Genomic DNA, 282318 nt, shown 5'->3' on the forward strand with positions numbered 1-282318 from the left:
CACGCCCGGCTAATTTTTTGTAGTTTTAGTAGAGACGGGGTTTCGCTATGTTGGCCAGGCTGGTCTCCAACTCCTGACCTCGTGATCCGCCCGCCTCCGCCTCCCAAAGTGCCACCGCACCCGGCCTTTCTTTTTAAGACAGAGTCTCGACGGGGCGCGGTGGCTCACGCCTTTAATCCCAGCACCTTGGGAGGCCGAGGCGGGCTGATCACGAGGTCAGGAGATCGAGACCATCCTGGTTAACACGGTGAAAACCCGTCTCTACTAAAAATACAAAGAATTAGCCGGGTGTGGTGGCGGGCGCCTGTAGTCCCAGCTACTCCAGAGGCTGAGGCAGGAGAATGGCGTGAACCCGGTAGGCGGAGCTTGCGGTGAGCCGAGATCAGGCCACTGGAATCCAGCCTGGGGACAGAGGGAGACTCCGTCTCAAAAAAAAAAAAAAAAAAGACAGAGGCTGGCTCTGTTGCCCAGGCTGGAGTGCAGTGGCGTCACAATCCCTGCCCCGCCACTGGGTTCAAGTGATTCTCCTGTCTCAGCCACCCGAGTAGGTGGGACTACAGGTGCGTGCCACAATGTCTGACTAAATTTCTATTTTTACTAGAGACAGGGTTTCACTATGTTGGCCAGGCTGGTCTCCAGCTCCTGATCTCCTGATCCGTCTGCCCTGACCTCCCAAAGTGCTAGGATTATAGGCATAAGCCGCCACGCCCGGCCTCTTTTTTTCTTTTTTTTTTTTATTTTGAGACGGAGTTTTGCTCTTGTTGCCCTGGCAGGAGTGCAATGGTGCGATCTCAGCTCACTGCAATCTCCACCTCTGCAGGAGAGCAGGAATCTTCAGTGATCCACGGGCAGATCTGTAGCCATTGTGGGCACCTGTTCTTCCCGTGACCTTTGTGCCCAGGTCGCAGCACGTGCTGAGATCGCGCCATTGCACTCCAGCCTGGGGGACAAGAGCGAAACTCCATCTCAACGGAACCCTTAAGGTCGTTCTGTCACTGGGGCCATTATGAGCACACACACCCACTCCCTCAGGTTTAAAAGGCGCGTTGCCCGGCAACAGAAGGAACTGCTGGCTTAGCCTTTGGCCGAGTTGGCAGCTCCACGAGGACCCTCAGAGTCCAGCTCTCCAGCGTTCAAGCATCCGACGGTTCCGAGTCCTCCCAGGAGCGGTTACCTGGGCACTCTGTGCCCCTCATTCCTGTCAGGGCCCAGGCTGAGGACCTGCTAGTAGGGCTCAGTTGCCTGGAGTCCGTTCAGCCCATCCCCCAGTTCACTTTGCTTGTGGGATCTCCCCGTTTCTCCTGCCCCTGGACTGAGTGGCAGGCCATCCCACAAGCACCCGGACACTTGGCATCAGTGGTGTCAAGACAACTCTAAGAAGGTTTTCTGTGATCCTGCAAGACCTGTGTTCCTTCCCGGTGATTCTGCCTTCAATTTGATTGCACAGGTACCACAGCAAGCCAGTGCTGTGTGCGCCGAATTCCAGGGCATCCTCCAGCTCAGCCACTACACTGAGCACAAGGAATCTCTGTGGGACCCAGGAACAGGTAGTCACCCCTTTGGGGCCCACAACACCCGGCTGTCCCCAGACTTGTGGCCAGGGAAGATAGTATTGAGGGCCCTCAAGGAGAGCGGGACAGGGATGGCTGAGCAGGACAAGGACCCTAGAGTCCAAGAGAATCCTGATGATCAGAGAAGGGTCCCCGAGGTCACCAGGGATGCACGGTCTGCATTTCGGCCCCTGTCGGACAACGGAGGCCTCTCTCCCTTTGTGCCCAGGCCCGGGCCTCTGCAGAGAGACCTCCATGCCCAGAGGTCAGAATTCAGATATAACCAGAGATCCCAGACCTCCTGGATGAGCTCGTGCCCCGAACTAAATGGCATCTCGAGCTCCTACAGCTCTACAGGAGGCCTCCTGGGGCTAAAGCAGAGGTGGGGGCAAGCCTCATCCCACTGCCAGCTGACCCGCAGTTCCTCAAAGACAGTGAGTGAGGACGGACCTCAGGCTGTCTCTTCTGGTCACACCCAGTGTGAAAAGACGGCAGATATAGCACCAGGGCAGACACTGGCCCTCAGGAATGGCTCCCCCAGATCCCAGGCCTCTAGGCCTTGTAAACGCAAGCTTCCCCTGCCGTCACGCAGGCAAGGGGATCCTCTGATGCTGCCACCTCCCTTAGAGCTGGGGTTCCAGGTCACTGCTGCAGACCTGGACCTGGAGAAGGAGGCGGCATTCCAGCGCATCAACAGTGAACTGCGGGCTGAGGCCAAAGCCATCTCGGACTGTAGACCCTCACGGCCTTCCCACGCTTTGTCCTCACTTGCAACAGGGACTTCTGGTGTGCCTACCATCTCTAAAGCACCCAGTATGGATGCACAGCAGGAGAGACACAAGTCCCAAGACTGCCTGGGCCCAGTGGCCCCCCTAGCTTCTGCTGCAGAGGTCCCCTCTACAGCTCCTGTGTCTGGGAAGAAGCACAGACCACCAGGCCCCCTGTTCTCCTCCTCAGATCCCCTTCCTGCCACCTCTTCCCACTCCCGGGACTCAGCCCAGGTCACCTCGCTGATTCCTGCCCCCTTCCCAGCGGCAAGCATGGATGCGGACATCAGAAGAACAACGCCTGGCACTTCTGCTCCTGCAGCTGCCGCAGAAGCCCCTCCCCCCTCCACATTGAACCCCACGTCGGGGTCACTACTGAATGGAGTGGATGGAGGCCCTTCACATTTCTGGGCCACAGTCACAGCTGAAGCAGGTGCCCAGAGGTCAGAAGTCAGATATAAGCAGAGATCCCAGACCTCTTGGACGAGCTCGGGCCCCAAACAAAATGCCACCTCGAGCTCCTACAGCTCTACGGGAGGCCTCCCTGGGCTAAAGCGGAGGTGGGGGCCAGCCTCATCCCACTGCCAGCTGACCCGCAGTTCCTCAAAGACAGTGAGTGAGGACGGACCTCAGGCTGTCTCTTCGGGTCACACCCAGTGTGAAAAGACGGCAGATATAGCACCAGGGCAGACACTGGCCCTCAGGAATGGCTCCCCCAGATCCCAGGCCTCTAGGCCCTGTAAACGCAAGCTTCCCCTGCTGTCACGCAGGCAAGGGGATCCTCTGATGCTGCCACCTCCCTTAGAGCTGGGGTTCCAGGTCACTGCTGAAGACCTGGACCTGGAGAAGGAGGCGGCATTCCAGCGCATCAACAGTGAACTGCGGGCTGAGGCCAAAGCCATCTCGGACTGTAGACCCTCACGGCCTTCCCACGCTTTGTCCTCACTTGCAACAGGGACTTCTGGTGTGCCTGCCATCTCTAAAGCACCCAGTATGGATGCACAGCAGGAGAGACACAAGTCCCAAGACTGCCTGGGCCCAGTGGCCCCCCTAGCTTCTGCTGCAGAGGTCCCCTCTACAGCTCCTGTGTCTGGGAAGAAGCACAGACCACCAGGCCCCCTGTTCTCCTCCTCAGATCCCCGTCCTGCCACCTCTTCCCACTCCCGGGACTCAGCCCAGGTGACCTCGCTGATTCCTGCCCCCTTCCCAGCTGCAAGCATGAATGCGAGCATCAGAAGAACAAGGCCTGGCACTTCTGCTCCTGCAGCTGCCGCAGCAGCCCCTCCCCCCTCCACATTGAACCCCACGTCGGGGTCACTACTGAATGGAGTGGATGGAGGCCCTTCACATTTCTGGGCCTCAGCCGCAGCTGAAGCAGGTGCCCAGAGGTCAGAAGTCAGATATAACCAGAGATCCCAGACCTCTTGGACGAGCTCGGGCCCCGAACAAAGTGCCATCTCGAGCTCCTACAGCTCTACGGGAGGCCTCCCTGGGCTAAAGCGGAGGTGGGGGCCAGCCTCATCCCACTGCCAGCTGACCTGCAGTTCCTCAAAGACAGTGAGTGAGGACGGACCTCAGGCTGTCTCTTCGGGTCACACCTGGTGTGAAAGGACGGCAGGTATAGCACCAGGGCAGACACTGGCCCTCAGGAATGGCTCCCCCAGATCCCAGGCCTCTAGGCCCCGTAAACGCAAGCTTCCCCTGCCGTCACGCAGGCAAGGGGATCCTCTGATGCTGCCACCTCCCTTAGAGCTGGGGTTCCGGGTCACTGCCGAAGACCTGGACCTGGAGAAGGAGGCGGCATTCCAGCGCATCAACAGTGAACTGCGGGCTGAGACCAGGGCCATCTCGGACTGTAGACCCTCACGGCCTTCCCACACTTTGTCCTCACTTGCAACAGGGGCTTCTGGTCTGCCTGCCATCTCTAAAGCACCCAGTATGGATGCACAGCAGGAGAGACACAAGTCCCAAGACTGCCTGGGCCCAGTGGCCCCCCTAGCTTCTGCTGCAGAGGTCCCCTCTACAGCTCCTGTGTCTGGGAAGAAGCACAGACCACCAGGCCCCCTTTTCTCCTCCTCAGATACCTGTCCTGCCACCTCTTCCCACTCCCGGGACTCAGCCCAGGTCACCTCGCTGATTCCTGCCCCCTTCCCAGCTGCAAGCATGGATGCGGGCATCAGAAGAACAAGGCCTGGCACTTCTGCTCCTGCAGCTGCCACAGCAGCCCCTCCCCCCTCCACATTGAACCCCACGTCGGGGTCACTACTGAATGGAGTGGATGGAGGCCCTTCACATTTCGGGGCCTCAGCCGCAGCTGAAGCAGGTGCCCAGAGGTCAGAAGTCAGATATAACCAGAGATCCCAGACCTCCTGGACGAGCTCGTGCACCAAACGAAATGCCATCTCGAGTTCCTACAGCTCTACGGGAGGTCTCCCGGGGCTAAAGCAGAAGAGGGGGCCAGCTTCATCCCACTGCCAGCTAACCCTCAGTTCCTCAAAGACAGTGAGTGAGGACGGACCTCAGGCTGTCTCTTCGGGTCACACCCGGTGTGAAAAGGCGGCAGATACAGCACCAGGGCAGACACTTGCCCCCAGGAATGGCTCCCCCAGATCCCAGGCCTCTAGGCCCCGTAGACGCAAGTTTCCCCTGCTGCCACGCAGGCGAGGGGAGCCTTTGATGCTGCCACCTCCCTTAGAGCTGGGGTTCCGGGTCACTGCTGAAGACCTGGACCTGGAGAAGGAGGCGGCCTTCCAGCGCATCAACAGTGAACTGCGGGCTGAGGCCAAGGCCATCTCGGACTGCACACAGCCCTGCCATTTTCAGGTATGTTTCTTCTATACCTAGTTTATTTGTTCCTTTTTTCAAGACATGGTCTCACTCTGTATTTCGTGTTGGAATACAGTGGCACAGTCATAGCTGCAGCTTTGAACTCCTGGGCTGAAGCCACTTCAGCCTTCTGAGTAGCTGAGACTACCAGTGCATGTCACCAGAGTTGGCTAGTTTTTATTTTTTTGTAGAGATCTATGTTCCTCAGGTTGGCCTTGAACTGTTGATCTCAACTGATCCTCCAAACTCAGCCTCCCAAAAGCACTGGGTTGATGAGCACGAGCCACTGCCTGGCCCAGAGTCACATTTTAACATCACATCCTCACTGCTGCGCTCAAGTTTTGGCAGTGACTGAAAACCCTAAGGAAGAGTTTCTGGTCAGGCCCGGGCTCGTCTGTGCATAGCAGGGGAATGGAAAAATGGCCTGTGGATGGTTCTTTTGGAGAAATGGCCAGACAAGCACTGAGATGCCGTTTCCTGGAATACAGGGCCGTGCGATGTCCAGCCCAGCTGCCAGGTCCAGGGCCCTCGGCACCATCTAGTCTGGGAGCTCATTCAGAAGTGGCCTCATTTGCTCAAAGCAGCTGGTTTCCCTTCCAATCTGGTCACATTTGAGAGATGCAACTGGGCCCTGTCTTCCAGGAAACCATTTCAGTGCGTGCCTGTCTTTGTCCCCGCGCTTTTCTTATTAACTAAGATTTCTAAATGTATTACATATTCACATTTAGAAACTCTAAATATCATAAAAGGTTAGCAAGGAAGTTTCTCTTCCACTCTGAACTTCCAAACACCAAGTCAACATTTTTGTTTGCATATCATCCCTGCAATCTATGTGCAAATAGAAACATGCACCTGGAAGTGTGGGCTGAGGCCAAGGCCATCTCGGACTGTACACCCTCATGGCCTTCCCACACTTTGTCCTCACTTGCAACAGGGGCTTCTGGTGTGCCCTCTGTCTCTAAAGCACCCAGTATGGATGCACAGCAGGAGAGACACAAGTCCCAAGACCGCCTGGGCCCAGTGGCCCCCCTAGCTTCTGCTGCAGGGGCCCCCTCTACAGCTTCCGTGTTTGGCACGGAGCACAGACCACCAGGCCCCCTCACGTTCTCCTCCTCATATCCCCCTCCTACCACCTTTTTCTACTAATGGTACTTCTGGTACTCAGCCCAGGTCATCTGGCCGATTCCTGCCCCCTTCCCAGCTGCAAGCATGGACGGAAGCATGAGAAGCCCACAGCCTGGCACTCTGGAGCCAGTTCCAGCCCTACAGCCGCACCCATGGTAATTCGGAGTAGAGTCGGATCCACGTCTGCATTCCGTCAGAAGAAAATCTTTTAAGAGAAAGGACCAAAGGAAATAGGGCCTGAGGGGGCCTGAACACCCAGGGGGTCCCCCAGGCAGAGCACTTCCATGTTGACCGTGGGACATGGCACGGGGAGCAACTCTGTTGGGTGGCACTTCTGTCTTTACTTTCCATCACATCCCTGGGGGACCATTTAAACCGACGCCTGCAATTGCAAGTCGGGGATCCAGTGCCACTGCAAACAAGGCAGGCTTCACGTGCAAGTCTGGGCCGGCCTCTGACCCTAGCAACTCCACTTCCCGCGTGGGTACAGCAAGGAGGAACCTGGCTTCTAAGGCTCCCTCATGCGCTGTCAGGAGTTCTGCTGAACACAGGTCCAATGCGCCATCCTCCAGCTCATCCTTCTCCACGTCGGGCTTTTGAGCCCATCATAAAATCCAATAAATTCCTAGAGTGAGGTCCAGAAGAGTTGTGTCTATGTTTCCTTCCAATATTTTTGTAGTTTCGTATCTTAGCATTCACATTTAAGTCTTGAATCTATCTCGAGGTGATTTTTCTATATGCTGAGAGATAAGGGTCCAGGTTCATTCTTCTGCATGTGGCTATCCAACCCTCCCAGTGCCATTCATTGAAGAGGGCGTCCTTTCCCCAGTGTGTGTTTCTGTCGGCTCTGTCAAAGATCAATTGGCTGTGAATATGTGTCTGTCTTTCTGGGTTCTCTCATCTGTCCCATTGATCTAAGTGTCTAGTTTTATGCTAGGATTATACTATTTTGGTTACTATGCACTTGTCAAAAATTTTGTAGTTCTAATTTGCAGTGAAATGGGATGCCTCTAGTTTTGTTGTTTTTGCTGAGCATGACTTTGGGTCTTTGAGCTCTTTTTTGGTTCTTTTTTATGAATTTTAGGACTTTCCAGTTCTGTGAGTGATGACATTGGTATTTTGGTAGGGGTTGTATTCAATCTCTAGACTGCTTCGGGCAGTATGGTCATTTTAATGCTATGAATTCCTTCCACGAGCATGAAATGATTGTCCATTTCTTTCTGTCCTCTTAAACATTTTCATCAGCGTTTTGTAGTTTTCCTTGTAGAAATCTTTCACCTCCTTGGTAAAGTTTCTTCTGTGGTATACATCTTTCCATGTTGTTGCTATTGTAAATGGGATTGCCTTCTTAATTTCTTTCCCAACCAGACCATTATTGGTGTATAGAAATGCTGCTGATTTTTTTGTTGTTGTTGTTGATTCTGTATCCTGCAAATGACTGTATTAATTTATTTATCAAGTCTAGGGGTTTTCTGGTGGAGCCTTGACATGTTTCTAGATCCAAGATCACATCTTCATCAGACAAGGATAATTCGATGTCCTCTTTTCCAGTGTGGATGCCTTTTACTGTTTTCTCTTGCCTGATTGATGTCAAATAGGAGTGGTGAGAACGGGCATCCTCGTCTTGTTCCTGTTTACAGAGGAAATGCTTTCAACTTTCCCCCATTCTATAATAGGTTAGCTATGGCTTTGTTGTATCAGCTTTTATTATTTTCAGTAATGTTGTTTTGTTTGTTTGTGTTTTTTGAGACAGAGTCTTGCTCTTGCCACCCAGGCTGGAGTGCAATGTTGTGATCTTGGCTCACTGCTACCTCCGCCTCCTGGGTTCAAGCGATTCTCCTGCCTCAGCCTCCTGAGTAGCTGGGATTACAGGTGCCTGCCACCACGCCCGGCTAATTTTTGTACTTTTAGTAGAGATAGGGTTTCACCATGTTGGCCAGGCTGGTCTCGAACTGCTGACATCAAGTGATCCACCCACCTCAGCTTCCCAAAGTGCTGGGATTACACGCATGAGCCACTGCACACAGCCCTGCCATTTTCAGGTATGTTTCTTCTATACCTAGTTTATTTGTTCCTTTTTTCAAGATATGGTCTCACTCTGTATTTCGTGTTGGAATAGTGGCACGATCATAGCTGCAGCTTTGAACTCCTGGGCTGAAGCCACTTCAGCCTTCTGAGTAGCTGAGACTACCAGTGCATGTCACCAGAGTTGGCTAGTTTTTATTTTTTGTAGAGATCTATGTTCCTCAGGTTGGCCTTGAACTGTTGATCTCAACTGATCCTCCCAACTCAGCCTCCCAAAAGCACTGGGTTGACGAGCACAAGCCACTGCCTGGCCCAGAGTCACATTTTAACATCACATCCTCACTGCTGCGCTCAAGTTTTGGCAGTGACTGAAAACGCTAAGGGAGAGTTTCTGGTCAGGCCCGGCCCCGTCTGTGCATAGGAGGGGAATGGAAAAATGGCCTGTGGATGGTTCTTTTGGAGAAATGGCCAGACAAGCACTGAGATGCCGTTTCCTGGAATACAGGGCCATGCGATGTCCAGCCCAGCTGCCAGGTCCAGGGCCCTCGGCACCATCTAGTTTGGGAGCTTATTCAGAAGTGGCCTCATTTGCCCAAAGCAGCTGGTTTCCCTTCCAATCTGGCCCCATTTGAGAGATGCAACTGGGCCCTGTCTTCCAGGAAACCATTTCAGTGCGTGCCTGTCTTTGTCCCCGCGCTGGCTGGCCTCTCTGAACTGTGAGAACTTGGGTTATGTGAGGCTCTGCCTGTCAGCTGAGCATCATGAAGCAGCTCTCTTCTGTTCCAGTGAGGCCAACCAGGCTCCAACACCCCTGCCCCAGGTCTGCACAACGGCACTCCAGCTTGGGTGACAAAGTGAGACTCTATCTCTAAAAGAAAAAAAAAATCGGCCTGCGAGCATGGGTTTGATTTTCAAACAGGACTCGGAGGGTAGGGACAGACAGTGCTGTCACCCTTAGGTGCTGAAAACTCAGAAATGGGCCAGCGGCAGCCCTTTCCTCACCTGCAGACACCAGATTGGGCAGAACAGCACGTGGCACTGGCAGCTCTTGCAGTGAGGGCAGAACCCAGCATGAACCCTTCTGCCTGTGGGAGGGGTTGCTGAGGCCTGCGGAGGCCAGGATGGAGGCTCGTCCCCTTGTCCAGCCCTTGGTGTGGTCTCCACCAGGTCCCCAGCCCACCAGTGCAGGGCGCCCCTGAGCCTGCTGCTGCCATGGGCCCTGTCTCTACCCAGGACGTCCCCACACCCTCGCAGTGTCAGGGAAATGATCATGGTGACGGTGACACTCCGCAGGCAGGGCTGCTGAGAGAAGCTGAGAAGAGTCACACTGCAGGCAGGGGCCCGTGTGACAAGCCCCTCTCACCCCGAGAGAGCTGACCAGGCAGCTCACGAGCAGAGCCACATCCCGGAAGTCCGAGAAACGTCCTGGCTGGGCTCAGCCACCTCGCTGGCCACAGGCAGCCTTTGTTGTGTGAGCCTTGCTCTCCTGGGGAAGCTCAGGCTGACGGCTGATGTGGGCATTGCCGAGGGTAACCTGTGGCCCAGTCGATATGGCTGGGTCGCCTCAAGCTGCATTCATTCAAGTAGGACCCAGGGTGCACGCCCATCTCCAGCCCAGGGCAGCTCCCCTGTAAGCTGGGTGAGCTACTGAAGCCAAGGCGGGAGGCGGCTGACAACACCCACGGCCCATGCGGAGGTGATGGAAAGGCTGGACTCAGCAGCAACACCAAATCCCGGACCAGACAGAAACCACCCAAGACTGAGGAGCTCGTGCCAGAGCGGTGGCCACAGGTAAGAACCCAGGCCCAGGCTGTGTGTGGAGGGAATCCTCCATGTCCCAGGGCTTAGCATAGCAAAGGAAGACCAGCCGGGTCACCCTGGTGGCCATCTGTCCCTGTCCCACCTGCAGAGTCAGAACAGCCTCTCCCCAGTGGGGATCAACTCTCTCTGCCAAAGCAACAGTGGTCCCTGCCCCAACCAGACTACCCGACTCAGTGGAGTTATGGATGCTGCTCCAGCATCCTAACACTGCCCAGCTGGTGCCTGCCTGTGCTCACCCACACCCCCCAGGCAGGCCTTCCCTGCAGCCTGGGCTAGGCCACCTTGGCCTGATTGAGCACTGAGGCCTCCTGGGCACCCAGCCCCATCACTGCACCTGCTGCTTCTAGCCCCACCTCACCGGTTCAGGGGTTCTTCCCAGTGGCACTGATCATGAAATCAACACGCACGCAAGTCGTCTCAGGAAACTTTTTAATGAAAGTCTCAGCAGTTCTTTCCCCCACGGTGGTGTGTAGGTGGCTGAGCTCAGATTGCAGCTGCTAAGACACCAGCCACTTACCGAGAGAAAGCCAGGCTGCTTCAAACCCCGGACCCGAGGCAAAAAAGCATCATTTCTGGTCGGGGAGTCTGGAAGCCATGCCTTGTGGGAGGTCACACTGGCATCTAGGCCTTCGCCTGCATTACAGGAGACCCGGGTCCCCCTCCTGGAGAACGCTGCGTTCCCCAGCCCCACACTGGCTTTGCCACCACACAGGGTTTTGAGGCAGGAGGCGGGTAAGACGTAGCTGTAGGCCCAAAGCAACCATCAGCCCTGGGACCCTGTGGGAGAGGAGCACTTTTAGAACATGGAAAAGTGTGGTCATCCCATCATTAGACAGCACACATCCTACATAAATAAAAAGTCGTATGGGGAAGGAGGTTGGGGAGGGAATAAAAAATTGGCACAGACATTGATAGACTGGTTTCCAGTTTCCAGGTAACAGATGCACATCATGAGACCAGAGGAGACCGAGACAAGGGCTGGGTTTGGCTTTTCTAAGCAACATGTGTTCCTGCGCAGGGCTGAATGGTCGCTGAGACAGAGATGGAAGCCAGGGCACGGGAGCCCACCTGGCCCAGATAGGTACAGAGAGCAGAGGCTCCTATTCTGTCCTCGCCACCCACGAGGGTGACACTGCTTGTAAACGGTGGCTGTGCTCTCCCAGCAAGAAAAAAGCAAAACTAAACCCACACCACACACAGACGCAGACAGAAAGCCTTCAAGTGGCTCTGTTTTCTGCTCCCTGCCTCACCAGGTCCACAAGCAGAGAGGAGTGTCAGGCGCATGGCCCCTCTGTCAGGCTCCCTGATGAGCTGCTGGCTCAGCAGGAGCTGCCCACTGAAACACAGGGGACACCCACTCCTCCCACCTTGGGAGAGGTCAGCGGACACAGCCGCACTGGGTGCTGGTGTCATCCAGGGACCCCACTCACTTTCTTGAATGCGATCCTGCTTCCCTCTGGGCAGCTGCATCCTCTCCTCCTGCAGGACCGTCTGGAGACCTGGCTCTCAGTTTGCTCTCCCTTCTCTCCTCTGCCTGCCCCAAGCCCCTCTTTCTAAAAAAGTGATGCAATGTTCATGGGGTTATTTCTCAAAAATACTTGGCGGCCTCCACGCTTCTGTTTTCTTTGAGCCAGGTGGTCAGGATGGTTTACAAAGAATGCCTGGGCTCCCCCACAGGTGCCAGCAGATGGGGTAGCAAATGGTCCTGTGCCTCCACCTGCTCTGGGAGGGAGTCTCCCGTCTCTAGGCCTGGCCCCTTCCTAACCCTCCACGTATCCTGTTCTCCAGAAACTTCGGAACCCACTCCTGAGAACAGTGAAGCCAGGTGCTTAGAGGAAGACCAAATGCTGCCAGGACACGGATTGTCCACGGACTACATTCTAGCATCTTATTAGGTATCTGAATCTGTTAGGAAAAAAAAATTAGAAACTACGTATAAAACTTAAAAATATTCAAGTATCAAAAGGTTATTTAGGAAGAAAGTTTTAAAACAAGTCATCAGCAAGCTGCTATCACCAAGTGGAGACTTATACAAAAGCTGAGCGAGTCCACTGAGCTGAGAGGACAGAAATGAAGTCACCTGTGCTGCGGCAGGGGCAGGGACACTTGGGGCAGGGAGTGTGTGGGCAGAGAAGCCAGAGAAGTCCAGGCCTGTGGAAGCCAAACAGGAGAGCGTGGGCCGGAAGGGCGGTCAGGATCAGGGGACGAGGTCGCTCTCCCTGGAGAATGAACCCTAAAGTGCGTAGCCTGGGATTCCCTCCCTGGGGGTCCTGTTCCCTGACATTTCACAGGCCTTCTGAGCTGCCTTCCAAGGAGCACTAACACGGCAACAAAAGACCCATTTTTGCACAAAAATCCTTCTGGAAAGAAAAAGAAGAAAGCCAAGAATGGAGTCAAAATGCTACCCAGTGCTGACTAAGCCTCTCAAACCCTGTTCTAAGTGGAGTGTGGTTTCTAAGTCAGGGAAATGGAAGAGGCCCCACCCACACAGGGACAGGGCCACGGCCCCCACAGGATGAAGCAGCAGCGTTTATTCAAGATACAACAGTGAGGGAATCCAGTCACGTTCCCTTCTCCCCAGAGAGGGCGCATCTTGACAAGTGATCCAGTAGAAATCTTTTAAACTCTGTAAGTTAAGTTCTTAAAAACCACTCCCTTCACCCTGTCTCCCAGGGCCAGGCCTGGCCTCTGAGATGCACTGGCTTGGGGCGCCCTCAGGTGGCCTCATGGAAAAACCAGTCTGAGGCCAGCCTGGGGCTCCCAGACCTGAGCAGGATCTGTCCAGTCCACCTGTCCTTCGGCTTTGGGTCGCTGTCTCTTGGCAGATGGCCCGACACTTGGGGGTGGCCCAAGGACACCTCAGGAAGGTTCCCGCTCTACGGATGGCCCGATTAGCCAGAGGTTTCCAGGCCGTCTGTTCGCCTCCTAGAGATGGACTGGGACCTTTAGACTTCGGTGGAGAACAGGATACTCTGTCTCTTGCTGTCCGGGGCAGGGATGGCCTCCAGCTGCAGGAAGTACAGCAGCACCTGGACCTGCCCGGGCAGAGTGGCAAAGAGGAGAGTGGCTCAGAGGGGAGCTCACAGCTGCTGGTGGGAGGTCTTTGGAGCCCAAGCCTCCAAGTCCATCTCAGGTGCTGGGGACCCCTGCTGGTGTCATGAACCCCTTACAGTGAGACAAGGCATGACTTGGGGCAGCGGGGGAGTTGTTTATTTTAGAGATGCACAGGGCCTTGCTCTGTCCCCCAGGCTGGAGTACAGTGGCTCCATCATGGATCAAGGGCTCCTGGGCTCAAGGAATCCTCCTGTGTCAGCCTCCCAGATACCTAGGATTACAGGTGTGTGCCACAATGCCTGGCTAATTTTTCTTTGTATTTTTTTCTAGAGATGGGGTTTGCCACATTGCCCAGACTGGTCTCAAACACCTGGGATTGGTTATTCTGCCTCGGCCTCCTACAGGCATGAGCCACCACACCCGAACACTTGGGGTGATTTTAAGCCCCCAGCAAGGTGCACCAGCAGGACCAGGAGGTGGCCTGTGCACCCCCTATCACTCCCATCCATGCAGATCTAGGCAAGTCCCTCTCTCTGAATCTCAGCCACCACCACATACAATGCAAGTCAGAAGATGGGCAGGACTGGGGGTGGGGCAGGCAGAGGCCACCTCTGTCAGGTCAGGGTTGCATGGGCTAGAGACTGTCTTCCCATACCTGGGACATGACCTCCAAGGACCAGCTGTCAGTCATGGTGATGGGCTGGCTGGGGTTGGCAGGGAGCTTGCTCTCCTTCTCGGAGGGCCGGAGCAGCGTGGGGCCAAAGACCGTGGCAAGGTTGTGCAGGGACATCTTATTGACTGCCTCCTTCTCTGCCACCCTGTAGAGGACCAAAGCAGAGGGTGCTGTTTCAATGCCACCACCAGGAGAGAGGCAGAGGGGCTGGGCCGTGCTGGAGTCCTCAGGAAGGGAGTGATCTCGACCCTGGCTGTGCTGCAAGCTGACTCCAGCCTTGGTACTTCTGGGTCTCAGTGGCCCAGGCCAAGGGGCCAACTCTGGGCTGGTGGGGAGGTCTCTACCTTGATGTGACTGGGAGGGAAGAGGGGGGTCCAAGTGCACTGCTGGCCATGGCCAAAGCTCTGAGCTCTTTGTTAAGGCCACAGTGCAGAGGGAGGAGGGTGGCAAAGAAGAGAGGCAGGGGTGGGGGTGGCAGTGGCACTAGTCGCCAGAGGCAGTGAGTGACTGCAGACACGGGTCGGGGGAAAAGGTCCTCGGTGTTGGGGGTCTAGTGGGAGCAGAGGGGCACTCCGCGGCCTGGGGACCTGGAGCCCTGGGCTGCCATGGGAGAGCTGGGCTACCTTTTCAGGTGGTCCAGAAGGAAAAGGAAGGTGAGCAGGTTGGCCTCCGGCAGGGACAGCAGCAGGTTGAGCATGCAGCTCTCCTTTGCAACCGGGTCTGAAAGAGCTGCAGAAGGCGGTGGGTTACTCCTTTGGGTCACAATGAGCCAGAGACCTCTCCCAAGGTGGTCACATGGAGCACCTGGGGCTTGTGTCCCTGCACAGCCCAGGCTCGTCATCATCCTCAGTCTCACAGCTCTGGCCCCCAGTGAGGACCCTGTGAGGGGCGCTGGTGTGGGGTATGAGCCACCTGAATGCCTTTTCTCTACCTCACACGGGTCAGCAGCACGCGGCGAACAGCAGCAGGAGGAGCCGCGAGAGCAGCCGCTCGTGGGCAGAGCTGCCCTTGGACAACTCCTGCCACCACCCCCTCCCCAGAGGAGCCCAAGGCAGGGGAGGCTCGGCGTGGAATGAAACGGGAGTGAGGGACACAAGGAGGTGGGAAGTGGGAGGCCCCAGCCCCACCAAGTACGCAGAGACCCCCTCGTCGTCCTGGACACCACAGGGGCACCTGGAGGCTGGGAGAGCAGGTCCTCTGTGAATGGGCCTGGGAGGCAGACCTGCACTAAGGGTGATGAGGCGGCTACAGGTGCTGCACGTGCCAGCACCCACTCTAGACATCAGCCTCCAGGTTGACTAAGGGTCAGGCCACGTTCGAACCTATGTTCGACTGGTCCAGGACCCGTGGCTAGAGCATCTAGGCACCCTCCTTCAGCCCTGGTCTGCAGGAAGGACAGCAGATTTTAGGACCCCACAGCATGGCAGTGCTGACTATTTCAGCCTCTTGGTCTCCTTGAGGAATAGGGATGGGGAGGCCTCTGGAGATGGACAAGGCCTTCCAGGACGGGCTCGGTTCTGGTCCCCTGCTTTCTGAGGTTGGGTTAAAATGCCGACCATGGCAGAGGGGGCATAGCTTGGGTTCCCACACCTCACTTTTCACAGCCTCTGAGGGCAGCAGTGCACGTGGAGGAGACGTCTCCCACGAGGCCAAGGCCTCCAGTGCTCACCGATGCCCTCTACGAAGTTGGGGTAGAACTCGTCAGTGAAGAGGGGCTCAGGCAGCTCACGGAAGTACAGCTTCAGCGTGCCTGCGATGGCGTTCACGTCCATCTCGCTCATCATCACCGACACGTCCTTGTTATCTGGAAAGAGCACGGAAATGCAGCAGCCTCCTTGAGGATCCCAAGTGAGTCTCCCACCATCCCTGCCTTGGCTAAAGCACCGTCCCTGCCACGCTGACCACTGTGTGGTCCCTCCCAGGCTTTGAGCAGCTCACGTTGACTCCTCCCAAGAGCTGTGCATGGTTCTGTGTCTGCAGAATTGATAGGGGTGCGTGGGCATTCCCATTCCTGTCCCCTGCTTGGCCGGATGTGATGGCCAGGAGGCGGCCAGCGTGGCAGGACACAGCGCCTGCGTGGGGATTGGGTGGCTCTGCTCTGTACACAGCAACCACCCCTGCACCAGTGTCTTCCCATAGCAGGAAGGCCGGGGGAGAATCTGACTGGTTTCAGTGTTTGAACCGGTGTCTTCCTTTGGACCCAATTGGCCATTGGTGCTTACATCCTCACCACAGGCCAGGTCCATTCTGGGCCCCCAGAGGGAGCTGAAACTACCACAGGGCCCTCCCAGGGATGCTGGGCATTCTAGGGGTCCTGGTCAGGGTGGGTGGTGTGTGCTGCAAAGAAGGGTCTGCAGGCACAAAATCCTGTTGCTTTGAAGATGCTGGGAAGGACCCTCTGGGGTCTCGGTGCCCTCCCCTGGCATTTGTGACAGTTCCAGGTCCTTCATAGCCTGTGAGTGTTGGTGAGATGGAGGTGGAGATGCTGCAGCCCCAGCCTGGGCTAAATTTCATCTATGCCCTCTGCCTGCTGCATCCTTACACAGGGCAGTGGACAGACCGCACTGAGTCCTGGGCTTCCACCTCCTGTCCACCCCCAAGGCAGGAAGGCCAAGGCCCCGCAGAAGCCCCTGGTCTACCCCAGCAAGTGGCATGCACAGCTAGGATGGTTTAAAAACTGGCGTCTACAGAGGCTTTTTCTACAACTTTTGTCTTCTCTTTTTTAAAAATAATAACACAGTAAATGAAGAAAAGACACAGAGAAGGATGTGACATGCCCAGGCCATGGAGCGCTCTGAGATCTCATCGTGGACACCACTGCCCACACCTTCATTCTGTCCTCCCCAGGCCGACACTCACTGACGTCGAAGGCTGCCTTCAGTGCCTGAATGTCCGTGGCCACTCCGGACACGCGGTAGATGCCCACCTCCTCCATGCCTCGGCGCTCGATCTCCTCCACACACTGGCGCACGATATAGGGCACCTTGGACCTCTCTCTCCTGCAGGAGGAGGGAATGTTCTCAGTGTCCCGACAGCCCTGCTTGGGCCATAACACAGGAGAGCTGCCCTCTATCTGCACACCCGGAGGTGGGGTGAGGACGGTGATGAAGGTACCCAGATCTGGGGCTGCACACAGAGCCTTCTGCATGCCTGTCCTCCCTCTGCAAGCTCTGTCTTCATTGCATGTACTTTCTCAGGACATTTCAAGCAGCCAGAAACCCTGCGAGTCACACATGATCTTTGCGGGAAGGTCAGGAGGCCTGTCTAAGTCAAGTCAGCACAGGAAGGGCATCTGACAGATTCCAGGCCTGGGGTTAGCAGCCTGTGCCCCCAGCTGGGAGATCAGACCCGGTGTTGGTCCTGCCACCTACGCGCTGTGAGAGGAGAATCCCTGACCCCTGCCCTGGGCCTAGGCCTTAACACACATCTGACGAATGAATGAAGGGTTGCCTCAGCACCAGTGCTCCAAGTCCTGCGATGCTAAGTGCTTTTCTCCTCTGAGTCTTAGCAATGAACAATTCCAATACCACCATACAGGACACTAGAGTAAGAATACTTCAAAGTTGGTGCTGTGCTGAGGCCTTAACTTTACTTTTGTTTTGCAACTAGATTTACCAGCACATCAAAGCTGCTTCTCAAGCCACCCTCATTAGCAGGGCTTATTTGGGGGAGCTGCTGATGGAGTCCTTGCTGCTCATGCCCAGAGCCCTCCCAGAGTGCTATGCAAGTGGCTGCCATGCAGTTCGGGGTGGGGCGTGGTGTTTAGACACAGATAGGAATCCAGGGTATGACTGATGGAGGCCCCGGCCCACGTGACCAGCAAGGTCAGGGGCCCAGCCGGATTCCATCCTGGGGAAGCAAATGAATTCTCAGAGGAAGTGGTCTGTGTCTGCATGAACTGCTCTCAAACCAACAAACAGGCTTCTCTTGGCAACTGACTCGTGACAAAGGGGCAGGGGTTACGGCCATTCAACAGGAATCTGGGACCATGATAAATTCCAAGGAAGGGCAGAAAACCCTGCACTTGGGCAGTTCCTGGAGCCAGCCTACTGCTTCCAAGCAAGGCGGCAAGGACATTCCTGAGCTGGTTAGAAGGAAACACAGGAGGTAGCTGAACACGCCGTGTTCCCTGGGGCCTGACCTCACCGTGCAGCGGCCACGCACAGAGAGGAGAGACCCACACATGCTCTTTTCTGCAGAAACAGCTGAAGGGACAGGCACCCTCAGTGCATGAGCCCAAGCCCCTCCCCACCTACTTGGTGACCACAGCAATCTTGACTCCGAAGACCCCCGTCTGTTTTCGGGACGGCATCCTCTTCAAGCTGAACTCCCTGCTGTTGAACTTGACCGAGAGCTTTACTTCAATCTATAGTGGGGAGAAGGGGCACAGTCCTTTAATGCTCCTGGTCCTCATAGCCCAAGGTCCCAAGGGCCCCTGGGAGTCTCATCAAATATTTCCACCCCCAAGGCATGCAGAGGGCTCAGCATGAGGTGGAGCCGCCCCTCGGGGAAGCCCCTAGTCTACTTCAGCAAGAGCCAGGATTGTTGAATATGGCGTAAAGGACTGGCTTCTGCAGAACCACCTCCTAAAATCCCCGCTGCTTCTCTTGCTTGCTTGCTTTTTTTTTTCAGATATAGGAGCTTGCTATGTTGCTCAGGCTGTAATCGAACTTTTGGGTTCCAGTGATTCTCCTGCCTCAGACTCCAGAGTAGCTGAGACTATAGGTGCACTGTGCCCGGCTTTCTCTTTCTTAGTAACAATTAAAAATTAAGTGGGAAAGACTAACAATAATATAAGAAAAAGCCAAGAATCTCAAATATTAACATGTTACCATTTATACCTGGGCCTTTTTGGGTGTGTCATTACTTTTAAAGTCTAAACCTTTCTGGGGTACCTAAAGACAAATCAGGGGTCTCCATTTCTATGGGCAGCCCCCAGGTCCCCAAGTGGAGGCCCCACCTGTCCTGGTGGTGCCATGAGACCTTTGTTTGAGGAGGGATGCTCAGGGCCTGGCTGGCAACTGCATCCCAGCCAGTGAATGGCGATTCCCGTGCATGGTGATTCTGCTCTTCGGGGGCCCTCCCTCCTCCAACCAAGCTCCCTCTCAGATGCCGCCTCAGGCTCAGCCACCTCTGACTGATTTGAAATGAACAGAGGCCACCCTATCCTTCTGGGGGAAGTGGGTGCCAGGAGAGTCCCACGGACACGTACCCCATTCATGGCGATGACGGTGCGCTGCCAGTCTCTGTCCTGCAGGGCCTGTGGGTCCAGCTGAAAGCAAGGAGTCATGATTGGCAGAGGCCTTGGGGTCTGTTCAGAGGCCCCACGGGGCAGCAGCCCACACCCGCCACTTCTCCAACCCTTAGTCAGAGGCAGAGCCTGACTGCGGCCAGCACCTCCATCCAGAGGCTGAGAGAGGTAGAGTAAGGAGGGGCCTGCCAGATACCCCTGGAACCCAGGGCCCCACTGCTCCCAGAGCCCTGCTGCCTGGGGTCCCCACCCCCTCCTCCCTCTGCCCCTCCCAGTTGGGAGTTGATGTGCAGGCTGGCAGGCTCTCTCCATCCGGCTCCCATCACCACGGGTGTTATGTGGAGCTCAGTGAAAGGTGAGCTGTCCAGCAGCAACTTCAGTAACAACTCCTGGAGGCCTGGCATCCACAGCTGCTGTCTGGGGAACTGTGGACACTGTTCTCCCCCTGCACCATGAACAGCTTGTGGCGGGAGAAGCCTGCAGGCCACACCAGTCCCATGGTTCAGAATCAGGCCCAGAAGGACCCAGAACCAAGCCCTAAATCAAGCAGCTGACGAGGGGGCCGGGAGGAAGCCCCTCTGTGACCCCTCTAACTTCTACCCCCACCCAGCACTATCCAGACAGCTAGCCTGAAGGAACTTGTCCTTAATGTCACCCGAACACAGTCTGTCCTGGTATGTAACACCCTGACTGTCATGACCAAGCCACATGTCCCCCGTCCGTGAAGGCTCTGTCTCCCGTTTTATGGGGAGCACGTTCTATGTCAGCGGTTCCTGGGTGTGCCAAGACCACTGGCTGGGCCGGGTGAATGAGCAGTATCATCTTGTTAAAAAATACACCTCCCTGGCCAGGTGCAGTGGCTCACGCCTGTAATCCCAGCACTTTGAGAGGCCAAGGCGGGCGGATCACGAGGTCGGGAGATTGAGACCATCCTGGCTAACATGGTGAAACCCTGTCCCTACTAAAAATACAAAAAATTAGCTAGGCGTGGTGGTGGGCGCCTGTAGTCCCAGCTACTCGGGAGGCTGAGACAGGAGAATGGTGTGAACTCAGGAGGTGGAGGTTGCAGTGAGCTGAGATCGCGCCACTGCACTCCAGCCTGGGCGACACAGCAAGACTCCGTCTCAAAAATAAAAACAAAAACAAAAACAAAAAAAACACCTCCCTGGGTTCCACCTGCAGAGAACTGACTCATAATCTGGGTGGGACCTGGGATTTGCACAACTAGAAACCCCAGGTAGTTCTGGAGTGAAGCCAGGTCACGGAGCCACCGTGTGACTCCACAGAAGGCCACTGCATCTGGCCTTGTGTTTCCATCCCTTGATTCAGGTGATGGTTCACTTCAGCCACAAGGCAAGCTGCCTAAGAGCAGGGACCACACCTCATGATGTCTGCACACATTCACATGCGTGCACATATACATACACACGATGGTGCTGAGCACAGCGCCAGGCCTAGAGGGGGCTGAGGACAGGCATCATTTCCACTGCAAGGGACCCTAGAGGCCACAGCCACCTGGCCTTCTGCAGGTGAAGTGGCCAGAAAATAAGGAGAAGCTCTGGAGCAGGTCAAGGAGCCCAGCCAGCTGCCCCTACTTCACAGGTGTATGCACCTGGGCCTCCCTCCCTGCACCTGCTCAGCACGAAGGCTCACCACAGGCACACTTGGGGGGTGACCCCTTCTCACCTCCCCTTCTAGGTCCTACTGGTTAACGTTTCCCAAGGATCTGAAATGTGCAGCCAGAGTGGCACAGAGAAGCAAAGGGTGGCAGGACGTCTCCCACCAGTGGCTATGTGGTCACAGGCTCTCATTCTGCATCTGGCCCTGAAGGTTGTCAGAGGCCATACTCCAGGCCTCAGGGACCCCACCCTGAGAAGCAGCATCTGTGAGCAGGGAGCGGTCAGTCAGAACCACACACAAAAAGGAAACTCTCAAGTGGCACTTTCCCCCAGAGTGAACCCTAAGCAGAGGCAGGAGAGGAAAACATGAGGGGTGTGGACAGAGTGCGCTTTCTCTGGAAAGGAGGAGTTTAATACCACTGCTGGGAGCTTTAAAAAATTGAAACCCTGCCTGTAATATCAGCACTTTGAAAATCCGAGGCAGGAGGATCACTTGAGCCCATGAGTTTAAGACCAGCCTGGACAATATAGTGAGACTTTGTCTCTATAAAAAATTTTCAGAAGCATTAGCCAAGCATGGTGGCATGTGCCTGTAGTCCCAGCTACTCGGGAGGCTGAGGTGGGGGCAACACTCGAGGCTAGAAGGTGGAGACTGCTATGAGCCACGATCATGCCATTGCACTCCAGCCTGCGCAACAGAGCGAGAGACCCTAGCTCTACTAACCAACCAAGTAACTGGAAACATAGAAACATGTTAAGCAGGAGACATTCTTCCCTTTCCTTCAAAGAACAGCCATCACTGGGCCCCTCTCCCCTTGAAAACCCAGAACAGGCAGAAGCAGCTAACAAGCAACGCAGAGTCCAGGTAAGAAGAGACAGAAAGAGAAGCTGTCCAGACATCAGGCGGCTGCCCCTCAAAGCCACCCTGGAACCACAGCCCACATGCTGGCCCACCTTGCCCTTGCACACCAGGTTTCGGATGTGGGTCCGCAAGGCGGTGCCGTGAGCACACAGGTGCTTTTCAGCAGAGGCTGCCCGGCTCCGGCCCGCCCAGCTGGGGTGGAAGTACCGAAGGAGGCCCTGCATCACGGCCGGGGTGGATGGCGACTCTAGCATGCTTGGCCTTGCTGCTCCGGGAAGCTGGTGGGGCTAAACGAGAGCTTCCAGCCTCCACGGCCTTTTGACCAGGCTTTGAGGGAAACCCCGCCCCACGGTCTGGCTGGCCAAGGTCAAAGCTTCCCATCACCTCTGGGTTCCACTTTTTGTCTGTGTGTGGGAAGAACACCCTCCCACCCCAGCCTATTGGTTACGGGAATTTCCAACGTGTCTCCATCTCCTCTAAAGCCCAGAAAAGCTGAGCTTCCTTCTCAAGTGGCTAGTTTCCTGTTGCCCAAGTTTGGAGACTGAGTAAAGTATGACTGGTCAGCCTGCCTTGTGTTGGAAGCAATCTAGACTGTCCAGAATCTGCACTACTCCCAGCAGGTAACCCCAATAATCACATGCAGTGCCTCTGATGGACCCAGGGTGGAGAACACCCTGCTCAGGTCCTGCTCCCCCAGAGCTAGCTGGCTGAGCAATGTGCAGCCCCGGGTGGGGCTCCAGCCAGCGCCCACTCCAACCTGGTACTGATGCTGCCAGGAGGGCTCTTTATCGGGCCCCTCTCTGTGACTCCCAGTGACTGAAGACCAGGGTGTTGGCCTCTGGGCACTGGTTCTCACGGCGGTCCTGACTGGCAGCTCCAGTGGGAAAGGCTGTCCCAAGGCTGGCTCTGTTCCAAAGAACAGAGTGTGCTCCGCAGAGCGGAAGCTGTATAAAGAATAGCATGATAATGAGGCCTGTGCCTCAGCTCAGCCAACCCCAAACATTGCTCAAGGCTGGTACGCTCTCTCGTGCAGTTAAATCACCAGAGAAGTAAACAAGCAAAAGACTAGGGTTTGGAAAAACAGATGACCAAGGGGGAACAATTTTCCCTTAAGGGAAAAACTGAGGCACTCCAGATGCTGTCCAGGGTCCCCCTAGGTTGCAAGGTCTTGGTGAGGAATATGCCTGCTGCCTGGCCGGGGACTGGGCGGGCGGGGGCCTGTCTGCTCATATGCAGTGGTCTCAGGAGGATGGACCAGGTCGCTGCTCCTCTGCCCCTGGGCTGGGTAAGACAGGAGCCTTGAAAGAATCACTACGGTCAGCGGGCCTGGCAGATGGTGGCCTGGAGGTCTGCCTAGAAAACTATCATGCACATCCATCCCAGGGAAGTGGTGGGGTGGGGGCTGAGGGAGGCCGAAGCCCAACTGGGGCAGGTGTTGCGTGCTGCCCTGAAGCATCACTGACCACCTTGCATGGTGGCTCTGCTGGGGGCCCAGCACTGACCTGCTTGCTTTGTAGTCAGTGTGGCTGGATTGAGTCACTAATGGGCAGCCAGAGGACATCTCTCGCCCACCCTCAGCAGGGGCAGGGAGGGGGCTATGAGTAAACCATCCAAAGGAGGAAATGCTCATTCACTTAGCTCCTTGTAGACAACAGCTTCCTTCACGCCTATCGTCACCAGCCTGGATGGTCCAGCAGGGCAACCCCAGTTGTTCCTGTCTGGGCCCCATATGTCTGCACTATAACCTACTCCTGGGGGTGGGTCTTTGCTGAGACCACCAGAGAACCTCTGTGTTCACCAGGAGAGACATCACAGGCCTCCTGCTGTGGTCTATGACCACAATCTGCTCTCCTGAGATCCATCCTGCACCATTTTTTTTTTTTTTTTTTTTTTTTTTTTAAGACAGAGTCTCACTCTGTTCCCCAGGCTGGAGTGCAGTGGCGAGATCTCGGCTGACTGCAACCTCCGCCTCCTGGCTTCAAACCATTCTCTTGCCTCAGCCCCTGAGGAGCTGGGATTACAGGCACCTGCCACCATGCCCGGTTAATTTTTGTATTTTTAGTAGAGACGAGGTTTCACCATGTTGGTCAGGGTGGTCTTGAACTCCTGACCTAAAGCAATCCACCCAACTCGGCCTCCTAAAGTGCTGGGATTACAGGTGTGAGCCACCGCGCCTGGCCTCTATCCCACTTTTAACTCTTTGCTGCTCTTCTCTGATCCCAACCAGTCTCTAACATCACTTCAAAAGGAACACAGCCTTCTCCCTTAGGATACACTATAACCAGCATCGGTGGGGATGTGGAGAAATGGGCTTTCATACATGGCCACTGGGGATGTAAGATGGTGCAGCTACTCCAGACAACGTAGGGCAGTTCCCCAAATAGTCACCTTGTTGCACAGCCCAGCAATCTTACTAGGTGTTTATTCAATGAATGAAAACATACGTCCATATAGAGACTGGTACCAAGGACACGTTCATGGCTGCATCAACCTTAACAGCCCAAACTAGAAATGATCCAAGTGTCTGTCAAATAGTAAATGCAGAAATAAAAACATGTTATATGTATGCAATGGAAAATTATTGTCATAAAAAGGAATGAAACAATGCTACCACATGAATAAACCTCAAAAACATAATGGTAAGTGGAGGAAATCAGTCAAAAAAGCCCAAGCTAGTATGATTCCATGTTTATGAAATGTGAAGAATGGGCAAATCTCTAAAGACAAAAAGCAGATCGGCTTGGGTCTGGGAGTGGCTATAACTGGGAACAGGGGCTGGGCACGGTGGCTCACACCTGTAATCTCAGCACTTTGGGAGGCCGAGGCAGGAGGATCACTTGAGCCTGGGAATTTGAGACCAGCTTGGGCAGCATAGCAAGACCCTGTCTCAAAAAAAAAAAAAAAAAAAAATTAGCCTGGCATGGTGGCGCATGCCTGTGGTCCCAGCTACTTGAGAGGCTGAGGTGGGAAGAGCACTTGAGGCTGGGACATCAAGGTTGTGCTGAGTGTGGTTGCACCACTGCACTCCAACCTGGGCAACGGAGCAAGACCCTGTCTCAGAAAAAAAAAAAAAAAAAAAAAAAAGGCAACAAGGAAATTGTTTGGGGTGATGGAAATATTCTAAAACTGGATTGTTGGTAAAAGTTGTACAGCTCTGTAAATTTACTATAAAATCATTCGGTTATAAAAACGGATGCATGTCATGGTACAAAAGTTAAAGAAAAATACAGGGTCCAAAAGTGGCTCTCAACAGAGCAAGGAGGACCTATGTCACTGTCCATGTTGATGTCAGTGAGCTTCTTCAAGAAGAATCCCGTGGAATCTGTGTAAGAATTTGCTCATGTGATCTTACATTTTCATGATGTTTGTATCTTCAAATCTTCCCCAAATATTGGTTCAAAACAAACATCACTCACTTTGTGTTCCTGCTGCAAGAGACCCCCTAGGGCCTGCCCCTCTCCAAGTCTGTTTACGGGCTACTTAAGTTTCTCTCCTATTGGCGCCTCTGCCACATGGAGCATGTCTCATTCATCTCAGAGAATGCCCCCCAGGCACATCACAGACCCCCCTGCACGGGTGAATGGCTGTGTGGACGAGACCTACATGGCCCTCAGATAATCCTTGAAGTACAAATGGGGATTCTCGGTGCCTTCATGACGGTATCCGCCTTACCTGACCATACCTCCTCCGACTCCCATCATGTCCCCTGTGACGTGATCTTTATTTTGGCTTATGTTTGTCTTTGCTGCTGGAAAGTAAACGTGGAGGACAGGGCTTTGTCCAGTTCATTCTCTGTGGTATCTCCAGTAACCAGACAGAGACAAAAAACATACATCTATAAGTTATTTAATACATTGTTTAACGGATCTAGAGTTTATATAGTAGAATATATATTGGCACAAAGTACTGTTACATGCACTGGCAATTGCTGAGCCAGGCACCTGCCCTATCACAGGTAAATTAAATTGGGGTGGGGGGCCATGCAGCCTTGACGGCTGAGTGACTTATGCTCTCACGGGTGGGGGGTCAGCATTTGCTGCTGTTCGTATCCTTATTCGTCGTTTGCGAGGAGGCGATGGAGCAGGCACCATCTGGCTCCAGCCCCTGGTCCCTGTGTCAGTGGGAGTGATGGGGGGGAACCGTGGCTAGACAGGAAGGAATCTGATCACTGTGTGAAGGGCATTCATGACTCACGCCAAGTAGGTGGCGGCTGCCCTGGTCCCTGGAGTTCCAGGCTCCCAGCTGGGGGGCTTGTTTGTGGGATCCCAGGAGGAAGGAAGTCGGAGGAGTCGCGGTGACTATGCCATTGGCGCTCTGCGACACCAGCCTGGCCTCTTTCTCCCCCATGGACACTGTTTTCTGCACAGGGATACCTGAGAGAGAATGTGCATGACTCCGGAGCCCAGCCTTTTTGAATCTGGGCTTTTCCCAGTGACACCAGGTGCCTTCTGTGCTGTACCGTGTGGGAGGCGCTTGGCTCTCTGCAGCCAGCTACAGGGGCCTACAGCCCCCACCCTGCTTATGTACCTTGACTCAGAAGTTGAGTAGAGAGACCCTCCCGTGAGGTGAGGCAGTTGCAGCAGGTAGAGAAGCTGCAGCATCCTAGGAGTGTCCAGATCCAACCATGAGGGCAGAGGTCCCTGGCAGGCCCCAAGGGCAGGGGTCTGGGATGGAAAGGAGTCCTCAGCAAAGCTGTTCATGTGCCTGTCTGTGGGCAGCAGGAGTCGGGATCTTCTAGGCTGGGGGCTTGGCCCGGTCTGGTTTTTTGCTCCCCTTAATGGTGCTGATGAGCTGGGTTTAGGAACCATTTGCCCAAGTCTCAGATTTTGGCTCCTGCTCTTCAAATGCCTGTCCTGGATGACCTGCCAGGTCCCCACCTCCCTTCTTGCACGAGAGGCTCCATGAGGATGGGGGTGGCGGTGGGGGGGCTCTAGAAATTGGGATGCATGACCTGCTTTGTTTAGAGCCACGAGCCAGAAAGGCAAGGGGATACACAGTACAGCAGGGACAAAGCTGTGGTGGTGCCCACAGTCCAGAAAAGAGCCACTGACAGAACGAATTGAAGTCCTTGTGTGTGGGCAGGTGCAAGAGGACCCAAGTCGGGTGTCCCTTCCAAGCCAGCCCTGAGCCTGAATGAGCCATTTGAGTGAGTGAGGCCATCCTGGTCCATCCTCAGACACCAGGAACCTGCTGTGCCACCCTAGTCATGGAAGGCTTCCTGTGTGCCATGCCTGGGGGGTCCCCAAGAACGAGAAGACCCCTCTCCCCAGCCTTCATGGTCTAGATCAGAGAAGCTGGAAAGGAAGGATGTGGCAAATGTGCCAAGAGCCAGGGCAGGCTTTGGCCCAGATTGACTGGTGGCTCAGATGGCACGGTTACTTGGGAAGTGAGGTCACAGGACAGAGAAGCCTTCACAGAGCAGGGGACATTGAGTCTGTATCTTCAGGGAGGGATTTTTCCAGGTGAAGGCATCAACATCCATCCAAGATTCATGGGACGGGGTACGGGACACATTGCTGGACGGCGAGTCTAGTCTGCAGCCTAGCCGAGTGCGGCGCGACAGGGACGGGGGCCCAGAGACACAGTCCCAGTGCTCCTGCACATCCTGGGCCAGAGAGGGAGTCACCACAGTTGGCAGAGCCGGGGAAATTGGAGCCTTGCTGCTGTTAGGAATTTCTTCAGTTTTTTTCTGTCTTTTCTGAGATAGTCTCGCTCTGTCCCCCAGGATGGAGTGCGGTGGCGTGACCCTGGCTCACTGCAATCTCTGCCTCCCGGGTTCAAGCGATTCTCCTACCTTGGCCTCCCGAGTAGCTGGGACTACAGGCATGTGCCACCGCGCCTGGCTAATTTTTTTGTATTTTTAGTAGAGATGGGGTTTCACCATGTTGGTCAGGCCGGTCTTGAACTCCTGACGTCAAATGATCCGCCCTCCTCGGCCTCGCAAAGTGCTAGGATTACAGGTGCATCTCTCTTCATCTGCAAATTTTCTAGGTTGCTAAATCACGTTAGCCCTGTCTATTCTCCTTAGAGGGCAACATTCTATCAAGTCATAGACTTTTGTCTTCTCCCATTTCTCCTGCTCTATTTATGTGTCTTGCTGGGCTCACAACTCATGTTCCAGTGGGGGCATCAGAGTTCATTTTTGTTGTTGCCAATGTTTTATGTGAGCCTCGGGGATGAGATTTGGACTGTGAGCCTCTGCTTCATTTGAAGCTAGTGCTCTGGCTGGCTGGCTGGAGTTTCCCAGACTTCTCTGCCAGCCTGGGTTATGTGGGCACCTGACCAGGCAAAAGCCAGCAGGTCTGACTGGGGCCCTCCTGGTGGCACCCTGGCAGCTGCTCTCAAGTCCCCACCACGCAGTGAGGTCCACCCATTTTCGGGCAGTCTCCCTGTTGGACTGCCCACTCTGCAGCAGCTGTTCCCCCCGAGAGCCCATGGATGTGCCTGGCAACAGCTTGTGAATGCAAAGATGACACCAAGTCGGGTGGATCTTATGTCCATGTGCACAACAGCACTGACCATGCCAGCCTCAGACTGGAAAGAACCCAGGCGTCCACCTGCTGGTGAATGTCTGTCAATCCATACAATGGAATATTACTCAGCCTTCAAGAGGAAGGACATTCTGACACATTCTACAACATGGGTGAGCCTTGAGAACATGCTGCTAAGTGAAATAAACCAGACCCAAAAAACAAATGCTGTATGATTCCACTTATGTGAGGTAGCTAGAGTAGTCAAATCCATAGAGGCAGAAAGTAGACTAGAGGTTAACAGGAGCTGGGGGCAGGGGGAATTGGGAGTTATTCTTTTTGCATCTGCCCCCCTGGGAGTTGTTGTTTAATGGGTGTAGAGTTTCAGTTTGAGAGGATGAAAAGAAAGTTCTGGAGATGATGGTGGTGATGGTTGCACAACAATGTGAATGTGCCTGATGCCACTGAACTGCACACTTAAAAATACCTGGGACATTTTACATTGTGCATATTTTACAATTTTTTTTAAAAAGGAAGGAATTACTTCTCAGCCTTCTGGCTAAGATAAAAAGGCTGCCCATGGTGCAGGGATGCATGTGGGAGTCCAAACTCTGAACTCCCCGACCCCCTCACCATGAAGGCCCCGACCACCACGGGGCACAGGCACAGTGTGGCAGAGAAGCCCCAGGCTTGGCCGGCTCCCGCCCCAGCCACCCCTGGGAACTTCAGCACCTTCATCTGTGAGAGGGCAGGTGCCTGGCTCAGCAATTTCCAGTGCATGTAACAGTACTTGCTTTGTGCCAATATATATTTTACTCTCTCTCTCTCTCTCTATATATATATATAAACTCTAGATCCATTAAACAATGTATTAAATAACTTACAGATATAGATGTATGTTTTATGTCTCTGTCTGGATACTGGAGATACCACAAAGAATGAACTGGACAAAGCCCTGTCCTCCACGTTTACTTTCCAGCAGCAAAGACAAACATAAGCCAAAATAAAGATCACGTCACAGGGGACGTGATGGGAGTCGGAGGAGGTATGGTCAGGTAAGGCGGATACCGTCATGAAGGCACCGAGAATCCCCATTTGTACTTCAAGGATTATCTGAGGGCCATGTAGGTCTCGTCCACACAGCCATTCACCTGTGCAGGGGGGTCTGTGATGTGCCTGGGGGGCATTCCGAGATGAATGAGACATGCTCCATGTGGCAGAGGCGCCAATAGGAGAGAAACTTAAGTAGCCCCTAAACAGTCTTGGAGCCAGGCGCGGTGGCTCATGCCTGTAATCCCAGCACTTTGGGAGGCCGAGGCGGGCGGATAATGAGGTCAGGAGATCGAGACCACGGTGAAACCCCATCTCTACTAAAAATACAAAAAATTAGCCGGGTGTGGTGGCGGGCGCCTGTAGTCCCGGCTGCTCGGGAGGCTGAGGCAGGAGAATGGCGTGAACCCGAGAGGCGGAGCTTGCAGTGAGCCGAGATCATGCCACTGCACTCCAGCCTGGGTGACAAAGCAAGACTGTCTCAAAAAACAAAAAACGAAAACCAGACTTGGAGAGGGGCAGGACCCAGGGGGTCTCGCAGCAGGAACACAAAATGAGTGATGTTTGTTTTGAACAAATATTTGGGGAAGATTTAAAGGTGAGGAGGCTGGGTGCAGTGGCTCACGCCTATAATCCCAGCACTTTGGGAGGCCAAGGCGGGTGGACCAGTGGAGGTCAGGAGTTCGAGACCAGCCTGGCCAACATGGCGAAACCCCGTCTCTACTAAAAATACAAAAAAATTAGCCAGGCGTGGTGGCACATGCCTGTAATAACAGCTATTCAGGAGGCTGCGGCAGCAGAATCGCTTGAACCCGGGAGGCGGAGGTTGCAGTGAGCTGAGATGGCGCCACTGCACTCCAGCCTGGGCAAGGAAGGCAGTGAGACTCCGAAGAAGAAGGAAAGGCAAAAGGAAAGGAAAGGAAAGGAAGAAAGAAAGAAAAGGAAGGAAGGAAGGAAGGGAAGGAAGGAAAGGAAGGAAAGGTGAGGAAACACATTTGGGCCAGTGGGACAGTAACTCACCCAGGTCACACTGAGTGTGGTGGGGGAGTGACAAAGACTCTCCTTGACGGAACTCATCTGGTCCCTCCAGCTCTTTATTCCAGCTAGATCCCATCCTTGGGCATGTTCTCAAGAGCCCAAATTTTGCAAGAATCCTGCTAAGTCCGTTTAGCCAGAACCCCCTGCCCTTGCTATCTGATCAGATTCCTCACCCCACACCATCCCCCAGGGGAGATCGATCACTCTGTCCTGTCTTCAGCAAGAATCCTGTTGGGTCGGTTTCACCAGAATCCCTCTTCCCCCGATGTTACTTCATCATTTTCCATCCATCAACCGCTACCCTGCTTCTTGGCTGTAAGTCCCCACTCATCCATGTGAATTCAGCATTGAGCCCATTTCTAGGCCTTCCATTTCTAGTCTTTTCCCCATCACAATAGTTACTAAATAAAATCTGCTTTTACCACTTTAACTGCTGTCCAGCTCGGGTTTTTCTTCAACACTTCCTGCTCTCCTCTTCCCTAGGATGGGGTGGGGTGCTCAGCCAGCACCCCTAGACTGACAGAAGAGCACAGGTCACGTGCATAAATACTTCAGTAGCATCGCAGAAAAGAGCTTCAAAAGAGGGCCTGACATGGTAACACAGGAAGAGGCCTATCAGCTCTTTTCTTTCTTTCACTGAGACCCCCAGTTACTTAGCAACAGTACTCAGAGGCCCCGGTTCAAATCCAGCCCCTCCCAGGATTCCAGTGGTTGAAGATTTGGATGAGTTGAGTCAATGGTTGGCAGAATCTGAACCTCCCTTTACCTGGTTTGATGAGCTGAAAAAAGGAGCCAGGCACCCAGGCTGTGAGTATCCCTGGGCTGAGCAGTGAGGCTGTGCCAGATGCAGGCTGCACTGTGGGGTAGGAATGCCCTAGGCTGGGTGGGGGAGACGGAAAACACAGAGAGGGAGAGGGAAGTGGGAGCAATGGGAGCACGACTGGCTTTGCAGTCTGCTCCATCTACCTCCCTGAATACCCAGGGCCCTGATTCTGAGCAGGTTAGAGAAGCATCTCCTGAGTGTCAAATGAGCTCTCTCAAAGATCTGCTGCAAGGACCGAATTGGAAAGCACATGTGGCCAGGCACAGTGGCTCAGGCCTGTAATCCCAGCACTTTGGGAGGCTGAGGCAGGAGAATCGCTTGAACCTGGGAGGTTGCAGAGAGCCTAGATCACACCACTGCACTCCGGCCTGGGCAACAAGAGCAAAACTCCGTCTCAAAAAACAAAAAACAAACAAAAAAAACTTGGCCGGGCATGGTGGGGCACGTCTGTAATCCCAACGACTTGGGAGGCTAGGCCACGAGGATTGCTTGAGCCAGGAGTTTGAGGTTGCAGTGAGCTATGATCCTGCCATTGCACGCCAGCCTGGGAGACACAGCCAGATACTGTCTCAAGAAAACAAAGAACAACCTCCAAAGAAAGCACGTGTAAAAAAGAACCTGAGCCGTGACCATCACCCAAACTATGACCGTCACTTGACTGATGCTAAAATACTTCGGATCTCAAAGGAGACCAGCACTAAGTACTCCATCAAGAGTGGTGTGGCCCATCTGCGTGGTACATTCTCCCACCATGAGAATCCACACAAAGGCTGGCAGGGTGAACAAGACAGTGCAGTGGGACAGGGACAGGAGAGCTGAGAGCAATTTTTAGTTCATTTATTTTGTTTTAGACAGGGGTCTCACTATGTTGCCCAGGCTGGTCTTGAATACCTGGGCTTAAGCAATCCTCCTGCTTCAGCCTCCTGAGTAGCTGGATTACAGGCATGTGCCAGAGGAGTCTTTTTGCTTTTAAACCTGATCTCAAAGTATAGGGAGCCCCAGGAGGCTCTGAGCCACTGAGTTCCCTTATAAGCTTCCAAAGTAGAAAAACAGGCAGTAGCTGCACCTCCGAAGATGTGGCCAGCCCGGCCGGGGTGGCAGAAGGGGGTGAAGCCAGCACTTGGTAAAGATTTGCTGATCTGAATAAGAATGTGGGACCCATCAGCAAAGATGACAAGTGACTCAGGGAAGAGCCACCCTCTCCCTTCATTCTTCCTGGCACTTGGTTTTTTTTTTTTTCTTCTTCTTTTTTTTTTAGACGGAGTCTCGCTCTGTCACCCAGGCTGGAGTTCAGCGATATGATCTTGACTCATTGCAAGCTCCGCCTCCCAGGTTCACGGGTTCACGCCATTCTCCTGCCTCGGCCTCCCGAGTAGCTGGGACTACAGGCGCCCGCCACCACGCCCAGCTAATTTTTTGTATTTTTAGTAGAGATGGAGTTTCACGGTGTTAGCCAGCATGGTCTTGATCTCCTGACCTCGTGATCCGCCTGCCTCGGCCTCCCAAAGTGCTGGGATTACAGGCGTGAGCCACCGTGCCCGGCCTGGCACTTGGTATCTAACCACAAGAGGATTTTTACTTCCTGCTTAGGGAGGGAGACAGGGCTTCCTGGGGAACCCTGTGCTTCTAGGGGCATGTGGAATGCCAAACCCACTCCCTCTAGAGGCCTCTTGTGAAGATGGAAGGTCCTGGGAAGATAGAGCTGTACCCACAACCCATGGATATAATGCACTATAAGGAAAGCACAACCAGGGCTTCCTCCCAGCTACCCCCGTGGAATTGTGAGGGTGGGATCAGGAGAAACAGGGCCTGGGTTGCCAGCTATGATCCTCCAGGAAACACTGGTGGCGAGCTCCCAGGGGCTAGATAAGCTTCTGAAGGACAGAGGGCCCAGGGAGTCTCCTTAAGAACAAGGGCCCCCTTGCTGGTCCTGTATGGACACATTCTCGGTCTTACCTGGGGGCTTTCAGACTAGCCTGGGAGGAGACCTGTCTGTGTGCACCCTGTTCAGAGATACAGCTCTATATCCTAGAAACTAGGTCTAGACCACGATAGGGGATGCCAAGCAGGCAGCCTCTGGGACCCCTGTGCTTTTCTAAGAAGACTGGCACAGGATGGGCCAATTTCAGCCCAGGACACCACCTAACTTGTTCCGCCTTTGGGTTCTCCTAAGGCCGGGCAGGAACTGAGGCCCCAGCTGCAAAACCAAGTTGAATGGAAATTCCTTTGGGAATGAGCCGACACAACAGACACGCACACAGAGGGCGGTACATCAAGACCCATCAAGATACATGCAGGCACAGGCTCAGGTCTCCCACGATGGATGTTTCAGAGCCACAGCTGCCCACCCCACCCCACCCTGGGTGCAAGGCCATCGCCATCTCAGTGTCCCCAAGGGCTGCATGAAAAAGGACGCCATGCATCGGGTAGGGGAGGGTAGGGATGGCTGCCTCACCTGGACCTGGCCCTTCCCCATGAGTCTGTCCGTGCTCTCGCCATCCTCCTTGGGGATCTTCATCTTGTTGTAACACTTTTCATAGCACAGTATCCTCAGGGTCTGGGAGCCCTCCAGCTCTATCTCAAATTCCTGCAGCCCCGAGGAAGAAGGGAAGTCCAGTGTGAACAAACGGGTCAATGTTATGGCTGAAGGGTCCTCTGAACCGGGGCTCTCCCTGCTGCCCCTGCTGGCCCAGAGGGACCGATGCCTGAGACCCTCCTCCCTTAGTCCTGGGACACATGGAAGTGTTCCCTGTAAGCACCCTGGCATGAGTCTGTGGCCCAGCCTGGATGCTTCCAGAAGCTCCGACTGCCTTTCAAACCTAATCCAAAATCCTTACACCAGCATCTCAAAGGGTGATCCCCACACCACCTGCCTCACAATCGCCAGGGTGCTTGTTAAAAGATATTTCTATGGGCTGGGCACGGTGGCTCACACCTGTAATCCCAGTACACCTTGCCCAGGACGCCAAGGTGGGCAGATCACTTGAGCCCAGGAGTACGAGACTAACCTAGCCAATATGGTGAAACCCCATCCTACTAAAAATACAAAAATTTGTCAGGCGTGGTGGTGCATGCCTGTGATCCTAGCTACTTGTGAGGCTGAGGCGCGAGAATTGCTTGAATCCGGGAGGCGGAGGCTGCAGTGAGCCAAGATCATGCCACTGCATTCCAGCCTGGCCAACAGTGTGAGATTCTCCCTCAAAAAAAGATATTTCTATGGACTCTGAATGATAATGATCTGTCGATGCGGGTTCACTTTTATGGCGGTGAGACTATTCTGTAAGATATTATTATGGTGGATACATGTCATTCCACGTTTGTCAAAACACATAACATGTGTAACACCAAGAATGAACCCTACCTAATGTCAACTATGAACTCTGGGTGGTAATGATGGGTTAACGCAGGCTCATCAACTGTAACTCATGTCCCACCCTGGTGTGGGATGTCCATAATTGAGGTGGGGGGCAGGGGGTACATGAGAACTCTGTTCCTTCTGCTCCATTTTGCTGCAAACCTAAAACCACTCTTTAAAAAATGAATTACATCTAAAAGGAAACGAAGAGTGGTCCTTGGGGTTGATACAGGAGGGAGAGGGACTTGGAGGAAAAACCGCTCCCCTAGCTTTCCAGTTGTCTGCCGTGCATGTGTGGTGTTAACTCTCTCCTCCGTCACCCTGACGGTGCCATTGGTGAATCTGCACGTCACACCGAGGCGTGTGCATGCATGGCTTCTTGGCGAGGAAATGGAGGACGGTGAGGGAAGAAGAAAGCAGCAGGAATTTCTGAACCTGAATGGGGAGGGGGTGGGTGGGTGTGTGCGTCAGGAACATGTGAGTGTCCCCAAGTCCAGATCTTCATGGACAGTGAGGGTGGTGGAGGTGACCTGCTACAATCTAACCCTCATGGCTTCATGCCTCCCTGGAGCTTCCGTGGCTGCCTGGCACCTGAACCTTTTGCACACTGCCTGGCACCCTCTCTTGTTGTTTCTGCTGGGTCGTGGCACTCTTGGTCTCTGCAAAGGCTTCTTCAATGGATCCCCTGTGGCTCTTACACCCCCTCTCATCACAGCTGCCACTCAACCCTTTCTGCAGGGATGTGCAGAGCTACAATGACCAGGTAATTTTACTGAGCTCCTTGTGCCCTTGTACTATTCAAGCAACATGTCTAAAATGATCAAAGAGTAGTGGATGCTGAGAAAGGAGACCTGGGTTCCAGCCCCACTGCTCAATCCACCAGCCTCGTGACCCGTGTAGACCAAGCAGCCTGAGGGCTCTTGGCTTCCTCCTTCACAGGAGCAGGGGTGGGAGGCAGCTCTCTGCAGGCCCAGCTGCCTCTACCTGCATCATCAAGAATGAGACCTTCGAGGTCACAGCTGCTGCGGAAGCTGGGAAATGGCACCTCTCATGGATCTGGGACTTAGTCAGCACGGGCCTCTCTGCAATCACTCCCCTACTCCGGAAGGGGCAGGGCCAGATGGCTAAGTGACTTACACAGCAGCTCTCCAAGGTGGAGGAAGGCACGGCAACACACAATACAAACCCAACACCCCAAGACAAGCAAGCAGGACCCTACAGTCCCTGTCCCAGCCCCACCAGCAGAGCCCCAGGCTTCCGGAAGCCAAGACGGTCACAGGAGCTCATTCCAACTTCTGCGGAAAAACACTATGGAAACCTACCAAGTAAACATAAGCGCTAACAAAGGCAGACAAAAAGCCTTTTTAAGTCTTTCCAAACGCTTCTCCAGCAAAATAGGCGGCTTCTTTGTGATGACGGGGGTGGGTAAGGTTTTCAGGAACACGGAGATAAAATCTCTTGGACACGTCAACTACTGGCCCCCCAGGAGATTCCTGGAATTCAGCAGCACTGCCTTCGGGGGAAGCCCTCAGGGAGCCCCTGAAGGTTCAGATTATCTCCAGTGGAAAACATCCTGTGCCCCGGCTGGAAGGCTGGGCCCTTGTGGAATCAGCTCCTCACCTCGTTCCAGTTTGGCTCAGCTGTGTCCCTGTAGACGCGCGTCTTTGCTTTATTCACAAAATACCCAAAGGAATCCACCTCCAGGGTGCAGTACAGATCTGTGGGGAGAAGGGGACATGGAGAAGGTCACAGGTCTTTTCCACATCACCCACATGGTCTATAAGAGCAGGTGTTATTTGCAGAATCAGAGAAAAAAATAAAAAAGGTTTTAACTTTCTTTCTAAAAATTAAACACCTAATTGGGGTCTGGCATGAACACCAGCACCTCATGCGATGCCCCTGCCCGCTCTGTGGAATTTCCCTGGGTGCGGCTGGGAAACTGGACTTCCCACAACATTCGTTCACTCAGTCAATCCACAAACCCCAGCTAAAGCCCCTGCGATGAGAAGGGCCCTGCACTGGTGGGGACAGAGAGGTGTACATGCCATTGTTACACAGTGACGCCACAGCAGAGGGCAGCCGTCCTGGGGGATGTGGGAGCTCCTACAATCAGAGCAGACCCCGCTGTAAGTATTATCGGGCAAAGAGTTAAGGCAAAGGGGACTCCAGGCCACCGTGGGGCACAGGAAGCAGCTCAGTGCTGGGGAAGTCGTGGGGTGCAGGGGGAAGAGAGGGAGGCGAGGCCTGGAGAAGAGTGGGGCTGGGCTGTGGGCGGTAAGTTGCAGGGTGGGGTTTGAGTTTTAGAAAAACTACCTGAGATGGGCGATGGAGAGGCCTGGTGGTGGGGACCCTTTCTGCAGGGACATCCAGAGCTACAAAGACCAGGGAGGAGGCCACAGCCAGGGCCTGGCCAGGCAGCCAGAGATGACTAAGAAGCCTCACTGATGGAGAACGGCATTTAATGGAGGGAGAGCGGACCACGGTTTCTGGCTTGGCCACGGGGGTGGATGGTGGTGCCCCTCAAAAGGACAGGACATAAGAGGAACAAGTTTGGGGTCCATGAATTTTGGTTCATGGGGGTTTGGTTTGGGGATGCATGAGGCAAGGAAGAGATAGATAGAAAGGTAACAGGGAGGCAAGGAGAGACAAGTCCAGGACCACGGGGCAGCGTAGGGTGTCACGCTGTATTGCTCACAGACAGGACCCGGGAGGAGATGCAGGGATGCAGGGAGGCCCACGAGGGAAACACCAGCGTTTATGAGGCAGCCAGAGACAGAGGCCCAAGGGGAAGATTATGTGTGTTACAATGTTATGAAGGTGCAATCTGCATGTCATGTAATTCATCCATTCCAAGTGTAGGGTTTAAAGAATTTTAGGAAATGTAAACGCGAGCGCAAACAGCACCACAATCTTTTCACGACACTGCTCTCATCTAAAAAGTCCCCTTGGGTTCATCCGCAGTTACTCTTCTCCCAATCCCATCCCCCAACAATCCCTGGTAAGCTTTCTGTCTCCACATTTTGCTGTTTCTAGGAACTTTTTTTTTTTTTTTTTTGAGGCAGAGTCTCGCTCTGTCGCCCAGGTTGGAATGCAGTGGCACAAGCTCGGTTCACTGCAACCTCCGCCTCCTGGGTTCAAGTGATTCTCTTGCCTCAGCCTCCCAAGTAGCTGGGATTACAGGTGCCCACTACCTAGCCTGGCTAATCTTTGTATTTTTAGTAGACACAGGGTTTCACCACGTTGGTCAGGCTGGTCTCCAACTCCTGAGCTCAAGCGATCCACCTGCCTCAGCCTCCCAAAGTGCTGGGATTACAGGCATGAGCCACTGCGCCCGGCCTCAAGAAACTTATACAGTGCAACTGATGTGTTACCAGCCTTCACCGTTCTGACAGCTCCAGTAGCTGGGGGAGACCCCCACTTAGAGGGAAAGGAAAAAAAAAAGTAGTATCCATCCAGCTCGACAGAGCAGCCAAATCTGCTTTGCTGTGGGGTGAAGGTGCACTGCTGACAGCCCTCCTGGCTTGGACCCAACACTCCTGCGCACCCCACGGGATGCTGTCAAAGTCCTTGCCAAACCCCTGCGATTACACGATCCACCTGCAGGGGGCAGCTCACCAGCTCCCAGAATCTGAGACAGGCTAGGGAGAGGGCAGAGGCCACTCCGGGAAAAACAATTCCACACCCAGAAGGCATCAACTAGCACAAACACTCCACAGCGGCCAGGGGTCAAAGGTGTCCCGTGGTCATCTGAACAACCTCCCTGTTTCCCCACACCCTGCCCGATTAGTCCTTCCTGGGTGGAGACCCTGGCTCGGCCGCTGCAACCTTCCTCCCCAAACCAGTACTTACTTGAACTCTGCTTAAATCCAGTGGCTGAGTGGACGATGACATTCAGAAACCCATAGAGCCCCGGAGACTCATCATCTGCGCAAGAGACCAAAGAGGTCAGCTTCTGCTGTCCCGGGAAAGTGAGGCAGGTGACAAGCTAACTCTGCTTCAAAATCAACCATCCAGTGGACACTGTGTGGCTGCCATCTGCCCGGCACAAGGCAAGCCAGCGTCATGGGCCAAAAACATACTCATCATGATTTCTGTCTTGGGGATCTTAGGATCCAGTTGGTTTCACAATACAGGCAAACCAGTGACCCAATGTGTAATAAGGTTCCAAGGACAGTGGAGGGGGTCGGGGTGGTGTGGGATGTGGGTGGGGTGTGTGTGGACACATGTGCATAGCGTATGCTGTGTGTGTGACTGAGCATACGTGCAACAGTGAATGCAAAACAGCTTGACCAAAAGTGCTGGCTGGCAGGTAGCTGGAGGAGAGGAGGGCTGGGAGGACGGGAGTGGGGCCAAATCCAAGGCACAGAGCATCTGAGGAGCATCTGCTGCAGCCTTGTGACTAGGAATAGAAGCCATGCATCTCCTCAACCACCCAGCAGCAGCCACTCAGGGAGAAACTGCTCCTAACCCACCTTGTCTACTCCTGGGAGGGGACAAGGGCCCTAACAAGCACAGCTCTTCCTTCTGAACCAAACTCCACTAGTCCCATCAAAAGTGCTAACAGGAAGCGGGGATCAGCCTTCAGGCTAGCTGCCTGCCCTCCCTGCAGGTGGCCTGTACACAGAGTGGGGGGGGGCCCACCTTCCTTGTTGATGGTCAGCGGAATGCTGTGGACGGTCTGGAGTTTCACACACGAGTTGGTCAGCATCTGCAGCTCCACGGATGTCAGGGAGAAGCTTTTGAAACCTGGGAGGTTGGAAAAGAGGTGCACCAATTGGTCAGTCTGCTCCTTGGCCCTCTGGCCCCTCCTGCTGGACCCCCACCACACACCCTGGGGAAGGAGCACGGCAAGAACTGGTTCCAGGGCTTGGGGGCTCAGGAGGGGGCACTTGGCTCTCAAGTGCAGTGCTGGTCTGGCAGCAGAGCAAGGTGTAGCCCTGGAGAGCCCAGGCCTGGAGGAGTCTTAGCATGAGACTTACAAACACACACATCCCACGCTACCTAAGCACAGCCACAAGGCAGGTCTGAGAATGAGTGGCTGGACTGGGAGAACCTCCCTGTGAGGTCTCCCCAGACAGACAGCAGCATGGCTCTGCCCCTCCTCTGCTAACACGGGCCCCCATTTCTCCACCAGGTGAGGAAAAGGGGCTTATTTCTGGGCATAATGCTGAACAGGGAACAGAGGCTGCCACTCTGGAAATGGCTGGGGCTCCTGTGTTATGACAGGAAACCCTGGGACACAAGCACTGGCAGGGCTGCCCGGAGATCCTCGATCCCCCCGGCCACGGTGGCACTGGGGGCCGAGAGGTGGCTATGCATAGGTGAGAATGATGAGCCTGAGGGGGTGGGAGGTCAGGCCAGGCCAGAGGCATGCAGAACCCCAGCCCAGGGTCCCTGTGAAATATGCTGCTTTGCAGGAGATGGCCCACAGCTGTGGGAGGACCAGGCCACCTGGATACAGCGCTCAGCCCAGCGCCCCCCGCAAGAGGGACAGTGGCACACAGAGTCCCAGCGGGAACATCTCGGTAAGGATGGCATGTGAATCCCAAACCTCCAAGGAGGGAACCGGGTCTGCCCTCCCCACCCACACCGCCAGGCAGGACCCGAAGGAAGGAGCGCCCTGACAGAGGGAAATGCCCAGAGAAGGAAGGGGCTGCCCCAGACAGGAGGGAGCGCCCCTGTGCTGAGAGCGGGCAACCCCGGCCATATGAACAGGGCAGTGGGGCCAGCACAGTGTGGCTGCCCAAGTGGGCCCAGCCAAAGGCCCCTTTAGCATCAGCACCTGCTGGGGCAGGGAAGGCCCAGGGGGCGGGGAGTAGATGAGGGGAAATGGGGGAGGCCAAGAAAATGGGGTGGTGGCAGGGTCCCAGAAAGGCCTAGGGGGCAGGCTGGGGGTGCGGTGTATGGGCAGCAGGCTGGGGGGAGATGGCAGGGGTGTGTGTAGGGGCGGGTGTGGAATCTGGAAAGGGCCTGGGGAAGGGGGATTCACAGGAGATCACAGGGCAGTGGGGAAATGAGTGCCCAGGGGATGCGGGCAGGATAGGCCGGCAGGGAGACAAGAGGGCTGGGGGCCTATCGGGATGGCTGTCTCCAACTTGTTTTCTAAATTAGCCCTCCATGCAACACTTCACTTGGATAAAACCCCTCAAAATAAAAAAGAAGGTTTAAAACCACAGGAGCTGCCAGCCTAGCCCTAATGGTTTGAAGCCCAGCCACTCTCGGGACAGAGGATACTCACACTTCTTCTGCTGCTCCCGGATGTTTTCCCTCCACTCTGCACGCTCATAGTCAGAGGAGATCAGGAACGTGTAACTCTAGGGTGGACGAGAAGAACACACCCGGTTATCTCCGCCCTGGCTACGCGAATGCCTGGTAGGCCCGGGGCACCTTAGAGCACACAACTCGTATCTCCAGCCGGCTGGAGCCCAGTGGCCAGGTGTGCTCACGACCTGGCATGTCGCTTCCGGCACTCCCTACCCTTCCTGCTGGCTGGGTGCTACAGCACCTCTGGTACAATCTCTCACCTGAACTACGTGGGTCATGGTGTGATGCTGGCAGAGGGGCACAGCTTAGGGACATGGAGGTGACCAGGTGGGATCTGCAGAGGTGAAGGTTAATCCAGACCTGACCTCCTGCATTCAATTCATAAGCCCCACACTAGCCCAGAGGTGAGACTTCTGCAGAGCCCACCAGCTGCCTCTCCTGGCCAGGCTAGAAAACAAGCCATTCTGGACACTGACAGACACATACTGACAGGAGGGAGAAGCCCAGGTTACAGATGGCAGCAGGAGCCAGACTCAGGACAGAAGGAGTGTCTCTGGCCCTCAAGGCCCCAGGACAGCATCCCTGTACCAACGGCCAGGTCTGCACAAACCTGCTAGGCTCCCCTGCCCTATACCCTCCCTGGAGACCTTGCCCACTCCCAGCTGTGGGAGCTGAGCCAGCTGCCACTCAACCTGGGGGCTACGGCCCAAAGCCCCAGACAAAGGAATGAGTGTGCTTGCGTGCACCATGCTGGACAAGCCTCTCAGAGTGGGGCACGTCCAAGTGAAAATGCACTGCCGTTAGGCAACCAGGAGCCCATCCTAGGCCAGGAGAGCAGGAGGGGCCGGAACAGCAGGCGCTCACCTTGCCATTGCGGCTGTGCACCCTGAAGGCCATGCTGGGAGACATAAGCAGCAGCAGCGACTCCTGCTCTGACAGCTTCTTCTTCAGCCTCTCCGTGGCCTTGCTGCCCTTGTTCGCCCTCTGTGGGGAGATGCCACAGCCTCATCTTCCCATTCCAGCGCCCCACACAACCCACTCCCACTCCATCCATCCCCACCACCAGCTCCATTCAGCCTGCAGAGGGCAAGAATCCCATCTCTCCACTCAGCACAGACCAGGGCCCCAGACCGCAGTTGCTGGTGGCCTTTGGAGGACAGAAACAGCTTTTTTACAGGGTCAAGGCATGGCATAAGCTACAGGACATGCCCAGTAAACCTTTTTTTGGAGGAATTAAGTCTTTCCTCTCATAAGGGCGGAGAGAAGAGACTTTTACCAACATCCCTGCCTTTCATTTTCCCAAATTCAGACAATGTCCAGGAGGCCGCTGTGACCCAGAGGGTCGCTCACCCCCTTCCTAATCCAACTAGGTTTCAGCATCAGGCCCCTGGGCACGTTTGTGGAGATGCCAGCAGAAGACCAGACGACTGTCAACAGAACCTGGATGGGAAGGCCCTTGCTACACTGAGCCGTGCATTTCACTCTAGAAGCCACTATCCCTGGGGAGGAGAAAACTGTGCTGCCTGTCACCAGGTAGGGCCCCATCCCATCCCATCCCCCAAAGAGCTGAACATGGAGAATGCAACAGTAACAGTCAATAGGCCTCAGCTGCCCTGAGCACTGGCTCCCACTCTGTGTGGGGGACACCCTACCTTGAAGGTCACAGTCCCACAAGAATGACAATAGAATGTTCACCCCAGTCTTGAAGCTCCCTGTGTTCCTAAGTGTGCTGGGTTTGGGTACAACAGGCTGGGCAGCTGGGCAAGGGCTGAGGACCTCCTGTCCTGCTGTGTCCACCCTACCTGGGCATACCTGGACCCAGGCCTAACCTTTTTGCCACCCGCCTCCTCTGGCCTGGCTAACTTTTGATTGAGGGGCTTGTCCTCACCATTTTTAGTCTTCAAACATCCCTGGAAAGAAACCAAAGGCAGGTAGTCCTGAACACCTGGAGGGGTGGCACTCCCACCTGGGCCTGGCCCCCATCAGGGTAGCTTGTATGGGGCACAGCCAGCACCTCCCCCAACCCTGCACCCTGGACTACTCCAAGCCCTCCACTGTCTGGCTGTGACTTTCTCTCTGACGACTCAGTACTTCACCCATGTAATGGAACCACACAGCAAAGGACGCAGCCTGGGTATCAGGAGACCACACACTCAAACAGCTCAAGCCCGGGGCCAGAGGTGAGAACCCGGAAGCCTCTCTCCCGCCCGGCTGACTGAGCTCCCACGTTCCTGCTGCTTCCTTAAAAGGACCATCCAGGCATTTGCCTGTGAACTTACAGTGATCACACCCTGTTCCCTTATAAATACTGCTAGCTGTCATGCGCTCTCTGACTCTTCATTTCTGCCTTGCGTGACCCAGGGACAGAAGACTGCTCTCCCTATTCATGGCACCTCCTTGTCCAAAACCCGTAGGTAAAATCTCTGACCTTGTTTCCTGTTGTGGTGGTGTGTTTCTGAAAAACTAGGAGGTGTTTGCCTAGGTTAAGTCTTCCCCGGGAATGCCAGTGAAAACACAAAATCAGGCTCCTAGTGCCACAGCAATGGTCAGGCGGGCACAAACTGGACACAGTTTAAACTTGCCAGTATAAGCAAGTTTCTCTCGTGAGGGACCCCTGGTCACAGGTCAGACAACTACGTATGAGGCAGTCCACCAGGTCTAAGAAGTAACCCGTGAAAGGCGCATTGTGGAGACCACGACCAGTTCCCTTCATTTTTCTAGAGGGCTGGGTTGGCAGCCGCTCTGGTATGGTGTTCCCCATTTAGCTGGGGGTTCTCAGAACAATTGGGCACCTACCTGTGCCCAGAGGCCCAGCCCTCCAAGAGCTGAGAGCTTACAGGGATCCCAGAGACCAGACCTGGGGCCCAGAGGCCTGACGGAGAAAGCACCCACTGGCTGTGTGCGGGGGCTGCTGCCCACTCAGACCACATCAAACCCGGCCCTTGCTCCCCTGGCGTGCACCTTCTCTCTCTGGATGTCACTTTTGATCTGGGAGATCTTGATCTTCAAAGCGTCCAGCTCCTCGTCCGGCACCAGGGGGATGTTGGGCACTGCCTCCGATTCATCCACCATCTGGAAGCTGAGATCCGTGAGCGGAATGTACCATTTGCAGTCATACTGCTGCGTTTTGCTGGGGATGGGGAGAGAAGAATGTTCACATGCACCGACTGCCTTCTGTGACTGATGTCACTGCTGTCAAGAGCCCAAGAGCCCGTGTTCTCGGCCATACATGGTTTACCTGACCTAAAACCCAGCACGTGTTCCATGGAACAGACTGGGATGAGGCCACTGGCAGGTGCCAGGATTCCTGGGAACAGACACTCTGAACATGTGACCGCAGGCCCCAGGCATCTCAGGAGTCTAGATCCACCTTATCCTGAGCTGGCCCTAAGGTTGAAGGCTCATGTGGGAGCACATCAAGGCTGCACAATGACAGGACAGGACTGAAATCCACCCCCAGGGCCGTAAAGTTTCAGGGACTACAGATCTAGCTGGCGTCATCCCCTTGCCTGACAGGTGGGGGAACTAAGGCTCTCCTCTGAGTTGACTGATTAAACCTACTCAGCAGGGAAACGGCAGGATGCAGGAAAGAGCCCCGCGCTGGTCCTTCCCAATGTGGCCCTCTTTGCTCCATTCCAACCTGGTACAACCTGGGTGAACCCAGGGAGGAGGGAGGAGGGGAGCTGTGTGCACGCCTATGCCGAGAATAACTGGGAAAACCACCACCAGGCTCGGGGAGACAAGGAGCAGCCACCACCCAGCACTGCCTGCAGCCCCTGATCTCACGCTTCCCGGATGGGTCCTGAGGTGACCTTTCTGCAATGGTGCCGGAAGCCACAGTCGGCTTTACCCCTCACTACAGGAGTCAAAGCTGGTCACCATGATGCCCCATGACGTCTCCAGATTGCTAGTGACAATCTTTAACCTGGAGCCTGGCATTGTGCCCAAGTAGAAACGGAATGTAAAGAGAGCTACATCACCACTGACCTCTGCCGTGACAAGACCCTCCATGACCTGGAGCGTCAGGGCGGGGTCACTGCTGGGACAGGGGCCACATCGTCACTCACCCTCCGCTCTGCTTCTTGAGCTTGGTGCAGAGAAGCAGGTCGGTGAAGAGGAAGACGTGGCGCAGCTTGCGGGCCCCCTCCACCAGCTCCACCATGAAGCTGTCCTTCAGCAGCTGCCGGTGCTGCAGGCACAGGGAAGGCTGGGGTCAGGGCCAGCCTGGGGTGATGCGTGGGGGGTGTTCAGCCCTCCCAGCCCAGCAGGAGCAGGTTGACCCAGAGACGCTCTCTCCCTGGGAAGATTTCACTCCCTCCACATCTGACCCTCACACCCACTTTCCAGAACGTTTTGTTCATCTCACAGTCCTGCTAACACATCAGGGTTTATGTGTAACTTCTTTGTTCAACAAATTTCCCAATCCCTCCTGTGTGTTCAGCCTTTGGAAGAGGGTGGGAGGATGGGGGAGAGGGGGAGGTAACGGGTGTGGGTCTGAAGGGGCACACTGCCAAGCAAACAGTCTGCTGTGAAGATGGGTGATGGGGGGACCCGCTTTAAACAGGGAAGCCAGTGCCTCTCTGGGGTGGCAGCTGGAGATCCAGAATTGGCAAGAAGCCAGCCATGCCAGGAGCAGGTATTTCTGTAGAGGGACCATCGCAGGCACAGGCCCCTGTGGTGGGGAGAGATCGGTGCCCGAGGTACAGATGGGGCAGTATGGTCTATGGGTGGAGACGGGCCCAGTGCACTCTGAAAAGTGGCAGCCCTCCAGGTCACAGCAACGGTCGGGCCTGGTTCTGATGGCAGCAGGATCTGAGGGCCCCACATGTGGAACTCCTAGTCCTCCCAACTAGACAGGATGGATAGGGTCCCCAGTGTGCACGGGCTGCACCTCTGACACCTGCCTGGACACCTGCGGCCTGAGAAGGGTTAAAGTGGAGTGCAGGTGGGCAGCACAGGGCAGGGGGCACAGGCTAACAAGCCACGTGCCTTTCTGCATCTTGGTCTGCATCTGAAAGGCAAGGGTCAGTCCTTCTCGCTCAAGGGGCTGCTGAATGGGCATGTCTAGGTATGTCACCCATGCCTGGAACCTCACAGGGTTGGGCGCTGTGCCGAGGGTACAGGGACAGGATGAGAGGCTGTCGCAGCAAGCCTTCCCCACTCTGGGACCAGTGCACTGCACGAGCACATTGCCTGAATTATTTGATCCAATCCCTACAACAGGCTGTAGGCAGGTCCTTAATGAGAAAACCGAGCTTCAGGGAGGTCCACCCTCTGTCCCAGGCAGTGCAGAAAGAGAGGGGTAACATTCACAGGCCTCTACCCTCAGGAGTCCACAACCTCGTGGGAGAGAGACCAAGTGTTTGGTGGGCACCCAGCCCACCTGGTCTCAGGGAAGGCTCACAGGGAGGACGACCCCCGCCCTGCGCTGAGAGTCAGAAGGGTCAGCAGGGGAGGCACATACAACAGAGGGTGTGAAAACCCAATGTCTCCCCGCAGGCAGTGCACCTGTCCCCATCTCGAGAGGTGATGAGGCCCTGTGCTCTCAGGGAGCCAGGCTGGTCCTGGGGCCGGACCAGGCGCCTCGCCCTGCTGTCACCTGCAGCCTGAGGTTCTTCTCAGGGAGCTCTGTCTCTCTGAACTTTTCCCCCATTCTGGGGCCGGAGGCAGCAGAGCTCCCCATTTGCAAGAACAGCCTGGGCCAGGCGTCTGACACTCTCAGGGGTGGAGGCTTCATGTCACCATCATAAGCAGCTTGGCTCACGACAGCCAGCCGGCTCTTGTGAAGGGGAACCAATGAATTACGCAGGGGCTGCTGGTGCCCATAAGTGGAAGGGTAGGAAGGCTGCCGGCGTGCCAAGGCCATGACTCATCGGCACTCACCCACACCCCGCCTGCCGAGGGCAGACGGCCGCCTGGTGATGGCACCCACGGGAAGCAAGAAACAGCATGTGCACCTGGAGAAACATCATGCAGAGCTGGAGCGCTGAAGCCAGGTAAACCAAACTGCTGGGTCTGCAGCGGGGATCAGATCTGGGTAGGGTCCCAGGACACTGAGGTCCTTCGGGAAGGACTGCAGTATGTCCTCTTGGCAGGGACACAGCAAAGGGCCTCCCGGCCAAGGAGGAGGGGTCTCAGGCACCTTCCTTCTGGGGCAGTGGCGGGGCTGGATGGCAGCCTTCTCCATACAAAGGCACTGAGCTTCTTGCCATCACCAGCAGAGGGCACCCCATGCTCAGCTCAGAAACCGCAGACCCAGCCCACTCTGCCTGTGGTCAAGAAATGCAGCTCCCTCTCCAGCAGAGGCTCCCCACAACCCACCTAAGGGGCACCCTTGGCCTTCAGCAAGGCTACTGAGTGTCACACTGGGCGCCTGTAGCACCCACATGCCGGCTTGCCAGGTTGAGAGGACACAGGCCTGACTGTGGGGAGGACGTGGCCCCTCTGGGGTGCGGGCTGCAGGCCCGGGAGGCTCAGACAGGGGACTAGGCAGTTTCTGGGCTACTCTCTTGATGCTGCCACAGCCTCCCCAACCCCCCACCCATCTGTGCAACTCTCATCTGAGAGAAGCCTGAAAGCCACAAGCAGCCCAGCATGTCACAGCATCTCAGGCCCTGCTCTGCAGTCCCCGTCACCCGGCCCCTGCCTGCCCTCCCAGCCCACACAGCACCAGCGCATGGCTGGGAGGCCCACATGGCGTGGCCTATGTCACTCCCTGCCCAGAAGATGTCCCTCTCAGAAGCGCTCAGCAGCCTGGTCCCCGGCCTGGAGTACAGGACAGTCGGCCTTGAGATCAGCACAGGCTTCCTGCATAGCCCACCCGAGTCGTCCTCCAGGGCACATGGCAAGGGTGGGCCGGGGTCACAATCCTGACTGCATCCCAAAGCCGGCATAAGGCCACGTGGCTGGAAACCACTGTCCCCAAGGCTCAGCATCTCACCTAGGGCAAACACTCCCAGCTGGAGCTGTGGGACAGAGAGGGCCAGGGCCTCAATGGCCCCAGGACAGGGACGGTACCACTTTGGCTCCCCGGGGCCGTGGGAGCCTGTGTGTGAAAAGGGCACCAGGGGAAGATCCTATGTGCTCTGCATCTGCGTCTGTGTATCCCTGTGTGTGTCTCCATGTCTCCGGGTGTGTTCATTCTCATGTGAGTGTGAGTGCCTGAGCGTGCCCTCGTGCATGGAACCCCACATAGGCCTGTGGCCTGGGTAGGTGTGTGCCCGTGTGTCTCACTGTGTGCGTCTCCATGTTTCTGTGTGTGTGTTCCCATGCAAGGGCATGTCCCTGTGCGTGTCAGGCCTGTGTGTGTCCTGGTGCAAGTAACCTCGTGTAGACATGGGTCCCTGTGTGTGCTGCGGAGCGGGGCAGGGCAGTGGGACAGCAGGCCCCAGCTGGCAGGACAACACTCCCTTTGGGGAGCCCCCCACCACATCCCAGGTGGGAAACACCAGTTGGAAGAAACGCCACCTGTCTTCTTGAACAACTAAAATCATCATCCCCACAGGAACCCCCAGAAAGCAAGGGTGGCCAGGACAGCCTGCGTCCTCACTGTCCCAAGCCCACCCTTCTGCTTCTCTGTGACGACGATGCTGGCTATGCTCCTCCATTTCTTGGAGCCTCCGTTTCCTTAAACATGATGGGGTGAGAAAGACCAGTCTGGTGGTATATTCTGAGGATTAAATGAAACTGCGACCTGCAGGGCCTCACACGGGGCTGTCACCCTTTGCCATGTCCTCTGCAGGTGCAAATGTGACAGTCACAGCTTCCCATGAATCACACCACTCACTCCTCACCAGGACTCTACGAGCCAGGCACCATAACCCTGATTTCTACACACAAGGAAACTGAGGACCTGTGAGGTCACATTATGTGCCCTGTCTTCTGAGGAGGGGGTCGAGTCAGGCTGGTGGGCGTGAGGAGGGGCACCTCCTTGCTAAGGGGACTGCCTCCTCCAGCTGTCGCCAGTGCAACATCACCCCCCGCCCCAAGCACAGCCTATCCAGGGCCTTCCCAGGAAGGCCAGCCTGGAAGAAGCACACTGTTAGGGCTGAAAGTTTCTGTCCCCCTCAGAATTCATGCTGAGGCCCTAACTCCAATGGGTTGGTATCTGAAGGTGGGGCCTTTGCTAGGTGAGTAGGTGTAGATGAGGTCAGGTGGTGGAACCCATGTGATGGGATGAGTGTCCCCATAAGCAGGAAAAAAAGAGAGGTCCTTTTCTCTCTCCATGTCCACTCCCAGGAAGGCCACTGAGAGTACAGTGGGAGGGTGGCCGTGCTTCTCACTGCCCTCACCAGAACCTGACCCTGCTGGCACCCTGGTCCTGGATCTCCAGCCTCCAGAACTGTGAGAGAGGTAAAGGCCTGTGTGTGAGGCTCTCAGCAGATGATACTTTGTTAAAGCAGCCTGAACTGACTATGACACGCTCCAGGAACCAGAGACCATGGCTCCATGGAGATGCTGGAAAACTTCCCCAGGTACAAGAACTGCAGTTTGATCATCAACAAATCAGCAGGGCCTTGACTGGTGGGACAAGGAAAAGTTGCCAAAGAAGCCCACATAGCAGCTGAGGAAGTGGAGAAGGAAGACGGCCCAAGTGAAGACCAAGGTGGAGCTTCCAGCTGCTGGCTGGTGGGGGGCCCCTGGAGGCAGCCGGTGGCCTCAGCCCCCGCTATCCTGCCCCCAGAGCAAACTGCACACCCCTGGAGACCTGGCTGAGTGCCACTGAAACTGGCTGAGCGCCACTGAACTGGCTGCCACTGCCTGTCAGTGACCCTGTCTATGTAGGGATGTGGCAGACTCCAGAGGTTTGGCAGTGGGACCAGGAGCAAGGAGGGTCACCAGGCAGGCCAATATACACTGCAGCCGAGAATGAGGTCAAGGGTCCTGCTCGCCTTTCCCTCCCTCTCACCTGCTCTTGACTTGCCCTCCCTGCAGACTCTCTGGTCCCCAAGAAAGCCTCCCATGGCCAAACTGGCCGAGAAAGTTTCCTATGCCCTGAGAGACACCATGCCAGGAGGAGGGTAGGGCAGGGCCTGGGAAGGACAACGCTGGCTGACAGCTACAGTCAGGGTGGCTGGTAGCAGCTAATGTTTACTGAGCTCTTTCTGGGTGCCAAGAAGGTGTGAAAAGAGCATGACGTAAAACATCTCATCTCACTCCACAGAACCCTCCCATGCAGCAGGCTCCAGCTCCACCACTTCCTGGAGAAGAAACAGCTCGGAGGTAAGCAACATGCCCACGCTCCTGGAAGGAATTAGAACTTGGCCCAGACAAGCCGAGAACCCAAGCTTTGTTTGCCAATGTTTATGAAGGGCCCAGAAAGGCCTAGCCCTCGACATGGGCACTAGCCTTGCCCTTACAGCTTCTGTTTGGTGTCCAGTGGAGTTGAGAACCCCACCCATCCTGTCTTCACCCCTGGGGTGGGCACCTCCCTCTCCGTAGCACCCCTTGCAAACTTTGCCAACAGGGTCTGGCTTCTCCGACTGTTTTCCAACTCTTTTTTTTTTTTGAGACGGAATTTCACTCTGTTGCCCAGGCTGGAGTGCAGAGTGCAATGGCGTGATTTCGGCTCACAGCCACCTCCGCCTCCCAGGTTCAAGCAATTCTCCTGCCTCCGCCTCCTGAGTAGCTGGGATTATAGGCACTTGACACCATGCCCGGCTAATTTTTGCATTTTTAGTGGAGACGGGGTTTCACCATGTTGGCCAGGCTGGTCTCGAACTCCTAAGCTAAAGTGATCCACCCGCCTTGGCCTCCCAAAGTGCTGGGATTACAGGTGTGAGCCACCATGCCCAGCCTGTTCTCCAACTCTTTAATCATCAACTGAAAGACCTTGGTTCTCCTCTGCCCGAGCCTCACCATCTCTCAGCCTCAAGCCTGCACTGGTGGTACTTCCCTCCTCCAGGGCCTTCCTGCAGCTCCCGCTTGGACTGCTGCCTGTGTTCTTCCTAAAAGAGGGACCTCTGCGATCCCAGGCAGAGAACGGGTATTGGAGGTCAATGCCTGGCTGGCTCTTGGGAAACAGAACATCCAAACTGGATCGTCCGCTATGCTTCCGAGCCCAGGCCGAGGGGGTGCTGAGCAGCACATGGTGCCAAGGCTCCGAGCAGACAGGCAGGCAACCACATGGGAAGTCACCCAGCAGTGGAGATCGGTTATCTAACTGTGAATTTAATTCAGCTAAACAAATGAGCGCCACCTACCAGCCCTCAGAACCCAGGCCTGGAAAGAAACTGTGCCTGCGGGATCCTTTGATCCTGTCATTTTGGGGAAGCTAAGGAGGGCATTCTCCTGGGCAGCACCTGTGGCTCAAGGCCCCCAGGTGTGCTTGGGCCAGGATGCCAGGAAGCCGGAGCACCTGCCGGCCACCATTCAGCATCAGGGAGCCACCTGGAATACAGCCCAAAGTCACTGTTCCCCAAAGAGCACAGCCCTGGAGCCGTGGGACGTGGCTGAAAAGGGCAATGAGATTACAGGAGCCACAGTGGGGGTCTGGGGCTGGGGTGGCTGACCCTGCACAGAGCTCACACCTGGGCCTCTCCTCGATGCCAGACTTGCCCAGGCTCAGCAGGTAGCAATGGGTCACCTCCCAGGAGGCCCAGTAGGGACTGCAGGAGAACCTCGAAACACCCAGGCCAACAGAAGCAGCTTTCCTCTCGACATCAAATGACAGGGAGGCCAGAAACAGACCCAACCCCTTGACACATTCCCAGCAGCAGCAGCAGCAGGGGATGGGGTAGTGTGCGTTGCTGAAAGGGACATCTCCTCCTCCTTCCTACCTCCAGGTAGTGCAGGAACAAGAGGAGGGGTGGAAACGTCCTATCGGCTCACAGAGGTAGAAGGGAACCAAAGAGTAACACACCCGAGGGGCACACAGGCGGCCAGGGGCCCGTGGCCTCACTTGCATCCTGGCTTAGCTACTTAGTGGCTGTGTGACTGTGGGCAAGACATTCAACCTCTGTGAGTCGCAGTTTTCTCATCTGTGAAAGGGAGATCACCTCTGACCCCACATAATCATCATGAGAACGCAGAGGCACAGTTCCTGTCTCCCTTCGGGAACTTGACACTCCATGTCATGTACCAAACTAAGAGATGGGCAGAAGAGAAAAGTTCAGGCCCTGCCCCTGGCTGCAAGTTCTAAGAGGAAGTAGCCTGGAGCTTCTGCCCCTCTTTCCTGGCTAATGTCGTCAGGGGAGCTCGCCCGTCACCTCCGACACAGATGGCGGCATGCAGGCAGGCCACCACCCCTCACTTTCATAAAGTCCCTCGCAGGCTGTGAAACCTTTTCAGTCTCAACACCCAGTGGAGGGGCCACGGACCCTGCATCATTGCCCTCAGAGACCACGGACACCCAGGGAAGCAAAAGGGCGTCCCCAAATCAGTACACTGGTAGCAGTGAGGGGGAGAGGACCCTGGTGGGGCTTCGCCCATCTGGCATCTTTCTTTCTGCATCAAGGACTGCAAACCCGTTGGGCAGTGCCAGGGGATATTGAGGTGGATGTCCAGGCTTGGAGTGCCCAACTGATTAGCAGCATCTGCCCCAGGAATGGCAGGGGCAGGGGCAAAGCACAGGCATCTGTCTATCATTCTGCCTTAGCCACCATCAAGCCACCTCCCTTAACATGCCTCGGATAGAAAGCTCTGAGTGAAGGGGTGCTGGTCAGACTCACGGTGACTTTTTCTAGAGTCATCAGTCCTCCATCTTGCTTTGCAGTTAAGGCACCCAGGTGGCCCCTCCTCAATGAGCAAATACCCCTCCACCAGGGCGAGGTCCTGGGGAGGATGCAGATCCAGGCCCCTGCCTCTGTGAAGCGCCCAGCCCTTTTTTTTTTTTTTTTTTTTTCTTTTTTTTTGAGACAGAATCTCGCTCTGTTGCCCAGGCTGGACTGCAGTGGCACAATCTCAGCTCACTGCAACCTTTGCCTCCTAGGTTCACGAGATTCTCCTGCCTCAGCCTCCTGAGTAGCTGGGATTACAGGTGCCCACCACCACGCCCAGCTAATTTTTTGTATTTTTAGTAGAGATGGGGTTTTACCGTGTTGGCCAGGATAGTCTCAAACTCCTGACCTGGTGATCCGCCTGCCTTGGCCTCCCAAAGTACTAGGATTACAGGTGTGAGCCACCGCGCCCAGCCGCACCCAGCCCTTCTTAAATTACACTTCCTCGTTGGTGGCCCCGAGACATGACCATGGGTAAGCATGGAAGTCAGCCCCCATGGGGACGGATGCAGGAATGAGGGCCTGGGTGCCAACTTCTAGGCAACATCGCGTTTTCCTTAATTCCCCAAAGCAGTGGATTCCAATGATCCCAGCACTGAGAAGGCCCTTCCTTCTCTCTAGGGATGCTAAACGGCAGCTGGAGTTGCAGGGAGCAGACTCGGCACAGGAGAAGCCATGGGAAAAAGGACGCCCACACTCACTTCCCAGGAGGTCAGAGCGCTCATAAAAGAACAGTCAGTAGAAGAGAAAGAGCAGGTGTCTCAGGAGGGTAGGGCGAGCCTGGCAGGAACCCACCCAGCATGTGGAGGCTTAGGAGAAGCAAATCCAACATCCACTTAGATCTGTGTGGACTGCCCACAGGTTTGTCACAGGTTTGCTCTCCTTCTGCGGCCCTGAGCCAGGGAAGAGAACCAAGGGCAGGGCCTGGTTGTTGCTCCAAGAAGCAAGATCTGATCCCCCACCACTCCCAGGTCCCAGCCATGGGATGAGCAGCTGGGGAACACTTGCACTGCTCAACACCTCCACTGGAAGGTGCCACGGACCCACTTCCACCTTCAATGGGCTCAGAGACTGCCAAGGAGCCAACACGGATGGCGAGGACTGCCACTAAATCATGCCCATTTGAGAGCCCAGGTGCCCAATGAGGTGGGGCCATGTTCCCACCCTGCTGCAAAGACAAGGAATGGGCCCAGGTGGGAGAAGCTCTAGGCCACCCAGTGGGTCGGTCCTCATGATGCTGGCATGGGACCCTGAGTCTGCCCAGCTCCAGGGCTTGGACAAGCCGGAGAGTGGAATGGAAGGGACAGCTCCCTCCTCCTCCATGCCCTTCCTGGGCCAGGCCCACCAGGAGAAACTTGACCAAGTCCCTCACTCAAAGTCAACTTGGATTAGACTCTGAGCACTCAGGGTACCATTCCCAAAGTGGTGTGTGGCAGATGGGGCTGACAGCTGCCTGCCTGGTGGCCCAGGGCAGGAGGAGGAAAGCAAGCCCCATGTGCTGGGCAGGTCCACCCTGGGGGCCCTGAGGACAGGGCCTGTGTCCTTGGTACAGTGCCGACCACCTGGCCCATGAACCAGAAGAAAGAGAAGGAGGTGGTTCTCTCTCTCTCTCTCTTTTTTTTTTTTGAGATCGAGTTTCACTCTGTCACCCAGGCTGGAGTGCAGTGGTGAGATCTTGGCTCACTGCAAACTCCGCCTCCTGGGTTCAAGCGATTCACCTGCCTCAGCCTCCCGAGTAGCTGGGATTACAGGTGCCCGCCACCGTGCCCAGTTAATTTTTGTATTTTTAGTAGAGATGGGGTTTCACCATGTTGGCCAGGCTGGTCTCGAATTCTTGACCACATGATCTACCTGCCTAGGCCTCCCAAAGTGCTAGGATTACAGGCGTGAGCCATCGCACCCAGCCATGAGGTGGTTCTGAGGCAACTACAGTCAGGTTCACGCCCAGCCTGTGTCCTGCCTGGGCCAGACAGCTTCTGTCCCTGCATGAGACCCCTGAGGCCGTGGGTCAGCTCCCCTCGCCTCAGTGCTGCTTCTGACAAAAGCTGTTCCCCCTGGACACCAGCTCCCCAGCTTACACTCCTCGGCTATTCTCAGAAGCTGCTACCTGCCTGGGAATGCATCTGCCTCACTATGTGCCAGGCCCCACCTAGGAAGGCTCAGAGCGGCACGGGCAGAGGCCATGCCTGCTCATCGATGACGTGCACACAGAGTATGTCAGTGACGGGGGGAAGGGGAAGGAGAGTCTTCCCAGAGGAAGACGTGAAGTGCTTCATCCAGTCTCACATCACAGACACAAACCACGAACCCCACTTTCTAATCCTTAAACCCGATGTTAACTGTTTTTTAATGAAAGCACTCAGGAGGAAGTAGGAAGATTCCAGGCAGACAAAATGCCATCTTCCTACTCACCTCCTTTGCACAAGTCTCCTTGGCCGGGGAGCCTGAGCTGGCAAGAGTGTGGGGGATAAAAAAAGGGGTCCCTGGACATAACCCACAATGACAGAAAAGGAAAGAGGTGGCTGAGTGAGGCATGGTGATGGCTGCCGCCTGGAGGGCATGGTGCATGCGGGGTCACCCCTGCGACTGCACCCAAACACCTTCCACACAGGACTGAGTGTGCGGCCAAACTCACCAATCCCAGAAGGCAAGGTCTGCTGAGGACCAGGAAGGGCTCTAGACCTCAGATTGAGGGTGCCCTGCATGCCCCTGGCTCAGCAGGCTGGGTGGACCCAAGCCATCCCCTGCCACACTCACCTCTCCCTTCTTCACCGTCATGGACTGCCGTCGGGGTGTGATCTCCTCGTTGATGCTGGACAGGAAGTTCTGTGAGATGCGGAGGGCGTCCTGCAGCAAGGGGTGGTCTGGGTGGCTGGCAGGAGTGTGCTTCAGCAAGTCCTGCCCCAGGAAGAAAGACCTGAGTTAGACACAGAGGAGCACTGGCACCTGCCACTGTGTGCAAAGTGCAGACACAAAGTGCGGACGGAGCCCAGAGCGCCGGCTCCCTCAGTGTCACCACAGTCTCTCTCACTTGGGCCCCAGCTTTGTGGACAGAGCTTGTGTGAGCACCATCCTGGAAGCAGGTCCTACATGTGTTCCAGCAAACTCACGCTGCATGCACATGGCCAAGAGGGACTCCTCTGTTAAGGATCTAGGGCAGGGTTTCTCAACCTCAGCACTGTGGACATTTTGCGTGGAGTAATTATTTGTTGAGGGACAAGAGAGAGCTGTTCTTTCACTACAGAATGTCCAACACCATCCCAGGCCACTATCCATTAGATGCCAGTAGCACCCCCTTGGCTGCAGCTATGACAACAAAAAAATGGTCTCAGAACATTGTTGCTGTGTGTGCCCAAGGGAGCGGTTTTGGTCCCGGTCCGGAGGGGCGCTGTGACTCACATGGAGGACCAGCGTGCTCCTCGTCACACGGTCCACAGGCTTGTAGAGCAGAGCTGTGGAGAGAGAGAGGTGGTGAGAGAGGCCGCACATGGAGAAGCACACCAGCTGCCTGACCACCCTCGGTGCAAGGGTGAGTGGGGAGTGGGCTGCCCCAGCCTCCACAGGCCCCATCTCCCCTCTGTGCAGTGACAAGGGCAAGGCTAGAGCACCCAACAGGAACACTTTCAGTCCAGGACATTCACTGCATGCAGAGTCCAGAGCGGCCGTCAGACCCGAGCCTGCACGGCTGGCTCGGTGACAACAGCTAAAAAGGCTCAGCGCTGCCGCTCCTCTAGCCTGAGGTCAGGGAACCCACCCTGGCAAGGATGGGCTGGGGAGGGCCCCAATTCTGGAGGGAGACCTGCTCCCCAGCCCAGAGGGTAAGCTGAACAGACCTCTTAGCTGCTCTTACCATCGATCCCGGGACATTTCAGACACCTGACTCTGAGACAGGCAGAAACCTACTCAGATGCCAACACAACACTTGGTTTGACAGGTTCTCTGGCGACCTGCCCGAGGACACCCGGACTCCAGAGGCACATGAGCCCCACTGCAGTGGGAGCAACTCCCTGGCACAGTGGGAGCCCTGGCCAGCCTCAGCCACCTGTGCTTCTCCATGACGACAGTGAGCGTGCGCCCATCCCAGGCACGGACGCTTAGGTGTGTTCTGAGACATGCCAAGTATGTTCTTCACAAGACTCCCACGACCAGCATAAGGCACACATCGCTATTTTCATTTTGCAGATGGGGAAACTGAGGCTCGGAGCACAAAGCTCCGGGGGCTGCTGTTCTTTGCAAGTGTAACTATTCACAACACCCTAACAACTGAAAGTAAGAAGTGACTGATAATTCCTGATACCACTTTCCCAGCAACTCTGGACTCAATTCCTGCCCAGCCACTTAAAGCCTGTGCTCTGCACAGATTACTTTATGACCAAACTTGTCATCGGCAAAAACAGAAAATAAAATCCTTGTTACAGCCGGGTGCGGTAGCTAACGCCTGTAATCCCAGCACTTTTGGAGGCCAAGGCACTTGAGGTCAGGAGTTCAAGACCAGCCTGACCAATATGGGGGGAAACCCCGTCTCTATTAAAAATACAAAAATTAGCTGGCTGTGGTGGTGTGTGCCTGTAATCCCAGCTACTCGGGAGGCTGAGGCAGGAGGATCACTTGAACCCAGGAGGCGGAGGTTGCAGCGAGTCAACACTCCGCCTCAAAAAAAAAAAAAAATCCTCCTTACAAGGCCACTGGAGTCAACACGATGACATTTAAGTCAATATAAGCAGCACCTTGTTGCTACTGTTGGTGGCAAACTGGTCCTGATGGTATTCTTCCCTGCCTCCCTGAGCTGTTCTTTCCTCATCCCCACTCTATCTGAAGAGCAGAACAGGGAAGGCGCCAAGGGGTGACCCAAGTGGGCACTGTGTCTGCTTTTCCACAACGCCCCCTCTGCCGGCAGCAGCCTCCCTGACGAGGGCACAAAGAGACCTCAGCATGCAGAACTCACTTTCCAGAGAGTTCTTGGCCGTTGGATCCTTGGCATCTTTGTTGCTTCTGGCTCTCAGGTTCTGCAGAGAGAAAAGTGCATGTTCACACAGATGACACAAGCAGCTTTGATGATGCAGAAAGTTCCCCCTTCGGCAACAATTTCAGCTTTCCCTCACTGCAACAAACCCCAGGTGCATTCTGAGCTGATAATGAAATCACAGGGTGTGCAGGGACCCATGAGCAAGCTGAGCATGCAGGATGCCCTGGATGCTGCGGTCTACCTGGGACAGGGCTTCTCAGTCAGGTCACTGTTGACATTTTGGGCTACAAATTTTCTGAGCAGCTGTCCTGGGCACCGTAGGGTGCTGAGCAGCTGCCCGGGCCTCTACCTATAGGTACAGGAGCATGCCTGCCTTCCTGCTGTTGTGACAACCAAAATGTCTCCAGGCATTGCCAAGTGTCCCTTGTGAACAAAATCACGCCTGGCTAAGATCCTCTGACACAGAGGATCCTGTAAATGGAGGCCAACAGGAGCACTCTCCTAAACACACATCACTGTTTTCTTGGGGCAATTAGACAGCATGCAGGAGGCTGGCAGTTCAAAAGAGCACCCATCTTTGGAGACAGCCAGGGCAGGCCCACCACTGCAGACTGACACTGGATTATACCTCCACCTGCCCTCTCCGGATTTGCAAGTGTACTTACTAAAAAATGAGGTGCTACGATTCCCAGGGCAAAAGCAGGGCTTGTAAGTGAATAGCCTAGGCTGTTTTGATACAACTGCGTTGAAAGTATCACTGGAGAAGTGCAGAATAAAAGATCCCTGTGTGCCTAAAATCCTCTGGGAAGGAGCTGGATTAATTCCTGGTACTAAGCTTCTGAACGAAAGCATAAACAGCAGAGACGGAAGAGGTTCTGAGGTTGCTCTGCCAACCTCTTGTGCTGCAGGAAACATCTCAAGACCAAAAGAAAGTGTTTTCCAGCTCACTGGGGCCAAACGCTGCCATGCACTTTGGTACCTTTCCTGAGAGTTTAACAGCCCTCGCAGTGATTGTTCTTCTGTACATCTGACTCAGCAGTTCCCAAAGGGTGTGAGGGGGTGGGAGAGCCAAACAAAAGAGTGCAAAAACCAGGTGCTGGGCTCACAAGAGCCTGGGAGGTGGCCCATGTGTCCGTGGACAGTGCGACGCTTGGGAGTTATCTAGGAGCTCCAGGAACACCTGCCTCAAGAAAACTTAGGAGTTTGGTTTAACCCTGCATTTCCCAAACTGGCCTGACTCCCAAAGCCCTTTTCATGTAATTCCTATTACCTACTGTCTGGAGAGCTGGTGTTCCATGGAACCAGATCTAACTGGATGCTGCCCATCTCTCAGGACTGTCCCAGGAGAAGACGGACACTACTCCACTCCTTTCTGTACTTGAGGGTGATCCTCGAACTCCCATGCCTGAGCACTGACCTCTCCCACACCTCCACAGGGCTTGCTGCTTTCTCTTCCTTGCGTTTGACTCTGCTTTCTTTGGGTGGCTCCAATTCCTCTGGGTCTTTTTTGAAACACAGAGAACCAAAGTGCATGTCGCCCTGACGGTGCAGGTGCCAACAACTTTCACAATGGGTCGGTTTGCGGCTGGTCCTGAGCCCCATCCCACTCCCTGCATCTCAACCATGGCTCAGAATCCACTGGTGCATAGTTGGCAGCACCACGTGATCCCCAGGTGGCGTCCCATGGTGTTTCCTCCCTCCTCTGCAGAAACCTGTCTGGGTGGACTTGAACTTGCCCGCTTAACTGTAACCTGCTCTTAAAAGATCAGGTCCCTGATTTGTCAAGGTCACTTGAAATTCGGTGCCACCATTCCAGCTGTTGGGGAGGAGGGTTTCTTATTTAATGAAAAAGGAAAAGAGAACAGATTGAATGGTCCAGAGGGAGTCTGGCAGTGCGGAGGGAGCTGGAGCCCTGGATGCATGCAGAGCCTGTTACCAGCAGCACCTGGTGGAGCAGGGTGCCCCACGGACTCTGGAGGAACAGAGCGGCAGGTACTGTCACCACTGGAGACATCAGAGCGAAGCCCGTGATGCTCCATCCTGTGATAAACAATAAGACGGCATAAAGCCTCAGGAACAAAGCCCAGGGGTGACAGCTGAGGGTGTGTCCCAGCAAGGGTGACCCGCATTCACTCCCTATTTCTAGGGCCCATGTCTCTTTCTAACCCTGCGGTTCTCACATGGAGGGCTTTCTGCTCAGAACCCTTGCTGGGTGGGGGAAAGCCAAGTCGGAAGGCAAAGCTACAGCGAGATGGGGGGCTCATGAAGAGGCAAGGGTCTCCAAAGAGGAAAATGTCGCAGAGTGACCACCAGGCAGACACAGGCTGCGGAAGGGCAGGAAGAACCCCAGTCTGGAGTGCAGACCCAGGGGTGTGGCTGGGTTCTGGTTCCGGCTGGGCCACCAGCCTCCTGAATGGCCCATTCACGGTCTCTGTTTCTGAATGACTCTTTCGAGGCCCTGGGTGCTAACACTGCATGGTTTGAGGTTTCAGCTTCCTGGGGCTAAATGCAGGCAGGGAGTCAGCAGCGTCTCAGACCCAGGGCCTGGGTTAGTGCAGCTCCAACCTGTCGCTTTGCTCCTCACATGGATCTACAGAGCACAGGTGCCATGAGCCTTCGCCCCATGGCACTAGCCCCTCAGTGCTTCCTCAATGCTCTCAAGGTCTCTGGCAGGCTAGAAAAGGAAGAGTGGGCCACCTCCGGCCTCGCCTCCAGTGCCAGGTACAAAGTCAGCCTCAGGACTCTTGCAGTGAGAGCTGTTAACGGGCAGAACTACAGACACCCCTCACTGCAGACAGACAGTGCAAAGAGTGTCCCTGGAACTCGGCAACCCCCAGAATCAGGCCCTCGCCCCTGGGGAGGCAGGACGCCCTGTGGGCTGCTCCTTCTGTCTGGGCACAACAGCATCCCCAGCACAGGGCTGACGCAATGAACCCAACAGAATCTGGAAACAGCTGGGGTTCACGACCAGATCTTGATCTGGTGCACTCTGTTCTCCTCGGGAGGTGGAGGGTACAGGTGGGAGTCAGCGGTGCACCTGTCTGAACGGCATCAAGGCATTACCTCGGAGATTTCTGCAAACTGAGCATTGGCCTGACAGCACTTCTCAGCCATTTCCATGGCAACTCCGTAGTTGTCCACAAAGGCCCGGTACACACCCAGCTGGCTGGCCTGAGGGGGAGGAAGGAAGAGAGAGTGGGACAGGTGCTGCTGCTCCCCCATCTTCCTGAAGAGCAGGCTCCCGTGCACAGCTCTGCAGAAACTCCAGCGACAGCAGACGGCACACAGGCTGCAGAGGCCTCGGCGCTTCCGTGCTGCTCCCTCCCACCTGCTCCCCTCCCCACGCACCCAGCACACTTCCCGCTCCCAAAATGACATGCTGAGAAGTGACTCACGGCGCCAGGCAGGTAACAGTTCCCTTCCAGAGCTACTTATTCCTCCTACTCCACTCACTGAAATGGTGCCATGAGCGGCAGCTGAAGTTCGAGGTTGTCAGTGAATCTGGACAAGTGTCTGCGCGCAGCACTTTCCCATTCTGGCTGCAGGAGTGTACCCTGGACACAGAGGTCACCCCCTGTCCCACCCATGGTGTTCCATGCATGTCCAGTCCCTTCAGACACATAAGAAACGCCAAGTCCGGCCGTCTTTGCAGAAGAGAGCCTCCCGCTGCACAGACACAAGCCCATCCTGGGCCTGGTGAGGGTGCTCAGGTGTCATGCTACACACCTGGTGGGGAGAGACTGACTGGCTGTTAAGGTGAGAGGTGTTCTGTTTGTTCTTTACTAAACCAATGGCAATAATAGATCTCCTCACTGCACCTCCAGGTCAGACACACACTCGATTCAGCAACAACTTGTGTAAGTGCAGTAGGCACCGCCATCTCCGGGCCCCACAACACCTTTATGGGCAGCGAGGGAAAAACCAGCAAACCTAGGCCTGGGGAGTGTAAGGGCAGACCCAGAAGATGCACTGGTCAGGGCTGAAGACTCCCACTGTAGCTGACTGCAAGCTGGAAGACCAAGGCATTCACGGCTCCTGGTGTTTGTTTTGTGTCAAACCTAAATTTTATTTCCATGTGCATTTGCATTTATATTGAATTTTATGTTTCTACAGATGACAATCCCAGAAGCTGGATAACCAGGCACCCTTGGCACTGTCTGATCTTCTGGCCCTGCTCCCTGCAAGAAACCCCTGCAAGAAGGGGCTTAGGGTGTACGAGGAAAGGGTAGCAGCCGGAAGACACCTGCCAGGCCCCTGCCATGCTAACCACCTGGAGGAGTCCTTGCATCCTCCAGTTCTAGGTTCTTCCTCATCCGTGCAGTGATGAGGTCCAGAGCTCTTCCTTCTTTCCCTCCTCCCTCCTTTGCAAGTCACTGAGTGCCTCCCAGCCTTGGCACAAAGCAGCCAAGGGCCTGCTTTAGGCCTTGTCACCGCAGTGGTGAACAATTCAGACACGGCGCTGCCCTCTGAAGCTGGTGTTCTAACAGGACAGTGCCTGATGAACACACACAAGCAAAGTAATGGCAGATGGTTACAAGCAGGACAGGGACTGAGAGCGACGAGGCTGCCTTTGAGAACGTGGTCAGGACCAGGACAGCCTCTCAGAAGAGGTGACAGCTCAGCAGGGTCTCAGGGGTCTTGTGAGAAGGACTCCTTTCAAGACTTCTCCTCCCTCCTGCTCCAGGAGCTCACATCTTCCAGGTGGCTTGTGCGAAGTTCTAAGCAATTCCTTTCCACATTGTTCACTAATCAAAAACGTGCCTCCGGATCTGATGCACTGAGAAGCACACTGCCTCGCTGCTGTGGTGCTGTTATGCAGAACGTGAAGCTATTCCTGAGGAAACTGGCAAACCCGAGTGGGCCTGTGCCCTTCAAAAAATGTCAAGGTTGTCTGGGCGCGGTGGTTCACGCCTGTAATCCTAGCACTTTGGGAGGCCGAGGCAGGCAGATCACCTTAGGTCAGGAGTTCACGATCAACCTGGCCAACATAGCAATACCCAGTTTCTACTGAAAATACAAAAATTAGACGGGCGTGACGGCGCATGCCTATAATCCCAGTCACTCGGGAGGCTGAGACAGGAGAATCGCTTGAACCTCGGAGGCAGAGGTTGCAAGGAGCTAAGATCACGCCACTGTACTCCAGCCTGGGTGATAGAGCGAGACTCCATCTCCAAAAGGAAAAAAAAAAAAAGGCAGGGTGCAGTGGCTCATGCCTGTAATCCCAGTACTTTGGGAGGCCAAGGCGGGCGGATCACCTGAGGTCAGGAGTTTGAGACCAGCCTGGCCAACATGGTGAAACCTCGTCTCTACTAAAAACACAAAAAAATTTAGCTGGGCATGGTGACACGCCCCTGTAGTTCCAGCTACTCAGGGAGGCTGAGGCAGGAGAATCGCCTGAACCCAGGAGGCGGAGGTTGCAGTGAGACAAGACTGCGCCACTATACTCCAGCTTGGGTGACAGAGGGAGACTCTATCTCAAGAAAAAAAAAAAAAAAAGTCAAGGTCATGGAAAACAAGCAAAGTCTAAGGAACTGGTACAGATGGAAGGAGACTAGAGAGATGTGACAACCAAGTACATAACATGATCTTAAACCGGGTCCTGAATCAGAGAATGAAAACAGCTGTGAAGAATGCAATTGTTAACTTCGGGGAAATTTATATGAACTACATATTAAATAACAGTATCTCATCAACGTGAAATTTCCTGAATTTGACAAATTGTACTGTGAGTTACAGGAGAGAATGTCCTTGTTCTTAGCAAATGAAGTATTCAGGGGGGAAAACATCTTGTGCTTGTGTGTATGTGTCCATGTGCGTTTGTATGTGCACAGAAAGAGATAAAGCAAATGTGGCAAAAAGTTCCCATCAGTGTATCTGGGTGAAGGCTATACTAGAGCTCTTTGCCCCATTCTTACAGCTCTCCTTTAAGTTTGAAATAATTAGAAAAATAAAAATTCTGAGTTGATAAAACTTCAGCCAGAACCACAACCCGGAGCAGGAAAGTCAGCCCGTGCAGCCCCACATGAGGAGGTGGCAGAAGCCGCATCTGAGTCTGGCTTTCTGAACCATTGGACGTGGATCACGAGTTCCTGGGCTTGGAAGAGGAACCGGAGCTGGGCAGGGCACTGCAAGCTCCTTTGGTCCTAAGACTTGTCCAACCTGGAAGCCTGACAGAGTGATGCTGGGCCAACCCTACTGAGCTGGTCAGGGAGACAAGGGCAGGCACCGGGCCTATCTGTCCTTGGGGAGTCCCCAGCACCCAGCCCAGGTTGAACACACATGAGTACTCAGCTCACGGTTATGGGGAACAACTTCCCACTGCAACCCCAGCCTCTCCTCCGAGTCTTCCGGCTGCATCATCTGATGCATGAAGGTAGCTCAAGGCCTCCAGGGCAGCCAGTGGAAACTTTCCAAAGTTAAATTCCAATGTTCCTCAGATATTAAAGTTTTAAAAAAGTCTCTGAGTGATTTCAGAATATTATCTGGGGAAGAGCTCTGGATGTGTGTTTTTTTCCCCCCAACAACACGATTCTTCATTTCTCAGGAGGGCGTCAGGCCGTCACGTCCACTAGGTCTTCTTTTGTTTTTTTTTTCTGTGAACAATCAAGCTTTATTTTTACAAAAATGAAACTTGTAAAATCTCTCAACAGCCAGCCTGAGGTAGGGCTGGCTAGAACTCACTCAGAACTGCTGGGTTCCCTTTGCCCTCTCTTGGTTTCAAAGCAAAACCAGGCCACAGTGCCCCAGGAATGAACCTCCGGCCCCGAGAGGTTGGTCAAGGGTGAGGTCTGGCTGCTGCCAGCGGGCTATTGGCAGCCTCACCTTTCTTTCCAGGAAGTGGCAGAAAGAAACCACCTGGGAAGGTGGAAGAACCTCACCTCACTCTATAGGCTATCATGGATCTAATAAGGGGTATAGGATAGGCCTCTCCAGGCCAGATCCTTGCTCTGGCCAAACAGAGTCGCAAGGCCCAGGTTCAGCCCCACTCCTCTAAAGCAGCAGGTCCTGCCTCTCCAACAGGTTCCTGGGAGGGACTGCATCTCTGGTAAGCCTCAAAGCTCCAGGAGTCAGCAGCCTCTAGTGCAAGGTGCCTGAGCACTGGGGTCACAGGCCCAGGAGCACAGTGGGGCAGTGGGGAGGAACTATCACTGCACCTTCCATGCAAGAGAGGTCCCTGACTCACTGGTCTCCTTGGCCCACAGGCAGGGGTGGCCCTGATGGTCACGGTTTTGAATATCCAGGATGTGGAGGTTGTAAGACAGCGCAGCATAGAGATGCTTGGTGGTGAGATGCAGGCAGTACACAGGGCTGCCGAGGGGAGTCGACGTCAGCGGGAAGGTGTGCAGGCAGGCCACAGCCGGTCCCACAGCCGTACAGCACTGTAGAAGGAGGAACCTGTGGCCAGCAAGTGGTTGCCATCTGTCTGCAAGGCAGTACAGGGTGCTGTTGTGGGGCTCCTCCCAGTCCATGACACAATTCCAGACACTGGTGTGGCGGTCCCAGTAGCGAACGTAGGTGTCATAGCCACAGGACAGCAGTGTGAAAGGGAACTCATACATGACATCCAGCACCCCAGCCCTTGGGGGAAAGTCACTGTCCAAGTGTGTCATCAGCTGCCCACTGCTGAGGTCCCAGATTTTCAGGGGTGAGAAGTGCCCACAACAAGCCATCCCTGTCACAAAAGAGCTGAGTAATGGCCTGATAGCAACGGACCAGATTCGGTCTTCAGTCTGGATGGTGTATAAACACTACCCCAGCTGGCCTGAGGCCAAAGGCCACACCTTGGCCGTCCTGTCCCTGGAGCCACTCACAATGATATGATGCCCCCTTTGCAATCCACACAGTTCACCTCCTGTTCATGAGCCGAGTACTTGACAGCGAAGGTGCTGTGAATCTTACCAAGGGCAATCTTCCCACCTCCTCCTGCACTGACAATATGCGAGTTGGCCAGCACAAAGTGGCAAACGTCCTCATCATGCCCAGCAGACTCCCAGAGGCTGACGGTTCAAGCTGGCACCATCTGGACGGAACTGGTAGGCCAGGATGAAATTAGCCTGGGATATGTACAAAGCATCATCCTCTAGCTGCATCCAAGGCATCTGACTGCATCTCCACTTCAGCAGAATCCCCTCTCGGCAGCGCCCCAGTATCCAGTTCTGAGACACCTTCACTGGGACACTGGTCATCAGGTTGGTGCCGAGCCGCGTGAAGCCAGAGTTCAGCGAGGCCCGGGCTATCTGGCGCCGAAGCAGGTCGCAGTTGGTGAAGCGCCGCAGCCAGCGGCACACCTGGGCCAGGCGGCTGAGGGCCGGCATGTCGAGGTAGGAGCAGATGAGCAGCAGCAGCACTTCCGGCAGGCGCCAGAGCGCTGGCCCCGCAGCCAGGCAGGCGGCCGACTCCCGAGCCGCCTCCTCCTCCTCCCCACTGGCTGCCGCCGCCACGGCCGCCCCTGTACCCGGGATGTAGGCCCAAGCCTGACCCCCTTGTCCTTGTGCTCTTCCCGGCCTGGCGCCCTCCAGCCGCCTAGCCCTGACCCTCCATTCCTCCTTCTTCCCATACTCTCTTCCTTGTGCCTCCTTCCCGGCCCCTGCGCTCCCCTCATCTTTGATGATGCTTCTCGCCCCTTCCTCCACGCTTCCGCCTCCCTCTGCTTCCTCTCTTGGGCATGCCCTCGCTCCCGCCTCAGCCCCCGGCCCGGCTGCCTCCTTCGCCGTCTGCGGCCCGGACTTCCCTTCCACCCTGCTTCCTCTTCCGCCTTGCCCCTCTCGCTAGCTTTTCTCTTCCTCTTCCCCTTCCTTTGCTTCCCCCTCGCCACCCGCCTTTCCTGCAGCTTCCTCGCCTGTCCGCCCCCGCCCTCACCCGGGCCGGCAGTTCCCGGGGGCCCCCACCCAGCGGCCCTGGCTGCCCAAGAGCGGCCGCGGGGCCGGCCCGATGCGGAGCCCAGCCCGAGCCACCGCCCTCCACTAGGTTTAAAACTGCTGACACACACACGGAGAAAAGGGGGGGCTTCAAAGATGGAGGGGGCGGCATGTATCAAAATACAGCCTCCTGCTCTCTGGCAATAGGGGAAAGAGCCCCAGGGAGCAAGAACTGGAACAAATTAAGTGTCTTGTGTGTTCCTCAAGCCTTAGCTCTGGCCTGGAGTCTGGGGGGTCTGCAGCGCAGGGTGGCAGAGGGAGGGGTCCCCCTACAGGAAAGCCACACCTCAGAGCAGAAAACTCAGTCCCCAGCACCAGCCAAGGGGAGGCCCGAGGCCAGAGCTGGGTGTCTAGGTAGTCCAGAAGTGCTGGGGGCAGGGCTTTTAAGGAATCACATGCTCTTCACACTTAGAGGGGGGCCTGGCCTCTGGCCACACCTGCCCCTAGAGGACTTGTTTCCCAGCAGAGGAAGCCTGCTTCAGGGAAAGTGTGTGCACACAACATGTGGTGGTGCGCACCTGTAGTCCCAGCTACGCGGAAGGCTGAGGCCGGAGGATGGCTTCAGTCAGGAGTTCTGGGCTGTAGTGCACTACACACCACCAGTTTGCCTAAGAAGGAGTGAAACAGCCAAGGCTGGAAAGGAAGGAGGTCAAAACTCCCATGCTGATGAGCGGTGGAATCGCGCCTGTGAATAGCCACTGCACTCCAGCCTGGACAACGTAGTAAGTCCCCATCTCTTTTTAAAAATACCTATCTAAATAAATATAAATTAAAAAAAAAAAAAAAAAAAGGCTGGGCATGGTGGCTCACGCCTGTAATCTCAGTACTTTGGGAGGCTGAGGCGGGTGGATCACTTGAGGTTAGGAGTTTGAGACCAGCCTGGCCAACATAGCAAAACTCTGTCTCTACTAAAAATACAAAAAATTAGCTGGACGTGGTAGTATATGCCTGTAGTCCCAGCACCGGCCCTGGGTTACTTACCAGCTTCTGGAAGAGGTCGCCCACCTGCTGCTGGTGGCTCCACTGCTGCACGCGGGGGAAGAGCCCATCATAGAACTCCTTGTGGATCTCGTAGAGCTCAGGCACTTTGAAGAAGATGGTCTCGATCTGCTGACTCGTCAGCACCGGCTGAGAGGTGGTGGCAGCGGCTTTCAAAGGCTTCATGGGCTGGAAGAGGGCACAAGTGAGGTAGCACAGGTGAGAGGGGCTGCCATCCCTCAGGTGCATTGTATGACAGTAGACAGTCATGGTTACCTGACATATGCACTTTTATTTTTAAATCACATAACAAATACAATTTTAAAACTAGCTTGGTTTGGCAACTCAGTCTTCCACTGGTATCCACTCCAGGGATGGCGAGCTGCACCCAGGCTCTGACAGCTGACCTGGGACTTAAGGGCAAAGAGGCTCCCCAACCCTGTCACCCTGCCCCATCCCACCCTGCTCAGCTCCCTAAATCCTCCTCACCAGCAGCAGTGCCTCCAGGTGGCTCAGGTAAGTCTCCTCGCTAGCCAGTATTCCAGACAGGACCCATTTTCTCATCTCCAAGCCCTTTTCCAAGTCCAGCTCACTCTGCAGGAGAAATAGACAGAAGTCAGCCTGGAAGGGCAGTAGCAGGATTCTTGCATCAGGGCCCTCTGACAGAGGAGGGCCAGCTTGTTGACCTCTGGACAAACCTCTGCCCCCACAAAGGCTCCACATGGAATTAAAGGGAGGCAGGGGACCCTCTGCACATACTAAGCCACATGCTCACGGTCGCTGAGAATCCCGGGGGGGTCATCTGGCAACACCAGGGCCACCCTTAGTCTTGCCAGACCACGAAACAGAGTTTGGTGCGGAGCAGGCTGGGCCAGGCCTCCCTCCACGCTTCTGCACGTGACCCAAGGGTACCTGCCTGACACAGTCCGGGAAGGAGAAGGAGGCTCTGACCTGAGGGGGCGTCAGAGCCCACAGCATGGCCACCTGGCTCCTGCTGCAGCCAAACTCCACTCCCCACGGCTCACCTGGGGCCCGCCTCACTTGGATTGCCTGACTGCTGCTGCCACATGACCCTTTGATTGATGGGGCCCAGGCAGCACCGCCTTCTCCAGATGCCCTCCCTTCCAGCCACAGGGACTGCTACCACCTGCCCCAGAAGAACCCTGTCCCTGGGGCTCAAGGCCTGTGTCCCCTGACCCTGCTTTTTAGACCCCGACATCACTGGACTGGCAGGGACCCTCTTACATGTGGGCTATGACAAAGTCCCCCCTTCCCATTAGCGTCCCTGCTGAAAGTTCAGGGAAGCTCTACTGTTTTTGTCTCCAAATGAAGAAGCTGACACATTGCTGGACGTTGATGTAGGGGACAGAGCCCACGCCCCTGGGAGGCCACCTTCTAATCCTAGTTATGATAACATTTCCCCTCCCCACTCAAATTCATGTTGAAGCCCTAAACCCCAGTAACTTAGAACGTTACTGTATCTGAAGGCAGGGCCTTTAAGGTAAACTGAAGCCAAAAGGTTCCATATGTCCCATTCTTTTTTGTTTTTTTTGAGATGATGTCTCGCTCTGTCGCTCAGGCTGGAGTGCTGTGGCACAGTCATAGCTTACTGCAGCCTTGAGAGCCCAGGCTCAAGTAATCCTCCCATCTGAGCCTCCCAAGTAGCTGGGACCTCATGCACCCACCACCTCGCTCTGCTAACTTAAACATTTTTGGGGGGGTCCAGGCGCAATGTCTCACGCCTGTAATCCCAGCAGTTTGGGAGGCCGAGGCGGGTGGATCACCTGAGGTCAAGAGTTCGAGACCACCAGCCTGGCCAACATGGTGAAACCCCGTCTCTACTAAAAATACAAAAATTAGCCGGGTGTGGTGGCCGGCGCCTGTAATCCCCACTACTTGGGAGGCAGAGGCAGGAATTGCCTAAACATGGGAGGGGGAGGTTGCAGTGAGCCGAGACCATGCTATGGCACTGCAGCCTGGGCAACAAGAGCGAAACTCCGTCTCAAAAAAAAAAAAAAAAAAAATTTTTTTTTTTTTTTTTTTTGTAGAAACAAGGTCTTGCCATGTTGCCCAGGCTGGTCTCAAACTCCTGAGCTCAAGTGGTCCTTCCACCTCAGCCTCCCAGAGTGGTGGGATTACAGGCATGAGCCACGGTACCCCACCAGGACTGGGGTGCTTGTAAAAGAAGAGGTCAGGACACAGACTCAAATGGAGGGAACATCATGTGAAGACACACAGAGAAGACAAGCCCAAGAGAGGGGCCCGAGAAGAAGCCACCCCTGCCCACCCCTTGATCTTGGACTTCAGGCCTCCAGGGCTATGAGAAAATAAACTCCTGTTCTTTAAGCCCCCCAGTCTGTGGTGCTTTGTTACAACAGTCCCAGCAAAGGCATGACACCCAAGATGATGACGCCAAAGGCCACAGAAACCGCCGCCTGACTTCCTGGCCACTCCCGCCTGCTCCCTGGCCACTGGCAATGTTGGAGGCTGGCCGTGCCCACGGCAGCACCTCAGTGCTCCACGGGGCTGAGGCTGTGCTGCTCTCTCTGTCCCGCCTGTGTCCAATGGCCCTGCCTGTAGTCAGAGGAAAGTGCGTGCGTGCGTGTGCGCAGGGGGTGGGGGGGGTGTCAGGTCCGGTATCTATGACAGCCCCGCCCACTTCTCCACTGGTTGCTGGGCTCACAGGTGTGGAACTGGGGCGGTGGTCCCTGATCACTCACTTTCCCACTTTCGGGGAAAATCACTGGCTGTGGGCAGGCTCCTCGTTGGCCCCGCTGACATCTAGGCCTTGAGGAGTCTCTGTCAGGGGCTGGGTGGCATCCTGTGCCTTGTAGGATTCTGTGCAGCATCCTTGCCTCTACCTACCATATGTAACACCCTCTCCCCCAAGGTGTGGCAGCCACAATGTCTCCAGGCGCTGCCACACATGCCCTGGGAGCAGAATCACCTCCAGTGAGAACTGATGGGTTTGAGGAAGGATCTGACTGAGGTCAGCTCAGGCCTCATGGTATCTGTAGAATTTGGAATCAGGGTCCCAGCACAGCCCCTGCCTACTCCCAACCCTGCTGTCCTATTTCCCTGGCGCTCTAGGAGGGAGGCATGTCATGGTATAGACAGCAGGTTCAACACGAAGCGCCCAGGGCCTGGCCTACCCCATGGTCTCAGGCAAATGCCCTCCAGCCCTAAGCCTCCACTGCCCGGGGAGGGAGCCCCACCCTGTGCCCCATTTGAGTCCCTGGGGCTTGGACCACAAATCCTCACTTGCCCACTGGGACCATCTAAAAAGCCTTCCTGGGCCACCTTTTTGCCCTGGGAATCGCCTAAGTGTGTGCACACTTGTGTGAATGTATGCATGAGTTGTCAGCATGCCCGGGTGCCTGTGTATATGTGTGTATATATGTGCATTTATACACACGTACATGTGTGGGGGGGGGACAGCCATCAAGATCTGGGCTGAGAGCAGCTCCAAGGAAAAGGACACGCAGGTCCCGTGCACACCTGTCCCCCCAGGGCAGGGTAGGCAGTGTCTCCACGGGTGGGAGCCTCCAGGCCATGGCTGTGCCTGAGCTAGGAACTTCCTTGCCTAGCACAGTGCCCAGAACACCCAGGTGCTCAATTAAGATTCATTTAATAAATCAATGAGTGGATCTCAAAGACCTGGCTGTATCCTAGTGTTGGCTGAGTTTTTATGAATCTCTGAGGGCTCCTTCAGGGTCTCCATACTCTCACTTGGAGACAATTGGGACCAAGGAACCCAGGACCGTCAATTGAGCCTGACTTGGTGCCCTGAAATACTACCCAAGTTCAGCAAGTCCGCTGTCCATGGTGCACATACACGTAGGGTGGGGCGGCCTATGACACCCCCTCTCTGCCCATTATGAATGGTGGAGTCTTTGGGGAAAGCACCCCCAGCTGCCCCTGCAAGTGCCTCCCACTGTGTGCAGATGCCGCTCCCTGCTCCACAAGAGGAGAAGAGGTGAAGGGAATGGTAGGCCCCTTGGGCAGCGCCACCCATCCACCCAGCCTGCCAGCCATGCTCATGTTCTAAGGACAATCTTGCTACTATGAGTACCAGGTGGCTGCAGGGCCCAGGGAGGCTGCTACGGCAGCAGGGCCCATGACGGCCCCACCCAGTGTGAGATGCTTGTGCCCGCGTGGGTGGGAGCACTGTGTCTCGTTCTGTCCACATGGTTTGGAAAGCCAGGAGGAAAAACAGCGCAGGCAGGAAGGCAGAATCTGGCTCTCCCTCCCTGTTCTGAAGGGCGGGGCTGCTCAGGGAACATCTGGCCCAGGGCATGGACTGGGTGGGGTGGAGACAAGACTCAGGATGAGGCACTTCTCCTTAGACTAAGAATCTTCTAGAGTCCTGAATAGTGCTGGTGGCATCAGACAGGGACGGCTCAGAAATCAGCCAAGTCCATGCAGAGAGCAAAGGGCAGGGCCCGGCCTGGGGCTATTTATAGCTCAGGGCTGTGCTCGTGCCAGTTATGGGAAAGGACGTGAATGCAGGGAGGGCCATGGAGGCAGGCAAGGAGGCTGGGGCAGGTAGGAAGTTGGAGGTAAAGGGAAATTGGAAAAAGAAGTCAGTGACATGGAAGGAAGGCCCTCCTACCACGACCCTACCTAGGCGGGTACAAACACAAAACTTGAGGCTAAATAAAAGCCAATAAAGAACCCACAAAACAAACTGGGCTTGTGACAACCAAGCAGGAAAAGCCAACAGAGAACAAGGTGAATAAAACTGTTGTCAGCTGGCTACCAGGCCCACGGGTGAACCGAGGGCGGGAGCTGGAACTAAGCTTCAGGACAGGGCAGAGTGCAAAGAGGCCCCTTCTAGTCCCTCATCCTAGTCCCCCTAATCTGGGGGAACCCAGTGGTGATCAGGGTGCAAAACCCTTGCTGCGAGGGGCAGGCTGCTCTGGGCTGGGAGTGTGCAGCCAGCACAGCTGCTGGAGAAAGGACCTTCTTGCTCTGGGCAAGGGCAGGTGTTCATCAGCAACAGACTGGACATTGTCCTGCGGCCCAGCCGGCGAACACCCCAAGAACCTGGCCCTCATGGCATACAGAGGGCAAGGGGCTGGCCTCTGTACAGGGTCCTGGGGCTGCAGGTTGTCGCAACAGGCCAGCCTGTGTGAATCCTTCCCACAGCACCCCGGACAAGGGGGTGCCTGGCCTCTGTCCAACCTCTGTCTACACTACGAGTGGGTATTCACAGAGAAGACCCATGCCACAGGAGTCCACTGAGACCCCAAAGACTCAAGATCAGCATCTGGGACCAAATGAGGGGTGGGTGGCATGCAGGAGGAGAGGGATGAGCAGCCTGATGCCCCTTTCCCACTGGATGGTCAGGATCAGGGTGCCTCTGGCCTCAAGATCACCATGCTTCCTGGGGGAAGTCAGGTGTCCTAGGAAGTGACAGCCATGTCTTCAAACCAAAGATCAGAAATGAAAGACAACATTTGCATGGCTTATTGCACGGCTGGCAGAGAAACCAGGAAGTCAAGGCTATGCTTGTCTCCAGAGCAGTGAAGGGCACCCATCCTGGGGTCCCAACCACTGGGAAGAGCACCAGAAGGTTTCTGGAAAGGAGCTACACACAGTTCTCCTCCAATCAAATCCCCTCCTCTTCAGACCAGCTCTGGGCCAAGGGGAGTGCTTGGGATTGGAAACTCTGGACCTGACAGGCAGAGACGTGCAACCTCCTACAGGACGTGCACCATGAGAAACGTCTACAGCTCCTGTGAGGGCAGAAGCAGGGAGCAGGGAGCAGGGGTCGGGGGACCAGGATCTGAAGTGGCTTCACAGAGGAGAAGCCCTGGACTGAAAGGTGAAGGCTGTACTCCAAGTCAGAGCCAGGTGTGGGTGGGAGGTCCCCACCCCCGGACAGGGACTGGGGCACTCACTGAGTGGGCAGATCAGCTTCCTTTCGGGGCCAGGAACTGCATCAAGGACTGGCTTGGTGAAGACAGCCCTCAAGAATGATGGAAAGAAATAGCCTTTCTCAAGTTCAGCACTTAGCCTACCTGAACTTGATCCTTCTTTGTACCAAACCACGCTCACAAAGCAGCAAGAGAGGGGTGCACCAAGAAAGACAAGACAGTTGAGGGAGGGAAAGTGTGCCCACTGAAGAATCAGGAAGGCTTCAAACCCTGGAGCTGTGTGGCCCAAGCAAGTTACTTCACCTCTCTGAACCTCGGCCTCCTAGTCTGTAAAAAGTTGACACTCGATGTGGGATAGGAAGCTACCTAAGGCAGCAGCCTGTGTGTGCTGCACGGAGCAGGTACATGTTACCCACTGGCTTCCTCTCCCATCCTCTCGGTTCAGAACAAGAAGCCTGCCCAGCACCAAGGCCTTCAGAAATCACAAAAGCATATACATAAGCAGCAGTCCCAGGCCTGCAGCTAACATGTCAGCCCCAGAAAAAAACAGCTCAGTGAGAAGATACACTTCTGGAGCTTCCTTACAGAAATGGGGAAAAGTCCATCTCTCTCTTGCTCTTTTTATTTATTTTTTTATTATTATTTTTAAAGATAGGGTCTTGCTCTGTTGCCCAGGCTGGAGTGCAGTGGTGAGAATCACAGCTCACTGCAGTCTCAAGCTCCTGGACTCAAGCAATTCACCCACCTCAGCCTCCTGAGTCGCTGGAATTATAGGTGTAAGCCACCATGCCAGGCTATGTTGGAAACCATCTAGAAATAAGCTAAGCAGAGTGCGGAAGGAATCTGTCATCAGCGACCAAAAAGACAAAAAGGAGTAACTGCCCTGGGGCAGTGATTTTCTCAGCCCAAGAAGTAAGGAACCCAAGAGGTCAAGTGGGGGGACATGCACCAATGGCAAGGGGTGAGCATCTGGGCCCCAGAGCATTGCTGAAGCAGCCCCCTGAGCTGCGGGAGCAGCGAGAGGAGTCAGAACTTCATGCAGGGCCGGGCGGTCCAGCACCATCCAGCCTGCGACCAGCCCGGGCTACGTTCTCATCTGAGGGGGGTGCGGGCCCACTGCTTTCTTGGAGGGCATGGCAGAGCATCTACTGAATGTGCCGCTACTCACTAGCCATGAGACCTTGGGGAAGCCACCACTGGACTTCAGTTCCACATTTGTAAAGTGGAAGTGACAGCAAGGCCAAGAATTATTAATGAGGGTCAAGTGAAAACTCACAGGAAAGGCTCTGGTCACATGGATGGAGCCATCCTCAGCACACGCTTTGGTGAAAGGGAGCAAGAAGGCTATGAAGCAAAGGGACCCAAGCCCAGACACCACCTGGCTCAGCAGCGTTGCTGGCGCCACCACACAGGTCCTGCTGGTTTTGGCGGTGGCCTCTGGTGCTGACATTCTCAGCCTCAAGACCACATGCTGCCTGCCTCCTCCATGCTCAGTTCAAAGCATCCCCCGATCTCCCTGATCAACACATCTGGCAGGCTGTCTGTGTACCACATGTAGAGATGAGGAAGGAGTTTTTGGTGACCCACTCGGCTTCCAAACCATTGGCTGCTCCACCACCTACCTGCTACGTACCCCTGAGCATGGGGCTGCGCTTCAGGGAGCCTCACCTGGCCCTCTGGCCACACGCACACCACGGGGACTCACCGCTTTAGTGGACTCCAGGGCTCCCGAGACCAGCGTATCCCGGCTGCCCCTGCCCTTGCTGCTGAGGTGAGGCGATGAGGAGGGCGAGTCATCAATGTAGGGCAGCCCGTCTTGGTGCCGGCGCTGGTCCTCTGCCCGGTCTGCAGCACAGCCGTATCCAGGTGGTGTTCCGAACGAGCCATCTGTGTGTGCAAAGAAGCATCCTGTGTTAGAGACAGAGAAGGGAGCATCCATACTCAACCTGTCCCAGCAAGCACACAGCTGACACCATCTCTGTCCCCAACAGGCATCTCACAACGACCTCGGGTATGCTGACATCCCCTTCACAACTGACTGGTCAAAGACCACAAGGTGAGGGGGGATGAACATGAGCTCACTCCCCAGACAATACAAGGGGCTTTCTGAGATACGTCTGCCCCTGTCAGGGGGCTGTGACTTAAGAAATGTATATTTGATCTTTGCATATCCCACCCTCTACTTTCCTGGCACACAGGTCCTAAAACCCTCGGAATCTCCAAAGTAATACATGTCTTCATGTGTGCTAGTAAATGGCAGGTGGCTGGGGCTCCTGGACAGCCTCAGGAAGGGGGCTGGTTGCCGGGAGAACCAACCACATGATTAGAGAGTTGGCACCCCCAACTCTCTGGGGAAGACCCACAGTTGAAGGTTGAGTTGATCACCAATGGCCAGTGACGTAATCAATCATGCCTACACAATAAAGGCTGTCCAAAAGGCCAGGGTTAGGAGAGCTTCCAGGTTGCTGAAAATGTGGCAGTGCCCCGAGAGGGCATGGAAGCTCTGCACCCCTTCCCACAGACCTTCCTCTATGCACCTCTTCCATCTGGCTGCTCCTGAGTTGTATCTTTGTATTAAAAACCAGTCATCTAGTAAGTTATTTTCCTGAGTTCTCTGAGCTGTTCCAGCAAGTGATCAAACTCAAGGAGGGGGCTGTAGGAACCTCCAATTTACGGCCAATAGATAACCTGGACTTGCTACTGACACCTGAAGTTAGGGGAAGTCTTCTGGAGCTGAGCCCTTAACAGTGGGATCTGACGCTAACTCCAGGTAGACAATGTCAGAACTGAGTTGAAATTGTAGGACACCCAGCTGGTGTCTGCAGAGAACTGCTTGGTGTGGGAAAAAGCCCCCACATTTGGTCACATAAGTGATCTGCATTGAGCTGTGTACAGAGAAAACAGTTGGTTCTCCCCCGTACAGGGGGGTTGGGTTGCTATAGAAAGGGGGACCCCTGGCTGGGTGCAGTGGCTCATGCCTGTAATCCCAGCACTTTGGGAGGCAGAGGTGGCGGATCACTTGAGGTCAGGAGTTCGAGACCAGCCTGGCCAATATGGTGAAACCCCATCTCTACTAAAAATATAAAAAATTAGGCGGGCATGGTGGCAGGTGCCTGTAATCCCAGCTACACGGGAGGCTGAGGCAGGAGAATTGCTTGAACCTGGGAGGTGAAGGTTGCAGTGAGCCAAGATTGCACCACTGCACTCCAGCCTATGTGGCAGAGCAAGACTCTGTCTCAAAAAAAAAAAAAGGGAAACCCAAAATGTTACTGTTACCGTCTTGTTGTCAGGAATGGTCCTTGCACCTTGCACACCTGCCCATGGGGTCTGATGGGGTGAGGAGCACAGGCCAGCATGCTGGCTGGGGTGCAAGTTCTGGCCACCATGAGCAGCGAGTCCTAGCATGCTATTCCCATCCCAGCCCAGGGAACTGGGGCTACAGGCTCCCCATCCCCCAGCCCAGCCCAGCTTCTGGCTGAGTCACAGACCACCTTCCAGCAGGTCTGTCAAAATCCCAGACCACCCTTACCCCAATGTGAGTACCCGCAGGAGGACAGAGTGGCTTATCCTACAAGAGGCCCCCTGCCTGTTGGGACTATCTGGTTATACAGAGTAATTCATTCCTCCCAGAGGCACCTGGAGATAATCACTCCCTTCCTCCCAGGCTGAATGACAAAGCGTGTTTCCAAGGCCTTAGCCATCTGGAGCTCCTCGATGGCCTGTTCTCAGCCTGAGTCTTCTAAGCCAGTGGACTCATCATGACCATTGTCAACCCACAAGGATCTTCTAGCTCGATCCATGGCTCATGTGAGGATCCCTTCTCTACTCCTTCTAAACGGGGCCTTTGAGGCCCATGGGACTTCTGAGAGCTCACCCTGATGGGGTGACGTCACTCTCACCATGAGTCACCTGTAAGCAGCCCTGCCCAAAGGTCACCAGCAGATGTGACCTTGGTGTTCATTCACGAGTTTACAACTGCCACCACACACAACCAGGCTGGGTGGGCACAGGGCTGCCCTCAGGCACTCAGAGCAACAGACCCAGCAATCCTGAAGTGGGGACTGTTGTCAGTCCTTTCCACGTGGATGGCCGGGGGGAGCCATGTGTCTGGAGTGATCTGCCACTAGCTGTGGGTGCAGATGGCCGAAGTTCCGCCTTCCTTGCACACCTCTGCCTCTCCCTCTCCCAGGTTCTCCACTTCTTGTCCCACAGGACTCAGCACCCTCTAACAGGTGTCCCCAGCCCTGGCTGCACATCGGCAACACCTGGGAGGCTTTGAAAACAATTTCACTGGGATCCACACAGACCTGCTGAATCCGAAGCTACAGGGGCTTCCTGGGGGAATCTAGCTGGCAGCCAGGGCTGAGACCTGCTGAGCGACCCCAACCCGGTGTCTAGCATTGCCGGCTGCTGACCTGCAGCACTGTCCCAGGTGACTGCACACAACTACTGGCTGCAAAGGCCAGGCTGGGTTCTGTCTCTGTGCGTGTCGAAAGGAGAATTCCAGGAAGAGGCTGGGTCTGGGTTGAGCATAGCAGCCAAAGTAGGAAGACCCCAAGAGCAGGGGGCACCCACCAAGTCCCTCAACAAGCTGTATGGAGGAATCTGGTCTCCTTAATCCATGGGACATCGAGGGGTACCATCCTTAATCCATGGTACATCCAGGCACCAAGATTGCTATGTTGGTTATGAATGCTCAGTTCCTTTGGCCTTTGGGTGGGGGAAGTGAGCCGTGGTGTAATCTCTCAGAAGCGAGGCTCTGGCCCTCCCCGTTGCTACCTCTCTGTGAGTTAGTCCAGGTCACTGAGGCCGTCCATGCCTCACCTTTCTTGACTTCATTTATTAATTTAACAGAGACGTTGACTCGCTAAGGTGCCTAGGCTAGTCTCCAACTCCTGGGTTCAAGCAATCCTCCTGCCTCAGCTTCCTTTTTTAAAAATCATGCATGTGAACTAGACAATCGATAAAGACCCTCTAGCTCTAAAATGCTACTGTCACTATTAGATGAAGGCCCTGCCATCCCCTTGGCCTCCTTTAACAACTTCCTCACCCTAGTCTCCCACCCCATGACCCTCCAGACTTGGCTTTTACATTAGCTTGGAATTGTCAGCGTCTACTAAACGTTCTAGCAGAGGTGTCCAAGTGCCCAAGGGAGAGAATACACTCATGGGTTCTTAGTTTTGTTTTTGGTTGGGCCAGCAAAGCCCCTTCCTCATCCCTCTTTTCCACTTATCACTAGAGAAAGAGACTAAAACCACAGCTTCAGGCTGAGAAACGTCTAAAACAAAACAAACAACAAAATAAGGTGGGTTAGACCAGCTTTTAACCAATGGTTTTGCTATTTATCTAAAGACGATCTTAAGACATCAACACATTCTTCATCACCTGGTGGAGCACCTTTTGTCTGAGTGCTTTCTGCGCCCATGACTACACTGACTCACGTGTAAGGTCAAATCAACACTGAGTAGGAAGTCAACACTGAGCAGGGAGTCAACCCAGCAAGAACTTCAGGGTCAGATTCGGGGTCCCAGGGCTTGCTCCAGAGTAACTGTAAGATTCCACATGTGCGAAGCCACATGCTGGCTTAGCAACGTCCACGCTAAAACCTGGTGCAAGAATCAAGTGCCCGGTGAGGGTTTGCCCGCCTGTGTCCAGTGAGACTTTGAAGTGGACACATCACCACGCCAGGTGAGACACAGAGACCAGGTCTCACGGCCAGACTCTGCTGGGGAATTAGGACACTCCATGTAGCTGAAACCCCAGCCGTTTCCCCCTCTGCAGAGATCTCAAATCAATGTCTGGGTGACTGATACTTTTAAGTCTGGATTCCAGATGGCCTGCTCATCCCTGCCACATTCCATATGAAGCTTCAGCCCCTGCCTCAGCTCACCCAGATCACTCCAATCCAGACTTGTTGCCCCTCATTCTGCTGACTCTTCCAGTCTGCTCCAAGGCAAATGATGGGGTGGGGAGGACTGCCCCTCAATTTCCTCATCCCCCCATTCTAACCAGCACACAGGAACCTGCTTTTTCACAAAGCAGTTTTTCACACCTGAGTTCCCCTAAGTACACAAAGCACCACCCCCCATCTGTTATTTTATTTTCAGCGACATGATCTTGCTGTCACCCAGGCTGAAGTGCAGTGGAGTGATCATAGCTCACTGCAGCCGTGAACTCCTGGGCTCAATGGATCCTTCTAAGTAGCTGGGACTACAGGTGCATGCCACTATGCCCAGCTATTTTTTTTTTTGAGGCAGAGTCTCGCTCTGTCTTCCAGGCTGGAGTGCAGTGGTGCGATTTTGGCTCACTGTAAGCTCCGCCTTCCGGGTTCACGCCATTCTCCTGCCTCAGCCTCCGGAGTAGCTGGGACTACAGGCGTGTGCCACCACACCCGGCTAATTTTTTTTTGTATTTTTAGTAGAGACGGAGTTTCACCATGTTAGCAGGATGGTCTCGATCTCCTGACCTTGTGATCCACCCGCCTTGGCCTCCCAAAGTGCTGGGATTACAGGCGTGAGCTACCGTGCCCGGCCTGCCCAGCTAATTTTTAAAAACATTTTTTGAGACAAAGTCTTGCTATGTTGTCCAGGCTAATCTTAAACTCTGGCCTCAAGCAACCCTCCTGCCTCGGCCTCCCAAAGTGCTGGGATTATAGGCTTGACCACCATGCCCAGCCAAGGCCCTTTCCTCTTGAGGATAAAGTACATTATTTGGCATTTTGAAAGCCACCATCTCCCAAGAGCCAGAACCAATTGGGAGGCCTGGCTCCTGCCCCCGTACCAGGAATACCCAGAGGAAAAACCTCTCTGGGCCTCCTCACCCTTGGCAGGACTGAGGTTGATGGTCTCATCAGCCACATCCTTCCTGCAAAGCTTTATCCAAGGCAGAACCCAAACACTAGAAGGCAGAAGGTGGGGGCATGGAATCTGGCTGCTGCTCACCTGAACCAGGAACCAGACTAGGAGTGGGGCTGGGGAGAGAAAGTCCAGTGCAGACAGCCCAGGGTTGGTGTGGAAGAGGGAAGGCCTAGTGAAATCTGAATCCCTCTTCTCTCCAGGCAGTTTGCTTAGCAACCCAACCCCAGAACTCTGCAAATCTATTCTTTCATAAAAGGAAAAAAGGCAGCCAAAAAATAAAAATAATATAGCAAAAATAATAATGCCTGGTTAGGTCCCAGTCAGCCCAGGCCCAGGTAGGTGCTGAGGTCACATCCCCTAGACTACACTGGTTCAAAAAAAAAAAAAAATCTTTCAAAAAATTAAACAGAATTACCATATGATCCAGCAATTCTACTCCTAGTTATGTACCCAAAATAACTGATTTTTTTTTTTTTTTTTGAGATGGAGTCTCACTCTGTCGCCTGGACACTGCTGGAGTACAATGGCACGGTCTCGGCTCACTGTAACCTCCGCCTCCTGGGTTCAAGTGATTCTCCTGCCTTGGCCTCCCGAGTAGCTGTGATTACAAGCGTGCACCACCACACCCAGCTAATTTTCGTATTTTAAGTATAGATGGGGTTTCACCATGTTGCCCAGGTTGGTCTGGAACTCCTGACCTCAAGTGATCCACCAGCCTCAGTCTCCCAAAGTGCTGGGATTACAAGCGTGAGCCACTGTGCCCAGCCTCTAAAAGAACTGAAAGCAGGAACTTGAAGACATATTTGCACACCCATATTCATCACAACATGGGAAGGAAGAGGTGGAAAGAACCCAATGTCCACTGACAGAAGAAGGGAGAAGCACAATGTAATGTATACATGCAATGGAATATCATTCAGCCTTAAAAAGGAAGGACATTTTGACACATGCAATCTCATGGATGAACCTTGATGTTCTGCTTAGTGGAATAAGCCAGACACAAAATGACAACTATTGTTATGGTTCCACTCATATGAGGTACCTACAGTAGTCGGATTCATAGAGACAGAAGACGGAACAGTGGGCTCCCAGGAAATGCATGCAGAACTGAGCTCAGACCATTGGCCATGTGATGCCTGGGTGCAGCCAGGCAGGAGACGCTCTCCCAGGCCAGATATGCCTAGAGAGACCCCAGATCCTCCATCAGTGGTGTGGCTGCCAGAGGTGTGGGGTACCAGGAACCCAGCCCCTGACCCACCCTCTGCCGACGTGCCCCCGGGTGAGATGGTAGCAAGCCCTCAGGGGATCAGAGGTCATGCTCTGGGCCCTCCCTACCCAGAACAATGAGGGTGGCTGTAAAGGGCCCTCTGACCAACATGTACTGGAGTCAAGAGAAGAAAGGGGCGCTGGGAGGAATTTGGGTGGAGGAGGCAGGAACTCCAGGGAGCACAGAGATCATCAGCAGAGTGGTCTCCATCCTTGTTTACACTGGCAGCCAAAGACTGGGCAGTATTTATTTACAAAGGTAAAAGCAGATCAAACACCCGGTGGCTCGGCCAGCTGTGGTGGAGAGGTTTTCACAGAGGCGGGCATCAAGCCCCCACCCTGTCATGGCTGCAGCTGTCCTCCTTCCCGGGTCCTGCCCTCCTCTCGGCCTCCCATCTTCTCCCAGGTCCTAGGCAGGCCACGGCAGCATGGTGCCAGTGACTTCTACAAACAGCAGCACACGTCTTTTGGAGGGATTGTCAGGCAGGCACTGTCCTCCAGAGATGCTTGGAAAACCATGGCTGGGACAGAGGTTCAGGTCTCACTGACGGGTACAGAGTCCACACGCGGAGCTGGCTCTGCACCCCACGCTCATCCATAGCCTGGCACCTTCCTACCACCATGTACCCACCAAGAGCAGACTCTACCCTCGAGAAGGGCTGCGGATCTTGGGGGCTCCAAAGCTGGCTATTGTAGCAGAACCTCAGGTAAGGTCAGGGAATACCTGTAGTGCTTCAGGGAGGTAAGTTCCTCTAACAGCAAAAAAGACCCAAATCTTTGAAGTAGTGGGCAAAAAATAACCGCCACTCTTTACCGGGCACTTCCTCTAGGTCACACATGGTGCTGAAAACCCACTATCATCTGTTGGAATACGCACCTGAGTGGTCATGAACTTTTAGATTGCTATTTTTCAGACAGGAAAAACTGAGTCTCAGGCAGAGCTTGACTGTGCCCAGCTGCACCTGTGTGACCTGCCTACTGGGTCAACTTACATTCCAAAGAGAAGGCATTTCTAAGATGTGGCATTGATAACCTTACGACCTACCAACTCCCCTCCTAGGTGTATAATCAAAACAATTGAAAACTAGTGTTTAAACAAAAACTTGTACCAGAATGTTCACAGAAGCATTATTCACAAGAGGTAGAAACAATCCAAATGTCCATCAGATTCAATGGAATAGCATTGCTCACCATAGTCTTGAACTCCTGGGCTCACGTGATCTCCTGCCTGAGCCCCCTAAGTAATTGGCATTACAGGTGTGTGCCATTATGTCCAGCTAAAATAATTTTTTTTCTTTTTGTAGAGACAGGGGTCTCGCTATGTTGCCTAGGCTGGTCTTGAACTCCTGGCTTCAAGCGGTCCTCTTGCCTAGGCCTCCCAAAGTGCTGGGATTGCAGGTGTGAGCCACTACACCCGGCCTCTGCCTTCAAAGGGAAGGAAATTCTGTCACATGCTACAACACAGATGAACCTTGAAAACATGCTACGGGAAATATGCCAGTCACAAAGTGCCACATGTGGTATGACTCCATTGATATTAAATGCTCAGAATATGTAAACCCATAAAAACAGAAAGGAGGTCGGTGACTGCTTAATGGGCAGGGATTTCCTTCTGGGGTGACGAAAATGTTTTGGAACTAAACAGAGACGGTGGTTGCACAACACTGTGAAGGCGCTAAAAGCCACGGAACTGTTCACTTTAAAATGATTCATTTTATGTTATGTGAATTTTACCTCAATTTTTTTTTTTTTTTTTTTTAAAGCTGACCTGTTTTCCTCTCCTAAGCAGGGAACCCGGAACATAATTCCACTGTTTCCCGAGGGCTGAGAGTATCCTTCCGGATGGACGTCAGTACTGCTTGGCCATAACCTCAGGCCACCCACAGGCAGTGAGTGCTTTCGGAGATGTGTGGTTGGTTCTGGTGGTTTTTCTACTTTCTCCTCCTCTGCCAGGCTGGCAGCTGCCCCTTCTTGCATCCACACCAAGTGCCTCAAAATTCTTTATAAATGAGACGTGTCCCATCCAGATAGCCACCGCACCCTGGCTAAAGGACTGCCACCAAGGTCCTTGGTTCTGTGGTGGAAGGGTACACAGAGAGCACCCCAGGACCCTGTGGCCTCCCAGCCCTCATGCCGTACCCCAACAATGACATCACCAGGCCAGCACCCAAGAATGGAAAGCCACAGCTGTCCGGGTAGAAAGGTCAAGGTCATGAATCAGCGTATGCCACAGAGAAAGCCACCAGGCTAGCCAAGGCCCCCCAATGTCAGTCGGGAAGGGCCTGAGCCTGTCCTGCTCCCTGATGCCTTGGCTCCCCAGGCAACCCTAGACACCGCAAATGAGAAACAGGTATTTACAACTCTGAGCTTTCTTGGAGGAGAAAGTCCAACCCACACGACCAGCCCTGACAGCTCTGCCTGCTTGAAAAGGTTGAGCTGGTTGGAGACTGAATCACCAGAAGGTCAACTTTGCTGGTGATTTTTTGGGGGCACTAGACAGCCATTTTCCTCCACAAGCCGAGTGTGCCTCACTGTGGGCAGAGGAGAGCCCCCTCTCCTCTCCATCAGCATCCAGAACACTGTTAAAGGACCGTTCCCAGTCTCCAAGGACCCACCTGTGCCTAAGGTTCCCAGTCATTCCCGGAGGCAATAATAATTTGATGCTCTAGGCTTCAGGTTGGGGGCCGGGTGGTGCAGGGGCAGGGCAGAGGCGGAAACCCCAGCTGGGAAAAGACAGCAGCCCTCCGCCCCAGGATGATATAGTTATTATTCCTCAGCAGCACCTGGGCTTTTTAGGCCTCTGGGGCTCAGAAAGACTTCCTGGAGACCCTGAAGGTTTAGCCCCAGACAAATGTACTTACTGAGTACCTAAGACATGCAGGACACTGTGCTGGGTATGCAATGGTGAGCACCGCACACCCAGCCCCTGCCCACGGGAGCCGGCGGAATCCACGGAGTCACGTGACGTGGGCATCACAGCAACCACGATAAGGCCACAGAAGAGAGGCAAGTGGCATCGAAGCACATGCAGGAGGGAGGAAGACAGACCCAGGAAGGACAGCAGGGCCTCTCCCTGAGAAAATGACCACGGAGCCAGGACCTAATGGAGGAGAGGGAGGCAGACACCGGCTCCCCTGAGGAACACCAAGGTGAGAAGCCCACTGTAGTGGGCCCCCAAAGGAAGACGTTCATATCCTAACCCTAGAATCTGCGAATGCGACCTTACCTGGAAAGAGTCTTTTTGCAGATGTAATGAAGTTAAAGGCTTTGAGATGAGATCACCCTAGATTGTCCAATTACTACTACTATGATGTGTTTCTATTCCCCCAGAACTCTCCTGACAACACACGTGTGGGTTTTCTCCTTTCACCAGGCAATCCTCCCAGTCTCCGGACACCAGCCGAGTGTCCTATAATTTAATTCCATTCTGCCAGTAAGTATGTGGAATGAGTGTCAGACTTCACAGGTTAAGGGCTCAGTATCACAAGACTGTTGCCACTTAAGGCACTGGGGGAAAGTCTGGGCCACCTGTGCTTCTGACCTACTGACCCTAAAGCTGGGAGTGGGGGTGGGGTGTTCCCACAACCCCCTCCTCAGGTTCAATAATTTGCTAGAGCCGGGCACAGTGGCTCACGCCTGTAATCCCAGGACTTTGGGAGGCTGAGGCGGACGGATCACAAGGGCAGGAGTTCAAGACCAGCCTGGCCAATATGGTGAAATCCCGTCTCTACTAAAAATACAAAAATTAGCTGGGCATGGTGGCGGGCGCCTATAGTCCCAGCTACTCAGGAGGCTGAGGCAGGAGAATTGTTCGAACCCGGGAGGTTGCAGTGAACCGAGATCTCGCCACTGCACTCCAGCCTGGGCAACAGAGCGAAGCTCCATCTTAAAAAAAAAAAAAAAAAAAAATTGCTAGATCAGCTCACATAATTTGGGAAAGCCCTTTACTCACATTTACCAGTTTATTGTAAAGGATACCACTCAGGAACAGCCAAATGGAAGAGGGCTGGGTAACAGGGTGTGTATTGTAGGGGAGCTTCCATGGCCTCTTGGGGCACTGCCCTCCCAGCACCTTCAAGTGTTCACCAACCTGAAAGCTCTCTGAACCCCACTGTGTAGTGTTTTCATGGAGGTTCCACTAGGTAGGCAAGACTAAATCATTGGCCACTGATGATCAGTTCAGCCGAGATCAGGCTGGCATGGCTGTAGACACGGGTGATCAATTCAATCTCCACCCCTCTCCCCATCCCCAGAGTTCAGGGGTGGAGCTAAAGTTCCAACCCTCTAATCACGTGGCTGGTTCCTCTGGCAACCAGCCCTGTCCCACAGCTATCTAGGGGCCCATCAAGCATCACCTCATTAGCATAACCTCAGGTCCCACAGAAAAGGGCTTGTATGAATAACAAAAGATGCTCCTACCACCCCATCGTTCAGGAAATTACAATGATTTTAGGAGCTTGTGCCAGAAACCAGAAGGAAGACCACATACAGGTTTCTTATACCACAGTATCACACTGATGGACCCTAAATCCAATGACAAATATCTTTAAAAAGACAGAAGACACAGGCATACAGGAGGCCGTTTGAAGGCGGAGGCAGGGACTGGAGAGATGCTGTCACCAGGCCGAGGAATGTCGGGGGCCATCAGATGCTGGGAACAGAAAGGAAGGATCCTCCCCCAGAGCCTCCAGAGACAGCCTGGCCCTGCTGACACCTTGATGTGGGACTTCAGTCTTCAGAACTGGGAGAGAATAAATGTTTGTTGTTGTAAGCCACTAAGCTTGTGGCATTCTGTTAAGGAAGCCACAGGACACTAAGACATGGCCTGAACTCGGTGCCATGGAGTCTGAGGACAGAGATAACCCAGCCCCCAGGAGAGGCCTGGAAAGGCTTTGGAGGGGCCCAGTCTGTGAGAGAGAGAAGAATGCGACCAACAGAGCCTTCAACCAGCAGGGGCAGGGAGCTGCAAAGACGCCCCATGGAGGGATTCAGGCTGACTCAGCTGCCGGCTCTCCTGGGGCTTACAAATGCAGAAAGGCTGGGAAAGAGTGAAGGAAGCACCATCCCAAAATACACCGGATGGGTACACTGACTTCGAGCTGCAGCTTCAGAAAGGGCTAGCTGACCTGTTTCTTGCTGTACTCAGCAAGCCATAAAGATTCCTCTGGAAGGGGTGTCTTCCTTGAACCAGGGGAGAAAATAGCCCTTATCACCTGAGACTGGGAACTGGGGGCTGCAGTAGGCCTGAATAAATATGCTTTAACAAAGTAACCCTTATCTTCCACCAGGTTTACACCCCTCATATATCTCCCAGTGACTCCTCGAGAATTTACTGCCCCTAGCCAGATCCCCCTTGTCCTGCCACTTCTCAAACTTATTGTTCTTAATCGAAAAAGAATAAAGCATCTTGCTTCGGCCACTTCTCTGGACTAGACTCTGGTGAAGAGTCCCATGCACCTGTAAAACTAATGACATCTGTGTGCTTTTCTCTTGTTAATCTGCCTGGTGTCAGTTTGGTTTCTAGATCCAGCCAGAAGCCACTAAGAGCTAAGGGGAGCTGGAAGTGGTCTCTGGGAAAGCGGGTACAGCTGGGAAAGGGGATACAGGCTGGCAGTCTGAGGAGAGAGAGGAAAGGGGTGATTTTGTGGGGAGCCTCGGGCTGCAGGCCAAGGACTTGGGCTCGATTTAGGAGGTGTCTGGGTCTGGAACAAGAGGGGAACCTAGGGGCCGCAGGGAGACAGGTGACATTCTGGCAGCACATCTGAGTGTGGCACTGGAGGTGGGCAGGGCTGGGGGCTTCTGCGATGGTCACTCCAGGTAGGCCTGGTGTTAGTAGAAAAATGCAGGCAGGGGGCACTGACGCACAGCGAGCCTGGGTCTGGCTAAGAGGACAAAGGCAAAAGGAGGAAGAGCAGAGGGGACGCTGAGCTTCTAGTCCCTGAGGTATAGACCTGGCAGCAGGGAACTGACCAGAAAAGTCCTTGGGAAGAGGGTGGGAGGGGGCAAGGCAGGGAAGGTGGGCAGTGCCCTTCAAAGGAGGATGGCGCAGGAACAGTGCCCTGGTGTGGGAGCAGCATTGGGAGTGAGGTCTGAAAGTGACTGGAGGGAGTCCCTCCACACCAGCAAAGGTGCTCAGCCAGGATGCGGGCCATGGCCGCTGCACACCTGCAGGTCCTCCCTTCCCACCCACTGCCCCTCCAAAGAGGAAATACAGAGGGTTGATGGGGCGGGGAATGGCAGGAAGAGGGGCTTCCCCCTGCTGGCGGTCACCACCCTGAGCCCGGGGCCAGGGCCCAGCCACGGGCAGACACCCAGCAAGCCTGGGAGGGCAGGCAAACCACCTTCTTCCCCCATCTCGGTCTCGGGGTGCCCTGCTTCTGAAGGACGCCTGGGGCGGGTTAGGAGAGGAGGTGCACATTCACCACATTCCCAGCAGCGCCATCCAGAATGGCCAAGAGGTGGCAGCAACCCCAGGGTCCATCAACACATGAGTGGAAAGCCAGAACGTGCTACATACATGTAAAGGAGTATTGTTCAGCCTCAAAAAGGAAGGAAACTCTGACACACGCTGACTGAGATAGGCCTTGAGGACATTATGCTAAGTGAAATCAGCCAGGCATAAACAGACAAATACTGTAAGATTCCATGTATATGAGGTTCCTAGAGTAGTAAAATTCACAGAGACAGAAAGTAGAACGGGGGCTGTGAGGTGCTGGAAAAGAGGGGAGGAGGGCGTTAGCATTTAGTGGAGTTTCAGTGTGGAGAATATGAAAAAGTTCTGGAGATGGACAGTAGCGACAGGTGTATGACAATGTGGATGTACCTAATACCACTAAACCGCACACTTAAAAATGGCTAAAACAGTACATGTTATGTATATTTTCTTTTTTTTTTTTTTTTGAGACAGTCTCGCTCTGTCGCCCAGGCTGGAGTGCAAGTGGCGCGATCTCCGCTCACTGCAAGCTCCGCCTCCTGGGTTCACGCCATTCTCCTGCCTCAGCCTCCCGAGTAGCTGGGACTACCGACTCCTGCCACCACGCCCGGCTAATCTTTTGTATTTTTAGTAGAGACGGGGTTTCACCATGTTAGTCAGGATGGTCTCGATCTCCTGACCTTGTGATCCACCCGCCTCAGCCTCCCAAAGTGCTGGGATTACAGGCGTGAGCCACCGTGCCCGGCCTATTTTATGTATATTTACACACACACACACACACACACACACACACACACACACACACACACACACACACACACACACACACACACACACACACACACACACACACACACACACACACACACACACACACACACACAATGATCAGCCAGGCTTTGAAATTTAAAACAAAAGAAAAGAAGTACAGTTTTAGGGGCTAAATCATGTTCCCTCCTAAATTTATACGCTGAAGTCCTAACCTCTAAACTTATTTAAAAATAGGGTCTTTACCAAGTTAAAATGAGGTCATTAGGTTAGGTCCTAATCCAATATGGCTGTGTCCTTTAAAAAAGAGGTGGCCTGGCGTGGTGGCTCATGCCTGTAATCCCAGCACTTTGGGAGGGAGGATCACCTCAGGCCAGGAGTTCGAGACTAGCATGGACAATATATAACAAGACCCCGTCTCTACAAAAAAATACAAAAATTAGCCGGGTATGGTGGTCAAGTGTAGTTTTCAGCTACTTGGGAGGCTGAGGTGGGAGGATCACTTGAGCCCAGGAGGCTGAGGCTACGGTGAGCTATGATTGCGCCACTGCACTCCAGCCTGGGACTGGAGCCAAAGGGAGACGCTGTCTCTTAAAAAAAAGTGGGGGTGGGTGGGTGGAATTTGGAGACAGCCTGACATATAGGGAGAATGTCATGTGAACTTGAAGACTGCCACCTATAAGGATCCAACTCAGCCAACATCTCAATCTCATATTTCCAGTTGTCAGAACTGTGAGATGATAAATTTCTATGATTTGGGCTGCATAGTTTGTGGTTCTTTGTTACGCAGCTATAACATATTACTACATGAATGAAGTCATTGTGGAGCTCAGACACCAGCATTGAGGAGCTGCTCACATGCCAGGAGTGCCCACAACACCCATATCACTGCCACATTCCAGACTCAGAGTGGCAGACAGAGGGGAAGAGCAGACACCAAGGCCCACAAGGTCAGAGTAGGAGGCAGCCCAGGGCCTTGCCCCCTTCAACCACACAATGTATTCGTGCTCTCTTGGGCTCCCCTCTTCCAGTGCCGGGCACCTGCTCAGAAGCTAAATTATTACAGATTGACCCCAGACTCTCCTGCTAGAGAACAGACCAGAGCCACCTGAGTATCCTGTGCTTGTACAAATCAGAATAGAAACCCAGTCACATTCTGAATGTCCTGCACAGCACTGCCAGCCAACCAGCCCCTCCTGAAGCTACACTCCTTCCTGAGCACAGCCCCTGCACTTTCAGACTCTCCTTCCCACACAGGGCCTTGAGGGGCTTTGCTTTCCTCCCCTCATCCAAGCTGACAGGTGGGCTTCCATGCAGATAAGGAAACAGAGGTACTAAAGCGACAAGCTGGGCAGGACCAGAAGAGCCCAACGCTGGAGACAGACTGAAAAGGTGCCTATGAACCCTGCTGGGCCCACACATGATTCCATAGCCTGAGTTATTTCTGTTGAGGGAAAGAAGGAAATGGCCCAGAGGACAGTTTGAGACCTGACCTGACCCGACAGAGGACAGTCTGAGACTCGAACCAACCCGCCCGCCCGCGCGCCCCCCCCCCCCCCACCTTGCAAGCCGCAAGCCACATACACACACAAGAAGCACCTGTGTTCCCACTGGCCCTAGAGGGGTATAGCCCTGGGTCAGTGCTGGGGGATAGTCTGCAATTCCAACCCCCGGGCTAATCCTGGGTCACCCTGATCTACAGTGCTCCTGGAAGGCTTATGGGGTTGTGGATGCACAGGGGTTCAGGACGCCAGCCTGAGTCAGGGCCAGGGGTACAACACGCAGAAATGGCAACAGGTACGGGCCAGAAGTGCTGCCTCGAATCCCCAGGCCTCTGCAAGGGAGCCATCAGTACCCCATTTTACAGATGAAGGTTGAAGGTTTGGATGTGGAACCAACATACCCTGAGCTCCACAGCTAAGAAGGAGGATCCCCAACTTCAGGTATCCTGGGGGGCTGAACTAGGGGTGAGCTGGGGCAGGGGAGTGACATTTTGTATTCTCCACCAGAATTTAAGATGTTCCAGGTGTGGGCAGATGTCAAAAGCCTGAGGAACAGACTGGGAGGTGGCATGGTCTCCAGGTCTAAACTCAAATGGATTTTCCCCCGGAAAATCTGTGCACATGGATTTTGTGGCCAGGAACTCTTCCATTCTTAAACAAGTATTTGGAAAGGAAATATAATTCCCTCTGTTCCCAGCTTCCCCCACCCTACCTCCAAGGCCTTCTTCAATCAGCCCCCTTAAAAAACAAGACAATAAACCAACCAGGATGACCGGGATGACCAGAGGGCCCAGGGGCCTGCAGATGAAACTCCTCATTTCATCTCTCAATGTTCCCACCAATGAAATGGGGATAATGACACTTTCCACCCACGCTCCCTGCGAGGTGTCAAGCAGGCCCCATCAGAGGGAGGAAACAGCACTGAGAAGCACAAGCATCACTTATCATAATTACCGGAAGCCTCACCTATTCACGCACTCCCACCTGCAACATTTAGCAGCACACTCTTTTGCTCCTTTCCAGAAAACCTTATGACCTCCTCTTGCCTGGCTTCTGGGGGATACAGTGTGAGGCTGAGGGCTCCACTTCAGGAAATGTGGCAGAGCCATGTATCTGCTCAGGCCACTGCAGGTCAGCGGGCGACCGCAGCATGGCAATCTGGTCCATCTCGTCCACTACAAAGGCCAGCCAGGGCTCTGGAAGCCGGCGTTCACGCCGCCCATCTCAGCAGCCCAAAGCTGACCCACTGCAAAGGCCACCGCCCTGACTTCCACATTTCTCTTCTCCAGCAAAAATCAGGCCAAGCAGAGCTTTCCTCACTCCCCTGGAGGTGCAAACTCTGCAGGCCACAGAAAACAGCTGAGGAACGAGCCAGAAAACCAGCCGGCAAGGTTCTGTCCGTCCAGATGCAAGAGGAGACAGAGGACCCGGCTCTTGACCTGAAACTCGAAACTGTCATGTGGGAATTACCACCCACGGCGATAATACCAGCTGTCGTTGTGGGTGTGACAACCTGGTCCAGATCCCACCTGTTACTCCCAATCGGCCAGGCTCGGGAACCAGGCCCAGCTCCTATCCTGCTTCCCCAGGGGGCCGTGGGAGGAGGTGAGATTCACACGCCTAGCCTGCCTCCATGGGCACAGCTGCTAGACACCCGCTCAGGGAGCCAACTCAGCCACCTGCCAGCCCAGCCAAATGAGCAGATCCTGATGAGGATTGTGGTACGCTGCATTCTGAAAGCACCTCCTGGGAAAAGTGAGTTCTGCAGAGATTCAATTCACAGACAGGGGCAGCGTGGATACATCACCATGCCACTGCAGACATGCCAGGAAAAGGCCTTCCTTCAAGAACTCCACGATCCTGAGAAAACCATGGCAACCGGAAAGGCTCTCAGAGGTATCTGACGCCGGTTCTGAGCCTGGCACTTCTCCTGGAAAATCCTCAGGTGGCAGAATAACAGCTTGGCCCAATCAGGTCACCCTGCCCAATACTCTTGCCTCCACAGCTACCCCCTGCCAGGGTCAGCACAGGGCTGGCACCTGACTCGGGTACTATTCAAGACACAGAATTCGTTCACACTTCCCAGACAGGCCGGTAGAGAACAAGGCTGAGTCCTGCTCCTTGCTTAACAGACAGACCCCAGCTGACTGCCTAAGGTTGCTGTCCCAGCCTCTTTACCTCCAGGGCAGGCACCTGCCAAGGAGAGCAACAGACACCCAGTCACACCCCACACCCAGGCCAGCGTCAGGAACACAGCAGACATCTAACAGGTGTTGGTCCCCTCTCGGTCCTCATGAGGGGAACCCAGACCCGCTGGGCTCTGCCCACATGACTCCTCCCTGTATTAAGTGCTTTGTATCTTGGCTAGTAGGTGTGCATTGCCCTGTTCTCACCTGAATCCCACCTAAGCCATGCTCTCCTCTTGGCTGGCAGATGGGGACTGTACCAGGAAAGCCTGGGATGTTCAAAAGGTTGGAGTGGTCTATTTGGACAAGTGGATCCACACCACTCTCCTCACCTGTTGAGCCCCTTCCAAAGAGGTCTCATAAGTCAGCAACACAGCAGCAGTGCAGACAAACATCCCCTGGCACCCTGTGCTGCTCAGCCATAGAGTGCAGCAGGGTGGAGATGAGGCTGCAGGTGGGGAGGAGGTAGCCATGAGATGCTCAGAGTCACCTGGGACCAGATGCCAGGGGTTTGAGGAACCTGTCTTAAGCAAGTAGCTCTTCTCCACGAAACAGAAGGTACGTGGAGGCCACCTGGCTGGCTGGTGTGCAGGAGGTGGCATCCGGAGGACCTCACAGCTGGGTTAACAAGCCAGGCCTCCAGCCACGAGTCACACCAGCCCCAGTAGAGTCAGCTCCCACATGCAAGGTCCAGCAGCTTTGGGGATGTGGGGGTGGCACTCTGAGATGCCCCTTACAGCACACAGAATAAATGTTCACATCTCCGCAAAATTCCTATGTTGAAATCTAATCCCCAATGTGATGGTATTTAGAGGTGGGGCCTTTGGGGGTGATTAGGTCAGGAGGATGGAACCCTCATGAAGGGGATTAGTGAGTGCCCTTTTGAAACCCCAGAGACAGCCCCCATCTTTTCCACACCAGGTGAGAACACAGCAAGAAGATGGCTAAGAACCAGGAAGTGGGCCCTTGGCAGAGTCTAAATGTTCCAGCTCCTTGATACTGACTTCCTGCCTCCAGCACTGTGAGGAGTAAGTGTTTGTTGTTTAAGGTACCCAGTTTATGGCATTTTTGTTATAGCAGCCTGAAGTGACTAAGACACCCCTCCTTGAAAAAATCTGACACACACACCCTCATATTCGGAGATTCCATGACTCACCTGGGACATAAACATGTTCCTTCCTCTCTGTAGTCCCCACGTTATGCCGTGGAACACATGGGCCTGGACATCTATGTCCTCGCCACTCAGTGGGAATATACATCTTTCTCAACCAGGGAGGCACTTAAACGCTGCTTACCCCTAACATTCTGCCCCAGAGGGCAGGGCAACAGCACAGCTACTTTCAGGGAATTCAGAACTTGGAGAAGGCCGGGCGTGGTGGCTCGGCATCCCAGCACTTTGGGATGCCAAGGCAGGTGGATCACTTGAGGTCAGGAGTTCGAGACCAGTCTGGCCAGCATGGTGAAACCCCGTCTCTACTAAAAATACAAAAATTAGCTGGGCGCATGCCTGTAATCTCAGCTACTTGGGAGGCTGAGGCAGGAGAATCACTTGAACCTAGGAGGCGGAGGTCTCAGTGAGCCAAGATCGTACCACTGCACTCCAGTCTGGGTGACAGAGCGAGACTCCATCTCAAAAAAACAAAACAAAACAAAACAAAAAACCCCACAGAACCTGGAGAAGACCCAGGAGGCGAAATGGGAACTGGGTCATAGTCTCGAGCCCGCCCTGGTTTTCACTCTCACTGTGGCTGAGAAATCAAGAGTGTGGGGGACAATGTATGGCCACAGAGTCGGGGGAGCAGCCTGACTCCTCTAAGCATGGTAGGGCTCTGTCCACACAACCCATGCCCCCCTACTCCCCAACTTTCCTGCAGGCTCTGGGTGGCCCTTGGTGTCTGGGCCCCAAAGACTGTCCAGCACGCGGGCTCGGCCCTGGTCCCACGGCTCCAGCTCACACACACCCCCGCATCAGGGCCCACGACTGGGGAGTCTGGAGCTCATGGCTTCGCACAGCACCCTCGTGCTCGCTGCGACCTGATCAGCCTGGGTCCCCTGGGTGCTCCATTCTGGGCCTCTGCTCACACCTTCCCCATCCAGATGGCCTCCCTGAGTCTTGGCCCTCCCAGTTCTTCACAGCCCACCATTCTGATAGCCCCATCCCTGCTGTGACTTAACCTGGCCACCCTCCTGGGCTGCGGGACGCTCTCCCAGGTGCTTTCTCCCACTCACCATGTGTAGGGTCCTCCTCGACACTCCACCTACGCTACAGCCCATGTCCAGGCACCAGTCCCCTCAAAACTTCTCATAAGCTCCTTAGGACAGGCTGGAGTCTGGTCCCTCCTCAGGCCACTGACCACCCAGAACCCAGGGACCATGGGTTCTGTAGAACACACTTATTCAACGCATGGGGCCACCCCAGGGCCCAGATCTAAATAAACAGATGAAGTAAATAACTTCACATTCACATAACCACTGGTTCCTCGGACTTGGGAGTGACAGAGGTCAGGGTGGCCAAACTGGGTGCAGACACGGATCAAACACACAGGGTCGCAGAAAAACACAACTCAAGGCAAGCTCCCCTCCTTTATTAGCTGATAGGACACATAATAGAATTTGTTTGCTGTCTCCGGAGAGTCCAGCTGCACACGGTCTCTGTAAAAATGCCAGAAGAAAACGCTCATGCACACGCCATTAATGACACCCCCAGAGGACTCGGCCTGGGGCTCATCACATCTGCGGGTGTACAGGCTGAGCTCATTTCTGAGTCACAAAACCCAAAAGTGATGTTTTTGGTCAGCGACCACCCGGAGAAGCCTCCCACACCCTGGCACTCTGCCCACTGACATGCCCTTGTCCCTGGCTGAATATCTGATTCTCCAAGGGCCCCTGGCTGGCACGCCTCCCTGGGCAGGTGAAGTCACCATGCTCTTCTTTTTTTTCCTTTTTCTTTTTTTGAGACAGGGTCTCGCTCTGTCACCCAGGCTGGCGTGCAGTGGTGTGATCTCAGCTCACGACAACCCCCGACTCCTGGGTTCAAGCAATTCTTGTGCCTCGGTGTCCTGAATAGCTGGGTCTACAAGAGTGTGAGCCACCACGTCTGGCTAATTTTTATATTTTTAGTAAAGACGGGGTTTCACCATGTTAGCCAGGCTGGTCTCGAACTCTTGACCTCAAATGATTCACTTGCCTCAGCCTCTCAAAGTGCTGGGATTACAGGCATGAGCCACCACACCCGGCCTCTTCTGAAGAATGTGAAGACCCCAGGGCCAGGCATGCACCACGTGCATACACAGAGCCAGGCATTTTACACATACACCACGGAAGGGAGCCTCATGTTTTAGGAAGTCGGTGTGGGGAAGCAGTGGTGTCTCTTCTGTTTCCAAACGAGAACAGCCTGTCACCACCAGGCAGAGAAGCAACGCAGGCTGCTTCCACCAGGAGAAAGGCCGGCAGGAGTGGCGTGGAGATGCTGCCAGAGCCTGGAGCCTGCACAGGCTGCTCAGGAAGCTCACTCCAAGAACCGAGCATCCAGGCAGGAGCTGGAACTACAGGCACTGGGGTCCACAGGGGACTCTGATGTGGATGCTCTGTACAGGCTCTGCCTGGAGACGCCAAGGGGTCCCAGGACACAACAGAAGGCATAGAAGAGCCTCAGAGGGCAGATTTTCTACAGGATCCCAATTGTCTGGAAAAGATGCTTCTATCCAAAGCTCTGGACCTAAGTCCAGGCTGAAGCTATCAGAGCACCTTTTCTTCCCTCAACGCGATCCCCCACCTCGCAGAAAAGTGTCTCAGCCTATGTGTGTGTGCACACAGATGTGGCATTTGCATTTACCCAACAAAGCCTAACCTAGCTTCTCTCTTATCTTTGCCAAACGGATCCAGAACAAGGGCTCCATGGTCTGGCCTGACCACATCAGGCCTTCTGACTGCTACAGATGGTTTGTTAATAAGGCCTTCCTACACGAATGCGACACGGCAGCATTCATTCCATCTCTCTGATCCTGCCATCTCACCTGAAGGAGGAGGCAGATGGGGCCGCCCATGCTCACGGGTGCAGCACGTAGGCTCGCTGATAAGCCACAGAAGCCAGTTAGCATCCCAGCTGGGCCAGAACCTGGATCTGCAATAGGCTCTGTTGGACCCCAGGGTCCTGCCTTTCCAGGTGGGCAACCCCACCAAGATGCTGGTCAGGTAAAGGGTGGTGGCTCTGGGTCCTGTCTCCAACCCACTCTGGTGCACCCCCCACTCCCAAAGAGCCAGGCACCCTCTCTGATAGGCCCGAGGTCCCCCTACCCCTTTGCCAGCAGTGCTGCTGGCTCCCAAGCAGCAGAATTGATGAGCTGGGCAGTGCAGACCTTGGTTCAAACCCAGCCCTACCACTGCCCAGGTGGGTGACCTTAGCACGTTACTTAATGTTTCTGTGCCCCAGGCTTCTCATCAATAAAAAGTGGATTCGGCTGGTCAGCCAGCACACCCTGAGTCCCTGTGAGGTGCTAGGCACCATGCTTTACAGCACCCAGAACAGTGCCTGCCTAGAGCACTTGGGGTCCTGGGTCCTATCATCCCTGCTGGGCCAGGAGCTCTAAAACCAGCAGGCCCTGTCCTTGGCCAAACACTGGGTCTCCAGGCTTCCAACAACCATGGAAGCGAGAAAGCAACAGAAAATTAGAGGATGACACTAAGGTATTAGTTACTACATGGAAAGCAAGCCCCTGGGCTGGGAGGCTGGAGAGACAAGACAGGGCAGGGCCTGAGGAATGAGCTGCCTTGGGACACGCTGAGGGCACCCAAAGTAACAGGCAGGCAAGACAGGGCCAGGTGAACCAAGGAGTGGAGCAGGGCCAAGAAAGAGAACAGGAAGACCCCAAAGACTTAACTCTCTCGCCTGAGATGTGCCACCCCCCACACCTGCAGCTCCAAACAAAATTCTCCCACTAAAAATGGGGAACAAAGGTTGGGCGTAGGCACGGGTGGGGACATAACTCACAGGCCCATTTGCTCCATGAGCCTGGCCAGATGGTGCCCAAGTATCCAGGGAAGGATGAACTTCACATTCCTGCAGGATTCCATGCCTGCTCCACACAAGCAGGGGGCTGTGGAGGGGCAGCCTAGGTGGCAGGCAGAGCACAGCCAGCTCAGGCATGGCCCAAGTCCACGGGCCTTTTAACACCACGGCTCCAGCCAGCACAGGCTGTTGGTATTTTATGATTTGATTTATATCTTATCTTCTCTTCTCTTATTTTACTTTATTTTATGAGACGGGGTCTTGCTCTGTTGGCTAGGCTGGAGTGCAGTGGCATGAACATGGCTCACCATTGCCTCAAACTCCTGGGGCTCAAGCAATCTTCCTGACTCAGCCTCCTGAATAGCTGGGACTACAGGCGTGCACCACCACGTCCAGCTAATTTTATGTTTTTATAGAGATGGAGTCTCACTAGGTTGCCCAGGCTGGTCTCAAACTCCTTGCCTCAAGTGATCTTCCCGCCTTGGCCTCTCAAAACAGTGGGATTACGGGCAAGCCACCGTGCCCTGGTCTAATTTTAGAAAGGCATCCAGGTGTCCCTAGGCAGCAGCAGAGGAAGGGAATTGTCTCAAAAACAAAATCCCTTCTTTCCCATTAGGAAAAAAGGGCAGCTTCCATTTCCCAAGCATCTACCGCATGCCAGACTGTTTACTGCTAATCCCAACACAGCACTATAAGGTTTCTACAATAACTGTCATTTGACGGAGGGGGAAATAAGACACAGAAAGAAACCATAACTGGCCTGGTGCATGGTGAGGGTGAGTTGGGCCCCGTCAGATGGCTCGGGATACTGTACCCTCTACTCCACCTGTAGCCCCGGGGCCACATTCCCTGAAGGAACGCTATGTGTCCAAAACAACTGCATGGGATGGGTTCTCTAGGAAATGACAGCTGGATGTGCGGCCGGGGAGCAGGCTGATGGAAAGGAAGGCCTGGCATGCAGGACAGGCATTGTTTGGGATCTTCTGGACATTTCTGAAGATCTTTATGCACCAGTGGCCTGAAGCCTTTCTCTCCCTGGAAATGCAGGCAGGCCCTTCAGTGAACATGCAGATGGCCGTGCCTACCCTGCAAAGACCATTAAGTCAGAGACAATGGAATTTGATAGAAGGGTCTGAAGCAAAGCAGACAATGAACAAACCCTGGGACACTGCTGAATAAACCAGCAGGAGGCAGAGAGAGGTGCTTTGCCTGGAAAAAACAAACACCAGGAAGGCCCAGCAGGCAGGCCTGCATCCGCAGTGCGTGTATCAGCTTAGCCCTGTTGGGGCAGGGGTCTTGGGAGGGGCCGCAGGAAAGTTACTGGGGTGGGCTGAGGTGATCAGTATGGGCCACCACCCTCAGAATGCTAAGGGCAGTAGTGGTCTATCCCAGGGAACACCACCACACACAGAGAGAAGGACGCCCAAATGTAGAAGTTTGAACTTCCAATTCCAGGCAAGATGGAAAAAGCACACTACAGCCTTTCCCACTATCCACAGGTACAAATTCTGCATGAAACCTCTATCATGGGACTCAAAAAGGTAGATAAGGGCAGGAGGACTGAGCAGAGATTGCAGGACTTTAAGGACACCTTGGCAGTGATTTTTCTGGTTTTTCAGTTTTTGGAATTTTGCCTCCCAGCATGGGCACTAGAGTAGCTTGAAACTACCAATAGGCACAGACAAGAAGAAGAAAAAAAAAGAACCAAACAGAAAAGCTTGCTCTTTCTAACCAAAGGCCCAGGAAGGAGAAATCCTGTGGATTTCTCCACAGTCAGAGATAAACAACATATTACATACAGGAGAATAAGGATTCAAGTAACTGTAGATTTCCCATCAGAAACTATAGAGGCCAGAAGAGGATGAAACATCTTAAAGTCCTAAAAGAAAGGAACTGTCAACCCAGAATGTTATATCCAATGAAAATATCCTTCAGGAATGAAGGCAAAATAAAGACCTTCTCAGATGAAGGAAAACTAAGACTTAGCCCTATAAGGCCTCTTTTAAACTTCTGGCCAGAACTATAAGGTAGTATGTTTTGTTGTTTGAAGTCACTAAGTTTGTGGCAATTTATTGCAGCTGCAATAGGAAACTAATACATTTATTTTTGACTAAAAATCAGTAACAGAATGACACCTGGAAAACCCTCCAAATACCTAGAAATGAAACATTACTATTAAACACTACTAAATGATCCACAGATGAAAAAGGAAGTCTCGAGGAAAATTAGAAACTGGTTTGGAATGACTGAAAATAAAAATGCAATATATAAAAATTTGTAGGATGCAGCTAAAGCAGTGCTTGGAGGCAAATTTACAGCATCAAATGCTTATATCAGAAAAGAGGAAAGGTCTCTAAAATTTTTTTAAAAGATGAACAAAGTAAACCCAACAAAAAGAAATAACAGACTTCTAGCAGACTAACAAACAAAAAAAGAAAGGCACAAATGACCAAAATCAGAAATCAAAGAGGGGATATCACTACTGATCCCACACACATTAAGAAGATATTAGGGAAATACTGCGAACGACTCTGTGCACATAAGTTTGGCAACTTAGATGAAATGGGCCAATCCCTTGAAACCCGCTGGTGACCACTCACCCTGACCCGCATACCCCTAACCATTCATGGTGCTAACTAAAGCCTGCAGGAAAAAGAGCCCTGGGGCCAACAGTAACCTGAGGCAGACAGAACCACGACCCAACAGGCACAAGGACCTCACAACATGACCCAGGCTTCTAGAGGATTTCTTAGGTTCAAGAACCACCCTGGAAACTGAATCTCCAATAACTCAGGGCCTTAGAAGTTCTAAAAGGGCGCAGCACTGGCAGTACTATTGTGATCTAAACCAGCAAAGGGTCTGATGTGACAGGAGAGAGAATGCTGAAATCAGAAAGGTCAAAAGGTCATCTCCTAGAGGCCATCAAGGCCAATGCCCTGTGTCACCATGCAGCTGAAAGCTGAAAATAGACTTACAAATGTTTCTCCTTTCCAAAGCTCTTCCCAGATGGGGATCTCTCACACTTCCCTGACAGCTCATCCCAGTGTTTAACCGTGCTTACAGTCAAGATGTTCTTCCTTATGTCCTATAGCATGGCTGCAATTCCAGCTAATTCCCCCACTCCCTGCGCAGAGGGCTGGACCACAGGGGACGGCTTCCTCCCTGATCGTGGGCTGTGCAATTCATGCAAAAGATATAACTTTGGAGCCTCCACTGGTAACTGGGGAATACTGGGAGCTACTTAGCAGGGTTGTTTTGAGACTGAACACAATGACAAAGTGTCTATTGCTACGCCTGGCACACAGTAGGTATGGAAAGTGGTAGTCACCATTAACAAGTGGCACTTGTCAGCATGCTTCTCCCTGCTGTGAAAATCCACCTCCTCAAATACTTTATGACAGACCCTATTTTCCACCCTATCAATCATTCGGCTTGTCAGGCAGCTCCATATTTGCATAGTTTTTGGCTTTGAAGGAATTTTTTTTAAAGCTTAAGGTGAACTGTGTTCCCAGCAAGCAGCTTGCCTATTTAAAAGGATCCTGCTCCAGACACCTCCAGGTCACCACTGGCAAATGCTCGATCCTGGCCTGGTCTCTGAACCAAGCAAGTCTAACTTCAATCTCCCCCAAACCCAAACCTATAGAACTTCTGGCCCCTTTCAGGTGCAATTGAGGGGACCTGTTCATTCATATTGAACCTAGTTGAAAAGACACTCTGCTATTCCATGTCTCTCCATTTCTCTGTCTTATCCTAAAGCAGGGGTCAGCAAACTTTTCCTGGAAAGAAGCCAGCTAATGAATATCTTCAGCTTTGTAAGCCACATGGCATCTGTCTCAACTACTCAACCTTGCTATCATAGCATGAAAGCAGCCAAATGCTATACATAAGCCAATGAGCAAGCTGTGTTCCAATAAAATTTTATTTACCAAAACAGGCAGCAGACAGGACTAAGCTGCAACTTGCCAACCCCTGGCCTAAATGTGAGGGAGAGGCCTGAACCACCATCCTTTCCTCATACATTTCCCGCAGTCAACACAGACTTAGAAATTCACCATGCAGCTTAGGAACCTCTCTCTTCCTCTCTGCCTAAGCATTTAAAGGCTGCCAAGAACCAATCAGCACAGGTAAAACACCATAAGACAAAAGAATATCCTTTGCTCTCTTACTATGTGGCAGCTGATACACCACTTCTGACACACACACACACACACACACATACACACTCTCTCTCTCATACACTTAATGCCAATAAATAGAAAATAATTACTTCAGGCCCCATGGGAAGGATATTTCTGACGGGAAAGCTCACGACAGCCGAGGCAGAAAATGTCAGCCAGGATCTTGATTCATACATAATGGAGATTCTGCTGGAAAACAGCATAGGACATTTGAAGGAAATGAATCATTTACGGAGCGCAAGAAGGTTTGCACCGTTTCTCAGGCAACACCCCACCCCACCCTGCTCCACCCTGCCAGGGGAGCCAGGCTCCAGCAGGTTCCAAAGAAAGGGCGCCGGATGTGGGCGCAGGAGGGTGCCAAGCCCAGGAGTTTGTTTGTGTAGCTTTTCACTCGCCTACTTTTAAAAGGATCCAAAGCAGCCTTAAGAAATCAAACAGTGTAAAAATAAGGCCACTGGGAAGAAAACAAAAATGAAGGCTCAAAGCGTGTTTCAGGCCCAGGGATGCACTGACTGTGCGAAATGAATAGTGAACTGACCCCCAGGCTCCCTGACAGCAAAGGCCAGAAAAGGGAGGAGTCTTGGATGACTGCCTTCCAATGACAGAAGAGCTGGGATGCAGGAGAAGCACAGGGACCTGGAATTCCTTACCGTGGACTCCTCAGCTCTGTGATTCTACCCCATCACCCTATCTGCTGAAGTGCATTGCGAATAAACCTCGGTGTCAGTGGGATATAAACTAGAGGTAGAGAAACAAGCCCTGGGGCATCCCAGCCACCTCCAGACCTACAGAGATTTCCCCCATACCCATGTCCTGATTAGCCATCAATGCAGACTGAAGGAGACTGAGCTTGGGCCACATCCTCCAGGTCCTCGTGCAAGAGCCTGCAGGATGGCCCCGCAGTCCAGTCTCCAGCCAGTGGTCTTGCCTTCGGCAAAGCGCATGCCCTCCACCTGGCCTGGCCAGCCTGCCGCAGGCAGGGTCTGAGAAGCATGGTGGGGTCCACCCAGTGAAAATGAGCCCAGATGGGGACAGAGAGGAAATCTCAAAATAATCACCATGCACGCTACTCTGGGTTCAGATGATGTCTCTGGTCCATGCCCCTTAGGGTCAGGTGTCCTCTGTATTTAAATGGAAGAATCAAGGCACAGAAAAAAAAAAAAAAAAAAAAAAAAAAAGCACCACAGACCAGTCAAGTCAATTCGGGTTCTCCTGTCTCAAACACTAGACCGTTCCTTTCATTGAACAGAAAATACCGAGTCTCAGAGGGGAGCTCATCTTATCATGCTTCAGGCAGGCTTGGCTGCCTCCTGCTTGGACACCCCTCCCTGCAGCATCCCGGCCAGCTGCTCCAAATGCCAGGCCTCAGTGGCTGTCTCTGAGCCAGTGGCCAAGAGGACCAGAGACATCTACAAGAAAACTTGCTCCAGCCCCAAGAAGCGGGGGGGCCTGCTGGGGGCCACTCTGTCCAGGTTTTGTGTTTTTGGGGGGGGATGGAGTCTTGCTCTGTCGCCCAGGATGGAGTGCAGTGGCATGATCTCGGCTTACTGTAACCTCTATCTTCTGGGTTCAAGCGATTATCCCGACTCAGCCTCCTAAGTAGCTGGGATCACAGGCGTGTGCCACCATGCCTGGCTGATTTTTGTATTCTTAGTAGAGACAGGGTTTCACTGTGTGGGCCAGGCTGGTCTGGAACTCCTGACCTCAAGTGATCCGCCTGCCTTGGCCTCCCAAAGTGTTGGGATTACAGGCGTGAACTACAGCGCTTGGCCTCTGAGCAGGTTTTGGAGGGCATCTTTCCTCCTTTGAGGAGGCCAGCATCTCTGGGCAGACTTGGTGGCATCACAACGAGAGTGGGTAAGCGGGGAGTGGACTCTTCCTTCAAGTCATCTGCCACCCCACCACCCTGCTGAGAGAATGTGGCTCACCTCACTTTGAGATGGCTCAGAGCAAGGCAGCAGTTTGACTCTCCTGAAGGCACAAGTGAGAGCTGAGCTTTAGAAGAAATGCTGTCCTCCCCAAGGCACTGCCCAGGACTGCCAGTTAGAAAGCAGCCATCACCACCACCTGGACCTCGGTCCTCCCCCTACAGTCCATAAAGAACTCTAAGAATCATTAACCAAGTAAAGGTATAAATGCCAGTGCAAAAAACCCATTCAGGCAGCCATCTGGAACAGGAGAGCCCTGGGGATCAGAGAGGTGGCCCAGGACAACAGCAGTGACCACCGTGTGGCGGCCACAGTCGAGAGATCTGCGCCCGAGCCTGTCTTCCTGTTGTGGAGTCAGTCCCTGTCTCTGCCATTTCAGCACCAGCTTCCTTTAGACCATGTGGAAAAGAGAGATAAATTGTCCCTCCAAACCAGCGGGTGAGATAAGGGCACTCCTGTCTGTCCCTGTGTGTCCTACATGGGGTCCTGGGCATCAGGGCCTGTGCCTTTGGGGAAAGGCAGGAAGAGGCGGCTCCCCATGGGGAGGCAGGGCCTTGGCCAGGAATCACTTAGTGGGGAAAGGAAGGAAAAGGTCAGCAAAGTGTTCCCATTACAGGGAGGATAGCAATCAAAGCCCCCCACTGTCAATGTCAGGAGGCGAGGCGGGGTGAAAACCACATGGCAATCGGGGTCTAGAAAGAAAACCTGAAATCTTGCTGTGCACTGGGAGGGTGGGAGACTCGCCTGGACCCTTGCCAACTGGAGTGGAGGAGGTCACAGACTCCACAGAGCCAGGCCCTCTTGGCCTCTGCTGCCTGCCTGAGCCCTCCTCACCGAGTCCCCCCTGCACTGGCAGCCTAGGGCCCGGCCAGCCAGAATAAGTGGGCTGATACTAGGAGAAGAGGGGAGAAGGGAGCGACTGTGCACACAGGGCTTTGGATATGCTCTCATTTCATCTTGAGAGGCACTGTAGGAGGGAGTCAGCATCCGCATCTACGAGATGCTAAGAAGTGTACACAAAGCCCAAAGCCCAGCCTCAAGGCCCCTGCTCCTGTCCCCCAATGGGCCACACACAGGCACATGCACATGCACTCACACAGCCATACACGGACACTTGGAGATATGCATGTACACACACAAGTATGCACATACAAATACTCACACATGCTCACACTCACACCCCAATTCCCTTAGTGGAGTTCTTGTCACACTGCTAGGTGGTCACCCTCCACCCACTCCAAGGTGTCACCCCTTGTGCTATGGACTTAATACTGTATCCCCCACCAAAGTTCTTATGTTGAAGTCTAACCCCCAATGTGATAATACTAGGAGGTGGGGCTGCTGGGAGGTGATGAGGTCGTAAGGGTGGAACCCTCATGAATGAAATTAATGCCCTTACAATAAGAAGCCCAAGAGAGCTTCTTTGGCCCTTCTGCCACATGAAAAACAGCAAGAAGATGCCATCTATGAAGCAGGGAGCCCTTATCTGACATGTAATCTGTAGGTGCCTTGATCTCAAACTTCCCCAAATCCAGAACTGTGGGCACTAAATCTCTCTTGTTTATAAACAGCCCAGCCTGGCATTTTGTTATGGCAGCCTGAACAGACTAAGACACCTTGCTATTCTCTATCAGAAGCAGGAGAGATGCTGCCCAGAGACCAGGACGGGAATTCCGCCCAGGTAACCACCTCAAGGTTTCAACGGCCTGAGGGAGGAAGGCTTGGGCTCTTGAACTCAGCTTCACGGGCCCAGACAACGTAGCCCACGTCTGGTCTGTTCACAAGCATGCTGTTGGTCACAGCCCTGAAGCCCATGGGCCCCTGCCATGCTCCTCTCTCCCAGGCCGTGTCTCCTTCTACCCTCCGCCCTTTGCCAAATCCGACTCTCTCTTAGCCTTCTCTACAAAATCTACACTCCTCTGCCTCCTTCCTCCAGAACCATTTCCCCTGCTCTGAACTTTCTCAGCACTTAGCACTTGTGCAATTTATCTGACAATCATATCAACCTTTTCCCACCAACATACTGTGAACTATCACTTTACTTCTCATTTTAATCTTCATATGCTGTGTTACACTTTGCCACTTAGCCTGGAAACTTGGCCGGAATCAGACGGTTTTCTATGCCTTACTGTGCCTAATAAGGGGCCCAAGACGCGCCAGGCAGGTGTGTTACCTGTTCACTCTGCAAACATTAACTGAGCACCTACTACATGCTGGCATTGTTTTAGGCACTGTGGATGTAGAAGTGAACAAAGCACACAGTGACCGCAGGAAACTTGCTCCACAGGGAGACCAAGAGGAGTGACAGGTGAGAAGACGGGGAGGGCTATCACTTCTCTCTTTTTTTTTTTTTGAGACAGAGTCTCACTCTGTTGCCCAAGCTGAAGTGCAGTGGCATGATCTCGGCTCACTGCAATCTCCGCCTCCTGGGTTCAAGTGATTCTCCTGCCTCAGCCTCCTGAGTAGCTGGAATTACAGGCGCCCGCCACCACGCCCGGCCAATTTTTTGTATTTTCAGTAAAAACAGGGTTTCACCATGTTAGCCAGGCTGGTCTCGAACTCCTGACCTCAGATTCCACCTGCCTCGGCCCCCCAAAGTGCGGGGATTACAGGTGTGAGCCACTGAGTCCATCCGGCTGTCACTTCTCATAACAAAGACAACCCCACCCTCCTGAAAGCTGTCCCACGAAGAAAAGTGGGAAGAGACAGAAACTCTAGTGAGCCTGGCGGGAAAACAAAAATGACTCTTGCCATTGATTGAGGATCTGGCCTGAGTCCTGAGAAATAAGGACCCTGTCCCCTACCAGACCTAATCAGAGCCAGCAGCTTTCCCTAAGAAGCATTGAGCAGTGTGAGCAACCTCGTGTGGCCTCTTCATTCAGCATGGAGGTGCAGGAATGGGGCTCCCCAGAACCCCCCAGCTCTTTGCTCCAAACCTATCATCCTGGACCCCTCCTGTGAAGACATCTCCCACCTGCTCTGGTCCTAAGGGAGGTGCATGGGGAGACAGGAAGACCACCATTTACACCCCTGATGAAGGGGAACGGGGTGAAGGAGGGAAGGGAGAGAAGCAGCAGGCTGGATGGGGCAGAAAACCCTTCAGAGGTGCTGAGACATGGTCCCCCATGGCTCCTCAGCAAAGCAAAGGTGACTCCACTCTCTCTAGGGAGGCTCAACCTCAAACATGTGCCTCGGAAGCCTGAAGTCTCAGCCTGATGCGTGAGCAGGTCATCTTCCATCTGCATCGCCATCCTCCAATTTGTAAAAGAGAGCAAATAGTGGATACGAATTACTCATGCACTAAGAGGAATGAAGTATTGCATCTGAAGCAATTCTAGTTTGTTGTCAAGGAAGCTGAACCAGGAGGTAATCAGAAGGTACTGTGAGCCCATTAGAGTGAGAAATTCAACCCAAAGAGGCCATCACCTCTGCAAATCCTGCCCTACCATCAAAGTGGTGGGTTCTAACAGACAGGCTTCAAAGATACCAAGAGGCAATGTGAGAGCAACTCCTGTGTGTGTCCCCGGGGACAATCTGATGAAGAAAGCAAGTCTAGCCCCTTATCCAAAAGGGGAACCACGGCATGAAATAAATCTCCCTGGAAGCCCACAGTGCAAACTGGCTGCTCTCTCTGATGCACCAACAATTCCAGGAAGCAGTGAGGGTGGAGGTTACTACCCCCATCTTACAGATGGGAACGCGGGTCCAGAGAGGATTGTTGCCCAGCTCCGAAATCAACACCCACAGCTGATTTTCATCATATCCCAGAAGCATGCTGCAAGGAGTGTGAACGAAACACCAAGTATACAGTAAGAGGAAGTGAGCTGAGCTTGCAAGTGGGTGGAGAAGAAACGCACTCCCCAGGCAGCCTCAGGGCCTCAGAAGCCCTGCTTCCAGCTCCCCTAGCAGACCAAGCCTGGGTGGGGCTGGGCTCAGGGATTCCCATGTTTTCAGCACTTCATACCTGAACCCAACCTGGAAGCAAATGCTGCTCCCAAGATAGTTATAGCCACTGAACCAAATGACCCAGGCAGAGAGGCAGCAGGAGCTGGCAGACACAGAGGCCATTCCCTGACACCTGGCTCTGGCTTCTCCAAGGGAAGTCATTCACCCCTCCTCCCCTAGAACCAAACACGCAGCTGTCACTATAGCAGGGTCAAAATCCCATGGACAGTAGGTGAAACTTCAATGTAACCTTCCTCCTTTCAGAAGTACATTCGACAGAGGGAGGTAGATCCTGTTGGTCCCCATGCAAGGGGTGAAGTGGTTCAAGCACCATGGGAGTGGGGGCACAGCAGGACCCCTGCACGCTCTGCTAGACATGGAGCTCTAGAGGGAACTGTGCCCAGACAGCCTCAAAGGGCAGGTGGCAGAACAGCCCCTCCCCTCTGTGCAGCCACACATGACACCAGCCAGCCCCAAGGGGCCGTGTCCTCCAAGTAAGAAGCAATGGTAACAGGATGACTCAATGCTCCAGGAACTGCAGACTTGGAGGCGAGAAGGCAGTGCACACACAAGTACCAAAGGGAGCCCAGATGGTGTAGGAAGGAGGCATGAAGGAGGGGCTGAGAGCAGCCGGAGGAGGGAAACAGGTTACATGCAGGTCAGGGAGAGAGAACGACATGGGGTGGGACAACAGTGGTGATTGCAGAAAGTAGCCTCAAAGCTGGACACAGAGGACAGAGCTGGGCAGGTGGAGACATTGTGGGGGACATTCTAGGCAAGGATAGGGGGTGCAGGAAGCACACAGAGGGGTGGCGGGGGACTCTCAGAGCTAGCAGAGAGGAGGGAGCTGTGCTCCCGCACCATCAGTGCCCGAGCGTGGAGGGTCCTGCACACCTACCTGCCTGCCCGAGATGCGTGGCCTTGACCTTCAGCCCACGGGCAACTCAGAGGTTTGTGAGAAGGAACAGCGGTCAGGCCCCTGTGAGGATGAATCTGGCCATGCAATAGTGGACCTGGGCAGGAACCAGGGACAGAGGCCAATGCTGGGACGGGGTCACAGCCAAGGGGACAGGGTCAGACTGCCCCACGGGGTTCCACATAGGGATGACTCTGGAGGCATGGTGGGGAGAGGCTTGGGATCCGGGGGGAGGCTTTGTGCTAAAACAACATCGTCTAACATAAGGAACAGACCTTGAAAATGCCAGCCGCCCATTCAAGTGTCTTTGGTGGGCACGCTCAGCTTTCGCCGACTCACTGGAATTTTCAGCCTTGAGAAGCACCTACCCAGTTGGAAGACATGCCCCACCAGGGCCATCTGTTGGCTTAAGGGCTTTGCTGCTTCACTTTCTCCCCTCCCCCTGGATTATTTTTAAAAGATTAGGTTTCCTGTTTTCACTGCCTGGTTGGCCCAGCCCTCCGTCCATCCATCCATCCATCCATCCGTTGTCACAGCCATTAGGGCAGCGGCATGGCAGGAATGGGCTGGAAGCCGCAGGCCCTCTCAGCTCCATAACAAGGGATCAGCCACCTCCTCACCCGGCACCAGCTGGCCGCTCTGTAAACACCGCTTCCTCCCTGCGCAGGGCCGGGCTGCGACCTCACCCTCGGCAAGGGGCCTCTTAGTGAAACAAGTCAACAGGCAATTTTTCCTAACTGCTGACAGCCGCTCACTCTCAGAACATGCTCATTCCAGGACAGAAAAAAACAGCCCTTTACAGGAGTCCCCTCTGCCTTGCCTCCCCTCCACCAGCATCAGAGGGCAGGCGAACCAGCCTGTCCTGGGTGAAGCCCCATGGGTCCTCACTATGAGGACACAGGTCCATGCCTGTCCAGTCACTTGTGGCTTGAGTGGTGATCAGAGATCAGCACACTGTTCAGCTTGTCCCCACACGAGTCCCACAGCTGAAGAATAGCCACCAGCCTCACCTCTGCACCCTGCCAGTGAGCAGGCCAGACCCCTCCTCACTATCAGACCAGAGACTAGCAGGGACTGAGGTGGTGGCTTCCCAGCTCTCCGGTCCCACAGTGGCCCCGTGCCAAGGCTGAGCAGGGACAACTAGTGGGTGAGAGAGCTTCCACCAGCTTTACCTGCCTTACATAACGGGGGTTCCCCTTGATGTTGTCTGATTAAGAGCTCTATGGCCAGCAAGTAAAAAGTTGAAACCCGGTGGGTCAGGGAAGGGAACACAGTTTTTGGTCACCCTGGGCATGAGGCACTGTCCCGGGTCACCTCCTGCAATCCTCACATGCCCCAGATGCTCACCCAGCTCCGGGGGCTCAGACCTGCCCGCCCAGATCTGCCTGGAAGCCAGGGCACTGGCAGGGCCTGAGGGTCAGGTCAGAGCACAAACCCCACACCAAGGGGACAGCACCAGCGTCATGACAAGGGGGTCCAGAATAAAGAGAACGGTGAGGGCAGGGACGCCAATGCGACAGGGGAAGGATTCCTTTGGTCAGTGGAGGGTTACTGCAGGCCCGAAGTTTCCCAGGAGCCAGGCCCATTTGCCCAGAGCAGGTTCACAACCCTTCCCTGCAGGGCCTGACTCTCCTCCCCAAGGCGATGTAGGAGCCTGGGCCATGGCTCTCCCACCAGCAGGATCTGGATGTCAAGGCCTTTCCTGTCCGAGCAGGCAGCCACAGCTGCAGATCACCGCCTACCCAGGATCCGCGCCTTCACGGGAGTGCCCTCCCTCCAGGTCTCACGAGCATCCCACACGCAGGCAAAGTGCGGTTTCCCATGTATTTATTTATTCCACTTTTTATTTTCAAACATTTACAAACTTACAGAGAACTTGTAAGAGTCCAAATAACCGTCTGTTTAGGAAAACAATGACCTTCAAAAGGAGCCTGAAGGATTGACAATTCCACATTCCCCACCCACTTCCCTAACTCCAGTCAACCAGACAATACTGTCGTTGGACACCAGGATTCCCACTGATGCCCCCTAATCTTACATAAGTATGGTCAGCTCTTGCAGGCTGAGCCCCACGCCTGCCTTACAGAGGAGGCCAACCAATGCCCCCATGGCCTGGGTCCATTCATGTTGAACCCAAGGCCTACCCACTCCATCAAGGTCAGCAAGGTGAAGAGAGAGCACCAGAGCTTGAAGGAACCCCATGGTGTGGTCACTATCTCTGGACATCTTCTTCCCGAAGGCCAGGCTGCAGAGGTCCTGCGCTGGCTGAGCCTGCAAGTTTATGGGACCTAACAGTGGATCTGACACCCCAGCAATCTTGAACTAGGAGTCCAGTGGATAACATGCTAACAACTTTTTACTTTAAACCTACTATATAACATGGCAACAGCGAAAATCTAAAAAAGTCATCCACAACCTCACCTCCTCTACCAATGGTCTAGGATCATTTTCCCACAATCACTTCCAATCCTTGTCCTGTGACTGTGTAACTAAAATCCTGTGGTGGGAGCAATCACCAGAGCCCCTGAGAATCATGCCTTGTGTCCACGCCCTGTGTCCACATGACACTGCTGCTCCTCCCATCAAGAGGTAGAGTCCAGCTTTCTACCCCTGCTTGGATCTGGGTAAGACTTGCGACACTGTGACCAACAGAATCCGGTGGAAGTTCAGTTGAGAAATTCCACAGCCCAGGCCTCAAGAAGCCTTGCAGCATCCACCTTTGCTCTTGGAACCCAGCCTCCATAGAAGCAACTCAGGCTATGCTGCAGAACAATGACGGACCACAAGGAGAGAGAGGTCTCAGCCTTCTGGTGTCCCTACCAAGTCCTCAGCTACAACGGTTAGGCCACCTCGGATGCCAGCAGCAGTCAAACCACAAACTGAATACAGTCACATGACCAAGCCTGTGTGACAGCAGAAGAACCTCATACCAAGCTAGATCACACTGCGATTAAGTTGCATTGTTTTAAGCCTCTAAACTTTGGGATGGTTTGTTACCGAGCAAGAGATGACTGATACAAATCATCACACTTTGGGCATCTCACTTTTTCCACTGATGACAATGTTCCACATTGCTAATTCATTTTCATCCTTACCATCCGATGATGACAGAAAAGTCTACCAAGCTAATGGAACCTCTTTTGTATTACAGGATGCTCGGTTTGTTTCCAGCTTTCCACTGTTATGAATACAATGAATAATTTCACATAATACTACCAAAAAGGAAAAGGGGGAAGCAATTTTCCTTAGGAAAATGCCCTAGGGTGGAATTACTGCATCTGAAGTTATAAACATGGTGATGCCTCTTGAACAATGTAAGCACAGAATTCAAAGTGAGAGACATCCTTGTAGCATGATTTTAAAAGGAGGCAGTGAGTACACTTGGTTTTGCAGAAACACACACATTCATGTTCTGAAGCCAGGCCCCACAAAAATCGGTGGTGTTGCCAACGCTTATCAGAGCCACTCAGGCTGGACCAAAGCGGAAAGAACTCGGAGCACCTATCCATAAAACATGCCCACATCCGAAACACTCAAGGGAAACAGAAGGTTACATATAAGACATTTCTCAGTTAGACTTGGTAATTACCAGCTCAGCCAGATTTCCTAAACATGGCAAAGTTAAAGGGAATGTGGTAATTCTAGAAAATGATCCATGTTTACAGGAAAGGGGAAATTCCTGGAGTCTCAGTCACCATCTAACTCCTGGATTAACTGGTCCCCTATCCCTTGTACACATGCCCATCCCCTGAAGGCAGGCTCTAACTTCAGTTCCTGAGCTGCTGAGTGGGGGTGCAGAACCACTGTCCCAACCCACGGAGAAGGCCCTATTAGACCTTCCACTTAGTTCCACTTAGGAGGCAGTGTCATAACTAAGTGGGGTCCCTGTCCTACCGCCACTCTGCTTTCATCACTGACTGGCCCAAGGACAACAAGCCACCAGGTTTGTACCTGTCCCCATCAGCAGATGGAATTACATTGAAACACCTCCCATCTTCCCTGAACCATATCTGAGGCTCACCACTTCCCAGAAATGGCTGGCTCAAGCTCCCTTGGCAGAGAAGGTGGCAGAAAACAGGTATGGGGCTTGCAGCCAGAAACCCTCCTTTCTAAGAATTCCCGCCCTCTTTATCAAGTAACCTGCTACATTCCAGAAAGCTGTGATCACGGTAGTTACTCAAGAGAACCGGGAAGGTTCTCCCCCCTCCCATTAATAAGCAGATGGCTAAGTGGTACCTGGGGCACATGTGCAAGACAGACCTGTTTGCAAGGGGTCAAGAGTAAAAGCATGTATACCCGTGTTCACAGCAGCATGCTTTACAAAAGGCAGAAACAAGCCAGGTGTCCATCCACCAATGGATGCATAAGCAAAATGTGGTGCAGGCATATAATGGAATATTATTCAGCCTTAAAAAGGAAGAAAATTCTAATACATGCCATGGCAAGGATGAAACTTGAGGACATTATGTTAAGTGAAATAAGCCAGATGCAAATGGACAAATGCTGTAGGATTCCACTCATATGAGGTCTCTAGAGCAGTCAAATTCATAGAGACAGAGTAGGATGGTGGTGGCCAGGGGCTGAGGGAGGAGGGAGTAGAGAGTTGTTTACTGGCTATAAATGGGTACAAGACTTCCAGTCTGGGGAAGATGAAAAAGTTCTGGAGATGGATAGTGGTGATGGTTGCCCAACACCGTCAATGTAGTTAATGTCACGGATCGATCGTATACTTACAAATGGCTGAAGTGGTAAATTTTACATTATGTATAGTTCATCATAATTTAAAAAGAAAAGGTAAAAACAAAGCCCAGCCTACTCTGACCCCTTCCAAATGCAGGTTTGGACAACGCACGCTCACAAACGCCGACTCTGTTTCTCCACTCTGAGAAGGAAATCGTGCCAGGTTCCCTGCCTAGCCAACTCCACCTAAAAGACACGGACAACATAGGGAGCCGATCCCCAGAGAGCATCCTCACAGCTCCCCCATCCCTACCCTGGGCGGGCACACGAAGCACAAAATAATCCGCCTGAGCAGAGAGACAGTCGGAAGGAAATGCAGGTCCTCCCGGCCACGGCCCAGGACACAGGGGTGGAAGGCTGGGGCTGCCGAGAGCAGCACCTCCCAAGCCAGGTCCTCAGAGCCCAGGTTGGGTGGGGAGGCTGAGCTGGGCAGGCTTCAGGACCTGTGGCTCCTCTTTCATCTTTTTCATGTACTGGGGGGTCATCTGAAATACCACTGGCAAAGAAGGGATCTATCCCTAAAATAAAACCATTTGAAAGCAACTATTGCTGAGAAATGAACACTCCGGGCTTTTCCAACTCTGATGGAAAAAGACGGCTTCCCATCTCCCACTTTAGCCCTCAAAAAAAAAAAAAAAAAAAAAAATCAAACATCCAGCCAGCTGATAAAGCAGCCAACATCCTCTCCCGCTGTCTGTCATAACAGCGACTACGATAACAACAATAAAATGAGAATAACAAATGTTATTAAGCACTCAGGGCATGCCAGCAGCCATGCTAAGTGCTTTTTTTTGCATACATCATCTCATTTAATCTTCACGGCAAGCCCCTGAGTCAACAACTACTGGGATTTCTATTTCACAGATAAGGAAACTTACTGTATTTTATCCATTATCAGGTATGCATTTTCCCCAAATTTCAACATAATTCAAAGTGGAATCTCGCATCTCTGCCTCTCGCAATGATAACTGGGAGTATTGTCTTCCTCCTCCTCCTCCTCCTTTTTTTTTTTTTTTTTAAGAGACAGGGGTCTTGTTCTGTTGCCCAGGCTGAAGTACAGTGGTGCAATCATAGCTCACTATAGCCTTGAACTCCTGGGTCATTCAGGCAATTCTCCTGCCTCAGCCTCCTGAGTAGCTGGGACTACGGGCATGCACCACCACGCCCCAGCAATTAATATTTTTACTTTTTTTTTTGGAGAGACGAGCTCTCACTTTCTTGCCCAGGCTGGTCTCAAACTTCTGGCTTCAAGCAATCTTCCCACCTTGGCCTCCCAAAGAGCTGGGATTACAGGCATGAGCCACCACGCTCAGCCTGTTGCCTTCCTTCTTAGTGGCACATCCACTAACGGTGTGCCTTACCCTAGAGGGAATCTCAAAGTGAATGACATGCTCAGTGCACAGGCTGGGACCTGGCTCAGTGTCCCTCTGGAATTTGAGCCCATAGCTGCTGTGCCTTACCATCCCTTAAGGGAACGACTCTCCACAGCTCTCAGCCCAGCCCCTGACTCCTGCATGGAGCCTCACTCAGGGCCCCCAGGACTCAGGAGCACAAGTCAGCAACGCTGCCATCCCACAGCCTGGCCAGCGCCTACCCTGGCAGGCAGAGCCTTGGATGTACCCAACCAAGGACAGCCAAGCTCAGGGCCATGATTGTCTGTGGAGAGATGGCTACAGGGGTCAGCTACATCCTCTCCGGGAAGGCTTTCCTGAGAGCCAGACAAGCAAGGAGACAGTCAGGTGAATGAGCCCAAGCATCAGAACAAAACCAGACAAGGGAGGTTCTTGTGGTACGTCCCCAGGAGCAGCACTCCATGAGGAAGCCTAAAAGCCTCCCAAATTAGAGAGAATGCCCATCTGACTGCCAGTCCTTGTCGTTTTTGAGGCCAGCAGCCTCCCAGGAATCAAGTTAAAGCTGCCGTCCCTCACATTGCCAAGTCTTCTGCAGACAAGACACTGATTTATGACCAAGTAATTCATATTCTGGTCTGGGCAATATTCAGAACAGGGTGTGCAGCTTGCAGCTGCCACATCTCTTGCCCAGAGAGCAGGTGCATCTATGTTCCTCTTCAGTGAGGAAACAAACCAATGGACAGAGTCATAAATGCCCTCTCCATCAGAACTGGAGTGAGCAGCCCATGGAAGCTGTGTGTGTTGAGAGACAGAGCAACGCGCAGGGGTAGGCACAATCCACGAGCCAAGTCCACATGCTCATTCCAAAAGGCCCTGTGTCCCCAGAGCAAGCACTGCACTTCTGCTGGAGATGCTGGCGGCCCTGCAACAGAGGAGGCTGCCCCAGGCCCCACAGAGCCCAGTGGGGGCTTACTCCAGGCCTTACTCCACTGCTGGGATTTTCTGCACCTATGCAGCAACAACTCCATCAAGCTTCCCAGAAGCCAGTGTACTCCCTGCTAGGGCCCTGGGGTCCTGAGCAATAGATGTCTCTATAGACTCCAAATACCACAGCAGTTCCTGGGGGCACCTATCAGCAGTTTCAGATCCAAGGACTATGGACAGTGAAGGGATCCCACTTTGACCACAGCCCATCCTTCGGGGTCCCCTCCTGTACAAACCCAGCGTGTCTGCCAATCCCAATCGCGGCCAATCCTACCACAGCTCAGATTCCGGGCTGTAGGGGTCCATGTGGCTCGATGGCTTCTCTCCTCTCTCCAGCCCGCTTCCCAGGGTCTGGCCACTCCAGCAGCAAAGATAACAAAGAACCCAGCAACGGGAAGAGGAGAAGCTCATGGGAAAGCAGCAAGTCCCCTTGCAGAGGTCAGAGAGTGCAGTTTCCCATCCACCTGCCACTTCAGACCCTTATGGGAAGCTGAGGGTAGGGCTGGCAGGACCCTGGTTGTGGGGCAGGGGAGTCCTGCAGACAGCGGGAAGTGGCAACAGGGAGGGGGTTTTGTTCTGGGGCACCCTGAGAGGAGCAGCCCCAAATCTGGAGGGAAGGGTCCAGGCTCAAGGAGGAACTGAGGACAAACTGAGTGAGAACAGCTCCACCAGCCCCTACCCCTGGAGGGCGAGATGTGGCCTGGAAGATAGGACTTCTATTAAGAAGCTCTAAGATAATCCCAGCACTCTGGGAGGCCAAGGCGGGTGGATTACCTGAGGTTAGGAGTTTGCAACCAGCCTGGACAACATGGTGAAACCCTGTCTCTATTAAAAATACAAAAAAACAAACAAACAAAAAAAACTAGCCAGGCGTGGTGGTGGGCGCCTGTAATCCCAGCTGCTTGGGAGGCTGAGGCAGGAGAATCCTTGAACCCGGGAGGCGGAGGTTGCAGTGAGCCAAGATCGTTATCACTGCACTCCAGCCTGGGCAACAGAGTGAGACTGTCTCAAAAAAAAAAAAAGGGCCAGGCACAGTGGCTCACGCCTGTAATCCCAGCACTTTGGGAAGCCGAGACAAGTGGATCACGAGGTCAGGAAATCGAGAACATCCTGGCTAACACAGTGAAACCCTGTCTTTACTAAAAATACAAAAAAATTAGCTGGGCGTGGTGGCAGGCGCCTGTAGTCCCAGCTACTTGGGAGGCTGAGGCAGGAGAATGGTGTGAACCCAGGAGGCGGAGCTTGCAGTGAGCCGAGATCGTGCCACTGCACTCCAGCCTGGGCGACAGAGCAAGACTCCTCAACAAAAACAAACAAACAAAAAAAGAAGCTCTAAGAACTCTATCACTAAAAGCCATGTACCACGTGATCCCATTTATGAAAAGTCCAGAAAAGACAAATCCGTAGAGGCAGAAAGCAGACTGGTGGTTGCCAGGACTAAGGGAAGAAGGGAATGGGGAGAGAGTGCTAATAGGTATAGGGTTTCTTTCGGGGGTGATGAAAATGATCTGCAATCAGACAGTGATGATGACTGCACAACTCTGAGATGATACTAACCACCACTGAATGTTCCACTTTAAACAGGCGAACTCTATGGTATGTATGTTACATCTGAATAAAGCTGTTAGTGGGATAGAAAGGGGAAGAACAGTACTGACCCATCTGTGGGATGAAATAATCCTCGGTAATAAAAAGGAATGCCCCGTCGGTACACACAACTTGCATGAATTTCAAATGCATTATCAAAGTGAAATAAGCCAGAGCCGAAAGGTTAGACACGGTACGATTCTATTTATGTGACATTCGGAAAAGGGCTAAACTGTAAGGGGAGAAAGCACATCAGTGGTATTGTGGGCTGCAAGTAGGAGAAATGCCTACAAGGAATAAGGGGTAATGCAAGTTTCTGGGGTGACAGCCCTGCTGTGTATCTTGACAAAGGTAATGGCTATAGAACGCTGTCACACCTCACAGAACAGTATACCAAGAGTGACTTTCATTGTCTGTAAATTACACCTGAATGCACATACGTGCACATATACAACCATCAAATGACATCATGACATCTTTCAAGCCTTTAATTTTTTTTTTTTTCTTTTTGAGACAGGGTCTTACTCCGTCACCCAGGCTGGAGTACAGTGGCACAATTGTGACTCACCCCAACCTTGGCCTCCCGGGCTCAGGCAATCTTCCCACCTCAGTTTCTCAAGCGGCCAGGACTACAGGTCCATGCCACCACGCCCTGCTAATTTTTAAATTTTTTTGTAGAGATGGGGTCTCACTTTGTTGCCCAGGCTGCTCTCAAATTCCTGGGCTCAAGCAATCCTCCTGCCTCAGCCTCCCAGTAGTACAGGTGTGAGCTGCTGCGCCCAGCCTAAGTCCTTAAGATTTTTGAAAAAGAACAGATAATCCACAAGATACGTATTTTTGTTTTACCTTCAACCCAAAATTTCTTTTTCCTAGGGTAAAAATTACTATAATTGGAAATTTGTTGAAACACGAAAGGAAGTTGGTTGAAAAACAAATAGCTGTAAGTGGGTGAGGGGCAAATAATGTAAAAATCTGATACGAGAAAAATACCACTGAGTGGGGGCGCAGTGGTGCATGTCTGTAATCACAGTTACTCAGGAGGCTAAGGCAGGAGGATGGCCTGAGGCCAGGAGGTCGAGACCAGCCTGGGCAAAACAGCAAGACCCCATCTCTAAAAAAATTAAAAATTAGGCTGGGCACAGTGGCTCACGCCTGTAATCCCAGCACTTTGGGAGCCTGAGGCGGGCGGATCACAAGGTCAGGAGATCAAGACCATCCTGGCTAACACGGTGAAACCCCATCTCTACTAAAAATACAAAAAATTAGCCAGGCGTGGTGGCGGGCACCTGTAGTCCCAGGTACTTGGGAGGCAGGAGAATGGTGTGAACCCGGGAGGCGGGGGAGGTTGCAGTGAGCCGAGATCGCACCACTGCACTCCAGCCTGGGCAACAGAGCGAGACTCCATCTCAAAAAAATAAAACAAAATAAAATAAAAATAAATAAATAAATTAGCAAACAAACCATGAAATTTGTACACCCATGTTCCTGCCAACATTATTCACATTAGCCAAAAGGTGGAGGCAACCCAAGTGTCTATTGGCAGACAGGTGGATAAACAAAATGTGTAACTACCAATGGAATATTATTCAGCTTTAAAAAGAAAAGAGATTCTTTTTTTTTGAGACAGAGTCTCACTGTGTAGCCCAAGCTGGAGTGCAGTGGCATGATCTCGGCTCACTGCAACCTTCACCTCTGGGGCTCAAGCGATTCTCCTGCCTCAGCCTCCCAAGTAGCTGAGACTAGAGGCGTGTGCCACCACATCCGGTTAATTTTTTTGTATTTTTAGTAGAGACGGGGTCTCATGATGTTGTCCTGGGTGGTCTCGAACTCCTGAGCTCAGGTGATCCACGCTTCGGCCTACCAAAGTGCTGGGATTATAGGCGTGAGCCACTGCGCCCGGCCAAAAGAAAGGAGATTCTAATGCATGCTACAACACCGATGAACCTTGAGGAGATGACACTACATGAAATAAGCCAGGAACAAAAGACGAAGGCTGCATGAATCCACTCATATGAGGTACCTCGAGTAGCCAAATCCATACAGAAACAGTGGTTGCCGCGGGGAGGGGAAATGGAAAGACTATATTTAATGAGTCCAGAAGCTTTTTTTGGTTTGTTTTTAGACGGAGTCTCGCTCTGTTGCCCAGGCTAGAGTGCAGTGGACCGATCTCAGTTTGCTGCAATCTCCGCCTCCTGGGTTCAAGTGATTCTCCTACCTCAGCCTCCTGAGGAGCTGGGATTACAGGCGCCCGCTACCATGCCTGGCTAATTATTTTGTATTTTTAGTAGAGACGGGGTTTCACCACGTTGGCCAGACTGGTCTCGAACTCCTGACTTCAGGTGGTCTGCCTGCCTCAGCCTCCCAAAGTGCTGGGATTATAGGCATGAGCCACCATGCCTGGCTGAGTCCAGAGTTTTTGTTGTACAAGACAAAAACATTCAGTGATAGATGGTGATGGCTGTACAACATGAACATACTTAACACCACTGAACTGTGTTATTTTTAAATGGTTAAGATGGTAAATGTTACATGTATTTTACCTCGATTAAAAAAAAAACATAAAATCAAATGAAAAATCCCAATTACTATTTCCCACAGTCCACCGTGCATGCTCTGGGCCTGGTAAGTGGGGGTCACAAACTTCAACTCGCAGCAGACAGAGCTTCAGTGTCACACAGACACGGCACAGGTGAAAGGGAAGAGGCCCTTGAGGGGCAAGGGCTGCTCTCCTGCACTGCCAGCCGGGGGGGTTCCAGCCCAAGGTTCTCACGAATGCCAGAGGGCCCAACTGAGGTTTCTGAACAGCTGCCCACACAGGCCTCATAAGGTACCAACTGAAGCATGAAGCTCTGCAAACACGAAGCTCCAGCGTGTCTGTTTTGCACAGACACAAAACATCATTCTATCTGGACAGGCGCTCGACAACAGGAGACCAGGAGCCAATGAGCCAAAGCAAAGGTGGGTACAGATGGGCACACCTGCCTCAGCCAGAGCAGCTGGGGTCTGCTGTCCAGCTGTGTGTATGGGGTGCATAGGCCATAAGCTGTCACAGGCACACTCGGGGCGTAGGGCACTGAGCAGGGCCTATGGCAGTCGCACACTCCATGCTCACTCCATCCTCCATGTAGAAGCCTTCTCTGGCCTCTGGGGGTCAACACCAGACCACCCCACATCATCACCAGCTGGTCTCTCACCCCAACACCCACGTGCCAGCTATCCCAAGTGTCTGAGAAACCTGTGGCAGGCCAGGCTGTTATGCTCTTTCATTCCTTTGTGACAGTCCCTGCTTAGAAGGCCTCTCCTCCTCCCCTACAATGGCCTAACATACTCCTTTTGTTCGTTTGTTTTGTTTTTTAGAGACAGGGTCTGTCTCTGTCGACCAGGCTAGAGTGCAGTGGTGCAATCATAGCTCAATGCAGCCTCAAACTCCTGGGCTCAAGTGATCCTCCCAACTCAGCCTCCAGAATAGCTGGAACTACAGGTGTGCACCAAAACACCTGGCTAATTTTTAATTTTTTGTAAAGACAGGGTCTTGCTATGTTGCTTAGGCTGGTTTTGAACTCCTGGGCTCAAGTGACCCTCCCAACTCAGCCTCCCAAAGTACTGGGATTACAATATACTCCTTTTGAGTCCGTTCAAGATCCAACTAATGGGCCATCCTCTCCTTAATGTCTTCCTTCTGCTAACCCAGCAGAGTCAGCCACTTCTCAGTTCCTGGTTGGTACTCACTTCCATCCCAGCACCCCTTTATCAGCTATTTTTAATATATGTCTATGGGTTCCTTGAGGTCAAGGACAAAGTCAAGGCCTAAGCATTGTGCTTGGACCCCAGCAGGTGTCACATCAACTTCAAATGAACGGATGAATGGTTGGAGGATGAATGGATGGATGAATAGGTGATGAGTGAATGGATGCATGTTTGGATGGATGAGTGAATAATGGATGTTGAATGGATGGATGGTTGGCTGGATGTTAGACAGATGATGGATGGATGGATGGAGGGAGGGAGGGAGGGAGGGAAGGAGGAATGGATGACAGAGGGATGAATAGATTTAGTTGGATGGATGATGAATAAAGAATAAATAGATGGTTGTATGACTGGTTGGATGGATGGGTGGATAGATAAATAGATAAATGTTTGGATCCTGGATTGATGATGAATAGATGGATAGATGGATGGCTTGGATGAATGATGGAATGGCTCAAGCATAGCTACCCCTTTCTCAGAAACATCTGCTGCTAGGAAATAAGAGGAGCAAGTTTACTCATCTTGGGGCTTGAAAAGGTTTCCGGGTTTTAACACCCTGTTCTCTCAATGTGGAAGGGTTTTTTGGTAACTTTAATCAATTAATGACTATTTTCTTAACTTTTTTTTTTTTTTTGAGACGGAGTCTCGCTCTGTTGCCCAGGCTGGAGTGCGGTGGTGGGAACTCGGCTCACTGAAAGCTCCACCTCCCGGGTTCACGCCATTCTCCTGCCTCAGGTTCCTGAGTAGCTGGGACTACAGGCGCCCGCCACCACGCCCAGCTAATGTTTTGTATTTTTAGTAGAGATGGGGTTTCACCGTGTTAGCCAGGATGGTTTCGATCTCCTGACATCATAATCCACCCGTCTCGGCCTCCCAAAGTGCTGGGATTACAGGTATGAGCCACCACGCCCGGCAACTTTTTTTTTTTTTTTTGAGATGGAGTCTCGCTCTGTCACCCAGGCTGGAGTGCAGTGGCACGATCTCGGCTCACTGCAAGCTGTGCCTCCCCTAGTTCACGCCATTCTCCTGCCTCGGCCTCCTGAGTAGCTGGGATTACAGGCGCCCGCCACCACATCCAGCTAATTTGTTTTTGTATTTTTAGTAGAGACATGGTTTCACCGTGTTAGCCAGGATGGTCCCGATCTCCTGACCTCGTGATCCGCCCACCTTGACCTCCCAAAGTGCTGGGATTACAGGCATGAGCCACCGCGCCCAGCCTATTTTCTTAACTTTTTATCCTGGAAAATTTCAAACAAATACAAAAGCAAGAGAGCACAGCATCATGAATGCCCATTACCCCATCATTCAGCTTCAACGATTATTAGCTCATGGCCAGCCTTGTTTCAGGGAATGAATATTCCCTGAAATATTCAGCCCTGGGAAGCAGCAGGAAACAGGGAAGAGAAAGGGAAGTTAGAAACCAAGTGACCATCTCTCATCCATCTTTTCCACCTCCGGCAACTTCTCTGAGGAAAGAATCCTCATGGGGATTGGAAGACTGACCCTACCTGCCTCACAGGTTCTATAGGAGAGAAGCTCCTGTGAGCTCCTGAGCACAGATGTGAGACGCCCACACCCGGCTCTGTCATCGATTGCATCATCACCAGGCATTTGGAGGCAGCTCGCTGTGAAACACAGGTTGGCAAACTGCAGCCCACAGGCCAAATCCAGCCCACTGCCACCTGTTTTCACGTGACCTAGGCCGTAAGAATGCCGTTTATAGTTTCACATGCTTACATTCTAAATGGTTATGTAAGTATCCACAAAGTAGCGTCGATTTTGCCTCTCAGCCACAAAGATAAAATTAGTTACTATCCGGTCATTTAAGGAAAGTTCAGCCAATCCCAATACTGTAGAGTAAAGTAAAAAAAAAAAAAAAAAAACATTCTTGGTTCAAATCCTGGCTCTGCTGCCTGAGCTTCTGATCCTGCCTAGACTTTGGCTGTGTGAGTATCCCCTTGGCGAGCAGCAACCACCAGCTCCTTGCAGAAATAGAGCAAGGCTTGGATCCTGGACGCTGAATGGGATCCCCTTACAAAGCACAAAGCCAAACCCAAGTGCAAAGTTCCAGTAAAGGGAGGGATCCTCTCTCTCCTGCAAGCCTTCCAGAGGGAACACCAGCAGATCCGTGACAGGAGGAGAAGGAGGGTCTTCAGGAGTCAAAGTGCATCTTGAGACAGGCCCACCAAATGGAATATTCTGAAGGAAAGCATGGCTTCCACTGAGACATCTGTACCCCCACAGGAGTGACAATGTTCAGTGCCGGTATCCTTCCTGTCCTTATGCCCTCCAGACTGACCAGTCCATCTCCAGCACCGGCCAGCTCAGTACCAAGACAGCCCCTACTCCAACTGGCACTAAGAATGCTCGGGAAAGACTAACAGGCTTTCCCTGCAGGAAGGATGCCTTGCCTTCCGATCCCAGGTGGGGCCTGCAAAAGGTTGGGAGGCTGTTGGGGAACTGGTCATCTGTAACAACGGTAAATTATGGCCTCAAAGTACCTAATGTGCCCCTCCCACTATAGCACAGAAATAGGGGTGGCCACACACGCATGCCTGCTCATCTCAGTGCTGGCCTCAGCACATGCATTCCTGACCAAGCGGGGCTGTGCTCTGGCTGGCAAGACACCAGCTGGCACTACTAGGCCTCCTGCTGCCAATCACCTGCTTGCACATCATCACCTCCGCCCTGGCAGACACCCCCATGCTGCCGTCTCCCCCATCCACACTGACGGCAGGGCCTCCCGCTGCCCACGCTCTGCACTTTGGCACGTTGCCCCAGATGACACCTGCATGGCCTCTGAAATCTGTTCCAGTCCTGGTGGTGACCTGTAGACTGGCCAGTGGGCAGTAAGGGAGGACAACAAATCAGCCAGCAAAGCAGCGTCCTGGTTCCCATTAAGGGTGCACACAGAGGCCAATCCACCCCAATCCACATCACTGCAGGAAGCCAGATACAACCAGGATCCTACAGAAAGGCTGCTTTGGGACATCCACCAAGAGGGATTTCCAAATAATTTGCTGGGAACTCAGAGTGACATGACTTAATTTTATTTAGAATCACAAAACTAACGGATCTTAAAGATGCTGCCATTCAGCTTCATCATTTATGGACAGGAATTCAGAGGCCCAAGGAGTCTACGTGATTCACTGGAGTCAGAGTGGTGGCCAAGGGCACAGGTAAGATGGGCAACACAGAGCAAGAGAAGGAGCAAGCGTGGGTCCCAGCTCCATAATCCATGAGCTGGGATGGCTGAAACTGAACTGCTGGCTCCCAGTTGTGAGTGCGGGAAAATAACACGGAACACCCTCCACGGTGTGGGACGACTAGTCAGTGCTGAAGAAGGGGCCATTCCTCTCCTTTCCTCCCCAAGCCCGTGACACCATGCTGCCCTCCCTCCAAACATGTTCTCACCATTATCTGCCCTCCTTCCAGCCAAGACCATCTGAACCCACTGCCTGCACAGGGAGGTGTTTGTCCTCCCGTCCCAGCCCAGCTTCTGCCAGCCAAGTGCAGCCATGCAAGCCCCTTTCCCTTTGTAGAAACCCTTTTCTACCACGGCCTTCTGCTTCCTTGGAGCTTCAATGAAAGCCAAGCAGGAACTCCATGAGCCAGAATTAACTGGACAATGCTCTCTGGCAGACTTAACTCACGATGCACAGAAGAGAAGCCAAAATGCTTTTCAGATTCAGTTACAAGCAGCCCACAACAGCAATAAACTAGCAAACTTCACAACAGACAAGGGGACAGTAAGTTCTTTCCCTACCAAGAACCACAGCACTGACAAAGAACTGAATGTCACACAGCCAGTGGCCTCAGGAAACTTCTTGAATGAGAGAGTGGACCAGTGTGACCCCAGCTCAGGGCTCCTCCCTATCAAGGCTGGGCTGTTCCGAAGGTCATCAAGGAATCAGGAATTACCGTGGAGCCCAGTCTAGCACAGACTCCTCTGACCCAAAGCAAACCTTCATCTCAGATTCTGCTTCTCTGGAATGAAAATCCCACATCACAATTTTGGATTTTTGGAGGGGAAGGCCCCATACAGCTCAGACTTTTTAGCACCTGATGGAAGTGCTTCAGTACAATCCTGCGAACAGAAGGAGGGCAAGAAAAAAGTCAAAAAAGAGCAGGCAGTTAACCATAAAGCCAAGGGCAAACTGGGGCAGGATTTCTGGAAGGTGACCTGGCAGTAGCCATCAAGGGTCTTAAGAACATGCACCTCTCTGACCTGGTAAATCTAGTGACAGAGGCCCACCCCGTCATGGGCAGAAACTCATATAAAAAGGTATTCACTTGGCCAAGGATGGTGGCTCACACCTGTAATCCCAGCACTTTAGGAGGCCAAGGCGGGCAGATCATTTGAGCCCAGGAGTTTAAGACCAGCCTGGGCAACACAGCAAGATCCTGTCTCTACAAAAAGAAAAAAACGACAGATGAGTGTGGCGATGTGCATCTGTAGTCCCAGCTACTCAGGAGGCTGAGGTGGGAGGATCACAGGAGGTCAAGGCTGCAGTGAGCTCTTATTGCACCACTGCAGATGCAGAGTGAGATGGCAGAGTAAGATCCTGTTTCAAACACACACACAAAAAAAACCCCACAAAAAAATTCGCTGAATGTAATTAATGCCACTGAACTGTACATTTAAAAATGGTTAAAATGACCCAAGTGCCCATCAATGAATGATAGATTAAAAAATATATATACAAACAATTGAATTATTACTCAAGCTTAAAAAGGAAGGGATTCTGAAACACAGTAAAACACAGACGAACTTTGAGGACATTATGTGAAATAAGTCACAAAAAGACAAATACTGCATGATTCCACTTAAATGAAGTTTCTAGAGTTGTCAGATTCATAGAGATAGAAAGAAGAACGGTGGTTACAGGGACTGGGGGTGGGGGAAGAAGCACTGTTGTTTAATGGGTGGAAATGAGTACAGAGTTTCAGTTTTGCAAGGTGGAAAGAGTTCTGGAGATGGATGGTAGTGATGGGTGCATGACAAGAATGTACTTAACACCATTCAGCTGTGTGGCTAAAAATGGTAAATTTTATGTTATTTTACCATAATTTTAATTTTCAGTGGTTAAAATGTCAAATTTGTATATATATTTTACCACAATTTTTAAAAATTAATAATGTAATATACCAAAAACCATTAAATTGGCTGCTTTAAAGGGTTGAACTGTATGGTACCTGAATTACCTCAGTGAAGCTATTTAAAAAAAGAGAGAAAAGTTCACTGAAACATTATACTAACCAGCTGCATAAAGAACCACTCGAAATGTCCAACAAAAATTCATTAAAATTAGATAAATTAAACCATAACTCCACTACAAAGTAATAAAATATGGCCCTTAAAAGTAATATTTACACAAGATTTACTAATACATGGAAATGTTCACATTAACAAAGGCCGGACACCCAACTACACAGCAACATCTTAACTATATAAAAAAGATTTACACATAATTATCTCAAAAGTTGGCAAGAAAATTAAACCTTCCTTCATACTGCACAGAAACCTTCCCCATGAAGAGATCTGCTCCCCTCTTGAGATGCCAGCCTTTCAAAACCTGCAGCCAATGTCCACGGACTCCCAGAAACCGAAGGGTCTGAACCCTGAGGGCTAGAGTCAAGTCACCCAGGGAGCTTTTCAAAAAACCCAGACTTGGCCGGGCTCGGTGGCTCACGCCTGTAATCCCAACACTTTGGGAGGCCGAGGTGGGCGGATCACAAGGTCAGGAGATCGAGACCATCCTGGCTAACATGGTGAAACCCTGTCTCTACTAAAAATACAAAAAATTAGCTGGGCATGGTGGCGGGTGCCTGTAGTCCCAGCTACTCGGGAGGCGGAGGCAGGAGAATGGTGTGAACCCAGGAGGCGGAGCTTGTAGTGAGCAAAGATCGCCCCACTGCACTCCAGCCTGGGCGACAGAGCAAGACTCTGTCTCAAAAAAAAAAACAAAAACAAAAAAACAAAAAAACAGATTCACTGGGAAGAGAAAAGCAAACAGCTGTGTGTGAACTGCCTATGAACAGGGTGGGCTCTAGAAGGTGCCTCCAGTCAATGCCAGCAAGGAAATGGGGACTCAGTCCTACAACTGCCAGGAGGTAAGCACTGCTAACAACCCAGGTGAGCTTAGAAGAGGACTCCAAGCCCCAGCAGGGAATGCAGCCCTGGCCAACACCTCAACTGCAGCCTGAGGAGACCCCGAGCAGAGGAGCCAGCTCTGCTGTGCCCAGAAACTGTGACATCAAAAAACAAACTCATTAATAAGACCAGCTGCGCACATGTATGTGACTTTTTAACTACATGGGCAGCCAGAGTAGGGAACTGCTGCCCTTGGCCTCTGCCAGACTAAATGTTCCATTTCCTGTAACCACTCTGTTCCTTGGGCTTAGCAGCACCAAGCACTAGGAGACTATGGCCTCTCAGGCCTGGACACGTCCACCAGCACCAGGCAAAACTTGGGCTCCTAATGCCATGTACCAGCCTGCTGACTGGCAGAAGTCCTGGTGAAGTGAAAACATCCCCAACCTTTTTTCCAAATGAACAGCCCAGCCCAGCCTTTGAAAAGCCTCCTTGGCCAGGCATGGTGGCTAATGTCTGGAGTCCCAGCACTTTGGGAGGCCAAGGTGGGTGGATCGCTTGAGCCCAGGAGTTTGAGACTGGCACGGGCAACATGAAGACACCTCATCTCTACAAAAAAAATACAAAAATTAGCTGGGCATGGTGGCGTGTGCCTGTCGTCCCAGCTACTCAGAAGGCTGAGGTGGGAGAATCGCTTGAGCCTGGAGAGGTCGAGGCTGCGGTGAGCCGTGATCGCACCACTGCACTCCAGCCTGGGCAACAGTGAGACCTTGTTTCAAATTTTTTTTTTTAATTAAAAAAAATTTAAGGTCCTCTTGTAGCATGGGCAACATAGTGAAACCCTGTCTCTACAAAAATTTAAAAATTAGCCGGGCATGGTGGTGCATGCCTGTAGTCCCAGCTACTTCAGATGCTGAGATGAGGCGACTGTTTGAGCCCTGGAGGTTGAGGCTGCAGTGAGTTGTGAGTGTGCTACTGCACCAGCCTGGGCAGCAGAGCAAGACCCTGTCTCTAAATAAATAAATAAAAAGCCCCCTTTGAGCTTCAAACTAAAACAGCTCTGAAAAAAGAGCAGTCAGGGACAGACCACCAGACCTAAGCCACCAGCTCTGGTCCACCCTGGGTGTCTGAGCCCACACGGTGACACCTACATATCTGAGGATGTTCCCTAGGAGGAAGTCCTGCTCCAGCCTTTGATGTCCAAGGTCTCGTCAGTGTCATGCCCCGTCATGCCTTGTCTTTTTTTTTTGAGACGCAGTCTCGCTCTGTCACTCAGGCTGGAGTGCAGTGGTGGATCTCGGCTCACTGCAAGCTCTGCCTCCCGAGTTCACGCCATTCTCATGCCTCAGCCTCCTGAGTGGCTGGGACTACAGGCGCCCGCCACCACGCCCAGCTAATTTTTTTTTTGTATTTTTAGTAGAGACGGGGTTTCACTGTGTTAGCCAGGATGGTCTCTTGACCTCGTGATCTGCCCCCCTTGGCCTCCCAAAGTGCTGGGATTATAGGCGTGAGCCACCGGCCTGGCCCCGCCTTGTCTTAAAATTCAATAAAGTGACCCTCCTCCCTTGGGAATGACTCCAATTAATTCACAGACTTGAGGGCAGGGAGAAAGGAAAGACAAAGAAGAAAACATCCATTTTCCCCTCTCCTTTCAGATCTATCCCCTGCACTCATGGGGGCAAAGGAGACAGGGCACCCCAGTCCTACCACTACCTTCCCCTGCATCCCAACAGCTGACTGCAATAGTTTCCACCCACGGTATTAGGTGGCAGACCCCTAGCTGGCTTTCTGGGGGCGCAGCTGCCCAGCCCAAAGCAGCAGACGCTTCCATAAGAAGCCCCCAGCTTCCTGAGGAGTGAAAACAAAGCAGCTCTCCCAGCCCGCCAGCCCATCCCCATCAACCTTCCCAGACTTCCTTGCCAGAGTTTCTGGAACCTGAGACTGTGGCCTTAGCAGGATAAATAAGCAACCGCGGGGCTCACAAGGGCCGGGGAAGCCAGGAGATGACACAGGCATGGCGGGACCCAGTCTCCGATGCTTCCTCAGACATTCCTTTCTAGAGCCTTCCTGGCTCTTGCACAGAGAAGAGTCTGCCGGAGCCACTCACACTATCTGGCCACTAAAGAAATGCCCGAGAGAGGAAACCAGACTTACGTTAATAATCACAACCTGCATTTGTTAGGGCCAAATTCTTTTTTTTTTCTTTTGAGACGGAGTTTCGTTCTTGTCGCCTTGGCTGGCGTGCAACGGTGTGATCTTGGCTTACTGCAACCTCTGCCTCCCAGGTTCAAGTGATTCTTTAGCCTCAGCCTCCTGAGTAGCTGGGATTACAGGTGTGCACCACCATGTCCAGCTAATTTTTGTGTATTTGTAATACAGACAGGATTTCGCCATGTTGGCCAGCCTGGTCTGGAACTCCTGACCTCAGGTGATCCACCAGCCTCAGCCTCCCAAAGTGCTGGGATTACAGGTGTGACCTACTGTGCCCGGTCCTGTTAGGGCCAAATTCTAACAGTACCTCACCAGCTGCTCCAGGGAACAAGGGCGGGCCCATGCGACTGCTCCAGGACAAGAGGCCTCCCTTGGGCGGGTTCCATGATTTGGCCCGGTGCATAGCAGTCCTGGATCCCAGATCCTCACCCTGCTCCACAGCCCCACAAGGCCAGGCTCTGCCGCAGGCACCACCAGCATGGTGCCCAGCACCACGTTCCTCTTCACTTATCCATGGCCACCAGCCACAGGGAACAGCCGCCATAGCCACCCTTTCACTCCCCTTACCTGCGGTGGCCTCCCACCAGGAAAATGCCTTCAAAGCATAGCCACAGCACGTCAGGCCCATGGACTGGACCCCTGCAAAGCCATATCACCCCTGACAGCTGTTCAGTAGTAACCCAGCCACCTCTCTGTGGGGGCCACTGACCTTCCCATAGACCCAAACACATCACTCACCTTTCTGGAGCCCCTACTTGGAATAATCTCCCCCTGGGACTCCAGCCCACCAGTCCCCTCCTTGGCACACAAAGATGTGGCCCTGCCCCTGGAACAGAACAGGCCGACGGTGGACACTCGGGGAGCACTCGGACCCTAATCCTGAATCCCCACCCCCCTCCTCCCCGCTGCCAGAATGCTGGACACTGCGGTCCATATTTAGTGCTCTGGTCTCTCCTACACTCACTTGGAGCCTGGCTTCTGCCCTTTATCCCATAACCTCCTAACAGTCACTTTCTTTTAGCCTTTCTGCAACATAAACTCCCCCACTTCTTTCTCTCATGTGACCTCCCCCAGGACGCAAGGCCCGCGCGCCTGCTCCGGCCCTCCACTCCACGCACCCTCCGCAACCCATGCTTCTGTCCTTCCTCTTCATTCCTGGCCTGGTCCTCTCTCCCAAAGGCCCTGAAACCTGCCAGCACAGCGCTCACCATCCCCAGGCTCACACAGCCTCCCTTTCTGTCACCCCCTCCCCAGAATCAGCTCATATTCCTTGTCCTCTCCATCCGTCCCCATTCCTCCCCACTGCTCCTCAAGACAACAGCTCCAGGTACCTGACTCCCACTGGACCGGACCATCACACATACTTCTGCCAAACTCACCTTCCCAAGGCAAAGCTCCAAAGGCATCCCCTCTCCTGCTTAACAACCTTCAGTGGCTCCCTATCATCCTCAAAGAAAGCACAACACCCTCAGCCTGGCTTCGGAGACCCACATAGGATGACCCCAACTCTCCTATCCCTCACCTTCCCTGTTGCCCACATTTTATACCAACTCTCCAACCAGAGCCTGCTACTTTCTGAGCATACAGTTGGCCCTCCACAGCCTCAGGTTCCACATCTGCAGATTCAAGCAACCTCAGAATGAAACTATTTGGAAAAAAATAACCAACAATAAAAATAATACAAATGTAATAACAATACAGTGTAACAACTATTTACAAAGCATTTATATTGTATTAGATACAGCCATACCTTGCTTAAAAGGGGATATGTTGAGAAATGCATCATTAGGCAATGTCATCTTCATGCAAACATCATAGAGTGTACCTACACAAACCTACACGACAGAGCCTACTACACACCTAGGCTACATGGTACAGCCTATCGCTCCTAGGCTACAAACCTGCGCAGCATGTTACTGTACTGAATACCGTAAGCAATTGTGACACAGTGGTATTTGTTTCTAAACATACCAAATGTAGAAAAGGTACAGTAAAAACATAGTATAATCTTATGGGACCACCAGCATTAACCAAAATGTTACTATGTGGTGCATGACTGTATTATAAGTAATCTCAAGATGATTTAAAGTATACAGGAAGATGTGTATAGGTTATATGCAAAAGCTAGCTATGCCATTTTACATAAGGACTTGAGCATCCAAGGATTCTGGGATCCCCAAGGGCAGGGGTCCCCAACCCCTGGGCCATGAACTGCTATCAGTCCGTGGCCTGTTAGGCTGCAGAGCGGGAGGTGAGTGGTAGGCGGAGTGAAGCTTCATCTGTATTTACAGCTGCTCCTCATTGCTCCATTACTGCCTAAGCTCTACCTCCTATCAGGCCGGCAGTGGTATTAGACTCTCGTAGGAGCAGAAGCCCTATTGTGGCTTATGTACACAAGGGATCTAGGCTGTGCGGGCTCCTTATGAGAATCTAATACCTGATGATCTGAGCTGTTAACAGTCCCACCCTGAAACCAATCCCTAACCCCCGGTCTGTGGAAAAATTGTCTTCCATGAAACTGGTCGCTGGTGTCAAAGAGGAGGCTGGGGACTGCTGCCCAAGGGAGTCCTGGAACCAATTTCCTGCGGATATCGAGCAACGACTGTACTGAATGCTTCCAGCCCCCGAGTTCTTGCTCACATTCCCTGCCTGGAACACCCTCCCCTCCACAACCTCCTCCCCTAAGAAACAGGACAGATGTGAGGTTTCCCTTCCCGCACAGCCCCTGGCACTGATCCATCCACAGAGTCTCGCCACCTGCCTTATGTTACCGTTATTTTAGGTGCCTGCTTGTCCCGGCTCCCACCCTGGCCTGCTGGCTCCTGGCACCTATTTAAGGACTGTGTCCGAGCCATCTTCTTATCTGCCTGCACATCCAGAGGGACGCTGGCACTGAAAAAACCCCTCCTGAAGATCAGTGTTTTCCCATCCACTCTGCCACTTATGAAACACTGGAGGCTTAACACTACTGAACTGCACACTGAGAAGGGGTTGAGATGGTACATTTTATAGTATGTGCATTTTACTACAATTCAAAAAAACACATTAAAGATGAGGGAGAGAGAAGGGATCACGGTGACTGCAGAAAGTGGCTAACTGGCACTGTCCTGTCTTTCCATTTTTGTGGAGATTTGAAGATGGCAATGATTTTTTTATTTCTCTTTAAAATTTGTACCTGTTATGAAAAAAGCAGTGGTATTTATTTATTTATTTGTTTTTAATTTTGAGAGTTTCACTCTTGTTGCCCAGGCCAGAGTGCAATGGCACGATCTTGGTTCACTGCAACCTCCGCCTCCCGGGTTCAAGCTATTCTCCTACCTCAGCCTCCCGAGTAGCTGGGATTACAGGCGCCTGCCACAATGCCCAGCTAATTTTTTGTATTTTTAGTAGAGATGGAGTGTCACCATGTTGGCCAGGCTGGTCTTGAACTCCTGACCTTAGGTGATCCACCCACCCCGGCCTCCCAAAGTGCTGGGATTACAGGCACGAGCCACCACGCCCAGCCGGTTTTTATTTTTTGAGACAGTCTCGCTCTGTCACCCAGGCTGGAGTGCAGTGGCAAGATCTCGGCTCACTGCAACCTCTGCCTCTCGGGTTCAAACAATTCTCCTGCCACAGCCTCCTTGAGTAGCTGGGATTACAGGCGTGCACCAACATGCCCAGATGATTTTTTTTTTTTTTTTTTTTTTTGAGACGGAGTTTCGCTCTTGTAGCCCAGGCTCAAGTGCAATGGTGCGATCTTGGATGATTGCAACCTCTGCCTCCTGAGTTCAAGCGATTTTCCCGCCTCAGCCTCCCAAGTAGCTGGGATTACAGGCATGCGCCACAACGCCCAGCTAATTTTGTATTTTTAGTAGAGATGGGGCTTCTCCATGTTGGTCAGGCTGGTCTCAAACTCCCGACCTCAGGTGATCTGCCTGCCTTGGCCTCCCATAGTGCTAGGATTACAGGCGTGAGCCACCACTCTTAGCCTGCTCGGCTCATTTTTGTATTTTTGGTAGAGATGACATTTCACCATGTTGGCCAGGCTGGTCTTGAACTCCTGACCTCAGATGATCTGCCTGCCTCGGCCTCCCAAAGTGTTGGGATTACAGGCATGAGCCACCACTCCCGGCCAAAAAAAAGCAATGGCTTTTATGTGTATTTATTTATTTGCTTTTTAGAGATAGGGTCTTGCTTGCTCTGTCGCCCAGGCTGGATGAAGTGCAGTGGTGCAATCATAGTTTGCTCCAGCCCTGAATTCCTGGGCTCAAGCCATCCTATCGCCTCAGCCCCCAGAATAGCTGAGATTACCGGCACATGCCACCATGCCCAGCTCATTTTTAAATTTTTTGTAGAGATGGGGTCTTGCTATGTTGCCCAGGCTGGTCTCAAATTCCTGGCCATAAGAGATCCACCCAGCCGGGCACAGGGGCTCACGCCTGTAATCCCAGCACTTTGGGAGACCAAGGCGGGTGGATCACGAGGTCAGGAGATCGAGACCATCCTGGCTAACACGGTAAAACTCCGTCTCAACTAAAAATACAAAAACAATTAGCTGGGCGTTGTGGCAGGCGCCTGCAGTTCCAGCTACTCAGGAGGCTGAAGCAGGAGAATGGCGTGAACCTGGGAAGCGGATGCTCCACTGCACTCCAGCCTGGGTGATAGAGCGAGACCCCATCTCAAAGAAAAAAAAAAAGAAAAAGAAAAAAAAAAAAGAGACCCACCCACCTCAGTCTCCCAAGGTGCTGGAATTACAAGCATGAGCCACCACGCCCAGCCTGGCAACAGTTTTCACATCAAGAACATCTGAAAAGTAGGTTTCAGGTAACAATCCATGTCTCCAAAACCAAATGTGGACAATTTTTATCCATGTTCCTAAGGGAGAAAGTGGAAAGCTTTTGGAAGTCGAAATTCATAAATGAGTTCCATTTATCACTCTAAGATTTGGGCAAAAATAAACAGTGCTTCTGCACACCCCCACAGAGGGAACAGGCTATGCTGAGCTTCCACTTAACTAGGGTGATTCACAAAATCAGAGCAGGGCTTCCAACCAGTCAGACGGCGGCTCTGAGCCCAGCACAACCACCTCCGTGCCTCAGGGACAGAGAACTGGACGTGGGCATTGCCAGCCCACCCTTGGCACCCCTGGGCTCACGCCAATGCATCACTTCACAATACTGGGAAGGACTGTGGGACAAAGATGATCCTATCTACCCAGATAAGGTAGAAGTCAAATGAGCCCTGGGGGTGACCTGAGCCCTCCACCTAAAACCTCCCAACACTCAGCTAAGAGGGTTCCTGTCGCTCCTCCACAGGGACCCCTGTGAGAGAAGACATTCTGCAAAATGCAGCAGGCTACACAAAGTACCATCTGCCCAGCTCCCTCAAGCACAGGGCAACTCAGCCTCTCCCCAAAAGGGGAATTTGCAGAAGGATACAAACATGCAGTCCATTGCATAACCTTTAAAACGTAAGAACTCCACTCAGCCTGGGAGGATTATGGGAGGAGAATGAGGGCCCTGGCACACCCCTGGGTCCCCCCGGAGCTCATACTGGTGATATAATGGCTGAACCAAGTGAGTGAAATGTCCATACTAAGTTATGCATTTCTCCTTAAGATTTTTTGCTAAGTGGTGTTCAATCAACTGACATTAGATGCATGAACAGGAGACTCTATGAGACCAGACAGGAGGCCAGATGGTCTGCGCCCGCTACTCCCACGAAGCCTCCAAGGGGAAGGGTCACCCTCTCCAGCTGACAGAAGCCAAGGGACAATTAAGTCCCTGTGCGAGGCCACACAGTGGCAAGTGCTAGGCCTCTGGGCAAGTCCAGATCTTTTCCCTTCAAAGTCTGCACTAAGTCAACATATGTTGCCTGTAGGTTGCTTCGAATGCTCATCAATACCTCGTCATGTGCAGAAAATCTCTCCCTACTCTACAGGCATACAAACTGACCCCAGCAGCACTTTAAACACGGAAGCATGTCAGGCCTTTAAAGTGAAGTGAATCTTCTTCAAAAGCTCTTCTTGAGCCAACAGTGGCACTTCAGTCGAGGATCTCCGTGGGCTGCTCAATTCCTGGCTCCGCCTGGCTCTCTCTCTTTGTGGCTGCTGCACAAGGCTCCCCTCTCTTCTTCTGGGATCCCCTTGGCTGTGTCCTGGCCTTGCCTGGAGATGGTTCCTTCCCAGTGCTCCCTGGTCACTCACCTGGCTCTCTGGGCCCTGCACCTGGCCCTGTGCACACACAGCCGGCTACCTCTGTGTATCTCCGCTACATCTTCCCAGCCAGACCTCGTCCCTCTGCCCCTCCCAGAACCTGCACAACAGACCACTGTCAGCAGCAGGTCAGCATTCACAGCCCTTGACTGTTGGTGGGAAAAGCAGATGGATGGGCAGCGCCCTTCCAACAGTTCTTTCTTCTTGGACCCCTTGCCACACAACTTGCTGGAGAAGCCTTACCAAAGTGTCCCAGAAGGAGCTATCAAGAGTCAGGAAATTCCTGTCTTGGAGATTTGCAAAATAAGAGAGGGGAAATATGTTCCTAGACGGCTGACACCTTCAAGACCCAGACTAAAGGCTGGGGCCAGATGATTTCTATCATGGCACTTAGGTTAATGAGGCTGTCTTCCCACCAGACCAAAGCTGACCTGCTGGAAGGCCTGCCTGACTGTACTGAGCACCATCTGTGCCCAACACAACAGGTGCCCAAAACCGGTTTGCTGAGCAAATGATCCAGGTCTCCTCCACCTCCGAGGAGTCATTCCGTGTCTGCTCTCATGTGATTAACACAACCACTCAGTCTGAGGAGAGAGGCAGCGCCAGCTCCTCCACCAACCACTTGACCTTGGGCAGGTTACTCCAGGCCAGAGTGTCTCACACCCCCTCAGACTCAATCAGTGGAGGGAGTATAATTATAATAATCCTGCTCCAGCCACTTTACAAGAAACTTTCGAGGGCCCATGAAGCAGCCTCCATGAAAGTCATATTTACTACTTCAGTGGGGTGTCCGGTCTTCTTACCTCAGCCCCAGGAAGGTGGGTCTATGAATGTGCTGATTGCTCTGCCCATGGGCACCAGCCACCATCCACATCTACAGTCATTTTGCAAAGTTGTGGCAGTGAGAGCTAGAACCCAAGACAGCTAATTAGCAGGCCCCAGTCTGAGGATTCGGGAAGTTCTCTAAGGGTGAGCCAGGGAGTATCAATCATCAGCAAAGAAGGAAACAGAACCAGCAGGATAATCTCCAAAGCCAACGTTTCATCGCCGGGCCACCTGTATCACCAGGCCCCCAAAAACCCACCACCACTTATTAGACGTGATTAAGCGGGGTTGGGCCAGAACAAGGGAAGGTCTGAGCAAATAAAAATCTCAGAGATAGTGTGTATCATTCCATCTTCAATGTGTAAACACCCACAGGGCCCGAGACACAAACCTCCATGGGCTCAGGTGCATCTCACATCAAACACTGTTAAAGGGCCAGAGTGTGGCCCATCCTGCAGGACACTACAGCAGGGCATACTCTGTGCTTAAGGATCCCATCACCCTAAAAAGGAAGCCAGATAGACAAAGGATTAACAGGAAACAGCTGCAAATATACTGTTAAAGAAAGATACGCAGGGGAAAATGCTTTGACATTAGAAAAGTTTTGTTTGTTTGTTGTTGTTGTTTTAAAGACAAGGCCCTTGGAGATAAGCCTTTCCATAAATCAATGAATAAGGAAGAAAGGATTTCCATGAAGATAGTGCCAGGCACAAAGTAGATGCTCAATAAATACCTTTGAGCGATTTGATAGGGAGAGGTGGTTGCCTTCATTTTTAATAAGGGAGACATAAACCAAGATAAACAGAAAAGAGATGGAAAAAGTTGTGTTAATAATAAATTCAGGCTGTGTGCAGTAACTCACATCTATAATTATTTCCAGCACTTTGGGAGGCCGAGGCGGGAAGGATCATTTGAGGCCAGGAGTTTGAGACCAGCCTGGGCAACAAACCAAGGCCCTGTCTCAACAAAAATTAAAAATTAGCCAGGCATGGTGGCACGCGCCTGTAGTACCAGGTGTTCAAGAGGCTGAGCAGAGAGGATTGCTTGAGCCTGAGAGTTTGAGGCTACAGTGAGCTATGATTATGCCACTATACTCCAGCCTGGGCAACAGAGCAAGACCCTTTATCTATTTAAAAAAATAGTAATAAATTTTAAATTTAAAGAAAAAATTAAAGAAGCCAAGGAAAGAACCTTAGCAATGATCTGTTCCCATCCCTACTTTTTGGATGTGGAGAGAGATGGCAGCACATGAAGCTTTAGCACGCAGCCCTCCTGATGCCTGGCTCAGTGTCCTCTAGGCCCCTCTAGGCTGCCTAAAACCACATGACGCTTGACTCACATTCCTCCTAGCACGTCTGAGGGAGCCGGCACAAGCACCATCTCCCTCTGCCTGGCAGCCCTTTCCTCTGCTGTCCAGTAACGGACTCACCAAGTGTTTCGAGCTAAACCATGCCTCACTTCCCATATTTTGACGTTCTAACTCCCAGTACCTCAGAATGTGACTGTATTTGGAAAGAAGGCCTTTCAAGAACTGATTAAGTTAAAGCGGGGGTCTTTACTGCCCACCTTAATCCTCCAGTCTTACTGGTGTCCTTTTAAGAAGGGAAATTTGGGCCGGGTGCAGTGGCTCATGCCTGTAATCCCAGCACTTTTGGAGGCTGAGGAGGGCGGATCACCTGAGGTCAGAAGTTCGAGACCAGGCTGGCTAACACGGTGAAACCCCGTCTCTACTAAAAATACAAAAATTACCCAGGTGTGTTGGCAGGCACCTGTAATCCCAGTTACTCGGGAGGCTGAGACGGGAGAATTGCCTGAACCTGGGAGGTGGAGGTTGCAGTGAGCTGAGACTGTGCCATTGAACTCCAGCCTGGGTGACAAGAGTGAAACTCCATCTCAAAAAAAAAAAAAAAAAAAAAAAAAAAAAGAAGGGAAATTTGGACACAGAGAGATGCCAGGGGAGTTCATGCACAGAGAAAAGACCATGTACAGAGGCAGCAAGACCATGGCACCTGCAAGCCAAAGAGAGCCCTCCAGGGAACCAACCCTGCTAGCACCTTGATCTTGGACTTTTGGCATCCAGAAGCGTGAGAAAATATATTTCTGTTATTTAAGCCACCCAGTCTTGGTATCTTGTTATGGGACAGCCTTGGCAAACTAATACTCTGGGCCACTTCAAAGCTAAGGGCGTGAAGGCCCAGGGAAGATCGCCATTGCTAACGGGTGTTTTCCGGAAGAGAACACCCTTGTGAAGGATCAGAGCTGGGAGTTAACTCAGTCTTAAGACTGAGAGGGCTAGGCCAGGCGCAGTGGCTCATGCCTATAATCCCAGCACTCTGGGAGGCCAAGGCGGGCGGATCACGGGATCAAACGATCGAGACCAGCCTGGCCAACACGGTGAAACCCCGTCTCTACTAAAAACACAAAAAATTAGCCGGGTATGGTGGCAGGCACCTGTAATCCCAGCTACTTGGGTGGCTGAGGCAGGAGAATCACTTGAACCCGGGAGGGAGAGGTTGCAGTGAGCCGAGATCATGCCATTGCACTCCAGCCTGGGCAAAATAAGAGCAAAACTCCGTCTCAAGAAAAGAAAGAAAAAAAGAAAAGACTGAGAGTGCCACCCTGGGGAACTTCAAAGCCCTGCTTGAGTGAAATCAGCCAGACACAGGACAAATATTATAAGACTCCACTTACATGAGGCATCTAGGAGAGACAAAATCATGGAGACAGAGTAGAACGGTGGCTTCCGGGAGCTGGGGATGAGGGGGAATGGGGAGTTAAAGTCTGATGGATATAAAGTTTGAGTTTGGGAAGATGAAAAAGTTCTAGAAATTGACAAGTGGTGATGGTTGCAAAACAATGTGATGTACTTAATGTCACTGAACTGTACACTTAAAAATGGAGAAAACGGTGCATTTTATAATATAAATTTTAGCCGGGCGCAGTGGCTCAGGCCTGTAATCCCAACATTTTGGGAGGCTGAGGGGGGGCGGATCACCTGAGGTCAGGAGTTCAAGACCAGCCTGGCCAACATGGTGAAACTCTGTCTCTACTAAAAATACAAAAATTAGCCAGGCTAATTAGCTGTAATCCCAGCTACTTGGGAGGCTGTGGCAGAAGAATTGCTTGAACCCGGGAGGCCGGGGTTGTAGTGAGCCTAGATCGTGCCACTGCACTCCAGCCTGGGTGACAGAGCAAGACCCCGTCTTGAAAAAATAAAAAATATAAATTTTACAATAATAAAAATAACAAACTTCTCACATGTCACATGGATATTGTATTTTAATTAAAATAACTACACTTTTCAAAGGGGGAAAAAAAAAACCTACTTGAGCCACAACAGTTGTATTCCAGCCAGGGTCAAGATATTCCCTGGGGTTCATAGTTAATTTAATCCACCACCACCCCAAGTCTTGACCCAAAAAGCAGCAGCCTCAGCCAAAACTCAGACCTACTCTTTGGTAACCTGAGAAAGCTTCCAAGATGCCCATTCATTCACTCTAAACAGGGGACCCTCTCAAACCACAGGGGTGAGCTGCAGCCTGGGCCTCATGCACTGCTGTGTCCTCTTCCAAGTGTGCTCAAGCACATAGCTCACCTGGGCTCTTTGTCCTGGTGAGGTTAGCAGTCACAAACACAAGCCCTCCCAGCCACAGGACTTCTAGCCAAGGAAGAAAGGCTATAAAGCTAGAAGCAACAAACTAAGCAAAAGGGAGTCAGGGATAAGGCACGCTCCCCTGAACCCAGTCAAATCAACAGCACTCCCAGCTCCTTCTTCAGTGAAATGTTTCAGAATGCTCCATTCTGTTCCCAAAACAAGTCAGCCTTCCTGAACCAGAGAACGCTTGTAAAATTTGATCTAGACTCTGCTTCTGTGCTGTTGATGCCTTTAGCGGCCTCAGACTCCACCCAGATCTGCCCACTCTGTCTCCATCCATGGAAAGGAGCCTGTACTCAACTGAGAGGTGGCCACGAGGTTCTGGCCTTAAGAGATGATGATGGAGCCAACTCCAGGCCCGGGTGACCTTTCTCTGCCCCACAGTTACTCACTCAAACTGGCTGCCAGTACAGCCCATCACCCAAGGGAAAAACAATGCAGTGGTCGCTCTGGCGCCAACACATCACTGGAATCCAAAAGGCAAATTAAGCTGCTTAATAAAAATGTGAAAACACAGGGCAGCCACTCACATGAAGTCCATGAAGAAATACAAGATCTGTCCCGTCTCACAACTGACACCTGGAAGAAGGTTGACAGGCACATTGGGCTGGGTGTTTGGATCAAGAATTCCTCAGACCTCCCAGCATAAACAAATAATAAATGTGTTTGAGGTGATGAATATGCTAATCACTTTGATCTGATCATTATGCATTGCAGATATGTATCAAAACATCACACCCTCTAAATAGGTACAATTATTATGTATCAATGGGGCAAAAAAAGAAAAAGCAGGAGGCTGGGTGTGGTGGCTCACGCCTGTAATTCCAGCACTTTGGGAAGCTGAGGTGGGTAGATTGCTTAAGCCCAAGAGTTCGAGGCCAGCCTGGGCAACACAGGGAGATCCAATCTCTACAAAAAAAAAAAAAAAGAGAGAGAGAGAAAGAGAAGGAGAAATGTCTGGTGTCCCAACTGATATCGACCCAGCTGCAAGACAAATAAGACAGACCCTCCTCCCCAATGCCAATCAGCTTGCAATCACAGAATGTGTGGGTGAGGCTAACTAGACCATCCTATTTCAGCCCAGTCGGCCCACATCAGGAAAACTGCCTAGCCAACCAGAGAACTATGAAAAAAAAAAAAAAAAAAAAAAGGTATTTTAAGCCAATTAAAAAAAAAAAAGATCCTCTGAAAGTAAACTACAGGGATGAAATGAGAAAAAGACCGAGTAATTGATAAGTCACTTCCCAATGATCGGTAAAAGCCCCCAGTCCTGACCCCATAGGCTATGAAAAGGAGGAAGGGCTCTTCCAGTATGTGCTATGTGTAAAGCTCAGAACCAGACTCCCTGGGTCACCCAGAAATGAACCAGTTATTCCTGCCTTCAAAAAGCACACAGTTGGCCCAGAGCAGTGGCTCATGCCTATAATCCCAGCACTCTGGGAGGCCAAGACGGGTGGATCACTTGAGGTCAGGAGTTACAGACCAGCCTGGCCAACATGGCGAAACCCCGTCTCCACTGAAAATACAAAAATTAGCTGGGCATGGTGGTGCACACCTGTAATCCCAGCTACTCGGGAGGCTGAAGCAGGAGAATCTTGAACTCCTGAAGCAGGAGAATCTTCAAGCTTGAAGCTTGAACCGGGGAGGCAGAGGCTGCAGTGAGTAGAGATCACGCCACTGCACTCCAGCCTAGGTGACAGAGTTAAACTCCATTAAAAAAAAATCCACACAATTTCTGCCATCACATGGATGAACATTGGTAACATTACACTCAGTGAAATAAGCCAATCACAAAAAGACGAATGTCGCAGAACTGGACTTACGTGAGGTATCTATAGTAGCTGAATACACAGACGCATAATGGAGAATAGCGGTGCCAGGGGCTGGGGGCAGGGAATGGGGAGTTTTTATTTATTGGGTACAGAGTTTCAGTTGGGAAGATGAAAAAGTTCAAGATGGATAGAAGTGATGGTCGTACAACAATGTGAACGTAGTCAACACCACAGAACTGTATGGATAAAAATGGTTAAAATGTTCCACTGCTTCACTTGACTGGCCTTACCCAAAAACACAATTTAAAAGGGTTAAGACAGTAACTTTTGTTATGTGCATTTTACCAAACTTTTTAAAAGTTACAAAAATGGTAAATTTTAATTAAGTTAAGCATATTTTACCATTTAAAGAAAAGCACATAGTCTAGAATCACAGGGCAGACGTGGGTGACCCCAGGCCTTTGCTGCCATTTTTCCTTAGGGCAAACGGCTACTCTCTGCCCTCCAACTTCTGCTGACTGATCAAGTCCTCTTCAGTCCTGCCATTTCCGGAAGCTTCTCTGATCTCACTTCCCGTGAGCACATACATGTGTGCCTCTCCCTCTCTTCCGGTAACTTGGGTAACTTGTAAGTTCCCAGATGGCAAGAACCACACTCTCCGCCTTGCGCAGTGGCTCACGCCTGGAATCCCAGCACTTTCGGAGGCTGAGGCAGGCGGATCACGAGGTCAGAAGATCGAGGCCATACTGGCTAACACGGTGAAACCCCGTCTCTACTAAAAATACAAAAAAATTAGCTGGGTGTGCTGGTGGGCGCCTGTGGTTCCAGCTACTCAGGAGGCTGAGGCAGAAGAATGGTGTGAAGCCGAGAGGCGGAGCTTGCAGTGAGCCGAGATCGCGCTGCTGCACTCCAGCCTGGGCGACAAAGCGAAGCTCCGCCTCAAAAAAAAAAAAACAACAAAACAAAACAAAGAGAACCACACTCTACTTCTCTGGGTTCCGCATAGTTTTCTGTTTGTTTGTTTTTTCTTTTTTGAGACTGTGTCTCGCTCTGTCGCCCAGGCTGGAGTGCAGCGGCGCGATCTCGGCTCATTGCAAGCGCTGCCTCCCCTAGTTCACGCCATTCTCCTGCCTCAGCCTCCCGAGTAGCTGGGACTACAGGCGCCCGCCACCACGCCCGGCTAATTTTTTGTATTTTTAGTAGAGACGGGGTTTCACCGTGTTAGCCAGGATGGTCTCGATCTGTTGACCTTGTGATCCACCCGCCTCGGCCTCCCAAAGTGCTGGGATTACAGGCTTGAGCCACCGCGCCCGGCCGGGTTCCGAATAGTTTTACAGCAGGGCCCACAGCCGTCTATCGTTACCCCCACAGGCGGGCCCAGGGTGCAAAGACTGGAAGGACCCCCTGAACCTCCCCAGTTGTGCTTTGCAGGTAGCAGTGTGGGGTAGTGGGAAGAACGCCACAGGGCCACCACGTTCCAAACGGAACAGCTCTGCACTCACACAGAGACCCAGAATCCCAGCCCTGCCACTTCCCAGTTGTGTCTTTACCTGTAAATGGGCAGCCCCACCCCAGGGCGACAGATGAGCCCATGAGGGGCCCTATGGGAAGCACTTTGTCACCGTGCCCAGGAATGGCTTCGGCCCCCTCCCTTGAGGGGCCTCAGCTTGGAAATGGGACGGTCCATTCATCCAAACAGACTGATTCTGAGGTTATTAGATGGGGGCCACCACATCTGCCACCGCGGAGCATTAGGGAGACTTCCTCCCCCTACCCACCCCCATGAGTGATTTTCCTCATTGTTCCTTTTCAGACCAGCAGGCTCCACAGCCCTCTAAAGAACATCAGTAAACAGTCAGGCAGAGACAGATGGCTGAGCCAGTGAGGATTCCTCTTTCCACGCCTGCCACACATGGACCCACGTCAGAGGAAACTGCTGGGCAGAGTGTCAAGGTGCCCAGGGCTAAAACAAGCAGGAGTTTTAAAACATAACAGGATCCAAACTCATAGACTGTACAACACCAAGAGTGATGTAAACTCTGAACTTTGGGTAATAATGAGGCACCAATGCAGGTAGGCTCATGGACTGTAACAAACATGCCCCTCTGGTGGGAGATGTTAACTGGGGAGGCTGTGAGGGTGTGGGGGTAGGGAGTATGTGGGAAATTGCTATATTTCCCGATCAATTTTGCTGTGAACCTAATAGTGCTCTAAAAAAATTAAGTCTTAAAAAAGAAAAACTGTCTGAGGGAAAATAATCTCTTTTAAAAATGTTTAAGTGACCTTAGTTACTAAAAACGTCTAAGAGGCTTGGTGAGGTGTCTCATCCCTGTAACCCCAGCTACTCAGGAGGCTGAAGCTGGAGGAATGCTTGAGCCCAGGAGTTTGATACCAGCCTGGGCAACTCAGCAAGACCCTGTATTTACAAAAAAAAAAAATTAAAAATTAGCCCAGTATAGTGGTTTGAGCCTGCAGTCCCAGCTACTGAAAAGGCTGAGGTGGAAGGATCACCTGAGCCCAAAAGTTTTGAGGTTGTAGTGAGCTATGATCATAATACTGCATTCCAGCCTGGATGACAGAGCCAGACCCTGTCTCTTAAAAACAAAAAACAAACAAAACATTTAAGGGGAAAAAATAAAGCCTAATGGGAAAGAGACTGTGGGACCTTAAGGACATTCAGAGAAGAATCCAGAAAGTCCTAAAAGTGGGTCCAAGTGGTAAAATTAACTCCTCAGCCATTTCCTGAGGACCTGCCCTGTGTGACTCAAGGCACTGGGCTTTCCATCCCTCTATAATAATTCCTATTTTCATTTACTGACTTGCATTCGGCGTCTAGATGTGGTGGGCAACATGGCCAATTCTACAGGAGCTGTAGGAAAGGCTGGGCCCAAGGTTCTGGAAACCCAGAATTCTCCACCAGCAAAGACTATCAATTTCAATTTGCACATCTCCCTAAAAACCTCTCATTTTCTTCTTTATTAGTAACTCTCCTGCACTATGGCACTGAGGGCCAGTTCAAGCTGGCTCGCCTGACCAACAGCTGGCCAGACAAGGCTGGTGCCCAGTAACCACAAGGCAATCCTCCAGACCCCGAACGAGCTGATGTGCCTGCAAAGCAGGCTTCTGAATAGTACAGCCTTCCACCCCCGCCCCCACATAGGGACTTAGGGAATGCAGCCGGGCCAGACGGCAGGTCGGAGCCGTGCACCACAGGAAACCCCAGCTGCAAATGGAAGATCAGCAACTGGAAGTACCTAACACAAACAGGACAGAGTGCCCACCACAAAAAGGCAGCAGCTCTAAGAGCCAAAAATAGCCTCACTTGTTTCAAGAGGATTCTGACAAACCAAGCACATTCAACTCCTCCATCAGCAGAAAAAGAAAAATCAATGAAGCAGAAAACCAGATCAGCTTAACAGGGACCAGGACTCCAAAAGATTCCCGACAGCCTCACACACACCCCAGCCCACCCTTTCCTTACCCCAGTGGCAAACTGTGCCTGGATCTCAAAACATAGGCCCATCACCCAAAACGTCTGATGGTATTTGCATCTAGCACAGAAGTTAGGTGTACAATCCCATAGTTTTAATCTTAGTGCTAGAGTCTGACCACAGATTGGGAGCCCCAAATAAGCACCTGTGGGTGCTTATCCTTGGCAAGATGAGGCAGCAGGAGCACACTGGAGGGTCAGCAAATGGGGCTGGGTTACCACCATGGAGGAGCCTGGTGGTGAATAATCATGGGTGAAGCCTCCCATGAAAGCCAGGCAGATCAGAACGGGTGTGGCTCTGCTTCAGCCCCAGATAAAATCTCCATGCAGTTGATTTTCGGTGGCCCACTGAGTCACAACTGCCTGTCGCCTCACTTCCTTCTAATTCCTATTCTCACCTGCTGTAACTTGCGTTCAGGGCTGCTGGTTAGCAAGCAAACCTGACACTTCTATGGCCTGGGAGCAGCTAGCATATCTCAGGTTTCAGACACGTGTCATATAACTCCTCCAGAACAGGATCAGTGGGGTGGCGGGGAATGCCCAAGACATAAATCAGTCCCTGCTAACAGCATCCGATCTGGGCGCTAGAGATGACTCCGGCTTTTATGCCATCCTCACTGCCCGGCGTGCAGAGAGCACAGGACAAGGTTACTGCCTGAAGCATCTTCCTCCAACTCACAAGCTATACTTCACAAACACACTGCTCTAGAACCAAAGGAACAAACCACCTCCCATCCCTCACAAGACCATCCTCAACCCAATTCCATTCCAAACACTAAGAATCTGCATTCAGGAAGGAGGAGGGGATGGAGTTTGTTCGGGTGCAGGATCCGCGTGAACCACAAGTGCACCTGATAATCACTCAAAACTATCTATCCACTCCTCCCTTCCAACTTCTGTTTTGTATCCCATACTCGTCTATGGTTTTCCTCCCCGGTGCAGGTGTGCCCACGCACGTGGCGTGAGGAACTCACCTGCGTCTCCATGGAAGGCGCCCTCGCCATCGTTGGGCCAGATCTGCCCGGTCTTGCGGACGCCCACGATGGTGGCCTCGGACACGACAACCGGGCAGTGCCGGTGCCGCTTATGGCACTGCGGCGTGGGGGGACTGCTGCTGTCGAAGGACTGTTGCGAGTTCTGCGAGGGAGAGCGGCTCTTGTCCCGGAACATGCGGTAGGTGGTGGGGCTTGGGGACACGCGGCTGGACTGGCCGGAGGAGAAGTCCTCCTCGCTGGAGGTGAGGTTCTCATTGGAGCTGCAGTCCGGGGTATAGCCGCCTCCGCAATCCTCAAAACTCCGGGGGGAGTAGGACCTGCGGGGCCAGGTAAGGCGCTTCTCCTGCTCAGAGGTGCTCTGGCTGCGCAGGAGCGGGCCCCTGCCCTCCCCTTCCATCATGCCCCCGACGTAGATGCTCTGGTAGGGCTGGTACTCCAGGGGCGGCCAAGGGGGCCTGCTACCGCCATTGGCGTTGATCAGGTTGTCCTTCAGGAAGCGGGGGTTCAACTCGGCGTCCTCGTAGTCGCCGTCGACGCCGCAGCTGCTCTCCGAGGAGCGTCCCCGGTAAGGGGGCCTGGATGCATCCCCCACGCTCAGGCCCGCGCTGTGCTGGGACTTTTTGCGCTCCATCTGCATGGCCTGGCTGCCCAGGGAGCTGATGCGGTCCGACACCTCTTTGTCGTTGACCTTCACCAGGCCGCGCTCGTGGTGAAACTCGACGTTCACGTAGAAGGGCTTCTCGGCGTCCGCCCCGGACTGGCCATGGCCCTTGCGGATCCGCTCGAAGTTGGACCTGAGCGCCGCCACGCTGGCGGGGGGCCCCCGGTCGTCCCGTTCCCCCGACGCGGCTGCCCCGGGCCTGCGGGCGGTCCCGGGCCTGGCCTTACCCGGAGAACCCTCGCCGTCGGGCCGGGCCTCGGGCTCCTCGGCGGGCGGCGGGTCGGCTCCGTCGGCGGGCGCGGGCTGTGGGTGCGACGCGGACGCTCGGTGCTCGGAGGCGCCGTCGGGGGCCTGCGCCGCGCGCCGGAAGCCCCAGCGCTGCCGGTCATAGCTCTTCTTTTCCTTGGCCAGCAACGTCTGCAGGTAGATCATGCGGAAGCGCTCCTGGTTCACCTCCTGCTCCAGGCGCCGAATGGAGGCCTTGCAGCGCTCCAGCTCCTGCTCGATGTCGCCCACTGAGCGCAGCTCCATGCGCGGCGGCTCTGAGTCCGGGAACTGCGCCTTCCACGCCTCCGCGAAGCCCACCGGGTCCACCATGGCGCGGCCGGCCTCACCTGCGCCGCCGGGCTGCGCGCGGGGCCAGTCTCAGCGGCGGCGCGGCGGCCTCGCCAGGCCCGGCCCCGGGCGCCGGGCGACCCCCATGGCCCCGCGCGACGGCGGCGGCGAACAATGCCCGCCCACTCCCTGGCGGCAGGTGAGGCGGCGCGGGGCGCTCGGCGCGCGGGGCGGGGCGCGCGGGGGGGGGGGGGGGGGGGGGGAAGGGCGCGGGCTGCGCGCGCTGCTATTGTGTGCGGGGCTCCTCCGCACGGCGAGGCGCGGGCGCTGCTCTCCGCTCCGCCAGGCCGCCGCCAGACCCTGGCCGCGGCCCGCGCGCTCCTCGCCTCTCGCTCCCCCACCACCCCACAGCCCCGCCGCCACCGCGGCTGCCGCCGCCTCCTCGGACGCTACGCTCCGCAGGCCCGCTCTAGCCGCACTCCCGCCCGGCCCGCACTCCGCGCCGCAGGAAGGGGAGGGCCGGGGGGCGGTGGCCGCGGCGCGGATGACGGAGCCGGGCGGGCCTCTTAAAGGGGCCGCGCCGTGGGCACAGGGCGGGGGGGGCCCCCCGGAGGCGGCTCCGCCTTGGAGCCGCCACCCTCCCCCTGTCCCTGTGCCTTTTGGGAAACTGAGGCCCTAACAACAGCGAATTGGACTGTGCAACTCGCATCCCAGGGGTCCCCCATAAAAAGGACACCGGACTCCCTGGTCCATAAAGACCTTTCCAACACAGAGGTCCGGGCCAGTTCTGCAGTCCTAGAACAGGAACACTTGGCTCCCCTCCGGCCAGGAGGACTTCTCCGGCCAGTCCAGCCGCGTGTCCCCAAGCCCCACCACCTACCTCATGTTCCGGGACAAGAGCTGCTCTCTCTGGCAGAACTCGCAGCAGTCCTCCGACAGAAGCAACCTCCCCGCTCTGCCCCTACTACGCCGCAATGCCATAAGCGTACCGGCAGTGCCCGGTTGTCGTGTCGGAGGCCACCATCGTGGGCGTCTGCAAGACCGGGCAGATCTGGCCCAACGATGGGGAGGGCACCTTCCATGGAGACGCAGGTAAGTTCCTCACACCTCACAGCCCGGCCTCTCACCAGCCTCAGGGCTGGGCACACTAGGGACCACCCAGCAGGGCCCAACTCACAGAGAGGCCAGGACCAGGCAGATCACCCAGCGAGGCAGGGAGGGCCAGGCTGAGTAACCAATGCCAGCATCCTTGTTTCAGCGGGCCTCTCACGTTGTGGATCTGCTGTGGGTGGCTGCCACACGGGTTTGTCACAGCAGGACCACATGATGGATGATAAATAGGGATTTCTCCCTCAGGTCACTCAATACCCACACCTGCCTTCCTGTGTGCTGAGCCATGTGTTTGTCCCCTGGCCGCTCTTGAGCTCTAGAGGTCAATGTAGTTTTTCCAGGACGACCTGACTCAGAACTTCCCTGATTAGCCTCCCTCTAAGGGGGCCACCAGCCTGCACTGAGGCCCACAGGGCTGGGTGGAAGACAGAACAGCCCAGAGCGGGGAGCGAAACAAAATCTTTGATGGTTCTCTAGGGACACAGAGATCTGAGACACAGTGAAGAGCACTCTGCAGGGAATCTGATGGGCACAAAATGAAAATACCCAAAGGAGCCCGCTGGGTTAGGGGAAAAGGAAACAGGATTTGGCAAATGAATTACTGGGCTTGAGTTCTGACCACCTCTCCCTCTCTGCCTCAGTTTCCTTGAAGTGAGAAGAACATCCACCTCCAAGTGCGTTTGTCCCTGCGTGGATGTTAGGGATTATCATGCCCTCCTCCCAATGCCAGTGTCATCTGGAGCAGATGCTTTGAAGTCCAATCTAAAGGACTGAGCCCAGGCTAGTAGCCAGGCCAGCCCTGCTTGGGTTCAGGTCTTCCTGCCGACTCCTGGCTGTGTGACCTCAGCAGTGTCTCTCTCAGCCTCTCCGAGCCTCAGTTTTGTCATCCGTTCTTCATGTGCCCAATCCTGCTTCCTTTTCCCCTAACCCGGCAGGCTGGTTTGGGTATTTTAATTTTGTGCTCATCAGACTCCCTGCTCTTTGCCCTGTCTCAGATCTCCGGGCTTCCCTAGAGAACCATCAAAGATTTTGTTTCACTCCCTGCTCTGAGCTGTCCTGTCTTCCACGCAGTCCTGTGGGCCACGGTACAAAATGTTGAGAGCATCCTGTGTAAAATGCCCAGATGGGGCAAAAGTAAAACACACCCTGATAAATGGTGTGTAGGGGTCGATTTCGTGATTGCCTGTTAATATTGGTGCCCCTGGAGAACATTCCTGCGCTGGAAAACCGATGGGCCCCAGTTTCTAGGCCGGGTGGGCGGTGCGCAGCTCACTGCTGCCCTCTGCAGGCCTTGCTAACCTCCTGCCATCCTGGTCCCTTGGACCCAGCGGACCTTGTCATCCCCTTCCCATCAGGCTGCAAATAGCCCATTTTGCATGTGAAGAAACTGAGATGCAAATGATGCCCTGGCCACTAAAGGGGCTGGAATCCCAGTAGTGCCATACTGAGCAGTGCTGTCATCCTCAGTGGCCTCTTTTTTTTTTTTTTTTTTTTTTGAGACAGAGTCTCACACTGTTGCCCGGGCTGGAGAGCAGTGGCGCGATCTCTGCTCACCGCAACCTCCGCCTCCCGGGTTCAAGCGATTCTGCTGCCTCAGCCTCCCAAGTAGCTGGAATTACAGGCGCCTGCCATCACGCCCAGCTAGTTTTTTGTATTTTTAGTAGAGATGGGTTTTCACTATGTTGGCCAGGCTGGTCTTGAACTCCTGACCTCGTGATCTGCCCGCCTTGGCCTCCTGTAGTGCTGGAATTACAGGTGTCAGCCATTGCACCCAGCCCTCAATGGCCTGTTCTTTAAAATGGGTATGATAAAGGCAGGCACAGTGGCCCATGCCTGTAATCCTGGTGTTTTGGGAAGCCGAGGCAGGAGGATCGCTTGAGCCCAGGAGTTCAAGACCAGCCTGGGCAACATAGTGAGACTCCATCTCTACAAAAAAATTTAAAAATTAGCCTGGCATGGTGGCTCCTGCCTGTAGTCCTACCTGCTCAGGAGGCTGGGGTGGGAGGATTGCACTGAGCTTGAGAATTTGAGGCTTCAGTGAGCTAGGATCACGCCACTGCACTCCAGCCTGGGTAACAGAGCAAGACCCTGTCTCTAAATAAACTCTGAAGCTGTTTAGTTTGAGTTTGCATGCTCTGTTCTCTTGGCATAGCAAATGGCTTTTTGTTAGACACAAGGACACGTCCAGATAGTGGCTTTCTCCCTTGTGGGATAGCCTCTTCTGGCCCCAAGGACACTGCTCTCTCCTCAGGACTTCCCTGAAAGCATCCCTATCCTGGGCCTCTGGGCCTTTCCTGCAGAGTTTTCTTATCATCCATCCCTCCCTAAGGAGGAATGCAGCAGGGCATGGGCATGGGCATGGGCATGGGGTTTAGACACACATAACACTCTGTAATCCCCCACTCAGTGTCTGTTCCAACTAGATCTAAACTCTGCAAGGTCACAGACTTGTTTGTCTTGTTCCCCTATGTCCCTCTATAGTGAGCTCAGAGTAAGTGCTCAGCCAGGTCTGGTGGAATGAGGAACCAGATGTGTGCGTGGCCTGGAGGGCAGATAGGTCACCGAGAGCGATGCCTGTGTATGGGGGAGGAAATGATAAGGCATTCACAGCCCGGCTATAGCAAAGGTGTGTGTGCCCTGTGGGAGAAGGCACAGTCCGGGCAAAGGCTTGCCGGGGGAGGTGATGCCTGAGCTGGTCCTAAGGACAAGGACCAGGTAGGCAAAGGACAAGGAGGCTTCAAAGTTCTGTTTGAGAAACAGTCAGGTTTGGAGATAAGGCTGGTGTGGGCAGTAGGAAGTGGGATCAGAGGTGAGGCAGGGCTTTGTAGGCCTGTACAAAGTTTGGGTTTTATTCTAAATGCTAGGAAAAGCTGCTCAAAGGTTCTAGACCTGCACTGTCTGATAGAACTTTCCGGTACCATGGGCATGTTCTGTAATCTGTGCTGCACAGTGTGGCAGCCATGAGCTGCCCCGTGTGATTACTGAGCATCTGAGCATCTGAAACGTGGCTGGGGCAGCTGAAGAACTGAATATTTGGTTTCCTGTTAATGAGTTTCAATGGCCACTGTGGCTGCTTTATTCAACCGCACAGGAAGCGGGGTGACTTGCTGGGGTCTGTTGCGTGGAAGGTTGGGCGTGGGGGGTGGGAGCAGGGGGAGTGGTTGGGGATTGTGGCAATTGTTCATGAGGAAGGCATTGGTGACCCAGAGTAGGGCAGAAGCAAGGTACCCCACAGAAGGGGTTAGATTTCAGGAGCATTCTGGAAGTAAAACTCATGGGACTTGTAGATGGAGTGGGTGTGGGGAATGAGGGATGTTGGGGTGATCAGACCCAACACCAAGCCTTGAGGGTGACAAAGTCCAGCAGAGTCAAAGGAATGAGAAAAGACAAGAGAGAAAGTGGGACCAGGGGGCCAACGCTAGTATGGAGGCTGCAAAGGCCTCGAGCCCTAGGAGCCTATGCTATTTATTGGTGATCAAACAAAGAAACAGGTGGTGAGGATGTGGGGGTTGAAAGGAAGCAGTGTATCAAGCAAATGAGCTACAGCTGTGACAGTTTAGCATTTTCTTTGAAACATATGGCTACTTGAGATAATGAGAGCGCTAGAAGCAAGGAGCCAGCAAGTCTAGCAGACATGCAAGCCCTGCCTCAGCTTCTCTCCCAACACCCAGCTTTTCTCCCAACAGAGGGAGGCCAGCTCATGGGGATGACTTTGGGATGGTGACTGCAACAGGCAAGCAGAGGTGCCTGCACTGGGCTTCAGGTCCCCATAGCCCATCCATGAGCAGGTGTCAGGCAGACAGGGTGACCCTGTGGCACCAAGGAGCAATGAAGACCTCAGAGAGAAAGTGGAGTGTTGCCAGTGAATCGCTGTTGTTTGTAGCCACAGGGCTGGAGACTCTCCCCCTGCCTGCATGAGGTTGGGTGGCGAAGGGACAGGGACTGGACTTGGGGGAAGTAGAGGCAGAGAGACTAAGAAGGGAGTGGCCAGGGAGATGATGGGGACCCCGGAGTCTGAGCAGAGAAGACTCAGTGAAGAAGGCAGAGCCTCATGCTGATAGCTGCTGTTCCCTCAGTGGGAAGGATGCTAGCTGAGTCTGGCATCATGAGGCCCGCAGGGCAGAGGTGGGCCCTGGAGCTTGGCTGCAGAAGCTGGAGGCTGGATGGGCCCTGAGCACTATCCCAGGAGCCTTCTGAGGGGTTCAGCAGGAGGAGGGGGCTTCACCAAGGGCTCCACAGCTGTCTGTGAGCAGTGGGTGACATTTATTTTCTTCATCATCATGCTTTTCTAAATTCTTCGTAATAAAAAGCCTATCTATGGCTCACGCCTGTAATCCCAGCACTTTGGGAGGCTAGGCGGGCGGATCACTTGAGGTCAGGAGTTTAAGATCAGACTGGCCAATATGGTGAAACCCTGTCTCTACCAAAAATATAAAAATTAGCTGAGCATGGTGACTCCAGAGGCTGAGGCAGGAGAATTGCTTGGATCTAGTAGGCAGAGGTTGCAGTGAGGGGAGATTACGCCACTGCACTCCAGCCTGGGTGATGGAGTGAGACTCTGTCTCAAGAAAAAACAAACAAGCCAACCCACCTATCTTTTGTAATTTAAAAAAAAATAGATTTTTTGCCAAGTGCCGTGGCTCACGCCTGTAATCCCAGCACTTTGGGAGGCCAAGGCGGGCAGATCATGAGGTCAGGAGATCGAGACCATCCTGGCTAACACGGTGAAACCCCGACTCTACTAAAAATACAAACAAAATTTAGCCGGGCGTGGTGGTATGCGCCTGTAGTCCCAGCTACTTACTTGGGAGGCTGAGGCAGGAGAATGGCGTGAACCCAGGAGGCGGAGCTTGCAGTGAGCCAAGATTGCGCCACTGCACTCCAGCCTGGGTGACAGAGCGAGACTCTGTCTTAAAAAAAAAAAAAAATTTTTTTTTTTTACAGTCTTTTTTTTTTTTTTGAGACGGAGTTTCGCTCTTGTTGCCCAGGCTGGAGTGCAATGGCGCGATCTCAGCTCACCACAACCTCCGCTTCCCGGTTCAAGCAATTCTCCTGCCTCAGCCTCCCGAGTAGCTGGGATTACAGGCATGCACCACCATTCCTGGCTAATTTTGTATTTTTAGTAGAAACGGGGTTTCTCCATGTTGTTCAGGCTGGTGGCGAACTCCCAACCTCAGGTGATCCACCTTTCTCGGCCTCCCAAAGTAGTGGTATTACAGGCGTGAGCTGCCGTACCCAGCTTTTTTTTTGTTTACAACTTTATTGAAGTATAATTGAAGTGTCATAAACTGCGCATAAGGAGTGCAGTATGATGAGTTTTGACATCTGTGTATACTTTGAAGCCATCGCCACAATTAGATAACAAGTATTTCCATCATTCCCAATCCATATTATGTTTTTAGATCTCAAAACTAAAATATAACAGAGAAGTGGGGTTTTTGGTGATGTTCCCCCTCAATTTTCCTTGTTCGTTCTCTGAGTGTGGTTACATGATTCTATTATTTATTTATTTATTTATTTATTTATTTATTTATATATTTTTTGAGATGAGGGTCTCGCTCTGTGACCCATGCTGGAGTGCATTATTGCAATCCTAGCTCACTGCAGCCTCAGACGCCTGGGCTCAAGTGATCCTCCTAACTCAGCTTCCCGAAGTGCTGGGATTACAGGCGTGAGCCACCGCGCCCAGCCTAGAAGTCATTTTAAAATCAAAACACATACACACCGTCACACACCCTCAGCAGCAGCCGAAGTGGTTCCTAGGCCCCAAGCAAAAGTTCCAGCAAACCCCTCCCAGAGGCCACCCTTTCCCTTTACTGGAAGAACAGGCTGGGACCCAACAGCCCCCTCTGCTGGAGACAATGCAGAACTTCTCATGCCTCAAAGCCTTGGGGATGGAAAGCATGCAGGTGTCAGTCAACAGATGAAAAAGAATAGAAGCCGGGCAGGGTGGCTCACACGGGTAATCCCAGCACTTTGGGAGGCCAAGGAGGGTGGATCATTTGAGGTCAGGAGTTCAAGACCAGCCTGACCAACACGGCGAAACCCTGTCTCTACTAAAAATATGAAAAAATTAGCCTGGTGTGGTGGCGCATGCCTGTAGTCCCAGCTACTCGGGAGGCTGAGGCAAGAGAATCGCTGGAACGGAACCCAGGAGACGGAAGTTGCAGTGAGCCAAGATCGCGCTGCTGCACTCCAGCCTAGGTGACAGAGCGAGACTCTGTCTCTAAATAAATAAATAAATAATAAAGGAGAAGAAGTTTGAGACCAGCCTGGGCACCATAGTGAGACCCCATCTCTAAAAATAAATAAATAAATAAATAAAAACCCAAAAATAAAAGAATTAGCTGAGCATTGTGGCATGTGTCTGTAGTCCCAGCTACTCTGGAGGCTGAGGTGGAAGGATTGCTTGAGCCAGGGAGGTTGAAGTTTTAGTGAGCTATGATCATACCCCTGCACTCCAGCCTGGGTGACAGAGTGAGACCCTGTCTCAAATTAAATAAATAAATGAAAAGAAGGCTGGGCGCAGCAGCTGACGCCTGTAATCTCAGAACTTTGGGAGGCCGAGGTGGGCGGATCATGAGGTCAGGAGATCGAGACCATCCTGGCTAACACAGTGAAACTCCATCTCTGCTAAAAATACAAAAAATTAGCTGGGCATGGTGGCAGGCACCTGTAGTCCCAGCTATTTGGGAGGCTGAGGCAGGAGAATGGCGTGAACCCGGAAGGCGGAGCTTGCAGTGAGCGGAGATCGTGTCACTGCACTCCAGCCTGGGTGACAGAGCGAGACTCCATCTCAAAAAAAAAAAAAAAAAAAAAAGAAAGAAAGAAACTGTGGTACATCCAGACAATGAAATATTAATCAGCACTAAAAAGAAAGGAGCTGACAAGCCATGGAAAAACATAGAGGAAACTTAAATGCCTATTACTGTATGAAAGACACTATTCTGAAAAGGCTACGTACTGTATGATTCCAAATATATGACATTCTTTTTTTTTTTTTTAGATGGAGTCTCGCTCTGTCGCCCAGGCTGGAGTGCAGTGCCACAATCTCGGCTCACTGCAAGCTCCGCCTCCCAGGTTCATGCCATTCTCCTGCCTCAGCCTCCTGAGTAGCTGGGACTACAGGCGCCTGCCACCACACCTGGCTAATTTTTTGTATTTTTAGTAGAGATGGGGTTTCACCGTGTTAGCCAGGATGGGTCTCAATCTCCTGACCTCGCGATCCACCCGCCTCAGCCTCCCAAAGTGCTGGGATTAAAGGCATGAGCCACTGTGCCTGGTTTTTTTTTTTTTTTTTTTTTTTTTTTTTGAGACGGAGTCTCGCTCTGTTGCCCAGGGTGGAGTGCAGTGGTGCGATCTCGGCTCACTGCAAGCTCCGCCTCCTGGGTTCACGCCACTCTCCTGCCTCAGCCTCCCAAGTAAGTAGCTGGGACTACAGGTGCACACCACCACGCCCGGCTAATTTTTTTTTTTTTTTTTTTTTTAGTAGAGATGGGGTTTCACCATGTTGCCCAAGCTTCTCTCAAACTTCTGAGCTCAGGCAATCCACCCGCCTCGGCCTCCCAAAGTGCTAGGATTACAGGTGTGAGCCACTGTGCCTGGCTGGGATTAGTGGCCTTATAAAAGGAACCCTGAAGAGCGCTCTCAAATTATTTTAGCTATGTGAGGATACAGTGAGAATTCTACAGTTTGTGACCTAGAAAAGGGCCCTTGCCAGAATCCAACCGTGTTGGCACCCTGATCTGGAACTTCCAGCCTCCGGGACTGTGAGAAATAAATTTCTGTTGTTTTAAAAACCACCTAGACTATGGCAGGCCCCCACTAAGGCAATGTACTTGTTTGAGTCTGCTTTTAGTTCTTTGGAGGATATACCTAGGGACAGTATATTTCATAGGGTATATTTCGTAGAAATGTCATGTGACAATTCTATGTTTTACTTTTTGGGGAACTGCACAGGTGGCTTTTTCTTTTTTTTTTTTTTAAAGGGTCTTGTTCAGTTGCTTAGGCAGGAGAGCAGTGGCACAATCTCAGCTCACTGCAGTCTCAAGCTTCTAGGCCCAAGCGATCCTTCCACCTCAGCCCCACAAGTAGCTGGGACTACAGGCACATACCACCATGCCCAGCTAATTTTTATAGTTTTTGTAGAGACAGTTTCGCCATGTTGCCCTGTTCTCGAACTCCTGAGCTCAAGTGATCCGCCCACCTCCACCTCCCAAAGTGCCGGAATTACAGGTGTGCACCACTGCACCCAGCCAAGGTGCCTTTTTCTAATTCACCCAAAGGCCCCCTGTGGGTGGGTGCAATGGCTCTGCTTATGAGGGTCACACAGTCTTCAGGAGTCCTATCCAACCAGCCCTCACCAGGGGCCCAGAACTGAGGTCCCTCAGCGTGATTTCTTTCCACCTCCCCAGCCATTACCCCAACAAGAGGCAGGGAAAAGGGCTCAGAGAGTGACCCCCCGCCAAATCACATAGCAATAACTGGGGGCCCAGACTTGAGCCCAACCTCCTGAGTCACAATCAGTACCATCAGGCAAGACATTGTAGATGGCTGGGCTTTCTGCCCTCAGATCTGCCTGAGCCTGAATTAAAAGCCTGCGTGAGCTTTTATTCTTTCTTGCTCCTTTTCCGCCCTGTCTCCACCCCTGTCCCCACTCACTTGGGAGACTGGAGGCCAGAGGAGGGCTCCCTTCAAGCGGGATGTGGCCATGTGACCACCATCCATCATCTGTCATCCATCATCTGTCATCTGTCAACCCTAGGGAGCTGGGGGCAAGATCAGAAAACTGGGCCATCAATACAGCTGTCCTTTATCCCTGCCCCCAGCCAGAGTGCGGAGCAAAGATCTGAGGGCCATCTTTGTCTAGTGAGAAACGAGCCCTTGTGGAGCTGCTGGTCACAGGTTCCGAGTGACTGGGGCTGTGAGCCTTCCCTTCCAGACCTGGGCCCCTCCTCAGGAACTCCACTGCCTTCTGCAGAATCAATTATTGATGAGGTCCCTGCAGCCAGGAGAATCCCAGCGGAGTCTCCTGGCCACTGTTGGCAGCCTTCACAGGAGGCGAAATTGCTGGGACAAGATGAGCTTGTTCCCGAAGACAGGGCCAGTGAGTTGGTCCAGGCTGTGGCTTCCAGTGAGCAGAGGCCCAGAGCACCCTCAGGCTAGGGGTGCCAACCACCTGTCAGGGAAGAGGGAGCCCAGACCTGGTTTGCCTCCCAGACCACCCACCATGTGTCCCAGAAGACAAGGGGTGAGCCTGCTGACAGTGCCCAGGGACAGGAGTCCCATGCTCCCTCACCTGTCTGGGGCCCAGGCTCAGACACTGGCTGGTGGCCCTGAATACTGAGGGGGTGCCTGGACAAAGGGGAGGAGGCCAGGAAGGGTCTGTGCTGCCTGGAAGGAGCATGTGACAGTCACACATCCTGGCTGCTCCTCAGTTTCCTTCAGGGAAAGGCTGACATATGGGAGATGACATTGGTAGTCCACAGCAGATGGCAAAGGAGCCTGGGAACTGCTGGGAGGGCATTGCATCTCATGCAGTGCCTGAAGTGGCAGGTGTCTGTGTGTGTGGGGGGGGCGGGGGGGGTGCCCAGGGTCCACCCCGTGTCCAGGAGCTGCTTCTCCCTCAGGAGAGGAGGGGTCCCTCTCTGTGCTGTGAGTTTCTTCCTCTGAAACCCCCCACATGTCTTCTCTCATCCCTGCCCTGGGCTCCCTTGGTTGCTGTGTCCCTCTGCAGTCTCCTCCAAGCCTGGGATTCCTTGGCTACCTGCCAGCATCCCCCAGGGGCCCAGGACTCCAAGAGCTGGAGGGAACTGCCTCCCAGTCTAGCCCTGCCTGTGTGGACCCAGGGCTTATGCCCCATGCCAAGCCTGGCTCACCTGTGAAAATGGGGTCGGGCTGGCATCTGCCGTGTGGGCTGTGGGAGGAGTGAATGGGAGAATGCAAAGGGCTGGGCCAGAAAGGGGGCTCCAGGAAAGCTGAATGCATGAACAAGTAAGAATTAGTGCAGCCTGGGCAACACAGTAAGACCCTATCTCTGTGAAATTTTAAAAAATTAAAAATTAGCTGGGCATGCTGGCTCATTCCTGTAGTCCCAACAACTTGGGAGGCTGGGGTGGGGGGATTGCTTGATGATGGAAAGTTGCACTGAGCTATGATCACGCCATTGCACTCCAGCCTGGGCAACAATGCGAGATCCCATCTCAAAAAAAAAAAAAAAAAAGAGAATTAGTCAATGAAGCCAGGTGCAGTAGTGCACCTGTAGTCCCAGCTACTCAGAAGGCTGAGATAGGAGGATTGCTTGAGACCGGGAGTTTGAGGCCAGCCCAGGCAACACAGCGAGACCCTGGCTGTGTTGCCTTAAAAGAAAAAAAAAGAAAAAAAATTTAAATTAAAGAAAGAGTTAATGAATGAGTGAACATGTCAATTTAACTGATCCTCTGTCCATTTCAATATTCAGTTACCTAGATTGTAGGTGACCTGAGTTCTCCTGGGTTAACATGCCCGGCATCCCTCCAGAGAGTGAGGTTTGTCTGACAGTGGTCCATCCCATCCCCCAGGCTGAAATGTGAGTCGAATGGATCCTGCTGGCCTCTTCTCCACTCCAGAGGCCTGCGGCAGGGCTGGGAGGAGGGGGAGGCAGGCAGGCACCCAGGGCACAGAGTTGAAGGATGCTGAGAGCGATTGCTTTGCTCCGGTCCGTGTGGAGCCTCTGTCACTATGGCTGCTGGGCTGGGAAGGACAGAATCATAGACTCACATTGTGAGGGTGCAGGGAGCAGCAGTGAAGGGGAAGGCTCAGCTGGGGGACCCTGAGGAGGGCTGAGCTTGGTTGGGGCCATGCGAATAAACTCCTTTTGGGGTTCAACCCTGGGTGGCAGTGTGCTGGGGCAACTGAGAGACATTGAGCCTCAGGGGTGAGGGCACCTGGAGCAGATTCCCACTGGGATTGGACTCCAAGTGGGGTTGGCAGCAGAGGCAGGGGAGGGACCAAGAGTTCGGAGGAGGAGGAGGTGCTCAGGTGTGTCCCATCTTTTCAGCTGTCTGCACCTCAGTCTCCCCACCTGTCAGGCGGGGACAGGGCGGGGGTGATAGTGAGCCCACAGCATTGCTGTGGTTAAATGAGCTTCCAGAGCACCTCACTGCATACGGGGCTGGCACAAACAGTGTGCTTCATAAATGTGGGCTCTTGCTACTCCCCCAGGAGGCACCCCACTCCTGGATGACTTCTGCTTTGGGGAACAGTGGGTCAGAATTTCCACTGCAAGTGGGTTCAGTGGGTGGTGGGTGGTGGTGCCTGCTGGGGTCCGGGGTGACCTGGGCTCTGGCCTCACCCTCTTGGGATCCAAGGTGTAGAGCACCAGTTAACAACATCGTGTGAGGCTGCACTGTGAGACTAGCCATGCACTCATTCCCAGGCTTACTTGGTAGGCTGGTGCTGGGGACCCAGCAGTGAACAAGGCAGGCCACCAAGGCCACCAGGACAGTAAGGGAATTGTAAATCAGGATGCCTCAAAAGAGACCAGGATAGGGATCAAGGGCAACCTGACCCAGCTGGAGAGGCCAAAGCAGGCTTTCTTGAGGAAGCACCTCTATGCTGAGTTCATTGGCAAAGGTCAGGGTAAGGAGCTGTTGCATAGGGAGAAAGCCCTTGCCTTGCCTCAGGACAAAAAAGGAGCAGACATTGGGACACAGCCCTTCATCTTCTCACTCTCTCCCTTAGTTCCCTATATTGCACCGCCCCCCCATATTGGCCCCCAATGCATCGTCAGACCTCCAGTTCTTCACACCCTTATGAAGTCCCCTCCCACACTGACTCTGGGCTTTGGACATTTGGCCAAAATGCCCCATTTTGGCCAAATATAGCAAGTGTGATGCAAACAGAGGCCTGATAAGCACTTACACATTGGGGTTTGTCTCTGGAGACACTCCGTTTTTTTTTTAAAGACAGAGTCTCACTCTGTCACCCAGGCTGGAATGTAGTGGCATGATCTCGGCTCACTGCAACCTCCGCCTCCCAGGTTCAAGTGATTCTCCTGCCTCAGCCTCCCAAGCAGCTGGGACTACAGGTGCGTGCCACCATGCCTGGCTAATTTTTTTGTATTTTTAGTAGAGACAGGGTTTCACCATGTTAGCCAGGATGGTATCTATCTCCTGACCTCGTGATCTGCCTGCCTTGGCCTCCCAAAGTGCTGGGATTACAGGTGTGAGCCACTGTGCCCGGCCTGGAAACAGTCCTTCTTAGAAACCAGCCACCACACTGTGAGGAAGCCCAAGTTGCCATGTGGCAAGGCCCTGCCAAGCATTCAGGCTGAGCCACACCACCTGCCACTCATATGAGGGAGGCCATTTTGGACTCTGGGAGAGTCATCCTAGTGGCCCAGCCACCAAGCAGGGAGCAGAAGAATAGCTGGTCAAATCATAGAATCATGAGAAATAATACATGCTTGTTGCTTTAAGCAATGAAGTTTTGGAGTGATTTGTTACATAGTACTAAATAGCGCAAACGTTTTTCTGCCCCAAGTCCAATTCTTTCCTGTGCCCAGAGCCTCTCTAGCTGGCATGAAGTGTCCTTCCCGAGACCTGTTCAGTTCTGCCCTGAAACTTTCTGTGGCTGGCTCCTATCAAGCTCTTCCCAAGATCAGAACATATCCTCCAGCCCCAAACCGCCTTCACTGGCTGATGCCCTGTGAGGGTCTCTGGGTCAGACAGGACTGGGGTTTGCAAGTGAGGGATGAGGCACAACTGTCCCTGGCCACCAAGGAAAGCCAAGCACAGGATTGTTCCCCAGGCAGGTCTAAGGTTTGTGTGGTGGCATCTTGGGTCAGAGTGCAATCTGTCTGCTGGGAACATGGTCTTGTTTGAGCAACCTTCTTGCTTCCCTGCCTTCTTTACACATCTAGTGAGCACCTACTGTGGGCCCTTCCTCCCAGAGGTGCTAGGGGAGACAGTAGAGGTGATGAGGTCACTGTCCTGGCCCTTGGGTTTCCACAGATGGGTGGGGTAGAAAGCCCAGATGTGACCAATCACACTCAAGGTATCAAGTGCTGTAAGAGCTGTGGGGGTGTCCACAAAGGCCTCTCTGGGAGTGGGGGTGTCCCAGCTGCTGGGCACAGAAGAGGGGCCTGGCATCTGCAAAGACTGCATTGTGACCAGGGATGAAACTGGAGCACAGGGGCCTGGGGGGGTGGGGTGGGCTGGGTGGTGAGAAGCCTCGAATGCTAGAGCGAGAGCACCCTGGGACCTAGCCCTGGGGAGCCAGGAAGTGACAGGAGAGGACCTGCTTCAGGTACATGTCTCCAGCAGAAGAGACAGATGAATGGAAGGACACACAACCAGACAGAGAGCAGGAAAGGGTCCAGGGAAACAGGGAAGAGGAAAAAGCCGTTTCGGCAGCACTTGGATGCGGTCACTGTGGTCATTGCTGTGCCTTGGCTGCAGGGGGCTGCTTGCCTGGGCCCGCAGGACCAGACCAACAGAAAGTGCCTCTGCCCAGGAAACTTACCGCCCGATGCTGGGAATGAAGGAAATGTCTTCATTAAATCATCAAAGTGAGGGTGCACAAACCACGCTGAAGCGATTCTGACCAAGAAGATGCTGCATCAACTTGGGGTTGGGGGACAACTGAGCCCCTTGTGCTTCCCTGGCGACCTTAGTCTTCTGTCCTCCCAGGCCAAATATCAAAGTTCGAGAGGCCACAACTGTGTCAGTCAGGGTGTGTGGGAATCAGCTGGCACATTGCAGGAGGTAGTATGAGGGGGATTTAATCAAGGACCATTTACAGAGGTGGGGGTGTACGTGAGGCAGTGCAGCTCTAGCTCAGAAGCTGGTAACAGCTGGACACCACACCCACCCCCGCAAACACATCCTGGAGGCCCAAAGGGGCAAGGGAAGGGAGCTGTGGAGAACGATAGTCCACCATGGCCAGGTTCTCCCATCCTGTGAAGCTTATGCCCAGCAAACCTGGTCTTCCTAATGGACTCCAATGCTGTCTGCCCGACCACAGGCTGCACTTAGTGGACCAGGCTGGGGGCCACAGTCCGGAGAAGGGCCTTCCTGAGTACGCAAAGCTGTAACTACAAGAATGGCCACTGCAGCACCATCAGTAAGAGCTAAAAGCTGGACACAAGCCAGATGGCCCGCGGATGGAGAGGGTAAAATGAACTACAGTCCATCCACATGAAGGGAAAACTGGGCACTGCTACAGGAAGGAGGCTCCTCATGTGCCATCAGGGAGAGGGCTCGGCGCCAGCTCCCTAGGAAGGCAGGCTGCCAGGCAGTATGTCCAGGAGCTCACTCTGGTGAAAACAACAAACAAGCCATCAACACTGGCTGTGCAGGCAAAGGCGCAGAGTCCAGAAGAAATAGTCCCAACTGTTAGCAGAGCTTACTTCAGGGGTGCAGCCAATGTTGGGGGGGGGCTTCCACCTTGTATTTTATATGCTTTCTACTGTCTTTGTTCACACTAAACAGGCAACCCCTTTAAAAGTCATTTATGGAGGCCGGATGTGGTGGCTCAGGCTTGTAATCCCAGCACTTTGGGAGGCCGAGGCGGGCAGATCACGACGTCAGATCATCGAGACCATCCTGGCTAACATGGTGAAACCTGTCTCTACCAAAAATATAAAAAATTAGTCTGGCGTGGTCGCACGTGCCTGTAGTCCCAGCTACTCGGGAGGCTGAGGCAGGAGAATGGCATGAACCCGGAAGGGGAAGCTTGCAGTGAGCCAAGATCATGCCATTGCACTCCAGCCTGGGCGACAGAGACTCCATCCCACCGCCCAAAAGAAAACAGAAAAATGAATAAAATCATTTATGGCTGGGTGCAGTGGCTCGCCCTTGTAATCCCAGCACTTTGGGAGGCCGAGGTGGGCGGATCACCTGAGATCAGGAGTCTGAGAGCAGCCTGACCAACGTGGAGAAACCCCATCTCTACTAAAAATACAAAATTAGCCAGGCATGGTGGTACATGCCTGTAATCCCAGCTACTTGGGAGGCTGAGGCAGGAGAATCACTTCAACCTGGGAGGCAGAGGTTGCAGTGAGCCGAGATGATGCCATTGCACTCCAGCCTGGGCAACAAGGGTGAAACTCCATCTCAAAAAAAAAAAAAAAAAGTCATTTATATAAAAAAGTACAAAAAATATGTTGAAGGGGGAATGAATAGAAAAAGATGCCAGTGTTCTTCCCTAACTGGTATTTGGCAATCACTGAGCAGAACATTTACAGGGCAGCTGCAGTGTTCCAGGCCCTAGGAGAACAGCACTGATCAGAAGGCTGCCTGCAAGGTGCTCACCATCTACGGGAAACAACAGCACGAGATGGGTGGGATGAGTGGGCATAGCCAGGTGACAGGAGCCTGGGGCTGTGGGGCTGGTTCATAGCAGTGAGAAGACCCTGTGGATGAGCATACTGGGCAGAGAGGCTGGGGAATGTGTGGGGTATTTCTGCCTGCTCTGCATGTGCAGGAGGTGGTGTTGGAGACGGGAACATGCTAGACTTGGCAGGGCCTCTGAAGTCCTCCAAAGGTGCATGGACACCATTACAAAGGTCCTAAGAGATGTGTAGGCCAATGAGAGAGGGATGGAGAGGCAGCAGTGGGCACAGGCCCAGCATGAGTGCCAGAGGAGGGCAGTGCCACGTTCAAGGGCTGCAGAGTGAGTTACCGTAGGGCAGCTGTGCAGCCTGCCTCCCACAGCACACAGGTAAATGCACTGTCCAGGTGGGCCAGAAAGGCCTGAGTGGTTGTTCTGCACATCCTGGCCTACAGACCAGGAGGGCAAGACCTAGGGATCTCAGAGGTGCCAGAGACAACCCTTCAGTCAGAACAGGTCTAAGAGACCTTTTGTCCATTGTCCTCCAGAGGTGCTGGTCTGCCCAGGAACCTTGAGCATCCGGGGCAGAAGGACAGTGAGGCCTGAAGCTCTGAGACCCAGAACCATAAGTCCTGCTGACAGCAGAAAACTCCCAGGGGGAATGGCAGGTGGCCTCTCCCTCGGGTGCTGACTTTGACAAGTCCAGGTTGCCTGGAACACTTTGACGGATCCTGGGGACACATGGGACACATCCAAGATCGCTGGGAAAGAGTGCAGGGTTGACTGCTAATGTGGGCCATGGCCGAGTGGTATAGACCGGCGCAGGAGTTTGCAGTTCTGAGGCCTCTTGAGGCCAAAGGTGACTTCTGATGACCCTGCAAATGGACTGGCCTTTCAGGGGATCACCACGATGCCTGCACTGGCCCGGTGGTGTGGGGCTCCCAGGCAGCCAGTGGGGGCTTTTTCTAGCGCCCAACCTGCAACGGAGAAGTGACTGTGCCCTGGAGCTGAGCCCGGTGGGTGGGTGGAGGGACTGGAACACGGGCCTACAGCTTGAGGGCGAGATGCTGCAGAGCTTGGGCTCCAGTCTCTGCACCACAGTCACGGAAGTTCCTGTCTGTGTGTGTGCAGGGAGCGGAGGCCTTCCATGCAGGCCCCAGCTAGCAGCAGCCCAGGCTGGAAGGCCTCTTGCTCTCCTGGGTCTCAGGCGGACTCCCTTCCATTTCTGTAAGGAGGGGAGAAGTAATTTAGCATGAACCAAGAATCCTGTAGCTGACACTGGGCAGGGGATGCCAGCCCTGACAGTCAGAGCTGTGAGCTGAAGCTCCTGGGCCTGCTGTTCAAGGCCTGAATGACCTGACACAAGCCAAGAGGCTGAGGGCATTCCAGGCACTGGAACAGAGTGGGCAAAGGTGCAGACTGGGAGAGCCCGGGCCAGGACACATCTGCAGAGCCTGGGACGCCCAACCTGGTCTATGAGGACCTCATAGATCCCCATGAGGTCCATGTGTCAGGAGAACAGGGAGGGCTAGGGAGGGTGTCTGACCTGGCAGGTGGAATCAGGGGGGCTACAGGCCTGAGGCTGCAGTGACACCCCGAGAGGAGGGTCAAAGGACAGGAGAGGGCCACAAGTTCAGGAAATGGCAAGGTCTCGGGTGACAAGAGGATGGCACATGTGGATTTTGGGCCTCCAGCCTGCTCCCCAGCCCAACCCAGCCACACCTATACTCACGGATTAGGTCTCCGTCGCCGACCTGGAGCCGGACACTGCTCTGCCTCTCCAGGTCCTGCAGCACCGACTGCTCAAATGCCAGGGCAGCTACGCGGCTGAAGAATGCCTTCACATTCTCGCCTGTGGGCCCACAAGACAGCCGGGACCCCATCAGTGTTTCTCCTTGCCCCTTAATGCATCTGGGTGTGAAAGCCAGGCCAGCCCACCCTCAGGTTGGCACGTAGCCCTTTCTAGAGCACCCTGACAGTAACAGCGACCCCAGGAGGGCACAGCCCCCCCTACTCACGCAGGCAGCACAGTGCCAGGGGCAGGGTCCACCAGCCTGGCCTCCCACCTGGCTCCAGCCTCCCCACTCCCACTGCCTGCTTGGGCCACTCCCTCAAACTTCTGAGCCTTTGCTTCTGAGCATCTCCTCTTCCAATCAGATGCTACTATGGCCCAAGTGTTGGAAGATGTGCAACTCAGGACAGATGTGTGCCTGCCCTCCTGTCACTTTCCGTACCTGTCTGGTGGGGCTGTGAGGATTGATTTGCTGTCACACCCCACATGGAGCCTTTATGCATCCTCCTCCAGGTAGAGGTGGCTGCCCATCAGAAAGCAGGCCGGTTTCCAGCCCTTAACACGCACACTGCCCTTGTGCAGCCAGCAACCTGCACAACCGCATAGGGCAGTCCTGCTTGGTCCATAGCGAGCTGTCGGTGAACTCACTGTTACTCTGATAAAGGAGGAAGGGTTCTCACAGAGCAGTTCTCACTGTTGGGAAGGAGCAGTGGAAGGCACTGCCAGTTGTTTGCGCTGGGCTAGAAGTGGCGCTTCTACTTGTGACGCCAACCCTCAGTGCTCACCCAGTCTCTGACTAGATATCTGCTGTCCCCTCTTACACAGGGTAAAGACTACTGGGCCCAATTCCTGAGTCCCCAGAGCCTTGAGGGCCTATTATGTGCCAGGCCCTGTGTATGCCTTCATTTCTTCCCCCAACAACCTGTGTTTTCCATCTGCTCTTTGTGTCTTTGAATTTTCTGTTTTCCTCAGTAAATACACATGGCTTTTGTAATTTAAAACGTTTTTTCACAAAAAAGGGAGATGGATGGCATCACCTGCTTCCCAGATGAGATGGAGGCTCAAAGATGCTGGGCATCTTGCCTTGGGCTGGGGTCCCAGTATGGCCAGGGGTAGACCCGGTGGGGAGTGAGTTCAGTGAGAGCTGGGGTCTGTGTGCCACAGTGATACTAGGAAGGGGTGGGAGCCCCTGTCCCTGGGCCCTTCTCTACGCCCGGTGATGTCATATGCCTGGCATTTCAGGGCCGGAGGCAGGATAGTGCAGTGGTTACAGGTGAGGGTGTGTTTGGATCTTGGCCCTGCCACCTTGTGGCCCTGGAAGTTACTTCACAGGAATAAAATGGAACCTGCCTCGTGAGTAGTTATGGGGTTGCCTTGGAGAATAGGCCAGCACGTCATGACACAGGGTTGGGGTCACTATTCCCCCATCCATGGGGCAGGCCTCCCAGCCTCCTTCTAGAGATGATGCAGCTCCTCTTAGGCAGTGAAAGGTGCTGCCAGGCACCAGCACGGCAGGGCTGTGAAGCCAGTGTGCACCAGGGCCACAGAGGGAACAGACGGCTGGCTGCAGAGGGAAACGCTGCATGGCAGGCCCCACGGGACTGGCCTGAGAGCAGGGCTCTGCCCCACCATGGCGACAGCCCTGGCCCACTCACCGGTCTTGGCCGACACCGACCAGTACTCGGCCTGCATCTCCTTGGCCAGGTGCACAGCATCTGCTTCAGCCTGCTCACACGCGGCCCCTGACTGGGAGAAATGGCCCTTGTTGACCCAGCGTCCCGGGCTCTCCTGCAGGGAGGCCCAGGGGAATAGGCAGCTGCCTGCTTCCCACTGTGCTTCCTCCCTCCCTCCCCACAGCTCCTCCAATGAGGGCTGTAAGGGGAGGCATTTTCCCAAGGGCCACCCAGACCTCCAGTGCCACTCTGCTCACCAGAAGGTCCTTCTTGGTTCCCACGAGGAAGATGAAGCAGGAGCCTGCCTCGTTCTCCCTCAGAGCATCCTCCAACCACTGCCTGGCGTGCAAGGGAGAGAGGCTGAGAGATTCACCCATCCTCCCACCCCAAACAGTGGGCAGAGGGCACACTTGGGACCTCCTAGGGCTGGGGTGCTGGGCTGGGAGGGACAAGGAGGGCTTCCTGGCCCACACTGGCTGAGCAGGATGCTGCACCTCCAGCTGGAAGGGCATTGGCTGGATCCAAAGGGGTGGGAATACCAGAGCACTGGCTAGAGGTGGTGAAGACCCCTCCTGGCCCCACCTCTGGCCTATCCCGGTGAGACCTTGCGTGAGCCCTGCACGTTTATCAACTAGAACCATCACCCCCGCCTCCCTCACGGGGTTTGGAAGATGCTGGGTGTGAATGCCCCAGACCAAGGTAAGGCGAGAGGGCTTTGCTCTAGTAGCTGGCCGATTCCCAGCAGAAGTAGGATAGCCTCTTGAATGGGACACATTGCCAATTCTCTCTTCTCAAGACTCCACGTGCCAAATTCATGTCCCTTCAAAGACTGGCTATAGAGTTTTCACGGTCCAGAGTGAACTGAACACGTGGGGCACCTCATTCAAAAAGTATCAGGACTTGCAACATGGCAAAGGCAGTGTATTAAAGCAGGCTGGGGCCCCTCTGAGCACGTGCCTGGGGGTGGCTGTGCTGGGCTCACACTCATGTTCTGGCTCCTCCAGAATAAATGGGGACAAATCTCCAGGGATAAAGGCAGCTGGACAGTAAGTAGTCCATGGGCAGCTGGTTCTGACAAGGGGCCCTGGTCACTCACACCCACCATGGGGTCAGGGTCCACTGGCCGGGGTCTGGGAGCCCTTCCAGGCAGCTTCCTGAGCCCAGGGAGACTGCAGGGGCCACAGAGCCCAGACTTACCTGGTATGCTCCAGGGTCTGCACATCAGTGAGGTCAAAGGCCGTGATGATCACTGGACACCCAGAAAAAGCCAACAGCCAATCAGTGCCAGGCAAGGCGAGCAAGGGGGCTACCCAGGAAGTGCCCAGCTCCCAAGGAACTGCCAGGGCAGCCCCCCAAGAAACTCAGCACCAGAACCTCCTACAATGAAGGCTGAGGAGGAAACACCCCATGGCTGTCCCCCACCGGGACCCTCCAGCCTGCACCCAGCAGCCCAGCCTCAGTGTGGGATCCAGGGAGGCAGGACGAGGTGGATGTGGAGCGAGCGCATGGGCTTTAGCGTCAGACACCCTCTGCCACTTACGGCTAAGGGAGCTCAGGTGAGGGCCTTAACTGCTGAGAGCCTCAGTTTTCCCACCTGTAAAACGGTGAGGACGAGACCTGTAGCTCTCAGGGTTGCTGTGAGGATTAAACAAGAGCAGCTGTTTTAAAAAGCTGTTAGTCGGCCGGGCGCTGTGGCTCACGCCTGTAATCCCAGCACTTTGGGAGGCTGAGGCGGGTGGATCACAAAGTCAGGAGATCAAGACCATCCTGGCTAACACAGTGAAACCCCATCTCTACTAAAAATACAAAACAAATAAAAATTAGCCGGGCGTGGTGGCGGGCACCTGTAGTCCCAGCTACTCAGGAGGCTGAAGCAGGAGAATGGCGTGAACACGGGAGGTGGAGCTTGCAGTGAGCCGAGATTGCGCCACTGCACTCCAGCCTGGGCTACAAAGTGAGACTCCAGCTCAAAAAAAAAAAACAAAAAAAACCCTAAAAAACTGTCAGTCCAGGGCCAACTTTCAACCAACAGCAGCAGTGGTGGTTAGCAACAACCCACTTCAGTGAAACAGCTTCCGGGGAGCCAGGTGGGCAGGAAACTGGGGGATGCAGCCCGAGCCCTCAGCTCCTCTCATCACTGGCCGTACCCCGGTCCTGTTGGGGTCCTGAGGGGAGCCCCATGTGGAGGACATTCCAGGCAAATGCTCTCTACTGCCCCCAGGGGTGTGACCAGGGCCAGACAGGAGCTTCCTCTGCACTTTGGCTGAAGGCTACAGGGAGACCCGCACCCCTCCCAAGGCAGATGGGAAGAGAAAGGAAGGGGGAAACTGAGGATAGGGATGACGGCAGCCAGGCTGCCATGTATAGAGGTGGGCCAGGCGCCTCGCACCTCTTATTCCCAGGCGAGAAGCATCCTCTCGAGGAGAGGCCCGAAGAGGCGAAGGGTGCAGGAGGCCATGCGGCCAGGGAAGAGCTGGAGCTCCAACCCATGGCTGAGGGCTGCGTGGTTTGTTTCCTATTTTTGCTTATTTTAAGTCTAAAAGAAAATGTTGTAACTTTTTCACCACTACCGAGTAGACATAACGGTGCCTTATAATTTGAGTCTGGTTTTGGATACTTTTGAGGTTCTCTCACATCTCCCACTGAAATCCATTTCTGTCTTCTCCCTGGGAAGGTGGGGTAGGCATCAGGAGCTTATGCTGCCGCCCCCTGCTGACGGTGAGCCCTGCCCAGCACCACCTGGCTGCCCTTGGCCATGGAAGTGGTGGGCACCCGGGCCTGCTGGCCCCCACCTGGGACCTCCCAGTCCTCCCGTGGTCCCCCTTTCACTCCTACTCCCTGGCCCAGCCCCCTCTGCTAAGACAGGACAAGCCTCCTCCCACCTCCCCCTGGAGTCCAGTGCTGCCCTTCTTTGAGCCTCTGGAAAAGCACTTTCATCTCTGAGCATCTTTATGAGCTGAAACTGGGGCTGAGACTTAAAGCCAGCACCCACTACCACAGGGTCCTTAAAGGGTGTGATCACCAAAGTCAGCCAGGGCCTGGGGATGAAGGCAGCTTCCCTGTTCCCAAGCAGTGGCCTGGTGTTTTCTCAGTGGGTCTTGGAGGACAAAAAACTGGTGCCTGTGCAGAGAACTCGGGATTCCCACTGTGGAGCCCAGCAGGGACTCTGCTGCTGCACGCAGTTGAGAGCCCCGACATGGCATGTTGCTCACCCTGGGCGCCCCGGTAGTAGGCAGATGCGATGCACTTGAACTTCTCCTGCCCAGCTGTGTCCCAGCTGTGAGGTGGGTGAGAAAGAAAAGGAAATGGTGTCAGGCTACACAATCACAGTGTCTTGAGCCAACAGGCTACGGGACCATGGGTGGGAGACCCTAAGGGCCTGTGCCAGCTGCATGGGCTTCAGGAAGTGCCTGTTGTGAGCTAGCTGTCCCTACCCCCAGCTCCTTATGATCCCTTCCTAAGGTGCCCCCCGTGGACTTCTCTCATTCCTAGTGGAGGGGGGTGTGTGGCATTAGTTGTTCTGCTGCCTGGATGGATGAAGTTACAGCTCACTCCCTTCTGACTGAGACATTAAAACGGAACATATGGCCCAAGACATGACTCGCTCTGAAGATGTAGCAGTCCACTTGTAGAGAAGGCTCTGTGAATGGCACTGGGGCTCCAGGCTGGGCCTCCAGCAGTGGCTCTGCCACTTGGTTGGGTGATGGGTGTGACTGGGTCATTGCTTCACCTTCCACACTGCAGGTCCCAAAGTAGGGGTTGGGGATACCTAACACGGGAGCAACAGGTGGGTCTCAGCAGTTAGCTCCAGCTCTCTGGAGCACAGTAGTGAGAAGAAATTAGAAGCTAAGCCCTGGCTCCATGGAAAAGAGTACAACAATCGATTAATGATGTCTGCCATGGGCACAGTCTAGAAGAGGGGAAAGAGCACCTACTGAGATCTACCCGCCCTGGTTTAGAACAAGGCAGGTAGTCACTATGCAGGGCTGAGTCAGAAAATTGTTCCCCAATCCATCGCTTTTTGAGGTCAACTGATCAAAATTGAACTTTTCTCAGTAAACTGCAAAGTAGACAAGTCATAAAAGAGACATCTATGGTCTGATTTTTTTCTTTTTTCTTTTTTTTTGAGGCGGAGTTTCGCTCTTATTGCCCAGGCTAGAGTGCAACGGCATGATCTTGGCTCACTGCAACCTCTGCCTCCCAGGTTCAAGCGATTCTCTTGCCTCAGCCTCCCAAGTAGCTTGGATTACAGGCATGCACCACTGTGCCTGGCTAATTTTGTATTTTTAGTAGAGATGGGGTTTCTCCATGTTGGTCAGGCTGGTCTCAAACTCCTGACCTCAGGTGATCCACCCGCCTTGGCCTCCCAAAGTGCTGGGATTATAGGTGTGAGCCACCACTCCCGGTCATGGTCTGAATTTTTTTCAAGTGATCCAGTATGACACAGAAGGTTTGGGCTTCATTCTTTCATTAATTCATTCATATTTTCTTTCATTTCTGAAGACTCTGGGGGAGGAGCTGGTGGTGGTGGCCTAGAGATGAGCCCGTAGGGAGGCTGGCAAAGGCCTCAATGTAAGACAATGAGAGGCTGAGCCAGGACAGTGTCCCTGTTTTGTCCAGGGCGCTCTAATGAGATATGGCCTGTGGTCACACGGGTGAGCCCAGCCCCCAGCCAGTCTTTCTGGGCTCCACCTGGGCTACCCCCACCAGACCTTTGCTCTTCTCAGCTCTCTGGATCCCTCGGTCCTGCAGCCCTGCGTTCTCCCAGCCTCCTTTGCTCTTGACTGGCCTGTACTCTCCCTTGGGCAAGATTTGTTATCCTCCATCTCCAGGGCTTTGCTGGGGCTGTGGAAGTCCTGAGAGAAGGGGGCACTATCTTGACAGAGTTAGAAGCTGACATCCACAGGATCTGAAGGCTTAGTCCAGGCAGGGCATGGAGGATTGAGGAATGAACTCAGGCACCAGGAAGGAGCTTGGTGAATGCCAGCAGGCAAGTGGAGAGGAAGGGGGTGGGGCCAGCCATGTAGGGGAGCACGGAAGGGTCTCACAGGAGAGTAGAGGTAAGGGCCCGAGCCCAGGCAGGCCTGCAGCATTCTCCAGGTGTGGGGGCAGAGGGAAGCTGCCCAGCTGGGGTGGGAGAGGGTAAGCCCTGGGCCACTCGGAGGGAAGGCAGAGGGAAGCTGCCCAGCTGGGGTGGGAGAGGGTAAGCCCTGGGCCACTCGGAGGGAAGGCAGGGGGAAGCCGCCCAGCTGGGGTGGGAGAGGGTAAGCCCTGGGCCACTCGGAGGGAAGGCAGAGGGAAGCTGCCCAGCTGGGGTGGGAGAGGGTAAACCCTGGGCCACTCGGAGGGAAGGCAGAGGGAAGCCGCCCAGCTGGGGTGGGAGAGGGTAAGCCCTGGGCCACTCGGAGGGAAGGCAGAGGGAAGGGGTGATGCCAGGGGAGGCCATCGCGAGTCAGATTCCCAGGGCCTAGCAAGGACAAACAGAAGTGGGCCGGGTACGGTGGCTCACACCTGTGATCCCAGCACTTTGGGAGGCTGAAGCGGGTGGATCACTTGAGGTCAGGAGTTCGAGATCAGCCTGGCCAACACAGTGAAACCCCATCTCTACTAAAAATACAAAAATAAATTAGCTGGTTGTGGGGGCACACACCTGTTGTCCTACTTGGGAGGCTGAGGCAGGAGAATCGCTTGAAGTGGAGGTTGCAGTGAGCCGAGATTGCGCCACTGCATTCCAGCCTGGGCGACAGAGCAAGACTCTGTCTCAAAAAAAAAAACAACACAGAAGTGGAAGGAAAGTGAGGCAGGGGAGAGGGAGTGAAGGCTGCAGTGTGAGGAGGAAGACGAGTGCCTCAGACCTGAGGAAGGATGTGGGTGCTGTGGACTCCATCTCAGCCCTCCTTGCCCAAGCCTGGCACGCAGGGACTGGATTTGACCCCATTTTACAGGTGGGAACAGAGGCTCAGAGCTCAGCAGCAACCTGCGGGAGGCCACCCTGCTGGCCTGGTGAGTGGGATCACAGGAGGCCTAGGTCAGGGACAGACTGGAGCCAGGGCCTCGAGAAGAGCAGGGTGGGGACTGGGGAGGTCATGGGCAGGTGGGCAGGTCAGGCTGTGAGCACCTTCCCCAGAGCCAATGACCAAAATGAGACAACTTTGGGACTGACAGAGCGTGTGGGGGCTCTGGGAGCCGGGAAGCTTAGTGTCACACAACACCCCCAGGCTCTGCTTGTCTAGACCAGTCCTCCTTGACATGGACACAGTGAAGGAGCTCCCCAAATCCTTTCTCAGGTGCCGCCTGAGAAAGATGCCCACGAGCCATGGGGGAACCAGCAACTTACATCTGGAGGCTATAGGGAATCCCAGCAATCTCAAAGCGCTCAATTTCAAAGTCTACCCCAATGGTGGCCTTGTAGTCTCGATCAAAAACATTCTTGCAAAACCTGTGGGGGACGAGGAAGTCGTCACAGGGGTGTACTCACAGAAATGTGCCTGGAAGCTTCACTTTTAACACTGAAAGTCTTTAGGCAAATAAGGTCCACTTCCCATCAGGAAGTGATGGTCCACGCAGGCCATGAGTGGGCAGGGCAGCCAGCAAGGACAATGTGCAGGAGCTCCGCAGGCAAGCTGCGAGTTAGAAACTGAGCGAAACTGAGCAGCCATTTGCAGGGAGGGCAGTGGAGGGGAGAGCCTGTGGCCCCAGGGGGACAGTCTGACAAGCTCCAGGCTCCTGGGATGCCACACTGTCTGCCCAGCCCTGCCATCTCCCCGATTTCTTGCACCCCCTCTCATCTGGCTCCCAGCAGGCTGAGGCCCAGCAGTTCCTGGAAGCCACACAGTTTCTGCTATGTTGATATTATCTGGGCCACCCAGGCAAAGGTATGACAACCTGGTGCTGGGGGAGGTGGCAAAAGGGGCAGACGAAGCCTTGTACCTGTGGATGAGGCTGGTCTTCCCCACGTAGAGATCGCCAACCACCACCACCTTGGAGAGTTTGAGCCTGTGAGAAATACGGCCGTGTTGCCCTCGGGCATGCCTTCCAGGGCCGTGTTGCCCTTGGGCATGCCTTCCAGGGTGTCTTCAGACACTCACAGCCCCTGCCTTCCCTGAGCTCTGTGCTGGTGAGACACCCTCACTCCTGGACACAGGACGGGCCACCCTGCTGAGACACTGTGCTCCCCCTTCACAGGCCCCAGAGGGGAGACGGCAGAGGCTGGGGACTCTGCTGCCCCTAGAGCTGCACCCCTCACCATATTTGGCCAAAGTCCCCATCCTAAGAATTAGGAATGGGCATAACAAGAGGCCGAGTCACAGGTGGCGGGGCAGAGGCAGGAGGCCAGGGTGTGGCTGTGGTAACCAACCAACAGCCATGGGCACGTCTATGATGTCGGGGAGCTGTGCTGAGGGTGCAGACACAGGGTCCATGTGCAGGGAGACCCCGGCACAAGGGATGGGCAGCCTCTCACCCTCCTACGCACCCCCGGGGCTGTGCGCCCATGTGGGCTCCGGCCTCTTGCAAGCAGGCACTCCCTGACCATGACACCACCGTGCCCTGCTCACTTAGAGGTATCTGTAAGGGTCCGACAGGCCAAGGGGCACACCCTGAACAGGGCTCAGGCTCTATGCATCTGGGCTGTGGCTTGAGGCAAATCGGCTCTGAGGTTCTTGGGCTCTCTGTGGGTCACTGTTCCCCAAGAGCAGCCGCCACCCTCACCCTCTGGGTGTCCTACACTCTGTGCAGAGGCGTTTCTCGGACTGTTTATTGTTTTTTTAGAGACAGGGTCTCGCTGTGTTGCCCAGGCTAGTAGTCTCAAACTCCTGGGCTTGAGTGATCCTCCCACCTCAGCCTCCTGAGTAACTGGGACTACAGGTGCCATTGTCCCAGCTTCCTGGGACTGTTGACAACACTTTAAGAGTTTTTGCAGCTCATCCCCAAGGAGCCAAATGGTCACAGCAACCAACCTGGGTAAATATCTGACAGGCACTTCCTCTGCCTGCAGACAGCAAGAGGGCACCACTGTGTCACCTGGTGACCTGGGCTGCAGGTCACCTCGCCAGGTCCGTGAGAGCAGGGATTGTGTCTACCCTGCTCCCAGAGGGCCCTTCGTTCTGACTCCATTTCTCCTATGAATGAGTAAAGGTATTGCAGGTACCCTCTGATCCTCAGTTTTCCCACCTCCAGTGCTGCCATAAGGGATCAGGGAGCTCATCTGTGTGAAGCACCTGATATGGCACCAGCATTCCCCAGCAGATGCCATTACTCTCATCCCACCAGCATGGCTGCTTCGGCCGTTCTGATCTCAGCTCTGCCTCACCTGCTCCGTGGAGTCTGGGAACCTCTAGCTGCGCTCTCCGGCAGCCTCATCGTACCTGTGTGACCCCTGGTTGCTCAGCCAACTCCCTGAACAGACTATGAGCTCCTAAGGAAGAGGGGCAAAAGCAGGCCCTTGTACCTATTTGTTAAAAGAAGGAATGACTATTTCACAATCCCTGTGCCGGTGGAGGCAGGAGCTGCTGCGGCAGGAACAGGATAGACACAGCCCTGGCCCTCTTGGGCTAGGTCTAGTGAGGAATCCAGCCTGCAATTCTGTGAGATAAGTTCTTGGGGGCACAAGAGCACCCAGGAGGGGTACCCTCCCCAGTCCAGGGGCAAGGGTAGTGGGGGGTCAGAGAAGGCTCCCAGAGGACTTGACACTTACGCTGAGACCTGAAGGGGAAGGGGAAGGGGAAGGGGAAGGGGAAGCGAGGGGATTAGGAAAGACATTCCAGACAGAGGAAATGAACTTGTGTCAAGACCTCAGGCTGAAAAATCACCTGCATGACTTAGAAGAGGGAAAGTTGTTCCATATGGCAGGTGTGTTAACTGAAGCCAGATGAAAACCCCAGTCATCTGGCCGGGCACGGTGGCTCACGTCTGTAATCCCAGCACTTTGGGAGGCTGAGGCGGGCTGATCACGAGGTCAGGAGATCGAGACCATCCTGGCTAACATGGTGAAACCCTGTCTCTACTAAAAATACAAAAAATTAGCCGGGCGTGGTGGCGGGCGCCTGTAGTCCCAGCTACTCGGGAGGCTGAGGCAGGAGAATGGCATGAACCCGGGAGGCGGGGCTTGCAGTGAGCCGAGATCGCGCCACTGCACTCCAGCCTGGGTGACAGAGTGAGACTCCGTCTTGAAAAAAAAAGAAGAAAAAAAAAAGAAAACCCCAGTCATCTTCAGGCCCGCACAGGGCTGCACCAGCCTCATGTGTGTGTTTCATTTGTTCATTCTTTCACACGTGCCTTCCTGCCACCTGCTCCCCCATCCCACACCCTGCAGGCTCACCCGACAGTCCCCGTGTTCCTGCATTGGCAGGCAGCGCTGACCTGCCCGTGGAAGTGCTCCCTGAGCTGCAAACAGGCTTCCGGCGTGTACCACTGCAAAGAGACAGACAGATGGACACATCATCCTGCAAAGCTGTGGCTCCGCCCCCATAGCCAAGCAGTGAGGGGAGATGATCTTCCCAGCCTTCCTTCCTAGGCCTGACAGCTGGCAGCCTCATTAGCTTTCCCTGACCCACCTGTCATGTGTATCCTCTATTTCCTCAGCCTTGAGGCTCTGGGGCCTTGTGAGTCTGGAGGGGCGAGCCCAGGCAGGGACTTGGAGATCTGTGTCTCACCTGGGGCTGCAGTCCCCTTGCTGCATGCATGTGACAGGCCTCTGTCTGCTCTGGGCCTCAACCCTCTCAGGGCGAAACGAGTGGAGCTCTTTTGGTGTCAAGTTCCTCCAAGATCCAATTAGCCAGGTGCAGTAGTGCATGCCTGTGGTCCTAGATACTGAGGAGGCTGAGGTGGAAGGATCGCTTCAGCTCAAGAGAGAGAGACTGCAGTGAGCTATGATCATGCCACTGCACTCCAACTTGAGTGAGAGAGTGAGACCCTGTCTCTAATCCATACCTTCTATGAATCTCCGATGACATTTTGTTTTAACAACATGCATACATGCGCCTGGAAAATGTCCTAGAAGGCGCTTTCTGTCGTCCACATTTCTTGGAAGGCAGACCTCAGCAGTGGTTTAAGAGCATGGGCCTCAGGGTCAGAAAAAACTACATGTACCCCACCCACCCTCATCTGGTGTGTAATTAGAAAAAAATGAGATTAAACAAACTAAAGATGACCATTATTTTTTGCCATTGGATCGGCCAAGGCTAAATACAGAATGTGGCAAGGATGTGGGGAGAAGGACACTATTGAGGCTGTTGGTGTGATCTGTGTATGGCAATGGTCTCACCCCCCGCCCCCCCACCTCTGCACAGTCACAGCCACCTGCTCTGTCCCTCTGAACACTGCTTGGATCCACAGCTCCCCTCCCCCAGCCCCAGTGTCTTGGCCATGGATTCGGGCTCTGCCTGGCCCATCTGCCCTCTCAGCTCCAGCTGTGATTGAGGCAGCAGGGATGGTGAAAGGAGACTGGCAAAGGGCAAGTAGCTCCACTTTCCTTAAATGTTAAACAGGGATGCTCATAATAGCACCCTTTCATGTGGTTGTTGGAGGAGTAACTGAATAATGCAGGTGAGCAGCTTAGCCTGACAGTCTACTTTCCTGCAGAAGAGCAGCAGCTACCATGAACAAGCTGGCTGCTTCTTTCTGTCAGCTTCCATGACACAGCTTTTAAGCTGGGGACTGGCCCAGATACAATGGTCATTACAGGATGGCTGGAAGACTGTGATAATGAAGGCTGCAGGGTAAGAAGTGTGAGCTGATTTCAGAAACAGGGAAACTGAGGCACATGGCGTAAAGGGAAGGACTTGCCTGGCAAGCAGTCTCAGGACCCTGCCCAACCTGACTGAATTTCTCAGGGCCCTGGGGTGCAGGATGAACTTGACCAGCAGTGGCCTTGATTCCTGACTATTATGGGCAGGAGGGGAGAATGCCACCTGTGAAACCAGGACGGATTCCCTAAGCTGCTTCCCTGGGGTAGGGTGCTCTGGAGCCAGACACGGCCAGGTCAAATCCCAGAGGTACCAGGCGCAGCTGTGTGATGTCAGGCAACCCTCCTTAACTCTGATCCTCACTGTCTGCTCTGCCAATGGGGTTCTTCATCTCATGATACCTGGACTGTTTTGTGCCAATCACACTTCCTTCCTTTTGACTCAAGAAAGACCAGTCTCTGTCATCCCTAGTTACCACTGTCAAGCTCTGCACAGAGAACAATTGCCTGAGCCTCTGTCGAGTTGGAAAACCCATGGGGAATTGTCCACAGGTCTGAGACACAAAGGCTTTCTCTGTAGGTGTGTGAAGAAGGAACTTAGCGAGGAAGGTAAAGAAGGGGGAAGGAGGAATGGCCACATACTCCAAATACCCAGGACCTATCTAGAGTCACCTCCTCCTCACCAGCCTGGCCACAGAATCCAAGATGCAAAAGGCCATTCCATGGAGAGGATCTCTCCCTCTGCACCTGTCCGAAGCCACGGAGGCAACCACTGAGAGTAGGGGCTTATATATCCTGCCAGAAATATTTTCGGCGTATATAAACAAACAGACATTTCTCCCTCTCCTTGTTTTCACACACGGGAGTGTGCTGCACACACTCTACTGCACTCTGTTCCATGCCCTGCATTTTTACTGAACGGTTTACTTTGGCTCTCGTTGCATGTCAGCTCCTGAAGAGGTTGCCTCATTCTTCCTCATGTCTGTGCCAGGAAGCATTACTTGTTTAGCCAGTCTCCTCTCCGAGGATGTTTACGTTGTATCTTATCTTCTATTCTTACAAACTGCTCCAACCCCTATCCTTATGCACATTGTAAACCCATGCCAGAATATCTGCCAAGTAAATTCCTAGAAATGGAATAGCAAGGCCAGTTGTGGTGGCTCACACCTATAACCCCAGTGCTTTGAGAGGCGCAGGTGGGAGGACTGCTTGAGGCCAGGGGTTCAAGACCAGCCTGGGCAACATAGCAAGACTTTGTCTCTATAAAAAAAATTAAAAATTAGCCAGGCATGGTAGCACATGCCTGTGGTCCTAGCTACTCAGGAGGCTGAGGCAGGAGGATTGCTTCAGCCCAGGAGTTAGAGGAGTGAATTATGATGGTACCATTGCACTCCAGCCTGGGTGACAGAGCCAGACCCTGTCTCTAAAAAAAAAAAAAGAAGCGGAATGGCTGGATCTCAGAGGGCAGGGTCATCTGCCATATTGGTAAATATTGTCCACTGCCCCCTATGGAGGTTGTACTCAATTTGTATTCCCTGCTGCAATTAATATTGGATTTTAATACAGACACAAGAGAGCTGTGAGTTTGCAAGCTCACACAGGCAGAATGGCAAGGGGAGAGAGCCCTGGATTTGGGGTCATGGAACTGGAATGCTGTTTTGATAACAACGATGATAATGAGAACAACAGCAACCATGACTGCGGGGGAGCTCCTGCATACCATGAGCCAGGCACCCAATATGAGAGGAATTACCTTCATGTAACAGTGGCTCTGAGAGGTTGAGTAATTTGCCTACAGCCACACAGCTTAATGACAGAATCAGAATGAAGGACTCACATCGAGGACTGTCTGGCTGCAAAATCCTAGCCCTTATAACCTCCAGGCCACATTGCTGCCCAGTGTCACCATTAACTTGCTGTCCCACCTTGGGCAGTCAATGGCCAGTCTCCCAGCTCCTCAAGGTAAATTTGACAATGGACAGACCTCCTTGATTCACCTGCTTTACTTCTAGGCATTAGTGTAGAGTGGGGAGAGCTGATGTGGCTGCAGTGCCAGGAGAGCACTGCAGACGTAATGACTCTCTACCTTAGGGAAGCTGGTGATGACACGGTCGCGGCTCACAGGGGGCCCCAAAGGTGTCAGGGAGGACCTCATTCTTCCAGAGTCCTGTGGACCCAACCAGGAGAAAGACAGTTAAGGAGCTGTGCAAATACCTGGGGATTCACCCACGAGTTTCCACCTAACTTTTCATCAGATCCAGGCTGGGTGCAGTGGCTCATGCCTGTAATCCCAGCACTTTGGGAGGCCAAGGTGGGAGGATCACTTGGGCCCAGGAGGTTGAGACCAGTCTGGACAACAAAGTGAGACCTCAGTCTCTAAAAAAACAAAAACAAAAACAAAAACAATTAGCAGGGCATGGTGGCCTGTGCCTGCAGTCCCAGCTACTTGGGAGGAAGGTGGGAGGAATGCTTGAGCCTGGGAGGTCAAGGCTGCAGTGAACCGTGAAGGTGCCGCTGCACTCCAGCCTGGGTAAGACCTTGTCTCAAGAATTATAAATAAAACCAGATCCAGGCTTCCCTCTCTGTCAGGAATATGAGGCAGAGGCCATTTCTCTCAATCTGCATACAGCAGGCAGCATGGTATGGGGGAACCAGGCCTGCCCCACCCTGCCTGGGAGTCAGAAGACCTGGGTCTCCCCTTGACAGGTGTGTACCAAGGAGGAGCTCCCCTCTGAGCTTACCTTACTGGGCTGTGAGGCATGGTACAGCTCAGGCAGTCGAAGTAGAGTGGGGAGGGGTCTCCTGCTCCTAATCTGCAAAGGATGAAGGCTCTAGGTGAGCCTGGGGGCCTTAACTTTCAGCCAACCAGGCCTTTTCTCTGAAAGCCCTCACTTCACCAGGCCTCTGACTCCTCGAGCCTCCTCAACAGCCCCTCTGTCTCCTTTTTCTGTCCGGGCTCCTCTCCAGGCTGGGCTGGGGTGGCCCTGGCGGAGTCCGGTTGTCTTCCCGCATCTGACCTGGCTCTCCTCCACAACCAGCGCGGGCCTGGCCCAGAGTTTGCGCTCCGGAAATGAGGACGCCCTGGGGCCGCTGGCCGCTTTCAAGTTATAGGGGCGGGAAGCGGGCGCGGACGCTGTGCCCTCGCGGCCCTGGCCTCGGGATGTGCCAGCACGGGGGTGGGTGACCGGGAGGGTCGGACAGAGTGGGCGAGCTGACTCACCAGCGATGACTGTGAAAGCTGGGGCTCCGCGCGGCCTGGTCTGCCTGAGCCAGCGGCGGCGATCACCATGGCAACGAGAGCCACGCGGGACCTGCGGGCTACGCGAATCGTCGACGTCGTGGGCGGGGTCTGCGTTGGACTGGCAGCGGCGCGTCCAAGCGTCCAGCTTGCACCGGCGATCACCATAGCAACGAGAACCTGCCTGGAGTCTGGGCGGGGCTGGCAGCAGAGAGACTCCTGGACACCCTGGAGGGCCGGAGATCGCCATGACAACAAGGGCGGTGCTGGATGGGAGGGCGGTGCTGGATGGGAGGGCGGTGGGCGGGGTCATGGAGGCTCGGGGGCGGAGCCTGGGCTCTGGGTGGGGCTGACCGTGGAGAGATTCGCGCAGGTTCTGGTGATCACTTCGGCTGGGAGAGGTGGGGCGGTCATGGCATGAGAGCTCCTGATGTAGTATTGATGTTTAATTGTAGTCAAGCACCCTGCAGCTGCAACAGATAGACGTGCCTACCATCTACTGACCTTAGTCTGCATAGTTCTGAATCCAGTGCTGTCTGAATATCATATGCCTGGCTTCTAGAGCTCACGGTACAAAATTAATTTCCTTAGTAAAAAGCTGACCTGAGTCAGTGATTTCCTCTGAACTAGTTTCGGTTTGGAAAGTTAGCTGTTTTGGGCTAGATGGCCCCTCGTGGCCCTTATAAAACCGTGGAACCAGCTTCGAAGTCCGGGGTTCAGTTTGAGAACCTACTTAATTCAGCTCCTTAACTTTTCTGCATCACAATATGGAAGCCTTGGTATACAGATCTAACTCAGTCATCTTCAATTCAAAGCTAAGTGTTCTGGAGGCTGATGTTTGGTGTCTTTTTTTTTTTTTTTTTTTTTTTAAAGAGATGGAGTCTTGCTATGTTGCCCAGGCTGGACTCGAACTCCGAGGCTCAAGGAATCCTCCCGCCTCAGCCTCCCCAGTCCTTGGGACTACAGGCAAGGGCCACCACACCTGGCTCTGTTTAATGTCTTTTAGTGAGTTTCATTGCTAAGGTTGAGGCTTAGGGGGTGAACTTAGGTGAGTTGTTCCACCTTCCGCACCTCAGTTTACTCAACTATAAAATAAATGCAACTATCTATTTCAATGGATCACCTGAGATGGTGAAAGTGCTTTTATACTGTAAAGCTTGATTCAAGTCCATTAACCATTCATTTGTCCTACATGTACTGAAAGCTTCCTGGTATATGCCTAGCACTGGGGAGACAAGGAAACAGAACGGACATGGTGTCCACCCTCAGGGAAATTGGAGTCCACTGCGGGAAGCAGAGAAGTAAATAGAGAATTAGGGGAAGGGAGTGTGCCAATGGGATTTAGGAGAAGGGAAGATTAAGCTGTGGGGTCACTTACTAATTTGGATTTGGGGATTTGGCAGGAGCTAAAGATCACCCTGAACTCCTCCTTTAGCTTTTTTTTGTTTTTGTTTTGTTTTTTTTTTTTTTGAGATGGAGTCTCACTCTGTCGCCCAGGCTAGAGTGCAGTAGCGTGATCTCGGCTCACTGCAATCTCTGCCTCCCAGCTCAAGCGATTCTCCTGCCTCAGCCTCCTGAGTAGCTGGGACCACAGGTGCGCACCAACCATGCTTGGCTAATTTTTAAGTTTTTTTTAGTAGAGATGGGGTTTTGCCATGTGTGCCAGTCTGGTTTTGAACTCCTGGCCTCATGTGATCCGCCCGCCTTGGCTTCCCAAAGTGTTGGGATTATAGGTATAAGCCACCACACCTGGCCCCAACCCTCCTTTAGCTCTTAAGTGGGCTCTTTGCCTAGATCTAGAAACCAAATTGACACCGGGCAGATTAGCAAGAGAAAAGCATACAAGTGTTATTAGTTTTACATGTGCATGGGGATCTTTACCAGAGTGAAGTCTAGAGAAGTGGCCAAAGCAAGATGCTTTTATACTTTTTAGACAAAGGATGACAAATTTGAGAAGAAACGGCAGGACAAAGGGGATCTGGCTAGGGGCAGTAAATTCTAGGGGATTCACTAGGAGATAATATGAGAGGCATAAACCTAGTGGAAGACAGGGTTAAGTATATTTATTCAGGTCCATTGCAGTCCCCAATTCTTAGTCTCAGGTGATAAGGGCTATTTTCTTGCCCTGGTACAGTGAGGGTACCCCTCCTAGAGGAATCTTTATGGCTTGCTGAATGCAGAAAGAAGCATATCTGTTTGCCTTTTCTTGTATCTTTTTTGAAAAATTATTTTTATTTATTTATTTATTTATTTTAGAGTTGAGGTCTCACTCTGTCACCCAGGCTGGGGTGCAGTAGTGTGATCATATCTCACTGTAACCTCAAACTCTTGGGCTCAAGCAACCCTCCCCTTTCAGCCTCCAAAGTGCTAGGATTACAGGTATGAGCCACTGCACCTGGCCCAGCTAGCCCTTTCTGAGGCCACTATTTTTCCAATGTTGTCAACTCAAAATGGTCAATATACCAATCCAGCATACTTTGGGATGGCCCATACTTCACTCCTTCAGGGAGAAGGAAGGTTTCATGGAAGAAGTGTTCACCAAGTTGCATCCTGAAGGATAAAGAGGTAATAATTAGTGTTACAGGGCACTCAGGCTTCATGAGCAAGGTGGCATTTAAGGGGTTAAGAGAGAGTCTAGCATGGCTGGAGGAGGTCATTACCCAGGGACTGGAGCACTAGGCTAGGAGTTTGGACTCAGCCCTGAGACTAGTGGGAAGCCATGGAGGGTTTTATGCAGGTGGTGGCTGGGTCTGGCTTGCTTTTGAGAACAGCTACGCCGGCCAGCAGTGTGTTGGGTCCACTGCAGAGGCTAACCTTTGTCATTACCAGGAGGTCAGCCTGAAGAGCAAGAGGCATGGGCAGGGCTAGGCAGTCCTGAGATCAGGCCTGTGTAATTTGGGGGAAACTGGCTGAGCGCAGTGGCTCACGCCTGTAATCCTAGCATTTTGGGAGGCCGAGGCGGGTGGATCATCTGAGGTCAGGAGTTCGAGACCAGCCTGGCCAACATGGCGAAACCCTGTCTCTCCTAAAAATACAAAAATTAGCCGGGTGCGGTGGCGGGCGCCTATAATCCCAGCTACTTGGGAGGTTTAGGCAGGAGAATCACTTGCACCCGGGTTGCGGGGGTGGCGCGGAGTGGAGCGGAGGTTGCAGTGAGTCAAGATCGCGCCACTGCACTCCAGCCTGCGTGAAAGAGCGAAACTCCGTCAAAAAAAAAAATTGGGAGAAACGACTGAACTTCTCTGAGGTTCTTGTCTCTAAACTAGATGTTACCACCTTATGAATTTACTCTGAGGATCAGAGGCATGCAAAGTACCCAGTACAGAGAAGGGCGTAAATAAGTCACTTCCTTTCCCTTCTGTACTTTGAACAAAGCTGAGCTGCCTTTGGTCCCCACAGCAACCCTGTAAATGATTGTTCCCGCTTTGCAGCCGGCCGCAGCCTTGCAGGTTTGCGCCTGCGCAGTGGACGCTGAGTATGTAGACCGCGGCGCCGCGGACGCTGCTGGAGTCGCCTGGCAACGATGTCGCCTGGCAACTGAATAGATTGGCCACTGGCGCGGGCTACTGGAAGCAGAAAGGGCTGCGGAGGCAGGTGAGGCGGCGGTGGTAGGCTAGGGGCCCGGGGACAGGGGGGCCCAGTGATCCACCCAGTCCCATTCACACGGGGCCGTGTCCCCACACTCAAAATCACGGACTTTCGTCTCCGGCCCGACTCTCCCAGCCCACGCCGCTTAGAAGAGGGCAGGCCCCTGTCTCCAGCGCCCACCGTTCCTGCGAGGTTGAGCTCAACTCAAACATGGCCACGTCCCTCCCAGTCCGGCCCCCACTTCTACCGTTGTCATCTGGTGTCCCGCGTGAGCATCTGGCTTACCTTTTACTGGAGTAGATTCCTACAGGCCTGGGGCCTGTCCATTCTACTAACCATGATAACAACCGTAATAATAACCACAGCCAACATATCTGAAGCCCTGGTATGCCAGGCTTACGTGTATTCGTTAATATGACAACTCTGGGAGGCAGGGAAGGAGGTACTGTTATCATCTCCCCTCTGAAGCTGCAGAAAGACACAGATAGAGGAAGTAACTTGCCAAGGTCACCTAGGTCTGAATCTGGAGCCAGTTCTTCACTACTAACCTACACTGACCATAGTTGCTGAAAGTGTGTGTGTGTGTGTGTGTGTGTGTGTCTGTGTCTGTGTCTGCAATAAAAGTTAATCACTTTTTTTTTTTTTGAGATGGTGTCTCGCTTTGTCGCCAGGCTGGAGTGCAGTGGCGTGATCTTGGCTTACTGGAACCTCCGCCTCCCTGATTCAAGCGATTCTCCTGCCTCAGCCTCCCGAGTAGCTGGGACTACAGGCACGCGCCACCACGCCCGGCTAAGTTTTGTATTTTTAGTAGAGACGGGGTTTCACCATGTTGGCCAGGATGGTCTCGATCTCTTGACCTTGTGATCCGCCTGCCTCAGGCCTCCCAAAGTGCTGGGATTACAGGTGTGAGCCACCGTGCGTGGCCATAAATCACCTTTTAACATTAATTCCTTTTCATGGATGTGTCAGAAGCATCTGAATATGGGTTCCTGGCAATGAATGAGCTAGACCCAGATTTGAACACTGGCTTCTAGTCTTACCAGTTTCATGGCCTCCAGTAAGCTCCTTGGCCAGAACCTCAGTTTCCTCATTTGTAAAATATGGATAATACCAGCCCCCTCCTTATGGGGTAGTTGAATTGGATACTACTTATTGCTGGCACAAGGTAAGCACTAAACAGAGTGACCAACTTGGAGTTTGCTTGTTTGGTTTGTTTTGTCCTTTAATGCCTTTGACTGAAGATCCAGACAAAAGTATCAGTGATTTCTTCTGTGAAGCACTGTTGTGTGGGAGGGCTCTGGAGTTTGCAGTTTGGGCTGCTACTTACCTTCACTGGGACTTTGAGCAAATCTCTTCATTGCTCTCAGCCTCAGTTTGCTCGTCTGTAAAATAAAAGTAAAAATACCCATTTGCCTGCCCTCACAGTTTGGAGGATCAAATGAGAAGTAGCTTTTAAATCGTAATAGAAATAATGACAGCTTTTCGGTCTCTTTTAGTGAGTGGTTTCTGCAGGGCTTCATTTCGAAAGGCCTCTGTAGTTGGGGAAAGATGGCCCATTCCCAGAACTCCATGGAGCTTCCCATTAACATCAATGCTACCCAGATTACCACTGCCTATGGCCATCGGGCCCTGCCCAAGCTGAAGGAGGAGCTGCAGTCGGAGGACCTCCAGACGAGGCAGAAAGCCCTCATGGTCCTGTGTGACCTCATGCATGACCCCGAGTGTATCTACAAGGCCATGAACATAGGTGAGTGTGACACAGCACAGGTGACCATGACTGGGGTCCTAGCATGGCTTCGGGCACTGGTAGAACTTCAGTAATAAGGGTTGCTATTGTTTGAGCCTGACTCCAGGCCAGTTCCACTACAGGTGCAGTGCCCAGGTTCTTTTTAAAAAATATTTATTTATTGAGGGAGGGTCTTGCCATCTCCCAGACTAGAGTGCAGTGGCAGAACCATAGCTCACTGTAACCTTGAAATCTTGGGCTCAAGAGATCCTCCTGCTTCAGCTTCCTGAGTAACTGCGACTACAAGCACCACCATGCCTGACTAATTTATTATTATTTTTTTTTATAAACAAGATCTTGCTATGTTGCCCAGGCTGTTCTTGAACTCTTGGCCTCAATTGATTCTCCCAGGTCAGCCTCCAAAGTTTTGGGATTGTATGTGTGAACCACCACACCCAGCCTGGATTATCTTAATCCTCAGAAAGGCTACCTACAGGGGAGAGTCCATTCTCAACCCACAGATAAGAAAAGCGTGGTTCAGAGAAGGATTGTAAGTCTAGGGTTGCCCAATAAATAAATAAAGCTAGATTTGTATTTATTTATTTATTTATTTATTTATTTTTTGAGGTGGAGTCTCGCTCTGTTGCCCAGGCTGGAGTACAATGGCACGATCTTGGCTCACTGAAACCTCTGCCTCTGGGTTCAAGTGATTCTCCTGCCTCAGCCTCCTGAGTAGCTGGGACTACAGGCACCTGCCATCATGCCTGGCTAATATTTTGTATTTTTGTAGAGACGGGGTTTCACCATGTTGGCCAGGCTGGTCTTGAACTCCTGACCTCAGGTGATCTGCTTGCCTCAGCCTCCCAAAGTGCTGGGATTACAGGCATAAGCCACCGTGCCTGGCCGAAGCTGGATTTTTATTTGCTAAATCTGGCATCCCTAGGTGTAACCCACTCAAAGTCATGTGACTAGTTTGACACAGGGTTATAATTTGACCCCATATCTCTCCTGAGGTCAAAGAAATGGCAAAGGCCATTTTCTTAACCTCATGGCAGACTTTGTGAGAAGGCACTTGTAGGAAGTGTGCAGGGAGAATCACAAGGAGGGCTGGATGAGACATGAGCCTTTTCAGTGACTCTGAAATGCTGCATAACCAACATGATTCCCCAGTGCCCCAAAGCAGCAGAAACTCTGGTACATTCCTGCCCCAACTGGCCCACTTATTGACTTCTGGGTTAGTTGGTTTGTGAGACTGGCAAACATTCAAGGGTTGGTTGGTTGGTTTGTTTTTTGTAGGCTGTATGGAGAACCTGAAAGCTTTGCTGAAGGATAGCAACAGCGTGGTGCGGATAAAGACCACCGAGGTGCTCTACATCACGGCGAGCCATAGCGTGGGCAGGTGGGATGCTGTTCTGGAAACTAGTGTGATGCTTGCGAGCCGCACTTCTCCCCTGGGTGGATGCCCTTGAGCCGCTTAGAGTGCTCTGGAGTTTTGTCTGCAGCACCAGTTTTTGGAGGGGCTTCTATTTAGCCAGAGCAGGACTCTTTGTGGGGTGGTTTTGGTTGCCTGTGTGTGGATCTTATGGGGCCCTCTGTTCCAGACTGATTTTTATTTATTTTATGTTAGTTCCAAGCTCTGAGCGCTCTCTCTTTCTCTCTCTTTCTCTCTTTTTCTTTCTTTTTTGAGACAGTCTCTCACTCTGTCACCCAGGCTGGAGTATGGTGGCACGATCTCAGCTCACTGTAGCCTCTGCCTCTCCAGGTTCAAGCAATTCTCGTGCCTCAGCCTCCTGAGTAGCTGGGACTACAGGCATGTGTCATCACGCTCAGCTAATTTTTGTATTTTTAGTAGAGGCTGGTTTCACCACGTTGGCCAGCCTGGTTTCAAATTCCTGGCCTCAAGTGATCTGCCTGCCTCGGCCTCCTAAAATGCTGGGATTACAGGCGTGAGCCACCGCACCTAGCTGAGCTTCCCACTTTCAAGGTGGGAAGAAAGTTCAGATCTTACTTCTGCAACAATTTTGCCACTTCTTAGCTTTTTACAGAGAGCCCAGTTCCCCAACCCAGATCCCCACAGGGCCTGTGGCTTTGGCTCCTGTCCCTGTGAGGGTGTTAAAATAACATCCTCAAAGTGCGTATCTGGTCTGGTGGCCTCACTTCCTGTTCATGATGGCCGGGTTCTTGGTTTCTGGCACCTGGAAGTGTCCTTTTCCTGTGTAAGCACAGCTTCACTTTTTACACTTAAAAAAGATTTTATAGAGTATTTTAGTTAAGTGTTGGGGCAACAGGGTGAGGGTGGTCAGAGGTGCTTTCCCACATCAGCTCGGCTCACCCTCTTGACCAGCGATCAGTAGTTTTACTTTGTATTAGAAACAAAACCCCAGTGTTACAGCTCTTTTAGAATTTGTCTAGCAGGTTTTCTGGTTTTCACTGGAACCTCTCCCCAACAGCCCCTGTCCCCACCCCCCAAAAAACAGAACCCCACATCACAAACACCCCCAAGCCCTGGCCCAGGTCTTTCGGATAAAGGGGGCCACTGCCCAGTGTGCACAGGCTCAGAAGGAAGAAAAGACAAGAAAGGCAAGGTGCTGACTGCCTTGGTTGTTTGGTGTAAACAGGCAGCCATTCAGAGAGGCTTCAGATCGGTTCAGGAGTGCCAGGGCATCTCATAAAACCCAAAGTCACTCAGCCCTGCCAGTCCCCAAGCTCTCGCTGCCTTGGTGGCTGATCCTGTGTGCAGCCCTGGCCCTGTGTGAACCGTGTGTGTGTGTGTGGAGGTGGTGCCATGGCTAGCACCCTAATTCACATGCTTTGTACCAAGAAGGGCAGGCCGGCACTGCAGACAGACCAGTGAAGTCGGGGCACAAGCCCCAGCCTTTTGGGGGACCCACTCTTTCCTGCTCTGTGATCTGGGCAACACTCCTAATCCCAGCCTCACTCTGCAGATCTTAGATGACCCAGGCAAGGTGCTTTAAAAGGTTAGGGGCACACAGGAGTCAAGTCACCTTTCCTGCTGTTTTTTTCCCCCCTACTTTTCTGGACCCGATATGGACATTAGGTAGTAATCCCCAGTGAGGGGGGACAGATGCTGAGAGGACAGGTCCCTGAAGCCTGAGCAATTATCAGGTTAGTGCAAAAGTAATTGCGGTTTTGCAATTAAAAGTAGTGGTAAAAATCGCAATTATTTTTGCATCAACCTACTTATAATGAATGGTAGTAAGGATTTGTTTAGCAGCACCTAGAGTGCCTAAGCCAGGGGTCCTGGCTGTGCCCACATTAGCAAGGCAGGAAGATGTGGTGAAGTGACCATCCCTGACCAAGGACCTGATAATGGCCTGGCCCGTGCACTCCTTCAGCGTTCTCAGAAATGTGGCCAACTTCTAAATTTCCCTTGAGGTCAGTGGTGATCTTATAACCAATGCCAACAGCTTTCAGAGCCCACCAAGCTCTAAGTAGCTGCCCTGAACTGCCCAGGTTGAAACTCTTCTGCCTCTTCTACCCACAGAAGTAGTGACAGGAAGGGGGAATGAGGATAGCAGCCCTGGGCTTGGCATCTTGTCACCTTGAGGAGTTAATTTGCATGACATCCCACGAGAGAGCTTCCTGGCAGCCTGTTCTCTGCCCTCTTGCTTGCCTCTGGTGAGGAGGCACACAGGCAAACACAACTGACTATCAAAGCATGAGAGACATGGAGTGGGTGACTAGGCACTGACCAAAGAGGCCCCTGCAGTCAGGGAAGACCCCTGCAACTTGTGTGTCCCACGGTGACTTTCTTCTTCCAGACGATTCAAAACACACCATAAGTGAAAATAAATAAATAAATAAAATAAATAAAATTTATTTTTATTTATAATAAATGCCGCAGTGGCACAGTTGGTTGGGCACTTCCTGTGGGCACTTGGCTGAGGGGTTCGCACATGCATTCTCATTCATTCCTGAACCCAGCCCTCAGAGACATGACCTCAGAAGGCCTCTTTCAGATGCATTCAGGCCCAGCAGTCAGTTGGTTAATCAAAAGAAATGATTACAAAGCAAGGAACCGAAGAAATGGTTTCATTTAAATGGTTCATTTTAACCCAAAACACAAATGATAAGGCATTCACTAATCCCCATGTGGGACCCAGGCTTTTTGTTGGATATGAGACCACTGGTTGGTGTTTCCTATCATATTTTTTTTTGCTTAAACCATACTCATAACATCATCTGATTTGCAGCTTTGGTTTCTTTAAAGTAGAGCAAGAACTCAAAGACATTAATGAAATAACCTGTATGCAAAACCCTTCTAGAATCTTTTTATTTATTTATTTATGTTTATTTATTTACTTATTTGAGACAGAGTCTCGCTCTGTCACCCAGGCTGGAGTGCAGTTGCACGTTCTTGGCTCGCTGCAAGCTCCGCCTCCCGGGTTCATGCCATTCTCCCGCCTCAGCCTCCGGAGTAGCTGGGACTACAGGCGCCCGCCACCACACCTGGCTAATTGTTTTTTTTTTTTTTTTTTTTTTTTTGTATTTTTAGTACAGACGGGGTTTCACTGTGTTAGCCAGGATGATCTCGATCTCCTGACCTAGTGATCCGCCCGCCTTGGCCTTCCAAAGTGCTGGGATTACAGGTGTGAGCCACCGCGCCTGGCCTAGAATCTTTTTATTTTTTAAGAGACAAGGTCTAGCTCTGTCATCCATGCTGGAGTTTAGTGGCATGATCCTAGCTCACTGCAGCCTTAAACTCCTAGGCTCAAACGACCCTCCCACCTTAGCCTACTGAGTAGGTGGGAACACAGGCACACACCACCATGCCTGGCTAACTTTTAACATTTTAGTAGGGACTGGGTCTCACCATGTTGCCCAGGCTGGTTTTGAACTCCTGGCCCAAGTGATTCTACCACCTTAGTCTCCCAAAGCACTGGGATTAGGTGTGAGCCTTCTAGAATCTTTTACAATCATCTCTTTTTTTGTCGTTTTTGAGACAGTCTCATTCTGTCACCCAGGCTGGAGGGCAGTGGTGCAGTTACAGCTCACTGCAACCTCTGCTTCCTGGGCTCAAGTGATCTTGTGCCTCAGCCTTCTGAGTAGCTGGGATTACAGACATGTGCCACCAAGCCTGGCTGATTTTTTGTATTTTTAGTAGAGATGGGGTTTTGCCATGTTGGCCAGGCTGGTCTCGAACTCCTGACCTCAAGTCATCTATCCGCCTAGGTCTCCTAAGGTGCTGGGATTACAAGTGTGAGCCACTGCACCCAGCCAATCATCTCCTTTTTTTTTTTGGTTGGGGGTGGGGGCTCAATTTTGAGTCCTTCCAAAGCATTCAACTTTTTCTCATAAGCAAATTTGAAAAAGAAAATCCTCTTCTTATCTAATTGGCTTGCCTAATATTTACTGAACTTATATAATGATAACAACAAGCATAACTAGTGTACATAGATGTGGAGGCAAGGGAGACCAGAAGAACAAGGGGCCAAGGTGGGCTGGGCCTGCTGAGCTCGCTCCCCTGGAGGTTCAGGTGAGATGGATCATGCACCTGTAGTCTTTGTCTGCTCCCACAAAGCCAGAGGAATGTGGTCTACCCCAGATAGCATGAATCAGACTCCAGCAGGGACCTTGACTCTTCTAATTTGAGCCTCTCAGGGCATGGTCTCACTTATGTCACTGTCCACCCTCCCATCCCTAGATACGCCTTTCTAGAGCACGACATCGTCCTTGCCCTGTCCTTCCTGCTGAATGACCCCAGCCCAGTCTGCCGGGGGAACCTGTACAAGGCATACATGCAGCTGGTCCAGGTGCCTAGAGGTAGGCTCGCGTCCTGCACACAGATCTGCCGGGCACTCAAGTTGTCCGTCGATCTCCTCTCCAGGTCACATATGTACCAGGGTGTAGATCGTCAACTTTTTATTAAATTACAACATACATATTAGAAAAGCACATATCCGCTGGGTGTGGTGGCTCACACCTGTAATCCCAGCACTTTGGGAGGCCAAGGCAGGCAGATCACGAGGTCAGGAGTTTGACACCAGCCTGGCCAATATGGTGAAACCCTGTCTCTACTAAAAATACAAAAATTAGCTGGGTGTGGTGGTGTGCACCTGTAACCCCAGCTACTCGGGAGGCTGAGGCAGAAGAATCGCTTGAACCCGGGAGGCGGAGGTTGCAGTGAGCCAAGATTGCACCATCGCACTCTACCCCGGGTGACAGTGCGAGACTCTGTCTTAAGACAAAAAAAAAAAAAAAAAAAAGAAAAGCACATATCCTAAATGAACATTTGGTCAAATTGTTCTGAGTGAACATGTGGTGTAACTGACACCCCAGTCAAGACATGTAGAGTATTTACCACCTCTCCAGAAACTTCCCACATGCCCATACTGGGTATTACCCTTACCAATGATAAATGGTATCTTCAATTTATAAGAACATAGATGATGCCCCTTTTAAAACTTTACATAAATGGAAACATCCAGCTTGTAATATCTTGCTTGTAGCTACTTTTGCTTAACGTTTTATTTCTGAGATTTACATGTGGGATGTATTACTGATTTTTGCTGGTTTATGCTGGAGTATGGTATTTACACTATGTGAGTATACAACAGTTTACTTACCCATTCCGTTGCTGATGGACATCTGAATTGTTTCTAGCTTATGGCTACCAAGAATAGAGTGGCTATGAACACTCTTATAAATGTCTTTTGATGGACATGTGTATGCATTTATTTTGAAACATACCTAAGAAGAGAATGGCTGGCCTGGGTAAGATTATGTTCAGCTTTTAGAAGGTACTACCCAATGGTTTTCTAAAATACTTGCATCTGCACATGCCATGTCCCAGCTACCCAAGAGGCTAAAGCAGGTATATTGCTTGAGCCTAGGAGTTCTAGGCTGTAGTGCCCTATGCCAGTCGGGTGTCCGTACTGTTTGGCATCAATATGGTGACCTCCCGAGATGGGGGGCCACCAGGTTGCCTAAGGAGGGGTGAACCAGCCCAGATCAGAAACAAAGCAGGTCAAAACTCCTGTGCCGATCAGTAATGGGACTGCACCTATGAGTAACCACTGCACTCCAGCCTGAGCAACATAGCAAGATCCTGTCTCTAAAAAAAAATAAATAAAATATTTGTACCAATTTATACTTCCACTAGCAGTATATGAGAGTTCCAGGTGATTTACATCCTCATCAATTGTAGATTTTTTTCTGTCTTTTTATTTTAGCTATTTTGGTGGGTGTGTAGTAGTATCTCATTTTGGTTTTAATTTATATTTCCCTGATGATTAAAAGGGGATGTCCTGTAAATGTATTATTTTGTGAAATACCATAGCACACATTTAAGGGATAAAGAAGGCCCATCCCAGAGGCAATGTTGCATACAGTTCCTGTCCCACTGGCCCTGCTGACTAGATGGGGAGTCCGAGGTAACAGCTACCCAATACCACAGCTCGAGAGTTAAGATTTATGGCAGATTGATACCTGCCCGGTCGCATGATGCAATGAGTATTTTTAGATGAGGGAATCATTTCAAGGGCCGTGATAGGAGGCATTGAAAGGGATACCTTAGCTCAAGGTGGACAAACAGATATTGTAGCCCAGGAGTCAGATGAACCTGGGTTCCCTCTGCCCTTCCCCTCACTCCCCGTGTGCCCTGGACAGGTTATTTCCCATGTCTAAAGTACCTGCCTCAGAGGCCAGAAATGAGGTGTATAGCTCAGCGTCCTGCCCAAGGATGGAGTGTAAACATTCAAGGCCAGGTGTGAGCATTCCCTGGGTTAAGGCTCAGAGAAATGACTACGGGATCAGGTGCAGATAGGCAGGCCCAACAGAGCAGAGCCCGTGAGGGTTTAGGATTGTTGCTTGGCTCTTGAAGCGCATTTTCTTCCAGCTGATCTGGGCTGGAAGTTGAGCACGCTAGGCCTGTGGTTTTTTAAAAACACCACCATGCCCCTGGTCCTCTCCCAGGCCACCACGATCAGTCTCTGGAGGTGGGGCCCTCCACACATATTTCTGAAAATGCACCTTAAATGACAGTCATGCGTGCCCCAGGGTTGAGAGCCCCTGGGGTATTAGGGTGATCCACGGGGGACCATTGCTGGGTTGAGCTAAATTAATGCCCTGTGCCCACCATGAAGGAACCTGAGGAATAAGTGAGGGTCTTGTCCCCTCATTCTTGGAGTGTGGAGACAGGAGACTTGCTGCTCTCAACCAGTCCTCTTACAATGATTGTGACCTATTTAAAGCATTTAGAGAAGTACAGAGATGGTGATAAGGAATATTGAATACCACCAGCCAGCTTTGCCAATCTTTACATTCTACATCCATATTTTATACTTGCTTGAAATTTTTATTTGAAGAAATCATAGGTACAGTCCAAGCACCCTGTGAACCTCCCCCCACCCAGAGCACTCTTCCTCCTGCCTTTCCTTTAGCTACCAATAATCTGGTAACTATGTCCCCAAAATGCATATCTTTATATTTTACCACAGATATAATTACATACGGACTATATATAATCTTGCTTTGCATGTTTTAAAACTATGTAAGTGGATCTCGCTGTATGTATCTCTCTGCTACTTCCAAAACCTTAAAAAACCTAAATAACCTTAGAGATGTATAGAAATTTTGAGATGAATCCATGTTGTGCCACTGGCTGTATTTCATTCATTTCCATCACTGCACACTGTTCCGGTGTTTGTATGTATCACGATACACTCACCCATCCCAGGCTGGCAGGCTTGTTCGTTGTTTGTACTCCTGTACTGCAGAAGGACTGTGCCGTGGCTGTTCCTGCCCAGGGCTTCCTGGTACCCTGGAAGGAGAGTCCCCTAGAGCCTCTGCCAGGGAGGGCATCGCTGGGGTAGGAAGAATGCGTTTGCCTTCAGCTTTGCTGGATATTGCAACTGCTTCCAGCCCAGCCTCTGGCCTCCAGAGAGCCCGGGGGAAAACCCAGCCTGATGGCTGTGCTATGGTGTTTCACTGTGATATGGCTTTACTGTCCCTGTCCTGGTGAGAGGAAACATCTTCCCTCTGCCTGACACCTCCTCAGATTCCTCTCCTGCCCAGTGCCTCTGGAGAGAGTGTGTTCATTCTGTTGCAGAGTTGTTTTTCCATTTCTTATTGATTTGAAGGAGTATGTAATTTATCCTGGATTCCAACCCTTTGTCGGTTACCTACATTGCAAATATCATTTCAAACCAGGCTGTTTTCTTGGCTTCTCACTGTGCCTTTGTTGATTCACTGGTGCAGCAGTCTTTCTCTCTTTCTCTTTTCTTTCTTTCTTTTTCTTTCTTTCTTTGCTTTCTTTTTCTTTCTTTCTCTCTTTGTCTCTTTCTCTTTCTTCCTCTCTCTTTCTTTCTCCTTCCTTCCTTCCTACCTTCCTTCCTTCCTTCTTTTCTGAGATGGAGTCTCGCTCTGTCACCCAGGCTGTACTGCAGTGGCACAATCTCAGCTCACTGCAAACTCCACTTCCCAGGTTCAAGTGATTCTCCTGCCTCAGCCTCCCGAGTAGCTGGGACTACAGGCATGTACCACCATGCCCAGCTAATTTTTGTATTTTTAATAGAGATGGGGGTCTCACTATGTTGACCAGGCTGGTCTTGAACTCCTGACCTCATGATCCTCCCGCCTCGGCCTCCCAAAGTGCTGGGATTACAGGCGTGAGCCACCGTGCCCAGCCTTAGCAGTTTTTCATTTGAATAATGTAGTCAATTTCATGATTTTTTTTTCCTCTGGGCTTTGTTATTTTTTTGAGTGCCGTGTAAGATCATCTTTCTTTACCCTGACTCATGAAGATATTCTGCCATATTTTCTTCTAAAATGTATGCGTTTGCTTTTCCCCATCTCCTCCCCTTGTCTTTTTCTGCAGTCCACAAACACTGGGTGCACCATTAGGAGTAGGGGGGCTGTGGGACTGACAAGCTCACGAACAGAAGCCTCAGTGAGGGTCAGGGTGGGGAGCCTCGGCCCTTCATCGCAGGGTTTACTAAGTGCTGCTCATGATCTATGAAGGGCCCAGAAGGGAGGCCTGGGACACTGGCTATGCAGGGGACAGTTGGACAATGAGCAGAGGGAGGAAGGGAAGGAGGCAATGTGGCGGATGCCCAGGAGATCTGTTCTGGGGGTACACTGAGTGCCATGGCCTCTGGATTAGCGAGTGTGACTGTGCCCCAGGTGGTGTCCTTCGTGGGCCTCCGGGTGGGGGGCCTGGGGGGTGGCGAGGGCATCTTTTTCAGTGGCTCTGTTCTTACCAGCATGTGACCTTGGGCAGTACCGTCACCTGTGGGAGCGTGGGTGTCACCTGTGTGGCTTAGCTGGGACAGTCTCTGAGCAGGGCTTAGCTGGCTCCCAGTGAATGCTGGTGGCCATTGGTATGGTTTCCTATCAGTGGCCACAATGGAAGGCCGTTTTCACCATGGCACCCTCTGCACCTGGCAGGGCGCCTGGCATGTGGCTAGCGCTCAACAAATATTGGCTGTTTAGTAGGTTTTACGTCATACTTTAAAGGATCAATTGCTGGTTGTCTTCTTGCTACAGTTCACTTACCTGCTTGCTCATTCCTTCATTCATTTGACAGTGTCGGGCCCCTGCTTTGTTCTGGCCACTGTGCCTCAGTTTCTTCCCCTGTGTCATGGGTGTCTGTGGGAGAGTGGTTTCAGAATCCTTGCTCTGGCCAGGTCTGACTTGCATGATTTCCCAGAGTAACCAGGAGGGGGCACCCCAGGACTGAGGATTGTCCCAGGTGGGCCCTGGCCCTGCAGGGGCCCTGGGCCCAAGCTGCTGCGCTCAGCCACACGTAGCGGTGGCTCCGCATTCCTCTAAGTTCCTTCCAGGCTGGCTTCTCTTGCCCCATGGTGGTGCCGTGTCAGGAGAGGAGAAACTAGGATTGTAGAGACAGATGCCACACACAGGCTGCCAGCCCAGGCTCCCTGCCAGCTGGGCCCTGAGTGACGCACGGAGTCTGCTTCTGCTCCCCAGCCCGACGAGAGGGGGAGGCTGGCAGGCCAGGAACCAAGAGGCCAGAGTGTCCCTATCGGTGACCATCATTCCTGCTAAGTCCAGGAATGGGGTAGAACTCCATGAGAAAACAGGTTTCATTTTTGTGGGAGAGAGAGTTCTGTGGCTGAAATTGACAATTCTTCTCTAACCAGATTTTGGGATGCAGTTGAACAGCTCAGGGTCCCCTGGAAGTATCCCTCTACCAATCCCACTGGTCCTGACTGGGCACACCTGTGAGTCTGTTCTGGCCCTGCCTCCAGTCGCCCTCTCCTTGTGCCAGGCTCTGAGACCCCAGCCCAGCTTTAGCAGCAGCATGATGGGGCCTGTTCTGACCCTGACTCCACACGTGTGCAGCCTGGGGGTGGAGATGGATGACCCTCCCAGCCCAGGGGAGAGCACCAGCCTGGGAGGAGGAGGGAGGCAGGAAGGATGCGCCTGGGCCCTGCCTCTGGAAATTGGTTCCTTGACCTCGGAAAGGAGCAGAACTGGGCTTGGGAAGGGGAGGGTGCCGTGGGTGAAATGTCTGGATGCAGTTTGATCCAAGTCATTTGAGGGTGCAGGGGACATCACTGGAGTCATAGCATCTAGGCTAGGGAGAAATCTGGGGGTCTACAGCTATACCACCCAGAATGCACCCAATCTCATCTGAACCCCAGGTACGTAGGCTGCTGGAGAAGCAAAGTAGGTGCTCCCACTGCAGTCAGTGGTGTGTCTCATTCCAGGCTAGTGGCCTTGGGTGGGCCATCACTGCACCCTGTCCCTTTTCAGCAGCCACCCGTGGACACCCAGCTTCCTTTGATGGACCCAGAGCAGCCCCCTCCTCCTCCTGCCCTTGATGCCACAGGGTGAGGGGTGGAGGCCAGCTGCCCTAGAGGAGCAGGCCCTTTTCTGTCTTGCCTGCCTTCAGGGCGGGGTGCACCAGAACCCCAGGCACATCCTTGGCCTGACAGTCTTTGGTGGGTAGTTGTACCCCATTCCTGGACTTAGCAGGAATGATGGTCACTGATAGGGACACTCTGGCCTCTTGGTTCCCAGCCTGTCAGGCCTCCCCCTCTCATCAGGCTCATCTGGGTGAGGTGAGCTCATCCAGGGCGAGGTCTAGCCTCAGTGTTGCCTCAAGTCCGCATGGTGCAGTGCAGCCCTTCCTGGCATTGTCCCCTGAGCCAGATGGACCATTTGTTCTGGACGGCTGACGTTGGAAGTAGGGTGCCAGGGCCTGTGGCCACTGTGGGGATCTGGGGAATGTGGACAGAGTAAAGCCCCTCAGGTCCTGGCCTGGTGGGGTCACATTGTGTGATGCTGATAAGTCATCGCCTCTCCTGGTCTCTGCTTTCACTTCTGTGGAATGGAATCAAGCATCTTGGCCTCCCATGAGTGTGCCCCCCCCAGTGAGCAGTCACTGAGGAGAGCTGGGATTATCGTGACCACTGTTGTTGACCCGTTGCACCACCAGGGTGACCACGTGGGCTATAGGTGAGGATGGCAATATCCCACAGGGAGCCACATGATGGTGGGTCCTGGGAAAGGAGGCTGGGGCTGCGTGAAGTAGGACAAGGCGGGATTAGTCACCTGCAGCGGGCAGGGCTGGCCCAGCCATCCCCAGGTCCTCCCCATCAGGCACCCTGCCACCTGCTCTAGCCTCCTCTCACCAGCTCCCTTGGTGAGTCCTGGTGCTTACCTCCCCTTGGCTAAGACTCCTGGACCCTCCCAGCTCAGCATGCGCCTTCTCCGTGGGGCATTGTTTGGAGGAACGAGGTGGGTCAGAGGTGCTGGCCTTGAGCTGCTCAATGGAGTTTCCAACACCCCTTCCCACTCGACCCTGGAGCCCTGGCAGATGGAATGCGGGGAAGGAGGAGACTTCCAAGAAGCCGCCCAGGTGACTTTGAGCTGTGAGGATGGGGAAGGACATGCCAGGCAAAGGGATCATTGGGGGCAAGAGCGGAACAAGGCAGGCTCAGGAGGAGAACCAGGGCAGGTGAACTGCAGAGGAGGATGGAGCCAGAGAGGTTGACGGCGCCTGAGGTTTCTCTGCAGCCTGTGGGGAACTGGAGACTCCTGACTAGGTTCTGGGAACCGGGAGAAACCACCCTCCAGGGAAGGCCTCCTCTGATCTTTGCACACATTAGGAAGGGAGGCTCAATCCCTTTCTCCCTTTAGCCATGTATTTTTAGATTAAAGATGCTCATGGCGAAATTACTGCTGTTTTCACAGTTGGCATTAAAAGCACAAAATAAGTCTCAACGATTTTAAGTCACATGTTATTTCTTCAGAAACAAAAGCCCCCCTGGGTTCTGGCTGTTTGGTGACATAGGAAGGTGTGAAGGGAGTCCCTGCGTGGGCTTAGGAGTAGGGATGGGGCGGTGACAGCGCCAGGGCTGTGTGCGTATCTGCGCATGTGTGCATGTGCTTGTGTGCATGCATGCGTGTGTGTGCCTGCCGACGCCCCACTGTGCTTGAGGTCCTGCTTTGAGGAGGAGGCTGCAGGGTGATTCTGTGCTGCTCCCTGTAGGCTTCCATCCTGTGCAGGTGCCAAGCCAGGCAAGGACTCCAGCAGCAGGAAAGATCAGCATCTCTGCTCCTCCAGGGGGAGCAACAGCTCCCTGGCCTGGTGAATCCTGGCTTGACTCTCCCTGACCTCAGGCACCTTTCGTCATCTGTAAAATGGGCACCTCTGACAACCTGCCGAGGTGGGGTGTTACATAAAATCATTAGTAAGGAGCCCGGCTCCGTGTCTGGTTCTCAGCAGGCCCTCGGTGAATGCATTCCGTTGACTTCTGATCGGCACTTTTCCACTATATCCAGATAGCTCTAACCACACAAGCCAGTCAGCGAGCACTACATGCTCAGGGACCCCTCCTCCCCAAAACCCTACAAGGTTTGCCCTACACTACCGGGGGCACAGGCACCCTCCAGGCCCTCAGGGCACCTCTTCCACTCTGCAGGATGACTCTGACCTTGGCCGAGGCGTCCACATGGTGGGAGGGGTCCAGGGTATGGCACAGCCTGGGTCAGTGTTGGGTGGGGTCTTGGGGGCAGCGGGAGGGGCAGGAGTCATCATCACCCCCAAACCTCCACACCAGGACTGCATGGACCTGGCAGGTTTCCCCTCTTTGCAGTTTCTTTCCTCTCGTGATGTTTATTCTTGATGTTCATTGCAAAATGACTCTACCTAAATGTGTGGAGGTATAGGGGTGGGGTTTGGAATATGGGACCTCAGAATGGAGGTGTCCCCGGCTGCCCTCCCAGATGGCACCAAGTCCAGCCACAGGTCAGCTACACAGATAGCACACTGGGACAATGCTGGGCTCCATTCAGGGTATTTTATTTTCTTAAAGTAGACAACCTTTGACTTTCATCCAATCACCAGCTTCTCCTTCCCCCGTACATCTCTTCACGTCCTTGGCTGTGATTCTGCACACTGACCTCGGACACACAGCTACTGCACGGAGAGAGGGAGGGAGATCTGGCAAGGGCTCTGGCAGCGCCTCTCCTCTCCATGGCGCAGTTCGTATTTACACACGGCCCTTGGCGAACGTCCTTTCAACGCAGTTGCCCATAGGCCCTGGGACAGGAAGGCCCAGATCAGGGTCCCAGCAGGGCCTCCCTCAGGCCACAACGCTGGCTGTGCCTTCACAGGAGTCAGAGCATTTCCAGCCAGTCTCAGGCGCGCGGCATGCCGGGACCAGGGACGCCACCCCTTGCTCCCCTTCCTTCACTCAGCAAAGCCACAAATAATTTACTCTTTAAATACCAAGACACTTAGCTATTGTTCATTTGCTCCCAGGTGAAAGAACCTTCTTTAAATATGTCGTGTTTATTTTCTTAAATAAAAACAAAGCAGAAAACCCCACCATTAACAAGAGGACACTGCAGAGGCTTATGTACAACACGTGTCCCGCGAGGCTGGCGCAGGACCGCCACTCACTCCGGAATTTCTTTGGAGCAGAGAGACAGAGTCGTCCAGATAACAACTTTTACACTCAGCAAGCCAGACACGAAAAAGACCACCTGAAAAAAAATATGTTCTGAAAATCTGCATTTAAAAAAGAATACTCAACTGCATTTGAAATTTTCTGGATTTTTTTTCTGCGAAACACCACGAGATTTGGCCAAAAACAAAAAACAAAAAAGAATGTCAGAGAAGGAAAACCGGGTTTTGATTTATAAAACATCAGACTAGTAGAAGAAAAGCTGGAATCCCAGCTGGCCTAGTTTGAAATAAATCGTGCCACTCGTTTTGTTGTATTGGTTTTTGCTGCATATTTGGAAGCTGTTTTTTAAAAAGAGCTGTGAGTGGCTGGAGGTCTGGTTAGTGCTGTCACCCGGCTCCTAAGGTCCCGGGTCCAGAATGAAAGTGGTGCTGAGCAGCTGTGTGCAGGCCAGCAGGGAAGGTGCACAGACCCTGCACTGGTCCTCCCTCTTGGTCAGCGGCAAGGTCCCTAGGCCAGAGCTCGGGCAGTGAGCTGGCCCTCCTCCAGGCAACAGGGATGCAGTTGGCCTACCTCGCCTCAGCCCTGCTGCCTATCCCTAACAATCCAATGCAGACCCCCCAAGTGGAGTGGGGCCAACTCAGGAAGGCAAAGTGAAGGGGCAGGATGGGCTTGTAGTGACCTTGTGACAGCTTCTCAAGTCTTCAAGAGACCTCGACATTTTAGAGGATTTTGCCATCTCCAGATGTGTGTGTGTGCATGTGTGTGTGTCTACCTACCTAGCAATCTATCCATAAATATTTATGTTTGCAGAAATGTGGGGCCAAGGAGGCAGAGGCCAAGGGGTGGGGGACATTCTTTAGGCCCCCTGTTTTCTGCCCCTGGATTGGGCCTCTCTAGCACGCGTTGGGGCATGGCACCCCGTGGGTTTCACCATAGGCAGGCGGGCCCGGGCCCGGCTCCTCAGCAAAGGCCAATGTACTTGAGATTGTTCTGTATGATGACGTCTGTCACCGCGTCGAAGACAAACTGGATGTTACTGGTGTCAGTGGCGCAGGTGAAGTGGGAGTAGATCTCCTTGGTCTCCTTGTTGCGGTTCAGGTCTTCGAACTGCCGCTGGATGTAGACAGCGGCCTCCTCGTACGTGTTCTGGCCCTTGTACTCGGGGAAGCAGATGGTGAGCGGGATGCGGCGGATCTTCTCTGCCAGCAGGTCCTTCTTGTTCAGGAAGAGGATGAGTGAGGTGTTGATGAACCAGTTGTTGTTGCAGATGGAGTCAAAGAGGCGCAAGCTCTCTGCCATCCGACTCTGGGGAAAGGAAAGTACTGGCGTTAATCAGGCCCGCAGCAGGCAGAGACAGACCCTAGACCTGCAGCCCTGCCGGAGGAAGCCCTTGCTAGGGTCTCCAGCCCAAGGCTGGTCCCTGCAACAGCACCTCCTTCTGCTGGGGAAGCCCAGGTTAAATGTCTTCACCCACCTCCCACGGAAATAGCCGGCACCACCCTCCTTGCCTGTGGCGAGTGCTTGGAAGCTGTTCTCTTGCCCCTTTTGGGTCTCTCCTCTGGGTGCCAGTGATCTCAACATACAGCTTTGGGGCTACAGCTGTGCCAAGCACAGCCTCCTAAACCACTGGGCACCTCCAGCTCCGAGGACCCCCCAATCTTCCCACTGCCCATACACAGGCTGCCCCACACCTGTACAAGGAAGGCCATCTTCTACAGGAGCCCCTGTCACATCACAGCTCCCTCAATGCAGGCATTGGCAGCCTTGTGCCTTATCTGGGTTCTGGCCCAGTCCTTCAAAACTCTGATCCTTCCGTGTGGTACCATCGGACACTAGGAAGTCTGTGAGGGAGCAGCCTTCACTTCTGTAACCAAAGTCTCCAGTTCTCGAGTGCTGGGAAGGAAACACCAGCCAGAGGCCAGGCTCCTCCCCTGCCCTCCAGCTGTGGGCACTCCCACCAGCTGCTGTGGGGCATCTGGCACCGCCTCTCTGCCCAGGCAGGACCCTGGCATCCTGGACAGAGCTCTCAGTACATGCAGAGGACAGGAGTGTGGTAGCCCAGGAAGTGGCAGCGACCACAATGGAGTGTGGCGCCTGTCCGCTCCTCAATTCTCTTCTGAGAACCTTCCATGTGTTATAGTCAGGGGTCTGGGCTTTTAAGAAGCATGATGCTCTTGTCTGACTCTCCAGTTCACCACTTCCCTGCAAAATGAATAAATTCTAACTTCTAAAAGGAGTAACTACCTGGAATTGCTGCCGGCAAAAGGTACCCCTGCTTCTAAGATAAACTCAATGAGCAAAATATCAAAAATCTGGAACCAATCTGGCTTAGATCTGATGCTTTGGATTTAAGAACTTTTCTGGCCAGGTGCCGTGGCTCGTGCCTGTAATCCCAGCACTTTAGGAGGCTGAGGCAGGTGGATCACAAGGTCAGGAGTTCAAGACAAGCCTGGCCAACATAGTGAAACCTCATCTCTACTAAAAATACAACAACAAAAAAATTAGCTGGGCATGGTGGCAAGCACCTGTAATCCCAGCTCCTTGGGAGGCTGGGGCAGGAGAATCACTTGAACCCGGGAGGTGGAGGTTGCAGTGAGCCGAGATCACGCCACTGCACTCCAGTCTGGGCGACACAGCGAGACTTTGTCTCAAAACAAAAAAAGGAACTTTTCTGACTAGACTACATCACCAGTGACCATGGTAATGCAAGTGGTAACTGAAGCTGGTGGTGATGACTCAGGCACGAAGCAACAGCATCACCAATGACTGCAGTGACAATGACGCTGGTAACCACAGCTGGACATGAGCTGCCAGCTTGTTCTCACATCTGCCCACTCCTGTTTTACAGAGGAAGAAACTGAGGCTCAGAGAGGCAGGATATGTGCTCCAAGCCCCATAACCAGGTCCTCTGGCTTGCTGCTCCTGCAGGGTGGACCCAAAGGAGGCTGCCCGAGGGCCGGGGTGCCCGAGAGGATGCTGCATAGAAACCCTGCTCTCCAGAGCCCCCGAGTTGTCTGAGGAACAGCTCTGGCAGCATCTGTGCAGAGAAAGGAAGGATACCCAGAGGTACCTGTCATTACCCTGGAACCCTGCACTCCACCTGGAAGACTGTTTTTCCAAACCAATCTTGCTCTTTCTTTAGAATGAGCTTCGGAGTAACAGGAGTCCTGAAGAGTGAGCAGCCTCAGGTCTGGGGATGGGGGGTGCTGGCCTTTCTGCAGAGACAAGCAACACACAAGATCTCATCCCCAGCAGAGCAGAGAGGAGCCAGCGCCTCTGCAGTGAACCTGGCTGCACGTTCCCAAATGTGAGATAAGTGGTGGTCTAGGAATGTCACATTCTGCTGAGGGAGTAATTAGCTCTAATGGATTCCTGGAAGCCACATCATAGAGGACTGTGGTAATGGAGCTGTCATTTCTCATAGAAATGATGCTGTAATTGGGGGCTATGCTTCTGACCCCAAATTTTGCATCAGTTAAATAACAGATATGACCATTAGCACGTATTATTAATTTACTGGGCAAACACTTGCTGAGCACGCCCTGAGTCCACATCAGCTCTCATGCCAGGTGATGGAGCTTGAGGTGGGAGTCCTGGGGCTGCAGGAATAGAACCAGGCAGGGATGGCAGGGTCCTTTTGGGGTAGGGGGCTTCCTCCGGGGTTGGGAAGGGCATGATCTGGCCACCAGCAGGGTATGGACCTGGGGGTTCAAGGGTGAGGGGACAAGCACAGAGTGGGTGCTAGGCCTGAGTCTGCCTCTCTGAGCCCTGACGGGTCACTTGAGGATGACAGTTGAGATGGTTTTAATACCCAGCTTAGCCCAACACCTCCTGGGCAGGCAGTGGAATTTAGGTAAGAGGAGGAGCAGGAGGGCCACCTCACTGACGCGCAAACAGTTCACGTGTACTTTGTCATCTGAAGCCTCAGATCTAAACCAGACTGGTCCTCTGCAGGGCACCTGTGTGTGGGGAGAGCTCAGCTGGCAGCAGTGGGAGGGGCCGATAGACCATGTGGACCCCCTCTCTCCAAGGCCAAGGCAGCCACTCTTCTTGCCCAACACCATGAAACACTCCTGACTATGGCCCCCATGAGTCCTGGGGTGAGTCAAGCTGTCCCAACGCACTAGGAGCCCCTTCCACGGTGTCTAAACCACTTCCCTGCTGATGCCTCTCAGTCTGCTCCTCAAGGTGACCTTGGGGACCCTGGACACCTCTTTGAGCCTCCCGTTCCTGACTTAGAGGTCATGGAAACTCAGGTACTTATCTCACAAGGCAGCTGGAGGTGGGCACGGTGCCTCACAGTACACTCTCATCAGGATTCCGCCACTGCGGCAGCCTCATCAGGACAGACAAATATCTCCTGAGTGTGGGCCCTTCCCTCAGCTCAGGCCCCTGCTTATGCCCAGGGCTCCCCTTGCTTTGCAGGCATTTCAGGCTCAGGCTTCCTGGTTTCCTCTATTCCTTGAGACAAACCATGGGAACCACACTAACTAATATTTAGTGGGCACCCGGGAGATGATGGGCCTCAAATAATAACAAAATCTCTGTGTAGACGCCTGGTTTCCTGGTCTCGTTTCTTGGCTGGGCCCTGTCTGGCAGGAGTCAGGAAAGCCTGCAGCAGGCACCAACCACATACCTCACTTCCGGGCTCAGACAGGAAGCTTCAGAGCGTGGGAAGCACCTGAGCTTGCCGCCTCACTCCGTCCCAGCGTCCCTGATGCAGGCTGAGCCTTCACGGCACATGGGCTCCACCCTACCAGGAGGTGAAGCTTAGGAGATGGGTGGGTGCCCATCCTGGAATCTTTATAGAACAGGAAGGCTATAAAGAAGGCCAGAGGGCCCAGCATGGGACAGTGTGGTGCTGGCAGTGTGGTGCTGATGGACCAGCAAGTGAGGCAGGAGCTGCATCATGGGTTTGTTCCTAGACCAGAGGCCTGCAGCTCTCAGAGATGGGGGACAAGACACGGGGGTGAGGGGGTGCTGAAGAACCACAGACGGTTAGAAAGTCAGGACCCTGACCAGCTGAAGTTGATGAGAGGAGGCCAAACCCAGAGAAGAGCCTCATACTTGGGTCTGAAAGATCAACTGCAGAGGAGGCAGTGGGGAAAGGTGTTGCCAGGCCAGGAGCCCAGTCTTGTCCTCTGACCTAGTGCCCAGCCTGGCCCCCGGTGCTTGCCTGGTGACCTCAGGAGCCTGTGTCACAGCGGTGCCTGCACTCTTGCAGCCTGGAGTGCAGACAGGTGGGCAAAGCGGCATCCTGACACTCAAAATCACCACCACTGAAATCAGAGCTGTCTATTTGAGGCTGTAGCTCTGGAAACTGTGACTCAAGCATGCATATGAGAGGCATGAAGCCCCACATGCCTTCTGCTGGCCTCCAGGGCCTGGCCTCACAGCCCTCTGACCTGTCCATGCTCTGCTCACCCTGCAAAACATGACTGGCTGTGCCTCCTGCACCCATCTGGCCTTTGTGGGCTCCCCTGGGTCCTCCTGCCCTTGGTGGATGTGGCTCTGTTCTCCTTCCTGGCCTGTCCTGGCCTGCATGGGGTTTTGCCCTCCCTGGCCTGGCAGGGTTAAACATTGTCCTGGTACAGCCCACCTGTGGGCCACTGGGGCAGAGCTGGATGCAGCTTTGGAGTCATGTGGCCCTGCCCCACGGTAGTGCATCACCCCGTTGTCCTGCAGTGACTTCCTCCATCAGCCTGACAGACCCTGGATTCAGAGGAGCTGCCTATGCCAACCATGACCCCATGGCAAGGGGGAGGGCTCCCCACTTCACATATGGGGCCCAAGGCCTCAAGAGGGGCTGACTAGCCAGGGTGCAGTTGAGAGCCTGGTATTTTCCAACTGCCACAGTGTCCTCTTCTGGCGAGGAGCCCTCCTTGCCTTCACCTCTGTGGCTGCCAAGGCAGCCGCGGGGGGTGGGGCGGGGGAGAGGGAGGCAGAAACACACCACCATTTACTGCTGTGATGCCAGCCCAGGGCTCCAGTGCCCATCCCGCTCTCTCCAGGGCCTGCTTACCAGCAAGACGGCACCTTCTAGGAGGCTGGGGTTTGTCTGCACATTTATTTATATAAATAACATGGAGCAGACAGTTCCCGTGAGAAGCTTGTGCAATGGTGGGAATCTCACTGCTTAGCATCGGGGAATGGTGAGGTGATTTGTAACCAGGCCTGTCAGCCACCAGGCAGCTGGATGCAGTCCCTGGGGTGGTGTGGAAGTCATTTCCTGGCCATTTGTGAGAAGAGAGCTCCTGCTCAGACAGGTCCAAATAGACTTGCCATTGTGGAAGGGACTCTGCCCCAGGCCATGGCTTTGTCACTACAGCAGGGGAGCTGACAGCCCATCCCTAAGGGGCTTCCAGCTTGCTGGCCTGCGGGTCTGGGGTATTTCCCCTGAACGTGGCTGCCAGGCTGCTAGCCAGAACAGGTCCGGCACCTGGAAGGACATTCCCAGGTCAGCGGCCAGGGCAAGTTGGGGATTGGAGAGGAGCCTGTGCCTGGTTAGTTGTGGGGGTGGTGAGGCCTCTCACTCCTGATTCTCCACCAAGGTTCTCCTGGAGACACAAAGGGGCAGATGTCTCTGGCCATGAACACAGGGTCTGGGGTTTACTCACTGCCGGTGCACGCTGCACCTTGGACAAGTCATTTCCTTTCTCTGGGCCTTAGTTTCTTCATCTGTGCAACGCTGGGACTGTTGTGAGAAGGCACAAAGGTGCTGACATGGGAAGAACCCAGAGCTGCTGGGCCTTGCTCTGTGGCTACCACTGGCACCCCAGTGGGCCCTCTCCACGCCACACCCACCGTGATTCGCCTTGGCACTGGGACGTCCTCTCACCTGCGAGGTCTCATCGGAAGACCTGCCTCCCTCTGTCCCAGCATGAGGCAGCTGAGGGAAGGCTACTCAAATGCAGGGCCAGCTCAGCGGGATGGGGTGGGAAAGGTCTCAACGCTGCAGATGGGGATTCAGCCAGCAACACTTCTTTGCTGGCCACGGGGCCCAGGTCAGCCTGGCTCTTTGGGAGGCTCCTGTGGCCCCTTAGCCCGGAGATGGCAATGGCCGATGCGATGAATGGTGGATGTGTTTCCATCCCGCCTGCAGCCACCTGGACCTTACTTAAAACATACCGTGTTGGCACCTCTGGCTCAACCCCTCTCTCATTCCCCGTCAGGCCAGTCTCCTTACAGTCGGTCCCTCTGTTTGTGGGGCACAGAACAGCCCCAAGTACCAGGCTCTTCCAGTTACCAACGTTCCTGGGTAACAGGTCTGGCCCTCAGTGCTGGGTCATGGGAGGGTTGCCTTTGGCTTCCTGCATCCCAGCTGGATGGGACCTGACATGGACACTGGAGTCTGGCTCCTGTACTTTGGAGCTGAGGCACACAGATCCCCCAGCAGGTGCGCGCATATTCCAGCATCAGCCTCCTGCTGGTCTGACAGCTCATGGGCCTGCGGTGGGAGAGGGAACAGAGGCATCCTCCAGGCTTCCTCGTCTCAGCCAGGGGCCTGTCTCCCTCCCAGGTGCGGCATATTTGCATTTTAAGAGGCCTCTGGGCTAGGGGACTGTTTTTGGAGTTAGCATCCCTTTGTCACAGCCTAAACACCTCCCCACACCCCACCCCTTCCCCATCAGGCACTCACGGCTTTCCAGCTAACGACATCCAAGGCAGCTGTGTGGGACAAGCGCCTGGGCTGGGGGTGGGGAGGTGAGAGGCTCATCCAGGGCCTCATACGTTCTGACCCCCAGTCCATTACACCCCGCCTTGACAGACATCCACAGTGCTGAGTACCGCAGCCCATCCTGCGCTGTGGTTGCAGGTCCCTGAGGAACCCAGAGTGGGGCATCCTTCCTGTGCCTGCCTCACAGGCCACCACGGGTGTCCTGCTAAGACCATGGTCCTGCATGTGGTAGCTCAGTGACCACCTGGGGACCAAGGACTGGGCCGGGTGGGAGGGACACTGGCCTGCTCTGAAGCGCTCTCCCTCCTGCACTGCAAATGTCCTCAGGTGCCCTGTCACAGGCCCATAGCCACGTCGTCCCCTCACTGCACTTCTGGACCCTTCAGGCGGACAGGCCAGCCCTTCATGACCCAGGTAGTCTTTCTCCCTCTGCACCCCCAGCCCCACCTCCAAGTTACTCCTCGTTCCCACAACTCGCTGTGCCTCGAGCAGGCCAGTGGCCCCCAGAAGGCCCCTCAGCCCCTCACCTGGCAGCCTGCTGCCCTGTGCCCCTCAGTGAGGAGACGGAGGTCATGGCAGCTTCACAAAGCAAGGCTTACCCAGGCAAACACACACACAGACGTGGTCCTGGGCACATGGTGAGCACACGACAGAGGCTGGCACGTGTTTGACTGTTTTTGTTGTTTGCCGTGGGACCCCAGCGGCCTCGGGGCCCATCTGGCACATGCGCGGCACCTTCCTGGTGTGCTTGGCCTGGCCCAGGCCCTCAGCCAACCGCACTGCCTTGTCATGTTCATACAGGGCCCAGGGGGTATGGGGATCAGGGTGGTGATTATGACCACCACCCTCCCCTTGCACAGAGGAAGGAATGAGTAACTCTGCTATGAAAACTTGAACAGAATTTCCTGAAGTGAGCAATCATGTACTGTGCTTCAAGTAAACGGAGGTTTAGAAAATAAACTGAAAAAGACCCAGTCAAAATGGCTCAAACATGAGTCCTGGCCCCCAACTTCAGGTAGGGCCCCTCCATTTGCAGGGGTGGCCAGCAGTGCTCAGGGCCTCATGCCTGGTTCACTCATCTTCTGCCTTAGGGGTCACTGAGGCATCACTGAGGTGCGGGAGGCCACCCTGCAGGGTCACCCCACCTTCCTGTTCTAGGAAGAGGTATGTTCTGGGCCTCCTCCTTGCTCCCCTCTGGGCAACCCGAGACCCCCTCCAGGAGGCCAGACGCACTCCCAGATTCCCACGTCAGCTCCCGGCAGGTAGGCAGTCCTCAGGCACACTGGTCTTGTCCAACCCCTTCCCAAACCGTGACCCTTGCACACACCCCAGAGATGGTGGGACTGTCACCTCCCTACTCTGGATCCACGCAGCCCCAAATCACACTGGTTTGGGGGCAGCCTCATGCAAACACCTACTGAACATACACCATCAGCTCAGAGCCTTGTCACATGCCTCAGCCAGGTGAGGGCCCCCGGACTGTGCTGTGTTGGGGAATAGGTGGGTGGTGCCAGTGTGACATGGCCACCTGGCTGGGGAAGGCTCTGTACTGACCCATCTGGTCTCCCTGTCCACTCACTCTCCACCAGGTCCCCTTACTCCACAGGACCCCATGCAGTTTGCTGTGGCCACAGCACAGAGCAAGGCCAGCTCGCCCAACTAGGGGCCTCAAACCTCACATAAAATGAAGGTGACATTAAGGTTTCAGCTCTTCCTGGAACCAGCATCATCCCTGGGACACAGATGACCTGGAACCCCCAGCCCTGCCAGCTTCTGAGATGCCTTCATGGCAGCCCCCACCGCCCTCTCCCCTTCCTCGCCTCCCTGGGCAGAGGCTCTCCAGGTGCTCTTGCGTGAGGGATGGAGGCAAGCAGACAGCCTTGCTCTCAACAAGGTGGGTGAGGACAGGCAGGAGGAAATGCTGGAGCTGGTGTGGCAGCTGCGGAGTGGCCAATGCAGGCCCAACCTCCTGCTCTGCCAGCTGCCAGCTGTTCTAAACCTGTCACCCCTCCAAAAAAATAACCACAGATACACAGAATCTGTAAGCATACTTCCCTCATGAGGGGGCTGAGGGCTGATGTGGGATACACATGGACAGCTTAGTCCCCACACCCAGGCACAAGTGACTGTGTGCAGCTGGCACTGCTGCAGATAGTGCTGGCCAGCTACAACTCTGACAGGTGACACACCACAGGAATGCAGGGGGCGAAGGGTGATACAGGAGCAGGACGTTTTGACTGGACCTCTGGGGGCTGAGGGGAAGGGAAGGCATTGCAGGAGGGGCCGGCAGAGGCACAGAGGCATGGGGATGCAGCTGCATTGCTGGGAAGGGTGGGGCCGGGGCCGGTCTGTCCCACCCTGGGCCTCAGTTTCCTCATCTGTAGAACAAGTCCTCAGTTCTGTTACAGACTGAGAAGCTCAAGTCAGCCCACTGTAGAAAAGCTGGGAGTGTTCATCCGAACCATGAATTCAACTTTTCATGCTGAGAGCAGAGCTGTGGGGCTGGGTTGTGGACATGAATGCGCTCCATTCACCACGGACAGGCCAGCCCTGTGGCCACCCAGCCTGCAGCTGAGCCACCAGGCCTGACCAGGGCCACCGAGTACCAGGCTCTGAGGGCAGCGCCCTGACTGAGGGGCCGAGGCAGAGGTTTCATACGGAGATGAGCTTCATGCTGTCACCTTTCACAAAGTACCGGCCAAGACTCTCAGCCCTCTGGGCCTCCCTTTGTGGTGGAAGCTTGGGGACACCTTGGTGGGGCTGCCTCTCTGCCGGGCAGGGTGTGGCTGGAGGGACATGGGGCACTGCTGACACAGTGACCAACATGTCTCCATCGGTAGCTGGTGCCTGCCCTTGGCTGGCACTGACTGCCCATCTCCATTTCCCAGAGCTCTGTGTGATAGGCCTGGTGGGCAGGAGCCTCTGCAACCTGCCCGGGCCATCCTGAGTGGTGCTGAGGGGGTCTGGGACACAGGCATTCCCAGACTTCTCTAGTGGGGAGAGGGCGAGTAGGCCCCACCATCCGATCATGCGCCGAGGTCCTGGCGGGTGTACCGAGTGGAGGGACCTGTGGTGTTGGCCCCCTGTGCTAGATGCATCTGCAGCTGTAGAACAGGGAAGGCACCAGAGGAAATCCACTCCAAGGATGGTATCAGTTGCAAAGGAAATAGCTTATTTGCTTGCAACCCCGTGCTTCCCCAGCCAGTCCTGGAATCCTCATCAGGAATTCCTGAGTTCACTTCCCTTTTGGGGAAGCTTGTAGGTGCAAACTCTTGGCCTACATCTAGCCTCAGGCCAAAAGGGTACGGGCAGAAGGCTATCGAAGACAGCTCAAGGTGGTGGCAGCAGCTGGGAGCCAGTGTGTGAGGGGCTGATGGGACTATGACACAGGGAGGCGGTGCTGGCCAGAGTGCTGGGGTGGGAGCTGGGGTAAGATCTGTGGGAGAGAAGGATGCTGGGACCAGCAGGGCCTTGCCTGGGCACAGGGCCAGGTGGCACTGGGGCCCCAGCTGTTGTAAAGATGCAGTTTAGCCAACGTTAGAACACTCAGCTCTCTTCCCAGGGGAGTTGCAGCCACAGCAGGCACCAAGTCCAGCCAGCTGTCTAACATGTGTCTTCCTGGCCAGGGTCAGCTGCAGGGCCGGGGTGCTAGCCTGGAGGTGAGCCCTGTGAGGTCCCAGACAGAGGGAGCTGCTATGCTCAGAGCAGGACCCCTTCTTCTGGTAAAATGGGCCACGTCAGACCTGAAAGCTGGATATTCCTATCAGAACGCTCCCTGCTCCTGGTCTCTTGGCTGGTGTTCCATGGCACAGCACAGCACGGGGTAGCTCTGCCCAGCTGGAGCTGTGGGGTCCCCAGACCAGGCCCCTGCCTTCCTGATGGGTCCACACCGGCCACCTTGCTCCCTGCAGTCAGGTCCCTATCCCCACTGAGGATCTTCTGTGCTTCAGGATCTGACCTTGGTGTCCGTCTCTGGCCTCTCCTGGCCAGGCCCCCCATTGCAGCCAGTCTGCAGGTCGCAGCTGCACCGTGCTCACCTTGAGCACTTGCCATTCCCACCCCACTGGTGTTTGTCCGATGCTCCATTTCTCAGGATGTGGCCCTGTCCTTGCTGGAGAAGGAGGTCTCCCTGCCACAGTCCCACCCTGATTCTACCAGGAGCTCAGCCCAGCCTCCTGCTAAGTGTCCATCTTGCCCTCCTGCCCTGGCCACAGACCTGCTGTGCCCAGGGCTGTCGTACCCCTGGTTGTGGTCATCTGGCCTCCTGGCTGCACCCTGGCATGCTCCCCTCACCTCTTCAACCACGTACCTGGTGGAAGGCATTGCCACTGACCAGGTCCCTGGACCTCCCACGGTCTTGGGAGGCAACGAGCAAACGGCCTGGTGAGCACTGGGCCCCAGAGCCTGGTGCACTTGGGGCGGGGCCGAAGGATGCCTCTTCTGCTTCCTCTAGAGAACCTCAGGCAGGGCCTGGGGCTGTGGCAGCTGGGGAAGCAGAAGGGCCCCTCAGAAACCAGAAATGCAGCTGGGAGCCTCTTTCTTGGTGCTGGGAGAGAAGTGAGGCCCAGGGGTCAGGCAGCCCTCCTTTGGGCTGCGGGGTGAAGACAGGAGGCTGAGGGTGCCTGTGTTCTGGCCCTCCTGGTCCCTGCGTGAATGCCAGGGGCAGTGCCTGTCCTTTCCTGGTTACCCCCAAGGCTCCAGTCTTGCTGTGGATGAGACTAAGGCTGCAAGGGACAGAGGACTGGTCTAAGGATGGGAATCTGGGCACCAGGCTCCCTGACTTCTCAGAACATGCTCCTAGTGACATGCTCTGTGATCAGACACCTCTGGTTTGGAAATAAGGAGCACCTTGGTTTCAGACAGCCCACTGCCCACTGCCACCGGGATCTGAGGACTGTCAGGGACCAGGGCTGTCACAAACAGGGTTAAGTCCAAAGGGGCTTGCCCTGTGGAGCCTGGCCGCTTGCCCACGGCCTTGCTGGCTCCCTGAGGAAGGGGCCTGGGAGGTACTGGCTGTCTTGTGTTCTGGAACCTAATTCCCCCACCAAACTGCAGTGAGACCCTGGGCATGTCACTTCTGCTCTGGGCCGCAGCTCCTGCCTCAGTAAAATAAGATGTTTGTCCAAGATGGCTACTCGGTTCTACTAAAGTGACCTTGGGGGACCCTGGAGTGCTTTGGTGTCTCTGGTGCAGCTGGCACTGGCCTGAGCCTCACCTCACTGGCATCACCACTGACCTCAGAGAAGCCTGTCTTGGCGTCTCTGTTTCCAGAGGCCCCAACACATCACATGCGGATGGGGTCCTGTCCCAAGCACTTGAGACTTTTCTGGGCCTCTTTGCCGCTAGGCGGAACTGAGTCCAGTGCACTTGCCTCTCTCCCCTGGCCTGGGCTTGGAGATTTGTGGCCGCACCCCCGGCTCAGTACACAGCCAGCCACGTCACAGGAGAGCCTCTCTGGCTCTGCCACTCTCCACCTTCCCTGTCCTCAGGAGCTTAGGATGCATGACAGGTAATGGGACTGGGAGACAGAGGGGCAGACAGACAAAAACCAGGCAGACAGTGAGGCCACTCCCCTGCAGAGGCTCAGTGTGATAGCAGGTGGAGGAGGCATGAGTCATTCCTGCTCACACTCACAGGAAAGGCGCACAGGCCCCCCAGCGACTGATGATCGCCTGCTGGAATCCCAGTGCTATCCTGCCCCCTCACTCGAAGTGGCTCTGAGGCAGCGCCCCTGTGCTTGGTTCACCTGGCACCTAGATGGAATCGTCGCTGACCCCAAGTGGACAAGAGGACAGACAACATGGTGCAGCTGCCCAAAGAAAGATGGTGGGCAGGGAGGCCTGAGTTGCCCCGTGTGCTCGCCAGCCTCAGAGTGTGGTGGGCCCTTGGGTCCTTCCCAACACTGAGCTCTCAGGAGTCAATGACAACAGCTGCCTCCCAGGCCAGCTGCTTCCTCCCTCTGCTGAGCTTGGCATGAACTCTCTGCAGATGCACTGCTGTTTCCATGACAACCAGGGCGGACACCCTCACCCTCAGAGTCTCACACCACAGCAGACCAGTGGCAGGTGAAGCTGCTGACCCTTGAGCTGGGGCAGGTGCCCACAGGGGCACACAGCCTGCTTGGACAAACACTGTCTACTGCCCATCTGCTCAGGTGGTGGGAGAGGGTCTCTGGGAGCGAGGGTACCCTGCTCTCCCTCTGTCTCTTTAAGGACCTGGCTTGCTGTGCCCTGAGAGACAGGGCAGTGGACAGGGGAGGGGAGGACCTCTGGTGACCTGTTCCTGGCTGGAGCACCATGGGTGGGGTGGACCTCCTGGTGGGACGGGAGGCATCCTTGTTACTGAAGGGGCACTGGAGGGAGGGCCCCAGAACGTGGCTCGCTCTTGTCACCCTGTGGCCTCATCAGTCTGGACTTCCTCTTGTGTGGGGGCTGCCGTGATGCCCTCCAGTTCTGTTCACCTCTGAGAAGTGACTGTGAGAGGCTCCTGGGCTCACGAGGCTCAAAACATTTCCATTCTAGATGTGGAAAACGGTGCTCAGAGGGGTTACCTGGCTTGCCTAGGCCCCTCTGCCTGGCCCACTACCCTTGCCCCAAGGAAAGCACCAGACAGCCCGAACCACCCCTCAGGCCTGGTCATCCTCCCACTGCTACTAGCCTCAGGAAATGGGGAGGTGTCTGGGGACAGAGCTGGATGACCAGGGTCACTTACAGTCCAATCTGGTTAGCGCTTCCCTCTTCCTCCCGCAAACCTCAATGCTACCTTGACAGATTGGAGAATTGGATTGAGGGTTAATGACTCAGTGAGCTCCTGCCTGTCCCTGGATCCAGTCTGCGGGGACAGCACAGGGCACATGGTGCTGACGGCCAGCCTCAGGAACTGGGAGGTGGGGGGCTGGTGCCTGCTCAACTGCTGGGTCCTGCCTTCCAGCAGAAGGCCTGCCCGTGCTCTGAGCCTTCTCTTGCAGGGCAACCACCACTCCCACAGCTTCCAGAGCTGGGGCAGCTGTTTCCATCCCTCCAGCCTGGCCTTTAGCACTGAACCCTGCTGCCCCCATGGTTCTGTGAGCATCTGAGATGCTGAGGGAGACGGGCTCGGCCCTGCCTGCATGGAGGACTCTGTTCCAGCTTGAACACCTCAGCTCCTGGCACCCATTCTCTGCCACTCCACGGCTCTCAACTCCACACTGCTTCATCCTCGTGTCTCCTGGCCCAGCCACAGGCCTCCCAAGTGTAGGCTCTGGGTACCTGTGCTCTGGGGTCCCCTTGGTCTTGAGACCCTCACTTGGCTCAGCACCCACCCCTCTCCTGTCTGACTCTCTTTCTCCCAGGCTCACTTCAGATTTGGGACTCCCAAAAAGACCTGAGAGGAGCAGCAGCTGATCCCTTAACAAGGCAGGGTGCAATCCTAAAGGGTGGGGGCAGAGCTTGGGGCCATGGGAGGGCAGGCCCACCCCGGCCTCTGGATGCCAGCAGGGCTGGCTCCGTGGCTTTGGTGGGGCTGCCCTCGGCTCTGCTGCCAGGCTTACTTGGGCTGCCTTGCTTCTCTTTGAACTCTACCTCACCCCAGAGGCTCGGGTCCTGGTGGCCGTGAGACGACAGTTATTCTGGGGGACAGTGAAGTGCGCCACAAGAGAAACGTGGTCAATAGGTCTTCCAAGGAGGCTGGAGCTCACTATCTCCCACCCAGGCACTGTCCAGGCCTCATGAAGACACTGCTCTTCCCAAGATGACACATCGGATGTGGAGCTGAGCTTCAGGCCCAGCCTCCCCTGGAAGCCTCCATGTCTTCCTAGCACCTTTCCTCTGGACCCCCGCTGGTCACCCTCAGACAATTCCTAAGCTCCTGCAGCGTGCACAGCGTGTCTCCTGCCTTGAAGGACAGAGAAGAGCACGGCAAAACCCTGACTTCAGAGTACTGAGTCCCCACATAGGGACACCATCTCTCCAGCAGGCAGAGGATGCTAACACTTGGGGTGGCCAGCACCAGGCTGTGCCAGCCAGAGAGCAGGTGGAGCTGACTCCTGCCTGGGGAGAAAGGTCCCAGGCCATGACACAGCCTACCAGGCAGGAAGCTGGGGCCCTGGGACATCGCATGCAGAGGGCCCAGTTTTGGGCTATGGCTCTGAGTTCTGCCCCATGAGGGCACCTCCTGGACAATCTCCTTCCCATTCTGCCGTGGTCATGTCTCCTCAGGGTCTGTCTACCTGCTTCTGTTCTGGGGCTGCCCCCTGTACAAACGCTCCAGTGCCTACCATGGCAGGCTGTGCTGCTTCTGCTCTGGGGCTGCCCCCTGTACAAACCCTCCAGTGCCTACCATGGCAGGCTGTGTAATCCAGGCCCCTCCCGGCTCATCTCCTGACTCCTGCTTCCATCTCTGTCACCTCGAGGGCTTTGCTGTGCTACCCTGCACGGGCTGCTCTTTTGGGTTTGTGTAGCTGGGCAGCTACCAGACTCCTTCACTTGAAGTAAGCCCTAGCCACAGCCCCAACCCTTTTAATTTGCTGCACAGCTTTTAGCACCATTGGCCCCTGTTCTTATTGCCCATGGTCTGCCTATGAGCAGTGCTGTCTGCTTGGGGACCACTCTCCCCAGCTCTGCCCAGCATGGGGTGGATGGCAGGCAGGGCCAGATGGCACATGCTGCAGGTGTTTGGTGTGGCAGCTGTGTACAGGGGCAGGGGTTGGGATTGCCTGGCTGCTCCCCACCCGTGTGCCCCTGGCCCCACCCTTCTGCACAGATGCACCTGCTCCTGGCCCACAGATGGGCTGGATCAGGGCAGGGGGCACAGGCCTCACACCCAGACCCGCCGCTTCTGTGGATGCCTAGGGTGTGGCTGGGGTGGGTGATGGGCACCTATAGGAGGCTCTGAAGGGACTCGGGCTGGGCCTTCCTCCCCCGCAGCAGGCCTTGCCCTGGGCTGGCCCTCCAGTGACAGCTGGCCTGTGTCCTTCCTCACTGTGGCTTTGTCGGTCAATGGGTCAATCTGGCAGAACAGACTGAAGAGGCATTTGATAAGTAGGTGCTCTTCCGGCTTTAAAACAATCAGGAACTATCTGATCCTGTATTCTGGCGAATGAAAATGTGGGTTTTATTTTCACACCGTGTGGCCAGCCCCCTGGGGTTCTGTGTGCAGAGGCCCCAGGACCCGACTCCACTGTTGTGCTCCCTCGGTGGGTTCCGGTACTTCTTGCTGGAACACTGTGCTTGGGACCCCTGCTCCTGCCCCAGCTTCTGCTCCCTACACCCCAGCTGCTGCCACCTGCAGACAGAGGCCGCCAGTTCACAGGACTTGGCTGGCTGAAGTAGAGACTCTCGAGTGGCACAGGAGGATTGACAACCTGGGGTGGCCGCAACTGCTGCCCTCAGACACTCTCAGGCCCTGGGTTTTCATGAGACCCTCGACTTTTCCCTGGGGATAAGAAAGGCCACCGCTCCTGCCCACCTGCACAGGGCTGCTCAGCTGCCCATGCAGGCAGCTCAGGAGGGCATGGGCAGCTTGGGAGGGGCCCATTTTACAGAGTACTCAGGCCTGTAGGTCCCAGGCCCGCGACAGATGGGGCTCCTCTGGGATGGCGGCCAGGGCAGGGGTGTGTTCCGGCCGAGTCCAGAAGTCAGAGCCTCTGCTTGCCGGTGGCCCCCTCCTCCCTGCAACTACGCCTGGTGACAGTTGTAGCGCTCATAGTAACAGCACCAGCTAAGCCTGGCACTTCAAATAGCGAGGGCTGTTTAAACAAGATAACAGGCTGCCGCTAAAGCCCTAGCACAGGCCCTAATGGCCTGAAAAGCCCTTGCTCTGAACCTGCCAGAAACAGCTGAGCGTGCTGCTCCCTGCCTCCCGCGGCAGTTCGGCTTTGCCACCTTGCCTGGGCAGTCCTGTCTGCCCTCCCTGGTTTCCCTATGTGTGCAGTGTGGAGGGGGTGGGGTGACCCGTAGTAATGGCAAGGGTGGCTGCTTCCCAGCCCTGCCCATTCCCCTGGGCAGCGGCGGGACGTCCAGGTCAGAAGGCCCCCCACTTTGCCACAGGGACAACTTTTCCTGAAACCCGAGTTTCCTCATCTGTGTGGTGGGGAGCCCCTTTGGGCTGGGAGGCTTAGAGGTTGTGCATGCAGTGCACCAGCACGCCCTGTGCCAGGCTCTGCCAACCACTCACATCTCTGGGCCTTCCATTTCCACTATTCTGTTGTCAGCCAGCACACGTTATCCTACAGCCTGAGCCTTCAGAGTACTTCCAGAACTGCCCTACCTCCTCACTAGCCAGGGGAGGGGCGGGAGCTCAGGAGCTGTGCTGCTGGGCCAGTCTCCACCTGGGCAGTCCAGATGGACACGGGTCCACATGACTACCCTGGGCCACAGCCAGGCCAGGGCCCCACCCACAGTGCCAGGGCCCAGTGTGAGATGGAGACAGTGCTGTACACAGAGCACTTTCTCATGCCTCAGCTGGGCTTCACCCACTGGGCAGAGCTCTCCCAGAAGTCTGTGTGCAGCCTCCAGGATGTTGGCACCCCTGTCCAGCCCTGCAGGTGGGTGGCTGCTGTTCTCCAGCACAGGCCCAAGCACCACCCCCCTCACCCTCATGTCACTCTGTTTTGCTTTTTTGCTCTCACCAGATCTCAACCATCACTGACTTGCAGGGTCTTAGGTCCAAATGGGACCCTCTGTATTCCCACAGGTGCTGGTCAAAGTTGCTGGGAAGGCAGAGCCCCAGAGTAAGTGTGATATATGGCAGGCGTCACGTGACTGGAGGCGGTGCCTTAACAATGCTCAAAGACTCCCAGTCCTAGGACAGAAAATTCCAAGATCTTGGAAGCATTTGCTCTGAAAGGGCCTGGAGCTCCTGTGTCCTGCTCCCTGGTTTCACACCCAGACCCAGAAAGAGAGGCCATGGGCACCCTCAGCACCTGGGTCCCACCTGCTCTCCCCTTGACCCCATATGCTCTCCTGCCCAACTGGGAGGACTGGCCTCTTCCAAAGCCCCAGTCCACTTCTGTTTCAGCTGAGAACTGTCTCCTATTTGTTTTTGTGTTAAATCTTGTTGCTTTTAAGTAACCCGCACCCCTGCTCCCCACCAGCCAGTGTCAGTCGCTGAAGGGAAATTAACAAACAGCATGACACAGGTGTGTTGTAGATTGGAAGCTGTCAACACAGACACAGGCCTGGCCAGGAGCTTGCATGCCATCACCACATGAAGAAAGCAGTGTGAGAAACCCCTCCTAGTTTCAGCTCCAGAGGATCCCCAGGAACCCAAGGCCGACACCCTTGCCTGGTTTGCCTTTGCTTTGTTCAGCAAGGTGGGTGCACTCTGCACTCCTAGCTGCTGGCACTGCAGCCTCGGACCCACACCTGTAGACTCAAGGGCTTGTGAACCCCTCTGCAGCAGGCTCAGGCTCTTTCCTGGGAAGGACATGAGAAACTGGGGGTAGTGTGGCGAGATCCCAGTGGTGAACCTCTGCCTGTGGCCAAAAAGATGGTTTTCAAAAATATTCATCCTTTAAAAAAACATATTTGGGTTGTTACTGCTTGAGCTGGGTGGCCCTGTGGGGCAGGGACTTGTCCATAGTCACTCCTCCAGCTGGGCCAAGCTGCCTTCGAGGCTCTGGGCCCCTTGGTCAGGATGCTGCTGTGCTTCTCCCGTGGTCACCACAGGCCAGGAAAAGGTGTGTGGGGCTGTGGCCCTGGCCGGCCTGGGCTGGGAACCTTAGGACACAAGGCCCAGGGCCCCCAGTTGACTCTGGTTTCATTATTAATGAAATTAGAGAAAGTACCTGAGCTGAGGACATGTCCACCATGAGGTGTGATGAAGCAGGGATTAGGGTGAGCTGCAGCCAGGCTCCTGGGCTGGCCTAAGCTTGTCCACTATCCAGACGGGAACCACATGCAGGGAGAAGAAGCACCTTTCACTCTGCCCTGGCCAACACTGGGTGTCCCCCCTGAGATGCCCAGGGCCATGCCCCCTAGCTGACTGTGATTCCAATCCCTCCAGAAACTAGACTGAGCCAGTGGTGCCTTGGGTGAAGAGGGCTATGCATCCCGTCAGCACAGAGCCTTGCTGCTGCGTCCTGTCCTCACTGCTTGTGTTGTTCACGGCCAGTCACAGGACTCCCCTGAGTGGCAGATCCCCCCATCTACACTGGTTACTAGGGGTCCCCAAGTCAGCAAGGCCCCCAGCACTCTTAGCCTCCACCTTGGAGTCTGTTCTAGATAGCGGAAAATTGTTTTTCAGTTACTGGATTATACAAATCCCTTAAAACAATAGTAATCTGTGTCTTAAAACCCAGAGCTGTTCTCCTGTGTGTGTATCGAGCAGAGCTAATGCGCTCAGGAAATTAATTACCCACTGGCCTGGGCAAGCCTAGCGGATGCAGGTTGAGGGGATGTGGGGTGGGAAGCAGCTCTGCCCTGAAGCTCTTGGAACAGTTCAGACAGGGTATCATTGTGAGCATCCAGCCTGATCACGAGGCAGAGCAGGAGGTGTATAAACTGGGAGGGACACAGTCCTGGGGCTGAACCCTGGCTCCGTCATCACAGGGTGCTCAGGCAGCAACACCCACCCCAGGCCACACTGGGGACTGGACACTGTGCCTGGGACCTTGCCCTGCCTGCTTAGACCTTACACCGCCTGGTCCTCCGTCACCCCACTGCAGGGCACTGTGCATAGCTCTGTGCTCTCCATGGCCCCCCGACAGCCCCCTCAGTCCTGCCTTTGTTGACTGTCCCCACTGCTCCCCCATAGCCTTGACTGGATTCTGCAAGGTCCAGATCAGATCACCACCCCCACATTCATCCCAATCTGTGCAGGCCTGCTGCCAATGTCTAGGCCCCCTTCTCTCCTGCAAATGTTGGTCTTTGGGACAGAGGAGGCCCCTGCTCCTGGCTTCTCTGCACCTAGAAAACTGTTTCCTAGGGCAGGCTCAGGGCCAGTCACAGAGAGCATGTGGCCAGTGTTTACAGGCACTGGGGAAGCCAGCCTGAGGCCAGCCCTGGCTACACGGGTCCTCCAGGGCCTGCTTGATGCCATCCCCAGCTGACCTGAGGGAGGAAGGGATAGGACCGCCTCTGTCCCTAGACTGTGAGTTTGTCAGGCCCAGGGCCCACACATACTGGGTGAACAAGGACTGCTTCCTGCAAGGATGCCACAGGGCTTGTTCTCAGATGGAGAACATCAGATGGCCCCCAGCTTGTGGTCTCATGTTAGCCAATGCAAGGTTGCTCTCTGTGGAGTAGGATTCTCTTAAATCTGCCGAGGAAGAGTGGGAGGGAGGCAGGCAAGTGAAGAGCCGCTCTGGCTAATTCCCTTTCTCCAGTGGGGTAAACACAAACAGATGCAACCCATGCGGCCACAGGGTCAGAGCTAGGAGTCACTGGGGAAGCACAGTGGGGGACCGACAGGCAAGGACACTGTCGGGTTCTTCAGTAAGATGGCAGCAGCGGATCAATCCTGCCATACACCAGTGACTGAGCCTGGCTGGCAGACTCTCCCCGCCACGCTTGGGAGTCACTGGCTGTGGTGCACTGGTAAAGGTCTAACAACTGGCATGGAGGCGGGGGCTGGGGAGGAGTAAAACTGTTTTGTAGCATTTGCCAATTCCTGGGGTGTGATTACCCCCACCTGGCTGATTTGAAGCCACAAATCTAATGTCAAACAGCTCACAAACGTCTTGAAAATTGAAAAATTCGCTCTTGTGAGCCAGTATGAGCCAGCTCTAGCCCCTCACTGCCCTGGCATGCACAGACAGAGGCTCTGCCACCACTAGCCCTGGGTCTCAGCACTCTCCTCTGCAGGGAGCAGCCCTGCCTGGCATGGTGCTGAAGAGAGCTCGCTTGCTCTCTCCTCCCTCCTCCCTCAAGGCTTACCAGCACTAGGGCAAGAGACTGACCCCTACCTTCCCATAAAGGAGGCCCCAGCAGAGCCCACGCTGGCTGACCTCCTGTTGTGGCAGGAGCACTTGTCTGAGAGATCTGAGGAACACCATGGGCATCCCCATGGAGGTTCTGCCAAGGCATCTGGCAACGTCATCATGGTGGAAGAGACAAGAGTGATGGGGTTGGCGTCCTGGCTGCTGCCCTGCTGTGTTCAGTGACAGCTTGTGCCCTGGGAATGGCCTCTAGTGACACAGCAGGAGGTGACCATCATGGAGGGGTGGCTGATGCACTGAACGACAGAGCCCCCAGGTTCACGATGATGAGGAGTTGGGGGCCAAAGGAAAAGGCCCTGCAGGCAGAGCAGGTGTGGGGGCAGCCCAAGCAGCAGGGCTTGAGCCCAGGGCCCTGCTGCCTCCTGCCTTGCGGCTGACCTCTGACCAAGGACCTACCCAGGGCAAGGAGCCACTGCACAAGGCGGGCTAAGAAATGGCCCCACCCTTGGAAGCTCCCAGTGTGACAGGGAAGGAGAAGCTGCTTTTGACAGGGGCCTTGCGGCTGCATCCTTCCTGAGAGCAGAGGAGGGAAGGAGCTAACCCAAGGACTGAAGTGCTAGCAAGGGCCTCAAATAGGTGCCAGGACATGCTGCCTTCTCCACCCCTCCCTGCTCATCCCCCTCCCATCTTGGGCTTGAGCCAGCACCCCATGGGGTCACGCATAAAGCCTGGGACCCTAGGCGAGCAGATACCCATCATTCACTAAGCACTGGCCACAGGCTCAGAGCGGCTGAAGGCCCACTGAGATGGCCACAGCCCCAGTTAAGGCTGAGTGCTGGGTAATGAGGCAAGGGAACTTGGATGCGGGGAGCCGGTGCTGAAGGGATGGCAGGGGCTGTTCACAAGTGCTGGTGGGGCCTCTAGGCCACGGGTGGCCCAGCTATAGGTGTGTGCCCAGCCCTCTTGAGGCTGGCCCCATCGCTGCAGTGCTCGGGAAGGATAACAGGCCATAGAGAGGAAGCCAGGCCAAGCTTAGAGAGGGATGCAGGCTGGGGATATCGTGTGGCCAGCTGAGCCCTGCTCCCAATTCCATGCCTGCCATGCGAGGTGCCATCAGGGTGCTGCTGTGGGCTTGGTCCTCTGTGTCTCCCACCCCTGTGGAGCCTCTCAAGCTGCACTGCCATGGGGGCCATCCAGTCCTTGGGAGCCCAGTGTGCCAGCCTGGCCCTGCCTCTGGATCTGGTCAGGAGGCTCTGCTGTTCCAGGGTCATGATAACTTGAGGATGCTGCAGACAAATTGCATGTGGCCCTGGCACATTGCAAAATCAGAAGGAGCTGCTTGGGAGACCTGTGTGTTTTGGGAAAAGGGCGGCAGGCCTTCTGGCTTGGAGCTATGCCCTTGACCAGGTCAGGAACAAGAGGCAGAGTGAGGCCATGTTCTGCTAGGGCTCCCTGTGGTCCTGCCACTGACTAGACCAGGAGACAAGGGGATGAGGGGAGTGTCAACCTTGACAGCCACTCACCTCTCCCAAGCCCAGGTGTCACTGTCCTCCACTCTCCTGAGGGGAGGCTGGCTACACAGCAGCTCCCAGGGTGGAACCCAGTCTATATCCCCAAGGCCCTTGCTGGAGAACCCCAGCACCCACCGGATGTGGGACCAGTAGGGTGAAGAGGAGGGCCACTGGAATTCCCAGGGGCCAGTGCCAGAACCCTCCCTGAGAGCCAGAGTCTCAGCCCTGGGGTATGTGAAGGAACCTCTCTGAGGCTCAGTTTCCTCATCTGCAAAGCCGGCTGGTTAAGAACACTAAAGGATATGTAAGGTCCCTTCTCAATCTAAGCCCTGGTATGCTGGGGAGAGGGTATCATCTGTGTCTGGCTATTGCCCATTTGTAATTCCCTCCTTGGGCAAATATAACCAGCTCTGTCATCAATAGGTGTAAGCCTGTCTTACTGGAAATACCTTGTTTCACCCACAACATGCCATTTTATGGCACAAATGTTTAAACTCCATTTTTAAAGCACTAAAACAAGCACCCTTTTTGGGCTAAATGATAAACCACAGCGCTAGGGTGGCAGGAACATGCTGTGTTCACAGGACGGCCTTGGGAAGCCCCTCCTCAGGGTACTGCACACACTCCTGTTATGGACCAGCACCCATAGGGTCTCCTTGGGAAGGGCTGAGTGTCCCAGCTGCTCTGCACCCAGAAGCCAGAGCCCTGGAGCTCCAGCTCTTCTCAAGCCTACCACCTCCCGCCTGCTCCACAAAGTCTGCAGAGCACCCACTGTGTGCCAGGCCCTCTGCTCAGAGCACAGGCTGTGCCGGGTGGGTGTGGACCTGCCCTCGTGGTGTGCTGGGGCTGCTGATCTGCCCTGGAGTGGGGAGGGGTTCCCCAGGAAGCCAATGGCCCCAGGACAAGGGACCACTATCCAGGGCTGGGCAGAGGCCTCCTGCCTAGAGACTGGCTGCTCAAGCACTTGCCACCTGCAGAACTTGCCCCACAAAAGGCATGTTCTCATGTCCCCCGTCCCCTGGATACCCTCACTGATAACATGTTGACCAGCTGTCTCTCAGATAAGTGGCAGAGACACCAGGCCTCCCACGGTGAACCTTGCTGTGACCCAGCCTGCCTGTGGGGCCCAAGTGACTACTGTGGGTCCTAGATGAAAGCACAATGGGGACACCACTGGGAACTGCTGCCTGCCAGCTCTAGAAAGACAGGGCAGGTGTCCCTGGTAGCACGAGGCTTTGTGGAAATGAAGCTGTGGCTGGGCTGGTGTGACTGCCTCCTCCTTGTCCCCCAGTTCCCTGTGCTGCTGGGAGAGTTGTGCTCACCCTCATACCTGGCCCCAGCCTGAGCCTTGCGCCTGCACAGCAGGTCCATCACAGGTGCACGGCAGACCCGCCGCAGGGCTGGGAATGCTGACAGCTCTGTTGGGAAATGGGCAGTGAGCTCTCTGTGGGTTTCCACATGAGAACATTTGATGCTTTACAACTAGACCTTTTAATCTTGCCTTCTGAAGGATCCCACACCATTAGGTGGCCGGCAGAGTCCATTAGCTGATCCACAAGGGTAGAGGCTGGGCAACAAGTGCCCACCTACCCCCTCAGGTGCCTCCAGTGGGGCCGAGTGAAGACCCAGGCTCTGCCGGTCACAGCCACCTATGTCTGTCCCTCAGCGTGGGCTGGTAGGTGCCAGCTTCTCCACTTTGCCTTTCCCTCCTAGGGCAGCAGAGTGACTGTCTTTGCTGACTGACCCTTGTGTGAATGTACTAAAGAGGAGGGGCAGAGCCTCTGCCATGGCTCTGGCTAAGTGGGAGGCCCATGGTGGGTCCTGTAACACATGGCCTCTCAGGAGCTGTCCTTGTGGACTTGAGGGCTGGGGGCCCGCCAGCGCCGGCTGTGTGCCTGAGCCTCAGTGCCTCGATCTGTGACAAAAATAACAGGCGTTGCTGCCCCACAGGATCATTCAGGGAACAGGTGCGCCAGAAAAACCCCCTTGTGTTGCTGGGCTGTGTTCAGGCCTCCCGTGCTGCCTGAGGAAGCCCCAGCTGGGTGTTGGGCTTGGGGGCACCGGGGTGCCTGCCACACCTGCAGGACTCGGCCCTAGTCAGGGCAAGGGTCTGCCAATTCCTTCGGACGAGGGTGGAAACCGTGGCCATAGAGGGGCGTGGCTCCCCATATGGCTCGCTGCCATGCTCCACAGACACCCCGAAATCTGCCTTCCCTGCTCTGAGGTGCTGCCCTGCACTCACTGCAGCCCTCACACCCGGGAGCCCAGAGACACTGACGTTCTCCTTGGCAACGTGCTGACGCAGAAGCCAGCGGGTGGGCCGGGGGGCTGTGGCTCCTTAGCCAGGCGTGGGGGTGGGGAGGCACTGCCAGCATCAGGGAAGATGAGGCCTTGGAAGCTGAGCATGGAAGGAGAGCTATGGAGGAGCCGTGTCCAGAGCCCTGGCACAGGGCCCCAGGGTTCATTCGGCTTTTGTGAAAACGAGCTTGGCCTGTTCTTGGCTGCCTTGCCTTTGACAGGGCCCAGGGAGGACAGTTCAGCACATTCCAAAAGGAGACGGCAGAGAATGGCAGCCCTGTGCAGCCCGTGCCAGCACTGGCCCTGGCCATGGCCCGGCTGGAGGCGGGCTGTCCTCACTGCCGGCACCACTCTGGGGGCCAGCTCACCTCCGGGGCCAGCCCAGCCTGCGGGAGGAATCACGGAAGGGGATTGTCTTTCCTCCGCAGCCTGTTTGTTTTCCATCTCCAGATATTACTGGTAGAGCATGAAAGGTCAGAATCATTTGGAATCCAGTGAATTTCCAGCCTCGCTTGGGTTTCTCATCAAGAATTTCCTTTTCTGGTGAACAACCACTTCCCCAGGCCTGCAGAAACCAGGGTGATGGTGGTGGGTGTGCCAGCCTGGCTGCCAGCCCCTCCCTTTAGAAAGTGCCCTAATGCCTGGAACCTCCCCGGGATCCCTGAGGCCAGGCCAGTGGCTGCTGTCCCTGCCCATGGCTGCCCACCATGGCTCTCCCCAGGGACAGGCCTGGGAGAGAGCAGGCTAGAGACGTGAGGCCCCACAGGAGCCACCCAGCCCATCTAGGGCCTGCCCCGAGGAGCTCACTCACACATCACTAGATGCAGGAGTGAGGAGGTGCCGGGCTAGGTCAGAAAAGGCCTCCCTCCCAGGAGGCGCCACTTGGGATGAGACCTGGAGGATAAGGGCAGGGGGACGAGAGGCAGGGATCAGGATCGTGACAAACTTAAGGCTGGACAGAGCAGTACTGCTGGAGCAAAACAAGCTGACCACGGCTGGAGCAGAAGGAGAGGAGAGAGAGGCAGCAAGGTGGCAGGCACAGGCCAGGCAGAGCCGAGAGGGCTGCAGGCAGGCAAAGGCCTAGCCTTGGGCCCATCTGTGAAGACACCTGGGTCATCTCCTCACTGACAAGTTCAGAAAGCAAAGGTGACAGCCAAAGCCCTCCATGAAAAACTGGACTAACTCAAGGCCCAGGTATCCTGCCTCCTGTGTCCAGCACACCTGTGGGCACGGCCTGTCAAAGGATGCAACTGGAAGCCAGGCCTGGCGCCTGGGGAATTTGCCATGCCTGCCACTGAGTTGATGAATGAGGCCAGTGGTGCAAGCCCGTGTGACTGGCAGACCCACCATGGCACTGTCCCAGGGGTCTGGCCTGAGCACCTCACTTTGCCTTGCAGCTTCTCAGCCCCAAGCCCTCTGCCCACGGCCATGCCTCATCAAGGGAGCCCAACCTCACTCATCTGCTGGGATGTCCCCTCTGCCCAGAACCACACACGGGGCTGAACTCGTGGCAACCACAGGGTAAGGGGCCAGAACCCTAGAGAGCACACAGATGCACACTGGGAACAGGGTGGACACAGCCGCCTGCATACACACCTGCCTGCCCGTCCATCACTCATTTCCCCCAGGCACACCATCAGCACCTAGGCACAGTTCCAGGGTGACCCCTGATGCGAGGAGGGGAGGGAGGCAAGCCCGCCTCCCCAGCTGCTTGATGAAAGCCAAAGATCCTCTCTCTCAGAACACTCAGGCTCCTAGCACCATGGCCACTGCCTGGAGCTGTCCAGGTTCCCTGGCTGGGGCACAGGTCCAAAGCTAGAACCATTGTTGCTCTCGGCTGAACCCAAAGAATAAAGCTTGCCTTAGGACTGGGTGAAGCAAGGAGTGACCTCGGAGGCCAGTGCTCCCAAGTGGGGAGGCTGGGCCCTTGTCTCCCAGCATCACCTTCCCCTAGCCCCAGAGTACCCATAACTTCGTGACTCCTTGTTTGCCCCCACTCCCCCATCCCCAGGGTCAAAGGCCTCCCTCTTAAGGGCAGACTTGAAATCTGTGCTCAGGGAATCCTGCTGGGCAAGACAGCCCCTCCCTTGTCTGCCACGGCCTCCACTGCTGCCACTCCTGGCTGCGGCCCCCTTTGTGTGCTAGACCTTCTGTCTTGGCTGGGCCTGAGCACACTGCCCTGCTGCTTCGCCCAGCTCCCCACCCTCTCCAGCAACTCCACTCTCAAGCCCCCACTGCTTCGCACTGGGTCCAGGTCTCCCTCGGGCTGTGCCCATGCCACTGTGGAAGAATCCCAACACTTGCTTTTACGTCATCCCCTTTCCACCAGGACCTGGGATTATCCCTTCTAAACAGCTCTTAACCCCATCTCTGCCAGATTCGCAGACTCAAGATGGGGTTGCAGGGGTGGCTGCTGCTCCTGGACCTACATGCTGGTAGGAGACTGGTGCTGGCAGGAGCTTCATGGATTTGCCAAACTATCACATGGATTGACCATGGATGCCCGGCGGAGCCTCACACTCTCTTGCCCTGTGGCCTCCACACCCTGAGTACTTCAGGCATGGGACATGACACCTGCACTCCACACCCTGTTCCCTCTGCCCCCACCTTGCTGGAGCTGCCTCAGTTATCGTGCAGCAGGGCCAGGCCTGCGCCTGGTTCCCTTTCTGGCTGCAGACTGTCCTGGACCTCGCGAGTCCTCTTGCTTCCAGGAACCCATGACAGCAGGAACAAGCAGAGGAAAACCCCTGGCCCCACTTACTGTCTGGTTATCCTCGTAGAGTTTCAGGTCGTAGCCGCTGAGCTCCACACAGAAGATGATGGCCGTGACGCCCTCGAAGCAGTGGATCCACTTTTTGCGCTCTGACCTCTGCCCCCCCACATCCACCATCTTGAAGGTGAGCTCCTTGAAGGTGAACTTGTTCTCCACAATGCCCGTGGTCATGTCCCGGGAGCGCAGGATGTCCTCGACAGTGGGGATATAGTCAGCTGCGGCGATGCGCTCCAGGTCGTTCAGGTAGTAGGCTGCGTTGTCCTCCAGGTGGTACTCGCTGGAGCGGCTGAAGCAGGCCTGTGCCCCTGGGTCGGCCCAGAGCCGTCGCATGACACCCAGCAGCTCGGGTGTGATCTCGCCCTTGCTCTCAGCGGGGCCCGTCAGTGCGAAGAGCTGCACAGCGTCGTAGGCGCGGTCAGGGTTGTGGAAGTCGATCCTGAGGGCAGCCAGGGCCCGGATGATGCGGGTCAGCGAGTCGATGGCGTTGTAGATGATGAGGGGCTTGTACTCCTTGCAGGCCTCCAGGTTGAAGCCGCCGCTGTGGATGATCTTCATCTGTTTGACGATGGTGCTCTTGCCTGAGTTGCTGGTGCCCAGCAAGAGCAGCTTGATCTCGCGGCGCTGCCGCTGGCTCTCTGAGCGCAGGTGGCGGTCAATTCTCCGGGACCGCCGGGCTGCTTCTTTTTCCTCTGAGCTTTGCCGACATCCCATGGTCTGGCAGCAAAGGGACCAGACAAGGAGCACGGGATGGGGCACCTCTCCCTCTTGCCACAGGGGACGCTGAGACCAGGCAGACAAGAGCCCAGCTGCCCTGGAGGCACTCAGTGCCAGCAAGGGGGTGAGGCCAAGCCACACTGTAGCCCCTGCCCCAGCGCCTCTTCTCCAGCTGGCATGGCGCTCCGTGCAGCGGGAGGCGGCCGCCCCTCCCCACTAGTGACACTCCAGCTCCCTAGTTGGCAAAGTGGCCTGATTTGCCGTAGTCATTCCCTGTCCTCGGCGACGGTGGGAAGCCGTCCGCTTGTGTCTGCCTCGGCTGCTGCCCTCTGGTTGCTGGTTGCTGTGGCGATGTTGCTGAGTGGCTGGAGGGTTGGAGGGCCGGTCGCTGGTGTGCTCCCTGCAGCCCCCCGCCTCCGGCTCCCACTGTGCATCCAGCCCTTCACCTGCCAAACACAGAGAAGAGTGTGAGCCTCCTCCCCGCGGCCCCACCTCAGGCTGGACAGTGAAAGGGAGCTCTTCTGAAAGCAGAGCAGCAGAGACTGGCCTCGGAAAACGAGCCGGCAACAATCTATCTAACCTCCTCTCCTCCATGGGGCGCTGCAGGGTCCACACCATGGTGTAACACATATGTCTGCTGCTGCCTGGACAGTCTACCTGAAGCCAGGTGCATGAGGGAGAGGAGGGTGTGTGCGAGGTCTCTGCCCACCCAGCCCCCATGCTGGACTCACTTCTACTGCATCCAGTTAGGATTCAATAAGGTCACCCTGCTGTGATGCCCCCTGGGGCCCTTCTCCCAGAGAGCACTGACAGAGCTCAGCCTTGCCCTGTTTTACACGGGTGGCCAGGCCTCAGCCCAGCCCTGGGATAACTGAGCGCCTCCCTGACTCTCATTACCCCCGCAGGAGCTGGGTCATTGCTGATCACAGGGAGGAAAAGCACCAGGAGGGAGAACTGGCCTCTGCCTTCCCTTGAGGGCACTCTGAGGGGCAGCCCAGGAGCCAGCAGATAGGCAGGGACCAGAGAAAGGTGGAGGCTTCAGGCTGTGGGAGCACCATGAGGTGCCTAAGCACAATGGGCAGGGGCAGCCTCACTCCTGCAGAAGGAGGCTGAGACCAAGGAGCTGGGAGCTGCACGTGGTGCTGCGGGGAAATCCACCTGGGAGACCAGATGTCACAGTGGCTCCCAAGGGTAGTAGTAATCACCGAGGCCAGGACAAGGCAGGGTGGCCTAGAGGCCTCAGGCAGAATCTTTCACCAACCCCGCAAGTCAGGGCCTCCCCATCCACCTTTCCTGCCAGCAGGGAGGGGCACACCCTAGGATGCCCCTGTGACTTTGCCGGGTGCTTGGGCCAGGCCTCCCCACACGAGGGGCAGCTCAAAGCTCGGGCTTCTGCCCCTGGCTGTGAGCCCAGGGTGGCACCAGGCCCCACCCAGCTCGCACGCACCCCTCTTGCTCCTTCCCTGACCTCTGTCCCTGTCTGGAGACCCATGCAGCCTCCCCATCCTGCCACAGGCAGCATTCTCCCCTCTAATACCACCCATCAACTCCGTGACAGGCCCTGGGGTGGGAAGGCCCGAGGCAGACAGACTCCAACAGCCAAGGCCCCACCCCCAACTCCTGGGTGTGACCAGCATCTGAAACTCAACCTGCTAAACCCTCGGCAAATGGCACTTCATCCTCTCAGCAGCCATCCGTGCCCCTCACTGTCCCTTGCCCCTCACAGACCTTGACCACTAGTCCTGGCGATCCTGCTCTGAAGCAGGCCCCTGGTGGGCTGTCCTCTCCCTGGGCAGAGGTTCTGGTCTCTCCTGGCAGTGGTGGTAGCCTCTCACAGCTGCTCCCTAGCCCCGCCAGCCTCTGACAGCCAGAGGCTCTAATGCCGCCTCTTTCCCTTGGTCAAACCCTGATGTTACCCCCACCACTCTCAGGGTGGTCTCATCCTTCATGCCTTGCTTGCCTCTTCCAGATTGTGTGGCCTCTGGCGAGTTACTCCCATCTCAGAGCCTGTCCCTCACTGGCCACAGGTATCTGTGAAGAGTAAAGCGTCCAGCACAAGCCTGGTCCTCAGAGAGAGACAGCCAGTAGCAGTCACTGCCCTGCTGTGCTTGTCACTGTGAGCGTCACCTTGCCCCCGTTCCTCCTCCTCCATAGCAGCCCTCAGCTAATGTGTGACCTACATGACCTTGTGTGCTGCTGTCGCCCCTACCCCCAGCCAGAGTGCGGGTGAGGAGGGCCCGTCCTGGCCTCGTTCCCCACTGGGAACAGAGCAGTGCCCGGTGCACAGTGGGTGTTCAGTAAGCACTGGTTGGTGGAAGGAGAGAGGGAGGGAAGGAATCACTGGAGAGGCTGAGGAACTTTCCCGCTTCACCAGGCAGCCACCGATGAGAGGTGCACCAGGGAACGCCCTAGAAACATCTCTGCCAAGAGGGCAGTGATTAAACAGTCACTCAGCCCAATCCCAGTGAGGCTGAAAATTACATCTGAGAATGGAAGCCTCGAGATGACCCTCCCACTCCAGCACACAGTGGGCAGAACATCTGCTTAAAAATGACATGTACATAATATGTGTAATATGCACACGAACCATCAGCGCATGGAGGATGGGGACCCTGTGGCTGCTCCCTTGTCCCTGCTGACGACCTGACAGCCCCTTAGGTGTCGAAAGGTGTCCAAAGCCCTCAGCCCAATGCCTGGGGACCCAGGGCTCTCCCTACCAGCACCATCATTCCAGCAGGAAGCCAACATGCTCCTTTCAGAAGGCAGTGTCCAACCCAGTGGGAGGTGTCCTCTGTTGTGATGACTGTTCTTCTCAATTCAGCGTTTGAAAATCTGAGGTACAGCCAGGTGCCCCTTCTGTCCCCAGTGGTGGGCAGAGAAGCTGCTCTGTCCAAGGATGTGTGATTTGTGCTTTGGGATGTATGTGCTCCCTGGCTCCAAGGCTGGGGAATCAGGAGAGCAGGTTGGGGACACTGGGCTGGCAGCCTGGGCCCTGAACTGCTGTTGTCTGGAAGCCTGGAGCTAAGGGCTGCCCGTGCAGTCTTTGATCAGTGTGCACCGGCAACGACAGGGCAATGTGGGAGAAAAGGGCAAGATGTGTGAGCTGTACGGTGCACAGTGCCTGGTGATGGAGTGGCGGCAGGGTGGGAACAGGGAGACGATCAGGGAACTCCAGGGTCCAGCCAGTAGGCTGAAGCAGGGGCTGCTCTTGGAGAGGGGACACATTAGGAGAAAGTGGCAGGTAATGGGAAAGGGGGACTGTCAGCTATCCCTGTGGTATAGGACCCTGCTGTGCTTATGGCCAGGGCTCAGTACAGATGAGTGGGCTGTATCAGTGAACACCAGCTAGTATCCAGTCCCCGGCCCCCGCCCCCAGCAGATGTGTAGTGTTTGCAGCACGAAGAGTGTGGCAAATTCACCAGGAGGTCACTTAGGACTTAGTGCGACACAAGGCCAGGCACCAGGTTCAACACGCAGGCAGCCAGAGGCCAAGAAGCCCTAGTAGGCTGTGCTCAGGTCACAGTCTGCACCTGCCTGCCTCCTCCCCAGCAGCCTCAGGAAACTAGCTCCTCTTGGCTGTAGGCTCTTAAGGAGCTCCATCCTGGTCCTTGACTCACCTATCCAAAGATTCCTAAGGCACGATCCCCAAGCCCTAAGCCCACTCAGGAGCCCTCTGCTGAGAGCTGCTTGCTTCCTGTGGTTTCAGGACTGATCCTTCAGCCCACACATGGACTTCCCCCTCAAGACCCTCCCTTCTCACCCACCGCCCAGCAGGCCCGGCCTGCCCTCATGACCCTCCTTCCAGACGTGGCCCTCTCAAGTCTGTTCCTGTAACAGATGTTGAGTGACAGCCCTGAGCCAGGATGGGGACATGGCCATGGAGGGAAAGTGCTGCCACCTCTCTCGGGACCTTTGCATCCTGGATGCCCTCCACTCTAGGAACACTTCCCTCCCCAGGCACAATCCCTGGAGGCTCAGCCTGCTGCTAGGCATAGAGCTTGGGCAACATAATACCCATGCCACACCCACCATAGCCTGAGCTCGCCACGGCCACACCAGGCCATGGGAGCCACCCTGCCCTGCCCGTAACCTCCAGCCTCTCCCCAAAGCCTCACTCAAGGCCTCCTCCACAACAGCCAGCACAGCACAGAGTCAGTGCCCTCCGCTGAGGCAGAAGAAGACAGCCCACAGCCAAGGTCACCGAAGGTCTCACTGCCCAAGCTGGCTAAGCCAGGGGTGGGAAGACTTATCAGCTTATAGACTAGCTCCCTCATCACTGTGCCCGACTTCCTCAGAGATGGTAGTCCAGCCCCTCACTCTCCAGGTCCCTAGCTACCTGCCTTCCTCCCTCCTCACCTCCCAGGAAAGCCTGCCCCACGCTGAGCTTGGGCGACCGAAAGGGTGAGCCAAGACGAAGTGATGGTTCAACACACAGACCGTGCCCCCAGGGAAGTAGTTTAGGCTTGTTGAGGAAATGGAACTGTACCCAGACTGTGACTGGGGGAGAGGCACAGGCAGTCATGCCTGAGGCCCAATAGAGGCCACTCAGATGGCCACCTCTGCTGGTAACAGAAGCTAGGACCCCAAGAGTTGGCAGGCAGCCCAGGCCACAGGGCCAGCACGGGAGAGCAAGGCCACACCCCTAATGCCCCATGGGCTCCCAGCCCTCCCCAGATACCACACACCCTGAACCTTCAGGACTCTCTAGCCTCAATGTGGGGACCAGTGGTGTCCACTGTCCCAGGCGTGGGGTGGCAGCAGGAGTCATGGAACCCACTTCAGACCAACAAGTCCTTTCCACCCCACCGGAGCTGACCCCAGGGCTGCCTGCACCTACCTGCCACTTACCCTGTCCTGGAGTCCCCTGTGGAGGCTGAGCTGCCCGGCATGCCCCAAGCAGGGCTATGACTCAGCACTGCCCCACCCCCACCCTGACCTGTTTGCTGAGATGCCTTCTATCCAGACAGCTGCAGGTCCTGTACCTGCCAGCTCCACCTTGGCACCCAGCAGCTGGTCTGTGGTGACCTGGGGGAGGGAGGGAGGAGGCCCGCGCAGTGACAGATCTCCAGGCTCACTGATGCCTGTGACCACAGGCCCTTCCTCACACAAGGATGTGGGGCAGAGTGGGTAAGGCTCCAACCCCAAGCCAGCCCACAGCTCAGAGCATGCAGGGACCAGCAGGAGGAAATGCACTGGGGTACCCTGAACCCACATTTTGGGCATGTAGGTGGTTCATATAACTCAGATCACTCAACTTGCTGCATGAGTATGGGAACCTAAGGGCCAAGCTTGAAACCGCCTTTGCAAAATTATGACTGAGACAGTGAAAGAGATTTCACTGACCATCTTGCTTCTAACCTCCAAGTTGTCCTTGTTCATTCCTGGGTGTAGGCTGAACTAACTTGGGGAGAAACTTAGTTTATAGTTTAAACAAAGACGGTAACAGCCCTTTCCCAAAGCAGACCTCCTTCTTGCCTGGGCACCAGACTGCCTTCGTAGGACTCACATTAGCCACAAGATTAGAAATTATGGTTTAGGAGTCATGCAGCTGAAGGCTAAAGATTCTGACCCTCCCTAAACTGCTCTTAAGATCAGTGCTTGAGAAATTTTGCAGACCCTGCACTTGATGGATCAGCTGGCACCATCCAGATCGATTAACTGGCTCATCTGATCTTGTGGCCCCCACCCAGGAACTGACTCAGCCCAAGAAGAAAGCTTCAACTCCCTTTGATTTCATCCCTGACCAATCGGCACTCCTGGCTCACTGGCTACCCCCCCATCCACCAAGTTATCCTTAAAAACTTTGCTTCCTGAATGCTCCAGGAGACTGATTTGAGTAATAATAACACTCTGGTCTCCTGCACAGCCGGCTCTTCATGAATTACTCTTTCTCTACTGCAATTCTCGTCTTGAAGAATCGGCTCTGTCTAGGCAGCGGGCAAGGTGAACCCCTTGGGCAGTTACAAGCTCAACTGAGGCATTTTTATCTTCACAGTCTCACTTGTCACCCAGCTGCAGTGCACCATCACAGTTCACTGCAGCCTCAACCCCCCAGGCTCAAGCCATCCTCCCACCTCAGCCTTGAGTAGCCGGCACTGCAGGCACGCGCCATCATGCCCAGCTAATCTTTTTATTTTTTGTAGAAATGGGGGGTCTCACTATGTTGCTCAGACTGGTCTTGAACTCCTGGGCTGAAGCAATCCTCCTGCCTCAGCCTCCCAAAGTGCTGGGGTTATAGGTGTGAGCCACCGCGCTCATTCTATCATCTCTTAAAGAGTGGGTGCTGCCCCTAACTCTGGAGCCGCCGTCCCCACATCAGCTCCCACCATGATACTATTTTAGAAACCGAAGGTCTGGAAAAGCCCGTGCCTGTGGCCATTGCGGATTACCAGGTTTCCTCCTCGCCGAATGAGGAAGCACTTTCCACTGCCCTTTTACGCCCGACTTATCGGAGCCGCGTTTGCTTCCGGCTGACAAGCTGCACACTCCCTGTCCTGCCCCAGCCATGCGTCCAATCATGAGTTTCCCAGGGCCTGCCCTGCACCTGTAGGGGCCTCCTCGGTGGCAGCTCTCTGTGGTTGCTGAGGAGCCAGGTGTCCTTTGTGTTGCCCAGTTCTTCTGTCCCACTGCCTTCCATCCTGTCATGCTGGCCCCACCCAGTGGGAAGTGGGCTCCACATACGCTGCAGCCCCATGACTGCTTTTCCCCTCTCTCCAGTGGTCTGGTCACGGTCCAGTGTCCCCACAGGCTCTTCATGGAGCCATTTCCACACATCTTCATGGGAGGTCAGGGGCAACTGTGGGCTGGGCCCTGGGGAGGGTCTGTCTCAGGGAAGCTGGGCATGGTGGGGTCGGGGAGGGGACTCTGGGTCCTAGCTGTGGCTCTGCTGTGCTTTCCTCATCTATAGTGTGCCTCCTTGGGTGGCTAAGGCCACTGGAAGGAGAGGAAGGTGCCCAGGGAACCTAGGTCCAGAGGCCCGTGGCTGGAGACACGCAGGGGACAGCTGCACCTCCATGCCACTCCTGTCTGCTGCCACTGCTGGGCCGAGTGCTTTGCTCACACACATGTCATCTCATGTTAAAAGCAGGCCTGGGAGGTGGCCTCGGCTTTACGGCTGTAGTAACCAAAGCGCAAAGATGGAGGTGATTTCCTGGGGTGGCCTGGCTGGGAGTCCGCAAGCCTCAGCTCCCACCAAGCCCTCGACTGGGCCCCACGGGACTGCAGCCTTCCTAACCTGGCCACACCTGGGTATCACTTGCTGTTTTTACTCAGCATTTTTCTTTAAATTGACTGCCTTTTTTACTTAAAAAATGTACTTCATAACAACTTCATAGTCCTACTTTCAGTGGAAAGCCAGGGTCACCCGCCGTAGACAGAAGTAATCCAAAAACAAAACAGTGTAGAGGAACCACTTCTGCCACTAGCCAGGGGCGGGACACTGCCGAGGGGCCAGGCAAGGCCACTGGCTGTTGCTTAAACAGCGGGGATTAGCGCCTGCTGGAGGGTGTGAGAGCCACATTGGCACCAAACTGGGATTTTCTCCTTGAAGGAGAAGGATTGAGAGAGAAACAAGAAGGATTACCTTCCTCCGGGGAAGGGTTAGTGCCACTCACAGCTGTGGCCTTAGGACACCTCCTAGGGTTTGGTGGTGTTGCAGCCCCCTGCTCTGTCCCCACTGCCTCTGCCTCCTGGGGACACAAGTGGGGTACATGGGGAACTGGGGCCAGAGGCCCTCTCTGCTGGGACAAGCTGGGACAACCAGGGCGGAGGCACTGGTACTGGTGTTGAAGGGATGGGGGCTGTTGGGCTGTGGTGTAAACACTGCACCCCTTGTCCTCAGGCCGGAGCCCATCTCTTATCTCAGCAAAGTGGGTCACCCTCTCCCTGGCTCAGTTCCATTTGTCTGCTCAGCAGAGCACCCTCCACTGCTTCTCCAGTTGCTCCTAAATCACCCAGCACGTGCGCCCAGGCCTGAGGCCTTCCACCCTCAGATCTGTATGGGCAACTGATCAGTCACTCAACCTGCTCTGATCAATACTTTGCTCTCCCAGAATCGAGCCCCACTGTGTGTGGCCCTGCTTGGGGACAGGGGGACATGGTGGGGAACAAGCTGAGTCTGTGTGTCAAGGAGCTTGTATTCTCGCTGGGTAGATGGTGAGCACATAAGGCATCCAGGCCATTTCAAATAAAGCTCAGCACCATGGAGAAGAGGACACAGAGAAAAATGTAGAATGGCAGCAGTGAGGAATCGCTGAGGACATCAAGGGGTGGGGTGATTCCCAGAGCTGACCCCGCAGATGCAGCAGACGGGCTTAGCCTGGGGAGAAGCTGCCTGGAAACCACGTCCACCTATCTGAGGTGGGGGTTCCATCCTAAGAGCTGCCCCCAGAAAGCTCAGGGGCTCCAGATGAGGCTCCCCACCTAGTAGCAGGTGGCCCCAGGGGATCCAGGACAGGATGGGGGTTGGTATGGCCTCCTGGAGCAGCACTTCTGCATCATAACCTCCAGTGTGCAATGGTACCTGGACATGCGATGTCACCTGGACATGCGATGGTAGGGTGACAACAAAACCGCAGACAGCATGTCCTGTGGCAAGTGAGCCAGGGTTGGTGTCCACGCCCACATTCATCTGGGAGAGCAGGGACCTGACTTCCCTGCCTTCCCAGCACGACACTGTCTGTGGCATCCCCACTGAATGGCTCCTTGTCCAGCTCCCCACTGGGCCTTGGGGTAGTGAAGGGCAGGGCTGCAGCTCTCAAGGCTGCATTGCATCATGGGCCACGAAGGGCAGGTGCTCAGGACCAGGTGGGGATGAAGGCGAAAATGAGCAAGGATACGTTCACACCCAGTGCACCAGGGCTTCCCCATGCTGCTTCATCCTGGCCAGTGTGGCTGTCTGCAGGAAGGCCTGATGGTTTAAAGCTTTTGATACAACACCTACAGATGCTCCTTGACTTAGGATGGGGTTATGTCCTGATAAACCCATCCTAAGTTGAAAATGCGTTGACTTCCCCCAACCTGCTGAACCTCACAGCTTAGCCTAGCATACCTTAAATGTGCTCAGAACACTTATATTAGCCTGCAGGTGGACAAAAGAATCTAACCCGTATCTTGTGGAATTTACTGAATACTGTACTGACAGGGAAAATCAGAATGAATGTTTGTATGAGTACTCGAAGTAAGGCTTCTACTCAATGTTTATTGCTTTTGCACCATAACTTGAAAAACTGCAAGTCAAACCATCCTAAGTTGGGGACCGCTTGTATTTTTGGACTAAAAAGCCACATCTTCCGGAGAAGATAAAAACCCCAACTTGCCTTAATGCCAGTGACACTGGACATGGGCAGGGACAAGCTACCCTCCCAGGAACTGCCCTCTGGGGAAAGATCGCCTGCATAGCTCACCCCTCCCTCCTTGTTAACTCTACAAGAAGCAAGGTTCCTACCTCTTCGGCTGCATCTCCCACCCACCACACCCACAGTGCCCTGTTCCACCCCACCTGGCTGAAAACAAAGCCCTGTGAAGCCCAGGGAGAACCTCCTTCCCTGATGAGGACCCCTGACTACTGCAGCATCAGGATCCCTGGAGCCCCAGTGGACTCAGTCTGGGCCCACGACCTGGCCCGCGTGACCTGGAATAGGTGTGGTGTGCCGCTGGTTCGGCAGTGGGACTGGACCTCCCCTGGGGAAGAAATGGAAGGGATGCCCCATAAACCGGTCCTTCCTCAGCCTCAGGGCTGCTGGCTCCTCCTGCAGGCACCTTCCCTGACCACATCTGGCTCACATCCCCTCCTCCCACCTTCACCTCCAATGGCTTGTGTGTAGTTCCCCAGGGTCCCCACCGCAGGTTGGTCTGGGCTTCTGCTCTGCCCTCCCTCCCCCAGGCACCAGCTCTGCTTCCCTCGAAGCAGGTGCTCTGTGAAAGATTCACAGAACAGATGGATGGGTAGATGGAGGAACACCAAAAAATATTTGTACAGAGCTCGGAAGCTTCCCCAGTACTCCCTTTTGAGAGCATTACCTAAAATGACCTTTCCCAGCAGCCTGCAAAGGGGTCACCCTGCAGTCCACAGGCCTCAGGACCTGAGGTTGCTGCTGACCCATGGCCTGCTCCTGGAGCCCGTGATATCCCTGGGATTCTGTGGGCCAGCTCTACTGGATTCCCCTGGGACCCCTCTGCCTGGGTCTACCCTCCGCTACTACCCCCAATACCCCAGGCCTCCCACAGCCCTCTTGCTTCTGCTTTCCACAAATATTTCTCAAATGTACATCACACCTGCCCCTCTCCGAGCTGCGGACTAGCCTCTAAGGACCCCTCCTTTGGTATGGTTTCCAGTTCCTTCTGTCTGTGTGGAGAATCCGCTTCCTGAAACTTCTCCTGCTCGCCCTCCTCCTTCACTCTCCCAGCTTCCCTGGAGCCCCCTGCCTGGCCTCCCAGTCTCCCACCTGCCCTTTCCCATCCCAGCCAGCTCACACCCCACCTTAATATGATCTTGACCACTTCACACCTTACTGAATTAAAATGGGAGTTTCTGGGGGCAAGGTTTGGGGGGAAGACACTGTGGGCTCTGCACACCCCAGGCTGAGAGCCCAGCTAGCCTCGGCTCTGTGAAACCAGCATCTCCTGGTCCTCAAGCCCATCCCCCATGTCCTCTTGTGCGAGAAAACCTCACACTTCCCTGCAGGTTGTCCCCGGACTCTTCCACTTGGGTGGGCTGGGGCTCCAAGGGCCTTGTGAATCCTAGTCCTGGGGAAAAAGGGGCTTCCAGGCTGGCCTGTCATGGGAGTTCTGCAGTGTTATCAAGCAGCCCCCTCCTCACACTTGGCCCCTGTGGCCTTGGCTCTGTTGTAGACTCCTGGTTTACAACCTTTCCAAGTATTATGGAATGACCCTCCCCATGCAAAACAAAAATAAACAAACACAACGAGGCTGGACGCGGTGGCTCACGCCTGTAATCCCAGCACTTTGGGAGGCTGAGGCAGGTGGATCACGAAGTCAGGAGTTCAAGACCAGCCTGGCTGACATGGTGAAACCCCATCTCTACTAAAGATACAAAAAAAAAAAAAAAAAAAAATTAGCCGGGTGTGGTGGTGTGCGCCTGTAATCCCAGCTACTTGGGAGGCTGAGACAGGAGCTTGAACCTGGGAGGCAGAGGTTGCAGTGAGCCGAGATCACGCCATTGCACTCCAGCCTGGTCAACAGGGCGAGACTCAAACAAAAAAACAAACAAAAAAACAACAAAAAAACACAACGAAAAAGACCAACCTGCAGATTCTGACATTATTACACATATATTTCTGGGGTGTTTTTTTTTTTTTTGAGGGGGAGTCTTGCTCTGTCACCCAGGCTGGAGTGCAGCGGCACGATCTCGGCTCACTGCAAGCTCCACCTCCTGGGTTCATGCCATTCTCCTGCCTCAGCCTCCCAAGTAGCTGGGACTACAGGTGGCCGCCACCACGCCCGGCTAATTTTTGGTATTTTTAGTAGAGACAAGGTTTCACCGTGTTAGCCAGGATGGTCTCGATCTCCTGACCTTGTGATCCGCCCGCCTTGGCCACCCAGAGTGCTGGGATTACAGGCGTGAGCCACCGCCCCCGGCCTTTTTTTTTTTTTTTTTTTTTGAGATGGAATCTCACTCTGTTGCCCAGGCTGGAATGCAGTGGCATGATCTCGGCTCACTGCAACTTCTGTCTGCTGGGTTCAAGTGATTCTCCTGCCTCAGCCTCCCAAGTAGCTGGGATTACAGGTGTCCGCCACCATGGCTGGCTAATTTTTGTATTTTTAGTAGAGACAGGGTTTTGCCATGTTGGCCACATTGGTCTCAAACTCTTGACCTCAAATGATCCACCTGCCTCTCCTTCCCAAAGTGCTGGGATTACAGGCATGAACCACCGCGACTGGCCTATAACAGATATATTTCTAATAACTGTTGATGGCCAAAAGTTGCAATCGAACCTGAGACTGCTGGCTGGCTGATCTACTGAAAAGTGAATTAAAGCAGGAAGTCTTAAGAAATGACACACGTGTACTTTATTTTCACTTAACTCAGACAAACATACATTCATATGTCTGTCAATTTTCAGAGACACAAACTCTTCCTAAATCAAAGTTTCCGGTCCTGGGGTTATGCCACTTCTTGCTTAAACCACAGCACACCTTGCGTGACATCTCGTTTACTTTTTCCAACACAAGTGAGGTGGCAAAGGACCTGGAATCTGAACTTTAGGCTGTTATACTCCTTGTCCCCAAACTCATAGTTGGCTTGCCCACACCAAACCTACCCACGGCTTTTATTGAGGCTTTCCAAAGCATCCACTTTCATTTCCACAGAAGTCCTCTATACAGTCACAGCCCATCAGTTTACACAGTATTCCAGGCTGTGATTATAATGAGTACAACTGGCACCAATAGGTTTGGGACAATCACAATGGACTCAAAGGGATACATGCAGAAGGGCAAGGGGGTTCTAGAGAGTACCCGCTGCCCTGGAGGGCCCACCCTGTACTAACACAAGCCAGCATGCTTTACAGTGAGAAGGGAGAGCACCCATTAATCCAGTGAGTGTTGATGACAGAGGTAAAAAGGGTTTTTGCTCGCCAAGATTTCCTCAGGGCTTGTAAATGACTCTGCATTTCATTTATCACAATAGCTTTTGCAATGTTTGAAAAGTGATAGCATACGCACATGCAAGACATCACTGATGCATGGCTTGGGGACATGTGACTCCATGTTTGTGGGCTCTTTGCAGCCACTCCACAGTAACCAGGGCCCAGGCCACTGGGTTGGCTTCTCCACACTCTCCCCACAACCTGCCTGATGGGCCTGGCAATGGGCCAGATCTGCAATGGGTGTCACCTTGGAAACAGGTCCTCCTTTCTTTGCCTCCTCAAAGCTCTCTGCCTATCCTAAAGCCATAGTCTAAGCAGATGGGAGGAAGGACTGGGGTTAGTGAAAACAGTGTCCCCATCCTACAGACAACCCCGGGCTCTGCCCTGGCTGGACCTCCCAGTGTCCTTCTGCTAAAGGAAGGGGAGATGAGATGACCAGGGAGGCCCTTCCCTGTAACCCTGTGCTGTCCTGGCTCTGGACACCCTCAGCCACCTGTCCCGTCTTTTGGCCCACAGCCACCATGGCTGACCAGACAAAGGGTGATAGTGTCGCCTGAGGAACACTGACTCAGGAGGAAATCAAGCCAGATATTTCTCTGGGCCAGGAGTAAATAAATAAATCAATATGCAATGGTTCCGCCTATGGAGGAGAGGGTGGCCGTGACAGCAGAGAAGAAGTGGGGCCTTCATTAAGAGCCAAATCAAAGAGGTTGCTGCCTTGGAGAGAGCCGTAGCCCCAGGCTCCTGGCTCCCCAGTTTCCCCAGGGAAGGAAACTGCTGACTCCATCAAACCCCTCACTTGAGTAGGGAATCTGATTTCACCTTCTGGGTCTTTGAGGCCCTGCAACCTCCTGCCCTCTGCCTCCATGTGTGGCATCCCACAATCCCATCCCCTACCTTGGGGACCTAGGGGCATGAGTGGTGTCCACTACATGCCCAGCACACCTTCCCTGGGTCCCTTTCCTTGAGAACTGAGGCTGGCACCACAGGTTGTGGCTGGACCCAGCCAGCCTCAGGGAAACCCTCAATTGCCCTGACTCTGTCCAGAATTCTACCACTCGCTCCCAGCAGTCAGCCCCAGCCTCTCATCTCTTTTGCAGCAGTATGACTTCTCTGGTCTTGCTGTCTCCAGCCCCCTGTGCCCTGTGCTCCACCAGCAGCCAGGGGGATCCTTGGAAAAATGAGGCAGAGTATGTCTCACTTGTGCTTGAAACCTTCTCATGCTTGCCCCCGACGCTTGCTTGACATGGGCAGACCCTGAGTCAAAGTCCAGCCAGGGCACCAGCGCTCTGCAATGCCTGGCCTCTCTGACTCCCACGCCTATGCTCCCCCTCCCCCACTCCTGCCATGCTGCCTCTAGCTGCCTCTCCAGCACCATCCCTCACTCTTAACTCAGGGCCTGTGCACTGGCGGTTCCTTCCTCCTGGAAAGCTCTTTGTCCAGAAAGCCAAGTGGACTTGGCTTCCACGACCCCTCCCCATCCAATGGCTCAGATGTCCCTTCCTTAGGAGGCCTCCCGGCCCATCCTATTTACGATGGAAAATGACCCCCATATTCGCACACAGCCACACCACATGTGCTGCCTTGCCCCAAGCATGGTCCCTTTCTAGCACACTGTATAATTTACTTAGTGTTTATTGCCCACCTCTTTCCTACTGTGCCATAGGGCAGGGGCTGTTGGTCTGTTTGTTCACTGATGTATCCCATGTGCCCACAAGGACCTAGCACCAAGCAGGTGCCAATAAATCAATACCAGGCCCTTGTAGTGACTGAGTGAGGGATCGGTCAACGTGGCTCACGGAGGGGATAGTTGGGGACTTCTGGGAGGTCTTCTGGAAAGGCCCATAGCCTTCCCTGGGTGGACACGGGTAGATGCACAGCCCCCTCCCACCTGGACTTGGCCGATCCTGATGCTGCCCCATTACTGAGCCCTCAGGCCCGGGAGCCAGGATGTCCCCTTGTCTTGTAAGCCCTTTGGGCCTGGGCTTCTGTTGCTACCCCTGCAAATGTGCTCCCACCCCACATACACTGCATGGCCCCTCAGCCCCCTTAGAAGCCCTGGCCCTCACCCTTGGCCTTCTTCCTGTGCCAGTGATGGGGATAATCCCCCAAACCCTGGCCCACGCAGAGCCTGGGGCTGCAGCCCATTCCCTGTGGTCCCTGGGGACTGCAGTGGCCACACCCTCACACCTCCTCTATCCATTCCACACCATCCTGGGAGGAGGGAGAGCCTCAGAACAGCCAGCGTGGCAAGACAAACACACTGGAGACTGAGGCCAAGCACTCCAGGAGCCGCGACAGAGATGGGGGTGTCAGTGTGGCCAGGAGACTCCTTGGAGGAGGTGGGCAGTGTTAGGGGAACAAGGGCAGCCCCACCAGTGCCTCTGTGTCCCAGACACGGGGTGGGGCCAGGCTGGGCATGGCTGTGCTTGCGTGCGTGGTGTTATCATAGAGGAAATCAATGCCTGGCACTGGCCCAGTGTTTAAGGGAAATGAATAGATTTTGGCCGAGGACAAAGAGAGTTTGATTAATCAGAAATTGGATAATGGAGGCAACACTCTAATTATTTTTCTTCCCAGCATTTTATCGAGAAATATGTTTGCACAGCATATCAGAGGTAACGGAGCGGGTGAGGGGGTGACCATGCTGGAGGACAGCCCAGCTCGGAGACAGGCCACCCGCACCCGCCCTCACCAGCAGGGGTCCTGGTAGCCACTCCACAGGGCCACAGGAAGCAAGAGGGCTGGGCGGGGCTGGCCTGAGGCCACACGCAGCTGGGGCAGCTAAGGCCAGAGAGTACATGCCATGCAGAGCTGGGCAAGAGGAGGCATGAGGGCCAAGCCCTCATGGTGGAGTTGCTCCTCCCCTGGCCTGGCCACGGTGAGGGGTAGGGCCACTAGTGTGGGGGTGCAAGAGAGGTAGGGGTGGGGTACCACCAGTTCATAGGGGGTCAGGGCCTGCTGGGGTCAGGGTGAAGGCTGTAGGTGCCAAGTTCTCCCGCCCATAGTCAGAAGGGTCTTCAGAAGGCCCCTCTTGGCAGCTTGGAAGGTTTTCCCAGCTTCGCCTCTGGGGAAGCCTGATTAGCTGCTCCACAGCCAAGGTCAGACAGGACCACTGGGCCCCACAAACACAGAGCCTGGTACTCACATTCCTCAGCCCTCCTTGCTCACCTTGCCCCCTCCTCCCTTGCTGACCCCACTCCTGCAACACCTGGAGCTGAAACCACACGGTTTAGCACCTTGTTTCTGTGGCCATCCAGCCTCCCAATTCCAGGAAGGCTTTTAGGGGCTCCTTGCTGGAACAGAGATCAACATCAGGTGTACATCCAAGAGGAGGCTCCCGGCCTTGTAGAGTGGTTGAGTCTCTACCACTCGTTCACTTATTCATTCTTCAGTGTACAGAAAGAGGCTGCCATGAACCAAGCATGGGGTTGGACCCTGAGGTCACTGCAGGGAGTGAGGCATCAAATGAGAGAATAGACAGTCAGCAAGCAATGACCTGAGCTGCTCATGGGACTCAGGAAGAGGGAGGCCAGTCCTTCCCAATAAGGGGTTAGCATCGGTGTCACTAAGGAAGGGGCATGTAAGGAGAGATGGGGGGGGTTAAAGCTGCTAGGAAGGAGGGGGGTGCAGTGGTGAGGTTCACCAGTCACTGGCAAGCTCATCTAAATCCTGCCTCCCGTGCCCGCTGCAGACATCACTAATCAACCATGACTCTTTCCCTCTGGGCTGCAGCACAGCCTTAGAATCCTCTTCAGCACAGCATGCTTTGGACGGCCACTACAGAGTTGAGATAAGGAAGGAAACTATCTGTACCCTTGACCCAGCCCAGAGCTTCCAACTCAAGGCCCAGAGAGTGGAAAGCATTCACAGGGTCACCATCACAGGCAAAGCTGGACTTCTACCCAGGCCTGGTGCCTTCCCCTGCCCTGAGCTCCTCTGCTGGCCTGAGAGGCCACTCCTTGATCTTGGGGCACAGGGGCCACCTGGAAAGGCCACTCTACCATCATCATGTTCCTTTACTACCTTCAGGGTCTTGGTTCATCCCCTTAGGACAGTTTTCCACTGACATGCCTCTGAAGGTCATCACTCTGTGAATCTCCACGTCTGACAAAGGCCCCACTGAGTCACAATGCATCACTGAGTGGCCCGGCGTCAGCCTGAGGCATCTGTCCACCTGTCTCTGGCTTGAGAGTAACCCACGGTTGGGCCTGACGGGGCCCAGCTGGTAGCATCCACCTGAGGGTGGTTTGTGTTTGGTGGCCAAACCTGAGGCCCAGAGACACATCTCTGGGGACCCAAAGGTACAACCTCTTAGGAGCAGAGGGTTGAGCTGCAGCAGGGGTTCTGCAGCGCACAAGCACACAGCCCAGCCCTAGGGTGAAAGGGGCTGGACAGGGCCACTGAGGCATGACTGTCTGCTAATGTTCAGTCCCTCCACAGCGACTCCCTGGGTGGCGATTCTCAATGGTGACTCTGCAACGTCCCTGCCCTCATGGAGCTTACGGAAACACATATGATGAATGAATCAAATAGGGAGCAGGCCACGCTGTGGCGAGTGCTAAGGGGAAAAAAAATAGCAGCAGGAAAGGGCATAGGAAACATGGTCAGGAACATGGCGCTGTTCTACATAGAGGCCCCACCAGCCCTGTCTGGAGCAGGGCCACAGCCTAAGAGCCAGCCCTCACTGCCATGCCAGCCTCCAGCACAGCCTCCTCCTCAGCCACCCTTCCTATGACCAACAAGGGTGAGAGGGGCCATGCTGCCCAGATGCGGGGCTGCCCAGACCTACTAAGGCACTGGGCACATGAGGTCCACTCTCCACACCTCAGAGGACCTTGGCCTCCATGACTCACAGGGGCAGACCTCACAAAGGGGCTCAGGGACCTCTGTCCTGGCAGCTCTCCATCCCAGGGGCCCAGGGTCTCCTGAAAGGTTTGCTCTAACCACGGCCCCCCATGGCCACGAGAGGCCTGGTTGAGCCCTCGGGGACGGGGTGTGTTTCTGGTTGGAGGCTGCTAGAAGGAACACCCCCGGGCTTGACACCATGTGTAAGGCCCCTCCCTGCACTGTGGCTTTTAACAGTCTCGCTTCTTAGCACTTTTTGATGGATTCTCCAGGGACGTCTCTAAAAGAGAGTTATACCTTAATTTAGAAGCAAATAACTCAAAACTCTGTGATGTGGCAGGTTCCTTTGGAAAAGAGATGAATGCAAAGAAGCCATTGCTGTGTGAAGCTGTGGCCATGCAGGTCCAGGGCCTGCTGATGGGACCATCTAAACCTCAACCTCGAGATGTGCCTCCTGCTGCCTCTTGCCCAAGGGTCCACAGACCAAGGGGCGGGAGGCAGCACATTTAGTGAAGAATTGCAGCGGGCAGCACATTTAGTGAAGAATTGCAGCGGGCAATTCATTTAGTGAAGAATTGCAGCGGGCAGCACATTTAGTGAAGAATTGCAGCGGGCAATTCATTTAGTGAAGAATTGCAGCGGGCAATTCATTTAGTGAAGAATTGCAGCGGGCAGCACATTTAGTGAAGAATTGCAGCGGGCAATTCATTTAGTGAAGAATTGCAGCGGGCAGCACATTTAGTGAAGAATTGCAGTGGGCAATTCATTTAGTGAAGAATTGCAGCGGGCAGCACATTTAGTGAAGAATTGCAGCGGGCAATTCATTTAGTGAAGAATTGCAGCGGGCAGCACATTTAGTGAAGAATTGCAGCGGGCAATTCATTTAGTGAAGAATTGCAGCGGGCAGCACATTTAGTGAAGAATTGCAGCGGGCAGCACATTTAGTGAAGAATTGCAGCGGGCAATTCATTTAGTGAAGAATTGCAGCGGGCAATTCATTTAGTGAAGAATTGCAGCGGGCAGCACATTTAGTGAAGAATTGCAGCGGGCAGCACATTTAGTGAAGAATTGCAGCGGGCAGCACATTTAGTGAAGAATTGCAGCGGGCAGCACATTTAGTGAAGAATTGCAGCGGGCAGCACATTTAGTGAAGAATTGCAGCGGGCAATTCATTTAGTGAAGAATTGCAGCGGGCAATTCATTTAGTGAAGAATTGCAGCGGGCAGCACATTTAGTGAAGAATTGCAGCGGGCAGCACATTTAGTGAAGAATTGCAGCGGGCAGCACATTTAGTGAAGAATTGCAGCGGGCAGCACATTTAGTGAAGAATTGCAGCGGGCAGCACATTTAGTGAAGAATTGCAGCGGGCAATTCATTTAGTGAAGAATTGCAGCGGGCAGCACATTTAGTGAAGAATTGCAGCGGGCAGCACATTTAGTGAAGAATTGCAGCGGGCAGCACATTTAGTGAAGAATTGCAGCGGGCAGCACATTTAGTGAAGAATTGCAGCGGGCAGCACATTTAGTGAAGAATTGCAGCGGGCAATTCATTTAGTGAAGAATTGCAGCGGGCAGCACATTTAGTGAAGAATTGCAGCGGGCAATTCATTTAGTGAAGAATTGCAGTGGGCAGCACATTTAGTGAAGAATTGCAGCGGGCAGCACATTTAGTGAAGAATTGCAGCGGGCAGCACATTTAGTGAAGAATTGCAGCAATTGCCGGCTGCGGTTTTCACTTTGGGTTCCCCGGGCCACGGAGCCAAGGCGAAGCTCACAGGCTGGGTGTGACTCACTCCAGCGGCCCTGAAAGTCCAACGCAACCCACCCGCCCACTCAGGGAAGGGAGGAGAAATGCTGTGGGGAGTGGGCAGTGGGCAGGTTTCGGGCCCACCCTCCAGGCCTTCCTTCTCCACAGGGGCCACTACAGCCCCAGTATTATCCTTGAGCTCCCCGTGACCAGCCAGCTTCCTGGGCACTCACTTGGGCATCCATACAGTTTTAATGCTCTGCTGTTACTGTTTTGGAATGCATAATTTTAGTTTTACTTTTGTAGAGACAGGGTCTTACATGTTGCTCAGGCTGGTCTCAAACTCCTGACTTCAAGTGATCCTCCTACCTCAGCCTCCCATAGTATAGGATTACAGGTGTGGGCCATCATGTCAGGCCCTTAATAATTTTCAAATAGGGGGCCCCCAAAATCATGTGGCCAGCTGTGCCCACATTGCTCAGTCCCTGGGCATGCCCTGCCTGCTTGACACAGGGGACCTGCTCTCTGGGATCCACCCTTCTCCAGCCTCCCGAGGCGCCACTATGACTGTGCTTCCACCTCACTTCAATCCTCAATCTCTCTTTCTTGATGCTTCTCAACTCATCCTCCCCACAGTGGAGGCCCAGGGGCCCAGCTTAGCCTCTTCTGATCCTACATACCCTTGATCCCTAAGTGACCTCACGTGGTCCCCGGCCTCCCACACACCTCAGTGCCAAGGGCTCCAGGTTGCCACCTCCAGCCTTGCTCTCCCTCTGGCCACATGTGCCCATCAATGGCTCTCCAGGTCTCACACCCACCTCCCAATTCCCCACCTCTCCAGAATGGGTTTTTCTGTATCTTGCTTCTCAGCCAATACCAGCTCTATCTTTCTACTGGCTCAGACCAAAACTGCAGCTGTCCTTTAAAAGCTGCAGCTTTAAAAAACAAATCTCCCACCTGCACTTCTCAGGGCCTCCAGAGCCCCCACCCCTGGGTCAGCAGCCTCTCTGCCTGGAATGTTGCAGTGGCCCCTCATGGCCCCCAGCCTTACCCCACCCTAGCCCATTTTCCCACCTCAGCAGAGAGATCTTTTCAAAGTGTAGATTAGCTCCTCCTGGGAGGGCAGCGCCAGTCTCTTCTCTGTTCCAACCCTGCCAAGGTCTTCCTGTCTCATTGGGGCCCACTGAGTCCTGCAGGACCTGGCCCTGACACCCCACCCACACTCCTGCACCAGGTTCCAGCCACTCCGGTAGGGCCTCCAGAGGCCAGGGAGTGTCTGCTCAGCGCATTTACACCTGCTGTCTCTCCCCTGCGCAGCCACACCACTCACCCAGCACTTCTCCCTGGCACTGTGTCAGCCCCCCTACCCCCATCTCGTGTCCCCCACCTTCTGCTTTAGTGTTCTCCACAGTGCAGCACTTAGTTACACGTGTTACTGTCAACCCCTGCCCGTCTGGTGTGAGCACTGTGAGTGGATGCTATGTCCCTGCTGTACCCCTGCACCTGGCACAGTGCCTGGCATGCAGCATGCGCTGGTAAATGTTAGCTGAACAAATGAATGGATGAATCGCGTGAGATTCTGCTCCTCCGGCTCAGTCCAGAGGGCTGATGTCTCCTCCTATGTGCTCCAGGATCTGTCAAGCGGTCCCTGTTGGTTCACTCCTGTGAAGCGCCTCCCCTGGCGGTGTTCGCACGAAAAGGCCAAAATGTGTGGCAGGGGCTGGTGTGGGGACAGGGCGGGGCACTCTTGGCTTTGGGTATGGATGAGGATAATGAGGTTCAGAGAAAAAGGGGCTGGACCTAGGATGGCGGGGCCAGGGCCTGACCCCAGGTCTTCTGCCACCTAGACTGGAATTCTCACCTCACCACCCTGGGGCCACAACAGTCTGGGTGTTCCCATGTCCCTCTTCATTCTTCCCAGGCCGCCGCATAGCCTCTGCTCTGGGATTCTGCCTGGGGCTGACCCTTGGCATCTGCATTGACACCTCTGTCTATTTCGCTTTGTGCTCCTTCCAGCCAAGCACAGTGCTCACAGGCGCCCAGAGGCTTGGCTACCTCAGGTTTCCTTGCTGGAGGGTTGGGGAGAGCAGCGTGCTGACCTGCCTCCTCCAGTGCGCTCGTGTACCTTCCACGGTCAGCAGCAGTGAGAGTGCCTTTGCCGCCACACACCGTCTTAAGTCTTCTGAGGCTAGCGTGGGACAGAAACCACAGGGCTGCCTTCCCTGCCTCCAGGGGAGGAAGCCGCACACGTGTGTTCACACACAAGATGACTAAATTCAGCATTCCTCAATTGCTATATTCAGCATTCCTGTCCCACTGGCCTCTCTGCGGGGGCCCTGGGCAGCCTTGTCAAGTCCATCCAGTTACCTGCAAATACCTGGAATTGTTCTAGAAGCTCCTGAGGGCCAGATTGAGACCCCACCCACACTCCTGCACCAGGTTCTGGCCACTCTGGTGGGGCCTCCAGGTCTCTGAGGTTCCTCCTGAGACTCTAGAAAACAAAAGGACTGAGAGGCTGGGGACAGAGGGAAGAATCCATTCCCTGTGTCCCAAACCCACAGTCACATGCCAGGTCCCTGCAACAGTCCAGGCGACAGGCACAGAGCGCAGCAGCTCACCCTGCTCAGCACAGACTGCACACCCCACGAGGGCAGGCCCTGTTCTTGCTGCATCAACCTGGGCCTTAGCCAAAGCCAAGTGTGTGTTGGGTGGGGAGGGTAGGCACACTACAAAGATGAGTAACAAACAGCCCCTTCAGAGGGAGAGCAAAAACATCCCCAGAAATGAGGGAGCTGACTTAGGGCAGTAAGTGACACCAACTTCCAAGGGGGAGAAATTATGTCTTATTCACCTCCTGTCTCAGAAAATCAACGTCAGTTAGAGGAACACACAGGAAGACTTTTAAACCAGATGCCAGCATCTCCTCATTCCTAGAGAATGAGGCTTGCTCAAGGCGCATATTTTATCCAAGCACCGCCAGGCCATCCACACCCCCACTGCACCCCCTAGATGGATGCTCCCAGGCTGCCACGATTACTGCTCTCAAACATCCACATCCCAGAGGCACAGAGTCACCAGCTAAGCATCATCCCCGAAACAGGCAACTCAATCCTAACAAGGGGGTTGCCTGGGTGGTTACCCAGTGCCCTGGCTGTGCCCGAGGGAGAAGTGCCTGGAAGCACAGCCTCAGACTGCAAGGAGCCTTCCCCAGTCTTTAAAGCTAGCTCTTCTCCAGGCCCACCCCAGCTCATGGGGTCATGGACTGCTTCGCTTTTACAGATGAGGAAGCTGTGGTCTCCACCACAGCCACAGTTAACCAGCAGTGGGGTCATTCCACTTCCCAGCTCCCTCAGCCCCGTGCAGCCCCCACAGGCCTTTCCCGCCATACCTCCTCCTACTCCCCAGGCATGCTGAGTGCTCCTATCACACCTAACTGCCCAAGTGCCTCGGTCTATTCTCTCCTCTCTGCCCACAATGCCCAGCTTAGCTGTGCCCATGTCCTTCAAGCTCCAGTTCAAATGTCATGTTGCCCACGGGCTCACCTGACCCCCCAGCCCAGGACACCACTCTGAGGTCCCTCCCGAGGCCCCTGCACCTGCACTCAAGCTGGGTTGGTCGAGTAGAGACGTTTTCCCCTATGCGGTGGTGAATCAGTCCTGGGAGGGCAAGCCCAGTCCACTCCCACCCGGTGCACCCCAGCGCCAGGCCCTGGGGGAGTGAGCACTCAGTAAATATTTGCTTAATTGAATTTGGCCAAGGAGCCTTCTCCAGACAGCTCAATCCCCAGGGCAGGGAAATCACCTGGGCAGAAAGGAGCCGGTCAGGGGCTCAGCTGTCTCCCCAAACAAGACAGACCTCTCTACCAGGCGGGTCCCTCCACCCCAACACGGACTACGCGGAACGCTGGTCTCGCTTGGCATCATCCTCTTGTCTCAGTTAACAGGAGCCCCCATTCTCGGCCTAGGCCGAATCCTGCCATCATCACCCAGAAAGGCTCAGCACCGCCCTAAAGGCAGAGCCCCCTCGGATCGCCTGCAGGATACGGAGCGCCAGCCCTGAGGCCCTCACTCCCCTCCCCCAAACACCCCCACCGCCTTTTAAGGGAAAAAATATTGAGCCGGGAACGTATTACAATCGCAGCAGGTCGATACTCATCTCTTGCTCTAAATGCCTGTGAGGAACCTGCTCGCTGCAAGAGCAGTGACCGAGAACTGCTAGCTGTCCGTCTGCGGGCCCAGGTCCTCGGGCCCAGGCCTCTGGGGCCCTCTCCTCGGTTTCGGGCAAGGCCCTGCATCGGCTCCGGCCGCCCCTCCCTGATCCCCTCCTTGGGAGACCCGCCTCAGCGCCGCTCCCGCAGCTCGCCTGGCCCGCCCGGGCTCCGCATCAGCCGCTGCTCGGGGGCGCCCGGCGGCCCCGCGCGGCATCCCCGGCGCCCTCTGTCCACCCTCCCGGGTCCGCAGCCGCCCCCTCCCGCGGGGTCATCGGCTCGGCTGCGCATCCCTCCCCCAGCACCTGCTCGACCAGAGGCCGCCCCCTGCCCACCTCGCAGACGTCCCCGCCCTTGGTGTCCCCCACCCCTGACGGGCATCCCCGACGCTGCGTCCTGGCGGATCCGGGGCACAAAGGCCTGGGAAGAGTTCCAAGTGGGGGCAAGGTGGATGACCCGGCCGTGCCCCCGACCCCCGAGGCTCAGCGGCGCGCGCCCGGCCGCGGGTCGGCTCACTCACCTCCGGGCCGCGGCACAGAGCATCTGCCGAGCTGCTCCGGGCAGGGCGGGGCGGGGCGGGGCGGCGAGCGCGGGGCCGCGGCGCCCTCGTTCCGTACGACGCGGGCGGCGGCGCCCACGCGGGGACGTGACCGGACCGCGGGCGGCGCACACGCTCCGGCCGGCCTGGTTCCCTCCGCCCGCCCTCCCGCGCCGCCCGCCGCCCGCCGCCAGCCCGCGGGTCCGCCCGCCCCGCGCCGCGCCGCCGCCGGCAGGGGGCGGAGCCGCGAGCGCAGCCCGTTGCCAGGCCAACCGCGGGCGGGGGGTGCCGCGCGCCCGCCGGGCACCACGCGCCGGCCACCTCCGCCCCGCCACGAGCGCCGGCCCTCTGTCCATTGGGCACAGGCGGCTGACGGACGGGCCAGTAGCCCAATGGGGACGGACAGGGGCGGGGTCGCGGCTCCGCGGTCGCCGCAGTCCCGCACGCGCTCCCCGCGCCGGCGTCCCAGCGACTCCGCTGGGCTGAGGCCTGGTAGCCGAGCCCCAGGGGCCACCTCTGGCAGCCCGGGAAACCGAGACTGAGCCCAGCCATGGTCCTGGCCCTCTTTACCGCAGCCAGTCCCGGCTCGCCTTCTCTCCACTCGAGTTCAAACCCAGTTCGGCCTCTTGTGAGCTCTACGTCCTTGGGCAACCGACTGACCTCTCCCAGCCTTTCTGTTTGCAAAGTGGGGCTAGTGGCACCTGCTTTCCTGGATTGTCTCACCAATCCTTCAGAACGTGTGAAAGGCCTATGCAAACCCTAGCGATTTACACCGGTGAGGTTTGTGCAGCGATGGGAGGGGGCATTAGTCATCTCTGCTGCCGGCCCCCGCCCCCCCCCCCCCGCCCCCGCCCAGTGTCTAGGGGCTCTTTGGCGTCCCTGGCAATCCTGGCACACGGAAAGGTGGCCTTGGGAGGGAAGGAAGGGAGAAGGACCCAGGAGCTGGCCCCCAGCCCAGACAAGCGTGAGGGAGCCAGTTCAGTTAAGGCCATTGATTGGCGCTTTTGGGAAGCTCGTGGAAAGCATCAGACCCTCAGCAAAACGCAGCTGAACCCAGGCTGCAAAATTCTGTTTTCAATTTCAAAGCCTATCTGTGGACCTCAGGGCCAGGAGTCCCTTAGTTCCATGCTTAAAAGACTCTCAAGCCAGAGGGCCAAGACATGAATGCTCCTGTCTGTCTTCTCCATCTTTGTAAACCTGAAGCTTTGTGTATCCTAGAGCATCCCTGGCAAAGTGCAAATGCCTTCCCAGCTAACGCCTTCCTTATCACCTTACACCTTTGTGGTCAAACTATGTAGATCGTGCCATTCTTTGAGCAGCAGCCCTGGACCTGACCATGGCAGAGGTCCATGGAGCGGTCTCTCCATTGTAGCTCTGTGGTGGAGAGGCAGGGGCATGTGCCTGGCTTTGCCAGCTGGACACTGGCATCTCAGCATCATCCCATAACCTCCCTAGGAATGTTTCCTCTGCTGTGAGATGGAGACCATTGCCATACATACCTGCAGGGTCATGGGCCACCTGTGAGGGTGCTGCCTCAACTGTCAGGAACAGGACGTATATTTGTTATGGGCATCATGGAGGCGAACTTAGTGCTCACTGGAGGTGTCCAGTGAGGACCAAGGGAATTCAGCCAATGGCTGAGGGGCTACCCTTTGTGCTTGCCTTCCACACCACCAGGCTGTGTCAGGCCGGACCTCTTGCCAGGAGGACCACACAGAGACCAGCAGCTGTGCTACCTGGCTGAGCCTCTATTTCCTCTTCTGTCGAAAGGGAATGTAACAGACTGTGGTCAGACGGTGACTCTGAGGGTTAATGTATATAGGAAATGCATATTAGCATGTCTTGGGATAGCCAGAGGCTGTTTCCACTGCAGAGTCAGGGGGTCAGAGTTGAATTGTTTGCAGGGGTAAGCCCACATGCAACAGTGAGATGGCCCTTTCCAGTGGTCCAGAGCAGAGGCTAGCCTACGGAGGGGTCCACTGGGGCTGGCTGACACCTCCCTGACTTGACCTCAAAATAAGAGAGGGACATCTCACCTGGCATCAAACCAATATTGTATTCATGCAGCAGTCACAGATAGCCTCCTCCACCAAGGTATAGTTGTAGGCACAGTTCTAGGATTCAGACCGGCCTTTTTCTGGCAGACCCTCTGCCTGTAGGGCAAGGGCAGAAAGCAAACAACGATTGGGCCTTACAGTCATGTGAGGCTATCTGAGGAGACCCACGGGGGCTCTGGGGGCACGTGGAGTTGGGGAGCATTGGGCATTGGGCCATCTTCCCAAAGGAAGAGATGCTTGGAATGAGGCCATAGCAGGCGTGGAGGTGGCCAGTGACATAGGGTGGGAGGGAAGTGAGTTCCAAGGCGGGGAGGGTGCAGGACATGAAGGAGCACGAGGCCAGGAAGAACCCAGAGAAGACCAGTGTGGCTGGGGCCAGGGTCATTGCCCATGCACAGATGCTAGCTCGGGACAGTAGGATTGGGGACGTTGGCCTAAGAACCGCTAGAGAGTTTTAACGTTAGTCTTTTAAATTTGAGAAGGAGGAGGAGAAGTTTTTATTGCCTATTTACAGTAGGCATGGTCCCACAGACAATGTGAGTTGTCCTACTGGACATAATAAAATAACAAAAACATCAGTTAGTCAGTCCAGAGGAAGTGGGAGTGAGCACAGAAGTCAGTCTGTGAGGCTGAGTTCAGTGTAGGCTCCGCTGTGGCTGTGAGATGGCAGGGAGACCAAGAGCATGTTAGGAGACAGTGGCGGGGCAGTATCAGGACCCAGGGAGATGAGAGAAGGGGAGAGGGTGGGGACCACTGGAGAAAGAGATGGTGCTTACCAAAAAGATGGAGGAGCAGTTGGAGAGGTGGTCAGGAACCAGAGAATGGAGGGTACCAGAGGCACGGGAAGAGAGCATGTGGTGAAGGAAGAAGCTGTTAACCATGCTCCCGGCTACTGGGAAGCCAAGAAAGCTGAGGACAGAGAAGCACCCCTTGGAGCAAAGGCAAGCCCAGTGGGCCAGAAGTTCAGGGCACAGGGCCACGCAAGGCTAAAGCTGGACAGGTGGGTCACCTGCGGCAAGGTGGGCCCCAGATGCCATGTGTGGATGTGCAGTCCCCTAACAGGAAAGGGTGTGGCTGTGACCAGAACCTGGGCGCTGGTGCTCTGTCCTGAGCCCTCATTGGCTGGGAGACAACAGCTGGGACTTTGCAGTAGACAGAGGAAGGGGGCCATGGTGGTGACTGAGCCCACTCAGCACCTCCCCAACGCAGCAGGCACAGCTGGCTGAGGAGTGGCCCCTCAACATGGTGTCAGCACCCGCCCTGCCCCACCACAAAGAAAATGACCCAGCCTCCGCCACTGGGGCTCCACACCATGGACAACCGTGACCCCTCAGTCCCATTGGATCTCTTTGGCTCATCAACCACTGAACCCATCCTAGCCCCTACATATCAGCCAGGCCAGATCGGGGACTCCCCACAAACACACACGTTTGTTCCCCTGCTGTTCTGGACTCTCCTCCGCCTCCATGAGAACCAGCTTCCCCGGGGCCTCCCTTTGTGCACCTCCAGAGCCCCTAGGACCCTGGAATTCCTGGTCTACACACATGTCAACCTGTTCTGTAGTGACCTGTCCCCAGCTGACTCTTCCACTAGTTTTCCCACTTCCTGGGGGTGGGGTGGGCATATGTTGCTTGTCTCTAAACTATGGATGGCCCAGAGCCTGGCCTGCTCTGGTGCCACCCCATCTGGCTGGTTCTCTGTGCCCCACCTGTCCTACCTCTTCTGCAACCACCCCCCACCCACAGCACACTCTCAGGCTGCCGCCCAGTTGGGTGGATTTCCCCGATTGTTTCCCTGGGGTCTGTGTGCCCCACCCCCACTTGAGCAAGCCATCGCAGATCTGGGTTAGTTATAAATAGCCAGGCCCGAGACTCTTCTTTTAGCTGAAAAGAAGCAAAGTGAACGAGCAGAAAGGCACACCCGGCACGCGTTTTATTTTTAATCTTCTCCCTCTGTCTCAAAATGAACCCCGGTCCCCGTGCTAAGCATTTCTAGGAGCAGAAGTACAAGACAAATGCCTGAGAAACAAAACCCAAGGAGCTGAGGGCCCTGCCTGGCTTTGCCACCATCTGCTGTGTGACCTTGGGTATTCAAGTTGCCTCTCTGGGCCTCAGTTTCCTCACCAAGGAGAGGTGGGTAATGGAGGTGATCACCTTGAATGTTGACTTTTCTGACCTCAACTCTCTTTATTCCTCCCCTAACTTGTGCCCATCCTGACTCAGCAATGACACCTGTCCCAGGGATTGCCTGGGAAGCTCAGATAGGTGAGATGAGGCTACAGTCTAGCCCTGATTTGAAAATTAACAACTTCCTTACCCCCAGGTCTTTGCTCAAGTGTCCCCATCCCAGAACTTTGTCCTTCCATCTGCCAGCAAAATTAACAGAAGGTCATATTGTCACCTCCCTGCTGTGAGCTGGAAGAGGGCTGTCCAGGTCACCACTGAGTTGAATCTATAGCCAGGAGTGGGTAGGGAGACCGTGGGCAGAACCTGAGGGGAAGCAGAGCGGGAGCAGGAGGCCAGGTGTGTGGTCTGGGCAATACAGGGAGCTGCGCGGGAGAGAGGATCAGGCCTCAGGAGGGGTGGCGGGGCTGGGGGGGTTCTGCACTGACGGGCTCTGCAGGGCTTGGGCTGTGCAGCGTTTGTCTTGTATCTTACCCCTCAGCTTCCAGCAGGCCCTTGCTTGTAGCTGGGACTCAGTGTTGGTGGAATTCAGGAGACTCTTGCCACCCTAGGCCCAGATGTTCTGGGCACACAGGGATGGACCCTTATATGGATGAAGAAATCCACAGCACGTGGAACATGTTTTCATCCACAACCCCCTGCCAGATAGGCCCATTTCAGTGATAAGGAAACTAGGCTCAGAGAGGTTAAGTAATTCGTCCAAGGTCACACAGATTGGAAAGGATATGTTTTAAATGAGACCTAGGCTTTTTTTTTTTTTTTTGCAATCTGTGCTTATTAAATAAAAAAGGCCAACACAGTAGAAGCAACAGGGACCCACTTTTCCTGGGTGGTCAGAGCCTTGAGAACAAACAGGGCAGATCTAGCTGCTCCATCTGATACCCCAGTAAGAAGCTGGCCAGGGGCACTGGGAGCCACCTGACACCAGAGGACCTGGGGGATGGGGCACGGAGAGCTGCTGGACATTATGAGACATGGGGGGGGGGTGGTAAGAGCCACTCAGCACCCTGCTCCGCCTCTCTACCCCATCACCCTGGGCACCTGCTGTTTGATGTCCTCAGGGAGTAGGGGAAGAAGGCTGGGGTGATGTCTTCAAAGAGGAAATCCCTGGTACTAATTGGCACTTGGAGACCTTTAGGCTAATCAACCTGTTTATTTCTCTCTCTAGAGTAAATTAGAGGGTTTAGCTGGGGAGGGCAGAAGAAAGAGGTGTCTGCTGGTGGCCACCTCCCTGGGGGCTGTAGATGGCTTTGCAGTAGGCAGTGGGCTGCAGGGCAGTGGCAAGGGCAGCCGCGTGCCGTAGGGAAGGGCACTGTGCACATTCCCTGTGCTTCTCATCTCAGTGACTCAGGAGGGCTGTTCTGCCCACTGTCCTGGGCTCAGGATGCCACTCGTGCTGGGTTCTCTAGGCAACCACTTGCTGACATTCCTCAGGAGGGAAGGGAGCTGGGAGGAGCCAGGTGGGGCCTGTTTATGGGGGAGCCTTGCCTCATTGTGCTTCTCCCAGTACCTGCACCTCAGCTGTGCCATGTGGAGCCCCCTTCCCACAGAGACCCAGGTTCCTTGAAGACCAAAGCCTATGGCTTCCCGTCACCTTTAGTTGGGGCACAGCTCTTTTTGGTGTGTGTGACACTGGCCTACACTCTAGGTCTTCTGTCTCAGAGTCAAACCCAAGCTCTTCTCAAGGGCTGGTCAGACCAGTGTGGGGTCTCCAGCAGCTTTGAAATATTTTGGTGGGTGGGAAGCGGGGGCTTGGCTGGCTCCCCAACTCTGGGGCAGGGAGAGGGAAGAGTGGAGGTCTCCTGGTGTGCCTGGGCCCTGCAGGAGTGAGCTGTCAGCTCTCCGAGGGGTGGCTACTGCCTCTCCGGCTGCTGTGTGCTTGCTATGGTGGATGCCCCCTGAGAAACGGGTGACCAAAGACTGGTCCTTCCTGGGTTCTCTGAGCCTCCGCCCTCAGCCCCTGACATGGCTGTCACTGCAGCTGCCTGCTGGTCGCTCAGGCCCCTGGCCAGGCGGGATGTGTGTGTGGGGGTGGCACTTGCAAGTCCTCTTGTCAAACCCACCCACTGGCTCTGCAAGACCCTCCTTGAGCCCTGCAGGCCAACTGGCATGGGTGGGTGGGTGTGTGGCCAGCCTGCCCTCAGTGCCCTTTCCTGCCTTGTAGGGGCCCAAGAGATCATCAGCAAAGGTCTGATTTCCTCACTGGTATGGAAGCTGCAGGTGGAGGTGGAGGAGTTCCAGGAGTTCATCCTGGACACACTGGTCCTCTGCCTGCAGGAGGATGCCACCGAGGCCCTGGGCAGCAATGTGGTGCTTGTCCTGAAGCAGAAGCTCCTCAGCACCAACCAGAACATCCGCAGCAAGGCCGCCCGTGCGCTCCTTAATGTCAGGTGAGGCCTGGCCTAGGCTGGGTTTCTGCCAAGGCTGGGAGAAGGCACCTGAGCTGGACTGGTCCAGAGCTCAAGGGCGGCCACCCTGGGCCTGCTTCCCCTTGCCTGCTTGTGCCCAGGGGCAGGAGGTAGCTGGGACGGAGGGTGACCTTCTCCCCTAGGGTGACCACCATCCCGTTGGCCTGGGAGTGTCCTGTATCCCAGGAAACCCCTCAGCCTGGACAAAGCCAGATGATTGGGCACCCCCTCCCCATGAGGAAGGCCAGCACAGGAGATGCACTGGTGATGATCATGACACCCAGCGGTCACTGAGTGCCTCCTGTGTGCCAAGCATTGTCTACAAACCTCACATTTAGGCAACCCTCCAGGGAGGTGATGTCTGCCTTCACAGGTGAGAAAAGGAGGCAGTGTCTTGTGTCTCACACCAGGTCACACAGGATCACAGTCTACATCCTGGCCTGCAAACCAAGGGAGCCCAAAGCCTGAAAGCTGCAGGGGGCGGGGTGCGGTGTGTGTTCTCACACTGGGCCCCTCTTCAGGAGGATGGGCTGGTCACCGAACCCCAGAGTCTCTGCCTTAGCTGTGGCTATGTCTCTTTAGTGGAGGCCCTCTTGCCTTCCCTAAGTCCTGGCTTCTCTTCTGAGAGTCTCACTAGAGGTCCAGGCCAGTATTTCTGCAAGTGGGGCCCCTGACCCAAGCCCCCGGGGAGGTTTGTGAAAATGCAGATTCCCGGGCCCTGTCCCAGCCCCATCATTCTTAGGTCTGCTCAGAGGTCCCCTTTCTGTGGGACCACGAGAGTGGCTTTCCAGGAGAGAGCTCTCTCTCTGAAATTGTAACCTCCCTGCTGTCCCCTGTCCTCCCATGTCCACTGTGACGACCGTCCCTGCTGTTACTTTGTGTGTCATCCCCGAGGGGAGCTCCTGAGGACAGAGCTTTCCTCTGCTTGCTGCCCTAAACCCAGGGTTTGTAGCGGGGGAGCTTTGGCCCCCAGTTGAGAATTATCTGGCCCTAAAGAACGCTGAGCTGGAGAAACCCTGCTCTTGTCCCCGCTCTTGTGAACGAATCGGGGAATCCCTGCATCGCTCTTGTCTCAGTGTCTCGCTGTGTGAATGAATCGGGGAATCCCTGCATGTGGGGCCCAGGACTCTGCATCTTTGATCACGGGCCTTGGGGTTGAGGCCCACTGTCCTGAAAGCTCCACAGGCTCCCAATGTCACAGCTAGTGGCTGGCCAACCCCATTTCCCAATCTGTGTTCCCAGGGAACACCTGTGTCTTTGAGGTCATTAAGAGCTCTACAAAAATGAGTGTTCTTTGGTGGCTACGTTTGGGAAATGTTGATTAAACTAAGTGACACAGGGGTCTTTGCACTGTGGCACTCCTGTGGGGCTTGTGAACAGTGTTTCCTGGCCCAGGGAGCCCTTTCTTTTTAGGGGACAGAATTGACCCTCTCTCAGGAAACTTTTGGGTAGTCCATCATTCTCATTTCCACAACTTCATTCAGTGCCAGAGTAAGTGGCCTAAAAGTCACCTGGTCTGAGTCCTTAGCTGCAGTTGCCCAGTGCCCGGCAGCCGCTGCTGTTGGAGGCAGCTTGGCCCATCACTGTCAGCTCTGGCTCTTAGGTAAAGTCAAAACAGGTCTCCCTGTGGTTGACACCCCTGGGTCCTGCTGTTCCCCATTTTGGGGCCACAGAGAACATGCCCTGTTTCTTTTCTGTGTGCTGGCTCAGAATGAGGCCCTGTCACCCCGTGGTCTTCACTGGCAGTGGGCCGCGTTCACACCAATGCTCCTCTGCAGCCCAGCATCCCTGCCATGACCAGTCCTGGATCATGGGGACCAGTCCTGGGACTACCTGGGGTAGCCCCCACACAATTCTTTCTTTTGTGTCTCCCTGGGGCACTCCTGGGCCTTGCCCCTCTTCTCCCTTCCAAGCAGAGCCCCTCTCTGTTCCCTCTCTGCCCCAGCATGTCTCGAGAGGGCAAGAAACAGGTGTGTCATTTTGACGTCATCCCCGTCCTGGTCCATCTGCTGAAAGACCCGGTGGAGCATGTGAAGTCTAACGCCGCCGGTGCCCTGATGTTCGCCACAGTGATCACTGAAGGTGAGGCGGCGGGGGGTGCCGCAGGGAGGGAGACCCTAGCAGGCTAGCAGCCGTGATGAGCTTTCCGTGCTCAGGGGCTGGGTATTGTCCCCCAAACCCCACACTTTGCAAAAAAAAAAAAAACCCTCCCCTTGGCCTATCACTGATGTCCTTTCAAGGTTGGGTCCAAGGCTCAGCCCTCCTTCTTCTCCCCAGCACAGTGGCCCCTCACCAGTCACTCACATTAGGACCTCTGTGCCTTCGCACCAGTCTGTTCCCTGGGCCTGGAATTCCCGCCTCCCACCCAGGCCCCTCGTGAGCTGTGACTCAGGGGTTGATTAGTTTGCCATCCATGATTCTGTTACCCTGAAGTCTAAGCAAATCCTGGAGCCCTTGACTCTATGGTGTTTATTCATCATAATTATTTTTCTTAAACTGGGGGAGGGGGCAAAATCAGAATTATCTCCCCCGAGCCCCCCACCTTGGGACTCCCAGCCAGTCAGGCTTCCCCTCCAAGTCACCCAACCCTGGGCTAATGGAAGAAACCTGGGCTGTTTCCACACCTGGAAGACTGGGGCATAGCACTCCCAGGACCCCCTGAAAGCATTTGACTTTCCCTCTGGCCCCCACACACCCACCAGCCTGGGGCCCTGTGCTTCCTTTGAGTTCCACGGAGGACCATCTGGGCTTGGATTTGCAATCAGCCTCCCAAAGACAGGTCCTCCCAGGCCCTGCACACCTGACCCTAATGCTGCTTGAGGTATGCAGATGGGAGAGGTTGGGACCCTCTTGGAGTCCACAGCCCCTCCTTTTACTGGTATAGTCAGGATGCTGACTGCACGGTGGCAGGGGCTCCCCCTGCGTGTTTATCTTGGGGCAGCCTCAGCCCAGTGTCCTTCTCGGTCCAGGCTTCCTGTAGGAGTGCTTGGAGGGCCATGGGGCTCAAGACACAAGAGGCTGAGACCCAGGGAGATGAGGCCACTTATTCCTAAGCTGGCACTCCAGCTGAGGGTCCTGAAGCCCCTGCCACGTGCCAGGCCCTGGGAGGCAGTGATGAGGGATGTGGAGGAGAAGCCCAGCATGGGTGGGGCAAACACAGGGGACAAGTCTCCTCTGGGAAGGGCTTGGGATCAATCCCAAGGACAATGGAAGTTGGCAGGGCCCAGGCTGAGAGGTTCCACCAGCAAAGGGGAGAGTCCGCTGGGCACTGCAGGAGCGTAGGGCCGGCAAGGACAGCAGGAAGGGGCAGCGAAGGATTGAGGAGGGCATCTCTCGGGAACTATGTGTGTTTTGTGCAGAGTAGGTGCTCAAGAAATACTGGCAACATAAATGAACTATTGGGTTTACTTTTTTTTTTTTTTTGAGATGGAGTCTCACTCTGTTGCCCAGGCTGGAGTGCAGTGGCATGATCTCGGCTCACTGCAAGCTCTGCCTCCCAGGTTCACGCATTTTCCTGCCTCAGCCTCCTGAGTAGCTGGGACTACAGGTGCCCACCACCACGCCCGGCTAATTTTTTGTATTTTTAGTAGAGACGGGGTTTCACTGTGTTAGCCAGGATGGTCTCAATCTCCTGACCTCGTGATCTGCCCACCTCGGCCTCCCAAAGTGCTGGGATTACAGGTGTGAGCCACCGCGCCCGACTGGGTTTACTTTTTTTTAAGAGCCGGGGTCTCAGTGTGTCACCCAGGCTAGAGTACAATGTCACGATCACTGCAGCCTCAAACTCCCAGGCTCTAGTGATCCTCCCCACTCAGTCTCCTGAGTAGCTGGGACTGTAGGCACCTGTCACTACATCTGACTAATTTTTAAATTTTTATAGAGATGGAATCTCATTATGTTGCCCAGGCTGGTCTTGAACTCCTGGGCAGGATATGAGGGTGGATGGAGAGGAGCCAGTTGAGGCCAGAAAGGCAGGAGATGAAGAGTCCAGGCCCAGGCTGGACTCAGCGAAGGTGCAAGAGCCCTGAGGGTGAGGGCATGTTGGTGGGGCATAAACCAGGCATAAACCCCTTGAGACTACACAAGGAGGAGGGTCAGGAGAGGGCTAGGGTGAGAGGGGGTGAGAAGAGGGCCCCTTGGTCTGTTTGGAACGCCCTGTGTTGGTGGCCTGTAGGGAAGTATGCGGCCCTGGAGGCACAAGCCATCAGCCCGCTCCTGGAGCTGCTGCACTCCCCCATGGCCGTAGCGCGCCTGAATGCCACCAAGGCCCTTACCATGCTGGCAGAGGCCCCCGAGGGCCGCAAGGCCCTGCAGGCGCACGTGCCCACTTTCCGTGTCATGGAGTTGGAGACTTATGAAAAGCCTCAAGTGGCCGAAGCCTTACAGCAGGCAGCCCGGATCGCCGTCAGTGTCATCGAGTTCAAACCCTGAGCCCCTCATTCGCCTCTGTGAGTGAATAAATGCGCTAAGTCTCTTTATCTCGGGTCCAAATGGCACTTTCTGTTCCTGGAGCACAGTCACATCCTCTCTTGCTCTCCTGCCAAATGGGAAATGCGAGGCCCAGAAGCACCAGGTCTGGGTGGCACAGGCTGAACCCAGTGCGGGGGATGGGTGGGAGGTGGCCTTGGAGTTGTGCTCTCTCTCCTGGTGCCAAGAGTCCCCCTCAGAAGGCAGAGAATAGGGCTGAGCCCTCCAGGGACAAGGCTGGGGGCAGGGACTTGGGCTGGGGGAAGGAAGGAACCCAGATGCGCCAGGCACCACCCAGGTTTCAGAAGATCCAGTGACTGACCCCTGGGTTGTGGATGGGTGTGGCTCTGCTCAGCGAGGTCTGTCCCTTCCCCACCCTGGGTGATGGGAAGGAAGGTGATAGGTGAAACCCAATGCAGGTTCTTCGTGGAGAAGGTGACTCAGTCATAGAGGCTCCCCCAGGGATGAGTGCTCAGGACAGGGGTAGGTTCTGGTTTCCTTGTTAATGTCTCACCCCAAACAGCCTCATTCTTCTCCAAAGCAAGGAAGTCAGTCAAGCATGCCCCCAGGTTGGCCTGAGGCCCATCCCACCCTCCATTCTCTCCCTTTGGGTGTATGTGGCCCCCAGGGCAGCCCTCTTCTGCCTGTGCCTTCATCTGGGCCCTTTCTCTGCAGTGAAGGTGACAAGCAGGCTGGGAGCTTAGGCAAGGAGAGAGAGGTGGGCTGAGGGGTGGAGGAGGGGAGAAGCCCAGCTGCAGGGGGCTATGGGGCATAGGGCTGAGGTTGGGGAGTGACTGGGAGAGCTCTTTAATCTCCTCCTACTCATCTCTGCATGGTCTGGCAAGGCAATGGTTCTCCTCATTTCGGGGGAGAAGCAGCCTGTCCTGGCCTCTGTTGGAGAAGCTGCCAGAGCAGAATTCAGCTTCCAGGCTGGGCCCTTTCGTCTGGGTCTGAGCTGGGCCTTACTCTTTCTCCAGGAGCTTTCTGAGGCTCTCTCTCTCTCAAAGGTTTCCCTCATTCACATCACCCCTTGACAGTCATATTTCCTGTGAGGTGCCCACTTCTCCCAGAATAAACCTTTCAGCAAAGCCAGAATCTCAAAGGGAGCCCCTTCTTGCAGTCCTTTCAATGAGCCCCAGGGGCCCTCACTTTCCCAGAAGAAACACAGGGAAGTTATTGTCCCTGGAAGCACAGGATGAATCCAAGTAGGGCCTCCTGTTGTGGAAGGGATGGGCAGCTGGGCCCAGCTGGGGTTTCAGGTTCATCCCCATTCTCAAAAAAGCTGCCCCTAAGAGGGCTGGGTGCAGTGGCTCATTCCTGTAATTCCAGCACTTTGGGAGGCTGAGGTGGGCAGATCAATCAAGGCCAGGAGTTCAAGACCAGCCTGGCCAACATGACAAAACCCCCTCTCTACTAAAAATACAAACATTAGCTGGACGTGATGGTGCACGCCTGTATTCCCAGCTACTTGGGAGACTGAGGCATGAGAATCACTTAAGCCTAGGAGGTGGAGGTTGCAGTGGGCTGAGATCATGCCACTGCACTCCAGCCTGGGTGACAGAGTGAGACTCTGTTTCAAAATAAAACTTTAAAAAAGACCCCCTAAGAGGAAACCTTTTCTCCTTCAGGAAACATTTCCTCATGTCCATTTCCTCATGTCCCAGTCCTGCCTTAACACAGCAGGCTGGCTCTACCCCTTCCACAGGCTCTGGTCAAGATCATCAAACTCCCTGCTGCAAGACCCTGTGCTCTTGGTCTCCTCTGTAGAATCCTCTTTCTTTACATGGCTAGTGGTGCTGATGCTTCTCATGCCTCTGTTCTAGGCACTCTCTTCTCCCACTTTCCCTGTGCAATCTCATCCGCCTGGCTTTGGGCCTTCTCTACCAGGTTCCCTTCTGAGCTGGGCCTGATTTCTCTCCCCTGTCTTCCCCATATCTGGGACTCCAGCCCCAGCCTCTCTCCTGAGTTCTGGATTCTTATGTTCAACTTAACATCTACCCTTAAATGTCTCCAGGCAAGAATTAATACCAATCTTCCACAAACTGTTCCAAAAAATAGAAGAGGAAGAAATATCTCCCAACTCATTCTATGAGTGTAATACTACCCTGATACCAAAACCAAAGATATCAGCTGGGCACGATGGCTCATGCCTGTCATTCCAATGTCTCTACAAAAAATACAAAAATTAGCCTGGCGTGGTGTCATGTGCCTGTAGTCCCAGCTACTTGGGAGGCTGAAGCAGGAAAATCACCTGAGCATGGAAGGTCAAGGCTGCAGTGACCCGAGATCACACCACTGCACTCCAGCCAAACAAACAAAAACCACTCAAAGATATCACAAGAAAACTGCAGACCAATATTTGTTATGATTATAGAAACAAAAACACAACAAAATATTAGCAAACCAAATTCAGCAACATATAAAAGGCATTATACAGCATGACCAACTGGGATTTACCCCAGGAATGCAAGGTTGGTTTAGCATATGAAAATCAATTAACGTAATATAACATATAGGTAGAATAAAGGACAAAAGTCACATAATCATCTTAATAGATGCAAAAAAAGCATTCCACAAACTTCCACACCCATTCATGATGAAAAACAAACTCTCAGTAAACTAGGAAAAGAGGGTAGTTTCCTCAACATAATAAAGAACATCTGCAAAAACTCAGCTGACATTATGTTTAATAGCAAAACCTGATTGCTTTCCCCTGATATCAGAAACAAGACATCTCTATACAGCATTGTACTGGAGGTTCTAGTTAGGCAGGCAAGAAAAAGAAAGAGCATACAGATTGCAAATAAATAAAGGTAAATTATCTATTCACAGATTACATGATTTTGTATAAGAAAACTCCCAAGGAAGTACACTTAAAAATGATTAGAACTAATGAATAAGTTCAACATGGTTGCAGGATACAAAATCAATATACAAAAAGTAATTGTATTCCCAAATACTAGCAATGAACCATCCAAAAACAAAATTGAGAAAACAGTTTCATTTACAATAACATCAAAAAAATAAAATACTCAGAAATAAATTCAGCAAAAGGAGTGCAAGATTTTTACACTGAAAACAAAACAGTGTTGAAAGATGTTAAAGACTTAAATATATGGAAAGACATACCATGTTCATGGATTAGAAGACTTAATATTATCAAGATGGCAATAAACATCTTCATGCAGCTGAAACTCTACATGTCAGAAACGGGTTCATCTTTTCCCCATACCTGCACTTACTCCAGTGCAGCCTGTCTCTGGAATTGGTGCCCGCTTCATTCACTTGCTCCAGCCAGAGAGTCACCCCCGGCCCCTCCCTCCAAAGGTCTCCAACTCTTTGCCTCTCTGCCACCAACTTGCCTGCTTTGCTCTAGCAGTGTCCTGGTGGGTGTTCCTGTCTCACTTTTATCTTCCCAGCAGCAGGAAGCAAATCTGATCCTGTCACTTCCTTGCCTACACTTCCAGGGACGTAGGCCCCCAAAGCATACAAGGCCTGCTGGTCAGGCTTCTGACTCTCTCCCTCCTACTGTTCTCCAAGCACATGCCGTATCTCAGCATCCTCAAACATGCCTTGTACTCTTGCCACATGTCTTCCCACACATGTCCCTTCTGTTATCCAGCCAACTGATTCCCCCTTTCCCTGACTCTGAGGCTAGATGGAGGTTTCTGCTGGATGCTCTTGCAGTGCACACACTGCACCCTGTGAAATGTGGCTAATTCTTGTCCCTCCACAAGGGTGGTTCTGTGGCTTGAATGTGATAATGCACTTACCCTGGGCCTGAAAACAGCAGGACACATGAAATGCTGGCTATTGCTGTGATTGCTTATTTTCCACCATACACCATATACTCTGGAGAGAAGTTCCCATGTGCTTTGTTCACGGTTATTTTCTTTGAGCTCGACATGGTGGCTGGCACGTATTAGGCACTCAAAAGTGTCAGCTGAAGGATTAGAGAAAGGATGAGGGCTGGTCATGTGAATATACCTTCAGAGTGTGATTCTCATGATGAAATAACTTCAAGGCACCTGGAACTTTTCCTAAAGACACAAATCATTTATTTCGGACTGGGAAGAAGAAAAGTGAAGGAAAGGTTTAGGGAACCCCTATGGAAACACGGCTCAGGAGTGTCCTCAGTCTGATAGCTCAAGTGGATCTAACCTATGGGGCCAACTCATAATAATGTCGCGATGCCAGGCAGGCTGTGAGTGTGACTGGGGAGAGCTGGCCTGGAGGGAGTTTCTTCTTAACCTGCCCTCAAGGGATGCAGCACAGCAGAAGCTAAACAGAGTTGAGTGGTGGGGAGGCCTGTTCTATTAAAGCAGAGCCTGCCTCAGTCCCACCGAGGTTCAGGCAGGGGCCAAAGCTTCCATCCCTGGCACCTGTTGCCCCACCGCCTGTGTGGTCATCAGTGCTGGAGAGTACCTGTAGGTGAGATTCCCTTGCAGGGGTGGGGTGGGGCTTCCACAACTCGGCATCTTGGCCAGCAGGGACATACCTTGGAAAATAAGGAGAGAACCAAGCAATGGAAGTTGGGTACATGAAAGAATTGGTGACAGTGAAGTAAACACAAGCAAAAATTCCAAATATATATAGAGATGAAAAGCCAAAATTAAATTTAAAGTGAAAGTGTTTATGCAGTGCAGCCATTTGGAGAAAATGACTCATTTTGTAAAGGAACAGATGTTCTCATTTGCATACTTTCTGTAATGGCGAATGGACTTTGCTCTGTCCTGCCACACGGCATGTGTGTGCTGCTGCTGGTAGCCCTTGATGCATGACACCAAGGGAACATTTTTATTAATGTAATCCTTGGCCCCAGGCCCATGGGTCTCCCAGTAGGAAACGCTTTGTCCCTGTTCATGATGATCCTGGAGAAGTAGCAGCTCTGCCTCCTCCTGGACGGCCCCCGCCCAGCTGCTTCAGGAAAAGTAGATGAGGCCAAGGACCTTGAGTGTGATCAGGATGATCCCACTGATGCCCACAACTGTCCTCCAGTAGGGGTTCTCTGACATGTTGCCCCACTCTGTACCTTCCGTCTTCTCAGCAACCTCTACTTTCTCAGTTGCCTCTCCCAGGGCCAGCGCCTCTGCACCTTGCAAAAATGTCACCATGCTCTACCTCCTCTATTGCCTTTGCTGGGGCCACTTTGGGGCCCTCCTGACTCCAGTCCACAGAACATGTCCCAGATCATCCAGGTGCAGCTCTTGGTCTCCTTGCCTACATCTAGAACAGAGGGAATAGGCAAAGGTCAGGAGGCAGGCAGGCCATGGCACAGGAGGGAAGCCTGTGTAGGGACTCACAACGTCTCAGCCTCCACAAGTCCTGTGTGAAGACCCATGGGCTTACTCTTAATAAGAAAGAACTGACCTTTGCATGCCCAGATCCCCGTAACTGGCTGGCGGAGGTGGTGTTACAAGAACATGACCCTCCCTGGGGTGCTGCAGTAATTGCTTACCCTTCTCTGTCCCTATGGGTCTAGGGCAGATGGTCCCTGATCCTCTGAACATATCACCTCTACGCTCCAAACACTGCTCTTTGGAGGACAGAGGAAGCCCTTTGAGTCATGCAAATAGGCACCATTCTCTTTGGCAACCTCTTGGGGAGTGTATTCTCCAGGCAACTCCCAGTTTCACTGCACTTGGCCCACAGTAAGGCTGTCCTGGGGCCCTCGAAGGCACATTTTTGGTGCTGTCCAGGAGGAGAGCCTAGAAATCACAGGAAGGTTGCCATTCACTTCTCTAGGCCAAACTAGGGGAAACAGCTAACTGAGGGGCTTGAACGTCACCCAGATGTCCATGCAGCATGTGCTGGCCTGTCCCCTGGGGCCTGCTCACCTGGCTTAGCACCATGGTCAGCTCCTGAGAATCATTCCCTCCTGGAAGATGAGACGACCCTGTGTTCATTCAGAACAGGCTCCCAGCAGTGTGCATTGTGACGTCTTCTGGGTGTCATCCTGCTGGACAGCCTCCATGCCAGTGTCTCCTGTGTTCCCACCCCTGCAGCAGAGGCTGAGGAGGAAGCAGAAATGAGGGAATTCATCACACAGGGACAGAGGAGCCTCTGTTACAAGGGGAGGGGGCAGGAACACAGATAGCCTATGCTGGGACTGAGAAGTCCTGAGGACCACATCCTTGCCTCTATTCTCAAATGTCCATTAATTATACCATTATCAGCTTCTGGGACCTAAGAAGTGTGGGAGCCAGTCTGGAAAAAGCAGCTGGTCATTCAACCCCACAGCCCAAAGGCAAAAATGCCATCCCACACAGCAGTTAAATCAAGTTTAACCTAAAGTTGCCTCCTTACATATTTTAACGTTGTCTTAAAAGTTTCTCTGTACCTAATGAACTATAACCTAAGTGGAGGTGTAAACAGACTGTAACCTACTCTTGTGCCAACCACTGAGTTTTGTCCAGTTAAAGGGGGCCAATTGTTCAAACCATGTTGAAATAAGGCAAATGCTAGGCTGTACCCAACCTGGCCATTTCTTTACCTCACTTTTGTTTTCTGTATGCCACTTTCTTTTTTCTGTCTATAAATCTTCTTCCACCATGTGGTTGTACTGGAGTCTCCTTGAGCCTATTCTGGCTCAGGAGGCTGCCTGATTCATGAATTGTTCTTTGCTCAATTAAACTCTGTTAAATTTAATTTGTTTTTAATTTATTTTTAATTTTTTTATTTCCAAAAGTTATTGGGGAACAGGTGGTGTTTGGTTATATGAGTAAGTTCTTTAGCGGTGATTTGTGAGATTTTGGTGCACCCATCACCTGAGCAGTATACACTGCACTCAATTTGTAGTCTTTTTTCCCTCATCCCCTTCCCACCCTTTCCCGCAGAATCCCCAAAGTCCATTGTGTCATTCTTATGCCTTTGCATCCTCATAGTTTAGCTCCCACTTATGAGTGAGAACATACAATTTTGGTTTTCCATTCCTGAGTTACTTCACTTAGAATAACAGTCTCCATTCTCATCCATGTTGCTGCGAATGCCATTAATTCATTCTTTTTTTTATGGCTGAGTAGTATTGCATTGTATGTATATACCACAGTTTCTTTATCCACTCATCGATTGATGGGCATTTGGGTTGGTTCCACATTTTTGCAGTTGCGAATTGTGCTGCTATAAACATGCATGTGCAAATATCTTTTTTGTATAATGGCTGATTTTTCTCTGGGTACATACCCAGTAGTGGGATTGCTGGATCAAATGGTAGTTCTACGTTTAGTTCTTTAAGGAATCTCCACACTGTTTTCCATAGTGGCCGTACTAGTTTACATTCCCACCAGCAGTGTAGAAGTGTTCCCTGTGCACTGCATCCACACCAACATATATTATTTTTTGATTTTTTTTTATTACAGCTGTTCTTGCAGGAGTAAGGTGGTATCACATTGTGGTTTTGATTTGCATTTCCCTGATCATAGTGATGTTGAGCATTTTTTCATATGTTTGTTGGCCATTTGTGTATCTTCTCTTGAGAATTTTCTATTCATGTCCTTAGCCCACTTTTTGATGGGATTGTGTTTTCTTGCTAATTTGTTTGAGTTTGTTGTAGATTCTGGATACTGGTTCTTTGTCAGATGTATAGATTGTGAAGATTTTCTCCCACTCTGTGAGTTGTCTCTTTACTCTGCTGACTGTTGCTTTTGCTGTGCAAAAGCTCTTTAGTTTAATTAAGTACCAGCTATTTATCTTTGCTTTTATTGAATTTGCTTTTGGGTTCTTGGTCATGAAATCCTTGCCTAAGCCAAGGTGTTCATAGTAGCCTTGAATGATCTTTTGTATTTCTGTGGTGTCAGTTGTAATTTCTCCCATTTTCTTTCTAATTGAGCTTATTTGGATTTTCTCTCTTCTTTTCTTGGTTAATCTTGCTAATGATCTATCAATTTTATTTATCTTTTCAAAGACCCAGCTTTTTTTTTTTACTTATCTTTTGAATATTTTTGTTTCAATTTTATTTAGTTCTGCTCTGATCTTGGTTATTTCCTTTCTTCTGCTGGGTTTGTGTTTGGTTTTTTCTTGTTTCTCTAGTTCCTGTGGTGTGATCTTAGATTGTCTGTGCTCTTTCAGATTTTTCAATATAGACATTTAGGGCTATGAATTTTCCTCTTAGCACTGCCTTTGCTGTATCCCGGAGGTTTTGGTAGGTTGTTCACTGTTGTCGTTCAGTTCAAAGAATTTTTTAATTTCCAGCTTGATTTCATTGTTGACCCAATGATCACTCAAGGGCAGGTTATTTAATTTCCATGCATTTGCATGGTTTTGAAGGTTCTGTTGGGAGTTGATTTCCAGTTTTATTCCACTGTGGTCTGAGAGAGTGCTTGATATAATTTCAGTTTTCTTACAGTTATTGAGGCTTGTTTTGTGGCCTATCATATGATCTATCTTGAAGAAAATTTCAAGATAGATAGATGAATAGAATGTATATTATGTGGTTGTTTGGTAGAATGTTCTGTAAATATCTGTTAAGTCCATTTGTTCCAGGGTATAGTTTAAATCTATTGTTTCTTTATTGGCTTTCTGTCTTGATGACCTGTCTAGTGCTGTTAGTGGAACATGGAAGCCCCCCACTACTATTATGTTGCTGTCTGTCTCGTTTCTTAGGTCTAGTAGTAATTGTTTTATAAATTTGGGAGCTCCAGTGTTAGGTGCACATGTATTTAGGATTGTGATATTTTCCTGTTGAATAAGGCCTTTTATCATTATATAATGTCTCTCTTTGTGTTTTTAAACTGCTGTTGCTTTAAAGTTTGTTTTGTCTGATATGAGAATAGCTGCTCCTGCTTGCTTTTGGTGTCCATTTGCATGGAATGTCTTTTTCCACTCCTTTATCTTAAGTTTACATGAATCCTTATGTGTTAGGTGAGTCTCTTGAAAGCCACAGATAGTTTGTTGGTGAATTCTTACCCATTCTGTGATTCTGTATCTTTTAAATGGAGCATTTAGGCCATTTAAATTCAACATTAGTTTTGAGATGTGAGGTACTATTCCATTCATTGTGCTATTTGTTGCCTGCATACCTTGGTTTTTTGCTTTTTATTTGTATTTTTGTTTTATAGGTCCTATGAGATTTATGCTTTAAAGAGGTTTTATTTTGATGTGTTTCCAGGATTTGTTTCAAGATATAGAGCTCCTTTTAGCAGTTCTTGTAGGGCTGGCTTGGTAGTGGCAAATTCTCTCAGCATTTGTTTGTCTGAAAAAGACGGTCTTTCCTTCATTTATGAAGCTTAGTTTTGCTGACACCTTTTTCAGGCAGATTGGGGATTTCTTGGTTTGGATCCACTGCTGATGAGCTAGTGTGATTTTTTGGGGGGTGTTAAAGAACTTGTTTCATCGTATTACCAGAGTTGGTTTTCTGGTTCCTTCTCATTTGGGTAGGCTCTGTCAGAGGGAAGGTCTAGTGGTCAAGGCTGTTGTTCAGATTCTTTCATCCCATGAAGTGTTCCCTTGATGTAGTACTCTCCCCCTTTTCCTAGGGATGTGATTTCCTGAGAGCCATACTGTAGTGATTCTTGTTTCCCTTCAGGATCTAGCCACCCAGCAGGTCTACCAGGTTCCTGTCTGGTACTGGAGGTTGTCTGCACAGAGTTCTGTGATGTGAACCATCTGTGGGTCTCTCATTGTGGATACCAGTACCTGCTCTGGTGGAGGTGCCAGTGGGGCAAGGTGGACTCTGTGAGGGTCCTTAGTTTTAGTTGTTTAATGCACTATTTTTGTGCTGGTTGGCCTCCTGCCAGGAGGTGACACTTTCAAGACAGCATCAGCTGTGGTAGTATGGGGGGTATCAGGTGGTGGGTGGGGCCATGGGGCCTTAGAACTCCAAAGAGTATATGCCCTTTGTCTTCAGCTACCAGGGTGGGTAGGGAAGGACCATCAGGTGAGGGCAGGGTTAGGCATGTCTGAGATCAGACTCTCTTTGGGCAGATCTTGCTACGGCTGCTGTGGCGGATGGGAGTGAGGTTCCCAGGTCAGTGGAGTTATGCTCCTAGGAGAATTATAGCTGCGTTTGCTGTATCATGCAGGTTGTCAGAGAAGGGGGGGATAGCTGGAAGTCACAGGCCTTACCCAGCTCCCATGAAACCCAGAAGGCGGGTCTCACTCTCACCGTGCCCCACCCCACAACAGCACCGAGTCTGTTTCCAGGCAGTCTGCGATCAGGGCCAAGAACTTGCCCCAGGCTACCAGCCCCCAGCTGCAAAAGCAAGTAGGGCTTTCAGGCTTCCCTGCCTGTGGAGTCTGCACACTGGATTCATGCCCTCCCCTGAGTTCTGGCCAGGAGACTTCCTGGAATTGTTGCAAAGTTCAGCTGCAGGTTTCCTTCTCTCTGTGGCCTTTTCCCAGTTCCTCTGGCAGCCCTCTCCAGGTAACCCTGTGAGACAAGTCAGAAATGGCTTCACTGGGAACCCAGAGAGCCCACAGAGCTTTTCCCACTTCTTCCCCTACCCTGTATTTCCCTCGGCTCTCTAAATTGACTCAGCTCCAGGTATTGTCAGAATCCTCTCCTGTGATCTAGACTTCAGGTTCCCCAGTGAGGGTGTGTGTTCAGGGCCAGATAATCTCCCTTTCTCACTCCCACAGTTTGGGCACTCATGGTAATTGGGGTGTCTCCCAGGTCCTGCAGGAGCAATCCACTTCCTTAAGAGGGTCTGTGGGTTCCCTTGGCTTTCCTGAATTATTCTTGTGGTAGTTCTAGAGACTCCACATGCTGCTCTGCTCCGTTTGAGTGAAAGCTGCTATTTAGTTCTGCCTCCTGTCTGTCTTGATCCTCAGGAAAAAAAACCCATAAACTCTGTTAAATTTAATTTGGCTAAGGTTTTTCTTTTAACAGATGGTGTCAGAAGTGGGATCTGAGCTAGAACTTCTAGTAACCCCCAGAGTGCCAAGTGAGCAAGCAAGTTACCCACTGTGCCTGTTGTTTCCATTGTTCTGTCACAGCAACTGGGGATCTTGGTAAGTTCTCCCTCAGATTCTGAGGCTCCATGGATTTGCGTTTTGAGCTCTCTGAGTTTGTTTGAGCAAATTTTTGGTCAACACTGGGTTTGGAAGTTCTGACAGAAACTGAACTGGTTCTACAATTGGATTGTATCTGATAATTAACTGGCTTGGATACAGTTAGGGGCCTCTTTTGTCTGACTGGGTCAGAAAGAAACCAGTAGCAGATGGCAATATTGCAGGGGGTGTAAACTTTGGCTTTTGGAAGTCCACAGGGATTTTTGTTTTCTACTTCCTTTGTTTCTTTTTTCTTGTACACTTAGGTATGGAAAAAAATCACTGACATATTTGCTTGAGGGGACCTGAGAGCCAAAGTCAATATTTGAGGTAAAAATGGGATCCTTTATTTCTAAAGAGCTGAGTACCTTCCGGCTAATATACGTATCAGTATTAGGCCCTAGAAGGCCCTAGAAGTAGCAAAGGCTTACAGAAATGGCCTTTTTTTTTTTTTTTTTTTTTTTTTTTTTGCGAGACAGAGTCTTGCTTTGTTGCCCAGGCTGGAGTGCAGTGGTGCGATCTTGGCTCACTGCAAGCTCCGCCTCCCGGGTTCATGTCATTCTCCTGCCTCAACCTCCCGAGTAGCTGGGACTACAGAAATGGCAACATCTTACTAAAGATAAGTTAAAGTTACAGTGAAATGTTCCAAATGAACAACCCTGCTCTTGAAGAAGTGCATTTGAAAATGAGGTCTCCCAATATAGTCTCATCTAGGGATGTCTATTGATATGCAGAAGCTTCTAAAAAGATTGCAATATTTTTATTTAAAGACTTTAAAAAAGGCAAATAAAAAGCTTAAGTTACTAATAGATAAGAAAAATTAAATCTGTTAACCTTTTGGCTTAGTTGCTATGCTGCCCCAAAGGTGAAATGAAAGCTATCCTAGGTAAAGTGTTTATAAAAGGTAGACCCTCAGTTAAAATAGCCTTGCTTCTTTTTCAGATCTATTCATGCGAAGTCCAGGCATACAGAATGCTCTCTTTGCCCTATTCCTTAAGAGGCTCCACCCTGAATTTAGTAATTTTAGCTAAGAAACAGTAGCTAAGTTAAAAAGAACACCAACTGAACCAAAATACACCTTTCTGGAATTGAAGTGGCAATCTTAAAAGCCTTTTGTAAAAGAAATTTACATCTATAAAGGAAACCTCCATTTGTAAGAAAGTCTGCCTATGTCCATTAGAAACTCTTACCATTGTTTTAAATTTACATAATAAGTCATGCCTTTGCTTAAGGTGCTTTTCTGGCCACTTTATCTTGATCAACTTTCACTTATGTACCATTTTTTCCCTTGATTTGAGCAAATGATGATACAATATTTATGCCTAAAATCTTAGCTCTGTGCTTATGAAATATAATTTTTTTTTGTTTCATGTAAGAGCTGTCTCTTTAGAAATGCAAATTTGTTGCCTATTTAACAACTGCTTAGGGCAGTGAAACAGATAACTGGAAGATTGATAGTCTGTATGGGGGAAAGAAAAACTATTTGAAAGCTAGCAAATAAAAATCCTTTATGGAAGCTATAAGATCTGCTTTTGTGTGTTTGTATGTCTATATGTGTTATGTGTATGAGATAATATTTGATAAAGCTGGTTTATTTTTGGGGAAATAGGAATGAGTTCACAATTATCAGTTAAATGTAATTAGATACCTGTTTGACTTGACTGTGAACTTATGTTTTTTTGGTTTAGAGCCTCTGGATTTAGGGATGTGAATAGGTGTCCATGATGAGGTCTGCAGACATGTTCTCAATTCCTAGACCAGCAGCTACAAGTCAGAATCAAGCCAAATATGACTCTTTTTCCCTGCTTTCCCTACTTGCCTACTGGCTATTTTGGGAAGGGGTTGGATCCTCTAGGCACAGTCTTTACAGCTGTCTTCTGTCCTGGCCTCTACACCAGGTATGTAAATTCATGACTCAGACAGGCCCTGACCTTCATAGTCCTCCTCGGTACTACATGGTTACTTGAGACCCCAGATGACCTGGGGAAGATGTTATGAGAGCCGCAGAAGTTCGTGCCATTTGCAGTGGGGAGGAGCCTGGCCCCTTCTCTTCCTGGGTGGTACGTGGGATTCAGTTTGTGAGGTGGGAAGCACACTAGCAGAACTCTGGCTTTGTGGAGAATCCCTGTTTATCTTTTTTCCTTTTCACGCAATAAACCCTGCCATCCTCATCGTTCAAATTGTCTATGAGCCTAATTTTTTTGTGGCCGTGTGACAAGGACCCCCATCTTTATCTGAACTAAGAGTTCTACAACAATTAGGGAGGGTACTTGGGTTATAGTTTCAAAATTCTTTTTAGTAATTAAAAATCTTAAAGTCATATTATGCCAAAGTAACAGATAATCACAAAATGTCTGAGTCATTTATAACTTAAAATACTGAAATATTAATTATTATTATTATTTTTTGAGACAGAGTCTTACTCTGTCACCCAGGCCGGAGTGCAATGGTGTGGTCTCAGCTCACTGCAACCTCCGCCTCCTGGGTTCAAGCAATTCTCCCGCCTCAGCCTCCTGAGTAGCTGGGATTACAGGCACTTACTACCATGCCTGGCTAATTTTTGTATTTTTAGTAGAGACAGGGTTTCACTATGTTGGCCAGGCTGGTCTCGAACTCCTGACCTTGTAATCTGCCTGCCTTGGCCTCCCAAAGTGTTGGGATTACAGGCCTGAGCCACCTTGCCCGACCTGAAATATTAATTATTAAACAAGAGTTTAAGCCTATATACCTTGATATTTTCATTAACGTGGTATAGAAAAGCCAAACATATTTAGATCTGTTAATAAACAGTAATTTGAAGAAACATCTTTCTAAAAAATTATAATTTTTTCTACAAATACTAATATAAAACAGTTCAAAATTACTTTTTGGTTGGTGTGGTTTTCACTAGAAATTAGGGTTACTAAGAGTTAAAATTATAGTTAATATATGTAATTAAAAATACTAGATATGAGAGAAACAATTCTGTATAAAGAGTATCTAAACAAAAGTAAGTTATGCCTTGATTAGGAAGTTTTAAAGGCATAAAAGTGTGTTTGTTAAAAATTTTTAGTTTGAAGTTACTAAAGATTTCAAATTGAGGAGTAAAAAATAGATAAAACTAGATAAACATAGAAAGTTGGGGAGAAAATGTAAAGCAAAAGGCTTATGAAAATCTTGTGTAGTTAAAAATGACAGATTTGATAAATTTTTATAAGATTTTATAAAAATCAGCTTTAGTGTTGATAGTACACTAATACAAAAGTAAAATTTGGTTTTCTCTTTTGAACAAAAATATGGTGTAGTGTCGATAAGACACAGTAAAATATTTATGTTCATCTTTTAAGTAAACAGCAAAAAGGAAAAAAAGAGAGAAGAGAAGAGACAGATTCTATCCCCTGAAGTCTTTCTCAGGTCTCTTGACTGTTTGGAAAACTGAGTATCCTCTATCGAAGAGTGTAGGTTTTGGGTTTAAAAAAATATTTTAATTATCACTTTGGCTAAATAAATGACTATTATTTTATGGTAGCCTGTGATCCTATTTGGTTACATATTTTAAACCTTTGACATATTTTACAGGCTTTCCAAAATCAAATTTCACCTTCAAAATTAAGTATTTTTTATCTTTAACTTTTGGATGATAAAAAAGGCTCCTGAAGCATCCAAAAGAAAGATAAATAGAATTATTTGACATGTTAAACTATATGGGAGGCATTGTCAAATAAGAAATAATGTTTAACCTTCTTCAAGTTCTATTTTAGTGACTATGTTATTAATATATATTCCAGAATTATATGGCATTTATAAAATTCTAATGTTTGGGTATATGCTATCAGTCATAATTATGGTTATTATGTTAAATTATTGTAAGCCACAGAAATAACCAAATTTCCTTGTAAATTGTCTCTTTAACTATGACCATTTAAAGTTATTTCCACAGTTAATTGCTTAATTCTGATGCAGTTTCTGAAAACTTCACAAGCACACAAAGTCTTAGAATATGGTGTCTTTAAGGAGGTTCATGAAGGGATGAAAAGGACCCTGATGAACACTCTCGAATACAGGTTTCTGATAACTTTCAGATCAAATCATTTGGACTGGGTAAGAATTCCTGAACTCTAATAAAGAGACTGACTGGTTTATAAAACTGCTACACAAGCAGGAAAAAAACTGAATACCAAGAAGGTACTTTGCCAGATTTTTATGCTAAATCAATGAATTGTTTAGATACGCAGTTCAAATGAATTCCATGGTCCAGGTCAAATTACCTATGATAACCTATCAGTTATCAGTGCTATGCACCTAAATTGGAGAAACAGCTGGTATGTAAGAGGACGTAAGTTCAGTGTTAAGTGTGGATTCATGGAGAACCTGGATGCCCACCTCATCCTTCCTGAGTCCTTAAAGCTTTTGTTATTAAAAGCTTTGCATTCCATGACTTATCATGAAAGAGATAAAATGATTCAAATTAAATATATATATGTGTGTGTGGTGACTGTTCTAAATTGCTAAAATAGTTTATGACCAATATTTAGTGTGTCAAACCCACATTCCTGGAAAGGTAATCAAAACTTCAGGTACATTTTTGCTATGTGGAGAGTCATTTAAATTTTTATAGAGGGATTTCATTCCATTGTCATTTCCAATGCATGTTTTCTGGTTGTATAAAAACTTTTCGTGCATGCAAGAGGGCTGATAGAACAGTAGGTCATTATGCCAAAGTGTATTTTCAGGTAAAGAAAGCTTTTCATGGTCCACTGACAGGACAATCAACACCTTCACAATCTAGAACCTGAAGATTGAATCTTCTGAGAAAATCAGAGAAAGACTGCACTTGCCATCCACACTGCAGCAAAACTTCCAGACCTTGAATCTTGGGTTTTTAATCTCACAACTCATAAGGGCCCCTCCACACTCTTGGAACTGTACATCCATTGGAAACCTTAAGGTAAAGCTAACCAGGGAAGTTTCTCCCCAGAAGTAGACAGCATCCTTGATGTGGACAGCTTTTTTCCAAGATCATGAATCAAGATTTCTCTGCTAGCAGGAGACTCTTACCTTTCAATTTTTTCCTTGCTTATGCCTCTGCAAACAATAGGAGTGAAAAGGGGGTCTTTTGTGTGCATGCATGGGGCATACTTTTAAATGAAGAATTTTACAGCTAGCCTTATACATGGACAAACTTATGTCTTGATAGATGGAAGATAAAAGGCCAATGTAGGTAAGAAATTTTAGTGGCACATGTGTTGCCTCATAAGCAGTCAGAAACAGAATATTCTTTTACTTCTCTTAACCTATTGATGCATCACATGCTAAAGAGAACATTTCCGTGATCCTTCATTCTTCTAGATGGGCATCATTTCTTAGGTCTCTTTTTCCATGGTTTGGAGTAAATGAGGCAATGATTAGAAATGTATCCCTGGTGATAGGCTCTACACCAGATTCTATTGTAAAGGCCATGGTTACACAGCAGGCTTAATGGTTACACAGCAGTGGCTCATGCCTGTAATCCCAACACTTTGGGAGGTCAAGGCAGGCAGATCACCTGAGGTCAGGTTGAGACCAGCCTGGCCAACGTGGTGAAACCCTGCCTCTACTAAAAATACAAAAAATTAGCTGGACATGGTGGCGGGCATCTATAATCGCAGCTACTCAGGAGGCTGAGGCAGGAGAATCGCTTGAAACTGGGAGGTGGAGGTTGCAGTGAGCTGAGATCGCACCACTGCACTCCAGCCTGGGTGACAGAGCAAGACTCCATCTCAATCAATCAATCAATCAGTAAATAAATTCTCTTGTGAAAGTTATGCTAAATAACAGAATTTCTCCAGATTATTTACTGGCTAAACAGAGAAGTATCTCTGCAGTTGCTGGCACTTCTTGTTTCCTGTGGAGAAATAAATCAGGTATTATAGAGATTTGGTTGTAAGAGATGAATGAACAGGCTGCTTGGTTAAAGCAAGTAGACTCTTCATCTAGCTAATTCTTTGATCTATTTGGTTTTAGGTGGTTTGGTTTATGGGGACCCTGGCTAAGGAGCATACTCCAAACTCTGTGTATTATCCTCTTGATAGTCATAATAGTAGCCTCCCTGGTGCACTGTATTCTCTCAAAAGTTTTAAATGTTTGCTTGCAGCCATCTCTAGAATTTCAGATGGTCGCTCTTCAACTGGAATGACAAGAGCTCAAATAAATGTATGACCGTGAGGGCACTGTAACCTATGAATGATGCGTTGAGACTGGAAACCCAAAATGACGGCAACTGAGAGTGGTGCTAAGGCCTTAAGTTTCGGTCACACTCTCACCTATGTGAGAATGTGAGCTCCTGTACTAATCCCAACAGATCAGATCAAACCAAAATGGAGTCACTTCTGGTAAACTTGACATAATCAAACTAAGACTTTAAGGATACAAATATATCCTAGAACAGACCAGGTTTTGTTTTTCTTCTGTGAACTAGACATTCCAGCATGAGGAAGTACTCTCTACTCTAACCCTTACAAAAAAATAACTTGATGTCCTTGTTCTCACCTTACAAAATCCACTCTTCTGCTATTTCC

The 282318-nt window shown here is 53.4% G+C and overlaps 5 protein-coding genes, 1 non-coding gene and 1 pseudogene across 18 annotated transcripts; 3 read left to right on the plus strand and 4 right to left on the minus strand.

The window, feature by feature from the left end:
- Positions 1 to 546: 546 nt before the first annotated feature.
- Positions 547 to 8365, plus strand: LOC129022813 (putative POM121-like protein 1-like). Its single transcript, XM_063662769.1, has 2 exons — positions 547 to 5140; positions 6309 to 8365. Exons 1-2 carry the CDS (start codon positions 1643 to 1645, stop codon positions 6366 to 6368), a joined length of 3558 nt encoding a protein of 1185 aa, XP_063518839.1. The 5' UTR covers positions 547 to 1642; the 3' UTR covers positions 6369 to 8365.
- A 4260-nt stretch (positions 8366 to 12625) lies between these two features.
- Positions 12626 to 147383, minus strand: BCR (BCR activator of RhoGEF and GTPase). Of its 2 annotated transcripts, XM_054469018.2 has the most exons (23): positions 145646 to 147383; positions 74737 to 74918; positions 67642 to 67746; positions 67156 to 67341; positions 60320 to 60427; positions 57236 to 57296; positions 55690 to 55742; positions 55048 to 55188; positions 44641 to 44762; positions 43535 to 43703; positions 41438 to 41557; positions 40548 to 40623; positions 38951 to 39055; positions 38159 to 38233; positions 35930 to 36027; positions 33410 to 33541; positions 19054 to 19113; positions 18098 to 18207; positions 16701 to 16840; positions 15511 to 15645; positions 14465 to 14570; positions 13824 to 13986; positions 12626 to 13149 (listed from the first exon to the last, which is right to left on the minus strand). In XM_054469018.2, exons 1-23 carry the CDS (start codon positions 146922 to 146924, stop codon positions 13060 to 13062), a joined length of 3816 nt encoding a protein of 1271 aa, XP_054324993.1. In that variant the 5' UTR covers positions 146925 to 147383; the 3' UTR covers positions 12626 to 13059. The 2 variants fall into 2 exon arrangements, with proteins under 2 accessions (XP_054324993.1, XP_063518842.1); XM_063662772.1 differs by lacking the exons at positions 67156 to 67341; positions 67642 to 67746; positions 74737 to 74918; positions 145646 to 147383 and adding an exon at positions 60652 to 62404.
- Positions 63841 to 66286, minus strand: LOC129023633 (F-box/WD repeat-containing protein 4-like; annotated as a pseudogene).
- A 14355-nt stretch (positions 147384 to 161738) lies between the features above and the next one.
- Positions 161739 to 180866, minus strand: RAB36 (RAB36, member RAS oncogene family). Of its 10 annotated transcripts, none has more exons than XM_054469041.2 (12): positions 180674 to 180866; positions 180195 to 180266; positions 179540 to 179620; positions 176089 to 176180; positions 173700 to 173765; positions 173107 to 173208; positions 169982 to 170046; positions 167967 to 168018; positions 167027 to 167108; positions 166752 to 166842; positions 165037 to 165156; positions 161739 to 164529 (listed from the first exon to the last, which is right to left on the minus strand). In XM_054469041.2, the coding sequence occupies exons 1-12, from the start codon at positions 180857 to 180859 to the stop codon at positions 164465 to 164467; spliced, it is 1074 nt and encodes a 357-aa protein (XP_054325016.2). In that variant the 5' UTR covers positions 180860 to 180866; the 3' UTR covers positions 161739 to 164464. The 10 variants fall into 10 exon arrangements, with proteins under 10 accessions (XP_054325016.2, XP_063518843.1, XP_054325019.2 ...); XM_063662773.1 differs by lacking the exon at positions 179540 to 179620 and adding an exon at positions 179668 to 179829; XM_054469044.2 differs by lacking the exon at positions 180195 to 180266.
- A 183-nt stretch (positions 180867 to 181049) lies between these two features.
- RSPH14 (radial spoke head 14 homolog) lies at positions 181050 to 264807 on the plus strand. Its single transcript, XM_063662781.1, has 8 exons — positions 181050 to 183256; positions 184123 to 184285; positions 185776 to 186026; positions 187302 to 187404; positions 191671 to 191789; positions 260086 to 260311; positions 262275 to 262411; positions 264504 to 264807. The coding sequence occupies exons 3-8, from the start codon at positions 185828 to 185830 to the stop codon at positions 264758 to 264760; spliced, it is 1041 nt and encodes a 346-aa protein (XP_063518851.1). The 5' UTR covers positions 181050 to 183256; positions 184123 to 184285; positions 185776 to 185827; the 3' UTR covers positions 264761 to 264807.
- On the plus strand, positions 188387 to 188446 carry LOC129023756 (U7 small nuclear RNA). Its single transcript, XR_008496904.1, has one exon. It is a non-coding gene; the product is annotated as a U7 small nuclear RNA (small nuclear RNA).
- GNAZ (G protein subunit alpha z) lies at positions 200275 to 253862 on the minus strand. 3 transcript variants are annotated; one of them, XM_063662779.1, is made up of 4 exons: positions 253664 to 253862; positions 229009 to 230180; positions 203976 to 204120; positions 200275 to 202210 (listed from the first exon to the last, which is right to left on the minus strand). In XM_063662779.1, the coding sequence occupies exons 2-4, from the start codon at positions 229729 to 229731 to the stop codon at positions 202179 to 202181; spliced, it is 900 nt and encodes a 299-aa protein (XP_063518849.1). In that variant the 5' UTR covers positions 229732 to 230180; positions 253664 to 253862; the 3' UTR covers positions 200275 to 202178. The 3 variants fall into 3 exon arrangements, with proteins under 3 accessions (XP_063518849.1, XP_054325022.1, XP_063518850.1); XM_063662780.1 differs by lacking the exon at positions 200275 to 202210 and adding an exon at positions 202218 to 203107; XM_054469047.2 differs by lacking the exon at positions 203976 to 204120.
- Positions 264808 to 282318: the final 17511 nt, after the last annotated feature.

Source organism: Pongo pygmaeus, chromosome 23 (genome assembly GCF_028885625.2).
Source record: "Pongo pygmaeus isolate AG05252 chromosome 23, NHGRI_mPonPyg2-v2.0_pri, whole genome shotgun sequence".
Lineage (NCBI taxonomy): Eukaryota > Metazoa > Chordata > Mammalia > Primates > Hominidae > Pongo > Pongo pygmaeus.

Excerpts from the sequence above, each read along its gene's own strand:
- LOC129022813 (XM_063662769.1), top strand. The coding sequence starts at position 1,643 with ATGGCTGAGCAGGACAAGGACCCTAGAGTCCAAGAGAATCCTGATGAT. Across the intron at positions 5,141-6,308 it reads CACAGCCCTGCCATTTTCAG|CCCAGGTCATCTGGCCGATT; the intron begins GTATGTTTCTTC and ends TCTGGTACTCAG.
- RSPH14 (XM_063662781.1), top strand. The coding sequence starts at position 185,828 with ATGGCCCATTCCCAGAACTCCATGGAGCTTCCCATTAACATCAATGCT. Across the intron at positions 187,405-191,670 it reads GCGAGCCATAGCGTGGGCAG|ATACGCCTTTCTAGAGCACG; the intron begins GTGGGATGCTGT and ends TCCCATCCCTAG. Across the intron at positions 262,412-264,503 it reads CGCCACAGTGATCACTGAAG|GGAAGTATGCGGCCCTGGAG; the intron begins GTGAGGCGGCGG and ends GGTGGCCTGTAG.
- RAB36 (XM_063662773.1), bottom strand. The coding sequence starts at position 180,859 with ATGGTGATCGCCGGTGCAAGCTGGACGCTTGGACGCGCCGCTGCCAGT. Across the intron at positions 173,766-176,088 it reads AGGAACACGGGGACTGTCGG|GCTCAAACTCTCCAAGGTGG; the intron begins GTGAGCCTGCAG and ends TATTTCTCACAG. Across the intron at positions 165,157-166,751 it reads GTCGGTGTCGGCCAAGACCG|GCGAGAATGTGAAGGCATTC; the intron begins GTGAGTGGGCCA and ends GTGGGCCCACAG.
- GNAZ (XM_054469047.2), bottom strand. The coding sequence starts at position 229,731 with ATGGGATGTCGGCAAAGCTCAGAGGAAAAAGAAGCAGCCCGGCGGTCC. Across the intron at positions 202,211-229,008 it reads TCTACGAGGATAACCAGACA|AGTCGGATGGCAGAGAGCTT; the intron begins GTAAGTGGGGCC and ends TCCTTTCCCCAG.
- BCR (XM_054469018.2), bottom strand. The coding sequence starts at position 146,924 with ATGGTGGACCCGGTGGGCTTCGCGGAGGCGTGGAAGGCGCAGTTCCCG. Across the intron at positions 38,234-38,950 it reads GCTGACCATCAACAAGGAAG|ATGATGAGTCTCCGGGGCTC; the intron begins GTGGGCCCCCCC and ends TCTCTTGCGCAG. Across the intron at positions 15,646-16,700 it reads GAAGGCAGCCTTCGACGTCA|ATAACAAGGACGTGTCGGTG; the intron begins GTGAGTGTCGGC and ends TGCTCTTTCCAG.